The sequence below is a fragment of the Lutra lutra genome, chromosome 7 (genome assembly GCF_902655055.1).
Source record: "Lutra lutra chromosome 7, mLutLut1.2, whole genome shotgun sequence".
NCBI classification, from domain to species: domain Eukaryota; kingdom Metazoa; phylum Chordata; class Mammalia; order Carnivora; family Mustelidae; genus Lutra; species Lutra lutra.
In genome coordinates this window covers 113,869,137-114,125,196 of record NC_062284.1, presented here as the reverse complement: position 1 = coordinate 114,125,196, position 256,060 = coordinate 113,869,137, and the positions used below count along the sequence as shown (strand labels likewise).

Genomic DNA, 256,060 nt, shown 5'->3' with positions numbered 1-256,060 from the left:
GGAAAGAGTTTCAGTGCATGGGCTTTGGAGTGGAATTCCTAATTCAGATCCCAGCCAATCTACTTACAAGCTCCGTGGCCCTGTATAAGTTACTCAGTTTCCTACTGTGCAACAGGTATGGTAAAAATATATACCTACCTGTTTTAAGTATTAAATTAATTAAATAGGTAGAAAATCTGAGACAGAAACTGGCATCTAGGAAATACTATGAAAGAGCTGGTTGTTTTGATTAATTGTATTGATTCTTACCTCCTTTGCTATCCCACTTGCTTCACTCAAGGGTTTGGAGCAGAAAAGGAAGAAGTAGTTAATGGGACTAACATTTCAGTTAGATGCTCTTATTTTTTTAAAGTAGGCTCCCACTGCAGGGCTTGAACTCATGTCCCTGAGATCAAGACCTGAGCTGAGATCAAGAGTCAGGTGCACAATTGACTGAGCCACCCAGGTGCCCCTCAGTTGGATGCTATTAAAGATGAGCGAAAGCACAAGACAAAAAGCTATAAGATCCCTCCGAAAATATGTGAGAAGTTGGGAGGAGGGTTCATAGCCCTTGTTCACTCAGCATCCCTCTCCTGGACAGGATGACAAACAAGAGTCAGAACAAGATCCCGAGTCGTGCCCTAGTTCTGCTCCTTCCTATGAAGCTGGAGGAGGTTACCGGAAAATCCATGTGATGAAGAAGACTCCTGTGGCAGGCAGATGTTCACTCCCTCATTCATCCTTTTAACGTATATTTACTAGGCACCTGTTGTGTCAGGCATTGTGCCAAGTACCCTGAAGACACAGTCCTGCCCCTTGAGAATCTCATGGGCCTGATGAACAGAACAAGGCATAATCAGATCATGCATTCCCAGGAGGAATCTGTCATGACTCGCATGGTGCCTCTCTCCTCTCTTCCCACTTCTCCTGCTCTGGCTCCCATTCGTTGTGGCCATGCCAGGAGCAAAGCCCTCAAAGTTCCAGAAGCCCCTGAGGAGATCTTGCCACTGGTGCTTCCCCAGGCCCCCCTCCTAGCAGTTGATGTCCGCTGAGCCAGCATGGTCCAGCTAATTGGACAGAGTCCTCTTCCCCCATTCCTGGTAACCGTGGGTCTGCAACACCTCAAAGATTTTATGCGAAAACAAGATCTGTTGGTGTTTAATGCTTAGAGTCCTTCCTTCACTGAAATCAGGGCCAGGGTTAGCCAGAGAAACAGACACAATGCCATAGCACCCAAAGGAAAGTACATCTTGTAACCTCAAATCTGGATAACTTTGTACTAATGTCTCTGGCTCCCCAATACTACTGAATCAAGTCCAAGTTCTCCCCCACTTGTGGAGATGATGTTCAATTTATCTAGAATTATGGAAATACACAGTTTGTGGAAAAACACACATTAAATATTATAATCCAAAGATCACCTTCAAGCAATTGATTGGTCCTACCAAATGTTAAACTATGTTACAAAGCTGAAATAATGTGGGGCGCCTGGGTGGCTCAGTGGGTTAAAGCCTCTGCCTTCGGCTCGGGTCATGGTCTCAGGGTCCTGGGATCGAGCCACACATCGGGCTCTCTGCTTAGCGGGGAGCCTGCTTCCCCCTCTCTCTCTGCCTGCCTCTTTGCCTACTTGTGATCTCTGTTGTCAAATAAATAAATAAAATCTTCAAAAAAATTAAAAATTAAAACAAAGCTGTAATAATGTAAATAGTGTGATATAGGCAGGTGAATAGTCAGATAAATCAACAGAACAAAATGAAAAGCCAAAAAAACAGACCCAAATACATGTGGAAATTTAGAGATGATAGAAACACCATTCAAATCAGTGTGTGGGTTGGGGGAGAGATGGATTATTTAATGAAGTGTTACTCTACCTAGGTAACCAGCAGGAAGAAAGGAAACTTGATCCTTACCTTTCTCTTTACACCAAAGTTTCAAACAGATCAAAGATAAAAGTATAAAAAAAAAGGAACCATGAAAGTACTAACAAGAACCACTGGACAGATCTGAAAATAGGGGAGTGGTAAGACTCTTCTAATAAGATAAGAAACCCAGAAACCAAAAAAAAGAAAAAATCTTCATGACAGAAACTACCACACACAAGGCAACATGAAAGAGAAACTGGTGGGAGGGGTGGAGTATCATCACAACACTTATTAGAGACAAGAGTCTAATTTATTTAGTATTTAAAGAACTCATACACATTATTAAGAAAAAGAATAGACAACCTAATTGAAATAACAGTTTAAAGAAAAGTAAATACAAGTGGCTGTCCAACTTCACTCATAACAAGAGAAATACAAATTAAAATTACACCAGGAGGGGCACCTGGGTGGCTCAGTGGGTTGGGCCTCTGCCTTCAGCTCCAGTCATGATCTCAGGGTCCTAGGATCGAGCCCTGCATCAGGCTCTCTGCTCAGCAGGGAGCCTGCTTCCTCCTCTCTCTCTGCCTGCCTCTCTGCCTGCTTGTGATCTCTCTGTCAAATAAATAAATAAAATCTTTAAAAAATAATAAAATTACACCAGGAGCTACTTTTCATTTAACAGATTGGCAAAGACCAAAAAGATAGTCCATTGGCAAAAGTGTGAAGAAGTAATGAAGGACTGATAGTGGGAGAGGTGATTGTTACAGCCTTCAGAGAGAAGTGTGATAACATCTAATAAAGCAAAGCATGCACCTATTGACTTAGACATTCCCAGTCCCCTTATTTGTAAGGCTGTCATTGCAGCAATATGTGTAATAGCAAAAGCTGAGAAACCTAACTGTCCACAATAATGGAGACAGCCTCATACGCAATAGATACTATACAGCTGTAAAAAAAAGGACAAATAATTTTTTTTTAGATTTTATTTATTTTTTTGTCAGAGAGAGCGAGAGAGCACAAGCAGGGGAGCTGCAAGCAGAGGGAGAAGCAGGATCCCTGCTGAGCAAGGACCCCCCCCCCCACCCCGACGTGGGACTTGATCTCAGTACTCTGGGATCATGACCCGAGCTGAAGGCAGATGCTTAACCAACTGAGCCACCCAGGTGCCCCAGAATAAATGATTTTAAAAAAAACCAAAAAACCCATATTGAGAGCGCCTGGGTGGCTCAGTCGGTTAAGTGTCTGCCTTTGGTTTGGGTCATGATCCCGGAGTCCCAGGATCGAGTCCCACATCAGGCTCCCTGCTCAGCATGGGGTTCTGCTTCTCCCTCTGCCCTTCACCCAGCTTGTGCTCTCTCTAGATCTCTCTCTCTCAAGTAAACAAATCAATAAGTCTTTAAAAAAAACATACTGATAACAGAACAATCTTTGAGACGTGTTAGGTGAAAAAGCTTAGAATATGCTATCACTTGCTTAAAAAATGGAGGGAATACTTGGGCAATATCTGTTTGTATATGACTAGACTATCTCAGAAGAGATGACAAGAAATGGGGGGCAGAAAGAGGACAGGAGGAGGGGGACAGGGGGACAGGAAGAGAAAACTTTTCACCGAATGTACCTTGTATATCCTTTTGTACATTGTGAACTCATAACCCATGGCTTATTAAAAATTAAACTTTTGAGCCAAGAGATCCAGAGCACTTTGAAACCTTTAAAACAAACTTACCGGTTTAATTTTGCTCATCATTGCAATATCATAAAACGAAGCTATTTCTCAAACCAGTATGGAGACATTCTTTTTTTTTTTTAAGATTTTATTTATTTGACAGAGATCACAAGTAGACAGAGAGGCAGGCAGAGAGAGAGAGAGGAGGAAGCAGGCTCCCCGCTGAGCAGAGAGCCGGATGCAGGGCTCGATCCCAGGATCCTGGGATCATGACCTGAGCTGAAGGCAGAGGCTTTAACCTACTGAGCCACCCAGGTGCCCCCAGTATGGAAACATTCTTAAACATGTGTTGCCACATTACCATGACCTATTTCATCACTGTAATCAACACCAAAGGACATGGAGCAGTACCTGCTTTTATGGACATTCATTCTGAAAGAAACATAGATATAAATCATAGAGTGAACAGGATGAAAACACCAGGAGAACTAGTATGGGAACAGATCTGAAATTCAGGGGTGAAAAAGTACTCAGCAGTTGCAACACCACTGAGAAGGGCCCTCTTCCTACAACTGATAAATTACAGGTCAGAAGGTAATGCCATCCTCCTAGGGAATGCTATGAAGCTGGGAAGCTGCTGCATGATTCGACCTTTGGTCTGAATTTAAGAGGGATCATACTGTACTAGCCGCCTGGTTATCCCTGTCCTGATTACTCTGGAAAGGAGCCTCTTACGGATTAGAGCAAGAGAAAGAACTGAAAACCTTTCTTTCTCTCTCTCCTCTCCCCTAGTCTTAAAATCCGATTCAAGAAGCCAGACAAGTAAAAGTTTCCAAAGCCAATCTTCCTACTGCAAACCACCCCCTACTTTCCTGAAAGGGCTCAGGCAGCACGGCATCGATATTTCCATTTCTAGCCATGAGAAGCTTCCTCTGTCTTCCCATATCTCTACCCCAAACTTCACCAAAATGGAAGCACATTTTTTTTTAAAGATTTTACTTATTTATTTGACAGACGGAGATCACAAGTAGGCAGAGAGGCAGGCAGAGAGGGAAGCAGGCTCTCCGCTGAGCAGAGAGCCCGATGAGGGTCTCGATCCCAGGACCCTGGGATCATGACCTGAGCCAAAGACAGAGGCTTTAACCCACTGAGCCATTGTTTTACCCAATAATAGTGACTGTTTCTTTTTCTTGATTTTTTTAAAAAAAGATTTTATTTATTTATTTGACCGACAGAAATCACAAGTAGGCAAAGAGGCAGACAGGGTGGGTGGGGGGAAGCAGGCTCCCCGCTGAGCAGAGACCCTGAGCAGGGCTCCATCTCTCAGGACTGTGGGATCATGATCTGAGCTGAAGGGAGAGTCTTTAACCCACTGAGCCACCCAGGCGCCCCAATTATGCTTGTTTTATATATGTGATAAATATAGCATAATGTAGGATCTAGGTGATAGATAAATGCATGATTGCTATAAAATTATTTAATCTTTTCTTTTTAAAGATTTTATTTATTTATTTGACAGAGAGAGATCACAAGTAGAGAGAGACAGGCAGAGAAAGAGGAAGGGAAGCAGACTCTCCGCTGAGCAGGAAGCCTGATGTGGGACTCGATCCCAGCACCCTGAGATCATGACCCGAGCTGAAGGCGGAGGCTTAACCCACTGAGCCACCCAGGTGCCCCAAATTATTTAATCTTTCATGAGTGTTCAACATTTTTTCACATTAAAATGCTGGAAACACACACACACACACCATTCGTCACAGAAAATCAAGAAATAACATTTCAGAATGCAAAGTAGGAATACATCGCCGTATTTATTCTTTTGCTTTTTTTTTTTAACTTTTTAACATCAAGGAAATTTTCTTCAGCTGAAGGAATCTTTGATCCTCTTTAAGGATACATATCATATCTTCTTTATGGCTTTCACTCACCCTATCCATCATTCCCTTCTCTGGCTCCCACACACTATATTAACCTCTCCCCTAAGGAAGCTGTAACTTGAAGACGAGTTACATAAATTCCTCTTTCCCCCACTCAGAGACAGAAACGGGACCTACGTCTTCATATTTTCCCAGAACCTAGAGCCAAGTTCTGCATGCAGCTTAATTTACAGTAAACTCTGGTTATAAAATCCTGGAATATTCTGATCTAATTCTTTGCAGCTTTGTGAATACTGTAGAGTTTGGTTCTAAAGAAAGTGAATTGTGAGTTACTCCTACAAAGGATACTTAGAAAAAGAACAAACTGGGGCGCCTGGGTAGCTCCATCGGTTAAGCATCTGCCTTCGGCTCAGGTCATGATCCCAAGGTCCTGGGATTGTATCTGGCTCCCTGCTCCACAGGGAGTCTGCTTCTCCCTCTGCTTCTCCCCCACTTGCGCATGCTCTCTCTCTCTCAAGTAAATAAATAAAGTCTGTTTTTTTGTTTTTTTTTTTTTAGTTTATTTTTGAGTGATAGTACAAAGGTCCTGAAGAGGGAGGGGTCATGATCTCAGGGCTGGGAGACTGATGGAGCCTGCACGGGGCTCCACGCTCAGCAGGGAGCCTGCCTGAAGAAACCTCCCCCTCCTCTCCACTCCCATACTGTCTCTCTCTCTCTCTCTCTCTCTCTAGGATGGGTAAATAAATCTGTAAAAAAATAATATAAAGCATATACACAGGGCGCCTGGGTGGCTCAGTTTTTAATAATATCTGTCTTCGGCTCAGGTCATGATCCCTGCATCCTGGGATCGAGCCCAGCATGGGACTGGCTGCTGCTCAGTGCAGAGCCTGCTTCTCTCTCTCCCACTCCCCCTGCTTATGTTCTCTCTCTCACTGTGTCTTTCTCTGTCAAATAAATAAATAAATAAATAAATAAATAAATAAATAAATAAAATCTTTTTAAAAACAAGCTTTATTTTTAGATGTTACAGAAAAGTTTAAAAATAGTATGGAAAGGAATGCCTGGGTGGCTCAGTTGGTTAAGCGACTGCCTTCGGCTCGGGTCATGATCCTCGAGTCCTGGGATCGAGTCCCTCATGGGGCTCCCTGCTCCACAGAGAGTCTGCTTCTCCCTCTGACCCTCCCACTTCTCATGCGCTCTCTCTCTCTCTCATTCTCTCTCTCAAATAAATAAATAAAAATCTTTAAAAAAAAAAGTATGGAAAGATCCTGTATAACCGTCACTTAACTTCCCCTAATGTTAGCATCTTAAATAATCCTAGTAGTATCAAAATTGGGAACATATTGATAGAATGCCATTGACTAAATAGTAGACCTTATTCTAGTTTCACCGGTGTTCTCACTAATACTCTATCGCTGGTCTGTGACCTAATTCAGGATTGCACGCTGCATTCAGTTGTTATGTTGTTATGTACAATGGCTCAGTTGAAGAGCTTCAGTCAGTTATTTTGTAGAATGTCTCTAAATTGGAGTTTTCAGATGTTTTCTCATGCTCAGATTAAGGTTCTATTAAAATGTGCTTTTAATTGTTGATAGTTGCATAAATTGTGTGATTTCATACACAGTCACATACACTTGTGGTTTGTAGCATTGCTGCCCTAGAAACGGGAATTCTGATCAATCATTTTTTCACGTATTCACATCAAAAGAGAAGAAATGGTACGTGTTAAAATTGCATAGGCTGTATTGTTGAACAATTTACATTTTGACGAGGCATGGATGAGAACCAAACATTCCACTTAACCTTTTACCTTTTTTTTTTTTTAAGATTTTACTTATTTATTTGACTGAGAGAGAGAGCGTGGAAGCAGGGCGAGTGGCAGGCAGAGGGAGAAGCAGGCTTCCCGCTGAGTAGGGAGCCCGATGAGGGGCTCCATCCCAGGACCCTGGGATCATGACCTGAGTTGAAGGCAGATGCTTAACCTAGTGAGCCACCCAGGTGATTGGAAGAATTTTCCACTGATTAGCTTCTAGCTCCATACATTTCTTTTTTATTTTAGGATTTTTATTATTTATTTATTTATTTGAGAGAGATCGGGGCTGAGGAGAGAGAGAATCTCAAGCAGACTCCATGTGGAGCGTGAACCCTGATGTGGGACTCAATCCCAGGACCCTGAGACCATGATGTGAGCCACAATCAAGAGTCAGATGCTTAACCGGCTGAGCCACCCAGATAGATGCCCCTGGCTACATGCACTGCAAACCTTATTACTCATTTCCTACCCACAAGTCTGCAGTGCTAAGCACTATGAGTTGCATTCATATGGTGACACAGTCTCTGGCTTTCCTACACCCGCCCCTATAAATCAGAGGGAGATTTCTTTCCCAGAGCAGTGAAAAGCCAAACAAGTTGAAGGTTTCAGAAAGTTATTCTGCCATATTTATTTTAACAGTCTTTGATCATTATGTTATATTTTAATGATAAAGACGTAACCTAATCACTCTATCTTTTGATTTTACCTAAAGTTGACCTAAACCCCTTTCCTATATCTATTGGCAAGACCAAGAATCTCCCTAAGGTTTCTGTGAATTCCTGCAGGCTTCCATTTGTGTGCAACAGATATTCCAAAAAAGGTTTGGGAAGAAGGAGGGGGTTTACAATGTGGCAGCATAAATGATAATACAGAACTTTTTAAAATTTTTAAATTCAATGAATTAACATATAATGTATTATTGGTTTCAGGTCTGTGATTCATCAGTCTTACATAATATCCAGTCCTCATTTCAACATATACCCTCCCCAATGTCCATCACCTAGTTACCCCATCCCTTCACCCTCCTCCCCTCCAGCAATCCTCAGTTTGTTTCCTATAATTAAGAGTCTCTTACAGTTTGTCTGCCTCTCTAGTTTCATCTTGTCTCATTTTTTTCTCTCTTCTCCTATGACCTTCTGTCCTGTTTCTTAAATTCCACATATGAGTGAGATCATATGATAATTGCCTTTCTCTGACTGACTGACTTCACTTAGCATAATACCCTCTATTTCCATCCATGGCATTGCAAATGGCAAGATTTCAATTTTTGATGACTGTGTAATACTTCATATATATGTGTGTGTATATACATACACCACATCCTTATCCATTCATCTGTCAATGGACATTTGGGATCGTTCCATAATTTGGCTATTGTGGGCATGATGGGGTGCAGGTGCCCCTTGGGATCACTACATTTGTATCTTTGGTGTAAATACCCAGTAGTGCAATTGCTGGGTCGTAGGGTAGCTCTATTTTCAGCATTTTCAGGAACCTCCATACTGTTTTCCAGAGTGGCTGCACCAGCTTTCATTCCCACCAACAGTGTAGGAGGATTCCCCTTTCTCTGCATCCTTGCCAACATCTGTTGTTTCCAGATTTGTTAATTCTAGCCACCATTCTGACTGATGTGAGGTGGTATCTCATAGTAGTTTTGATTTGCATTTCCATAAGGCTTAGTGATGTTAAGCACTTTTTCACGTGTCTTTTGGCATTTGGATCTCTTCTTTGGGCAAATGTCTGTTCCTGTCTTCTGCCCATTTCTTGATTGGATTATTTGTTCTTTGGGTGTTGAGTTTGGTAAGTTCTTTATAGATTTGGGATACTAGTCCTTTATCTGACAAGTCATTTGCAAATACCCTCTCCCATTCTGTCAGTTGTCTTTTGGTTTTGTCAACTGTTTCCTTTGCTGTACATAAGCTTTGTATCTTGATGAAGTCTCAAGAGTTCATTTTTGCCTTTGTTTCCATTGCCTTTGGAGCCATGTCTAGCAAGAAGTTGCTGCGGCTTAGCTCAAAGAGGTTGCTGCCGGTGTTCTCCTCTAGGATCTTGATGGATTCTGGTCTCACATTTAGGTCTTTCAACCATTTTGAGTCTATTTTCGTGTATGGTGTAAGGAAATGGCCCAGTTTCATTCTTCTGCATGTGGCTATGCAATTTTTCCAACACCATTTGTTGAAGAGATGGTCTTTTTTCCACTGGGTATTCTTTCCTGCTTTGTCTAAGATTAGTTGACCATGGAATTGACGGTCCATTTCTGGGTTCTCTATTCTGTTGCATTGATCTATGTGTCTGTTTGACAATACAGAACTTTAAACAGCCCTGCTCTTTTTCTTTTCTTTTTTTTTTTTTTAAACAGCCATGTTCTTAAAGTCCTTTGGCCACCCTGATACTGAACTTTTTTCACTCATCAATTTTATCTGTAAATTCTAGCTCATGACATTTTTCTTAACTCTCTCTATTTTTAAGCTTTATTGAGGTATAATTAAGAAGTCAAATGAGAAGATATTTAAAGTGTATAGTGTAGTGGCTTGTTACCTCTCTTCTTTGGTGAGTCTTATCTTCTATCCTTTTTAACTGTTAGTCTGAACTCACAAATTTCTGTATCTTCTCATATAAGACAGTTTAACTATTTCTTTTTTTTTTTTAAAGCTATTTCTTTGTTAAACTGTCTCTTCAGGTCTCCTTCCCCTTCCTAAAGATTCTATTAAGGTATTGTCCCAAAACAAGCCAGTTATCACCTCTAAGAGAAACTATGTTTTCCAGCTTTTAAATGCCTTTTTATTTGACTTCTTACATAGAGTAAATAGTAATAAAACAAAATTTGTACCACTTGTAACCATGATGCATAGGAAGAAACAAGAGAACATGAGAGTTAAGCCCTCATTCAGGGCCACACTTCCTGGGTCCAAAATCCTGGCTTATTTTTTTTTTAAGATTTTATTTATTTATTTGTCAGAGAGAGATCACAAGTAGGCAGAGAGGTAGGCAGGGGGAGAAGAGGAAGCAGGCTCCCCGCTGAACAGAGAGCCCCATGTGGTGCTCGATGCCAGGACCCTGAGACCATGACCTGAGCCAAAGGCAGAGGCTTAAACCACTGAGCTACTCAGGTCAAAATCCTGGCTTTATTCAACAATAAAATAGTAAGTAACACAATTAAAACTGGGCAAAGGATCAGAATAGACATAGCTCTCTGGAAATGTTTCCAAAAATAAAATGTCCAATACATACATTAAAAGAGGCTTAGTGGATCACCTGGTGGCTGCCTTCAGCTCAGGTCATGGTTTCAGGGTCCTGAGATAGAGCCCCACGTGGGGCTGTCTGGTCAGCAGGGAGCCTGCTTCCCCCCTCTCTGTGCCTGCCTCTCGCCTACTTGTGATATCTCTGCCAAATAAATAAATAAAATCTTGAAAAAGAAAAAGAGGCTTAGCGTTGTTAGTCCTCAGGGAAAGGCAAATTAAAATGACAGTGAGACAATACTCACATCCATTATGATGACTAAAACCAAAAGACAATACAAGTATTGACAAGGATGTAGAGAAATTGGAAACCCATATGGTGCTGGTAGGAATGTAAAATGAAATAGCGTCTTTGGAAAATGGTCCCATAGTTCCTTAAACATTTAAACATAGTGTTAACATATTATCTAGCAATTCTATCCCCAGGTATATCTCCAAACTAAATGAAAACACACATTTACACAATTACACAGAGACTTGAACACGAATGTTATAGGTGACTTCATTACCTTCCATTGAGCCAGCAATTCCCTGGACCTTCAGTCCCTTGATCTCCTCATCTCCAAGAACCTCGTTCCCTATCTCATCCCTGCCCCTCAGTCTGTCAACACCTGGAACCATCCACCACAAACTTCCTATATTCAGACCCCCCGCCATCTTGAGGGACCTCCGACTCACCTAGGACCTACGACCATTATAGCACCCCCCCTGCCGTCACTTCCTCAAATTATCCCACCGAGACTCCACACTCATCACTTTAGTCATTCTCTTGACAATCTCCTCAGCCTCCTGGCTTGTCTCTCTGCCCCTAGAGTCTGAGAAAACCCCAACTCTCAATGAACTATCCATCTGTCTGCTTTGTGAGGCTGACTGATGAGAGCTGCTACAGAAAAATCACATTGCCTTCCCTGTTAATGCCGTTATAATATACAGCCACTGGCATCACCCAGGGCCTCCAGTTAAACCATCCATCCTTTCTTTATTTCCTTAATCCCACTGACCTAGTCTCCACAACAATTATCTCCCATGTTTGCTACTCTTCTTACTCTTCTTGCCTACACTCTCAGTTTCCGCATAAGACCTGGCCTCTTCACATGTACACACACATACAAATAGGGACCATGAGAAGGAAAATTCTTCAATATCCCACTACCAAGCTCATAAACTTTTTTGAATTTGTGCTCAGCATATCTTTCTCTCCTTCTAAGATGAATTTGTCTCCATCTCATCCTCTTCTGCTTTCTTGGGGGAACTTACTTTGTCGTTTATCTTCTATCTCCTCATTCATCTTTTTTCTCTGTGCTCTTTAGAAGTGTTCCTACAGGGGCACCTGGGGACTCAGTGGTTAAGCATCAGACTTTCGGTTTTGGCTCAGGTCATGATCTCAGGGTTGTGGGATCAAGCCCTGGGGCGGGGCTCAGGGCTCAGCAGGGAGTCTGCTTGGGATTCTCTTTCTCTCCCTCCTCCTGCTCCTGCTCTCTCTCTCTCTCTAAAATAAATAAATAAATCTTTTTAGGGGCGCCTGGGTGGCTCAGTGGGTTAAGCCTCTGCCTTTGGCTCAGGTCATGATCTCAGGGTCCTGGGATCGAGCCCCGCATCGGGCTCTCTGCTCGGCAGGGAGCCTGCTTCCCCCCTCTCTCTGCCTGCCTCTCTGCCTACTTGTGATCTCTGTCAAATAAATAATAATCTTTTTTAAAAAATTATAAGATAAAATAAAATAAATAAATAAATCTTTTTTTTTTTTTTTTTTAATGCTCCTACCATTCCACCTCGCCCTTCTGATACGAACCTCTTCTCTCCTTCCTACCTTGGTAGAGTTGGCTACATTTCCCTTACTTTCCACTCACCCCTCAGCCTATTTCACTCCAATCAGGCTTCCACCCACCACATCTCTGAAACGTCACCAGTCATTAATATTATACTACATCTGTTGGACACATTTCAGTTCTTATGTTGCTTGACCTTTCAGTAGTGTAGCCTACTTGAATACCTCTTATTTTTAACAGCTTTATTGATGTGTAATTGATATGCAATAACCTGCACATGTTTAAAGTATACACTTTGGGGCCGCCTGAGTGGCTCAATGGGTTAAAGCCTCAGCCTTCGGCTCAGGTCATGATCTCAAGATCCTGGGATTGAGCCCCACATCAGGCTCTCTGCTTGGCAGGGAGCCTGCTTCCTCCCTCTCTCTCTGCCTGCCTCTCTGCCTAATTGTGACCACTGTCTGTCAAATAAATAAATAAAATCTTTTTTTAAAAATAAAGTATACACTTTGATGAGTTTTGATCTTTGTATACACTCATGAAACTATCACCACAGTTAAGACAATGAACATGTCCATCACCCCCCAAAGCTTCCTCATATTCCTTGGTAAAACCTTCCTATCCCTCTCCACTTCCTCCCATCCCCAGAAAGACACTGATCTGTTTTCTTTCTCTCTCTCTTTCTCTTCCTTTCCTTCTTTTTTTCTTTTTTATGATTTTGTTTATTTCTTCAGAATAGAGAAAGAGAGAGAGGAAGAGCGTGAATGGCGGGGGCAGAGGGAGAAGCAGATTCCCCGCTGAGCAGGGAGCCTGAGGCAGGGCTTAGTCCCAGGACCCTGAGATGAAGACCTGAGCCAAAGGCAGATGTTTAACCAACTGAGCCACCCAGGCGTCCCAGACAGTGATCTGCTTTCAATCACCACAATCTATAATCTCCATTTTGCATTTTCTAGAATTTTAGGTGAATGGAATCACATAATATGCCCACATTTTGTCCGGCTTCTGTCATTCAACATAATTACGTGGAGATTCATTCAGGCTGCTGTGTGTGTTGGAAGTCTAGTCCTTATTTCTGAATAATACCTATTTCACGTGTGCATATAGAACCGCTTGTTTATCTGTTCAACTTGTTGCTGGACATTTGGATTGTTTCCTGTTTTTGATCATGGCAAATAAAGCCATCAGGATCATTCCCACACCAGTCTTTGTATAAATAAACTTTAATTTCCCTTGGGAATTACCAAGGAATAATAAGATAGGTACATGTTTAACTGATATATAACTTTTACTTTTTTTTAAAGATTATTTATTTATTTGACAGAGATCACAAGTAGGCAGAAAGGCAGGCAGAGAAGAGGAAGAAGCAGACTCCCTACTGAGCAGAGAGCCCGATGAGGGGCTCATTCCCAGGACCCCGGGATCATGACCTGAGCTGAAGGCAGAGGCTTTAACCCACTGAGCCACCCAGGCGCCCGACATATAACTTTTTTTTTTTAATTTATTTATTTGACAGGCAGAGATCACAAGCAGGCAGAGAGGCAAGCAGAGAGAGACGGGGAAGCAGACTTCCTGCCGAGCAGAGAGCGCAACGTGGGGCTCGATCCCAGGACCCTGGAATCATGACCCGAGCCGAAGGCAGAGGCTTTAACCCACTGAGCCACCCAGGCGCCCCCCAACATATAACTTTTTTAAAAAATGACAAACTATGTTCCAAAGTGGTTGCCGATTTTATATTCTCAAAAGTGGTGTGTGAGAATTGCAGTTGCTCCGCATTCTCATCAGTTCTTGGTATGGTCCGCCTTTTTTATTTTAGCCACTATAGTAAATGCGGGGTGGCATTTTATTGTGGTTTTAATCTGCTTACCCTTAATAACTTATGATATTGAGCATTTTTTCCTGTGGCTAATTAGCCATCTGTGTATCTTTTAGGGGGATGTACTGTTCAAATCACTTGACAGTTTAAAAAATGGAGTTATTTTCTTAATCCGGAGTTGGGGATTAAAAAAATCTGACTACAAATACTTTATCAGGTATGTGATTTGCAAATATTTTCTCCCCAGATTTAGTTTCTTTTCATTATCTTTCAAAGAGAGGAAATTCTTAATTTTGATGTAGTCCAACTTATCAATTTGTTCTTTGGATCATGCTTTTGGTGCCATAAGTGCTACTTCTTGAAATGCCTTGTTAAGGTGTTCATTTACACCAGTCCCCAGCTTCCCTCCCATACCAGTTATCGATTCATTGCTTGTCAGCAACAATTCATCCTTTTCGCCTGCTGTGTGATAGTGGAAATGGACCCTTGAAATATGTTTTTCTTTGCCATCTGGCATGATGTTAAACTTGGGTGAGACATTGCAGGAGGAAAGGGGTTTGCTGGCTGAGCTCCCGCGGGGCACACACTTTCCCTATCAGCACTCAGTGGCCAGCAGCTTCCTCGTCAGTGTTTTGTAACAGAGCTCCTTCTGCGAGACACCTCCCTGTGGACAGCTTTTCCTGACACCTAACAGTAGGTGTCCAGCAACCTCTCTGCCTTTCAGTACACTCTACCTGTCCCTCTCCAGCAAGGTCTGGGAGCAAAGCATCTCTTCCTCGGGGGCTCACTCTCAGCCCTAAGTAGTGGCTATTTTATATTATGTTGTATTATTTCTATTACATCTGTGATTACATTTTTAATATATTATATTTTTATCTGCTCTTTTAATCTTCTTGAGAGTTCTCTTTACTTCTTCCTATCACACAGGTTAACAAACCATGGGCTAAATCCAGCCCAATGCCTGTTTTGTAAATAAGTTTTACTGGAATATGATCATTCAACTACATATCGTTTAAAGCTGCTTTTACGCTGCAATAGCACAACTGAGCGGTTGCAGCAGAGACCAGATGGCCCCAAAGCCTAAAATATTTTTTCTGTACAAAAAACATTTAGGGATGCCTGGGTGTCTCAGTCAGTTAAACATCTGCCTTCAGCTCAGGTCATGATCCCAGGGTCATGGGATCAAGTCACGCCTCAGGTTTCCTGCTCAGAGGGGAGTCTGCTTCTTTTTCTGCCTGCCGCTCCCCCTGCTTGTGTTCTCTCTCTCTGACAAATTCATAAAATCTTAAAAAGAAAAAGAAAAAATTTAATAACCCCTATACTAGCCAGTTCCTCATTTCTCCAATCCCGTTAGGTTTCATAATTCTTGATATTAAACTCTCCCTCTTCAAATTACTGTGTGGCTTCTCTAACCCCATTGAACCCAGTCTAACCCCTCACCAACCTCTCTGTCCCTTTGTCGCTGTCCATTTTCAGGCTCACCTTCCTCTACCTACCCCACAATGTTAGTGCTCCCCAAGACCCTCCTCTCTGCTTTTGTCATAGCTTCTCCGAGCCAGTCGTTTGCTTACTCATCTTTCGTTAGTGGGTTTAACCGATGGTTTTTAATCTAGATTCTCTGAATAAAATTGCATGCAAATTTTGTGTGGATGTGCAAAAGCACAGACATACGGGGAGGTGTCCAGCCTCCTCTTTGGGCAACATGGCCTTTAGCCAGGGCACAGAGCCTGGATATATCCTTCTTAAGTTTGAATCCCAGTTCCGTCACTACGGACTGGGATAATTTATTTAACCTCGCTGTTGGCTCAGTATCCTTGTCTGTAAAATAGAAAAAAAAAATGTAGTTATTATGGGAATTAAGGTAGTTAATAGCACTTGGACAGGGCCTGGCACATTTAGGCACTGGCTATTGTCATTTCTTTCTAGCATTCCCTTTTGCCTCTGTGTCACAGCTAGACCAATGTTTTCTTTTCTTTTTTTTTTTTTAAAGATTTTATTTACTTATTTGACAGACTGAGATCACAAGTAGGCAGAGAGGCAGGCAGAGAGAGAGGGGGAAGCAGGCTCAATCCCAGAACCCTGGGATCATGACCCGAGCTGAAGGCAGAGGCTTTAACCCACTGAGCCACCTAGGCGCCCCAGACCAATGTTTTCCACTGTCCTAATGCTCCTGCTTTCTCTGACTCTGAGCTCTCCAGTGGGCTCTTCCCTCTACTCAGAGCACTCTGGCCTGTATGTTGCCCACTAACTCCTGACCTTTCCTCAGGCCTCAGCTCAAATGCATTTCTTCAAAGAAGCTTTTCCTGATCTCCAGACCAGGAGGAGCTTCAGGTTATGACCTCCCAAACCTTTATTTTCCCTCATAACCCTCATCACAGTTTATTCAGGGTGATCACGTAAAGTTCCTCCCTGACAGGCCACAAGCTCTGAGAGGGCAGAGGTCATTTTTGCCGGCTCCCTGCTGATCCTCAGTTCAGTGCCTCATATACTGTAGGAAGAGCACATTCGTCAAATGAATAAGTGAACGAATAAGGTACAAAACACATGGAAGTCTTTCTTTTTTTTTTAAAGATTTTATTTATTTATTTGACAGACAGAGATCACAAGCAGGCAGAGAGAGAGGAAGGGAAGCTGGCTCCCCGCTGAGCAGAGAGCCCGATGTGGGGCTCCATCCCAGGACCCTGAGATCATGACCTGAGCCGAAGGCAGAGGGTTTAACCCCCTGAGCCACCCAGGTGCCCCTGAAAGTCTTTTAATAAAGGTGTAAAAGGTGTAAAAGCCTATACATATATTAGGTACCACAATGAGCATTTGACAAAATCTGATGATTATTAGATAATCCAACATTAAATCAGTAAAAATTTGTATTGTGTGAAGGAAACCTCTTCAATTTCTGTAAGATATATTCATTTAAATTGAGCTTGGAACATGTCTTTCCATCAAATGGAAATGAATTATCCAGTTATTGACTTGTTAAAACATCCTCTACCACTACCTCTTGGAAGCTAGATATAAGCCTCAGATGGCAGAGCGGGAAGGAATAATTGAACAGGGAAACATTTGTTCTCAAAGAATTTCCATGGCCTTAATTCAAGACAGGATTACAGACTCTCACGAGTAAGCAAAACCAACTGTACTAATCTGGGAAATTCACGGCCACCCTGGGAATTAACATATCTAATCCAAGTCACCAGGAAAACTATGGTCTATTATCAATTAACACTCAAACAACAGGAAAATGATGATAGCATTATAATACAAAACAGATACAATAAAGCGATTCTCCCGGATATTTCTTCAGGGATGGGTTGCTTACACTCCCCTGGAATGAAGGAATTCCTAAGGAGGAAGGATTCCCACCCCGCCACTTCCTTCCCAACTGTCAGACTCCCAACGGCTCCTCTCCTGTGTAATCAGCCTCGGCTCCTCTCCTGCGTGATCAGCCTCATAACACTCCCCAGACGCCAATCTTTGATCTCCAGGAGGAACAATGAGGTAACTGTTGCACTATGATAAGGGAAAACTTAACCAGGATCTGGAATTGGGCACCAAGAGCTAGAGGACTAGGGAAGTTTCACGACAACCGTGGTGGCCAGAGGGCTGTGGGAAAGCTGGACGATCCTAGAAGGCCTAGAACCTAAATAGTTGGGGATTTTTTGAGTATCGGCTTGCTCGAGCAGCTGGGAGTAGCGCCCGCCAGCCCAAGCTGCGGACTACATTTCCCAGACGGCTTTGCTCCCTGGGCTGCCGTACTAAGATTAGGGCGTGTCTGGGAGGAGCCGCACGGTCCTCGAGCACTGCTGGGGCATCTCGCTTCGCTCCTACCTAGAGACACCGAAGCCGTCCGGCAAGATGATCGGGGTCCTGCTGCTCCTGCTCCTCCTTCTACCCCTTTTCCTGTACATCGCTGCACCCCAAATCAGGTCTGTGCAAATGTATTGCCTTCTCTTAAGAATTCAGGAGGACGCTAATCCTCACCGAACCTCTGTTTAAAGAAGAAGGAAAAGGAAAATCCCTGGGGGCTTTCCAAGTAGGTGGAGGCCGGATATTCGGTTGTTTGGAGGAGGTCCAGCTGTCCTGGACACAGGGGAACAAGATCAGGAGACTCCAGGCGGTGGGAAGGGGCTGTAGTCCGGCTCACCTGACTCTGTTTCTCCCGATCCTTTTTTTCGTCTTAGAAACCCTTGCTTTCTGCTCGAGAGAACCCTGAGTGCAAGGCTACCCTCAGACACTTAAGTTATCAGCATTGGGAGATTTCAGACCCTAAAGTGGGGTGTGGACCTTAACACTCATTTTCCCCTTAGCTCCCACGCCTTGAACCAGCCCTATCTATCGTCTTGCTTCCAGCCTTTGAAGTAAGGTGGAGCGATTCGACCTTTTGCTCTCTGAAACTCTGTCGGTGGGAATCGTGCGGTTTGCAGGCCCGTTGCTTGCTCTCTTGTTGCAGATAGATTCGCCTTTTTTTCTGGGCGGATGTTGTAGAGGAAAGAAATGGAAGGGTTTCATCATGAGCCGCATTGTGCCTTCAGAGCAGGAGTATGTGGGGGACCTGAATCATGCCCAGGGTTTGGGGGTGAGGCCGAGAGGAATAAGGGTCGTGGTCCCTGGTGACAAATCAGCCAATGGCTGGCTGAGTGCGGCAGAGAATCGGAGAAGAGCTGCACTAAGGACGCCTGCTGATTGGTTCTGAGTAAATCACCAGTAGTGACGGTGAATGGGAGACTGAGGAGACAGTCCTTCCTCGGGGGCGGGGGACGGGGGCGTGGTCACCATCCACCCTAGTGCTCCTCTTTTACTTTTATTTTTCCTCCTCTCTGAACACCTAGTGCTCCCACTCAGATGAGAACGCTTTGTATTTCTTTCCACCACAAGATCCTTTAACCCAAATAGAATATCAGTGAAAAGTTAAGCCTGAACTGAAAATAGTGCTCATACCGCTGCGAGATTTTTCTCAGGAAGATTTTACTGCAACCTTTATACTCCCAGCCACTTGGCTAGGTCAGGGGAGCTAGCCCAGAGCTGGACTTTTCATAGTTGATTGTTTCTTTCATTCCTGTTGGTAAAGAGAAGAAAGAACTCAGTAGAGGTCCTGATATGTTGTCGCTCCTGGGGCGAACCCTGAAAGGATGTGAAAAACCGAGCAGGGAGGCTTGTTCTCTGAGGAGGAAGACATCTTTTGGTGAGCACCAGTTTGCTTCCTTACGGGCTTGTGTGCCCTAAGCAGGTAGCTTTAGTGGCTAGGAGTGTGTGCCTTGCGACTCCCAGTTCAATGAAGAAGGCTGAAATGCTCTTTTTTTTTTTTTTTTAAAGAACTCTTTTTTTTTTTTTTTAGATTTTATTTATTTGTCAGAGAGAGAGGGAGAGAGAACGAGCACAGGCAGACAGAATGGCAGGCAGAGGCAGAGGGAGAAGCAGGCTCCCCGCTGAGCAAGGAGCCCGATGTGGGACTCGATCCCAGGACGCTAGGATCATGACCTGAGCTGAAGGCAGCTGCTTAACCAACTGAGCCACCCAGGCGTCCCTGAAATGCTCTTTAAAAGTGCATCTCCTGGGGCGCCTGGGTGGCTCAGTGGGTTAAAGCCTCTGTCTTCCGCTCAGGTCATGATCCCAGGGTCCTGGGATGGAGCCCCACATCGGGCTCTCTGCTCAGCAGGGAGCCTGCTTCTTCCTCTCTCTCTCTCTGCCTGCCTCTCAGCCTACTTGTGATCTCTGTCAAATAAATAAATAAAATCTTAAAAAAAAAAAAAGTGCATCTCCTGATCAAGAGATTCTTTTAACTTGAGTCTTGAAATTTGCAGAGAAGAAAAAAAGAACAATTTGGGACGTGCTGATCCCTGTTTGTGCATTCATTTCTTTGGAAAAGGAGGGGAGTATAGTGCTTAGGAACAAGGACACTAATTAAACCAGGACTCGAATCCCAGCTCCCGTTGGTACTGATTTATGTCTTTTCTCTGTCTTATTTTTAATTGTGTGTATGTGCGTGTTTCTGTTTGCTTTACCACAGCAAACAAACTTCCATAATTTTAACTTTTTGTATTGGATTAGCTGCATATCAAGGCCAAAAAGTGCCAGTTGTGGACAGATTGTCATAAGTGGACCAGTTCTTGCTTCTTCTAGGCTGAATCTTATGATTCCCTAAGCCTGTCAGAGGGCTCAAACTGAAGCCGGGTGCCTGGATAATCAAATACTTCCCCAATTCTTGTACTGCAGGGGGCAGCTCTAAGGTTTGCCCTTACAATAGAATCGTTTTTGTTCCCAAGCGAGAAGCAGAAAATTTTTGAGCAAAAGCCCTTGAGCAAGAGCAGAAAATTTTTCTTCAGTCTTCCTTAAATCTATAAAATGACAGCACTAGAAAGAACTAAAGCAAACTCTAGTCTTGGGATTGGAAGGCATGGTAGTTACAGGAACCTCTGGCTAAGACAAGAACGAAGAACTGATGAGCTCTCCTTCTCTACAGGAAAATGCTGTGTAGTGGGATGTGTACATCAACTGTCCAGCTTCCTGGGAAGGTAGCTGTGGTCACTGGAGCCAACACGGGCATTGGAAAGGAGACAGCCAAAGAACTGGCTCAAAGAGGCAAGCTCATCTGCTTCTAATTCCCTCCTACTCCTGCCATTTTATCCCTCACAAGGATGACCATGCTCATTATTCCCTCCCAGTCTTGGAATTCAAGAACTTTCCAAGTGTCCCACAGATTCACTGCTCTGAACCTAGTATAATGCTCTCTATATAACAGACACTTCGTATTTTGGTTTCTTTTTCTTTTTTGTTGTTGTTGTTCATCAAATACCCCTGTCATGAAGTAGGCATAAAATTCCCATTAAAAAAAAAAGTAGGGGCACCTGGGTGGCTCAGTGGGTTAAGCCTCTGCCTTCGGCTCAGGTCATGATCTCAGCGTCCTGGGATCGAGCCCTGCTTCCCCTCTTTTTCTCTGCCTGCCTCTCTGCCTACTTGTGATCTTTGTCAAATAAATTAATAAAACATTTTTTTAAAAAAAGTAGAAAATAACATTTATAAATCTGTAGGTCTATAGCATCCACTCAAAAGCAGAGCTGACAGTGTGTCTCTTCTACATATTTGTTGACAGGTGCCCGTGTGTATTTAGCATGCCGGGATGTGCTAAAGGGGGAATCAGTAGCCAGAGAGATCCAGCTCATAACGGGGAACCAACAGGTATTAGTGCGGAAACTGGACTTGGCTGATACGAAATCTATTCGAGCCTTTGCTAAAGACTTCTTAGCAGGTAAGTACAGAACTGGAGATTATGTTGTTGATCTTGCAATCAACATGGCAGACTTGGTTAAAGGAAAAGATCCTTCTCTTTAATACATAGAAATACTAGATAAATTATAATAAAAAATTTCATTCATAGCTGAACTCCTTAGTAACAAGTGGGAATCCTCAAGAAGCAGCAACAAAAAAGGAGTTTAAAAAGTCATAGCAGTGCATAAGAACTAAAGCCAAAAACTTCACAGGAGTATCAGAACTCAACATGAGCTTTAGGATCTGGAGTCTAAAGACTTATACAGGGAAAGGAGATGAGGCCTCAGGCCCTGAGAGTGGGGAGCTATATCTTGGGCTCCACATAAGGTTGAGACTCACAAAAACTCATCAGGTCCATGGTATGGGGGCTTAAAAAAACAGTAGGCCACCAGATCCAAGACATGGCAAAGAAGCTTATCTTCTCTTTAGGACATAGTGGTTAGAGAGTCAACTGCAAAATATTAGAACCTCAAGTTGGCATCATCTGTGGGGGAGAATTTATTACATCATCAAACAGTGTAAGAATCTTGAGCTGAGGAGTTAACATAAAACCCTGTAGTATCACATCAAAATCAAACCCAAGAGTACTCTGTAGGCATAACCCCTCATAACAGCCTCCCTAGGTAAAAAATGTCTATAGATATGAGCTCATAGTTAGAAACTACAAATCACATGAGAAAATAAACCACGAAAAGAGTTGCCAGATGCAACAAAGAGTTGAAACCAATATTTCTTTTGGCACCTTTTGGAGTTCTCCAGTGGCAAGGAGTGTGTACAGAACAGCCTGTTGGTTCTTGCTTTGACTCTTCTGATTCAGCTCGGGAAGTCCTTCTATTAGGAGAGGTGAACAGAACATTTTCCCCCAAAGCAGTGAGTGAGTAGCTCCCTAAATGGAAAGATCGGAAAGGCAACTTGGTTGTGTAAGATGGAATTTTGCTCTGTAGTAGGTAAACAATGAAAGTCTTAAACAATGAAAAGTGATACAAACCACATATGAAGGAGAAATGGAAGAAGATTAAAGTAAGTTATGCATCCCCATTTTCAAAGCCCGGATGTAAGGTAGATTTCTCAGATGTAACTGCTGTGGCTGGCTGCTTCCCCCTCACATCTCCTCTTCCCTGCAGAGGAGAAACATCTACACATTTTGATCAACAATGCAGGAGTGATGATGTGTCCCTACTCTAAGACAGCAGATGGCTTTGAGATGCACATGGGAGTCAACCACTTGGGTAAGAAATCTGGTCTCATCACAAAACTAGAAGAAGCTTAAAGTTCTTCTTGGAAAACCTAGGGGTCAGACTGAGCTGCCTCTGGGCTCTAAGAGACCATAAGTGGATAGTGAACACTCTGGTCCTTTCGTGATAGCTCAGAGATAAACTTAGGCCTCCTCGAGGTGCCACCCACTTTTTAATTTGCAATCCAGATTCAACTTACCTTGGGGCCTTTTTGAACAGCCTCATTGGACTGGGGGCTGTGCTGCTTTCTTTGTGGGGAACCTCATGACCAGCATCAGGCAGAGGCTGCCTGCTCTTAAAGAGTGATATTAATCCAAGTTGGAAGGAGACAAGAGTTCATATTCACATAATCCAGACCCCCCTCATGGGGGGATGGCTGTCCTATTTCCCCAAACGCTCCCTGAGCTTGTTCTGCAGTTTATAATGAATTAACAAGGCAAAAAGCCTTGTTCCTGTGTTCTCTCCAAGGCTCACTATGACTCCCTTCACCCTAGCATTGGCCCTGAACTCTGTTAATTCTAGTTTTTCCCATAGGTCACTTCCTCCTGACCCATCTGCTGCTAGAGAAGCTGAAGGAATCGGCCCCATCGAGGATAGTGAATGTGTCTTCCCTAGCACATCACCTGGGAAGGATCCACTTCCATAACCTTCAGGGCGAGAAATTCTACCATGCGGGTCTGGCCTACTGTCACAGCAAGTTAGCTAACATTCTCTTCACCCAGGAACTGGCTCGGAGGCTCAAAGGTAGGCTTAGAAGAAGTAATTATAGAGATACCAGTCAATGGAAAGTAGCAAAAATACCGTTTTCTGGAGCCCATTCCCTGGACAAACCTGCTGCCATGACTATAACTGGGTATTATTTTAGTAAATAGCCCACAGCTGAATATTGGAGGTGGCTGGCAGGAGATGGGGACATTCTGACTTTGAGTCGTAAGGCTTGACTTTTAGTACTTACTGGCTATGCGACCTGCAACAAGTTTCTTAACTTTTCCAGACTTATTTCCTCATAAGTAAAATAGGACTACTTTATAGGTTATTGTCCTCATTAGTCGGGCCTCACAATCAAGCAAGGTTTTTTACTCATAATGAGACTAGATAGAAGGGAAGGACCTGGGGGCGCCTGAGTGGCTCAGTGGGTTAAGCATGTGGCTCTTGGTTTTGATTTAGGTCATGGTCTCAGGTTGTGAGGTCAAGCCCTGGGTCTGGCTCTGGGCTCAGTGCAGAGTTTGCCTGAGATTCTCTCCATCCCCCTCTCTGCCCCTCCTGCACATGTGCTCTCTTGCTCTCTAAAATAAATAAATAAAATCTGAAAAAAAAAAAAAAAAAAAAAAAAAAAGGCAGAGGGAGGGACCTGAGCTGGCACTAGATACAACCATTAGGATAAAAAAGGTCCTGGGACTATGGGGGTGGTGGCGGCGGGGGAGTGTCTTCCTAACAGCAAAAGGTTATATAAGAGAGAAATGTATGCTTGAAGAGGTCACAGATATACAGAGGTCCTTAACACTGCCTACTCTGAATTTTCGAAAAAGAAGGGTAATTCAGGGTGGACAACTAGAGTCACTTAGGAGTTGAGGCAGGAGGAATTCTGGCTAGGAATCAGACACAGGAGCCCCATCGTTGATACGGGATCATCAAGCTACATGGAAATTAGATAGGTTACAGAGTGGGTGGGATGAGGCATCTGGGGATATTGAGAACCATTCCAGGCAGATGGAAGAGAATGCACAAAGGTCTAGGTTTAGTTTGAGTAACTGAGAGGCTGCTGTGATTAAAATGTAGAAAGCAAAGGGAGCAGAGGTCTGAACTGAGACAGTGGACAAAGTCAAAACCCTTAGAGTCTATGGTAAGGACTTTAGTGGAAGAGCAGGAGAGACCCTTCAGAATGAAAGCCTTTTTTTTTTTTTTTTAAAGATTTTATTTATTTATTTGACAGAGAGAGATCACAAGTAGATGGAGAGGCAGGCAGAGAGAGAGAGAGAGAGGGAAGCAGGCACCCTGCTGAGCAGAGAGCCCGATGCGGGACTCGATCCCAGGACTCCGAGATCATGACCTGAGCCGAAGGCAGCGGCTTGACCCACTGAGCCACCCAGGCGCCCGTGAATGAAAGCCTTTTTAAAATGGGGACCAGAGTGTGTGCAGCAGGTGATTTCTGTAGTCTAGGTGAGAAGTGAGGGTGTCCTGGACTAAAGTGGTGGAGATGGAGGGTAGTGGACACTCCTAAGACATAGTTCCGATGGGAAACCCCCAGGGCTTGTTGACAGATATGTGTGGTAAGGTGGGGAATTGTCAAGAACTGCTCTGTGTGCCTGCCTGATTGGGAATTATGGGAACACTGCAAGATCCAGGTTTGGCCTTTAAAGTATGAAGTTAGTTTGGGGCCTCTGTGTGAGCATTACTATGGGTCATCTAGAGAAGGTATCAAGGGACACCTGGGTGGCTCAGTTGGTTAAGCCTCTGCCTTCAGCTCAGGTTATGATTCCAGGGTCCTGGGATCGAGCCCCGCATTGGGCTCCCTGCTCGGTGGGGAGCCTGCTTCTCCCTCCACCTGCTGCTTGTGCTCTCTCTCTCTCTGACAAATACATAAATAAAATCTTAAAAAAAAAGAAAAAGAGTAGATGTCAAGTTGGAAATAATATATGTCCATAGTCCTTTATCTGCAATCATGAAATCCACAAAGACCTGAGAATTCAATTTTTTCAGAAGCTTGACTCCAAAGCTCATTTGGCAGCAAAACCTCCCTTGTACCAGGGAGATTAGGTAATAAGAAATATATGTGTCTGTGTCATATTATTTTTCTAAAATCAGTAAAAATTTGGAAACCTCTCTGGCCCCAAGGTTCTAGTAAAGAACTAGGGACCTGACCTAGCACATGCCTAAGTTTCATTTAGCACTTACCATGTACCAGAGATTATCGAGTCTCTTATAGATATGAATCCATTTAATCCTCCAAACCCCCTTGTGAGGTGCAGATATTAGGATTATCCCCATTTCAAGAGGAAAGTGAATCACAACATAGGGAGCTTGCCCAGGGTACAGCTGGGATTTGAAACTGGACAGTCTGTCCACAGAGCCCATGCCCTTAGCCACTCAGAGTCAGCCAAGAGTTCAAAGTAGTACAATGTGCTTAAAAATGCATGCCATATAGTTATAGAGAGGGAGTTTAGCAAGATATGGGAGCTCCAGCATTTGCAGTTTGGGTAGAAGATGAGGAACTGGTCCAGGAAACTGAGAGGAAGCAACAAGAAAGGTTTGGAAAAACAGAAGTGTGGGATCACAGCAGCCAATAAAAAGGTAGCTTTGAAGAAAGAGTGATCCCTAGAGTCAAAGTGCAGGAGAGATGTTTGACTCCTGGCTCTAGTGTTTCCTTTATTATTATTATTATTATTATTTTTAAGATTTTATTTATCTGTCAGAGACAGAGCACAAGCAGGGGGAGCAGCAGAGGGAGAGGGAGAGGCAGGCTTCCCACCAAGCAGGGAGCCCAATCGGGGCTCGATCCCAGGATCCTGGGATCATGAGCTGAGCCGAAGGCAGTTGCTTAGCCAACTGAGCCACCCAGGCACCCCTCTGCTGTTTCCTAACAGTTAATAACCTCTTTGAGCTTTAATCCTAACCTATGAAATAGGGAGGTGTAAGTTACTGTGAGGAGTGCTTGTAATACCATTGTGGGAAGGGAGTCTTCCTGGGGTTAAATGTTTATTCACGGCCCCTGCTGTCCTAGGCTGTCCAGCAATATCAAGTCCTGCCTTCCTCTCTCTATGGGGTACCCCCATTAGGCTCTGGCGTTACGGCATATTCTGTCCACCCGGGCACAGTCAAGTCTGAACTGATTCGGCACTCGTCCTTCATGAAATGGATGTGGTGGCTTTTCTCCTTCTTCATCAAGACCCCTCAGCAGGGAGCACAGACCAGCCTGTATTGTGCTCTCACGGAAGGACTTGAGATTCTAAATGGGCATCATTTCAGGTATGAATGTGTCTGTTTTTGAAGATGGGGTTTTTATGGCTCAAGGGAAATAATCTGGATTTGTCTGGTATACTGTACTCCTACATTGTGCGGCATAGCTTATGTCTTTTGACTAGTGTTTTTACCTTGTAGTAAGGGGGTTGACTCATTTGCAATTTTCATGGTACTGATGGGTTTGGTTTTCTCTGTGGCTATCTTTTATGATGTTTTCTGGTTGTTTCTGTTCTTCCTACCTTTTGTTATGTCCGTCGAGTTTTCTTTGTTCCTTTTTGGATTCCTGGTTCAATTTTTTTCCCCCTGTACGTTAGAAAGAATTAGAGGGGTGCCTGGGTGGCTCAGTCGTTAACTGTCTACCTTCAGCTCAGGTCATGATCCCAGGGTCCTGGGATCAAGCCCTGCATCAGGCTCCCTGCTCAGCGAGAAGCCAGCTTCTCCCTCTCCCACTCCCCCTGCTTGTGTTTCCTCTTTCTCGCTGTGTCTCTCTCTGTCAAATAAATAAAATCTTTAAAAAAAAAAAAAAAGAAGAAGAATTTGAATCTGTATTTCTCTATTGTCTTCAGGACTAAAATAGTATCGATGGACTCCCTTCATGATTAAGTGAAGACTTTTAAAACTTTTTATTATAGAGAACTTTGAATATGTGTAGTAGTAGATAAAACAGTTGAACCCCCATATACCCATAATATAGTCTCAACAACCATTAAGCCATGGCCAGTACTCCCCCATCCCCATGCACCAGCCCTTCCCATATCTTTTCCCTCTCATACTATTTTTAAGCAGGTCTCAAGCATCATATTAGATTGAAGTTTTAGGGGCACACCTGGATGGCTCAGTCAGTTAAGTGTCTGCCTTTGGCTCAGGTCATGATCTCAGAGTCCTGGGTTTGAGCCCCATATCAGGCTCCCTGCTCAGTGGGGAGCCTGCTTCTCCCTCTCTCTCTGCCTGCTGCTCCCCTGCCTGTGCTTTCTCTCTCTCTCTCTCTGTCAAATAAATAAAGTAAAATCTATTAAAAAATAGAAATTTTAGCACGTTCTTACTTCCCCCTTCAAGATTTTATGGAAATAACTTGAAATTTTAGAGAAAGTGCTGTAAATAAATTAAAATTGGAAAGAAAGTTAGATCATGAAAGGCCCTTAACGCCAGGCTTGGAGAGGAGGCACAGAAGTTGTTCCAGTAGAGAGAGAAATAATCTGCGCAGAGAAACATCCCTGGTGACTTTGCTTGATGAATGAGTAAATAATGCAAGTGAGAGAGAATGAATTCCTGATTTAGGGTAATGACAGTTGGAATACAAAGAAGGGTTAAGTGGGAGAGGCCCTGAAAAGATGGAATTTTTATGGCTTGATGACTAAATGAGTGAGGGGGCTGGGAAGAGTTAGTGACCTGGGATCAAGCCTGACTTACTAGGAGACTGATGATGACATCAACTGAGACAGCAGACTTGGAAAAATCATGGGTAGAGCTTAGAGTTCTTTGATTCCAGAGCAGTGGAAACAGACGCATGCTAACTTAAGCAAGAAGGGAATTTATTAAAATATGGGCGTTCTCCTAAGAACTAAAGAGAAGACTGAAGAGCTAGGCTTAGAACAAACAGAGTGGCCAGTCAGCTGGCTGGGGCACTGCTGCTGGAATGAGTATAAGCCAGTTATCCTCAGTCTTTGTTTTGTTGCTCACCATTCCCCTCTAGCAAGGAAGCTCTACATCTTCCATCCTCTCATCCTCACTCCCTTGGTTAGGCAGAGACAGGCACTTGATTAATGGGGTGGGAAAGAGGTCATTCCTCAGAAAAGGATCAGGTTGCTGTTGCGAAAAGAATGCGGAAGGGGGGGGTGCCTGGGTAGCTCAGTTGGTTAAGCGTCTGAGTCATGATCTTAGCTCAGATCTTAATCTCAGGGTTGTGAGATCGAACCTTACATCAGACTCCATGCTGGGCATGGAGGAGGCTCTCCTCCTCCCTCTGCCCCTCTCCCCCTCCCTCTGCCCTCTTCCCTCCTTAAAAAAAGGAAAAAAAAAAAAAGAATGTGGAAAGGATCGGTTGCCCACTAGGTAGTAAACCTGTCTCTGTCCATGTTCAGTGTGTATCCATAAGACTCCATGTGAGTAGAAGTGTAGAGCAGATGGAAATGTGCAGCTAAAATCCAGAGAGATAAATTTACATAGTTTTATATACTAGAAGGATTTTCTATGGGTGACTGGTTTCTTCTTCCCTGGAGATTTTGAGGTTTTGACTGAATAGCTTAAAGCAAGTGAGCCTGAAATCCATGACATAGTAATTATTTCATTGACTTTTGAAAAGCCTTTCCAGTGCCATGAATTCTTAATTTTAAGCATTTTGAAGATCCAGCAGCAACTGTGTTGACCACAGTCAAAAAATGAACATGTGTCTGTCTTGACTGAAGTATTAGAAACTTTGCACTGGTTATTTTTCCTGAGACAACAATTCTATTTTTTGTCTCTATGGATCTGTCTGTACTGGACATTTCCTATCAATGCAGTTATAATAGTGGCCTTTTGTGACTGGCTTCTTGCTAAATTAGCAGAATTTGTTCAAGGTCATCCACCCCAAAGCATGTACCAATACATCATTCCTTTAGTTGCTAAATAATATTTCATTTTTGGATATACCACATTTTATTTATCCGTTTATCAATTGTGGACATTTGGGTTATCACTTTTTGGTTAGTTGAATAATGATGCTGTGGTATTCATGTACAGATTTTTGTATGGTGATTTCTCTTGGTTTATATACCTAGAAATGGAATCCCACTGAAATATGGGTCATATGTCAACTCTGTGTTTAACTGTTGAGGAACTGTCAGATTGATTGTTTTCCCAAGTGGCTGCACCATTTCGTGTTGCCACCAGCAGGGGATGAGGGTCCCAATCTCTACACACCCTTCCTTACACTTATTATCTGTCCTTTTGATTTTAAGCCCTCCTGGTAAGCACGGAGTAATTTTTCTACTCAAGTTTTTTTAGTTTTTCTCATTATGGTTTTCATTTGCATTTTCCTGCTAATCATATTAAGCATCATTTCATGCATTATTGTCCATTTGTTTATCTTTGTTGGAGAAACATTTATTCAAATCCTTTGCCCATTTTTAAAATGGATCATTATCTTTTTATTATTTAATTGTAACAGTTCTTTACATAGTTATAAATATATATATACAGTTCTTTATATAGTCTGGATGCAAGTCCCTTATCAGATGTGTGATTTATAAATATTTTCTCCCATTCTTTGGTTTGTCTTTTTACTTTCTTTATGGTATCTTTTGAAGCAGAGAAGTTTGATGAAGTCTAACTTGCCGATTTTTTCTTTGGTCACTTGTGCTTTTGGTGCCGTATCTAAGAAACCATTGCCTAACCGCCTAACCAAAGGTCACGAAGGTTTACTACTATGTTTTCTTCTAACACTTTAATAATTTAAGCATTACATTTTGGTCTATGATTCATTTTGGATTAATTTTTACATATGGCATGAAGTAGGGATCTGTCTTGACTTCATTTCATTTTTGCATGTGGATATCCAATTGTCCCAGAACTGTTTGTTGAAAAGATTATTCTTTCCATTGAATTTTCTTGGTAGCTGTATTAAAATTCCTTGGGCTGGGGCACCTGGGTGGCTCAGTTGGTTGAGTGTCAAACTCTTGATCTTGATCTTGGCTTTGAGTTCAACCCCCACATTGGGCTCCAAAAAAAAAAAAAAAAATTCCTTAGGCTGCTATAACAGAATACCAGAAACTAATTTTCTCACAGTTCTGGGAATGGGAGTTCAAGATCAAGGTGCCGGCAGGGTTGGTTTGTGGTGAGGCCTCTATGCCTGGCTTACAGAAGGCTGCCTTCTTGCTGTGTCCTCAGATGGCTTTCACTCTATGTGTGCACACTCCTGGTGTCTCCTCTTCTTATAAGGACACTAGACCTGTGGAATTAGGGCCCTACCTTTATAACCTTACTTACCCTTAATTATCTCCTTAAAAGTCCAATCTCCAGCTACTGTCATGTTATAGATTAGGGATTCAACATATGGACTTAAGGGGACATGATTCAATCCATAACAGATTTATCAAAAATCAATTGACCATAAATGTAAGGGTACTTCTACACTTTCAGTTCTGTTCTATTCATTTATATGTCTATCCTTATGCACAGTGTCTTGATAGTAGTAAGTTTTGTAGTAAGTTTTGAAATTGGTCTTTTTATATATACTGATTGATACTTCTCAAAACCCTACTGGAAATACCAGCACCATGACTGTACTGATGCCATAACCACACGTAAGTAGCTTTTACTTGGGTATTTGAATAAATTTTACAGCATGTCATAAATTATGACACAAGGCACCTTCCTGTCCATTGTGTCATTTGCTATTCATCGTAACCTTGCAAAGAACATAAGGCATCATGCAGTAGAGGCTACAGAGGCTTACAAAGGCCAGCTCATTTCTAGAGTCTTACAGAGCCTTTGGCTCTCTGTGATGGTCTTTCTGCTCAGCAGTGGCAGGTTGTGCTGGTCATGCTGGTAAGTTTCCTTAAACAGAAGTACTATACTTACAAGGCTTGTTTTGTAATTGTGACTGTATCTTTAAGTGGTGTTTCTCAAACTTTCATGTGCTTTAGAACCATCTGAGGAAGTGGCTGAAGACAAATTCCTGGGGCTCTGCCCTCCAGATTCTGATTCAGCAGGTTGAGAGGGGACCTGAGAATTGGCATTTCTAACAAACTCCCTGATGATGCTCCTGCTAGTCCATAACCTACTCTTTGATTAGCAGTGTCTTTATGGACATAGTGTTAAGAGTTTGCTTCATGTGCTTTTTTCAGACTTGCCAACTTTCCTTTCACCTTCAGAATTTGCTACAGATGTCCTGGAAGCAGTTCTCTTGAAATAGTATATTTACTCAATCACTTTTCAAAAAACCCTTTATTGAATACCCACTGTGTACTAGATGCAGCTAATGAAAAATGAGTAAAATGTTCTTTGAGAAAATTTTCTGAGCAGTGCAGAGTTTGAATACGCCTCCTGCATTTAATGGGGATTTTGAATTATGGAGATTACAGCAATGAAGAGAAGGTATATGAAACACACAGTACTTTATTGTTACATTTCTTTTATGCTATCATCTTTTCCTTCCTTCATTGTTTATGGGGCTGGCTTTACTTGTTATTTGAGTTTAAAAACACTTATAATTGGGGGTGCCTGGGTGGTTCAGTTGGTTAAGTGTCCAGCTGTTGGTTTTGGCTCAGGTCATGATCTCAGGGTCATGAGTCTGAACCCTGCATCAGGTTTCATGCTCAGTGGGGAGTCTGCTTGGGATTCTCTCTCTCTCTTTCCCTCTGCCTTTCCCCTGGTATGCACTCTTTTTCTCTCAAAAATAAATAAATCTTTTAAAAGATTTTTTAAAAAGTTGGGATGCCTGGGTGGCTCAGGAGGTTAAGCCTCTGCCTTTGGCTCATGTCATGATCTCAGGGTCCTGGGATCGAGCCCCGCATCAGGCTCTCTGCTCAGCAGGGAGCCTGCTTCCCTCTCTCACTGCTTGTCTCTCTGCCTACTTGTGATCTATCTCTCTCTCTCTCTCTGTCAAATAAATAAAATTTAAAAAAAAAATTTTTTTTTAAGTTATAATTGCAGTAGGCCAGAAATAGTAAGGTGTTTTTTTTCTGAGCAGAGAGCCCAATCGGGTCTTGATACCAGGACTCTCAGATCATGAGCTGAAGGCAGAAGCTTAACCCACTGAGCCACCCAGGCACCCCCAGGAATAGTAAGTTTTGAGGGTGGTTTTGTTTGTTTTTACCACTCCAGGCATCTGTAACCAGTGTAATCTCAGCAACAAGACACTCTACAAGGTCTTGTGTGAACAGCTGGACATACATAGGTGTCAGGTGGACACTGATATTAATTAAATATATATATAGAGAGAGGAGAATATAAGGACTAAATGCTATGCATTAAATATCAGACATTCTGGTCAGAGGCAGTCTAGTGAGGAGATCTAAACAGTAATTACATTTTCTTTGGGGTAAGGATTAGAGAATGAAGAGAAGACAAAGACTGGCCCTATGAAGTGTATAGAGGACATGTGAACCCTAGGTTGTTCTTCTGTCACATTCCTTGTTCCAGGCAGAGAACAGACTCCATTCATAAACCCTGTGTTTTAAGCCTCTCTCTTTTCCTTCTAGTGACTGCAGTGTGGCTTGGGTCTCTGCCCAGGCTCGGAATGAGACGATAGCAAGGCGGCTATGGGACGTCAGCTGTGACCTGCTGGGCATACCTATGGAATGACAGGTGGTGGCAGGTGGACTCAAGAGAAACCTCCAGCAGACTACTCAGTACTCCCTGCCAAAATGATTCTCCTTCATGGTGGCCAAAACCTCCAGCACAAAGAAAACAAACCTTCCAGGCTTGCCTGCTTGATGTCTGATAAAAGCCCAATGTACAGCCACATTGATCAAAACACCCTGCATTAGTCCAGATTGACTTTGCTCTTGTTACTGCCAGACTTACAGGAGGTGTCCTAGGATAAGGTCTTCATATGACCTGCAAACTCATATTTGCCTTCTGAAACCTACTACCTGGGAGAATCTTAGCTATGGCAGGGTCAATTTATGGCAGTTTCGATTAGTTTCTACCAACTTTGTTAACAATATAGTTCCTCCCAGCCACCAGCCAGCTTTTTTTTCAGGAGGGCCGTCCTGCAGTCCCAGTTCAACTCCCACAGTCAATAGTGGGTTGGCTCAAGAGCAGGGCTCATCCCTCACCTGCTAAGAAAACCATCATAAGCCAACATCTGGATTCTTCCAGGAAACTCTTAACTGAATCTGGATTATGGCATGAGCTTTATCTCCGGCAACCTAAAGCCACTGCTGTTAAGACACCTTTACATGTCTGGACCACAGAAGAGCTTCCCTTTCTAAGAAATTTGTGGGGTTGGGAGGATGGCAGAAATTTGGGGGAAGGCAGAAATAAAAATCAAGTTTAAGCCACCATTTTCCTACTGTTTCTCAGGCCAGCAAGTGGGTAAAGAAAGGAGCAGTACTGGAAGGTAGACCACCTACCTGTCTTTCAGTTTACGGACCCCAGACCCATGGAGGACTTCTTGAGCCTTAGTTTCTCTTAGAAAACCGGAAGAAGAAGAGAAAGGCTATTTGGTGATTGTCACTGAGTATATCTTTGTATGTGTTCTTATGTAGCATGCAATTGGGATTATTTTTACAAAATTCAAAATAGCTACAAAGGATCAGTATTAAACTGGACGCTGGGGCAGGTAAGTGTTCAAAGATGGAGTAAACAGTGACATCCAGTCTTTAATACAAATGGGCGGTGCTACAAAGGGAAACACATTGTGTATATGTGGATAACTACTCACCAAAAAGCACATGGGTAGCAGGGAAGAAGTCCAAAAAAGAGAAGAATCCTGGAAGATAATGTGAACAGTGAAGGGACTAGTTAAGGAATAAAATGAACAAACAAACAAACAAAAAAAACAGCTAAAGATGGCAATATGTAACTATGGAAGAATTAAATTAGCAAGACTGATCCTACACCGTCTTTAACAAGTGCCAGTCAACCAATGTGGTAGAAAAAGACCCCAAACAAAAAACCCCAATTCTTTTTTTTTTTTTAAAGATTTTATTTATTTATTTGACAGAGAGAAATCACAAGTAAGCAGAGAGGCAGGCAGAGAGAGAGGAGGAAGCAGGCTCCCTGCTGAGCAGAAGGCCCGATGCGGGGCTCGAACCCAGGACCTGGGATCATGACCTGAGCCGAAGGCAGCGGCTTAACCCACTGAGCCACTCAGGCGCCCCGTACCCCAATTCTTTATTAGGCAAAATTGTCCTAAGGACTGATACTATAATTTACAGTCAATTTAATAATCTTCAGGGCACTTCCTTACATTATATTGACAAGATTAAAATGTCTATATGCTGGGCGCCTGGGTAGCTCAGTGGGTTAAAGCCTCTGCCTTCGGCTCAGGTCATGATCTCAGGGTCCTGCCTCTCTGCCTACTTGTAACTTCTGTCTGTCAAATAAATAAAATAAATAAAATGTCTATATGCTAAAAACCTACATTTAATTTGGAGAACTTTTTAAAAAGATTTTATTTATTTGACAGAGATCACAGGCAGAGAGGCAGGCAGAGAGAGAGAGGAGGAAGCAGACTCCCTGCAGAGCAGAGAGCCCCATGCAGGGCTCGATCCCAGGACCCTGAGATCATGACCTGAGCCAAAGGCAGAGGCTTTAGCCCACTGAGCCACCCAGGTGCCCCTAGTTTGGAGAACTTTTATCAAAGGTAATGCTGCCATAGGAAATGGAGGTATTAGTAATGTTCCCATCACTTGTTTGGAGTATGTTACTCTAATAGTTTGTGATTGTCTTGGACTGACAATTACATATTCACTTTGGTGGGGGGAAAGAGTTATAGGACCACAGTCTTCTCATATTTGTAAATGAATATTCTTTTGTTGAACTTGCTTTGACTTTTAAGGTATATAATTTAGAAATGGTCATTTTATGGAAAAATTGGAAAATTTTAATAATAGTTAAGTAGCATCATTGAACTAATATTTTACTTAATTTATGTTGAACTGTCAATGACAAATAAAACTTTTTTGATTATGTTTTTATTCATCAAAGTAACTAAGAATTAAATGAAAGTTTAGAGTCAACAGAAGAAAACAAAGTTTAATTATAAGAAGAGAACACTTTTCATTATTATAGTTATGCAGTCGTTTCTCATTTATAAGGATAATTTGTCCCCAGAATCTAGCCACAGTGCAGCCTCAATTCAGATGTTATAACTTAATGTTGTGTGATAATGTGATTGTTGATTCACCCATTTGTCTCACTTGTCTTTTATGGTACTGTTCAAAGATCCCTTTTTTCCACATCTCCTTTTTGTACCTGCCCCTTCTCTAACAGTGCTGTGGGACTTAGGACAGTACATTTCCACTAACTATCTCAGATTTTGCTGTCTCTATACTCAGTGAACATTAGGAGCTCAATGTATGTGTTCAATCAGTGGTCAATGAATCAGTCTAATAAAAATAAAGGTCCAGAAGTTATAAATCACATCATTTCCCCCTGAACAGTCATATATCTTTTAATATGTCTGGGCTGTTTTATATCTTGGGCTGCCAAGCAAATACTTCAGAAAGGGCTTCGAAAGGAAAATCATGAAATAAGTTGAAAATAGGAATTTCCCGCCACTGAACCATGAAAACCCATGAAATGCAGAAAAGGACTTTGTGATTGTTAACACATTACATGGTGGGAAAGAGACCTGATGAAGCTGGGTCCGCCTTGCTCACCACATTATAAAATAACCGCGCGCGGAGTGGCTCTTTTATTCAACAACGTAGGCCCATACCTAGTGTGATGACTAAGCGTAACATTGGCAAAGACCTGCTGAGTGAAGGAATGCACTAGGGGAGCCCAGACGCGAGAGGCTGAGTGTGTGTTTTGGGAAACACACTGGAGACCATTTCTGAAAGCATATTACCCTGGTCAGTTCACTTGTCCAGTGAAAGTGCTTTACCGCTCGAGGGCAAGCTGGAACCTGGCCCGGCTAGCTTTGCGGGGTTGAAAGCTAAAGTTTAGTCAGGACGAGAACTGAGGAAGTCAGAGCGGCCAAACAATGAGATGACAGTGAAGATAATTTCCAGTCGCTTACCGATACCAAACTATAGCGTGTCAGCACAACCAACTGAGGCTGTGGCGCCGACAGAACCACCGCCCCCACCAACGCGTGACGACGGAGTCGGGCATCTTTCGCGCCGAACTACAGCTCCCAGCATGCACTGCAGCGTTTCGCCCCCCCCCCCCAAGGCGGAGCCGTGGGGACAGGTCGGCGCGCTGCCCGTCCCGCGGGTCCACATAGTCCCTTCTGCTGTGGCGCTCTCTCCAATCCTGGACAGGGTATTTACGGGGTTTCAGGACTGCCTCTAGCCCGGCCCGCTGCCACCCTCTCAGGAATTGTCCGGGTGGGCAGCCAACCCGACTTTCCGTCAGGCTTTCGCGCCCGGCGCTCCCTCAGTGACGGAATGTAGGGAGGGTGGGCATTCCGGCTCGGGAGGACCCCGCCCCGACCCCGGAAGCGTCTCGTCCTCGGCAGTGGTGGAGGTAGTCGCCGTGATGTCTGCGGGTTTGGGCGGCTGACCGCCCGGATAGGAACGGGCCCAGTGCCCCACATCTCGGTGGCCAGTGCTGGAGCGCGGCCTGCGCCATGGCCACCTCTGCCGCCTCCTCAGAGCATTTCGAGAAACTTCACGAGATCTTCCGCGGCCTCCATGAAGACCTGCGAGGGGTGCCGGAGCGGCTCCTGGGGATGGCCGGGACAGGTGAGGCGAGGGCGGGACAAGCCGTGGGGAACTCGGCCCCGCGCGGGTCTAGGGAATAAGAGGTCCTCCCCACACCCCCACTCTTCTCCTGAACCGGGTCTCTCTTCCCATCCGATGCATATTCTCAGACACGCCCCCTAGGGTTGGCTGGGTCTGGGCGCTCAGTATTTCCCTGCGACCACTTGAGGGTGCTCGGGGGTGAACCTCGGAGTGTTGTCTCCTAGGGATTCTTCCTCTTGATCCTGCTGTGCCGTCAAAATTTTCTTGTCTCATTTTCACCCTGGCAAGAAGAGCATAGGAGACTGGTTTCTTTCACAACTGCCTGTACCTTTTATTTTGTGCATTTAAAAGGGTTCCCAAGAGAAGTCTGTAGTTCTCACCCGAGTGGCAAAGGATCCATAGCACCAAAAGGGCTAAGAAGCCAAAGGAAAAATAACTTTGGGGTTGGTAAAGTATCAGGTTGGGGTGGGGGGGGTCTTTAAAGTCAGGATTGTGGGTTTAGGTGTGGTCCTCTTAGGTACTTTTATGCTTAAAATGTTTCCTATTCCTTGATTCCAAAATTCAGCTGGATGCAAGCTTTGCCTGGTGGAGTTAGTTTTCCAATTAAATCTCTAGGAAGACCCGCCAGGTTCTTTGCCAGTCAGAACAAATAGATCTTGATGTCAAGGCTGATAAGACTTGGTTTTGTTTTTACTTAAGGTTCAGGGCTTGAGAGTGTTTGCTCTGCGAGTTTCCTGAGGTCAGGTGAATTGAATGACTCTGGTGAGAATGCCAGAGAATGTTAAAGGTATTTATTGAAAGAGACTGCTGTGTTCCAGGCACTCTGGTAAATGCTGGTAATATTGCAAATTATTGCAGTGAGGAGACTTACAAATTCTTGTTCTAGTGGGTTGTTGATGATATATAAATATTAAGAGAAAAGTAATGCAGGTCAAAGGAATGGAAGGGAGGACTCTAATATTAAATAGGGCGGCTGTGAAAGGCTTTAAGAAGGTGGCATTTGAGCAAGGACTTGAATGAATTAAGAGAGTATGTGAAGGGGCGCCTGGGTGGCTCAGTGGGTTAAAGCCTCTGCCTTCGGCTCAGGTCACGATCTGATCAGTCCCGCATCCGGCTCTCTGCTCAGCAGGGAGCCTGCCTCCTCCTCCTGTCTCTCTCTGCCTGCCTCTCTGCCTACTTGTGATATGTCTGTCAAATAAATTTAAAAAAAAATCTTAAAAAAAAAAAAAGAGAGAGTATGTGAAAATTTGGGAGAAGTGAGTGTGAGGAGGACAGAATAGCATTGCAAAGGTCCTTAAGCAGAAATGAGCTTGGTGGGTTCTAGAAGGAGCAAGGAGGCCAGTGTGAAATGAGCAAAGGAGACAGTGGTAGCAGATGAGGCTAAATAGAGGTAGGCAGGGCCAGATCACCTGTGGCCTTATAGACCCTAGTGAAAGATTCACACTTTTTTCTAAGTATCATGGGATGCACTTACAGGGTATTGAGCAAGAGAGTGATGGGATCTGATTTACATGGTTGAAAAATAGACCATTTTTTCAGCTCAGTGCTGAATTAAATTTTGCAGTGTTCATTTCTGGAAGGGTTAATAGTGCAAGAGGGTATTCCATTTTGAAAAACAGAAAACTGAGTTATGTTCACCTTTATCATCTACCTAACCTTCTCATTACTACAAAGAGGACAATTAAAAAGGTATGAATGTGGGGCGCCTGGGTGGCTCAGTGGGTTAAAGCCTCTGCCTTTGGCTCAGGTCATGATCCCAGAGTCCTGGGATCAAGCCCCCGCATCCAGCTCTCCGCTCCACGGGAAGCCTGCTTCCTCCTCTCTCTTTGCTCCACGGGAAGCCTGCTTCCTCCTCTCTCTTTGCCTCCCTCTCTGCCTACTTGTGATCCTTGTCTGTCAAATAAATAAATACAGTCTTTAAAAAAAAAAAAAGGTATGAATGTCTACCCAAGAACACAATACTCTTAATACATGTTGCTGGAAATAGACTTGGTTGTTTAATGGGTAAATAAATACAATGTACACATATCCATAGGTTAAAAAAAAAAGAATTTCAACAGCTTTCAATCTCTGCTCACTACTTTGTTCACACTGTTCAGTAAATGTTTGTTGAATAAGTTGAATTTAGCTGAGCAAACATACAGTACCTCATCTCTGAATCCTTTTTTCTAATTCTGAGATTACTTCATAGACTTTTCAGAGCTTTAATTTCCATCATGAATTATTAGGTTCTGAATAATGTACAAAATACAGCTCTTGTGTTTGTTCATGCTCTATAAATGAACTTGATCTGGTTCTCAGTAAATACTTAAAAATTATTATGTATCGGTCACTGTCCTGGGCCCTACGAAGTTTCAAGAGTTCTTGCCTTAAATGAGACCAGATTTACACCAGAGTTTGTGATTGGTCCTAAGATGGTTTTGAGACCATAAAGAAAAGGCTTACTTGAGTATTGGGAGAGGGAAGCTTTGCAGAAAGGAGAACTGAGTATAAGGGGTTGAATGGGAGTTTGCCAGACAGAGGGAAATGGGAAGAAGCAACAACAGAATAGAAAGTTGAATACTCACAACCAGACAGAGCTTAGGGTATGTGTGGGAGAATAATCGTAGATGAGCAGAGTAAAACACAGCCAGATTGTGAAAGGACCTGTATATCTCATTAAGACATTTGGGCTTCGGGCACCTGGGTGGCTCAGTTGTTAAGCAGCTGCCTTCGGCTCAGGTCATGATCCCAGGGTCCTGGCATCGAGGCCCACATGGGGCTCTCTGCTCGGTGGGAAGTCTGTTTCTCCCTCTCCTGCTCCCCTCTGCTTGTATTCCCTCTCTCTGTGTCTCTCTCCCTGTCAAATAAAAATCTTAAAAAGAAAAAAAAAGACATTTGGGCTTCTCACAAAGTACTTGACATATATAAGAAGTACTCAGGAGGGGTGCCCGGGTGGCTCAGTGGGTTAAAGCCTTTGCCTGCAGGTCAGGTCATGATCCCAGGGTCCTGGGATTGAGCCCTGCATCGGGCTCTTTGCTCAGCAGGGAGCCTGCTTCCCTTCCTCTCTCTCTCTGCCTGCCTCTCTGCCTACTTGTGATCTCTGTCAAATGAATAATAAATAAAAATCTTTTTAAAAAAAAAGTACTCAGCAAAACATTTTATTTGTCAAATATTTATTGAGCACATATTATGCAGCCTTCTCTGAGCTAGGTGCAGAAATACAGTAGTCAAAGACACAGACAGTCTTTGCTCCTATGAAATTTAAGTGCAGAAGAGAAAACTTAAAGCAAATATTTGTTTAACTTTCATTCATCAGATATTCACTGAATATTTACTGTAAGTCAAAAGCAAATAATTACCCAAGTATCTTTCTGTATATAATTTTGATCACTGGTCTGGATAAACAAATTACCTATATGGAAAAAAAAAGACATTTGGGCTTGATATGAAGAATCAGTAAAGAATTTTAAGCAGCTAACTAATATGGTCAGATTTTATTTTAGAAGGGGAATGCTGGTGGCTGAATAGAGAATGAAGGAGAAGCATAAGACAATGGATACAGTGGACCATGTTAGGAGCCTTTGTGGCAATTCTCTGAGTAACATAGGAATCTAGAGTGTCCTAAATCCAGTTTCTGAGGCAGAAATTAACCAGACAGATTGGACATGGGGAGTGAGAGGGAAAGATTCAAGGGTGTCTGCATTTTCTCACTTGGTCATTGGACTGAATGATAAACTTAAATAAGAAATATAAAAGAGGGGGCACCTGGGTGACTCAGTGGGTTAAAGCCTCTGCCTTTGGCTCAGGTCATGATCTCAGGTCCTGGGATCGAGCTCTGCATCGGGCTCTCTGCTCAGCAGGGAGCCTGTCCCCCCGCCCCCGCCCCCGCCTGCCTCTCTGCCAGCTTGTGATCTCTCTCTCTGTCAAATAAATAAATACAATCTTAAAATAAAAGAAACATGCTTATTTGGGTTGTAGATGAAAGCATCAGGGTGCTTATAGAGAGCATAATGTATATCCAGTCTAGCCCTTCAAAGCCTTCAAAGTAGTTCTCTTGACATTAAAAATAACATTTAGGAAGAAGAAACTATGTGAATTGAGAGGCAGTATACTATAATATTTAATAGCAAGGATTCTAGAAACAGACTGCCTGGGTTCACATCCTGGATCCATCTCTTAGTAGCTGTGTGACCTTGGACAGCTTACTTCAACCTAACTACTTTCTCTCTTCAAAAGGGAATAAATCATAGTATTTTTTTTAATAAGGGTTTTGTGAGGATTAAGTTATTTAATATATATAAAGCCCTTAAAATACTGCCTGACAAGAGCCATTAGCCATTGTTACTGTTCTTGGGAATTTGGATGTTTTATTTAGATAAAACCTAAGAATACCAACTCTGTATGCAGCTATTATGTTGCCCTACTTTCTCTTTTTTCCTAGAGCACTTACCTTCTAACATACTAGACGCTTTGTGTATTTCTGAAGTTTATAGTGTAGTATTTGTCTTCCTTTCACTAGAACAGTGTTTTTTGAACTGTGATCCCTGAACCACTAGCATCACCATCATTTGGGACCTCTTTAGAAATGGAAATTATTGGGTCCCACCCAAGCTTTACTGAATAATTAACTGTATGAACAGTTTGTTTTTGTTTGGGTTTTTTTTTTTTTTTTTTTTTAAGATTTTATTCATTCATTTGACAGAGAGGGAGAAGACAGTGAGAGAGGGAATACAAGCAGGGGGAGTAGGAGAGGGAGAAGTAGGGTTTCTGATGAGCGGGGAGCCTAATTCGGAGCTCCATCCCAGGACCCTGGGATCATGACCTGAGCCAAAGGCAGACGCTTAACAACTGAGCCACCCAGGTGCCCCTTAACAGTCTGTTTTAACATCCATCCAGAGGATTTCTGATTCATGTCAAGTTTGAAAGCAACTGAGCAAAAACCAAGCTCTCTGTTTTCTTCACATCTTTGTTAACACTTGTTATTTCTTATCTTTTGTTAATAGCCATCCTCTGATAGGTGTGAGGTAGTATCTCATTCTAATTTGATTTGCATTTCCCTGATGATTGTGATGTTGAGTACCTTTTCTTGTACTGTTGGCTATCTCTATGACTTCTTTGAAAAAATTCTATACAGATCTTCCACCCATTTTTTTTAGTCAGATTGTTTAGGGGTGGTTTTTTTTGTTTTTTTTGTTTTTTTTTGTTTTTTTTTGTTTTTTTTTTTTTTTGCCCTTGAGTTGTATGAGTTATTTATATATTTTGGATATTAATCCATTATCAGATACATGATTTGCAAATCTTTTCTCCCATTTGGTAAATTGCCTTTTTATTTTGTTGGTAGTTTCCTCTGCTATGCAGAAGCTTTTTAGTTTGATGTAGTCCCACTTGTTTATTTTTGCTTTTGTTACCTTTGGTTGTCAAATCCAAAAAAATCATCACCAAGACATGTTGAGGAACTCTTATGTTTTCTTTTAGTTGTTTTATGGCTTTAAGTCTTACATTCGAGTCTTTGGCCATTTTGAGTCAATTGTGTATATGGTATAAGAGAGTGGTCCATTTCCATTCTTTTGTATTTTTCTGTAAAGTTTTCCCCAAACTGTGTATTGAAGAGATTGTCTTTTCCTGTGAGGTAACACAAATATATATATAGATATATTGGTCTCTGTCCCTGGTTCCTGCACAGAGCTCCTGAAATCCTTGTCATTTCCTAAGTGATAAGAACACTAGGAGCATCTTTTGTTCTAAGGAGATGACTCTGGGTGGCCTCTTGGGTGGGAACTGGTTGCCAGAAAGACCGATCAGTGATTAGAAGCTTGGATTTCAGCTCTACCCCTTGTCCTCCAGAGAGGAAAGAGGTGCTGAAATTGGAGTTACTAATTGACCATGCCTATGTGAGGAAGCCTCCATAAAATCCCAATAGTATATAGGGTTCAGGGAGCTTCCAGGTGGGTGAACATATCCAGACCTGGAGGGTGATGCACCCCAGCTCCACAGGAACAGAAGCTCCTGCACTCAGGACCCTCCCAGACCTCACCCTGTGTATCTCTTTATCTGGTTGTTCCTATGTATTCTTTATCATAAACCTTAATAAGTTGGTAAGTGTAAGTGGCCATCTCCCTGAAGCGGGTGAGCATATCTAACAAATTAATTGAACCTGAAGAGAGCGTCATAAGAACCGCCAATTTGTACCCAAATTGGACAGAAGTTGTGGGTTAACCTGGGGACTACTACTTGTCACTGACATTTAAAGTGTGTGTTTGGGGTGGGGGGTAATCTCGTGAGACTGAGTCCTTAACCTGTGGAATCTGATGCTGTCTCCATGCAGATAGTGTCCGAATTGAGTTGAACTGTGGACACCCACTTGGTGTTGTAGAGAATTGTTTGGTGTGGAGAAAAACCTCCATACATTTAGTGACCAGAAGTGAAGTGTTCTATATGAGTAGTAAAGGAGGAACTTAAGAAGCATACACGCAGGGTTTTTCTCTATACGGAGAGAAAGACACAGGAGCGGGAAAGACTGGATTTTCCCCGTATAGTTTCCCATTGTATATTCTTGACTCCTTTATTGTAAGTTAATTGACTGTGTGTGAATGTTTATTTCTGGGCTCTGTATTCTATTCCATTGATTTTTTTTTCATCTGTTTTATTACAGTACCATACTGTTCTGATGACTATAGCTTTGTAACATCCGGAAGCATACTTCCAGCTTTGTTCTAGTCGGGGTCTTTTGTGGTTCCGTACAAATTTTTGGATTGATTATGCTATTTCTGTGAGAAATGCTTTTGGAATTTTGATAGGGATTGCAAAGTCTGTAGATTGCTTTGGGTAGTATGGACCTTTAGCAGGATTAATTTTTTCAGTCCATTGGCACGGACTATCTTTCCACTGATTTGTCTCTTCCGTTTCTTTCCTCAGTGTCTTGTAGTTTTCAGTATACATGTCTTTAACTTCCTTGGTTAAATTTAGTGTTTTGTTTTTTTAAGATTTTATTTATTTATGAGAGAGAGAGAGAACAAGAGCGGGGGTAGAGGGAGAGGCAGACTCCCCACTAAGCAGGGAGTCTGATTCAGGGCTCCATCCCGGGACTCCAGGATTATTACCTGAACCCAAGGCAAGACACCTAACTGACTGAGCCGCCCAGGCTCCCTAGGGTTCTACTCTTTTTGTTGCTATTGTAAATGCACTGTTTTCTTAATTTCTCCCTCTGATAGCTTATTCTTAGTGTATAGAAATGCAGTCAGTTTTTATATATTGACTTGTATCCTGCAGCTTTACTGAATTTGTTTATTAAGTCTGACTGCTTTTTTTGGTGGAGTCTTTAGGGTTTTCTATGTATAATATGTCATCTGCTAATAGTGATGGAATTTACTTCTTCCTTTCCAATTTGGATACCTTTCATTTTTTCTTGCTGTTTGCTCTGGCTAGGACTTCAATACTATGTCGAATAAAAATGGTGAGAGTGGGCATCCTTGTCTTGTTCTTGATCGTAGAGGAAAAGCTTTGAGCTTTATACTCACCAGTGAGTATAATGTTAGCTGTGGGCTTGTCACGTATGGTCTTTATTTTGTTGAAGTATGTTCCTTTTGTATCCAGTTTGTTGAGATTTTGTATAATAAATGGATGTTGAATTTTGTCAAATGCTTTTTTTGCATCTTTTGAGCTGATCATACGATTTTTACCCTTCATTTTGTTAATGTGGTATATCATGTTGATTTGTGAATACTGAACCGTCCTTGTGTCCCTTGAGTAAATCTCACTTTATCATGATGTATGATTCTTTAATGTTTCATTGAATTTGGTTCGATAATTTTGTTGAGGAATTTTTCACCTCTGTTCATCAGGGATAGTTTTTGTGGTGTCCTTGTTTTCTTTTGGTATTGCCATAAGAGTTTGTATGTGTTCATAAGACTTCATAAAAGTTTGTATGTGTTCCCTTTCTTATCACAAGCTCTGTCTTTTGTCTGTTTTGTTTATTATGTATCCTAACCACCTAGAAGAGTGCCTCATACATACGGGATGCTCCATAAGTATTTGTTGAATGGTTGTATAAGTACTGTGAATTGTTGGGGAGAGACTATTAATAATATATGATTGGTTGTTGAAACTGAGTGTAATTTTATTTTTATTCTGCCACGTTTTCCACATTTTTATCACTTTAAAAATTTTTTTTAGATTTATTTATTTACTTTAGAGAGAAAACGCGCATGCTGGGGGAGGAGCAGAGAGTATTTTAGGCAGACTCCAAGCTGAGCGCAAAGCCCAAGGCGGGGCTCAGTCCCACAACCCTGAAGATCATGACCTGAGCTGAAACCAAGAGTCCAGTTGCCCTGCCGACTGTGCCGCTGAGGAGCCCCGTCATTACTTGTAAACTGGGTATCCACATCTATTTAAACAAAGGATTGAATAATAGACAAAATATGTTCCTTTTTAGGAAGTTTGTATGGCAATGACAATCTGTTAATATATGTGATTAATTATTAAACCATTTAATATTATATTAAACACAGCCATAATTTCTAGTTTTAGTTTTGTAGCATCTGAAGTTCTCTCCAAATACCTCAGAATGCTACAAATTATTATCCAGATAATACAATAAATGCCCCTCATCATGTTCTAGTTTTGATTTCCTAGTGCCTGAAAGTAGCTCCAAATGTATTAATGAGTGTTGTAAAATTATTGAAAGCTTGCCATTTTGATTCACTCAAATTGTAGTATGTGTCCACAGGACCCCATTATTTTGGGAAACAACAAAAATAATCACCATGGATAATCATATGCAACTGGTTGGTGAACACCAATTACTCATTGAATTAATTTTTCTCTTTTTTTTTTTTTTTTAAGATTTTGTTTATTTGACAGACGGAGATCACAGTAGGCAGAGAAGCAGGCAGAGAGAGAGGAGGAAGTAGGCTCCCCACTGAGCAGAGATCCCAGGACCCTGGGATCATGACCCAAGCCAAAGGCAGAGGCTTTAACCCACTGAGCCACCCAGCCACCCCTGAATTAATTTTTCTAATACTTCATATTCTTTGGTGAATTTTGTTTTTGCTTTTAGTTCCCTCCCATCTAAGGATTTACTTTTAAAAATAATGGTAGTTACTGTTTATGAAACTCTTAATATGCCTAGCATTTACTGAGTGCTTATTATGTGTGTTATCTTTTAAACCTTTCAGACAACCCTACAAGGTCAGTACTGTTAAATTTCTTTCCTGCAGCTAAAGATAAGGGCTTAGAGGGCTCTAATACAGGCATCTCTTATTTTGTTGCCCTTCACTTTATTGTACTTCACTTCATTGTGCCTCTCAAATACTGCATTTTTTTTTTTACAAATTGAAGATTTGTAGCAACCCTGTGTTGAGCAAATTTATTAGTACCAATATTCCAACAGCATTTGGTCCCTTTGTCTGTCTCACATTCTCACAACACTTCAGACTTAAATTAGGCCAATTAATAACCCTACCTTGACCTCTTAGTGTTCAAATGAAGAGTTACACATCTCTCACTTTAAATCTAAAGCTCAAAATGATCAAGCTTAGTGAGGAAGGCATATTGTAAGCTGAAATAGGCCAAAAACTTCAGCCTCTTCAAAGAATTAGCCAAGTTGTGAACGCAAAGGGAAAGGCTTTGAAGGAAATTAAAAGTGCTTCTCCATTGAACACACGAATGATAAGCAAGCAAAACAGCTTTATTGCTGATATGGAGAAAGTTTTAGTGGTCTGAATAAAAGATCAGACTAGCCACAACCTAATCCAGAGCAAGGCCCTAACTCTTCAGTTCTGTGAAGGCTGAGACAGGTAAAGAAGCTGCAGAAGAAAAGTCTGAAACTAGCAGGGGTTGGTTCATGAGGTTTAAAGAAAGAAGCCGTCTCCATAACATCAAAGTGCAGGGTGAAGCCCCAAGTGCTGATGTAAAAGCCACAGCAAGTTATCCAGAAGATCTAGATAAGATAATTAATTAGGGGACGCCTGGGTGGCTCAGTTGGTTGGACGACTGCCTTCGGCTCAGGTCATGATCCCGGGGTCCCGGGATCGAGTCCCACATCGGGCTCCCAGCTCCATGGGGAGTCTGCTTCTCCCTCTGACCTTCTCCTCGCTCATGCTCTCTCTCACTGTCTCTCTCTCAAATAAATAAATAAAATCTTTAAAAAAAAAAAAAGATAATTAATTAGTATCTCCAGGGTATGCCTGTGCTTTTACCTTCTATATGTAGTATGAGATCAGGTAAACTATTGTGGTGTACAAATAGAGGCTGTAGGTCCTAGAAATGCCACAGTGGGGCGCCAAAAGCAAATTAACCACTTTGATCCTGGTGAAACTGAAGTTTTCACCACAGCTCTAATGGGTCAAGGTTAGTCATTCTTGGGATAGTAAATGAACCCTCCCATGAGGAAGAGAGGCTGCCACCTTAGTTAAACATTAAGGTAGGCTTTCTCTAGCTGTTTCGGAGCTGACCCTTTCATGATGCCCCCATCCACCCAGTTTACCAGTTAGTGAGTCTTAGAGTGAGTCACGGCCATGTGACTACTCTGGGAAGGCATGTGGGATGGGAGATAGTGTTTGAAATGGCTCACTCTTTTTTTTTTTTTTTTTTTTTTTTGGTGCTCATTCCTCTCAGCATGCAGTCTTGCAATTTTGTAGTTAACTGTGGTGTTAACTCTAACTCTGCAAAAAAAGGTCTGAACAGGTTTTCTGAAGGCTATTCCCTGGGAGCACAAAAATGTCCCTCAGTGCTATAATATACAGAAGCCTTGGATTGGGAGTCAGGAGACTTGCATTCCAGAACGAGTATCACTACACATTTGCTCTTCCTATGACCTTAAGAAAGGCAGTTTCTCCAGGCTCTAGTTTCCTCAGCTGTAAAATGAGAAGGTTAAATTAGATGATCTCAGAGATCCATTTCCACTCTAACATTCGTGGGTTTCACAATTCTGAGACTTAACATATAAAGAAGCACCTACTGATAACCTCTCAGTTGGGTAGAGTTCAGCCTCTTTTGAACCTTTAAATATCTTCCTCCCTGGCTTCATCATCAGAAGGGAGAATTTCAGAGGCTTTTTTTTTTTTAACCTTCGGATTCCATAAAGGATCTCATAATGTGGTAAAATTCTTAAAATTGTTTTCAAAGGGAGCATATTTCTTTTAAAAATATACAGGCTGTAGAGCACTCCTAAGAGAAGGTATGCCTTCTGAAATTAGGTAGAGAGTGGAGTACCCCACCAAAAAGACTGAGGAACAGAATCAAGGAGAAAGGAAATAATCAAGGTGAAAGGATGGAGATTCTGTGAGCTGTTCTTTGCTCCCTATTCTTAATTATGTAACCACATTCTTTGAATCATTCTGGAGTTAGCCTCTTAAAAATGCAGATTTTCCTGTCTTTAGCAAAGGAAGAATAAAGAAGGAAACTTTATGACTAACAGTTGTAGAAAAATCAAAGCTAGGAAGGGAATGCACTTACATGTAGAGTATTTCTTGGTTCAGAAGTGAGTGGTTGAATGTGGAGATGTGCCTATTCAGAGGCGTAGTGACACTCAGCGACAGCGTATTACCGAGTAATATGATAGCTCTCCATTGAAGCAGCCATTCTTTTTTTTTTTAAAGATTTTATTTATTTATTTGACAGAGAGATCACAAGTAGGCAGAGAGAGAGGAAGGGAAGCAGGCTCCCCGCTGTGCAGAGAGCCCGATTCGGGGCTCGATCCCAGGACCCTGGGATCATGACCTGAGCCGAAGGCAGCGGCTTAACCCACTGAGCCACCCAGGCGCCCCTGAAGCAGCCATTCTTGATTGCAGATTTTATTTCACTGCTGGTGTCTGAAAACACTACTCAGGGATAGTGACAGCTGCTTTTGTGCTTACATCAGTTACAACATGGACGGTCAAGATGCAGACCATTTGCCATGGCTGAACTTTCTCCTATTTAAAACAACAACAACAAACCCTCGGTGAGCGGTGTAAAGTGAGAAATAGTTCACTTGGAATGTCTTACGTGTATTAAGGGTATGTCGCATAACAGTGGAGGAGGCATAGGAAAGGGTGCATTGTCATTTGCTCTTGCAGGCAGTAGCAACATCTAAGGAACCCTCTGCCAGGTTAACAGTTCTGGAAGCTATGGGATTTATAAAAGAAAAAGTAAATTTCTCTCTTCTAGAGGAGTTTGATCTCCACTTGTGAATATAGAATGTCCATGTCCAGAGTGGTTCATGATCACTTAAAAAGCTGCTGACAATTGACATGATAGATGCTGTTGTGATTAACAGAATGTAAATTCATATAAAGCATTACAGTGATATTATATCTTATATGGGATTGCATTCAAATGCTTACGATGACAACTAGGGTAAAGAAAATTAGCCAAGAAAATCTGAGGACAGCATGTTGAATACCCACATGCCATCCCTCCGTAAGCCCAACTCCGCTGTTTTCTTTGGCATTGAATAAAATTGCTCTTTTTTCAGTTGAAGTGCTGGCTTGTATTTAGCAGTCACAATGAATAAAAAATAACATAGCTTTGAAAGACCATGTCCACATACACATGATGCAGCATGGATGAACCTTGAGGGCACTATGCTAAGTAAAATAAGCCAGACACAAAAGGACAAATATTTTATGATTTTATGATACCTAGACTCGTCAGATTCATAGATATAGAGAGTAAAATGGTGGTTACCAGAGTTTGGGGGAATAGGAAGTGGAGAATTAGTGTTCATTGGGTATGGAGTTTCAGTTTGGGTGGTGAAAAGGTTCTGGAGATGGGGTAGTGTTGATGGTTGCATAACAGTGTGAATGTACTTATTGCCACTTGGCTGTAACTTAAAAATGGTCAAAATGGTAAATTTTATGTTATATAAATTTTACCAAAATAAAAAAAAGACTGTATCCGCAGATTGTAAAGATAATTCCAAAAGATGAACTCAAAAAAAACAATGTAAGCAGTGATAATTTTTTGGTAGTAAGTAGGTTGCTTGTATATAGATTTTCAGGGAGAATATTCATTTGGATGCACACATTTTTAGAAATTAAACTGCTCATAAGTAGGGCTAATCTTTGCTTGTTACATATGAAGGGATGACCTGCCTCCTGTTTTATACCTAATGAAGGAGGTCGGGTCCCAAGGAGACGAAGAATTATTATCCAGGCTTACATGTCGAGTCAACCCCAAGGAAAGGTCCAAAATCTAACTCCGTTTTCACACCAGCGGTTCTCTCTTACACAAATGTTTACCAGGTGATACCATGCCAGTACTCCCTTCATCATTTTTGCCATGTCCAAGTACCATTTTTACTGTCACTTAATTGTTTTCTTTATATCAAGTTCTAAAATAAATTTACTTAATATGTAGTTATTTTAAAAGGAAATTTCATATTACCGCTTTAAATGGAAAATCTTTTTTTTAGTTTGAAGTATTTGAGTGTTTATGTAAACTTCAGTTCTCCAGATATTGCTATTAAATTTTTTTAGAAAGATTTCAATTTTATTTGACAGAGAGAGTGAAAGAGCAAAGGAGCACTAGCAGGGGGAGCTGCAGAGGAAGAGGGAGAAACAGGCTTAGAGAGCCAGATCCCAGGACCCTAGGATCATGACCTGTGCCAAAGGCAGATGCTTAACTGTCTGAGTCACCAAACCACTCCAGTTTTTTTTTGTTTTGTTTTGTTTTTTTAAGATTTTTATTATTTATTTGACAGAGATCACAAGTAGGCAGAGAGGCAGGCAGAGAGAGAGGAAGGGAAGCAGGCTCCCTGCTGAGCAGAGAGCCCAATGCGGGGCTCGATCCCAGGACCCTGGGATCATGACCTGAGCTGAAGGCAGAGGCCCCAACCCACTGAGCCACCCAGGTGCCCTACCACACCAGTTTTTTAAAATTTACTTTTATTTTGGCTTTTTTTGATGTATAATTAACATACAGTGTTGTATTAGTTTCAGGTATACAATATAATGATTCAGTAATTCTATATATTATTCAGTGCTCATCAAGAGAATTGTACTTAATTCCCTTTATCTATTTCACCCATCCCCCATCTGCTTCCACTTTAGTAACCATCAGTTTGTTCTCTGTGTTTAAGAATCTGGTTTATTCTTTGTCTCTTTTTTATTTTGTTCATTTGTTTCTTGAATTCCAAAATATGAGTGAAATCATATGGTATTTGTCAGGGTCCCTGGGTAGCTCAGTCGGTTAGGCGTCTGCCTTTGGCTCAGGTCATGATTGCCTGGTACTGGGACTGAACCCCGAGTTGGGCTCCCTGCTCAATAGGGAGTCTACTTATCCTTTTCCCTCTGCCCCTTTCCTCCTGCTCATGCATGCACACATTCATGCTCTCTCTTTCAAATAAAATCTTAAAAAAAAAAAATCATATAGTATTTGTCTTTCATTTTGATTTACTTCACTTAACATTATGCCCTCTAGATCTACCCCTGTTGTCGCAAATGGTAAGATCTCATTCTTTTCCTTTTTTATGGGTGAATCATATTCCATTTTGCATATTCATGTACACATACACACACACCCCACATCTTAATCCATTTATCTATAGGTGGACACTTGGGTTGTTTCCATATCTTGGTTATTGTAAATAATATTAAACATAGGGGTGCATATGTCTTTTCAAATTAGTGTTTTTGTTTTCTTCGGGTAGTTACCCAGTAGTGGAATTACTGGATCATATGGTGATTCTATTTTTAATTTTTGAGAAAACTCCGTACTGTTTTCCACAGGGGCTGCATCAGTTTGCATTCCCACGAACAGTGCATGAGGGTTCCTATTTCTTCACATCCTTGCCAACACTTATTGTTTCTTGTGTTTTTCATTTTGTTTTATTTTATTTATTTATTTGACAGAGAGACCGAGAGCAAGCATGATTACAGAGAATGGCAGTCAGGGGAGAAGCAGGCTCCCTGTTGAGCAAGGAGCGTAATGTGGGGCTCAATCCCAGGGTCCTGGGATCGTGACCTGAGCCCGAAGGCAGCTGCTTAACCGACTGAGCCACCCAGGCTTCCCTTGTGGGTTTTTTTTAGCCATTCTGACAGGTGTAAGATGATATCTCATTGTGGTTTTGATGTGCATTTCCCTAATGATTAGGGTTGAGTATTTTTTCATATGTCTGTTGGCCATCTGTAGGTCTTCTTTGGAAAAATGTTTATTCAGATCCTTTGCTCATTTTTTAATTGGATTATTTGGGGGGTTTTTTGGTGTTGAGTTTTCTAAGTTCTTTATATAGTTTGGATATTAACCCCTATTGGATATATCATTTGCAAATTCAGTAGATTGCCTTTTTGTTTTGTTGATGGTTTACTTTGCTTTGTAAAAGCTTTTTCTTTTGGTGTAGTCCCAATAATTTCATTTTGCTTTTGTTTCCCTTGCCTGAGGAAACATATCTAGAAAAAAATGTTTCTGTGGCTGTTGTAAAAGAAATTATTGTTTATGTTTTCTTCTAGGAGTTTCATGGTTTCAGGTCTCATTTAGGTCTTTATCCATTATATATGTGTATAGTGTAAGAAAGGGGTCCATTTTCATTCTTTTGCATATAGCTGTCTAGTTTTCCCAGCACCATTTGTTGAAGAGACATTTTCCTGTTAATATATTCTTGGTCCCTTATTGTAAATTAATTGGTCATGTGAGCATGGGTTTACTTCTGGGCTCTCTCTTCTGTTCCACTGATCTATATGTCCATTTCTTTGCCAGTACCACACTGTTTGATCACTACAGCTTTATAGTGTATGTTGAAATCTGAGATTATGGTACCTCCAGCTTGGTTGTTCTTTCTTCAGATTACTTTGGCTATTCAGGGTCTTTTGTGATTCTATGTAGATTTTAGTATTATTTGTTTTAGTTTTTATGAAAAATGCTGTTGGTAGGGTGCCTGGGTGGCTCAGTTGGTTAAGTGACTGCCTTTGGCTTGGGTCATGATCCCTTAGTCCCGGGATCGAGTCCCGCATCGGGCTTCCAGCTCCATGGGGAGTCTGCTTCTCCCTCTGACCTTCTCCCCTTTCGTGCTCTCTTTCATTCTCTCTCTGAAATAAATAAATTAAATCTTTGGGAAAACAAAAAAAAGCTGTTGGTATTTTGATAGGGATTGCGTTAAATCTGTCAATTGCTTTAAGTAGTGTGGACATTTTAACAATATTTGTTCTTCCAGTCCATGAGCATGGAATATCTTTCTGTTTGTCAGGTTCAGTTTCTTTTATCAGTGTTTTATAGTTGTCAGAATACAGATCCTTCACATTGTTGGTTAAGTTTACTAGGTATTTTATTATTTTTGGTATGATTGTAAATGGGATTGTTTTCTTAATTTCTCTTTCCGCTACTTCATTATTAGTGTACAGAAATGCAACAGACTTTTGTACATTAATTTCGTTTTTGTTTTTTTTTTAAAGATTTTATTTATTTATTTGACAGAGAGAAATCACAAGTAGGCAGAGAAGCAGGCAGAGAGAGAGGAGGAAGCAGGCTCCCTGCTGAGCAGAAAGCCCGATGTGGGGCTCGAACCCAGGACCTGGGATCATGACCTGAGCCGAAGGCAGCGGCTTAACCCACTGAGCCACCCAGGCGCCCCTTAATTTCGTTTTTTATGACTTCACTGAATTCATTTATTCTGGTAGTTTTTTGCTGGAGTCTTTAGAGTTTTCTGTATATAGAATCATGTCATCTGCAAATAGGGAATGTTTTACTTCTTCCCTACCAGTTTGTATGCCTTTTATTTAATTTTGTCTGATTCCTGCAACTAATACTTCTGGTACTTTGTTGAATAAAAGTGCTAAGGGTGGACATCTTTTTCTTTTTCTTTTTTTTTTTTTTAAGATTTTATTTATTTTTTTGACAGAGATCACAAGTAGGCAGAGAGGCAGGCAGAGAGAGAGGAAGGGAAGCAGGCTCTCTGGCAAGCAGAGCCAGACACGGAGCTCGATCCCAGGACCCTGGGATCATGACCTGAGCCGAAGGCAGAGGCTTTTACCCACTGAGCCACCCAGGTGCCCCAAGATATCTTTGTATATCTTTGTCTTGTTCCCCCTTCTTAAAGGAAAAGCTCTCACTTTTTCTCCATTGAGTATGATGTTAGTTGCGGGTTTTTCATATATGGACTTTATTATGGTGAGGTATGCTCTCTCTAAACCAACTTTGTTGAGAGTTTATCATGAACAGATGTTGTACTTTGTCAGATGCTTTTCCTGCATCTACTAAGGTGATGGTAATGGTTTTTTATTCTTTGTTATTGATATGATACATCACATTGATTCATTTGCAAATACTGAGCCATTCTTGAATCCCTAGAATAAAGCCCACTTGATTGTGGTGAATGACTTTTTTAAGGTATTGTTGGATATGGATTGCTAATATATATATTTTAAAGATTTTATTTATTTGGCAGAGAGAGATCACAAATAGGCATACAGACAGGCAGAGGGAGAGGGGGAAGCAGGCTCCCTGCCAAGCAGAGAGCCCGATGTGGGACTCGATGCAGGACCCTGAGATCATGACCTGAGCTGAAGGCAGAGGCTTTAACCCACTGAGCCACCCAGGCACCCGGATTGCTAATATTTTGATGAGGATTTTTACATCTATGTTCATCAGGGAAATTGGCCTGTAGTTTTTGTTGTTGTTGTGTCTTACCTTTTAACATCAGGGTTATGCTGGATTAGAATGGATTTAGAAGTTTTCCTTCCTTTTCTATTTTTTTGGAATAGTTTGAGAATAAGCATTAACTACTCTGTACATGTTAGATAGAATTTACCTGTGGAACTTTCAGGTCCTGGACTTTTGTTTGTTGGGAGTGTGTTGATTACTGATTCAATATATTTGCTGGTAATCAGTCTGTTCAGTTTTTATTTCTTCCTGTTTCAGTTTTAGTGATCTATATGTTTCTAGGAATTTATCCATTTCTTCTAGGCTTTCCAGTTTTTTGGCATATAGTTTTTCATAATCCTATAATTGTATATCTTGGTGTTGGTTATTTCTCCTCTCTCATTCATGATTTTGAGTCCTTTCTATTTTTTTCTTAAGTCTGGGTAGAGGTTTATCAGTTTTATTGATTTTTTCCCCCCCAAAGAACCAGCTCCTGGTTTCATTGATCTCTTCTGTTGGTTTTTGTTTCTGTCATTTATTTATGCTCTGATCTTTATTATTTCCTTCCTTCTGCTGGTTTTAGGTTTTGTTTCTTGTTCTTTTTCTAGCCCCTTTAGGTGTAAGGCACTCCATTGTTTTTGAGGTTTTGTTTGGTTTGTTTTTATCTCTGTTCCATTTATTTCTGTGCTAACTTTATTATATCCTTTCTTCTACTGGCTTTGGACTTTGTTCTTTCCCTTGGTCCTTTAGGTGTAACGTTAGGTTATTTCTTTGAGAGTGTTCTTATTTCTTGAGGTAGGCCTGTATTGCTTTAAACTTCCCTCTTAGAACGGTTTTTACTGCATCCCAACAATTTTGGACCGTTGTGTTGGTCTCTATGTACTTTTTTAAAAATTCCAGGATAGTCGACATACAGTGTTATATTAGTTTCAGGTATACAATATAGTGATTCAGCAATTCTGTACATTATTCAATGCTTATCATGATAAGTGTCCTCTTAATACCCTTACCCTTCACCTATTTTCCCCTTCCTCCCTCCTTCCTCACCTCTGAAAAAGACCAGTTTGTTTCTCTGTATTTAAGCATCTGGTTTTTTCCTCTTTTTTTTTCCTGTTTTTTTGTTTTTAAATATTTTATTTATTTATTTGACAGAGAGAGAGATCACTAGTAGGCAGAGAGGCAGGCAGAGAGAGAGGAACAGGAAAGAGAGAGAGAGAGGAAGGGAAACAGGCTCCCTGCTGAGCAGAGAGCCCAATGCGGGGCTCCATCCCAGGACCTTGAGATCATGACCTGCGCCGAAGGCAGAGGCTTAACCCACTGAGCCACCCAGGCGCCTCTTCCTGTTTTTGTTTCTTAAATTCCACATATGAGTGAAGTCATATGGTGTTAAGTCTTCCTCCAGCTGACTTATTTCACTTATTAGCATTACACCCCTAGATCCATCTATGTTGTTGCAAATGGCAAGATTTTATTCTTTTTTATGGCTGAGTAATATCCGTGTGTTTCTGTGTGTGTGTGTGTGTGTGTGTGTGACATATCTTATCCATTCATCTGGGATAGACACTTGGGCTGCATCCATGTTTCTTGGCTAGTGTAAATGCTGCAGTAAACATAGGGGTGCATATATCTTTTCAAGTCAGTGTTTCTGTTTTCTTTGGGCAAATAGTTGATTTACTGGGTCAAAGGGTAGCTCTATTTTTAATTTTTTGAGGAACCTCCATACTGTTTTCCACAGTGGCTGCACCAGTTTGCATTCCCACCAACAGCACATCGGGGTTCCTTTTTCTCCACATCCTTGCCAATACTTGTGTCTTCATGTATTTTTTTGATGTCCTCTTTGTTTTCTTGGTTGACCCATTCATTGTTCAGTAGCATGTTATTTAGCCTCCATATATGTGTTCTTTCCAATTTTTTCTATGATTAATTTCTAGTTTTGTACCATTGTGTTCAGAAAAGATGCATGGTAGAATTTCAGTCTGTTTAAATTTACTGAGACTTGTTTTGTGGCGAGTATGTGATCTATCCTGGAGACTATTCCATGTACACTTGAAAGGAATGTGTATTGCACTGTTTTTGGATGGAATGATATATATATATCTATTCAGTGGAAAATCTTTCAAACCTACCTAAGTGATCAGAAAAATACAGTGAAGGCAGAACAGTGTTGTTTTAGTTAAGTATTACTGCTTGGCAGCTGAAGCCTGTTCTTTTTGTTTAAAGAAGAAATTAGTAGTTTTAGGTATTAAAGACATACTAGTCAATTAAGCGTATAAAGACCAAATGACAAGATAAAGGATTGAAACAGAATTGAAAGGGGAATGACTCAACTATGTCAGTGGTATTTGCTTCATTTTACATATTACCATCAGTGGGTATGGCCAAGAAATATGTACCATGCCATGCACTCTCCCCAGCAAGCAGAGTAGGTGAGTTTTGAATTTGTTTTGCAGAAAAGCAGTTGATAAGGGTTAATATAGAGAAGTGTTTTATAGTGGAGTTAAAAGTGGGGACAAGGGGCCACCTGGGTGGCTCAGTCGTTGGGAGTCTGCCTTCAGCTCAGGTCATGATCCCAGGGTCCTGGGATCAAGCCCCGCATTGGGCTCCCTGCACAGTGGGAAGCCTGCTTCCCAATACTGATTTCAAATAATCAGTATTGCTAAACATTCTTGTTGATGAAGGTGTGTGTGATCCTTCTAAGGGGCATTAATCGACAGTGATTAACTTAGACCTGTACTGTTTCTTAGTAGGATAATACTAACCTTTGGGGCCAGATAATTGTCATGCAGGAGTGTCCCAAGCATGGATAATTTTGTTCCCTGAGTACTAAATTCCATTCATAATACCTACTCTTTCTCTTCCCCCATCATCATGATAACAATTTCCAGTGCATTTCTAAATGTGGCCAGGTGGCTCAATCTTAAGGTTAAGCATTCAATTCTTGATTTTGGCTTTGGTCATGATCTCAGGATCATGAGATACAGCCCCACGCCACGTGGTCCTTGTGCTAGATGTGGAATCTGCTTAAGATTCTTTCTCTCCCTCTCCCCCTCCTCCTCCTTACCCCCATCAGCTCACATGTACTTGTGCTAAAAAAATTGTAAAAAAAAAAAAAAAGAAGAAGAAGAAGAAGTACTTTTTAGAGATGATTAAGTACTACTAGTCCCATCAGGGGAGGGTTGGGCAGTTTAAGCAGAGGGAATGACCTCTAAATATATGAAAAGAGGACTTAGCACTTAAAACTTGTCTCTCTTTTCTAGAAGAGAAGAAGAAGCTGATCAGAGATTTTGATGAAAAGCAACAAGAAGCAAATGAAACGGTGAGTACAGGGAACAAAGCCTTACTTCTTCTATCTGGAGTTAGTCTTTTCTAGAAGTAATGCTTATTACCTGATCACAGATTAACTGTTCCTGTCTATTGATCTTGATTTTGATTATTTCTTACTAAATGAGGCCGTTGGTGGGTTACGTGATGAGGGAGTTTGACAAACACAAATGGATAAAGCTTGGATACTCTCTTAAAATGAGTCTTTGATATATAATACATTCCTGATATGAGTAAGGGCATTCTCAAACCTTTACCTGGGTGGTCTTTTAAAATTTCATTTAGGGGCACCTGGGTGGCTCAGTTTTTTAAGCGTGGTTTCATCTGGGGTCTTGATCTCATGGGCCATGGGATTGGTCTGTATCAGTCTCTGCACTCAGCAGGGAGTCTGCTTTAAAATGCTCTCCCTCTGCTCCCCCCACATGCACACACTCTAGAATGAATAAATCTTTAAAAAAAAAATTGTGGGTCCCTGGGTGGCTCAGTCAGTTAAGCATCAGCCTTTGTCTCATGATATCAGGGTCCTGGGATCGAGCCCTGTGCAGGGCTCCCTGCTCAACGGGGAGTCATCTTCTCCCTCTGCACCTTCCCCCCCTCCTCTCAGATAAATACAATCTTTAAAAAAAATAAAAAATAAAATTTCATTTAAAAAGCTGGCCATTGGGGCACCTGGGTAGCTTAGTTGGGTGTCCAACTCTTGATTTCAGCTCAGTCATGATCTTAGAGTCATGGCATCAAGTCCCAGTTGTCTCATGCTGGGCATGGAGCCTGCTTGGGATTCTCTCTTTCCCACAGCCCCTCTCCCACATTTCCTCCCTGCCTTCTCTTTCTCTCTCAAAAATAAAAAGCTGGCCATTAAAATCAGTTATTCTTGGGGCACCTGGGTGGCTCAGTGGGTTAAAGCCTCTGCGTTTGGCTCAGGTCATGATCTCAGGGTCCTGGGATTGAGCCCCACATCAGGCTCTCCGCTCAGCAGGGAGCCTGCTTCTCTTTTTCTCTCTCTCTCTCTGCCTGCCTCTCTGCCTACTTGTGATCTCTGTCTGTCAAAAAAATTTAAAAAAATAATAAAATAAAATCAGTTATTCTTCTTGTTAAACTTACTAAATCACCAAAAAACTGTACCTCAGAAGTGGTTGAAGCCACATTCCCTTTTGTTTTAAAAGACATCTGCAAAGACATTAACAAAATTAACCAATCTAACTCTGGCCATCTCAAGTAGATGAAAATAATTTTTTTTTTTAAGATTTTATTTATTTATTTGACAGAGAGAGATCACAAGTAGACAGAGAGGCAGGCAGAGAGAGAGAGAGAGAGAGGGGGAAGCAGGCTCCCCACTGAGCAGAGAGCCCGATGCGGGCCTCGATCCCAGGACCCTGAGATCATGACCTGAGCCGAAGGCAGCGGCTTAACCCACTGAGCCACCCAGGCGCCCAGATGAAAATAATTTATGGCCTCTTGAGAACATGTGTGGGTGTTACATTTTACTTACCAATAAAATGGAAATCTGATTTGGACCCTTGGTTATCCACATGGAGACAAATGACTGATTTTCAGAAAGAAGAGGAAAGAAGAATGCCAGACCCCTATCATTTGTAGTATAGTAGACTTCAAAGTGCTTCATGATAGCACTTGAACCATAACAAACAAACAAATTGGTATACTGAAAAGGGAATTTGGAGATTGTGGAATCTTGAGCAGATTTCTTCAATTCTTCTATATGAAATAGAAGTAGTATCTCCTTGGGCGACTGGGTGGCTCAGTGGGTTAAGCCGCTGCCTTCGGCTCAGGTCATGATCTCAGAGTCCTGGGATCGATCGAGCCCCGCATCGGGCTCTCTGCTCAGCAGGGAGCCTGCTTCCTCCTCTCTCTCTGCCTGCCTCTCTGCCTGCTTGTGATCTCTCTCTGTCAAATAAATAAATAAAATCTTTAAAAAAAAAAAAAAAAAGTAGTATCTCCTACCTTATTGAGGACAGGGGAAAGATTAAATGAGGATTAAATAAAATAATGTATATAAAAATGTTTAATAGGAAGTAAGATCCTTGTTAGTTTTTTCACTCATTCATCACAAACTTTTTGAATGCCTGTTCTATGCATGCTAGGCACTATGCCAGGCACTCAAAGAAAAGAGGTCGACATGTCACATGTGATCCCTGCCTTCGTGGAACACAGGGTTGAATACTTATTTGCAGTTGCCGTGGTTTCGTTAGTCCAAACTAGGCATATGCCCAGATGAGAGGGAAAAATACCCAGCCCATCTGTTCTCTACTTTCTGCCTTCCTAGCTGGCAGAGATGGAAGAAGAACTACGTTACGCACCCCTGTCTTTCCGTAACCCTATGATGTCTAAACTCCGAACCTACCGGAAGGACCTTGCCAAACTCCATCGGGAAGTGAGAAGCACCCCTTTGACAGCCACACCTGGGGGCCGAGGAGACATGAAATATGGCTCATATGCTGTAGAGAATGAGCACATGGTAAGCTTCAATTGTTTTTTCCCCTTAAGGGCCTGTGGCACAAAGATTAGTCATGTTGTACAGTCTTGTTCTTCCCACCTGTTTCCTGCATCCAACTCCCCTTTGTCTCTTGGGTAACCATCTCTACTCTACTTAATGCAGATCTTTCCAATCCATGCTTATTTAGATTTCTTAGTATCTTTTATGTACTAGTACTTGGTGCTTAGTGGAAGAATACAAGTGTTTCCTATTCTTCGTATCTGGATTTTGATCCAGTTTTTCATTGATCCAGTTTTTCACTTACACTAAAAAAATTCAGTTAGGTTTTTAATTTATCGGGAGTATTGTTACAGATTAACCCTAGCTGTCCTTTACATTATATCGAGATGGCCCAAGATCAGAGACCTAGTAGAGAAGGCAGGAAGCTTCTTAGGTGGGTGCTAATAGCTCACTTAGTTGTAATGGAAAGTAAGCCATAGTGCCTTTCTAGACTCCACTATTCTGATTTATAAAATTAGATGGACAGAATTGAAAATCTATATTTTGAAACTATCTAGAGAAGCTCGATAAAGGAATACAAGTTTACAAAGATTAAATGTGATGTGTTGCATTTGGAATTAACACTCCACTGCACAAAGTATAAATGGCCTGGCAAGTGGTTTGGCAAATAGTGTGGGAGAGAGATGGAGGGGGCCCCACAACCACAGACTGCACATATGTAGAAAGGCTAATAGTGCAGTGTTAAACAGTCCTGTTTCGTGATGCATCCTGATTGTGATTCAGAAGACATTCATAGGATACTGGTCTGACATTGCTGATGTCAAAACTAGAGGGAATAATAGAAACTTTTCAGAATTCAGTTGTGGAGACTGGGAAATGGCAGTCAGATGAAGCTTGTTAAAGTAAGATGAGAGGTATAATGTGACTTTGGGTGTTTGTTACCAAAAATCAACAGTAACCCCAAAAAAGGGGAGATAAAACCAAACAATAATTTGCTTTAAAATTACTAGTTTCAGAAATTATAAAGACAATTTATACATACGACCCTCTTGGCATTATTGTTCCAAACCTGGGGTTGATTTATATGATCTTACTGCTCTTCAGTCTCATTAGTTAAAAATCCCCGTCTTTTACTTGGAAAAAAAAATCCTTATTCCTGCTTCTTTTAAGCTAAAGTTAACTGGGGTTTATTTCAGTGTCATGCAGTGGTTCTGTCGTCCACTGATGTGTATGCCAAATATGAAAAGACTAGTTACTTATCTGAAACTCAGTATTTTGGTTTCTTGATGTGGTATCTAGTGCGAGGAGTCACCTGTTTAGTAATAGGCCCTGTGAACCAACCCCTTTGTGAATGTGTAAGTGCTTTGAATAGTGAAGAACTTACCCATTTGTCAGTGGTTAATTCTGACTGACAAGGGCTACTTCTGTCATCTTGCCTTCTATGCTTGGGATTATAGGTGAAGTAAAACTTTGGCAGGGATTTAGAAAATTAGGGCACTTGGGAAATGAGGGCAGCTTATTTGGACCCAGATCCTCCATCCCTGAGAGCAGTCACCATTGTGGCAACTTCAGAGTTTTGTTTTGTTTGGTCTGAGGTGAAATTCTTTTTGGGTTTCCAAGACTGTGTAATCGCTTAAGTGTCTTCCAAAATGCGATAGTGTTTCAGACATCTAAGTGCTGCAAATGAATAGCTTATTCATGGTCACTCAATCCTCAGTACTGGTCAGGTGGAAATCTTCAGTGAATTAATCTAGTTCTAGGCTGTGGAGTTAAGTTGGTTGGTTTGTTGCCCTGTCAACGGTTACAGGTTGTACGCATATTTGGATAGCTCCTGCACCCCAAACTTGGGCCACTGCCTCTCAGTTGTTGTTAGTCCACAAGTCAGTTCAAATTCATCACCAAATCAGGGAAAGTGCTCTGATGTTTTTAATTCTTTTCTTCCCTCACATTTAAGTATAACAAGCAGTGGCATGGGAGGTATGTGATATTGTATTGGATTCTAATAATCTTATAGTTAGCATCTTTAAAGTCTTAAAAGTAATGAAAATCACTACATGTACTATATCCCTTCTTACATCAGAAGGGTCACAAGGAATGTGCTGGTAAATGAATTTAACATTTCTCTTCCTTTCCGGTTCCTGTCAGAACCGGTTACAGTCTCAAAGGGCATTGCTTCTACAAGGCACAGACAGCCTGAACCGGGCCACACAGAGCATTGAGCGTTCTCATCGGATTGCCACAGAGACTGACCAGATTGGCTCAGAAATCATAGAAGAGCTGGGGGAACAACGTGAACAGTTGGAACGTACTAAGAATAGGGTAAGTCTGAGCAGATAGGTGAAAGTAGGTGGGCCCTTTATATCCTGATGCCTTGCCACTGTCAGAAGATAGAGCAGTTCAGAATTCAGGGTTAGGACCTCTTAGATGGTTACACTTTTCTCAACTGAGAGATTTATCTTGAAAATAATTTTACCCCTTGGATTTAGAGGTCACTGGAGGCCAAAAAAAGACTGAAGAGACCCAGATTCTGCATTTATGGAAGATTGTCAACTCTAAGATTGTAGCCACTCTGTCCTTCAATTCCTAGATTACCAACCTGAGATTTTTCTCATATTAATCTATCTATAGTAGGATATTATGCTGTTCTTATGAAAGCACCATCCACTTAAACAATCCTAGTTTTTTTGTCCTTTAGATCCAAGGCTATTTTCCACATGTCATAAAATAGTACTGCTGACAGTTTAGAGGTTCAGTCCTGGACTATAACTCTGTTGTTACCCAAGGTAAGCTAGATTGCTGTGGGAAAAAAACGGGAAATAACTATATCAAGGCCTCTGAAAAACATCTCCTTCCTCCCTTTCCACACACCTGCATAGGAATTTTAAAAATAGTACAACTTGCCAATAGAATGTTATATTCTTAACATTATGAGGCCAATACAAATTGAAGAACAGATACTATTGGCAAGACTTGGATGACTTCCTCCATGTGGGGATTGGAGAAGATTTCCTCATATATCCTAAGAGTTGCAGTTGTCCATTCTTAAATCAGAATGATGCCTTTGCCTCCTCAGTAAAAATTCACAACCACTGAATTCAAGGTATACTGTAGAGAAGGCAACTTGTTTACCGACTAGGTGGTTTTAACACATCAGATGGATTGGTTGAATTTAAAAGCCAAGGAGCAAGCTGAGCGATCAGCTTACTTATGGCCACTGGGGAATGGAACAGATGGCAGATGGCATCTGTTGAAATGTCCCCCAGCAATCTAGATATTAACAGGCAACCAAAAGAAAGTAATTTTTTAAAAAGCTTTTAAAAGAATGATCCCTTTCACAATTCAGTGTATCTGTAAAAGGGCTAAAGAAAAAAGAACCAGATCCCAAAAGTGGAAATCCACCAGCCTACAAAAACAAAACCTCAAGAAGCTCCCCTGGAGTTTGGCTGATGAAATTCAAATCTGAAGTTTACTCACAGTTATCGATGGAGGTACACTTGAAGTCTTTTTCTGTTTTGAGTAGCCAAGGTGAAAAATCAGTTTGGTCCCAGGAGTTTCCACAGTAACCTTGAGATATAATAATTCCTAAGCCTACTCATTGAGTACTCGAGTATCTTGTCCTTTCCAGTTTTTCTACATATATATTCAGAGGCCATCATTCAAATTGGTTTGATGGAATTTTTCAGCACACACCCTTTAATGCCCATGGTCAGTTTAGGAACCTTCAAGTTCTACAGTATATACCTTAGAAGGGGGAAATAATTGCTATTTTCTCTTCCCAGCTGGTAAACACAAGTGAAAACTTGAGCAAAAGTCGAAAGATTCTCCGTTCAATGTCCAGAAAGTAAGTTTGTTTTCTTTTTTTAAAGATTTTGACTCTTGGGACACCTGGGTGGCTCAGTTGGTTAAGCAGCTGCCTTCAGCTCAGGTCATGATCCCAGCGTCCTGGGATCGAGTCCCACATCGGGCTCCTTGCTCGGCAGGGAGCCTGCTTCTCCCTCTGCCTCTGCCTGCCATTCTGTCTGCCTATGCTCGCTCTCTCTCCCTCTCTCTCTCTGACAAATAAATAAATAAAATCTTTAAAAAAAAAAAAAAGATTTTATTTGACAGAGAGGGAACATGACAGTGAGAGAGGGAACACACAACAGCAAGAGAGAGAACACAAGCAGGGGGAGTGGGAGAGTGGGGAAGCAGGCTCCCTGCTGAGCAGAGAGCCCGATGTGGGGCTCAAACCCACATCTGAAGGCAGATGCTTAATGACTGAGTAATTTTAAAAATAGAGTTAAGGGGCGCCTGGGTGGCTCAGTGGGTTAAGCCGCTGCCTTCGGCTCAGGTCATGATCTCAGGGTCCTGGGATCGAGTCCCACATCGGGCTCTCTGCTCAGCAAGAAGCCTGCTTCCCTCTCTCTCTCTCTCTGCCTGCCTCTCCGTCTACTTGTGATCTCTCTCTGTCAAATAAATAAATAAAATCTTAAAAAAAAAAAAATAGAGTTAAGAGGGGCGCCTGGGTGGCGCAGTGGGTTGGGGCCTCTGCCTTCAGCTCAGGTCATGATCCCAGGGTTCTGGGATCGAGCCCCACATGGGGCTCTCTGCTCAGCAGGGAGCCTGCTTCCTCCCTCTCTCTGTCTCTGCCTGTCTCTCTGCCTACTCGTGATCTCTGTCTGTCAAATAAATCAATAAAATCTTTAAAAAAAAAGATTTGAAAAAAAATAGAGTTAAGAGAAATTTTGTGACTAAGACAAACAGTGACTTGCAAAGGTTCTGATAAAGTATTATCTTTTCTAATTAAATACCCCAGGGCAAAAATTCTTTGTTAAAAGTATATGCTGCTCTGGGGCGCCTGGGTGGCTCAGTCAGTTAGGTTAAGCATCTGCCTTCGGCTCAGGTCATGATCCTAGGGTCCTGGGATGGAGCCCCAGGGATGGGATGGAGCTGAGCATGGGGTCTGCTTCACCCTCTCCCTCTGCTCCTCCCCCACTTGTGCTCTCAAAAAATCTTTAAAAAATAAAAAAGTATATGCTGCTCTGACTTGAGTAGTGAGAAATTTGTCCACTTTTAATCCCAGCTTATATTTTTCAGAGCACATGGGACTCATGGAGCTTTATATTCCTTGAAGTATATTTGTATAAACTTGGTTAGAAAAAAACTTTTTACTGCTACTGCTTAGTACTTGCTTTTGGCTCTGCTTGTCCTTCATGGTAGTCAGCCTCTTCCTTATCAGGGAGTTCTGCCCTGTTAGCAAAAAGTCAACTTTTAAAAAACAAAAACAAAAAAAAACCCTAAAGTGGGTAGTAAGTATACACAAAACTATAACTGAGCCATGAGATTTTTTCCTAAACAATGGTAAATGCCTTGTCAAACAAAGGAAACCTTCAATTTAGAGTTAACATGAGAACCAGAGATGACATTCTTTGTTAACAAAAGAGTAAATTTTTGAAGCTCTTATACTACCTTTATAAAGATGTTCATTTGGGTTGATGGAGGAAGAATAGTTAGCAGTATTATATTTCTGCTTTTTTGAAATATGATTCAACCTGATTTCAGAAATATTTTTCAGGGCACTCACTCCATTGGTTGAGCGTGCAACTCTTGATCTTGGGATTGTGAGTTCGGGCCCCATGTTGGGTGTGGAGCCCACTTTAAAAAAAAATTTTTTTTCTGGAAGGAGCTATTTATAAAAATATATATTAAATATGAAAAAGTGAGATTTTTTAATTTAAGTAATCTCTAGAGCCTGTGTGGGGTTTGAACTCACGACCCCAAGATCAAGAGTTGCATGCTCTTCCAACTGAGCCAGCCAGGTACCCCTAGAAAACCCCTTTTTAAAGTGAGGAATTAACTACTATTTGAACATATTTTAAAATGAAGAAACCATTTTTATGTGTTGGTATCTGTTATCATCTGTTATCCCAATCATCAGTATTTCTGTGAGGTAGTGATACCCTTAAGTTAAACTGAAAAAAGCTTTCAAGTTGGCATTTACCAGCTAAAGAACTGCTGAGTGGCTATGTGATTTAAAAAAAAAAAATTCAGTGTGCCTCACAGTATATCCAGCCTTGGCTACATCGTCAAACCCCTAAGTATTAAGAACAGAAAGAAATAAGGTCATCCACACTTCTGACTGTTCCCTACTTTGCTTCTCTCTGTAGAGTGACAACCAATAAGCTGCTACTTTCCATCGTCATCATACTGGAGCTGGCCATCCTAGGGGGCCTGGTATACTACAAATTCTTTCACAAGCACTGAACTTCCTAGAGGGAAGGGTTTGTGGACCAGAACTTTGACCCTGTGAATGAATGGTGTTAAAGATGGGGAATAAGCATAGTGCTGCTCTGAGGTAATGGTTCGAGGATGCTCTCTGTAGCCAGACCGTGGGAGGTGGGAGGGAAGACAAAAAGCCGCATAACTGTGAAGGAATAGCAACAAGACCAGTATGATATACCAACGTAATAAATGCTGTTTATGACGTCTTTAAATTTACGTAGTATTCCAACGTATTAATACTCGGTGAACTGCAAAAAGAAAAAACAAACTTACAGTAGTATTATTGGTCACCAAAATGGAGGGGGAAAGGAAACTTTACAGTAGTAAGAATGCGCAAATGTTCTCATTAAGGCAGTATTGACCCAGATGACCATTTAGTATTTGTCTCCTCAAATGCCTCATAATTCGGGAATGTCTTTCGTGACAAACATGTCAGCACACAGAATTTCCTAAATTCTCACACGTTCTTCCCTTTCTGATTCATCTGGTGAACTGGGAGTAGGAAGTTGGTCATAGACAATGTGCCCTCCCTCTCTTGTCTGACCAAAACTTGAAGCAATCACATCCACTGCCAGGCTAGCTGTAGCCTTGGCCTCTTCCTCTGAAGCCGCCAACTGAGGATTGACTTCAACAAGATCCAGTGCTGACAGCAACCCTGAAAGAACAAAATATGATAGAACCTCAGAAGCTACCCTAGCTGCTATTTTCAGGGTAGTAGAGGGTCATCCCACTAGACAGAACAAGCCAAGGTAAAAAGTCATTTTCTACTATTAAAATTACACACTGTCAGGAAGCCCCTTATACCTACCTCGTCTTGGGCAGAAAGTTCAAACACTGTATACTAGAGTAAGATTACAATTTATCATCCCTGTTCAACCAGCTTAATAGGCAGAGCTCTCACGCTGTCTGGATAAGGAAAGAGCTTGTGGGGAAGAGGTAGACAAGGATTTTCCCACCTACATGGGAAAATGTGTGCCATGTCCAGTATTACTAGGAACCTTCCAGATGTCTGTCTAGAGTTGTATGAAGAGATCATCTTCCTTCTTTTGAGCCAGCCCATTTTTGAACTCTGTTGCTCTCTTAAGGCCCCCACATGCCCTAAGTATAGTCATCCCTGCAGGTCTGAGCTGTCCCATCATAGTGACCCAATATCTTGCACTTAGTCAAGGGAAGACTTGGCCATACTTTAATTTGAACTTACTGCCTTCTGTGAGGGGTTAAGAACTTACACTAAAGGGTTTGAGAAGGGAAGAAGAACCTATCCAGACCTGCCTTCTACTTCATACCCCTAACACACAAGCCTACTTCTCTGAGGTATTTAACTTTTTAGTTGGTTATTCTGGATGAAGTTAATCTACCTCTTCAAGTCATCTGAACTAGTTTGGAGAATACAGGTATACAAATACTTATGGTAGCTATCATGCCTAGAAACACGGGCGTATAGATCTTTTTAGCGTGCAGTCTTATTAGGAGTGCATAGTCTAAGCATGTCACTGCAGCATTTCCACTGTGCAAACATCTGGGTGTTTGATGATCTGTGTGTCTCATTTCAGCTAAACCTGAGTCTTTGGTATAGCCCAGAAGTAATCAAGAATGTCTGAGCTATTAAAAATAGCTATTACCCATGTTTTCCAGACTATTGTCACCCTCTAATTTAAGCAAAATGCTTTATGTAGCTAGTTAACACTGTTATGATGGTCTTTTGGAATAGAAATAATGTAGCAGGGGAGGGAGCAATGAGGTGTAACCACTACCCCACCTAACTACTAGAGATTACTAACCCCTGCTCTAAGTAGGGTAATTGGGAACCAAAATGGAGGATTGAACACACAGGTTCAGTGGCCACTAACGGAAGGACAACTGATAACATCTAAAATTGTGAGTCTGAAAATGCGACTATCTTACCACTGTCAGACCTGATAAACTAAGCATTCTTTTCCTTCCTTTAGTGTCTGAGGTTCCAGTAGGCTCCAGAGAGAACATTCCTCAATTTCCCTATGTATCCCAACCACTCAAGGGTTTCCCATAGCACTAGACCTTTCATTGTGGGCTCTCTGCTGTTTAGACCCCAATTTCATGAAATGGTATTGAAGTATCATGTGGTAGTTGTTTAATTTTTGCAAGGAAAGGTCATTTAAAGTAACCTTCATGGAAGTAGAAGCTTTCTGACGGAAATGGAAACTGCAAACTAGGATGAATGGGATGACAGTAACCTGTGTAGCCAACTCACTAATCTTTGTCACCATTCATCTTTAGTATCCCCATATTAAAACTCTTATCAGGGGCACCTGGGTGGCTCAGTGGTTTAAGCCTCTGCCTTCGGCTCCAGTCATGATCTCAGGGTCCTGGGATCGAGCCCCACGTCTGGCTCTCTGCTCAGCAGGGAGCCTGCTTCCCTCTCTGTCTGCCTGCTTCCTCATCTCTGCTTGCTTCTCTGACTACTTGTGATCTCTCTCTCTCTCTCTCTGTGAAATAAATAAATAAAATCTTAAAAAAAAAAAAACTCCTATCAAACATTAAAGCTCCTATCCAAGTTCTGGTATAAGACATAACCTTTATGAAGGGACCCGAGATACTGTCCAGCTTTGAAATATCTTTAAGAGAAGGTTTAACTCCCCATTCTCAACTCCCAAGGGAACTAACTTATTTTAATGTTAGGGTAAGCCTCTTGGCCTTGCCTTTTAATCTGAGTCTGCCTTTAGACAGTTCAGATGCAAAGAACTACATCAGTTTGGCAAGTTATTCTTGTATTTAATAAGTATTTAAGTAGACAATTTTTTATTCAGTACTTCTTATATTTTGATATGAGCCAGGTCCATACATGCCTTCAAATGACTATCCTTTATTAGCCTGACCATGGTGTTTTTAAAGAAGTTTAAACAAAAACAGTATCTGTAATGATTTGAAATAGTAGAAGCCCTCCAGAATGCAAAAGGCATCAGCGTATTTACTCACACAGTTAGCAGGTTGATCCCTTCTTACCTGTATTGTGTATTTCCTCAGTAATGTACATGCCTTCTCGGTAGGTCAGTCCTCCAACAACAGGGGTTCCTGTGGCTGGAGCCAGGGTAGGGTCAAAGGCATCAATATCAAAACTCAGATGGATTGGCCTTTGTCTTCTTGAGGGGAAGATAAGAACAGTCATTTGGGTGTGCTTGGACATTGATCCTTTCTACAGTTGCAACTCCTTGATTTTGCTGCTGTTAGTCCTGGTACTTTGCTAATACACATTTCTAGGTTTTCTACTCTTGGAAGTTACTATGTATTACCATATTTGCTTCCTACACACCACCTCATAATTTTGCCATTTGTTCTTTGTGCCTTGGACTGACTCCAGTTTGTATTTGACTTAACCTAGGCATTAGAGCCTTTCGCATTAACAGTTCTTCACTTCCCCATGAGACTGGGCTCTGACAGAGTCTGACTCACATTAGACTGACCTAGGTTACAGTTGTTCTTACTCTCTCCGTGTAACGACAGCTGAATGGAATTGATTTGGTGTCTGCAATCTTATCTCCCAGTTTAGCTTCAGTTTAGCACAGGTATCCTAAAGTAGAAACTAGCAACTGACACATTGTAGATTACTAAATTTCTTACAGCTTAAGAAATGACATACTACTAGGTAGCAATTACATTAATCACTTGAACATAAAGTCTTAGCACTGAGAACATCTTAAAACTAGCCTTTGACAATTCACAGACCTATAACCCTGGGGCTAATAATACATTATACATTCATTAAAATTTTTTTAAAAAACTAGCCTTTGATTGGCATTTATCTGCCATCTTTCTATATTACCAAGATTTGCTCAATATAAAACTTTCAGATGAATCAACAGTGAGCTTAGGAAGAAGGGGGCAGTTGTGAATGCTTCCCGTCTCAAAAGATGGGCATTAAAAATGGAGCTAAAGAGAAATTCATGAGACACAGAGGAGGTGGCCAGTGACTTCAAGGAAACCCCATCTCAACCCCAGAGGAAGAATAGGACCTATGTTTCATAATCTCCCTTTCCAAATTATTTGAGTGTTTTCTGTGTGTACATATTTTGCTTTTATTTTAAAAGAAACGCTGCTGTCCTTAAGAGCTAGGCTAAAGTGTGGTGCTCACTGGGAGTCTGCCCTATTTCCTTCGGGACTTTTCCCTTTGTAAGTAGACATCCATTGTAAGTTACTTACTTGCCAATTAGCAGATCAAATGTCTGTTCCATGACCTTCTGAATACCAAGTCGATCTATGTCTCTCATGGAAAAATACTGGATATCATAATTCTTTAAAATAAAACTGTGTGAGAGATAAAGGAAGGAGTCCTTAGTTTAGTATATGTGCTGCCAAAGCAAGCACAGGAGTCCTTAGTTTAAAGAACATTTTTAATCAAGTATATTGGGGGGGCGGTGTCTGTCCTGTTAGTGACCTCTAAGAGATTAAGGCAAGGAACACCCTGTCAAAAACATAAATGGCTGGGATAGACCCAAAGCTTAACCCCAGTGTATGAACTTACTGTTCAGGAGGGTCCACATCTCTTAGACCAATATACACAATACTTGGGGAAGAGATACAAGGTTTGATCCAGGAAAATCCTGGGAGTTGTGGTATCTGTCAAAAGAGGAATGGACAGGACTCATCAAGGATTCTTGGTCTCACCAGGATAATCACCGTGTGTTTCCCAATATGTGCCATCTGCTTTCTCCTCCTACCTACAGGACATGCTTAAAGCCACACCAGACTCACCTGATCTGGGAAAGAGAACTTACAAAAGTAGAAATGATTCAGAAGGCAGCTAAAAAACAGATTTCTCAGAATAAAAAAAAAATTTCTCCTAAGGTGGCCACGGTTTCTCATTAACTTACCTAAATAGCAGGAATACCGCTGATTAGTCCTTTTCCACCCCTTTGTACATTACTGAATTGTTTACAGATTGGTTCTTGAAACACAATCTGGTTGCCATCTTAATTTGTCTACAGCCAAAACACAAATTCTGCCTAATGAATAACTTTTGTACTATTCTGGTTTAACTTGGTCTTTCACTGAGGGGAAGAATATACAGATTCTAGTCTATGCTTAACATGGACTCCCATGTCTTCTGACCAACCTAGGAAAATATTACCTAGAGAAAATAATGGTTTTTGCTTTCCTCTAGACCAGTGGGTCTGAGAGTGAGGCAGGCCTGGGAGCCTCTAACCAAGAAGTCCTCCTGCAAAGGGTGTATCAGTCACTAGAGTTACTACCCACTGCCACTTTCCTTTCTTGCAAATTATGACTGACACACACGCACACACACACCCTCCCCCCAGAGCAGGGGACCTTGTCCTAGTAATCTTTATATCCCTAGCATCGACTAGACTGCTTAGCCCATAATAATGTTTGATGAACAAATGAAGGTATACTAAACATTTCTACCACCACCCTCAGCCCATCCTTCATAGAAATCTTACCAAACTAGTTCTCAAAGCCCCAGCATAACCCCTGCAAAGCCATTTAGCCTTTTCATTTCAGCCCACTGACCTTGTCCTGTAGTTCTCTGAGAAGAAATGAAACTGGCTGTCCATGGAGATTTCCAGATGAAGTGGTGAGGGGTGTATTGATGTCAGCGTGGGCATCAACCCAGATCACACAAAGATCTGGGCAGTGCCGGGCGTGGCCACTAATGGTACCGATTGCCAGGCTACAAGGAACAAACACAGTAATTGAGGCCCTCTGTTTGGCAAACATCACTAATAACAAATATCCTCAGTCAGTGCAGCTCACACTTTGTCCTCAGGGCAAAGTCAGGGCCCCAGACTAAGGCTGGATTTGCCTCAGTGCCTTTTTTTTTTTTTTTTTAAATTTATTTATTTGACAGAGATCACAAGTAGACAGAGAGGCAGGCAGAGAGAGAGAGGAGGGAAGCAGGCCCCCCGCTGAGCAGAGAACCCGATGTGGGGCTCGATCCCAGGACCCTGGGATCATGACCCAAGCTGAAGGCAGAGGGTTTAACCTGCTGAGCCACCCAGGTGCCCCCTAAGGCTGGATTTGGATGACCAAAAGTCTCCAGGCCTGTAGTTCCCAAAGATTAACCCTGAATGAGGGAGAAAGAGAAGGTTCCAAAGATTCAAAGCTTGTTGACTGGTTACCCTTCTAGTTTGACAGATGTCAGTATTCCCCCCCCAAATCCCTAAAATTTCATTCATTAGCCCTGGCCCAGAAAAGGACCTCAGTATTGTTCAGTGAATGAAATCCAGTTAAATGAAAGAAAAAATACATACATATACATCCACACATGTGTATATGTATATAATTAGAAGAAAAAATTTTCTGAGTATATGATTAGTTAGCATGTATATCCCCCATTTTACCTGTGAATTCTCTTGTTATTCTTTTATTAGCAAAATAACTAAAACGATAAGCCATGAACAAAATGCCTGTAAGATCAAAGATTTTTTTTCCCTTCTTTCCTCTAAATTATTCTATCTCAAAAACTGTTTTTTTTTAAATCACAATCACAGAGGAATTTTTTACTATTTGTGCCTTACCTTAAGAAAGAAAATTATGTTACACAGTCCTGAACTCAGATAAATTTCTATATTGCTATAATAAGGCAGTATCCTATGAACTTTATATATAATATATAAATGCCTATTATATATTTATATATTCAGTTCATATTCAAAATATATAACATAAAGTAAACATATAGGATTTTTTAAAAAGAATCCAGTTAAATGATGTGTTCTACATGTAAGAACTCACAAATACTTAATACTTCTTAAGGAAGACCAGGGAGATCTAATTATTTTCAAAGAATCATTCACTTTTTAAGGATAAGAATTTGCATTATAGTTTTTTAGCAAGTAATAATTTTGACATTTCCTTTTAGGAAGTATCACATAAAGACCTTAAAGTAACGGAAACCCAATTAAAGACCTCATTTAGGTGATTGAATAAATGTCTATTTGCATGTTATCTTCTATATATTAGCATGGCATTCAAATATCCATGTTTATTTTTTTGCCTCTCCTTGTCCTTGGACTCTGTGTACATTGGCCAACTGTCCTGTCTCAGTTATAGGAATATAGCTGATGAAATCCTGTTTGGAAAGCTGCCCAGCTTCCCAGTAACTGAAGAATGTGACATAGATGGGAGATGCAACTTAAGCATCTAAGGAACTAACTACAGCTCTCATTAGTATGGCATGAGACAGCATTTTAAGCTCCATGCTCCATGTAGGGCCCTCCATGAAGGATAACACAGTCTAGTGTGAAAAGTAGTGGATTAAGTCAGAATCGGGTTTTTCCCAGAAAGGGAAATTTCTGGGAAATTTAAGTGATTTAGGACAAATCATCTAGTTTTACTAGACAGTTTCCTTTTTTCTAGAAGAAGGCGATAATTTGTCTTATTTAAGTCAGTTAGTCTGATGTCTAAGGGAATACTTTATACCGTGTAAAAGGAGCAGGGTGACCTAATGAGGCCACCTTCCTTTAAAATGTTCAGTAGCTGTTCAGTCTATATACTCATCCCTTCCTTCTAGAATCTTCAGATGACCTAGGTTTGAGCACTGAACAGGGAATAAGGAATAGTGACAGGGCTGCAATAGATAGCTATAGACAAAAGAAAAGCCAAAGACTATGATAATCAGACAATCGTTAGAAGGTCAATACAAGTGAGAGCGAACACTGAGCTAAGAGGAATATCCACCCTCTAGCTGATTTAATTTGATCGCTGTAAAGAATCGGACTGCTCTTACTCTACCTAAAATTTTATTCCTAATAAGGAAATCTACCTGCACTTAAAATTGTAACAGATTTCAACCTCTGTTAAAGGGAAAAAAAAAAAAAAAGCTCTCTGTGTACCACAGGGGAAGTTACTGGATTGGCTCTCAAAAGAAAAGTTAATTAATTGCCTTCAGAGGTCACACTGAATTTGAATCCCACCCTGCTACTTCCTAGTTCTAGAAGTTATCTGACCTCTGTCCCTCAGTGTTCCTAGCAGTAAATCAGGTAAAACTGCATCTGCCTCATGGCAATATGAGGGGTAAATGAGAATATATATGAAGTGCCCAGTCAGCAATCCTAGTATTTGAATGCTGTTTTTCTTTCTACCAAAACCTTTATTACTTAGTTCAAATAGGACTCCTCTGGCCCAGAATGATCTCTCCCTTCTCTAAAATTCTGTAGAATTCAGTATATTTTTTCATCCCATGTGTATTTATTTCATCTAGTCCTACTAGGTCACAGTTTCCACAATCCCTAGCATTGCTTGAGAACACACCAAGCAGTGTTCAATAAAGTACATGCTGACTCACTAAGAGAAGGACCTATTAGTCACCTCCGGGTCCACACGGAGAAGATAGAGAACATAGTCACATGGCAAGTGGGAAATCTATAACAGGTTAGCAGAAATGCTTTAACACACACACACAAATACCTCACAAATTCAGACTACTGATGGATCCTTCTAATTCTCCCAAATGGCCAAATGAAGGTCATAAGACCTTTCTTCCTAGGAAAACTTCACAAGAGATAAGCACAAAATGAAATAGGAACATACCATGTCTAAAAACTTTGCTTAGTCTGCCTCTGAGCTTGTCATCATACTATCATATCCATTGTGTCTTAACAATGAAAACCACAGGTGCCTCCAGCAGCTCAGGATCTTAGCTATTAAAATGCTATTAGGGGGGCGCCTGGGTGGCTCAGTGGGTTAAGCCGCTGCCTTCGGCTCAGGTCATGATCTCAGGGTCTTGGGATCGAGCCCCACGTCGGGCTCTCTGCTCGAAGCAGGGAGTCTGCTTCCTCCTCTCTCTCTGCCTGCCTCTCTGCCTGCTTGTGATCTCTCTCTGTCAAATAAAATCTTAAAATAAAATAAAATAAAATAAAATGCTATTAGGCACATCATGTCATAAAAGTTCTGAAGGGTACTGTCCTCAAGTGGGGAAACAAGACAGGCTAACTGACTAGCCCAAAGCACCATACAATCCAGCTCCCCCACCACCCCTGCATCCCAGCTTACCTGTGGTCTCCTCCCACAGTGACACAGCTGTAGCCACTTGACACGGCTCTACTAACCACCTCAGCCAGTTCCTGGTTGGCAAGGCCCACTGAGCGAGGATTCACTATCAGGTTGTTGTAGAGATCATCTTTAGGGACTGGAGTAAAACTCAAATCTCCAAAATCTTTTAGGCGGCAGCCTGGAAAAACACGGGGGAATGACAAGATTAATTGTATGTTATTCCAACTCTTACTGGCCTGGGCCACAAAACAGAACTTGTGACAAAGTACATGTCATACTCATTTTGCCACAGTAAAATTCAAAATGTCATGTGACTGGCAGGATGGTCTCATTCTCCCAGCAATCCTGTGGGGGTAGATCCCATTAGGAATGCCATTTTACAGACAAAGAAGCTTGGATTTGGAAAGTGAAGTCCAGAAACATCCACTGGTTTAACCCAACAGTCACAAAATTGGTAGCAATTAGACCTTAGATATCCCAGAGTTACAGAGTACAAGTAACATACCAAAAGGAACCATAGGATTTACAGTAAATTAAGTACTATTAATTTAGATAAAAAATACATAGAAATTTTCATGTTATAAACTTTTTTTTTTTTTTTAAGATTTATTTATTTGAGAGAGAGAGCATGAGAGGGGAGAGGGTCAGAGGAAGAAGCAGACTCCCCGCTAAACAGGGAGCCCAATGTGGGACTCAATCCCAGTACTCTGGGATCACGACCCAAGCTGAAGGCAGTCATCCAACTAACTGAGCCACCCAGGCACCCATAAACTTTTTTTTTTTTTTTAATGAAAGGACAGTCTGAGGATCTAAAGCATCCTAAAAGAGAAATGCCAAACATTTGTTACTTACAAAGATCCTAGGCAGTGTTTTAATTGCTTGATGTAAATGCTTCCTTTTTTTTAATTGATTTTTTAAATGATTTATTTATTTACTTACTTACCTTAGAAAAGGGAGGAGAAAGGGAAACAGAATCTCAAGCAGACTCTGCACTAAGCATGCAGAGCCAGACGTGGGGCCAGATCTCACAACCCTGAGATCATGACCTCAGCCAAAACCAAGAGTTGGACACCCAATTAACTGAGCCACCCAGGCGCCCCGTTTGAAATAAATTATTTAAACTCACAACAGTCCTATTGGCAACTAAAGCATGCCATTCTATAGATAAGGAAATAAAGTCCCCAAATTACATAGCTGCTAAGTGGCAGAAGCAGGACCCAAATTATCTGCCCCTAAAATGTGTATTGACTACAGTTTGTTTCCCAGAGAATCCCTCTTGATTCCTCCCTGTATAGAACAAGTGAGACCTTTTTGGAAAAACCAACAAGATACCGGAATGCTGAAGCAGCAGTGAACCTCCCGCAGGTTCACCTACTGTGGCATACACGTAGACCACCTGCTGGCCACATCCTCCAAGTAGCTGACATGGCAGCAGTGGCAGCAGCACTCGCTCCAAAGCACCTGTGCAGAGCCAGTTAGGAGGCAGTGCCCACAGAGAAGCCAGAGATGGTGAATACACACATGCGGGACAGCAACGTCCTGCCCAAGACGGTGGGCAGCATGGTGGGCCTCGACAACAGCAAGACCTTCACCCAGGTGGCCTTCAAGCCCAAGATGATCAGCCACTACCTGGGCGAGTCCTCCCCCATGTACAAGCCCATGACTATGGCTGGCCCACCATCTGGTCACCCAATCCTCCACCTCAGTCCCCCTCAAGTAGCCCATTAGGCCAATAAAAGTATAGCCTTCTCTTTAAAAAAACTGTTTTGAAAGAACTAGTGATACATTCTGACAATGTGCTAGGATATTTCACTCAGATTTCACATATTCTGAAGAACTATGCCACCTTCACTGCACATTCATTTTGTACCTAAGTACCATTCTTGCCATGTAACCATATATCAATAAATTGGTTGGTGCCATTTTTAGGGTTAGGCCTAAGTAATCCAACTCTCATGAACAGATCTGAACTGTCAGGGAATATAACATTACCATAGATTGTATCCTTAAGGCCCTGCTTCTCAAGCTGGAGTCCAGGTAATTTGGGGGGACAGGGGTGGGGAGAGGAGTGGTCACAGGATAGTAATACAGGCAGAGATTTTTTTTTTTAAAGAATTTTATTTATTTGTTTATTTATTTACTTGAGAGAGAGAGAGAGAGAGATCACAAGTAGGCAGAGAGAGAGGGGAAGCAGACTCTCCACCGAGCAGAGAGCCCTATATGGGACTCGATCCCTGGGCCCTGAGATCATGACCTGAGCCGAAGGCAGAGGCTTAACTCACTGAGCCACCCAGGCGCCCCACAGGCAGAGATTTAATACTAGATTAAGATCATAGGTGCCTGGGTGGCTTAGTAGGTAAGTGTCTGCCTTTGGCTCAGGTCATGATCTCAGGGTCCTGGGATCAAGCCCTCCATCAGGCTCCCTACTCAGTAGGAAGTCTGCTTCTCCCTCTCCTACCGTTCCCCCAACTTGCGCTCACACATGTTCTCTCTCTGAAATAAAATCTTTTAAAAAAAAATCTGGATTAAGAGGAGCATGGACCCATCTTGAATTTAAACTACAGTTTTGAGCTTTATACCTTTTTTTCCCCCTAAAGTACTTAATGTGAGAGAGAGAATCCGCACACACAGGGTCAGAGAGGTGGAGAGTCCCAAGCACACTCTCCACTGTACGTGGAGCCAGGCACAGGGCACCATCCCACAACTAGGAGATCCCGACCTGAGCTGAAGCCAAGAGTCAGACAACTGAACTAATAACTGTGCCACCCAGGTACCCCTTGAGCTTTACCTCTTGAATCCAGACTCAGTTCAAAGCTAAACAACCAAGAGAATGTAAAAATTCGAGAAGCAATGATTTGTAACAAAAGGCCATCCAATGAATCACCACTAAAAAGAATACCAGAAGCAAAACGGAAAACCTTATTCTATTCCCAAAATTAAGAAGCAGCTACAGCTGCAGAACTCTATGTATCTTTTGGTCATTGCATTTCTTTTTTAAGGGTTTAGGATTTCTGATAATTTTTTTTAAAGATTTTTATTTATTTATTTGACAGAGAGATCTCAAGTAGGCAGAGTGGCAGGTGGGGGCAGGGGGAAGCAGGCTCCCCACCGAGCAGAGAGCCGGACCATAGGACCCTGAGATCATGACCTGAGCTGAAGGCAGAGGCTTAACCCACTGAGCCACCCAGGCGCCCCTGCATTTTTTTTTCTTAAAGATTTTATTTATTGGAGTGCCTGGGGGGCTCAGTTGCTAAGTATCTGCCTTTGGCTCAGGTCATGATTCCAGGGTCCTGGGATCGAGCCCCGCATCAGGTTCCCTGCTCAGCAGGAAACCTGCTTTTCCCTCTCCCACTCCCTCTGTGTATATCCCCTCTCTGCCTCTTGTTTATATTCCCTCTCTCGCCGTCTCTCTCTCTGTGTCAAATAAATAAGTAAAAATCTTTAAAAATTAAAAAAAGATTTTATTTGTCAGATAGAGTGCACACAAGCAAGGGGGATAGCAGTTAGAGGGAGAAGCAGCCTTCCTGCTGAGCAAGGAGCCCAAGGCAGGACTTGATCCCAGAACCCTGGGGTCATGACCTGAGCCAAAGGGACGTGCTTAACCAACTGAGCCACCCTGGCACCCCAGTTATTGCATTTTAAAATATAATCCTGAAAATGCCCAGAGATCTGGAAAACTGAAAGAGAAAATATTGAAGGTAGGAGAATACGATAACAGTCCAAAGTCACTGGGATCCAAGAGAAAAAAGTATGACCAAATAAAACATCAATAAAAATCCTTTGAAACGATAAAAAACCATAAGGGATATGTACTTTATAAGATCTCAGTACAGGGGCACCTGTGTGGCTCAGTGGGTTAAGCCTCTGCCTTCGTTCGGCTCAGGTCATGATCTCAGGGTCCTGGGATCGAGCCCCGAGTCGGGCTCTCTGCTCAGCGGGGAGCCTGCTTCCCCCTCCCCCTCTGCCTGCCTCTCTGCTTACTTGTGATCTCTCTCTCTCTCTGTCAAATAAATAAATAAAATCTTAAAGAAAAAGAAGATCTCAGTACAGAGGCACCTGGGTGGTTCAGTCAGTGAAGGCTCTGCCTTCAGCTCAGGTCATGATCCCAGGGTCCTGAGATCAAGCCCCCACATCAGGCTCCCTGCTCTGCGGAGAACCTACTCTTCATCTCCTGCTCCCACTGCTTGTGCTGTCAAATAATCTTTATCAGGTCTTGCTATTGGCAATAATCTTGGGCTGGACAGATTCTGAATGTCAGTTTCTCCTTCCCTATCCATGTTTATCTGTGTACCCCCTTGAGCCACATCAAGCATTTAGGTTCTTAGTAGGTATAAGACATCAGGGCATGCGTGGTGTTTTATAATATTAAGCATATAAATAGAAAAGCTTTATTATCCAATTAATATTAACTAGTTGTTGATGACTAATTCATTTAATCTTCACATGATCAATAAGAAATACCTAGGAATCAACCCAGTGGATAAGTGACAGAACTTGGGGGAACAAACAAGTCCAGGCATGGAATCTAGGATGTAGACTCCAGTAACTGAGAGAGAATATAGTACTCAGCTCACTATTAAAGAAGAAAGCTGCAAAAAGCCTATAAAAGACCCTAAAGAGAATTTGACAGTCTAAGATAATGCTCTCCAAGGAAGAGAGACCAAATTTCATAAAAGGATTTGGGTCATTAATTGTGTAACTCTGTGAAGTGGATCAGCAGATTACTTCACAGCCTAGATAATGGGTTCTTCTAAGATTATCCAACTCCATTTGCTCTCATTCCTTACTCTCCAAACAACCTCCCTCTGATTATTCACTTAGACTCCCTGTTGCCCTCATACCAGCAAGAGGGCCTCCTAACAGTGGATGTCAGAAGGGCTGCTGCTCACTGTAATTATGAATGGGCATTTTGGTATACACATCACAGTTAGCGTGAGTCTCTGGGTTAGAAAGCCTGATAAGCTCTGCACATAAAGATTTCTGTTCCTAACTTATTAAAAGAGGTAAATGCCCTCCTCTGTTCATTGCAGCATTTTTACAATTATACACACACATATATAAAATACTCAGCCAGGGCACCTGGGTGGCTCAGTGGGTTAAAGCCTCTGCCTTTGGCTCGGGTCATGATCTCAGGGTCCTGGGATGGAGTCCCACATTGGGCTCTTCGCTCAGCAGGGAGCCTGCTTCCTCCTCTCTCTCTGCCTGCCTTTCTGCCTGCTTGTGATCTCTGTCTGTCAAATAAATAAAATCTTTAAAATACTCAGCCATAAAAAGAATGAAATCTTGCCATTTGCAACAACATGGATAGACCTGAAGGGCATTATGCCAAATGAAATAAGTCAGACAGAAAGATACCATATGATTTCACTTAAATGTGAAATCTAAAAAACAAAACCAGAAACAGACTCAAATACTGTTGCCAGAGGGAGAAGGGTAGAGGGATGGGCAATGTAGGTGAAGGGGATTAAGAGGTACAAACTTTCATTTATAAAATAAGTCCTGTATACTCAGTAATATTGTAGTAACATTGTTTGGGGACAGGTGCTGACCCCTTATGGTGAGCACTGTGGATCTACAGACTTGTCCAGTCACTATATTGTGTACTTGAAATTACTCTTGTATGTCAACTATACTTCAATAATAAAATTTAAACAAAAACCCTTTTCTTCCTGGGTCTACAAAACTGAAGGACCTGGGCACCTGGGTGGCTCAGTGGGTTAAGCCGCTGCCTTCGGCTCAGGTCATGATCTCAGAGTCCTGGGATCGAGCCCCGCATCGGGCTCTCTGCTCAGCAGGGAGCCTGCTTCCTCCTCTCTCTGCCTGCCTCTCTGCCTGCTTGTGATCTCTCTGTCAAATAAATAAAATCTTAAAAAAAAAAAAAAAAAAAAAAAAAAAAAAAAAAAAAAAAACTGAAGGACCAGACCCCCTGAAAGGATTAATATCTTAAGAAACCCTGCCTGAGTGTCCACCCTATAGGACTCCCAATTCTGCTCTTTATTTTCAAAAAAAAAAAAAAAAAGTTCCAGGTAAGGACTAAGGACAATGAGTGTTAAATGACTTAAAGGAAATTCAGAGAGGATTGGGGGATGGGGTAGGGGTCAAAGAATGACTCCCCCATCAAGTAAAGTTTATACTAGCATTGTTTTGCTATTTTTTTTGTTCTCTTTCCTTACTGGAAGAAAATTTTTATAAAATCAATAAGGAAGTATCTAATCGTAAAAGTCCCTACCCCACGTCCCAGGCTTGACTAGTCTAGCTTTATAGACCTTTGTACATAAACACAATTCATAACTATTTTTAAACAAGGTATTGGAGTATGCTTAGCTGCTGTAACTAATCTTCCCCCACAACAATGGCTCAGACCCAGTAAACCGGTTTCTTGTTCATTTAACATCCCGGGGTGGGGGGGGTGGGCATTCTAGGTCAGCAGGAGGCTTTCCTCCATGCCGTGATTCAGAGATCAAGCTCCTTCTGGCTTGTGGCTCTGCCATCATGAGAGCTTTGCCATCTGTGTGGCTAAGGTTGGGTCTCCCTGGGGCCAAGGCAGCAGGAGAGGAAGAAAGAAGGCTCGTCTACTTTTAAAGGCTCTGGCCTAAAAGTGGCTCATCATACCTGCTCACATGGCACCAGTCAACAAAGGCAGGTCTAACTTCTGTCCAGAAGAGAATGGGTTTTGGCAGACAGCTAGCCATCTCTGCCACAATCTCTACTTTTAATATCTCCTGCCATAACCTTTAAGTGATTAAGAACTCACAGTACTAAAGCCTATGTTGCGGATTCTAACTCTTGGCAATCCTAACTATTCTAGTTCATTACAGAGCTGAGTTGGTGAACATATTAGGCCATCCCGATAAAGCCTCTTAGGACCTTTCTCCTCCAATGCCTGCTTTACCAAAACCGTCGTAGCACCAAAGGACCAGTGGAGAAGAGCCCAGGATTGGTTTCTAAAGAATTAACAAGGTTCTGAAAGAAGTCACTCAACTCTTTCCCTGTTGGGAAGAGTTGAGTGACTTAATAGAAATGAGAAGTTTGCCTATGGGAGTAATGCAAATGAGGCTGAAGAGAACAGGCATTGTAACCCATAGGGCAGCATTTTTGAGGAGTAGGGAGGCTGACGGGAGGTTCATGTTTTGTAAGAACAGGGTGAACAGTAATAATGAAGCTATTACTTTATCAGAATGCGGTGGCGATTTCTTTCAGTTAGGAAGGCCCAAGAAATGGTCTCACTGATTTCTAAAGAATCTTAGAGTCCTAGTGAGAAGAGCAGATATTACAATATGGGAAGAGTGTCTATCTGTCATGCTTGAAGGAGCTGTCCCCTTGTTGGACTTTGTGGCTCAGGTCAATTCATCGGCAAGTCTAGATCGGATGAGACGACGTTGCCCTGCCGCTCTTTCTTCCCAGAAGGCATTGTAGGACAATGGTAGGACAACTTAAGACTTCAAAGAAGCTCTCCTGACAAACTGATTTGAACCAACCTGAGAGGGCTCTCATGTTTACTTGCAGTGGGGAAAGGACATCTCTGCAGACACTGGCACAGCCTTGCTGCTTCTCTCTGCAGTGAGGGTAATAAAAATCCACGGAATACTACTGATCTTTTTTTTTTTTTTTTTAATTTGACAGAGAGATCACAAGTAGACGGAGAGGCAGGCAGAGAGAGAGAGAGGGAAGCAGGCACCCTGCTGAGCAGAGAGCCCGATGCGGGACTCAATCCCAGGACCCTGAGATCATGACCTGAGCCGAAGGTAGCGGCTTAATCCACTGAGCCACCCAGGTGCCCCTACTACTGATCTTTTAAGCCTTAATGTCACCTTTGGCCTTGATAAACCCCTCCAGGCTCCATCAGAGAGGAGTGAGGACACACGTACATCAGCAGAATGATGCAACCCACTGGTGGGGAAGAAATCAAAACAGCCCTCCCTGACCTTAGCAGTATCTGGGGACAGCACTTCTGTTCCAGGGCCCCAATCTATGGGGAATCCCTGAAGGAAGCCAATGATAGGGAAAGGAACAAAATGGTCTCCATCCACCACACCGTTCTAGATGTTTCACAGAGAGCAGCCAATCCTCACAGCCTCAGCTGCTGTCAACATCCACCCAGTGGAGAGGAGGAAATTCAGCCAAGTGAATAGCTCCAACTGTGTAGGACAAGCCTGAATCACCCTCTCACTAGAGACTCGCATGAGACAGTGTTCTGAGTCAGCAGCCCCTATAGGGGCCCCATTCTGTCTCCTGCTCTGACTTCCACTCACAGGGAGCTCTAACTGCTTCCAAGGCTCCCAGCAAGGTAAGAGAAATGGCCTCAGGAAGAGGCTGACACACAGAAGAGTCTGCCACACCACAGGGAGCCCACTAGCAGAATAACAGATTTCAAGAAAAGCTAGGAACTGAGTAGTGTGCAGTTTTTTTTAAACTGTCCCCGAAGGGTAGCACCTGGGTGGCTCAGTGAGTTAAAGCCTCTGCCTTTGGCTCAGGTCATGATCCCAGGGTGCTGGGATCCAGCCCTGCATCAGGCTCTCTGCTCAGCAGGGAGCCTGCTCCCCTCCCCCACCACCTCTGCCTGCCTCTCTGCCAACTTGTGATCTCTGTCAAATAAACAAATAAAATCTTTAAAGAAAAATAAAATAAACTGTCACTGAATAGGATGGCATGTTTATTATGAATTGTCAGGAAGAACAAGTCAGTGAGACTTGAAGAAAGAAAAAGACGCAGATCTCACTTGGAGCTGGGAGGATACAAATATTAATGGCTTTTTAAAAGTTACAGACTCAAATATCATACAGACTTAGCCCCAAAGGGAATTCCTGGTATTATAAGGGAATATAACTGCTAATCCTTAGAACCTCAAAACTGTACCTACAAAACCAGCTTATTGAACACAAAGTTGCGAGGTTACCAGAGGTCTAAAAGTTAGGGAAGAAGGCCAGAGTTACTTCAGGCCATTTGAAATAAGAATTTCTCGCTTATCTCTAAAATGTGATGTGGTAATAACCTTTGAAGAGGCTGTTACTTAAGGCAAAGTCGTTTGATTACCACTAAGAAAATGCAGATGTCTGCATTTTAGTAAGTACATCTGACTGCAGGGGCTGTACAACCCCCAGAATCAGGAGTCCCAGAGGCCTCTCAAAATCCACTCTTTGCTTCTTAGTCTCTGGCTCTAAAATAAGCTGAGTGTATCGGGGAAAGAAATCCCATCACGAAGATAACACCTATTTTTTCTGGTTCACTTCTGGATCTCTGAGAGGACTGCTTTAACCAGGGCTCTCAACATCTTCTTCCTCACCCAATTGTCTGAGGCGGTGAGGAGCCAGTTGAGGAAGACCAGGGCAGGGAGAGTGGCTTGAGGAGGGAGGGTGACCCCGGGCTTCTAGGCTTCATGTCAGACATGTCCATCTGGCATGCACCAGAGTTCACCTCAAAAATCAAATGATACAAGCATGGTGTCCATAGATGCCTTTGTAGGAATGGGATCCTTGAGTAAAAAATTCTAAATACAGGACTTGAAAATTCAGTTCAAGACATGTAACGGAGATAACTTGCAACACCATTTCTAGTTTTCTTGCTACTTGGTTATCTGGCTACATTGGTCCTTCTTTCCTAAGGAGAAGAGAGTGTCACTGTCTGAAGATAAGCTGAGTAATGTATGCCCTCTGGACCAAACTCAAGTCAACCCTCAAAGCTCCTCTAGACCGTGGCGAACCAGCTCAGGCTTTTGCAAATGGACCGTTAGCTAGTGGCACCCCAGCAGCCTGGTTCCAGCACAGGCAGGGGTGGAGGGAGAGGAGGGTGCCTCTGGCTTCCCAAGTCACAGCAACATAACCATCTCCTCCATTCAAAACAAGATCGTTGAGTTTCTCTGAAAAAGAGATCTGCTAGTGGTAACAGCCCAACAAAACTTCAACCTGCTCCAGTGTAGAACCACAGGAAGAGACAACGACAATCCCTGGGGATAAAGAACCGCTCTCCAGAAAATGTGATCTTTTCTAAGTTCTTCATATTCGACCTTGTTCCAGAAAAGATTTGAAGGGAAACATATCAGACTAGTGACTGACTACAGCTTCACGAGCTAACAGTTCTGATGTATAGCTCCCAGCCCCAGAGTCTGGGCTGGCATTCTAGGGAGTGTTCCCAGGGAACCTGGAACCAGACAGACCACATTCCAGACCCCTCTGGGCGGAAAGCAGAGTGCATACAAGATAGCCACAGGAGGTCAAGTGCCACAACAGACGCAAAAGGAAGAATTCTTGCCCTCTGGCCCCTAACTTCCTGGACGAGTCAAGATCGCCAACCAAGTTCAGTTTCTGAGCTTGTCCTATCTCACAAGCTCTTAGGAGTATTACCTGAGATAACAAGGGAAAGCCTCCACATGCTAAGGTTTGTATCTTAGTTCAACTGGATGAAACATCTTTGTGGTTTTGTGCCCCACCCTACCGCTTCTCTTTTCCTTGAAACTGATGGCGTAACCTAAGACTTCCCAAAACCTGTTTGTAATAGACTGTCATTTTGATAAAATCAGGTTTTGGTGAGAAGTTGCAAACACACACAGGCCCACAGAGCGCATACTGAAACGGCTCCTAGAGTCTCCAGCTCTCACACACAGCTTGAATCTTCCAAATCTATGAAATACTACTAAGGCAAAGCCAATTAATCTTGGAACTCCGACTCTCCGAAGCCCTAAGCACAATGCCATCCGCTCTGTGACTCAGTTCTTGGGTCACACAGGAAGGAGTTTTTTACTTCTTTTCCTCTTCAGTGGTTTCTGACCTTGTGGCCTGGGGGAAGGAGCCAGGAAGATTTGGTCTGTCTTCTCCCAATCTGAGCATTACCACACCTGTTATATTAATACACCCTCGTATCTGAATCTTGAAGGTATTAGCCAGCAATAAAAGCAGAAGAGGGAAAAGCTTACAAGCAGAAGAGGCACAGAATACCTTCAGCCCTATAGAACAATTCACAATTCCCGGGAGCCCAGGGTTCCTGGGAGGACTGTGGAGAAGAGTGGGGTGGGCAGGGGGTATGCAGGGGTGGGGGTAGAGGTGTTGCAAAAGGAGAGTGACAGTGGGGAAGGGGCAGGACACAGATCCTAAGCAGGGAGCTACTAAGGTTTCCACATCAAGAAGTGACCAATCGGGGCACCTGGTTGGCTCAGTGGGTTAAAGCCTCTGCCTTCCACTCAGGTCATGATCTCAGGGTCCTGGGATCGAGCCCCGCATCGGGCTCTCTGCTCAGTGGAGAGCCTGCTTCCTCCTCTCTCTCTCTCTCTCTCTCTCTGCCTGCCTCTCTGCCTACATGTGATCTCTGTCTGTCAAATAAATAAAATCTTTTTTTAAAAAAAGTGACCAGTTAAATCTGCAGCACAGACTTGAATCTGTGCTGCAGATTTAGTGCCCTGGGGGCCAGAGGGAAATGGATTGGCCCAGAGAAGAGCAGCTCCACAAGGCGGGGGGGGGGGGGGGGGGGGGGGGGGGACAAGGCCATAGGAGAAGCAACAGATGCTGGTAATACTTACAGTGGGAATGGAGATTAAGGGCCCTCACATCAGCTCTCTGGCCTACTACCAGAGTTGAGGAGGACACAGGGGAAGGGAGTGAAGAAGATGAGAAGTTCGGTCCTGGATAGATGGCCTTGAGCTGTTAGAGACTATCTTGTTGAAACTATATGGAGTGGTACCTGGGTGGCTCAGTTGAGCATCTGCATTTGACTCAGGTCCTGGGTGGAGCCCTCTTAATTGGGACTCCAAGCTCAGCGGGGAGTCTGCTTCTCTTCCTCTCCCTCTGCCCCTCCCCTCTGCTTGCTGGCTTGGCTCTCTAAAATAAATAAATCTTAAAAAACAAAAACAAAAAAAGGCACTGCCATGTATTGATGATTGACACTGGGTAACAGATAAAACAAATTCACTAGGTCACCATCTCTACTTGGTTATGTTTGAACATTTCCATAATAAAGTCAAAAAGATAGAAGCCAACTGGGCTACAGGTTTGGAGCTGAGCAAAGAAACAAGTGTTGGAGATAAAGCTTTGGAGGCATCAGCATACAGGTGACAGAAAAGCCATGGGAATAGACAAATGCCAACTGAGAGAATATTAAAGCAAGAGAATCAAGGGCAGAACCCTGAGGAACACCAGCAGGTAAAGGGCAGATAGCTGAAAATCTAGTCAAGGAACCTGAAGAGCTAAAACCAGAAGAACATGGGGTCTGTTTCAATAAGGAAGGAGTGGAGGGGTGCTTTGGTGGCTCACTCGTTAACTATCTGCCTTGGGCTCAGGTCATGGTCCCAGGGTCCTGGGATTGAGCCACCATCAGGCTCCCTGCTCAATGGAAAGCCTGCTTCTCTCTCCCATTCCCCCTGCTTGTGTTCTCCCTCTTGCTGTGTCTCTGTCAAATAAATAAAATCTTCAAAAAAAAAATAAAATAAAATAAGGAAGGAGTGGCCGACAGTGATGAGTAAGGTGAATGCTGCAGTGTCTCCCCTGATAGAACATAGGAGGTCCAAGACCACAGCAAAACCAGTTTCGTTGCAATGATGGCCCAGGACATCAGACTATAGCAAGTCAAAGTGTGCAAGGGCAGTGGAGAAACCATGATGGTAAGATCTGCAGTTAATTCCTGAAGGGATGGGTTAGAAGTTGAGGAACAAGAGGAAGGAAAGGGTAATTGCTAGAACAAGAACACTCTGAAGGCAGGAGAGATAGGATCTGGAGCATAGGGAGGTGGTGTGACCATTTGTTCCTTGTCCAAGATTTGTTCTTCACTTCTCTGGTGAGACAGCGGACTTCTAGCTGGGAACGTGACCTCTGAGAATTAAGACTAAACTCACCATCTACCCCTGTAACTGGGTGTGGCCATATGACCCATCGGGGCCAACAGGATAAGCAGGAGTGCCCTGCAGCTTCTTGGAAACTTTCCTTCAGGGAAAGCACAAGTTCTTCCTTCACCTGCTTCTGTCCATTCTTGCCCCCTGCTGCCAGATAGGATGCCACGCCATCTGGGACCATTAGATGGAGGCCTTGCTGGTGGAACAGCGAGATAAGAATCTAGGTCCAAACTATAAAAACAGAAGGTCTAAACCTGCTCTGGACTTCTCTCCAGACCTGTTTACTGGAGAGTGAGTTTGGTTTTTTTTTCCTAAGATTTATTTATTTGAGAGAGGGGGTCAGGGAGAGCAAGGGAGGGTGCAGGCACACGAGCCGAGGAAGGAGGGAGTGGGAGAAGCAGGCTCCCCACTGAGCAGGAACCCCGATGTGGGGCTTGATCCCAGGACTGCAGGATTATGACCTGAGCCAAACGAGCTGAGCCACCCAGTGCCCTTGACATGATTTTTCTAAAACCGCTGTTATTTTGTGCTTTATCACATGCAATTGTATCTACCCGATACAAGGAGGATGGGATCCCTCATCCTCTGAGAGTGTAAAAGAATCTTGGTCCATACAACTAACTGCGGGGAGTCACGGGGAAAGGGGCTGTTAAGGGAGTTTGTGCCTGAGTCAGAAAGACAAGACCCTGAGGATTGTGGGTAAAGACTTGAAACAGCCATCATGGGAATCATGGGAAATGTGAGAGGGAGTACACCAGGAACACGCAGGACTTTAAGAAGTAGGAGGCCATACACTTATGACGGAGCCACTCTGAGTTTCTTCCACCGCCACAGGAGCTGAGAAGGTAGCCGACTGCCCCAGTCCAGGGATCGTGTTGTACAGGGCAAGAAATCAGTCTCTCTTACTCTACTACTGACTGTATCACCTAGAGAAAGTTTCTCATGGTTTCCAGGACAGACTTTTTTGGTTTGTTCATTCTCAGATTTATAGAACAAAACAATGTGCTAAAAAGCTGAAAAAAAATCATTTTAAGCACATGGCATGGTTATGTCCTAAGAAAAGCTACAACCTCGAGCTACGGATGTCCTAAGAAAAGCTACAACCTCGAGCTACGGCCTCATTCTTAACTCACATTATATTCTAACTTACTTTAATTCTCCTTTAAATTGTGGTAAAATACACATAAAAATAATCACTTTTAAGTGATATTAAGTACATTCACATTATTGTATAACCATCACCACCATCCACCTCCAGAATTCTTTTCATCTATACCCATTAAACAATATTTCTTCATTCTCCCTTCCCCTGGGGCCCTGGGCAACCACCACTCTGCTTTCTGTCCCTATGCATTTGATTACTCTAGGTACCTTGTAAGTGGAATACAGTATTTGTCTTTTTGTGACTGGTTTATGTCACTTAGCATAATGTTCTCAAGGTTCACCCATGTTACAGCATATGTCAGAACTTTCCTTTTTAAGGCTAATATTCCATTGTACGTTTGTATCACATTTTATCCATCCATTCATCCATCAATGGGCTCTTGGATTCCTTCCATCTTTTGGTTATTGTGTGCAATGCTATGAACATGGGTGTATAAATATCTCCTCTAGACCCTACTTTCAGTGCTTTTGGGTAAATTCCTGAGGTGAAATTGCTGATATGTTAACCATTTTTAATTTTTTGAGAAGCTGCCATATTGGTGTTTCTTTTTTTTTTTTTTTTTAAGATTTTATTTATTTATTTGACAGAGAGAGATCACGAGTAGGCAGAGAGGCAGGCAGAGGAAGCAGGCTCCCTGCTGAGCAGAGAGCCCAATGCAGGGCTGGATCCCAGGACCCTGAGATCATGACCTGAGCCGAAGGCAGAGGCTTAACCCACTGAGCCACCCAGGCGCCCCTGCCATATTGGTTTTGACAGCAGCTGTATCATTTTGCATTCCCACTATAGTGCACAAGAGTCCTAATATCACCACATCCTCACCAAGTCTTGTTATTTTTGGGGTTTTGTTTGTTTTTGTTGTTGTTTTTATTGTTTTTGACACTGGCCATCTTGATGGGTATCATTTGTTTTTAACAAATTAAGAATGACATAGTAGCAAGAGCCTAGCACAATGTCCAAAACATGGCAAATGGATAACAACTTTGAAATGAAAAGTCTAAGTTAAATTCTTTGCTGCCTGCTCCCTAAGAAGGAAAGATTTGGTTATACTGAAATTTGCTAAATCCCAATAATGCCTTTAAGAGATTTACCTACATCTGTGACGTAGGCTTTTGCTACAGCATATTACTCAGCAAATTACCTACTGAAGAACGGCTTCATCACCTTCCAGAAAGAAACCAGCACCCATTGCCAGCCACTCCCCATTGCCTTCTCCCCACCAGTCCCCAAATTAGTCCACTTTGTCTCTTTGGATTTGCCTATTCTGGACAGTTCATATAAATGGAATCATAGAACATGTAGCCTTTTGTGTCTTTCTTTCACTTACTATAATGCTTCCAAGTTTCATTCCTGCTGTAGCATGAATTAGAAATTCATTCTTTATGATTCAGTAATATTCCACTGTATGGCTATAGCCTATTTTTTTATTAAAACAACTTAGATCTCCCATAAAAATTCAGATTTCTGTTTTTTCTTGAAAAATTGAAGAATAGAAGGCCTTCCCCTTCCCACAGAGCAATCACTGGCTAGAGCTCGATAATAGCATCTTGTTCCCTAAACATTCCCAGGCACCTTTCTGTCTCTGGGTCTTACTGTTCCTTCTGCCTGAAATGCTCCCAGTTACATACCTTGTGCCTTTCTTCACCTGCCAAAGGTCTGCTCACAAGACTCCTTCTTGCTGAGGCCTCCCCAACTACATAGGCAATGCCTACTCTATCCCCAATACTTGCTATCCCCCACCACTTGCTTTCATTTTTTTATCATCTGACATACTGTATGTTTTACTTAAGTCTGTTTCCAACCCCCCTTCATTAGAATGGGTGCTCCAAGATAACAAGACTTTCTTTTGTCCACTATTATATTCCCAGTACCTAAACCTTAGCAGTGCTCAAATTTTTGGAATATAGAAATTAGCGAAAGAGGGGCGCCTGGGTGGCTCAGTGGGTTGGGCCGCTGCCTTCGGCTCAGGTCATGATCCCAGGTCCTGGGTTCGAGCCCCACATCGGGCTTTCTGCTCGGCGGGGAGCCTGCTTCCTCCTCTCTCTCTGCCTGCCTCTCTGCCTACTTGTGATTTCTCTCTGTCAAATAAATAAATAAAATCTTAAAAAAAAAAAAAAAGAAATTAGCGAAAGAACTTGTTATAGTTTTTAGTGACTAAAAGCTGCTCCTAGAAAAGTAAACCTGAAAATGATATTTTAAATGACTTGATACATACTTTATATTACTTATATTTTAAGTTCAATCATTTTAACAGATGTCTACAGTCTTATAACTCTATTAAGATACAGGCTTAAGATCGAGAACACTGAAAATGATTTAAGTCATGGTAATACACTAAAGTTGGTCTGTTTACTAGTCAGGCATGCCCAGAACTTAAAAATGTCTTTAGTTAAAACTTGAGGGGTGCCTGGGTGGCTCAGTGGGTTAAGCCGCTGCCTTCGGCTCAGGTCATGATCTCAGGGTCCTGGGATCGAGTCCCGCATTGGGCTCTCTGCTCAGCAGGGAGCCTGCTTCCCTCTCTCTCTCTGCCTGCCTCTCTGCCTACTTGTGATCTCTGTCTGTCAAATAAATAAATAAAATCTTTAAAAAAAAAAAAAAACTTGAGGCGGTTTTCAGGAGTCACATTAAGGAACGTGATGGTTCAAAAATCAAAGCACCAAGGAACAGGGAGCTACTAAAACCCAGAGAGACTAAGATCTAGTCCTAAATTAACTAAAGGCCGAAGAAACTGTAACCTAATGAGTTATATTAACTTATAAGAAGACTGTGTCAAGTACTAGGGGAAAAGGCAAGCAAAAGAACAAGAATTTATTATCAAGAGACTAGAGAGAGGACTTAGAGTATCCCAGTCCACATGGCAATTTTTCTCACTAGAATTTTTAAACTGTGTGTCAGTCGGGATCTCTAAACTGCAAGCAACAGAAACCCGTTCGAGCTAATTACAGCAGAAAAGCAATTTATTCAATTTGGGTAACTCCTGGAATCTCTAAGAGGGCTGATATCTGGGTTAAAGGCCACAGTACCAGCAATTATGGCTCCCGAAGTCCCACGGCAGGACTGTCCAGTAAAGATCTAGAGCTCCACTACTCAGGAAAGGCACTGCATGCAGCTGGCACGGCTGACCCCATGACGCTGGACAGAAGCCACTGCTGGCACTGTTACCACCCTGCCCATCACAGAATGAATTCTTTGCTACCCCTTCTTGAATTTCAAGTCAAAGTTTAGGATGCATGCTTCTATATGTGGAGCCTAGGTCAAGGGCCCACAACTCTAGCTGCAATGAGAATAAGGCAGAATGTGTGTAGAGAGAAGTCTAAAGACATAGATGAAGGTCAAATTGCGGTGCTGTGTGTTCTACACTTCAACCTAGGGGTCGAAGGACAAATAGCAAAATGTAAAACTATTAAATGAAACTGGATTAGAAAAATGTATCTAGTACAAGCCTGAGATTTCATTGCTTATTATAGGTTCAGGCTGCGTTTAAAAATTATGAACCTTTAAAGCCAATTTTAAGAAATACAAAGTGAATAATATGGCAAATTAGAAAAGATGGCATATGAATGACAAGACTGAAAAGCATGGACGCATGTAAAAGAAAGCCATGGAAAGACTAAGCAAAGGATAAATGGTCTTAGAAAGCTTACTCTGGTGGCAGCAAAGAATGTGAACCAAGTAAGGTAGAAAAGGGACAAAAGAAACCAAAGGAAAGTTACAGTCAAGTGTGAAGAGAGAGAACTACAGCAGCACCATTATGGTGAAGAACTCTAATCTTTTAGGAGGGGAAAAAAATCAACAAGACTTTGTGACCAATAGATGTAAAGCACAAAACGGAAGGAGCAAAGAATTGTGATGGTCTTTTTAGGTTGACTTGAATGACTGGATAATGGGTGACAGCATGAAACAGACAATGGGAGGACAGCAGGAGAAACAGATCTGAGGAAGAAGATAAGGAATTTTGTTTTGAACAAGTGCAGTTTGAGACATCTGTGAGAGTGAGATGAGGGTCCTTAGAACCAAGCTGGAGAAACAATGGGGTCAGCATTTAAGGGTTGGGAAGAAGAGGAAGAACCCACAAAGGAGTCCAGGAAGGACTAGTCAATGGAGACAAGAGACTCAAAAGAGAGGGGTGTCTTTGCTCACAGTATTTCCAGAATAAAGTGATCAGTTGTGCAATAGAGAGGCCCAGCAAAATAAAGGCTGACAGATCAGTAGGCTTGCTCAAGGTAATTTCAGTGGAATAGCAAGGTAGAGGCCAGGCCAAGTATCACGATCACACAACTAATGAATATTAACACCCCACTGCAAGCAAATACATATCCCGGAACTCACACACCAATCTGTACCGAATAGTTCTCAGATCTTCCTGTTAAACTACCTCAGGCCCTCAATCAGCTCTTCCTGAAGCAGACCAGATTCTGGTCCCAACCGAAGAGATTCCTGGTCTGTTGTCTAATGGAGCACCAAATGGAACAGGAAGGACAAATGTCTCTAGCCTAGTCGAGAGGAACCAGAGGGGCTCCCACATGGCTTCCAGAACTCCAGCCTAAGTTAATTTAAAGAGTTGTTTCAGTGGCTGGCATCTCTTTTCAGTACCTCAGCTGAGTCAAATTACCTAATTACAATGATAAAGCCCTCAAACTGTACATCTCCGTTGACAGCTATCCCCCTCCCCCCAGCAGAACACTCCTTCAACTTCCAAAGAAAAAAGGGGCCAATGATCAATGACCGTGGCTTTCAGGGCTCACGAGAATCAGAAGCAGAGGCACCGAATCTGAGCCTTGGCAGGCCAACTGTCTCTTCATCTCTCCCAGGCTCTCTGCATATGCTCAGATAAGGGGTCACCTGAGAGAGGAGCCGAGTGTCCTTACTAAACCCAGGGTAAAAAAAAAGGGAAAACCAAACCCAGACACTAAGTCAAATCCATTCATTCCAGAAAACAGGAAGTTTGACCAATGCCATGGCAACACCAGCAGCCTGTGACATCAGAGCTGAGGGCAAGGAACAAAGGGATTTGTGAAAGTTATCTTTCCGTGGGTCCTCTCCGCCTTGAAATCTGACCCATGCTGCCTGTTTGAAAGTGCACTGGTACCTCAGTACTGCTTCACAATAGAGCAACCGAACTTCTCTTGATACTTTTCTCCAATCTATTTTTTGGATTAGCCAAAATCACACGCTACAAATGTGCTGAGTGCCACACTCTTATTAATATGCAATGAGATTCTATTCTGGGCTGCTAGTCATACTGGCCTACCAGTCAGCTACAGGGCAAGGATATAAATTGTAAGGCTAAAAAAAACTTAAAGAGAAGACCAAAATAAACTGCAGCTTCCCCATCACTTTAGGTTGAGAGTAGACAGAGGAGGTATTTGAGGGAGTAGTGTTTAAGGGAGAATGGCTATTCCAGGTTGAAGCGGAAAAGTACCATGAGCTAGGACAGGAAAAGTCCACAAAGCATGAGCCACAGATGTGCCCCTCCCCCTCATTCGGCAGCCTCAACTGAATATTATGTGTTCTGTGTAAGAGGCTGAAACTGATTCTTGTCTCTAAAGGTAGAATTGAGGACTGAGCAGGCAATTCAAGCCAGGCCAGGCCCATTTCATCAGATGGGCTGCAGGGGTTTATCCAGTATTAAAAAAAAAAAAAACAAAAAAATAGTGATTCCCAGAGATTATGGTCTTCAGTGTAAAACGCTGCCTTTTAAAAAGGCTGAAGGGCCCCTGAGTGGCTCAGTTGGTTAAGCAACTGCCTTCAGCTCAGGTCATGATCCCAGAGTCCTGGGATGGAGCCCTACATCCGGCTGCCTGCTCAGCGGGAAGTCTGCTTCTCCCCCTGACCCTCTCAGCCTCTCATGCTCTCTCTCACTCTCATTCTTTCTCAAACAAATAAATAAAATCTTTAAAAAAACTAAGAAGGCTGAATGTGTACAGCTGATTTAAAGGGGCAGGATCCTCACTTATAAGCAGGAATAGAAACTTCTTCCTGTTAGGTAACTGATGACACATTAAAACTGAATCTTCAGGGGCGCCTGGGTGGCTCAGTGGGTTGAAGCCTCTGCTTTCGGCTCAGGTCATGATCCCGGGGTCCTGGCTCAGCGGGGGGCCTGCCTCTCTGCCTACTTGTGATCTCTGTCTGTCAAATAAATAAATAAAATCTTTTTTTTTTTAAAGATTTTATTTATTTATTTGACAGAGAGATCACAAGCAGGCAGAGAGAGAGGAGGAAGCAGGCTCCCTGCTGAGCAGAGAGCCCGATGCGGGGCTCGATCCCAGGACTCCGAGATCATGACCTGAGCCGAAGGCAGCGGCTTAACCCACTGAGCCACCCAGGCGCCCCAATAAATAAAATCTTTAAAAAAAAAAAAAACTGAATCTTCATTTCTCTTTCATCTTTGGTGGTGAGCCTAGAGAGTCATTAAAAGAATTAAGAGATCCTACTGAAGAAGGATCTGTAATTATTTAACAGAGAAAAGTTTTGAGTAGTGAACCAAAGACACCACATCTAGATCTAGCCAGAGGTGTACAGGAAGTACACCTCAGCCCAAGGTGGTTTTGGTGACTTCACTCGTCCTGTGTTTTAGAAGGAAATGGTCCACCCCTGGAATGGACTCAGTTTTCAAAGCAAGAGTGGGGAAGAGATTTATAGTTAACCTAGATTCCCCATTGCTATCTGCAGCACCCACAGCTCGCTGCTGCCACGCCTTCTGCGCTTACAGCTTCAGAAAAGATCTGGGAATTGTCCTCATATAAATGGAGGAAATGGCTTTAAACAGCAGCTAGAAACATTCAGGTTAGGTAAAGGAGCCTTCCTATTGTAACAATTGGAATTTGGTGTCCTCTTACCAAAAGAAGGGTTCTCTATTACCATATAAATGGCATTTATCTTTGGGTCAGGTTCTGTAACTTTACAGTACTATCCTCATTACACGACTGCAACTGTCTTGCAGATTACCTGGGAGCTTGTGAAAATGCACATGTCTGGGTCCCACCCAGAGCCAATAAATCAGACTATTCCATGGAGAAGCCTAGGAACCTGTATTTTTAACAAGTAATGCAAGTGATTTTCATCATCAGGGAAGTTCGAGAAACACTGATCTAAAACTCTGCTTATAGTAATAAAAAGCTATTCACCCTGAGGAGGAAATGAAGGATAGGAAGAGAGGAAACTGGCTAGGCTGATGAATCAGAAGCACACCCTGATGGAGTTCCGAGAGCTGGAATTTGAGAGGGAAAAGCTGACTGAGCAGTTAGAGCTGAACCTAGCCAGTATTCTTCCCACTGCTTGCTCCAGACCCCACGTCACTCCACCTCCTTGCCTTCTACACAGTTACTCTCTTTATTGCCCACAAGACTTTGCCTGAAGACTCCCAGATCTTAAACTGCAAATGGAATCAAAGGGAGGACGAGAGGCTTCCCAAGTACAAGCAGACACTGTGCAGTCCCTAGACAGGAGAGGAGACTGAATGGCCTGCTACCAGCCATCACAGAATCTAAACTTCAGCCACTTACCCAAATTGGACAGTCTTTTCATCAAGCCAGCCTCTCTCACGGCAGCAGGACCATACTCCACTCCTTTTCTTTTCTGTCACATAAATTACACAGATGTGAAAGAAGTGGGTTAGAAATAAGACCACTTTATTTCGCAAAAATACAGAAATCTGCTATTCTATACTTAGTTCCCAACAGATCCCTCTGAAAACCTGTGACACCATCAGCCCTTCCTTTTATTATTTTCACCTGAGGTCTGCTCGTTTCAAACACTTGCAGGGGAGGAGCAAAAAAAAATTACTGGAATCAAATCAATCTCCAAGCCCCTGACTGTGGGAAGAGCAAGCGGAGGCCAAGACAGGGAAGGGCCTTAGCCTGGTCTGGATCCGGTCCTTGGGGGGTGGGGGGGGAGGGTGTGTGTGGCTGGCGGAGGCCTGAGCCTGGGCTTCTGGAGCAGTGAGGTCTCCACGACTGCAGGTTTCTTCCATTGAAGAGAACAAAACAGCCCCTCCCGTCCCCTCGCCGCTGAAGACGGCAGCTCCAATTTCCCCGCCAATGAATGGTTTCTGAGAATGCACCCTGAAGCCTTAAATCCCCGGTCTCTCACTTCAACCTCTTCTCTCTGGACATTCCACCGGGTATTCTGGCCGATTTGTCCCCCTCCAGCCCCTCCCTGAAATCCTGCCCCAACTCCCCCAGCGGGACCCACCACTTTCCCTCTCCTCGGGAGGAAGGCCGCGGAGACCCGCCAGCCCGCGGCCCCTGCCCGAAGCGCTAGCAGGATGCCCTCCATCTCCTTTCTCCTTCCCCATCTTCTACCAGAGGAAACCCCACGTGCTCTCCCGGTGCCCAATCGTGGGAACCCACCACCTCGTCCCCCTCTCTCTTCCTCCCCATCTTCTCCTCGTCTCCCCGCTCCTCACCCACCCCCGCTTTCTCCTGGTTCTGCCCCTCGGTGCCAGGTCCCGGTTCTCACCTGTCCCTGTGAAAACGGGGCTCCGATCACAGCCACCGAGTGAACGGACTTCCTCAGGATGGAATGCACTTGCGTCCGGAGGAGACGCGACAGGCTGCTTCTCAGGGACATGACTGGCAGCACAGGAGTGAAGCTGAGAGAAAGGCTACTCCGTGCGGCTCGCCGCCGGGCGCCGCGCTTCACTTACACCGACGCCCCCTGCACCGCCCCGCCCTGTGACGTCACCGCCGACCGGCCCCGCCCCCCACCAGCCCCCGACACACCTTCCCGTAGACCCCGCCCACTGCTCCCGGCCTGGACACGCCTTCGCTGACGTCACCCCGCCCCAGCCCGGGCTCTCCCTCCCGGCAGGAGCCCCAGCCGCCGACGCCACAGGGCTAGTGTCAGTGTCGGGCCAATAAGAGCGCGATCACGGACAGGTATGTCCCTCCGCGGGAAGCGGCCGGCCCCTGCGAAGTTAGCGAATTCCGCGGAACAGGGGAACCAACTCGCAACACGCAGATCGCGACTCTTCACACAAATGCATGCCCGGAAGGTGCCAACTCTAGGGAAGGGCTGCCCGGGCTGGATCTGGGCTAGTCTGACCCCGCTTGAGTGCTCTGCCAAGATGAAGCCAGCATCCATCTGTTCTGTTCCATCTCAGCTCTGGGTCCAAAAAAACACACTTACCCATCTTTGGGCTTTGAAGGCTAGGAGATCAAATACAGAGAGAGCTCTCTGGGCCGGGAACGTTAATAAAAACTCACTTATTCGGGGTTGTAAAAAAATTAAAAAAAATAAAATAAAAAATAAAACTCACCTATTCTAGGTATTTTGTTTGGGCAGATTAGGATTTTACAAACAATCACTTTCCAGGTGTTTCCAATTCTTCACCTGAATAACGGGAGCACTATTACTAAAAAACTAAGCAGTGTATCTGGACTGTTCCTAAAATTTGGGAAGGCTATAGAACTGAAAACAACTAGAGTCGTAATAATAATATTTTAATAATCATAGCCAACTTAAGTTCCAAGAACGTTTAGGCCTCTAACAATTCCATAAATCGGGACTATTTTAAAGAGAAGGAAACAAGATCAGAGAAGATAACTTACCCCAAGTCATACAGCTTGTAAGTGACAGAGTTGTGTGACTCCAAGTTCTTCCAACCAAGTTCTTACCAAGGGCAGGCTTGCAGAAATTTGAACATTAGTCCTACCAAAATACATTTTTACCTAAACAACAGAAAATTATCTCACCTGATACCAACTTACATGCTGCTCTCCAAAACAGTTCAGAAATCTCCATGGCAACGTCATAACTCCAAGGAGCTTTAGTATTATAAGGTAGTTTATTTCTAGAGGATAAATTTTCCTGTCTCCCCCTGCTGGTTTAACAAAGACATGCCTGAAGCTTTAGCAAAATAAGCAAACCATTACTGTAAGGCAGTAGTTTTAAAAGTGTGATCCTCGCACCAGCAGCATCAGACTTTACATACTTGTCAAATGGAATATGTTGGGCTCTTCCCCCAAATTTACTGACTCTCAGTAACTCTGCGGTGGAGTACCAGCAACCTAAATTTTGACAATCTCTCCAGGGTCAGAAGCTGTGGGGAGCAGTAGGGGTGTGGTCAGGGATTCAGTCACTGATGCTGTCACACTTGTTTCAGATCCTTGGAATTATCTTGGTTCCTTTTTCCTATCCATCACCACATCTAATTTTTCCCCCTTGACTGTATTTTCTCAAATTGATTCGGGTTCTCCTGGACTCCAGCAAAACTGGTTTCTGGAGTACCTACTTTGGGTCACCAGATTGACCTTTCTTTTTTTTTTTTTTTTTTTAATTTATTTATTTAACAGACAGAGATCACAAGTAGGCAGAGAGGCAGGCAGAGAGAGAGGAAGGGAAGCAGGCTCCCTGCTGAGCAGAGAGCCCAATGAGGGGCTGGATCCCAGCACCCTGGGATCATGACCTGAGCTGAAGACAGAGGCTTCAACCCACTGAGTCACCCAGGTGCCCCCAGATTGACCTTTCTAATGTAATACATTAATCCTGCACATCATTTCAGTGGTTTTCCATTATCTATAGTTTAGTCAGAGGTGAATTATCAGTTCCACATTATTATGGTCCGGGGGGTGGGGGTGGGCAGTAGATTGTTATATTACTATTGTCTTTTAAAAGTCTAATTATTGCTTCCATATGTACGAAACATTTTATAATTCATTTTTAGACCCTGAAAAATGTGGTCTGCTTTTGTTTTCAAAATAGGCATTTATTTTTTAAATAAGCTATTAAAGATAATATTCTAAAGTTATAAAAGTCATAGAAGAATAAGTTGTTTTAGAAATTTACAACTTGGTGGCTCAGTGGGTTAAGCCTCTGCCTTCGTTCAGCTGAGGTCATGATCTCAGGGTCCTGGGATCGAGTCCCGCATTGGACTCTCTGCTTGGCAGGGAGCCTGGTGCCTCCTCTCTCTCTCTCTGCCTGCCTCTCTGCCTACTTGTGATCTCTCTCTGCCAAATAAATAAATAAAATCTTTTAAAAAAATTTACAACTTGTACTTTGTTATAGCATAAGTGGAGGACCCTTCCTTAGATCCAAAACAAGTTGCTCTGCTTTTCTTCTTCCTTTATTGGAGGACCTAAATATTCTCTCTAATTCAACTGGCTGCCAACACACACTCTATCCTTGACAGGTTGCTGGCAGTGTGTATGTGTGTGGGGAGTGGGGCGGGGGAGCCCGGTGAATAGGGAAGCCCTGATGATGGTGTTTGCCAGTTTCCAGGTGTATATACTCCTAAGCTACCATTGTGATGTCACTGATCATGGAGTTGGGGAAAGGCGCTCCTCATATAGTATTTCCACCGTACAGATATGATCAACATAAATAACCTCAAGAGCACAAATAATAACACTAGATTTATAAAATAATTAGGCAATGACAAGTTTCGAATGTATATTATCTTTGTTTTTAATACAATTTACTTGTATGTTTATATAATTTGATTTTTAACAATTTTTTAATCTGTTTTTTTAAATTATTTATTTATTTGACAGAGAGAGAGAGAGAGAGAGGTAGGTCACAGTAGGCAGAGAGGCAGGCAGAGAGAGAGGGGGAAGCAGGCTCCCTGCCGAGCGGAGAGCCCGATGCGGGGCTCGATCCCAGGACCCTGAGACCATGACCTGAGCTGAAGGCAGAGGCTTAAACCACTGAGCCACCCAGGTGCCCCAGATTTTTAACAATTTTTAACAACTGGCTTGAAATAGTCTTGAAAATTTAACAATAGGGTTTTGCAGGTGGCAAGCATACCTTCAGTATGTCTCCAGCAGGATCCAGCATTCTGCTGTTTACTGAAAATCCAAGGGAACACAGAAAAGACTAAGCTGGAAATTCCCAAGGGCTGGGACCATAACTCTTTCTGCTCATCATTTTATCCCACTGAATACAGTGCTTGGTACATAGCAGGGGCATGGCAAATAATAGACCTTCCAGATTTTTTATGAAATCCTTACTCATTTGCTTTGGTCTCTGGTTCTGATATGGAAGTTCCCAAAGATTTCTTTCTGGATTTCTTCTTTAACATCCTAAAGAACTGAGCTCACCAACTACACCTTTAGACTCTAAAATTTAGAGCCTCCCTTCCGTTAAAAAAAAAATGTGTTTGTTCAATCATTTATTGCCAATAATTACTGAGCGCTTTGTGTGTGCAAAGCATCATTCTATGTGCTGTTCAGAGAGATGAAAACATAATAGCTCAACACTCCCAGTGCTTACATTCTAGTGGGGAAAAGAATCAAGTAGTTAAATAATTTCAGATAGTAGTAAGTGCTATAGGGGAAATAAAGCAGGGAAATGGGACACAACGTGCTGTTTTAGAAAGGCATATCAAGGAAGATCTCTCCAAACTAAACTTTGAGCCAGACACCTGAATGATGAAAAGGAGCTGGTCATAACAAGTTCTGGGAATAGAGCCTTCTAGGTTTACAGGAACAGCAAGATCCAAAACCATAAAGCTAAAACATGCTAACGAATCAAAAGAACAAGAATGCCTGTGTAGCCCAAATGTGCAGAACAAAGGGTGTATAGTCAATTGAATCAGATTCATAGGCAGGAAACAGATCTCAGAGGCAGCAGTGAAGAGCGTGAATTTCAGAGGAAGAATTTTTTTTAAATTTATTTATTTGACAGAGATCACAAGTAGAGAGGCAGGCAGAGAGAGAGAGGAGGAGGCAGGCTCTCCGCCAAGCAGAGAGCCCAATGTGGGACTCGATCCCAGGACCCTGGAATCATGACCTGAGCCCAAGGCAGAGACTTTAACCCACTGAGCCACCCAGGTACTCCCAGAGGAAGGATTTTTACACAAAGGTAGAGGGTTAAAATTTCTGAATCTACGTTAGGGAGTTGGGAATCAGGCAGGGGAATAACTCTAAGTGATGGTTTCATCATCTACCCAACCCACAGCCTGGTCTGGAGGCAGCCACCTCAGCCCCTTTCATACTCCTCACCGGCCCCAACACCACCACAAACAGAGGGGTTTTATCACAAGCGTTGATCAGTGATAGGGGTGTGAAAGCAGAAACATAGCTGCCATCAACATATAAATGAAACTTAGGTGTGAAATCTGTTTTAGCACCAGTGGAGGCCAGGCTTCAAAGGACACCTGAATGCTTTTTCCTTTGTTCAGGTTCCAAACTGAAAACAAGTCTTAAGCCCTCTGCACCTGGATGTTCTATTTGGAACATTCTGTAGCCAAACTAATGAGAGTTCTCTCCTTGGTGAGTTACAGAGAGAGACTGCACTAGGTGGAGTTGTCACATAAAGGAAACTTTATTTGCAGCAAATCAGGAGACCATGGAGAATAACTTCCAAAGCTAGCTTCGGTAGTTAGTGGGTTTCTTTGAACAGAAGGATGAATATTCAGAAAGGGGAGCTTTGTCATTGCATGTAAAGACGGGCATAAGGTTGCACAGGTGCATTTAGAAGACATGCCTACACAGGTATCCCGAGTTATGTTAATGAAGCTCGTGCTCCTCCTTGGGCAGAGATTTTAAGGGTATAATGAGGTCCAGGTAATTGTCAGACATTCCATGGTCCCTCTGCTCTAGTGTGAATCAGCGGTCAATCTCACAGTGCTCTAGGCTGCGGAGTTTTCCCTGTTGTTTGCCTCAAAAAGATAAGATTAACATTCCCATGAAGAAGAATGGTGTCCATAGGGGTCTGGCTGGGGACAGCTTTAACCTCATAAGCGTGGGGCACTGTTTGACTTCCTCCTCCCTCCCTCCTTTCCTTCACTTAATTTCTTCTCCTTCCATGTCAAAGTCCCTTCTCTGAAGAAGCCTTTCCAGACCTCCCAAGTTGAATTAGACATAATCACAGAATTTGCTAAGGTTACTGAATGTTACCATATGCTAGATCCCTGCCCAGCACTTCCCAGTTGTTATTTAATCCCCATCACAAGGCATGCGATAGGCACTATTATCATCTCCATTTCAGATACGGTAACCAACGCTTGCAAAGGCTAACAAATTTGCCAGAGCTCACACAGGAAGTGGCCAAAAGCAGAATCTCAAACTCGAGATAGATCAAGGGTTTTAAATACTCCTGGCATGGTTCATTTAATCCTCTGAATTATAATTGTCTATTTATTTATTTGTTAAGATTTTATTTATTTATTTGACAGAGATCACAAGTAGACAGAGAGGCAGGCAGAGAGAGGGAAGCAGGCTCCCCACTGAGCAGAGAGCCCAACACGGGGCTTGATTCCAAGACCCTGGGATCACGACTGGAGCCCAAGGCAGAGGCCTAACCCACTGAGCCACTCAGGTGCCCCTATAATTGTCTATTTATTTTTTTATTTTTTTTTTTAAGATTTTATTTATTTGACAGAGATGGCAAGTAGGCAGAGAGGCAAGCAGAGAGAGAGAGAAGTGGAAGCAGGCTTTCCACCGAGCAGAGAGCCCAATGTGGGGCTCAATCCCAGGACCCTGGGATCATGACCTGAGCCGAAGGCAGAGGCTTTAACCCACTGGGCACTCAGGTGCCCCTAATTGTCTATTTAAAGGACTATCTCTTTCTCCTTAAGAGCAGCTTCTTTGAGAGCAGGAATGGTGCCTTACTGTCATTTAATACCGTGCCTAACACGAGAGGTGTTCAATAAATTTTTATTGGATGGTTAGATATTAAATGGCATATGAAAATGTCTTTTTTAGAAAAAGATTTATTTCGGGACACCTGGGTGGCTCAGTTGGTTAAGAGGCTGCCTTCGGCTCAGGTCATGATCCCAGCGTCCTGGGATGGAGTCCCACATCCAGCTCCTTGCTCAGCGGGGAGCCTGCTTCTCCCTCTGCCTCTGCCTACCACTCTGTCTGCCTGTGCTCATGCTCGCTCCCTCTCTCTCTCTCTAACAAATAAATAAATGAAATCTTTGAAAAAAAAAGAAAAAGATTTATTTCTTTGAGAGAAAGTGCTCACAAATGGGGGGGAGGGCAGAGGGAGAGAATCTTCAAGCAGACTCCCTGCTGAGCACAGAGCAGGACTCAATCTCATGAACCGTGAGATCATGATCTGAGCTGAAACCAAGAGTCTGACTCTTGACTAAGCCACCAGGTGCCCCTGAAAGCGTCTTTTTTAAAAAAATAAGTCATATCTCTTTATGTTATGAAAGTTCTGATGATGGAATTACCATTCTTATATGGGACACAGAAGATTTCATGGAATTAGCATTTGAGGGGAGCCTTAAGGATTTTCTAGAAGGAATCTGCAGGATGTTTGGGGAATGGTGAGAATACTGATGTCAGCTAACAGGCATGAATTTGATTGATAGAAGATGGGGAGAGTCAATAAATATTTGAGAGCCCATTGGTCAGGCAACGTTCTAGGGATTACTGTGATAAACAGAGTCCAACCTCTCCTGAAGATAGAGATTATAGGTACTAATAGGTATGAAAATAAAACAAGGTAATGTGATAGAGGGTATGTATGAGGAGAACGTTAACTAGTTCGGTCACGGGGATGAGGGACAGATGTTAAGAATACTGTACAGGAGCAGTCAATAATACTTAGCTATAGATTAGGGAGGGAACTAGAAAAGGGAGAGGTGTTAAACCTGGATCAGGGTGAAAATGATGGTACTGGAGTAATAGTTGTTGTTTTTCTTTTCAAGATTTTATTTATTTGACAGAGATCACAAGTAGGCAGAGAGGCAGGCAGAGAGAGAGAGAAGTGGAAGCAGGCTCCCTGCTGAGCAGAGAGCCTGATGCGGGGCTTGATCCCAGGACCCTGGGATCATGACCTGAGCCAAAGGCAGAGGCTTTAACCCATTGAGCCACCCAGGCATCCCTGGAGTAATAGTTCTGAAGGGAGTATTATTTCTGAAGGGATTAATAGCCCACCAAAGTAGTGTAAAAATTACTTGAAACAGAAAATTTCTGAGGAGCAGCCAAAAAAATAAATAGTAAAGCAAAAAACTTAAGCAGAGCCTTCTGAAAATATGGCTGCCACGTTTCTCCATCCCTCACCTCACTGAGGGAGTTTCTTGATGGGGAAAGACAGACCTTCATAAAAAGTGTGACTTCCACTGCCCGTTAGCTTCAAAAAGTCCAACAGAACTTTTCACACTTTTAAGTACGAAGTCCTAATGCCCCTTTTCTTAGGTGTTCGTTATAGCTTTATCTCTGGCTCATATATCTTTTTTTTTTTTAAAGATTCCATTCACTTACTTGACAGAGATCACAAGTAGGCAGAGAGGCAGGCAGAGAGAGAGAGGAAGGGAAGCAGGCTCCCTGCTGAGCAGAGAGCCTGATGTGGGGCTCTATCCCAGGACCCTGAGACCATGACCTGAGCCGAAGGCAGAGCCTTAACCCACTGAGCCACCCAGGTGCCCCTGGCTCATATATCGTTATCTCTAGTAACTCATTACAGAACAGCTCCCTTTTATCCTGTTAATGCATCTATTGTCAGGTAATTTGCAGGTAATTCACATTCAACCGTGTGAACCTGAGATGGTAGAGGAAAAGATTTCTTCCCAACAGTTCTCAACCCTGGCAGTTATTAAAAATAACCTAGGCAGCTCCCAACAAATGCTCATGTCCATACCCTCCCAGTCCCCCACCCATTCTTATTCAACTATTACCAAGTAACAGAGTTTTTAAAAACTCCTTAGGTGCTTCTAATACACAGTGTATAGAATCCATTATTAAGTGTTTTATCTTTCAGTGCTTCTCAAGTTTTAATGTACAAGCAAATCACCTTGAGGATCTTGAAAACTCAGATTCTGACTCTGCAGGTCTGGGGGGAGACCCAAGAATCTGCATTTTGAATGAAATCCTAGGTGTTGCCAATGCTGCTGATCTACTTACTACTTTGAATAACAAGGCTTCCTGCAACCAAGGTCTGTTCCCCTTTTCTTTTAAATCTTCAGAAATACCTTCACCTGAGGTAACGTATTACCTAGGCTACACAGCTGTGGCTTGATCGAAATCACCTATATAAGTCATTGCTATTGAACACAAGAAATTGAGCTGAGAGTGTAATAGTCTTTGAACCTGTTTGTTAAACCTATGTCCATCAAGCTAGAGCATTGTTTTAACCAAACTTTCCCACAAGCTTGGTTTATTCCACTTAAAAAAAACCTTTAGTGTGCGATGACATAAGGTATCTTGAAATTAAAAGGGGAGAAAAACCTTCCACATAAAAACCAGGTGTGTTCCTCAACTTAAATTGAAAATATTAAGCTTTACCTATGTTATGCCCCAATAATGGGTCCGTGATTAAAGGAGCGAGACTGATATAAAGCGAAGGTCAAGCAAAGCTTTATTTCACGCCAAGTACCAAGAATCTAACCGAACATTCAGGGACACACATCTTAAAAGAGAGGGCGACCCTTCTCTGTTTGACAGACTAGCTTTTAAGGGCAAAGTCCATGCGGTGGGGCCTGGCCATGCACAGGTGGCCAATGAGATCGTAACACACACACAGGAAACTCCACAGTGATGCTAGGTGACCAATTGAATTACAATTTACCCTAGTAGACATTTGAACCAGCCTATTACGCCTTGATTAGGATTGGCTCCAAAAAGGCTCCCAAAGGGCGGGGGGCCCATACTCCTTGGTAGCTAGGAAGACCATATGCAACCCCCCACTGATCGATGTCTCCACGATGGGCCTGACCCATCCTTGTATCTGGGCTTTGTTACCTGGAGCTGTTTTCCGGGACTTGTTTTTTAAATCCCCTGGGGGAAGGGGCGCAGGGACAGTTAACTTTAATGAAAGCCTCTTGCTAAATAGGTCCTTACAACCATCCTAGAATGCCACATGATGGGGATGTGACTCTATGAAAAACAAAACACATCTTTCTTTCTGCTATAACTGTTCTAATAGGTTTCTTTCTATTTCTGTGTCTCTATTTTTCCTTTCTTCCCTAGTTGTCTGTTTTTTCCACTGTCATTCTTCCTTATTTGAAATAATTACTCGCCATTTTCACCAGACAGGAAAACAACAGGGTGACACTAAATAAGCAGTAGATTAACAAGACAGAATACTATGCAGCTATTTTAAATGGTATTTATTTCAAAAATCTGTAGAAATATGGAAAATGTTTGGGATACCTGCGTGGTTCAGTTGGTTAAAACACCCAACTCTTGGTTTCAACTCAGGTCATGATCTCAGGGTCACGGAATCAAGTCCCTTGTCTTGACATTGTCTTGACAAGACAAGTCTGCTTGTCCCTGTCCTTCTGTTCCTCCTCCCACTTGCTCTCTCTCTCTCTCTCTCTCTCTCTCAAATAAATAGTAATTTTTAAAAACTAAAAAATAAATAATAAAATCTTTTAAAAAAAAGAAATATGGAAAATGTTTGCCAAGCATTAATTTTTAATAACTGTTAACTTAATTAAACAAGGAGGGCATTAGACAGGGTGTTTCTAATAGTTCAGCTGCCTACATAAGCAAACTAAAACCAAAGCCTGTAAATGCCTCAAGATTAAGAAATCTAAACCCAAGCACAACAAATCACAGTCAACAAATAAGTTCTCAAATAAGGCAACCTTAAGCTATAGGCAATCACATAATTTCCTTGCTTTGCTTCCACCTCTTCTCTCTAAAAGTCTTTCCCCTACCTCCTGTCAAGTGGAGAGCTCCTAACTACTTCTGGATTGACATTGCCCTATTCAAACTTTTTTTTTTTTTTTTAAGATTTTATTTATTTGACAGAGAGCACACAAGCAGGGGGAGCAGCAGTCAGAGGGAGAGGGAGAAGCAGGCTCCCCGCTGAGCAGAGAGCCCTATATGGGGCTCGATCCCAGGATTCTGGGATCACAGCCTGAGCCAAAGGCAGATGCTCAACTGACCGAGCCACCCAGGATCCCCCAAACAGATTTTTGCTCAAACTTAAAAAAAAAAACTTTTTTAAAGTAGGCTCCATGCCCAGCACAGGCTTTGAACTCACAACCCTGAGATCGAGAGTCGGATGCTTAACTGATGGAGCCACCCAGGTGTCCCAAACTTAAAATTTTTAATATGCCTCAGTTTACATTTTAACATTACAAATGTCGTACATGCTATGTCTACAATAATTTTTAAAAAGTGCAGTAACTAGGGGCGCCTGGGTGGCTCAGTTGTTTAAGTGTCTGCCTTCAGTTCAGGTCATAATCCCAAAGTCCTGGGATCGAGTCCCATATGGGACTCCTTGCTCAGTGTGAATCTGCTTCTCCCTCTGCCTACTGCCCCCCCCACTTGTGCTCACTCTCTCTCTCACTCTATTTCAAATAAATAAATAAAATCTTAAAAAAAAAAAAGTGCAGGGGCACCTGGGTGGCTCAGTAGGTTAAAGCCTCTGCCTTCGGCTCAGGTCATGGTCTCAGGGTCCTGGGATCGAGCCCCACATCGGGCTCTCTGCTCAGCAGGGGGCCTGCTTCCCCTTCTTCCTCTGCCTGCTTGTGATCTCTGTCAGATAAATAAATAAAATCTTTTTTTTTTTTTAAGATTTTATTTATTTGTCAGAGAGAGAGGAGAGCGAGCGAGCACAGGCAGACAGAATGGCAGGCAGAGGCAGAAGCAGGCTCCCCGCCAAGCAAGGAGCCCGATGCGGGACTCGATCCCAGGACGCTGGGATCATGACCTGAGCCGAAGGCAGCTGCTTAACCAACTGAGCCACCCAGGCGTCCCAATAAATAAAATCTTTAAAAAAAAAAAAAGGACAGGTAATAAGATTTAAAAAATATATATTTATAAGAATGTCAAAAAACATTAAACACCTAGAAATAAGTCTAAAGGAAGATGTGCAAGACAACTACAAAATATTGCTGAGAGAAATTAGAGAAAAATTAAATAAGTGGAGAAATATACCAGGTCCATGGGCTGGAAGACTCTGCATAGTTAAGACATCTATTATCCCTAAGTTGATTGATAGACTTGATACAATCCAAGCAAAATTTGTGGTGAAAATACAAAGAACCCAGTATAGCTATCACAATCTTTTTTTTTTTTTTTAAGATTTTATTTATTTATTTGATAGAGAGAAAAATCACAAGCAGGCAGAACAGTAGGCAGAGAGAGGGGAAGCAGGCTCCCCCCAGAGAGCCCGATGCGGGGCTCGATTCCAGGACCCTGGAATCACGACCCGAGCTGAAAGCAGAGGCCTAATGCACTGAGCCACCCAGGCGCCCCTAGCTATCACAATCTTAAAGAGAAAGATCGAAGTTAAAAGACAACACCATGAGAAATCAAAACCTATTATAAAACTATAGTAATTGAGACAGGTTGATGTTAACACAAGAAAAGACAAAATAGAAAAACAGACCATAACAGAATTTGGGAACAGACGGACACAAAGGTAGTCACTTGATTTACACCAAAGCCACCACTGCAGTCAGTGGGGAAAGACGGTGTTTTCAACAAAGCTAGTGGGGGAAGGGCACCTGGGTGGCTCAGTTAGTTAAGCATCTACCTTTGGCTCAGGTCATGATCCCAGGGTACTCGGATCAAGACCCACATCAGGCTCCCTATTTGGTGGAGAGTCTGCCCCTCCACTCGTGTTTTCTCTCTCTCAATTAAATAAATTTTTAAAAATTTTTAAAAAACAAGCTAGTGGGGGAAAATAAAGAACACTGACCCCTACCTCCTATCAAACAAAAATTAATTCAAAATGGATCATAAATCTAAATATGAAAAGTAAAAGAAGCTTTAGGAAAAAAAAGGAATAGAAAATTTTCATAATTAGAGGCAGGCAAACTGTCTGGAACAGGATCTAAAACAGCATTAACCATAAAAGAAAAGATGGATAAATTAGACTTCATTAAAATTAAAACCTCTCTTCACAAAAAGACACCATTAAGAGTAGGAAAATGTAAGGCATAGAGTACATTTTACTGCATGGATGATAACACCTCAATAAAAATTGTTTCAGGGGCACCTGGGTTGCTCAGTGGGTTAAGCATCTGCCTTCAGCTCAGGTCATGATCCTAGGGTTCTGGGATTGAGCCCCAAATCCTGAGCAGGGAGCCTGCTTCTCCTTCTCCCGTTCCCCCTACTTGCACTCTCTCACTCTCTGTCAAATAAATAAAATCTTAAAAAATATTGTTTTAAATGGATAAGGAAAATTCCACTTCTAAAAGATGGGGGTAGATATACCCTTCCCTATTCTTCCCACTAAGAACAGCTAATATCCTTGGACATTTTTGGTTTGCCTGGGTGGCCCAGTCAGTTAAGTGTCTGCCTTCAGCTCAGATCATGATCCCAGGGTCCTGGGATGGAGCCCTGCATTGGACTCCCTGCTCAGTGGGGAGTCTGCCTCTTCCTCTCCCCCTGCCCCTCACCCTGCTCATGTTCTCTCTCCTCACTCTCAAATAAATAAATTTTTTAAAAGATGTTATTTATTTGGGAGAGAGAGAGACCGCCAGAGAGGGAACACAAACAGGGGGAATAGGAGAGGGAGAAGTAGGCTTCCCCTTAAGCAGGAATCACTACGCAGGGCTTGATTCCAGGACCCCGGGATCATGACCTGAGCTGAAGGTAGACGCTTAACAACTAAACCACTCACGCACTCTAATAAATGAAATCTTTAAAAAAAAATAAAATAGGGCGCCTGGGTGGCTCAGTGGGTTAAGCCACTGCCTTGGGCTCAGGTCATGATCTTATGATCCTGGGATTGAGTCCTGCATCCGGCTCTCTGCTCAGCAGGGAGTCTGCTTCCCTCTCTCTCTGCCTGCTTGTGATCTCTGTCAAATAAATAAATAAAATCTTTAGAAAAATAAAAAATAAAATAAAATAAAATCCATGGCGCCTGGGTGGCTCAGTCGGTTAAGCATCTGCCTTCAGTTCAGGTCATGAACCCGGGGTCCTCAGATCAAGCCCCACATAGGGTTCCCTGCTCAGCAGGGAGCCTGCTTCTCCCTCTCCTGTTTGCCCTGCTGTGCTCTCTCTGTGTCAAATAAATACAAATCTTTAAATGAATAAATAAATAAATAGATAAAATCCTTGGGCATCTTATGTGAAACAAACAAAAGAAGAATCTGAAAAGTGGACAGACGGAGGCCAATGGTCTAGAGATCTCACTATGACACAGCAGTGTGTTCCCTGGGTTTTCTTTTTGCCTTATATATCCCAGACTGGGGGCTGGAGAAAATGGCAACCAGGAAATGCTCTGTAGAAACCTGCCTTCTCTAGCCAAAGAACAAAATAAGGAGCAAACCAGGAAGACAGAAAACTTTTAGACATACCTACTACAAACACTACCAAAAAAAAAAAAAAAAAAAAAAGCATCCCTTCCCCACTCCTGCCAGCTGGGGAACCTAGACTTCTACTTCACCGGGCTGTTAGGAGGAGCTACAGCCCTGCTACTGGGGGAGTAGCAGAGAAGACTGAGTGCAGAGCGTGGATTTTATCCCTTTTGAGTGGTAACAGCTTCCCCCAGTGCCACTCCATGGTGTCTAGGGTTAATGATTCATTGTGGCTACATGATGAAACCTCAAGAAAATCCCCAAAACATGAGATCTGGAGAGCTTCCAGGTTGGTGAACACATCCACATACCGGGAGGGTGATGTATCCCACCTAGAAAGATGAAATGTGTTAGATTTATCTTTTTTTAATGAAAGGGAATTATTTTCTCAATCAACTTTACTAAATTGCAAGAAGTTTTATAAGTTCTTTTCACTGGCTTTTTATACAAATGAGATGTAATGGAAAATATTTATCCTTTTATAAACCTATTTATTTGGAATTTCTTTTCATTTATATGGGTCTTTGCTTTCTTCATGCCAGTTGGTAACTGGTCCTAAATAGGAGACCTACTCTCAGTTAATACAGCGGCAGCAGTCATTAATGCTTTATCACAAAATAATAAATAGAATAAAAACTACAGTATGAGACAGGATTCTTAGAACAACTACTCAATCTTTAAGTCCAAGTAAATACTAAAAATGAAGCTTCTATAAAAGAGTTTTGAGAACCCAGCATGGGCCATAAAAATAGAGTTAACCGAATTGTTTGATCAGATTCCTTTTTTTTTTTTAAGATTTATTTATTTTTTTAAAAAGATTATTTGAGAGAGAGAGAGAGAGCATGAGCGGGAGGGACAGAGGGACAGGGAAAGAGAATCTGAAGCAGACTCCCCACTTAGCATGGAGCCCAATGCAGGGCTGGATCCCAGGACCCTGAGTTCATGCCAAGTTGAAATCAAGAGTTGGCCACTTAACCCACTGAGCCGCCCAGGCACTTCGATCAGATTTTTTTTTTTTTTTCTAACTATTCATGTTCATAGATATTCATTCCAAGAATAACTTCACTAGTAGAAATAACTAATACCCATCTTACTAAAAGTAAGTCAGATTAGTTCTGTGTACTGTGACCATAATGCTCAATTCTCTCAAATATATTTTCTGCTTCTTGTAGCCAGTATTCTTTGGAAAATGTAGCAAAGGTGGGCCAGTAGTTGTTCTTACCAAATCATTTCTCTCTCCCCTCTGGGCATACCGATAAACCATGTTTCCCGGCCTCCTTTGAAGTTACATATTAGGAAGTCAATAAATTCTGGCCAGTGGAATGTGGGTGGAAGGCTTGGCCATAAAACCCTCCCATGCATGATCCCCCATTCTTGCCCTTCATCTGTTGGCCGGATACAGAGTATCCAATGGAGAGGAGCATGACAAGGTCCCAAGGGATCACGAAGCCACCATCTGGAAGAAGCCTGGGTTTCCAAATAACCTCTTGGCAGAAATTCTAAGGCATCTGACTGACTAAAGCATCCAAGTGGAACAGAGAGGTAATAACTAAACACTTGTGCTCAGTCTCTGAAATTGTGTTTTTGTTGTTTTGTTTTAAAAATAACAGCCTATCTTGATAAATACAGAGTACACATGTTTCTCGAGCTTCCTTTCCCTGCTTCTCCACAATGGAATTCACTAGGGTATTGGTTGTGACCCTGCAAAAAGATCATAAACTTTCTAGGAGAAACTTGCTAATTGGTAAATCTAAGCTCTTTTCATCAGCTGTCCTTCTTTGCTGATATATTCTACTGAACTTGAGGCTTATCAATACTTTGAAATCCAACATTTAGAGCTAAAACAACCACTCCTTGCTGTTTTTATTTTAAAGCTTATTTATTTTCTTTTAGTAATCTCTACACCCAATATGGGGCTTGAACTCACACCCCTGAGATCAAGAGTCACATATTCTTCCAACTGAGCCAGCCAGGGACCCCTCCCTCTTGCCCTTTTTATTTGGTCATATTCATGAGAACTTATCACTTCATGGATGGCATCTAGCTAAATGGCAAATACATAGAAATTCAATTTCTACTGAGGTCTCAAACTGCAGAACAGAGTTAAGATGACACTGTGATCTGAAAGAACAAAGGAGCTATACGGATTTTGGAATTATATTACCACACTATGTACCCTGAATCATTTAATATTCAAAAAAATTAAGTACATTAAGTGCCTTTTTCTCTATGATCTATAGTTGTGAACCTTCTGAACTTGCTCAGGTTCTTAACCTTTTTTGTGTCACAGACCCTCTGTAAATCTGGTAACCTTTATCACCATAATGTCTTAAAATGAATACAATACATAGGATTTTAAAAACATCTGAATTAAAATAGTTATCAAAATATTTTTAGTATGTGTTGTATGTGTCTCTATTGACAGATTAGTAAGATATAAAAGTGGGTCTAATAATTACTGCAATTTTGAAGTAGTGATGAGTGGAAATGACATTTGGAGATAACAATTATTGTGAAATGAAAATATTTGTGTTTTCTATCAGAGTAACAAGTATTGCTAGTACTAATTGGTTTGTTGCCTGCATTCATAACCAAAAAAAAAAAAAAGTTAAATTTTAATTAAGACATAATGAAACTAAAGATAAATTTCTGATTTTATCCATGGATTTCAGGTTAAGAGCTCCGGGACTGGAGATTTCTTCAGAACATCAACAGTGTTTCTCTGAGTGGTGGAAATATGGGTGGCTTTTTCTTCTTTTCTGTATTTTTCAAATTTTCCACAATAAGCAAACATCACTTTTATAATTTTAAGACATCACATGTTATTTATACTATTGCTTGGTAAGATTAAGGGTATAGAAATAAAATGGGAAAAACAAAGTAACACTTGAAGAATATCCTTTGGGGGCAAAAAAGGAAACAAAATCCGGCATGAAGATGGAAAAATGGAACCTGACTCATCAGAGAGACTTAAAGCTGCTAAGACTGTTACGCCACTTATCTGTAGAAACAGAGGGAGCAATTCTTTCATACAAGATGCTGCCTCGGGTCTGAAGCGCCGTAACTCTAACGGGCCACAAGCCACTTTTAAGCCACATCCAAAGAAAAAGAAATAAAGAAGAACCCACAGGCCGCTATTACTCATGAGCTTAGTAATTTTATTATCCACACCCTGTGCATCTTCCTCTCTTGCTAACCTCCTAGCCAGGACTCATCTACCTCAATGCTCCAAGCAGCGGCGGTTGGGAAGAGAGAACTCCCAGCCACTGAAATCCAAACTTCTTACCAGGCCCAAGACCTTCTAGGATCTGAGCCCTGCAACTACCTTCCCAACTTCCACATTCAGTTTTCGTCAGCCACTTTATTCCTCCAGGAAGTCAACCTTGTTCCAGCCTCGGGGGCTTTGTCTTTCCTGGCCCTCCAACCCGGCAAATTCCTCCTGCAGAGCTCTCCCAGACCAGTCTGGCTCCTCGTCCGTGCAGGTGCAGTGTCCTCAGACTTCCCTGACTGCCCTATCACAAGTCCCCAAGCCACCCCTGCCCGTCCTGTTATCGCCAGCAGCACTCTCTGAAATTACTTCCATATTGTTTCTTCTACTAGGAAGGACGCTGCTTGAAGGTAGAGACTTTCCGCATTGGTCAGCGCTGTATCCTCAGCACTTAAAACCGCCTGGCTCAGGAATGCACGCGTGCATGCACGAATGCGTGAGTGAGCGGGAGCCTGGAGTGAGTCTGTACCTGCGGACTGTCTCCCTGGGGCGTACTCTGGCTGAGAAATAGAAAACGGTTTGCCGAGCGAAAGCGCGTTAACAGCGATTTTAATCGGCCGGTTGGGTCAGCCCCCCCGCGAGTCTCCGGAGTAGTCAGTCGCAGAAACACAGCCCAGCCGGAAAACGCGAAACACACGCCAGCGAACCCGCGCCTCGTGTCTCGGTGCGGAGCTGCGGCTGCGCGGAGCGTGGGGCGGGGAGGGCGGGTCTGACGTCGCTCCCCGGAAGTGGGTCCAGACTGGCGAGAGGGCGCAGGCGGGTGGACTAGAGCGGCGCGGTCGGGTGGGAAGGGGGCGATCGGGCCATGGAGGACGAGCAGAGCTTCTCGGATATTTGCGGCGGTCGCTTGGCCCTGCAGCGCCGCTACTACTCCCCGTTCTGCCGGGAGTTCTGCCTCAGCTGCCCTCGGTTGTCGTTGCGCTCGCTCACCGCTGTCACCTGCACCGTGTGGCTAGCGGCCTACGGACTCTTCACCCTCTGCGAGGTAATGGCCGGTCGGCCCCTTTCCGCGGTCGGAGTCGGGTGCTGGGGTTTGGAAGGGTCTTTGGGGTCATCGGGTCGAGCCCGGACCTCCTGTTATTGGGTCGGAGGGCGGGAACTAGCTGGTTCCGCCGCTGGACAGTTGTTTTCTTCACGTTTAGTGAAGTTTTTACACCTGTACTCTCTCACTCTTGTGGGTATTGTGGGTGGTGCGCTGCGGTTCCACCCAGCTTACATTTAGTTAGTCCTTGCACAACGACCTAAGGCTTTAACGTGCATGTGCTCCACATAGTACACGCCCACGGTAATTCAGTTCCAGGAGTTCTGAGAACTATTAAGTGGATCGTCCTTATCCGTCACTTCCACTCCTCAGAGGAGTCACTGCTAGCAGCACCGTATGTAGTCTTTTTTTTTTTTTTTAAAGATTTTATTTATTTATTCGACAGACAGAGATCACAAGTAGCAGAGAGGCAGGCAGAGAGAGAGAGGGGAGCAGGCTCCCCGCTGAGCAGAGAGCCCAACGCGGGGCTCAATCCGAGGACCCTGAGACCATGACCTGAGCCCAAGGCAGAGGCTTTAAACCCACTGAGCCACCCAGGCGCCCCTGTAGTCTTCAAGAACTGCCTTTGTCTCCACAATATGTGCTTGATATTTCTTCCTAATCTGTTTTTCAAGGTAATCTACTCCCCCCACCCCTTTCCCAACTTTTAAGTACTTTCTAAAGAATTGTGAAGTTTTGGAGATGAGTTGTTTCTATGTTCTTGCTAGACTCATTCCTACTTTTTTAAAAAAGATTTTATTTATTTGACAGATCACAAGTAGGCAGAGCAGCAGGCAAAGGGTGGGGCGGCGGGGGGGGGGGGGGGAAGCAGGCTTCCCGCCAAGCAGAGAGCCAGATGCGATTGGGGTTGATCCCAGGACCCTGAGATCACAACCTGAGCAGAAGGCAGAGGCTTAACCCACTGAGCCACCCAGCACCCCTCCTTCCTATTTTCTGAGCCTCGGTTTTCACATGTCTAAAATGGAATTGCTCTCTGCCATGCCAGCTTCACGGTGTTGTGAGGGTCACGTGCAGTAGCTTTGTGACAGCCCTCAAATAAAAGGAGTCAGCCTAATTGTCCTTTTCAGGATGAGTTTAGTTTTGTATGTAGTGCCCTGAATTGAACATACTATCCTAGGAGTGATCTGACCAGAGCTATGGCTATTTATAATTTGGATCTTGTTTTCATTGGCTTTTTTACGATCAGAGCATGGTAATTTGGTGTAGATAATATGCAGAATTAAGACTGCTCTAATTTGTACCAAACTATATCTAAAAGTTTGTTCAAAAGTCAGTTGAAGTAGTTAAGTTGCCAAGACAGTCCTTCTCCCTCCCCCTAAAAAGATTTAATTTATAATGTAGTTGATTTTTAATACTAGCCTGTGTTCTGGTCACGTGGTCATGTGAGGAGGAGGGAACGTATAATTACTTAAATGCCCCCTGACTGCTAGCTGTTTTCCTGAATGTCTCATTTCTTAGAAGAAAACCCAAAGTCACAAAGCTAGTAAATAGCAACATGGGCTTCAAATCAAACTGGTTTTTTTTGTTTGTTTGTTTTGTTTTTATTTGACAGAGAGAGATCACAAGTAGGCCGAGAGGCAGGCAGAGAGAGAGGAAGGGGGAAGCAGGCTTCCTGCTGAGCAGAGAGCCCGATGCGGGACTCGATCCCAGGACCCTGAGATCATGACCTGAGCGGAAGGCAGCGGCTTAACCCACTGAGCCACCCAGGCGCCCCCAAACTGGTTTTTAAATTCACAGTTCTATTAAAATTGCAGGTTATGGGACGCCTGGGTGGCTCAGTTCCTTGAGTGGCTGCCTTCGGCTCAGGTCATGATCCCAGCGTCCTGGGATCGAGTCCCACATCGGGCTCCTTGCTTAGCGGGGAGCCTGCTTCTCCCTTTGCCTCTGCTTGCCACTCTGTCTTCCTGTGCTCACTCTGAGAAATAAATAAATAAAATCTTTAAAAAAAAATTGCAGGTTATTACCTTATTTATTCCAATCTGGAATGCTTTTCCCTCTTCCTTTTCTCAATTAAGTATATCTGTCAATAACCACTACCTCTTCTGTACCAGTGAAAATCCTTCTTCCTTGGAAGTCTTCATGGGATATCCTGTGTGCTTTGATGTCTTTCTTGCTCTCTCTCTCTTTTAATCCTTTCTTAGGTAGTTATACCCAGTTTTGTTGTATTCTCCAAAAATATCTTATGTGTATTAATTTTGTCTCTTACACATCTGTAAGGGCCAGGACTGAATTTTATTTCTCTCTATTCTTCCATAAGGCTTATTGAGTTCAGACTATGAACCAGACACTGTACTAGATACTAGGCATTTAATTAACTCAAAGTAGATATTTCTGGATCATCAGAGACCGAGCACATAGATTTTTCCATTCTCCATTCATTAATCAACAAGTAATTACCTAGCACAGAGGTCAGCAAACTTTATCTTTAAAAGGCCAAATAGTAAATATTTGAGGCTTTACAGGTCTCTGTCTCAGTCTTCTGTTTCTTTTCCTTTCTTTTTTAAACCATTTAAAAATTGGTGAAACCATTCCAAGCTCAGGGTGGACCAGACAAAAATAGATCAGGCCCAAACAGACTCTTGATTGAATACTTACTGTGTTTTAGGTGGAATGAAGTAGAAAAGTATTTTCAAGGAAAACCAAAGGCAGTCAGTAGTTAAAGCAGCAAAAACAGATTTTATTCAGAAACTATTGCAATAGGAGAAAGAGTGACCTCAGTGCAGAATTGGGCTCAATTCTGAATACAGAAAGGACAAGTGGGAATTGATAGCCAAGGAGCACAGTGCGGGGGTGGATGGAAAATGACGGAAAAGAAACCTCAGGGATAAAGGGGGATTCTGGCTAACTTGACTTGACATGATTCTTGCTAAAGGCAGGCCAGAATGATCAGAGACCAAAGATTCTCTCTAAACCGACTTAGCAAGATTCTTGGTACAGCTTGCTGAGCAATGCAGGCCTAACAAGGATGGACACCCAAGGATGAGGGTTTAGAAGAGTGTGATTAGGGTTAGGTCAGAGAGAGCATCTTACCAGTAATAAAGTATAGATACTTCTGCCATCGAGGAATGATATTCATAAAGTACTGAATCTGTTTTGTTTCTAGGTCATAAGTGATTTTTTTTCTCTGTGCCATCCTTCTAAATAATAGCTTTTTTGGAAAAAAAAAAAAAAAAGAATGGCACAAAAAAACGTACATCAATAGAAAAACACATTCAACTTCAGAAATGTTGGAAGATTGTAAATGTGTCTTAGAATCAAAGGAATAAATACCCTTTTTTGAGCCTTTAACACATAAGTTAGTCATTTCAGCTACTCAGTCAGGCTTACCACATCAGTTAGTCACTACTCAAAAGAACTAGAAGAGCTCCAGATGATGTGATCTTTATTATTAAACAAAGGAATCAGGAGGAAAGCGGGCTCTTGAGGGCATAAGAGGCTCTTAAAGGCCTTTTAATTATTTTCATGTTACTGCTCTTCCACTGTTATTCTCATCCTCAATCTGGCTTTCTACATGGCCTGGCAGAGTAGTAGTAGTTTCATAGTAGTTTCGGGCATCAAACCTCAAGAGGAAGTGACCTTTTCTTCCTTAGATCTCTTTTTAAGGTGGGCTTCATTTTCCAGAGGCCCCTTCAGCAGACCTCCTCTTGTGTTGGCCAGAGTTGTGTCATTTGTCCATTTCTAAACCAGTCATTGGCAGGAGTGGGAACCAATCATGATTCCAAGTTCTGTTAGGAAGGAGGGGTGGCTGTTGAGTACTGTCTGCTACACTGTGCTAAAGCATTTTATTATTGTATTGTCTGATTTTTGCACTGTATATTCCACTGATGGAGCATGAGAGGAAAAGGTCTGAGTCCTTAATTTTCGGTTTTGAAAGAAGAACCTCTGAGAGTGGTGTGATGGTGGGTTCTATTTTGGTGATCGAGGTTCTCTTCCTACACCTATCCATTAGTTGTCTGGATGTACTACATCATATGCTTTCATAGCACTGCAGAGCTAAAATAAAAGTGATTTTTTCTTCCTCCAAGCATGTTCCTCCCATCTTTTCAACTCACCATAGAACACAGGCTTTTTTCCACATTGCCTGGAGTGGACCAGTTAAACAGCAGAGATCTGTGTGGAGGACCATTTGGTAATCTTACCGCCTATGTCTGGCTCTCTCTTCAGAACAGCATGATCCTCTCTGCTGCCATCTTCATCACCCTCCTAGGGCTGCTTGGTTACCTCCATTTTGTCAAGATTGATCAGGAGACTCTGTTAATCATTGACTCCCTTGGCATCCAGATGACTTCATCCTATGCCTCTGGCAAAGAAAGCACTACCTTCATAGAGATGGGCAAGGTGAAGGATGTGGTCATCAATGAGGCTATTTACATGGTAAGTAGTTAAGTTGTAAGTATTACAGATTTCTCTGGAGGAGGTAGCCCATAGCCCATAGACTCCGTTGCCGGAGTCTAAAATGAGTCTTAATACCTTGATGTCAAAGAATTAAACTTGAAGACTCGGTTCCGGGATTGTAGTGTTTCCTTTTTGGCTGGCATGTCCATGAACCATGAAAGTGAAACTTACATTGGAAAGGTCCATTCCTTTATTGTTACAGAGATATAGCAGGTTTTCGTAGAAAGTGAGTCAGCATTTCAACTTTTTTAGCCCAGCTTCAAAATCCCTTTATTTTATTTTTTTTAGATTTTATTTATTTGGCAGACGGAGATCACAAGTAGGCAGAGAGGCAGGCAGAGAGAGACGGAGAAGCAGGCTTCCTGCTGAGCAGAGAGCCCGATACGGGACTCGATCCCAAGACTCTGGGATCATGACCCGAGCCGAAGGCAGAGGCTTCAACCCACTGAGCCATCCAGGCACCCATCAAAATCAGCTCTTATTGTTGTTGCAGCTGACGTTAGAGAATGAGAATATATTTTTTCTTCGCTTCAAAAGCAATCAAGTGTTCTAATAGAGATAACTGCTTATAAAAAGCTTTTAGCCTTCCCTTGAAGAAAAAGAAAACAAAGTGAGTTTCACTTAGATCTCTGCTGTTTGGTTTATTGTCTTACAGCAGAAGGTGATTTACTACCTCTGCATTTTATTGAAGGACCCAGTGGAACCACATGGGATATCCCAAGTAGTACCTGTCTTCCAGGTGAGCACAGAACAGTTGTCTAAAGTTTCTTCAGAAAAATTCGTTACCTTTCCCCGTTTTCTGCATATCCACTGCTACTTATACTCAGTAGGAGTGTAAACTCTAGTTGCCAAGAGTATTTGATGACATCTGACAGCTATTTTTTTTTTTTAAGATTTTATTTATTTATTTGACAGAGATCACAAGTAGGCAGAGAGAGAAGGGGAAGCAGGCTCCCTGCTGAGCAGAGAGCCTGATGCAGGGCTCGATCCCAGGACCCTGGGATATGACCTGATCCGAAGGCAGAGGCTTTAACCCACTGAGCCACCCAGGTGCCCCCTGACAGCTATTTTTAATCAAAGTTAGGATTTTAGTTATTTCAAAAGTTTCTTTCTGAAGCAAATACAGGCTTTCAGAAATATTACAAACTTATCCAAATTTTAAAGAAAAAAATAGCAATTTCTGCCTGTAAATCACCATTCATCTATTTTGTTAGTCTGCCAATATATGATTTTATACACTGATGTCCACTGATCTGCACATACTGTTACACCTTTTATGTCTTGCTTTTTAAATCTAATGTACATATTTTCATGCATCAACAGAATCCTTTATAATTATTACTTTAAATAGTTATATTATCATGTTAAGTATCACTTTATTTAGCCACTCTACTGCTAGCTTTTGAAATCATCTCCAGGTTATTTTTTGCCTTGCTTTTACACGAAATACACGAACAGGATTATAGGTATGTAGACTATTTATGTATATAGTTAACTTTGCCTTATTGCCCTTCCTTTTCTCACTTTGGATTTAAGACCACTAAGCTAAAATTCTTTTGCATTACAGTTCAAAATTATTTTATTATTATTATTTTTTAAAGATCTTATTTATTTGAGAGAGAATGAGTGAGAGAGAGCATGAGAGAGGAGAAGGTCAGAGGGAGAAGCAGACTCCCCAAGGAGCTGGGAGCCCGATGTGGGACTGGATCCTGGAAGTCCGGGATCATGACCCCAGCCGAAGGCAGTCACTCAGCCAACTGAGCCACCCAGGCGCCCTCAAAATTATTTTATTAAAGCTTATGAACAGTTTCATAGATTTTTACAGTTTGAGATTTGGCTCCAGAGATTGGATAACTTTACCATACTTTTGGGAATCTGTACTTGTTTTTCTGTACAGTCTTGGCTAACAGTGGGTTTAATTATTTGTTTCCTTTAGTATGTAGGTAAGGGAATTTAAAGTTTCTAAATTGCTTCTTAAATGACAAAGAGATTTTTCATCTTTCCTTGAATTACCTGTTTTTCTTCTTGTTTTAAACTATCCATCTCCTCTATTAGTCAACTCTAGATATTGATTATACATTTGTAACAACTTACATATTTTAGATAATGAACTTTTATTAAATATGCTTTCCACATATATTTTTCCCATTCTGTGACTTTTAATTTTGGTTGTATCACATTTCATTGTACAAAGTACTTTTTTTTTTTTTTTTTTTTAAAGAGCAAAGCATTTCTTTTTTTTTTTTTTAATTCATTTATTTGACAGAGAGAGATCACAAGCAGGCAGAGAGGCAGGTAGCGAGAGAGGAGGAAGCAGGCTCCCTGCTGAGCAGAGAGCCCGATGTGGGGCTCGATCCCAGGACCCTGAGATCATGACCTGAGCCGAAGGCAGCGGCTTAACCCACTGAGCGACCCAGGCGCCCCTACAAAGTACTTTTTAATATTTCTATATTAAATTGCCCTTCTTGTCCTTGAAGGCTCTCACAGCTTGTGACATTTCCGAGAGGGTCTGTCGTTTGTTACCCTCTTGCTTCCTTAGCCAGTTAGATGCTGTTTAGACCCCTGTTGTGGGGAGAGCTTGTGGTTGCATGTGGCTGCTGTGCCGCTAAGCTCTCTCTTTTGTTCATCTTGACTCTGCGTTTCTTCCCTTTGGAATTCAGAGTGCCAAGCCCCGCCTGGACTGCTTGATTGAAGTGTACAGGAGTTGCCAGGAGATCCTGGCACACCAGAAAGCTGCATCAGCAAGTCCATGAGTCCCAGCATTTCAGAAGGCCAGTATTGTCTTCCATGGGAGAGGACTCCTAAGCCATAGTGGCTGGTTTATTTTCTGTATTCTAAACCATCTGGTGGACACAGCTCTAAGAACCAGGATGGATGCAGTGGAGCTCAGAGCCACAGAGCAGGTGACTGGAAACCTAACTCATTGTGTGATGTGGAGCAAAGTATTTGTCTGTTTTAGTGATCCCCTTGTAAGGTTCTACCTACTTTATCGTTTGAGGGGAGACCTTAAGCAGTGGTATATCAAAAGTAACGACAAAGAGCACTTTGTGAAATTCCTAAGCACATGCATGTTTACGTTTTGTAGAGTTTGTGGCGCAGACATAGGACACTGACAGCAGATCTCTTAAGAAACATAATTTCCTACTACACAGTACCTCTGTGCAAAAGTCGAGCCCTTCAGGTACTGGTGACTAGGAAGAAATGTCCTACGAAAGACCAGTCTCTGTGCACCTACCTTCCGTGTTCTGTATAGGGTTAATTTATGATGACTGTCTTAAATCGATCCCCTTCCAAAACATACACAGTAATTGCCTGGTTCACAGCTGTTTTTTATTGACAACATGAACACAGCATTGCAGTCATGGATGTCAAGCACATTAATACTCTGCTGTTAGTCAGCATTGTCTAGGGTTTCGAAAACGTCTTTTGCCAAGAGGGGTGACACCAAAGGCTGGACAGAGGTTCGACTTTGGTTTCCATACATGTTAAAAAAGGATAAACACACCAACTGTAGAAGTCTTTGATTATAAGGCAGTTTCTTCTGTGTAGAATTAATAAACTATGGGAGGATTCCTGAAGGGCTGGGAAGGAGATAGGGTAGGGGAAATAGCTTGACCCCCAAGTTCAGTGTGAACACAGCTCCATCCTTGCTTTCTTTTTCCTTAGAATCCTAATTCTTTTTTTTTTTTCTTTAAACTCCCAGGTGGATAACATTATCCTCATGGGCCTGGAGACACTCAGGGTATTATAAACCAGAGCTGTAATTTTACACCAGTACAGGAGGGGTTGTTTGGAGCCTGTGGTACATATGACGTGTGACTTGTTTGAGGTAGAAATGTCTCATCTAGTTCCTAAATCCTGGGGGAAAGGCAGCAATAGAAATGAGAGATGGCTATAAAATTTCCAGTCTTGCAAAGTCAAGTTCACTTAAAAGAGGCAGACACTATCATGTGCTGCTTTATGTTTTTTTTCATGCTTTTCCGTTTAAAGGGTGAGAGAGGGGAAGCCTACAGCAGCTGAGGTGTTCAGATAACCAGTTCCAGCCTTGAAGTTCTTACAGTGTGCAACACACACACACACACACACACACACTTCGCTGAAGTCAAAGGCTTGGTTCTTAGATGCTACTGCTAAACCCATACAGTTTTCAGCACTTTACTGACAAATGCTCAGACTGCCTTAGAGCTATGAAATAAAACTCAAGTTTCTCCAATGCTGGAAAATCAGTATGAATGAACTCTCTCGTCTTTTTGTTTTCTCTCAGGGGAGGGTGGAGACAGGGATCATCTCTGCACTCAACATAAGGTCTCCGTTGGGGTAAGGGGGTATTTGTATCATCAGGATGCTCTTAGCCTATGTGCCTTCTGCCCTCCAACTAATTCCCAGCGGAAGTTCGCCGGAAGTCTTGAGTAAATCCAGGCCCACAAGCCTGGATTCTGTTTCTGACTCCTCTTTGGTGGCCTCACAAACAGCAAAAACCGGTGCATTCGTTTGGTCTTTCAGAGAACAAGGAAACAAGCGACGACCACCCCACCCTACAGTAGGAAGCACAGCCTTCACTGAGCCCTAGCTAGTGGTTAAAATGAGACAGGGAGAGGTCACGTTGGACTTACCCCCTGCCCTTGCTTGTACCCAGTGGGGCTGACAGTCCAGAGTGAGGGAGAATAGCTTCAATCTCAGCAGGGATAGTGCCTTTCCTTGTCCTGCAGACGCAGGAGCTGCTGCCCCAGAGGGCACTGCAAATGCCTGCTCTCTTACAGTGGGGAAGGGAAAAGGTGAGTCTTCCTTTTTCTTCAGCCCTGCCAATACCTTTTCCATCTGGGAACGGCAGTCCAGTTTTAATGAGTTCTGGGCTTTTGTCACAGTTCAGGTGAATTGGAAATTTTAGTCCTATCTTGTTTGGGGATGTTGGGAAAACTTCAAGTATAAATCCCCACATAAGGACCATGTACAGTATAAAAGATACTGGCCTTCGCAAGAGTATCCATGCAGAAAGCCTTGATTTACAGCACTGATGCCCTCAGTAACCAGTAACAGTGGACCATCCCAGTCTGTGTCTAGAATCGGGCAGCATCCAGAGCTCAGTATTCTGGTGAAAACAAGTGGTTTCTATACTGGGTCTGGATTTTTAAAAGTTGGGCCCTGAAACATAAGGCACCTAGAGAGTAAAGGCTTCAGGGACACAGAACTAGACATTTCATAGAACAAACAGGGCGGGGTTGGGGGAGGGCTGTCCGGCCCATCACAGTAGTATCATACCCTAGGATACAGATCTCTAATCCGAGAGGTACCAGGTGGTTTGGGGAGAAAGGGGTAGGAGAAGCATTCACAGCAACGTTGGCCCTCTGGCAGCACACGGAACAGAAGCAAATAACTGCTGTCCGTCCGGTTCCCCTAGCTGGTGGGCAGCGGGCGGGTTGTTGGGGGGTTCACAGTCACGGAGCAATGGTTCATGTAGCTGGCCATGATGAACGTAGCCTCTGCAATCTTGAGACAACAGAAACAAAGGAATTCAACCTGCCTTGGCTTGCAGGCCGGCTTTCTCACATACTAGCTGATATACTGGGTGCATAACCTTCCTGGGCTTCAGTTTCTTATCTCTTAAAAATACCTGGGAGAAAATGTTGAAAGGGGATCATTTCTGGGAGGTTCAGAGGCCCAGTGAAGTGGTGCCTGTTGGTCTGAAGGGCCACTGATGCAGAGTACCCTCCTGAGAACAGGAGAGGTGATACTCTGTTCACCTCCAAGCCAGGGAAGCGGGCCTCCCTGGAGGAAGTGTCTGTGTATCCTCTCCTTTGGCAGGGGCAGCATTAAAAGGAGGAGGTTGGGGAAACTCCAATTTTAGGATTAAAACAACAGGGTTTCCACTTACCCTCAGAAGGGAGTCAGAAACTATAAATCAGAACTTGGGTTTTGGAGTCTTTGTTATTTTTGCTAGTCTGTATCTCCCGCACCAAGCAGGATACAAAGCTCTTAAAGCAGAAGTGGTCTTTGGGATGGACTTTAAGACCGTAAGGAAGGGGGAGCACGTGCAGACTGTCCCACCTAGGGACTAGTGTTGGCAGAAGCCAGGAGAAGAGCACACAGGGGAGGCAGCTGGCTGCCCTGGCCCCCGGTCTGCTGCAAGAGCAGCGAGTGGGCACCCGCCTCCAGCCTGTGCAGTGCTGGGCTGCGGGGGCTGAAAGTACCACGTGGAAGGCAGGGGAGCTGCTGGACCAGAATGTGTGCCCTCTCAGCCAGCCCCGCACCCACCAGCTTGGCAGGGACTCGGAGCTGCAGCCCTACCTGAACCCTTCGGAGGACTGATTACAGCCAAGACCAGAGTTTTACCTGGGGAAGGGCCCTCATAGAGACCGTCATAACCCAGCTTCCTTAACTTCAAGCCCACCTCCTCATTCTAGAGAGATCCGAGTATCATGTTTTAACAGCTGTCAGACCCACCTTGGGAGCGGCCATCCGGAAGAGCAACTTCTCAATGTGGCCTTTTCCAGAGCTCTGGTCTGGAATGGATCTAATCACAAGCATGAAGTCATCCCGGCAGCCACCGAAGGTCATTACTGAAGAGTAGGGGTAAGTGACGTGCACTTGCTGTGAGAAGAAGCCAGTCAGTTCTGGGGAAACTTCCCACCTGCCTCCGGAGATGAACCAGCACCCCCTGTCTATTCCAAGCATAAGTAGCCTTAACCAGAAAGGGAGAACTTGGAAGTGGTCCTAACTTGGAGATCTACTTCTTGAATGTCTATAAGCTGTGTCTAGCCTAGAGGAAAGCAAGGCTTGGGTAGGGTGGGTTGGGAAACCATGGTCACTTAGCTCAGCTCTTTGAGTCCACAGAGGAGAAGAAAAGGTGCTGTTCAGGAGAAGGAAGGGTCAGACAGCCAGCCCTCATTCTTTCCTACCATAGTGCGGTGGTCCAGGAGGCTGACACCGTCTTCATTCACAGCAATCCACACCAGAGAGCTGTCCTTGGAAGACATCTGTGCAGGCCGGGGAAACAGGAAAATCCCATCAGATGTATCCACAGCTAGGAATGCTAAACCGTAAGAGCTTTTGGAGGAAGAAGGCACATCCAGGAATCTGCTAGGCAGTGATGTCCAACGTTTGTCTTGGAAAACCATGAAGGATGGTATTTGTACAGCATGCTGAAGTAAATAGAAGACATCTGGTCTTGGGGCTCTGGCCACCCAATTACCATCTCGAGATGGGAGGGGTACCCACAGCACACAGGTTGAGAGGCTCTGTGCTGCAGAACAAGGCCAGCCCTGGCTGCTCAGTCACGGGCACAGAGAACGGGCTGTGTTCTCCTAGTGCTCACAAACTGATGGATTCCATCCATAGCCTCTCCCAGCTGAAGTACATCTTGGTTCAGCCAATTTCCTAGGTGCCGTGAAAGAAACAGGAAAGCAAGAATGCAATCTTACGGGCTTTTGGCTCTACTAGTGAGAAAAGTGGCTATTTGGTGGACAATTCCTGGAATGACTCATTTTCACTGCCCAGCTGCAGTAGGGGAATCCAGATTTCCTAGCTCTCCTACCCAAAAGGCTGAGGAGAGGGAAGGACATGTCCTCATTTTCAGAAGCTTTTCCCAAACTCCCGGACTGAGAGGGCCCCAGGCTCCCCTGTTCTATGCCTTTATAACCCCGATACTTCTCTTTTCTTAAGCACTTACGACAGCTTGTAAAATGTGTATTTAGAGAGAAAATATATATGATTATCTGATTAACAAGTATCTCCCCTACTAGATGGGAAGCTCCACGAAGGCCAGGATGGTATTTGATTCGCTCATCTCTTGCCTTCTCGAACAGTGCCTGAGACCTAGTAGCTCAATAATTCTTTCTTGAATGAATGAGTGAATGTCCACTGTCTCATCTGTACCGTCAGTGAATAGGATCGTGACCCAGCTTTGAGGACCCGGCACTCTGATTACGAATATCGTTTACGCACACCAGACAGCCAGCCCAGAGAAGTTCCAGCTGAGGTTACTACTGGCCCCCAGAGCTTTGTGCAGGTGAAATTAACTCTTGCCTGAGTGGTTAAGGAGTCCCCCGTGGCCCTCCTCAGTCTGCAGAGACGTATTTGTTTAGATTATATATTGTTCTTCTACACTTTTTAAAAAATGGAGGTATTCTTGAGATGGTTATCATGTCAAGTTTGAACCCTTGTGTGTCAATTAGTTGGTCCTCTATTTCTTCTTCCTCCTGCTTGTGCATGCTTGCTCTCTATCTCAGAAATAAATCAGATTAAAAAAAAAAAAAAAGAAGAAGTAGAAGAAGAAGAAGGAAAGACAAAGGTCACCCAGAAATCATCCGGGCCCAAAAGCAGTGACCACAATTCTGCTCTGGACCATGGAAAACGGAGAGGCCAGAAATGGGTGAAGAAATAGCACCCTCTGCTGGTTGCCATTGTGCAGGCAGGCCCTGCAGACTGGACTGGCTCAAAGGGGATCAGATAGGGACAGTAGGGTGAGGAGAAATGTAGGGCACATTGCTGAGGGTGTGGTCCCTGAAAACCACGGCACTTACCTGAGCAGCAAAGAGCTTAGCACCAAAGAAAGGCCATTTCCGGGCCACCGTCAGGTAGATGCGAATGCACTCAGGAGGGGAGCAGCCCTGCAGGGCTGCCCACTTTGTGGTCAGCAGATCTGCCAGGTGCCTGGTTTGGATGGATGGAGAGAAATGGGCCAGTGAAGGGCCAACAGGTTTTCACTGCAGCTCTGAGGCCTTCCCCCACCCTACAGCCCCTGCCTCCCCACAGCAACTGCCTCCCCACAGCAACTCCCTCCAAGATCTGGCCAGCCTACCTCAGCTGTTCAGGGGGTGCCCCGTGTCTGTAGCGCCTCGGGTAGAACCTGTCTAGGACCTGCTGGAGATGATGCTGAACCTTGGCAGGGGGAGGGCTCCCGGGGCCTGGTGGGCTGGGCCTCTCTAAGTCCCCATATTCTACCTGTGTTGGAAGCACACGGAGGGAGCAGTCAAGAATCTGGAAGTGGATGGGGTGGGGCCGGGGCTGCTGGGGAGGTGAAATCAACCATCACTTCATTACTTCATTGATAGGGTGTGGATGGATGCGAAAACACTTCTCATGAACAGACCCTTCATCTCACGGTTCATGGACCCTAGAGAAACCACCTTATGGCCCTCGATGATTATTTATATTCACTTTCCTTCTGCAATGGAGGTTAAGTGCCTTATCCAAAGACTCAGTTAATTAGTGGCAGACAAGGGAGAACTACGGATCTTCTGGCTTCTAATCCAAACATCTGAGATCCAGGACTGAAGATGCTACAGATCCTAGCGTACTGCAGTGTTCCAAACGTGGCCTTCGGAATCAAAGACCTGGCTCAGGTTCCTGTTCTGCCATCTGCTGGCCTTGTAAACCTGAGCAAGTACTTAAATTTCCTCATCTGTTACCTGGGGATAAGAACTGAGATAATACACATGACATACTCAGCAGTGGACCCTCTACAGAGCATTCAGTAAATGTTTATTATTTCCCTTTTCTCTCCAGCATGCAGAGTCAGACCCTTTCTCATAAGAACCATGAGGGCATCCCAGATACCTTTGGCAGGACAGCCTCTTAAAGGTAACAGGGAAAAGAGTCGAAGTCTGAATGCACCTTCCCCTTCCTGATTCTATTTACAACGTTTTACAGTTATAAGTACAAATCTCAGCACATCCATTATGTGACATACATCATTTCAGTAGCACACTTAGTACAACCCTGTGGGGGGCAGGCAGGGAGGCATTTTTGTTTCCACTATACAGAGAAGGAAACGAAAGCACAGACTGCAGTGACTTGGCCAAGATCTCATGGCGGGAAGGTGGCCAGCTCTCAAAGGCAGGGCTCTGCTCTGGGTTCCACGTCCAGAATTCTGCATGTCATGTGTATTTGCAGTAAAGGGCTCTGACGGTAAGGAGTCAGCTTCCCTCTATTGCCAGAGACAGCAGGGTCCACAGTCTCCGGTTTCTGGCTGCGTGCTATGGGCCCCCTGTGAGTCCAAAGATGGTTCCCTGATCCTCCCAATTCCCGCACAGAACCTTACCTGGGCCATTAGGGCAGCCATCTCAAGCGCCAGCTCCTTGTTGACAGGAAACCTCCCTGCCACGATCTCCCCACTGGTCTGGGAGGCGAGCAGCAGCCGCTCCCGCTCTGTCTCCCCTTTGACTTGACTCCGAAAGTACAGCCTACAGGGAAGACAGTGAGAAGCAGCCAGGACTCAGCTGGGATCCCGAATGGATGAGGTCATCTTGGCATCTGTTAACTTGATTTCCAAAGAAAGAAATGACTTTTTTTATACCATCTGTGAGACTCTTTTTCTACTGCCTCCAGAAAAATTTAAGCACAACACAGGGCAGATAACGGGGCCATGAAGTCTCATGCCAACAGTGGCCCCGGCCATACCTAACTACACCCCTCCCCTACTGGATTTGCTCAGCGGAATCTGCTCCCCAGAATCACAGCTTCTCGGGGGAACTGGAGGAGTTGAAGATTCCAAGAGAATAATGGAAATCATGTGCCGGCAGACAGATCTGGGATGGGATTTTCTTATCCAAATGGACACAAAATCATGGTATCTACTTCTGTATTTGCTGGAATTGTTACAGGAGCTATTTATTCTTAAGCCTTAAATATCTAGTGCTCATGAGAAATTTCACTCTTCTAATGGAACCCTTGCAGCCATCCCACAAGGTTGGTCTATTTTCTTGCCAGGGGTCGAGGGGGGGGGGAGGTGTGGTGTAGTGTGGGTGTGTGTGTGCACACGCGTGCGCAAATACATGCAGGACAGGGACCGAGAGCCTGAACTGCCCAGGGTCTCACCGAGGATCACCAGAGCCAGCCTGGGCCACCAACTAGTGTCGACAACACAGTGCTGTCTGTGAGCGTGCTGTCTGTCCAGCACAGGCCAGCCAGTGGCCGTGATGAGTGCCCCCCTCCCCCACCCCCAGGCAATACTCGAGACCTGTTCTTGTACATCAGCTTCACAACACGTGTGCCACCCTCAGCCTTGCCAGAGTGCAACTCCTTCACGGCTTGCTCCCACTTGGAGATGGCATCACAGATCTAAAACAGGCGGGAAAGGACAGTCAGAAGAGGCCCTGATGGGAGCAGGTCCCATCGGGTACAGGCTTCAGGCACCTGGGACTAGAGGTGTCTTACAACCTCCCCCCAGACAGAGCGGTAGAGCCCGGGGCATGGCGTGAGCAGCAGAGTGTGGGATGCTGTCCCCCACTGGCCGTGACACCTAAGGGGGCCTCCCCAGAGGCCAGGCAGCCCTCTGTCAAAAACCGTGGCCTCCTATTACCAGCTCCATTTCCCTTCCCCCAACCACTGTTGTCTTCAACAAGTACCCCCAGAGGCCTACTGTGTAACCAAGCCTTACAGACGCCCAGACATTTACAAAGGGGACATGTGCGCAGGATTTCCAGGCAACAGGAAAGGATTATAGGAGCCTTTGTCCTGTTGCCTTAAAAAAAGCGGACTTGGAACCAAAACCCTCAAACTCATCAACGCTACAGCACATTCCCACAAACACTTAACATCCCCCATGGCGCTACTCCTAGACCACAAGACAAGATAGGTGGAAATCCCATTCAAGGGCCTTTTACTTGTAGACGTGCCACATAGATCTACCTGCTTCAAATGTGGTCGAGCCTGTAAGTGTAGCAGAGGCCCTGACAGGGCAAGAATGAGCTGCACTGCACAACACACAGCTGGGGACCCAGGGGGATGGTCATCTACCTCTGCGTGTGCACAGGGACAAGTGCCTCCCTGTCCTTCCTATACCAAGCCAAGAAGCAGCTTTTCCCCAGGATACAGCACAGCCCCTCAAGGGCGGGGGGAGAGGACATACGGAGATGTTCTCTCCAGGGACAAGGGCAAAAACAACTTTTCTCTGCCTGTACAGGTAGGTTTTAGCATGCCACAGAATGCTGGCCAGAGGGAACACCTTGGGCTCCCAACCTAACAGACTGTGCAGCAGGAAGGCACCCGCCAGAGGGGCTCTTTCCCCACCGTCCAAACCCCAAGGCCCAGATGGATCCCAGGAGGGGCTCAGCTGGCTCAGTGGGGAGCCCATCACCTTGATGCTCCCGTGCAGGCAGTGTTCCAGGTCCCTGCCTGAAGGATCGTCTGTGAAGAGGGCAAAGCCAGAGTGGGAGGACTTCCTCATGCCCATCTCTTGGTTCAGACGCTGGAGGAACTCATCAACCGTGGAGGAGCCGTCAAAACCGACCACCTGCGTGGGAGAGGGATCAGTCCCAGTGGAAACTTCCCGAGGAGCTCGTGAGGGCTAGTGGAGGGCTACGAGTCTGGAAGGTGGAAAGTCTTGGCTGCAAGGAGCAAGGGAAAATGCAAAAGCCGAAGGAAGCTGGTTTCCGTGGTCCCATGCAGAGGGGCATGTGCTTTGGGGACAAGCCCGCCCGCGGTAAGCTGGAGTCAGCGGCTCTGCTGGCCCTCTGCCACCACACTTTTGGAGGCGTTTTATCATGCCACCCTCTCGGTCAGCGTCTCAGCTTCCTGTCCTTGCAGTGGCTTCGAAAGATCGACTTCCAAGGGCCAAACAGTGAGGTAGTTTCGCAATGCAAGCTCCTCTCTCCCTGCACTCTGGCGCTCACGGTCCCACCCACCTCCAAATCCCAAGGCCGCCCTCTGCTGGTCTGCCTGCTCAGAATCGGCCAAGGGCGCCTGGGTGGCTCAGTGGTCATGATCCTGGGGTCCTGGGATAGAGTCCCACAGTGGGCTCCCTGCTTCTCCCTCTCACTCTCCTTCTGTGCTCCCCCCAAATAAATAAATAAAATCTTAAAAAAAAAGAATCGCCAAGCCTAAGGAGCTTTAGCAGCCCCCTGGCCTGAAGGTGTTCCGTGGGCGAGGGATAGGAGAGGACGGAAGAGAGGAAGCCCACGTAGCCTCCTCACCTGGTAAGTCCCATTGGTGAAATGCACGGGGATGCTGAAGGGTGAGGAGTGGTGGAAGGGGTTGCGTAGCAGGATGGACACGACTTCCATGCGGGACGGCCGGGCCTCCCGCTCTCCAGTCTGAAGCGTCCGCTCCACAGCCCGCTGGCAGTAGGTGGCATACTGGCCAGTTTCATTTCTAAAGAGACGGGAAGAAAGACAATCCCAGGGAATCCACTCATCCCTGCAACCTTGATTCCCTGGCTGCCGACTATGACCAGGCCAAGACCCCATCTGCAGCGGGACTGGCGGTGAGAAAAGCCCAGAACGCTCTGGTCTGTGGTGTTCATCCATCATTCAGGGTCTATCTGCTACAGGTGGCTCGCACAGATACTGTCTCCAGAAGCCAGAAGAATGGGGACACAGACCATGAAAATGTGGGGATGATCTGGGGACACCCATAAAGTATGCACACATACAGAGACTGGGGTGTAGAGCAGCCCAGGCTTGCGCAGACCTCCGTGTGCCCACTCGTGTACACAGCGCCAAGTGAAGTCTCCGTGATCACCATGCAAACCTCAGGGGCAGAGTGGTCTGGTCCCCCCCAGTCCCCCACAGCCTGCCCGCTTCCCCAGGATCCCCACACGTGGTCGGCAGGGCTGGAGCTGTGCGGGGAAACGACGCTCACTCACCGGGGGTCCGCGTGGCGCTGGAGCTGCTGTTTGATGTACCAGAGGAAGTGGTGCTGAGGCAGGAAGAGTGGGGCGCACAGAGCCAGGAGCTGCCAGCACTGCAGGGCACAGGCAGCATGGGACGGGGCCCACGCGGCTCTGAGCTACTGAGCCCTCAGCACCCTCCAAACCAGGGCTCCCCCAACCCGGTGTGGCTACCAGCATGGCCAACCTGGTCAGGCCCCGTCCAGAGCAGCCATCACAAGATCTGACCAGCCCAGCCGTACGAGGCAGCCCATAGGCTTCCACCCCCTCCTCCCACCCCCCAAGGGCTCCGGAGCCAGCCTCGCTCACCTGAATGAGGGAGCACTTCTGAGGCGGGCGGCCACTGGTCTGCTTCATGAGCTGGCAGTAGATCTCGCTCTGCAGCTCGGGGTGAGCCAGGCAGACCTGCAAGGCCGTCTGCGCCAGCGACACGTGGTAGTCCACCGAGGCTGCCTCCACGGGCACGTTGATGAAGAGCTGGCAGGACTGGCGGGAAGAGGATGGTGGGCACGGGCAGCCCCACAACCCCTGGGTTAGTATCCTTGGTGACAATGGGCACACAGGGCCATCCCCACCACGGGCAGCCCTTCTGAAGAGGGAGCACTGCCCCTGCCTGAGGGCGGCTCTGCGTGCTTCTTGGCTACTCTGGGATGGCAGCATTCCTTCTTTAAATGTGTCCATTACATAAGCAAGACATCCATTTTTTTAAGAGAATATTCAGACAGACACAAAGAACATTCTAAAATGGGTCAGGATCTCTCAGGTTTGGAAGCAACCTAAACCTGGCCTTTCCTGCCCTTTATTCCAGGAGGAGGAGAGTTCCTGAACAGGGAGTCTCACTGGCTGGTCCCCAGGAAGCTGTGAATGCTTCCGCGCCCTAAGCCTGTGGTGACGACCCTTCCGCGAGGGCCCTTCCGCTCAGAGCCCTCTGTGAGCTCCACCTAAACTCCACGGCTTCCACCCCAGGATCCCGAGGTGGGCAAACTGCTCCCGGGAGAGCCTAGGCCCGCGGCGAGGGCGCCGCCTGCTGGTGGGCCTGCGCTCCGTTCCTAGGTTACCTTGAAGAGCTTGAGCGCCTCCGTCTGTAGGGCCTCAGAGGGCAGGGTGGTGAGGGAGGTGTACAGCCCGTCCTTGCTGTAACACAGCATGGGGTGCCTCCAGAGAGGGGAGTCTGCCCAAAGCACAGCACCAAGAGGAGCAGCAGTTACAGCTGGGGCGGGAACTGGACCCGCATCCCCACCCCCAGCCCCCGGATCTCCGAGGAAGACCAGAACAGACTGTCCGAACGCACGCGTTGTGCTGGCGTTAGAGCCCCAGGGTGTGGGCCACACAGCTGGGCACTGTGTCCAGCATGAGCACAGCTCCCAGAAAGGTGGCTACTGCTTTGCTCCCAGGGCAGCGACAGGGCTGGGTACAGGACTGCAAGCATGTGTGTGCAGGGGAGGCCCCTCCCTGCAGGGCCGGGTCAGGATGGAGAGCACACCTCAGCCTGAGGGCAACAGGCCTCAGAGGAGCAGGGAAGGGGTGTGTGGTGGGTGCCGTTAATTCCTCAGGGTCCTGAGAACCAGGAGTGAAACAAAGACCTGGGAATACCCAGGCTTGGGTTCATCTAATCCCAGTGCAGGCTTCATTCATGGATTAACAAACTGTAACGATTCACCAGCTACCTTCTTTCCTGGACCCTCAGCCCAGCCCGCAAAGCCGCAGTGAGGAAAGTAAAACACTGACCCGGGTCACTGGGAAGTCTGCCCCCAAATCAACTCCCCCGGACACAGTGGGGTAACCCCAGTATCTTCACCAGAAACAGGGGCTCTGGAGCTTGGATGGGAATGTCCTTCTGTGGCTTAGATGGTTTTAAAACAGCTTCGGGGTACAGAAATGCTTTCTGTGGGTTTCTGACCAACCACTACCCAGCCACTACCCTCCAGCCCTCGCAGGATGGCCACCCTGCCTTACCTGGGTCTCCCTCCTCGTCCATCAGTTTTCCAATGAGTTGCTCATAGGCAGTGCCAACTGTGGCACTGCTGCCCCCTGCAGCCACTGTGAGGTGGTACAGCCAGGTATCCTAGAAGGGGAGTGGAAGAATGGAGGCAAGGGCCCGCAGTTCTCTTGAAGGGGCTAAGCCCAGGGTGAGGTTGGGCTAGTCTGGCTGGCCAAGTCAAGGCCACCAGTCTCTGAAAGACTTGGGATCAGGTGAACATGAACCCAAGTTTCTAAGCTTAAGGTGCTATCTCATGGTCCCAGTGGAGAGATGGTGGTCACTGGGAGGGAATTCGCTATAAGGAAGGGTCCCAATCAGGGAATGCTAGTTGCCAAAATGTCCAGGAAGGAAAGAAACTTGAATCTGAGGAGGCTGGGAAAGAAAGAAGGGAAGATGAGAATCACAGGCCGGAGCTTGGCGGCAGAGGCTCAACCCCCTCCCTTACCTTTTTTTTTTTTAGATTTTATTTATTTATTTGACAGAGAGAGATCACAAGCAGGCAGAGAGGCAGGCAGAGAGAGAGGAGGAAGCAGGCTCCCCGCCGAGCAGAGAGCCCAATGCGGGGCTCGATTCCAGGACCCTGAGATCATGACCTGAGCCGAAGGCAGCGGCTTAACCCACTGAGCCACCCAGGCGCCCCCCTCCCTTACCTTTTCATGCTTGGTGCCAATGAGGAGGTAGGTGGGGCTGTGCTCTGGGGGGTGGATCACCAGGGTGCAGTGGGAGGAGAGCAACCGCCTGCTTCCTCCAGCCTCATAGTCCTCATCGGAGTCACAGGATCGATCGACTTCCTCGATGCGCGCATCCCGCACAGGCAAATGGCCTAGGGGTCGCTGTGGACAGGAGCCTTCCATGAATGGGAGAGCCAGCAGGGAGTCAGCTCTGCTGGGCTGGGAGTCATGGATGTGGCTGTGTCCCAGAATGAGGGGGGTTAACTACAGCTCCCTGGCTGAGGCTTGCCAGGAAAAGCACAGACAGACCCCATGGGTAGAATCTGTGGGCCGTGCACACTGGCCACAGGCGAGAGGGATCCAGCCAGCTTTGTACTTGTGTGGTGTGACGGAAAAGCTGGGGCCTTTCCATCAGGACATGGAGCCACAGGAATGTGATCTGGGGAAAGCAGAGAGTGGGTGCTGTCAGGAAGCCAGGAAGTACCTTGTCCTCATGACTTCGATAGTAGTAGAAGGTTCTCCCAACAAGAGCACACCAGACCAGCTTGGAATGGCCATGTTTTACCTATAAGAAGAAATTAAGACTGTGTGATTAGAACCAGGTAATCCCAGAAGTAAATCCAGGTCTGCCAAAGAGAAGCCAGAGGAAGGAAGATCTCAAAATCTCTGGTCTAACTCTGGTCCTTAGTGGAGATGCCACCCAGATTCCCTACTAACAGGACTGGCCTTTTCACACAGAGAGGGCCATGGTGTGTACCCTGTGACATCCATCCATCCATCCTGGCACCACACGCCATTAAAAGACTAACCAGGCCAATCCAATGTCTTGTCCCAGGAATACGGACACAGCCGTAAGAATGCTGAGAGGGAAGGCAGGGCCATGGCTGGCAGGCTAAAGCCCCCGGCAAATGTAAATCATGAGGGCACAGCAGGTGTACGACAGGCAGAGGAGACTGACCCAAGCACAGACGGAATGCCAAGGCAGAAAGCGAGCCAAGAGCACCGAGCTCACTCACACGTGGCTTTGCCTTCTCGTGGCATTCTGGCCTAGTTCATGTTCTTTCTCATTAACTTCCATTTTCTTGAGGTTAACAAGTACTTCTCTGCTCCTTCTAGCCAGAAGAGTCCTAACTCAAACACCTCTAGGGCAGGCCTGGGATCAGACCTCGATGGGTGTGCACACCTACCTCACCTGCCTCACGGCTTCCACTATTCATACCAAGGCATGGCGGGCGCAGGTGGGGGTGGGCAGCAACCCCTAATGACCTTAAACTAGGTCCTCCCATCTTGACAACAGCTGTGGTGCTCACAGCCCTGATCTCAGTGTTCACTCACAGACACTGAGTGGTCAGACCGTGTCTGGGGCCCACCCGCTAATCCCAGTGAGCCAAGTCCTGCAGAGGGGCGGCAAGGAGGGCTGCGCTCCGGCGCCTGGCTCCCCTGCCTCTCCGCCCCACCAGCTCCGCCCCTACCTTGGTCAGCCAGCCCTTCACAGTGGGCTTGGAGCCACCCCGAGGCAAGGCTGGAGGCCCCACGGCCTGCACCTTCAGCAGGCTCTGCAGCGCGCGGATCCATTCCTCCAGCAGAGCTGGTGAGTCCGCCGTCAGGTAATAGGTCTTCTTCTCAGAGATAAGCTGGGGAGAAAGGGTTGGGGGGAGGGGTGGGGAGATGGCGGGATGGCATGCCAGGGAGGTGGCACAGATCCCTGAACCCACTGGGCCTTCCTTCTTCCCACTCTTGACCCCCTCCCTTCTGTCCCTTGTTCTCTTTGCCTCATCTCTGCTACCTTAACTCTGTCTCACACATTTGGTCTCCTCTTCTCTCCCAGTACTCACAAACGAGGGTCACATCCAAATGTGGATGTGATGTCTCTCACACATGTTCATTTTGCCCCAGCTTTGTTTCCACCCTAGTCCTTCCGAACCCATACCCCTTTGTCTAAGCCGCCTGCCCACCTGGAATGTCTGTGCACCCTCCCCTCGAACAATCTGGCAACAGGAATTCAGTTCCACTTGACCCTGCGGTTTTCGGATGACATCGCTCTATAAAGACAGGAATGGGGAGGAACACAGTTAGGAGCCTTCCCAGAGCACATCCTTCTCCCTCAGGTCTTACTCCAGGTCAAAGTCAACGGAGAAAGTGATTCCCAAGCCTTCCTGGGCTATGGTAGGATGGTAACTTGTTCTGCATCCCGGTTCTAGCTAAATAGAACAATGATTAGAGACACAGGGGCCCATCTGACCCAGGCCTCAAAAAGGATAGATTGAGCCTTTAAAATTGGGTCAGAAGCCACCATGTTATTACTGAGCTTTAAAGCCTTTAAATTCTTTCTACTACATTCTCTATACCAAGTGTGGCAAATAAATGGCAGACACATCACCACTCCCCTTCCCTGTGTGCCCGCACACCTCACTGTTCAGAACGTGCCCGCTCACTGAGGGACACGGGCCCAGGATCCTCAACAGCCACGGGCATTGGCTGGAGTTGCACAAGAGATGTGGCCTTTTTGCTTTCTGTAAAACATTCATGTTGGTTCCCCAAAGAGATCCTGTCAAACTAGATCTCAACATCGAAGGCTCCCTCGTTCCAAACTGTACAGGAAGGAGGTGGAGGAGGTGATGGGCTGTTAGAACCCAGATGACGTGAGGGCAGCTTGGGAACAATTCTCTTACGGGACCAGGCATTAAAAGAAATCAGCTTCTGAAGTAAGGAGTCACCGAGCCAGGTCATCTAGAACTGCCTTGACTGCTCTGTGCCTGACTTCATTCCAAGAACCAGGGACCAGCCTCACTGTCCCATGTGAGGTTCAAAGTCCCAGGTATCCAGGTGCCCACCTGCCAGACCTCTGGCCTCTGGGCGTGGGCCCCACCACACGGCCCCGAGTTTGGCCCAGGCTCCTTCTGACCACTGTCCTGGGGGAGAAGAGTCTCACCGGGGACTTGTAGTACATAATCTGTCCCTGTCTCAGGACAAACCAGCGCCTCTTCCATGTCTTCACCCGGCTCCCCATCTTCAGCAGGTAACCCGACTTCTCCAGGGACTCCTGCAGGGGTGAGAGGGCACGGGGGTGGGTGAGTGGACAGAAAGGGGGAATTAGTTCGGGTTTGTAGATGTCCCACAAACCAGAATGGCCCAGTTGAGTTGTCAATTAAAGACAACTCCTTGAATACATACTAGATGTATTTTCAGGGCACCATACCCTGCTAAGGGTTCAGAGAGAACTAGAATAAAGCCAGGTGGCCCCCTCAGGGACTGTACAAGGGAGAGGCTGGCCAGGGAGGGCTTCCCGAAGAGCCAGATCCAAACTGGCCTCGAAAGGAAAAGTCAGCTTCCCTTCAAAGCCATGACAAGGCCATTGTAGGCAGCAGGAAGGGAGGGTGAAGTCTGGGGAACAAGGGGCACATCAGCCAGGCCGGGGCGGAGGGCTGGGGAATGAGGGATGTGGGTCTGCAGCATGGCTCTGAGCCTCAGGCTTCTTATCTGGAAAATGGGGTCCTTGTCCTGAGAGGACGGTGAGGACACGTGAGACAAGGTACAAAGAGCACTGAGCACGGTGCATGGCGCTCAGTTAAAAACTCCTACATGTCCTCTTTTGGCATTCCAGGGTTGGAACACACGGAAATGCCTGGGGCCTGGTGGGCCACTGTGGGAAAGCCCGCTGGCTGCCCCTGGTTCGACGAGAAGCTCGCTGGATGCCCTCTCCTTCCTCACAGGGTCTAGGACACCAAGCCTACAGCCCCAGCGCCTCACCCTTGTTGCAACCCCCTGCCCCTGCCTTTTCCCTTCCCCAGGACCCCTCATCTTGCGCTGAGGGCTCCAGGCAGGCAGCCTCTGCTGGAGGCCTGCTTCCCCCCATGCCCTGCGTCAGCCCGGGGAGACCCGTGCCCCCTGCGCACCCCGGCCAGGCCTGGCCCCTCGGCAGAATAGGAGGAGGTCCGCTGCAGTTTGTGTTCTGGCTCGGAGTAGTCGCTGTCTAGTGAGTAGGCATCTGGGGGGATGGCGTAGTCCCCCTCGGAGCTCAGCGAGGACATGGAGACACCTACCAAAGAAGGACAAGTTAAGGCCTGGGCCCCAGATCTCCCCAGCTCACGCAGTCCGAGAGCTGCAGGAGCCTTCTTCCTCCCTGACCCAGGTTCTCTGTGTCTGCAGCGGAGGCTCACGGGTGGGGATCGAGCAGGGGGCCCCAGATGAGCCCGCCCATGGAAGGAGGTGAGGAGCCGCTTGCTGCCCACACCCTCCTGCTCTCTCCTCTGTACCTCTCTTGATGGCCCGGGGGCTGCCCAGTCCACTGGTCTTCCTGGACTCAGAGCAGGGGACCGAAGTTCGGAAACTGGCCTGAGAGCAGCAGTCATCATCGGACCCAGAGGATTCATCCACAAAAGGCACGGTGCTGATCTGCGTGGCTCTCTGCAAGACAGGCGCCCTCCCCCACTGCAGCTCACCTTGCAAGATGCAGCCCTTACCATCAGCGCTGGTAGCCCTAGCCCCAGCACCCAGGGTGTGGCCAACACGGCCTGTCTGGGGCACATGCGTGCCCTCACCTGGCTGGGGCACTTGACAGACAACTATCCCATCTCTACCTTACTCTCATGTCCTCACCTCCATGCTTCTCCTTAGGCCTCCTGCTCCCACACACTGTCATCCTCTGTGGTCCCCAAAGGACCTGCCCCATCTAGGTTGAGCACCGGCAGCTGTAACCCTTCCTCCTGCCACTAGGAGGCCAGAATGCCCCACGGGCCAGGCACGCGATAGGAGCTTTAAACGCGTGTGCGGATAAGGAAACAAGAAGCCACTATCTCCACGTTGTTGAAAGTATGGGGAAAAGATACTCTGTAGCGTGATAAAGGCTTTGAAAAGGTAATTTGGTGCTACCTGCCACAATTTAAAATATGCCTATCATTCGCCCATAAATTTCCCCTCCGGAACTCTGTCCTCTGGAAATACATATGCCTAATACTTAAGTGCACAGAGATGTGTCTGCACAATGACGTTCATCACTACACTGACTGCAGAGAAGCAGAGATGTGACCGAAACTGTCCATCAGCGGAGGGCAGGTTAAGGTAGTCATGGGGCATCCACACCGAGGGGCCCTGAAAGACGAAGCGGAGCTGTGCACGGAGGTGCACCCGCGAGATCTGACTCATGCTCGGATAACAAGCAAGGGGCGGAAGGGCAAGTATAATATGATTCCTGCCGTGTGCACACGCATGGGTGTGTGCGTGCGCGCATGTGTGTGTGCGTGTGCAAGAGAGAGATAGGGACACAGACAGTATCTGTCAGTGCACTGGTAAATGCAACAGAGAGCCTCACAGAATAAACACAAACCGTGAATGACAGTTGCCCCCGGGGTTAGAAATTAGGGAAAAGCAATGTGAAAGAAAACGGGACTTTTGGCTTTTCGATTATTCTAAAAAACTTTTTACAAAGTTAACTGTTTTGACCTCAAAAACCAATAACAAAAGGAAACAAAAATATGTGTGAAAACATTATATTGCAGTTATATCTAAAAAATATAGATACGAAACTAACGTAATATTGTGTGCCAACTACATTCAAAGAAAAATACTTTGAATTTTATGAGAATATTATGAGAATATATGTGGGATTATGTTTGAACATGTGTGAAATATTCTGGACAGAGTCCTTCTGGGACAGACATGGGAAAAGATGGGGAGGACAGGTGAAGCAGGGGTAGGTCTAACATTTAACTTTTCACTTTGCCCATGATCGTATGGATTCAAATTTTTCAATTTGAAAATTCAAATTTATACTTTTTATAATAAAAGCCTAATAAATACTAAAAATGACATTATATGGTAGCTGAGCTCCCTGCCCGGAGTCCTGTGTGTGCAGAAGCCTGACCCTAGAGCCCCACTCGAGCCACTACGTGGACAAGGGGCCTCCTGGAGGGAACACCCCAACCTCGGACAGCAGCTTCTTACCCCCTTCAGGGCAGTGTAGACAGGCACAGTAACATTCTTGTAGACAAGGCCAGAAAAAGGCCCAGGGAACGCAAGGGCAGGAGGGCTTGAAGCTGGAGGGGGTGGGGAAGAGGGAGAAGATTAACTCAGGTGCCATAACAGACAGAGACCTGGGCAGATCCACGTGGAGTTCCCTGAAAGAGCACCCCAGGAAACAGGTGGGCTAGCTATCCTGAGGATGGGGCCAGGATTCCTTCAGTCCTACTCTTGCGAAGGTGCATTACCAACTGTGAGACTATGGAGCTCACGCCGCGGGGGAATTCAGTAGCTGGCCGGCTGACTCAGGAGCCAGAGGGTAGGGATGTGGTTCCTTCACGAGGTTCATCTAAATCAAGGCACTAGGGAGCTCTCCCACCCCCAGTACCGGCCACTCACTACAGAAGGGAAGCCTGTGCAGGTGGGAGGCTGAGCTGGAGGACCCCGCCTCTGAGGTCCCTTCCAGCTCTGTAATTGGCTACAGTCCTGTTCAAGGCCACGCCCACCCCGCAAGACCAGAGCTAAACCTGTACAGCTTCCTTTTGCCTCAGAGGTAGTCGGGCTGTGATTTCACTGAACCTTACCTGTTGGGGTAGGGGTGGGGGTGCTGGGAGACCCTGGCCCTGGGTGTTGCTGAGAGTCTCCCCCCTGCATGCCCACCCTGCCCAGCATGTGCGGTGCACTTGGGACTCACCGCAGCAGGTGGCATTCATTCTGGGAGATGCATCCGAGAGCCGCATGCCAGCCATGGCCACCGCGTAGATTCGGCTCTCCTGGAATGGAAGGGCCCAGAGGGTCAGGGCCCAGCACGGAGACCAGCCCAGGCCCTCCTGAGTGTGGAGGGAAAAGGATGGTCTGTGGACGCAGGTCCGCATCTGGCCTGGGCCAATTACTGGTGGGGTAATCCTAGGCAGATTATACCTGAGCCTCCTCCTCCTCCGCCCTAAAGTGGGGCTAATACTTAACTGTCAGTGAACATCTGACACCTGGAATATAATCGGCATCCAACAGATAGTCATTCCTTCTCTTGCCTCCACCCTTTTCTTGGCACAGGAAGTTCAAGAGGAGGGGGTCACTGACCTGTTTCTCTGAATCGTACCCATTTTAGAGGCCCTGGGTCTCAGGCTCTCACCCCCTGAAGCTGGGATGTTGATAATGAGGAAAAGGGAGCCCCATTGCAAGGGACCCTTTGGTAAGCCCATGTTTGGAAACTGGGACACAGTTTTTTCCTACAGTAACAACGTGATGTGCACGGTTAGGCCCCACCTGCAAAGCCACCTAAGCTCACTCAGGACCCTGAACCCTGCTGTAGAAGACATGTGGACGCATCTTCTCCCTTACCCCTCCTCCCTTACCCCTCAGGATTCCTGGGTCTGAAGCAGGCCCACAGGGAGCTTTTCTTTCTTTCTTTTTTTTTTTTAAAGATTTTATTTATTTATTTATTTGACAGATAGAGATCACAAGTAGGCAGAGAGGCAAGCAGAGAGAGAGAGAGAGAGAGAGAGAGGAGAAAGCAGGCTCCCTGCTGAGCAGAGAACCGGATATGGGGCTGGGTTATGACCCCAGCCGAAGGCAGAGGCTTTAATCCACCGAGCCACCCAGGCATCCCCTAGGGAGCTTTTCTTTTTTTTTTTTAGATTTTATTTATTTATTTGACAGAGAGATCACAGTAGACAGAGGCAGGCAGAGAGAGGGGGGGGGAAGCAGGCTCCCTGCCGAGCAGAGAGCCCGATGTGGGACTCGATCCCAGGACCCTGAGATCATGACCTGAGCCGAAGGCAGTGGCTTAACCCACTGAGCCACCCAGGTGCCCCCCCTAGGGAGCTTTTCTAATGGTTTTGATCAAACAACCCAGACACCCTGCCTGTGCTTTTCCCATCTCTTTCTTCACTCAAGGTAAAGGGAAACAAAGACCCCCTCAGGGGACAGGAGAGTCGGAAGGACTAGGAAAAGTAGGCCTGCTGGCTCCGGGAGGCAGCAGGGCTGGGGGCTGGGGCTAGAAGGGCTGCGGGGTGTTCCTGGGGTGTCCCCCAGAGGGGAGCAGCAGCTCTGGGTACTTAGGGGACGGAGGGCTGGGTGGGACCCCCTCTGAGCTGAGCGGAGCAGTAGGAGGTAAGAGATAGAAGGACAGTGAGGAAGGGGGTCCCAGGAGGGGATTATTCCTGCTAGTGCTGATCACAGAATTCAACCAGGGACAGGCCTCTAACCCCCCAGAGGACATGCAAGCGAAGCTCGAGGGATTTAGGTAAAACAGACGTGGGAGTGTTCACAAGAATCATCCAGGGCCCAAATCATGAGGATGATTTCATCAACCAAAAAAGGGCTCTGGAGGCTCTGAATCAGCAGATCAGTGCATCTGCCTCCCTCCTCTCCATTCCCAGTCTTGATTCCCCCTCAGACAGTCCCTGCGCAGCGGGTCCCACCAGGGAAGAGAGGGTGGGCACCCACTGGGGTTGTTTTAGGGGCCAGTTGCAACGAGGACTGTGAACAGGAAACTCCTTAGCTGGCATGGACGGCTGTGGAGTCCCGCGGCACAGCTGAGAGCAGGGTGGGCCTGTGGAAAAACCCAACACCCCTTCACACCTGCACCCCCATGGCTCAGCTGATGTCCCCCGGGGAGAGTGTTGTCAGAAGCATCTTCTCTATTTATTCACTCCCTTTCCCCTGGGTCTCTCTCCCCCACCCCTCAGTCCACACTCAGCAGAACACAAGAACCCCTCGGAGCCATTATGGTGGACGGACGGACGGCTCCATTCTGGCCCAATGGCAGAAGTGAGCAGCGCTTCTCTCTGGTACCACCTGCTGAGGCCTCCCGTCACATCCCTCACCGGAAAGCTCCCTCACCGCTCACCTCTGCTTTAGGATTCTAGAGCGTTTGAAGTTACAAGACAACAATGAAAGAGAAGAGGGAAGGCTCTGACGGTGGTCTGGCCTGGCCTGGCCCTTCCCTTCTTTCCAGCATCCTCTCCATCCCTGCCTGCCCCTCTGCTCCTTCTCTGCCCGCTGCCCCCCACCTCACCCTTGCTCTCCGGAAGGCCGTGCCTCGTGTGGCTCCTGCGACCCCAGAGCTTCAGGGACAGGGCAGCAGCCTAAGCCCTAAAGACTGGCCAGGGAGGGCGCCTGGGTGGCTCAGTGGGTTAAGCCGCTGCCTTCGGCTCAGGTCATGATCTCAGGGTCCTGGGATCGAGTCCCGCATCGGGCTCTCTGCTCAGCGGGGAGCCTGCTTCCCTTCCTCTCTCTCTGCCTGCCTCTCTGCCTACTTGTGATCTCTGTCAAAAAAAAAAAAAAAAAAAAAAAAAAGACTGGCCAGGGAGACCTGCTAGCCCCCCGCCCTGACCCCGCTCCCAGGCATGGTCCTGTCTCTGGCCATCGGGCCCCCTTATGGCCGGCACCTGCAAGATGCTGCTGGAAAGACAGGTCTTCTGGGCAGCAGTGAAAATGAAAGGCAGTGTCGCCCTGAAGTAGGGTCCCCAGGATCCCCACTCCTTAGGCTGCCAGAAGCAGACACTCAGACGTCTCCCACCACAGCAGCATCGGGGTGGGGGTCTGAGCACGAGGAAGAAAGAACATCTGCTCTCGGATGTCCCCCAAGAGGCAGTGCAGCTGGAAGGTGAGAGCCGGGTCTGGAGGCAGCAGGGCCCACTTTTAAAGTCCAGCTCCTCACTAGGGGCTCCATGACCACGGGCAAGGGAGCAAGTCTGTGGGGTAACGGGACAGCACCTCACAGCCCGCACAGACAAGGGGTCCTGCACACGTGCCAGGCCCTGAGCTACACACTCCACACCCCGAATCTCATCTCACCCTCCACACTGACCTCGGCAGCCTTATCCACGTCCACACCCCCCATTTTTTTTTTTAAAGATTTTATTTATTTATTTGACAGAGAGAGATCACAAGTAGACGGAGAGGAAGGCAGAGAGAGAGAGAGAGAGAGAGAGGGAAGCAGGCTTCCTGCTGAGCAGAGAGCCCGACGTGGGACTCGATCCCAGGACCCTGAGATCATGACCTGAGCCGAAGGCAGTGGCTCAACCCACTGAGCCACCCAGGCGCCCCAACCCCCCCCATTTTCATTTCAACTGTTTATCACGGAAAATGCCGAACAGACACAAAAGCGGAATGAAGAGAATAAAGAATGATCTCGTGTAGCCATCACTCGGCTCTGTGAAGACTGAGGCATGGCTAGTCTTGCTTCCTCGGTGTCCCCAACCCTGCATCACTGACTCTGAGGCAATGCCACCGGCCATCACATCCTTCATCCAATATTACAAGAAGGAAGCGAAGGCTCCCAGATAACAAGAGACGCGCTTTCTGGGAACCATGACTGCGGGTGCCCCCGGCCTGCGTGCATGGTCGTCCCCACAGCAACCCGATACAGTACTGTTATCCCCATGTCACAGATGGGGAACTGAAGCTCGAAGGGTTAGTAACATCTCAGGGTCACAGGGTCAGCGGTTCAACCCTAGTGGTTTGATTCGGGACCTGGGTTCCTCACCAGTGTGCTGCACCACGGCAGAGAGTCCAGGAGATTCGATGAGAACACATGCACCAAGCACCCAGCTGGGTAGGGGCACGTGCTCATGAAAGGAGAGCGGCTGGCGTGCAACCACTCCAAGTCCAGGCTCTGCCCCTGCTGGTCACCACGGGGCTGGTCGCCTCCTCTCACACTCTGCCCCCTGCCCCCTAGCCCCGCAAACAAACTGCCTCTTACCCAGGATGGAAACCGGTGCAGCGGGGGAGTGGGGGGTGTGTTGCCCAAATCCACTTCCTCCAGCTCAGCCTCAGGGGCCTGTGGGCTCTCTCTTTCCTCCTTCTTCCCTCCTGGGGGTGGCTCCCCCATCTCCATATTCTCCAGTTCCTCCCAGAGCTCAGCTCGGGCCTCCGCCTCAGGAAGCCTAGAGGGGTGGAGGGCTGAGAGGGTCCCAATCTCGATGCTCACCACATGGTTGAAACACCCGGGGCCCACCTGGGGCTGGCTGTGGTGCCGCTTGGCCAGCTGGATGCTGTCCCGGGGGGTGCTGGGGACCCGTGCCTTTGGTAGGGTCAGGCTGCAGCCCAGGCTTCCTTCCCTGGCAGAGTTCTTTGTCCCAGGGAGCGTGCCTCCCTGAGCAGTGACCAGGCCCTCCCCCCAGGAGGCCGAACCATGTCTGTGGGTGCGAGGCTTCATGCACAGCCGGCGGGGAGAGCTCTCTCTTCCCAGATGAGTTGGAAGGGTCTTGGCCTCAGCTATTTCCCCAGGATGGACCACGATGGAACTAGAATCTTCCAGGGAAATTCCTGCTTTAGGACCAGAGTCCCTTCTAGGCAGAGCATCTGGGGAAGGTACAGGCAGAGCTGCCTTCAGGGCACCCTTGGCCTGGGGACTACTGTCCTGCCCTATCGGCTGCATTCCTGGCCCCGAAGCGTCAGAATCCTGCTCTGGGGTTTCCTGGGGGGCCACCAGCAGCTTCCCCGAAGGTGCCATCTGAAGAGCTGTGGTTGGGGGGAAAACAGGCATAGTGAGAGCTCCCTCCATTCGGTGGACACACACACACACACACACACACACACACAGAGCCTGTCCCGAGTACCTTCTAGAGCATCCTGGAGGGCTCCCACCTGCTCTGCCAGGTGCTGATTACTGCTCTTCAGATGCTGATTCTCCATCTCAAGCTGGGCAAAAAGAAAAATAAAGATTTAAGAAGACTTAGCTGACAGGTTCAGGCATATAATTCAAAATAAGATTAAAATCCTTTTTAAAGATCAAATCTTTAAAAAAGAACACTTGGTGCCCCAGCAATCCAGGGCTGACCCTCCCAGGGAGCCCTGACCTACCCTCCTTCCTTTGTGCTAACCAGTTTCGGTTGGGATAGAATTCCATTTGGCAGCCCCTGAACCTTCTGTTCTCAAATACCATTTTTCAAAAAAAAAAAGAATTGTGAAGTGGAATACGTGCCCAGAAATCCTCAGACCACATCAAGGAAGAGCTTCGCAAATGACTGAAGTGAACACGCACGTGACCACCACCCAGGTCAAGAAAGAGGAATTGGCCAGCACGGTCTACAACCCCAGACTCGCCCCTTCCCAGTCACACGCTTCTCCCTCCCCTGGAAGGCAACCACTAAGTGTACCGGACTCACTTCCTTGCTTTCCGGGCTTTATCATCCAGGCCCCCACCCTTGCACACATCGGCTCAGTTGTGCCCCTTTTGGTATAAGTGGGCTTATACAGTATATACTTCTGGGTTGAGCTTCCTTTACTCAACACACTGTCTACAAGACCCTTGTGCACGGTTGCTGCATTGTCTTCCGACTGAAATCCAACCCAGTTTTTTGAGCACCTTTCAGCAAATATGGAGGCAAACCAGGCATCAGCTCTGCACCCCAAGAGCTCGTAGTCTGGCAGGTGACAGGAGATGGGGAGGCAAAACTGCCAACACCTGCGGCAGGCATGACCACTTTGTTGGGACAGAGGAAGAGAAGCTGAGGTTTGTCCTTTCCCAAACTTCAATTCCTTGCCCTCTGGTTTGGAAAGAGGTTGCTTTTTGTTTCTTTTTGCTGGGAGCACAGTAGCTTCTAGCCCCAGGCTTCTCTAAGTGAGTGGCAGTGAGCCTCAAATTAGAGGTGGAGACAGGACGGGGCTGTCAGGGGACGAGAAATCGGGGACTTAGTGACTCCTGGGCACAGAGCTGCTGTCTGGGGTGACAAAAAGTTTTGGAAACAGATGGTGGCGATAGCTGCATGACAGTGTGAATGTACTTAATGCCACTGAATTGTACATTGAAAATGGGGAAAACGGGCAATGACACGTGTATTTGGCCAACAGCACAGAGACCAGTTGAGAAGAACGGAGAGGGCAGAGGTACAGTGGAGAGGGTAGGTGCAGGGTGTGTGCCCTCTGTGGGGCAAACAAAGCCTATCAGGAGCTCTGGGGAAACCCAACGGCCACGGGAGGAAAGGAAAAGTGAAGCGAGTCTCAGTGTTTAAGCTGAGTGAAGGACAGATAGTTAATACAAAGGAAGGTCAGTGAAGGCCCCGCAGAAAGGAGGCAGAAAAATGCCGGGGCACGGAGGGGACTCCCCGATCCCCGCTGCATGTCCACTCCAGGCTTCCTGAGATGAGTTTTCCACTCACCTCTCCTAACTTCAGAGTCACCCATTCTTTGATCTTCGCAGCTTTTTCCTGGACAACTTTTGCTTCTTCAGCTCTCATCTGCTTCTGCAAGAAAGGGAGGGACTCGGTGCACCAGAGCGGTCACCAGTGGAGTGAATGACTGGAGGCAGGAAACGCTGAGAAGGAATATCAAGTAGGTGGAGGGGGGGAGGGGCAGCGGAAAAAAAGAAATTCACTTATGAATTTAAAAAATATTCTGAAAGTGGGAAAAGGCTTCCTCAGCGCGATCCATACCCTGAAGCCATGAAGAAAAAGACGATCAAGTCTATACCGTCACCATAAATTACTGTATGACAAACAAAAGGTCCCCTAAAACCAAAAGACCAACTGGGGGATGATTTACAACACAGATGGCTTACACAAGAGGGCGAATCTGAAATGAAAGAACCAATAACTACGTGTGAAAAGAACACGAACAAGAAGTCAACAGAGAAATAAAGGGAAAGAGAAACCCATGAAAAATGGTTCAACCCAACTGTGATTTTAAAAATGCACAAAAAATCAGACATCGTTTCCTCTATCAGACTAACACAATTGAGAAGTTTGATGTTGTCCCAAATTGCCAGGGCTGTTGGAAAACAACCCCTGTTCTAGAAATTGGCAAAGCCTTTTGGGTAGCAATTTGATAATCTCTGTCAACGTTTTGAATGTACAGACCGCTGACCCGACAAACCCACGGCTTAGGAATCGTTAGTTGCCGTATTATTTGATCAAGCAAAAAAACCCTCACAACTGGACATAACCTAGGAGTCCACAAATCCAGGCTTGGTTAAATAAACAAAACGAAAATGGAATGCTGTCCTTTGATACAAAAGAAATGTTCACAGGGAATACTGGAAGGACCTTAAGGTTAACCAGCTGAAGGGCTCCGCAAACTGGCTACCATCCAGCCTTCCACCTGGTTCCTCTCCCCCTGCCCCACCTGTTTTTATAAATAAAATTGTACAGGAACAGAGCCACAGGCATGCCTATTACTTAAGTATTGTCGAGGGCTGCCTTCCTGGTACAATGGGAGAACTCAAGAGTTTTACCAGAGGCCACATAGCCTGCAAAGCCCAAAGTATGTACTCCCTGGCCCTTTACAGAACAGGTCTGCCAACCCCTGCCCTCGTCTGATACCCTCTGTATAACGGAGGCCCAGAGGGTGATGTGGCTTGCCTCCGTCAGCATAGGGAACACAGCTGGGACTAAGGCTAGGTCTACTGACTTGTAGAACAGCATTCTTTCTATTCTGACCTTTTATTATTAGAAAACAATTTTTTTTGATCCAGGCTTCAGCGGGAATCATTTTGCCCACGAAACCCCAGATGTGGCCACTTCTATGAAGCACTCGAAAAAGGAGGTACCTCCAAAGTCAATGAATAACTGATTAGAGATTTCACGGGTCGACGTTGTATTTCCCCATGCTGGGTGCCTCTGAGTATACAAAGGCCCATCGCACCATGGACACATTCAGTGACTAGTGATGAATGATTACAAGTTTGCCCATGATGGTGGGGAGATATTCCCAGGACCAACTGGCACCTCATGGAGAATTCACACAGAAAATTAACAGTCATCTGGCCACACTGAGGTGGTTTATGGGAAATGATGGTGCTCTGGTGCCAAGTGGGAAGGTGAGGCCGAGGACAGAGGGAAGGACAGCAGTGGGGAGAAGTTAATGGGACTGTAAAGGGGAGGAGGCTGGGCACAGGGAACTGGCAGAGTGATATTTCAGAAAACCTTTCTGGAGCAAAGGGCTAACGAAACTGGAATGCTAGGCATGGCCTCTCCTGGGCCCATGTCTGGGCACCCAAGTATGCCTACTCAGGTTCACTGAGAAACTCTAGCCAACCAGCTGACCAAGGCTCACGGTCCAGCTCTGTGCCGCTATGATACTACGCAGGCAGGGCCCAAGGCCAGGGTGGAGAAGGACGGGCTCTCCTTACCAAACCCAACCTCATGTCTGATACTATACACAGATTACCTGAGTTCACTCTCTGGACTGGAGTTCACTCTCTGGACTGGACTCCCTGGGGTGTATGATGACCCTTAGCTTATAGTTGTGTAAATGGGAATCCATGACTTACCTGCCCACAGCCAGAGAGCAGCAGGTGCTCGTGGGTAGGGTGGGGGTGGGGTGGGAGGTGTCAAACCCAGATCAGTCTGCCTCCATGGTCCTCTCCCCACTATATCCCCTGCCTGGCTTCTAACAGTTCAATCTTCACGTGAAAGAACACTCACATGAGGGAGGGGCCCCCACCAGCAGAGGGGCCCAGTTCCGTTGCAGGGGACAAAGGTGCTGAGTGGGGCGTCGGCCCTTACCTGCTTCTCCAGCTGCGCCTCCAGCTGGCCGATGAGCTCATCTTTGCCCCGCATGGCTTTCAGCAGGTCCTGGTACTTCCGGTGCAGGCTGCCTACTGTGTCCACGTTCTTCAGATTGGACAGTTTCACCTTCTCCTCCATCACACCCACCTTCAAAGTACCATCGTCACGCAGGGTTAGCATGTGTGTGTGAAATGGCCACTAACCTGCCCTGGGACCCTCCCTAATGCCCCAGTCCCCAAGTCCCAGGCAGAGCCCTCACGACAACAGGGGGACCAGTTAACTCTGGGACCATTTAGTAAGCCTCACATGGGCAAACTAAGGACATGAGGAAGAAACCGTTGGGTACTTGGCCGTGTCACTCTGGGGGCCTCAACAGGGACAAGCTGGGCAGGACAAACTGCTTCAAGCTCACCGTGGCCGAGATGGCTGCTGCTCACTGAAAGTCCCTGTGCTTCTCACCCTGCCCCAGCGCTCTCATGGCCAGATGGCCATAGAATTCCCTCCAGCCCATGGGTCCGAGTGGAGTGACTCATCATTTCTGGACTGAGGTATTTGAGAGTTCTCTCCCTGCCACGGCAACCAAGGAGGCGGCCTGTTCCAGAGGATCCAGGCAGAAGATGGAGAGCTCTGTCAGCCTTGATCCCCAAGTCCCTATGGGAAGCAGAATCCCCAGCTAACTCTGGATGGAGATGCACCACGACAGAGAACTGGATGGGATAAACTGCTGAGACCCGTTACCTTAGCATAACTTGGCCATGTGGACTAACCCAGCAACCTGCTCTCGCACTAACCCTTACCCAAAGACTCTATGCCCAAAGAGCGCTCCAGGCACCTGAATTATCTGTTCAGAAGAACAGACATGTGACTGCTGGTTTTCCTTGTCCCCGTGAGGAGCTGGTGAGGGTGACGAGTATGTGTGTGGGTGTCCCTGGGAAGGATCAAGGAAGGCCAACAGCCGTTTCTGTGGCACAGTCCCGCCCGTCCCCCGCCCCGGTTACCTGGGTCTCGGCGTTCTCTGCCCTCTGCTCTGCCTCCAGCAGCCTCTGCTCCAGCTCCTGCATCTGCTCGACCAGAGAGCAAGGACAAATATCAGTGTGGTGTCCCCACCACGACCGTGGCTTCAGGGCAAAGTGAGCAAACTGTGTAGACGCTCCACACGGGCCAGGTTTAAACTACTCAACTCAAGGGCGACACAAGGGTCTCGGGGCAAAGATCTTCATGGCAACCCTCTGCTCCCATATCCCAAATTTAGGGGGCTGGTGAAGAGCCTAGAGCTGCTGTCCTCTCTGCTGAGCGAGCAGAAGCCTAGCTCTGTCTCCCATGCGTGGCGTACCCAGGAGGGTAGCAGGAACGTTCTTCATGAGGCAACGCTACCCTCAGCCCTCAGTCTTGTCAGCACCACGTTCCGGGCAGGGTCTTGCCACTGCTCACCACATGCCTGGCACAAAACACGCTCCCATGTGAGCCGCCACGCCTGCAGTAAGAGAATGTTCCTTCCCACCCAAGGACAGCTCACTGGCTGGGGACAAATATTAATCCCTTATCAAGGACATCTCTGACTATAAATGGCATCAATAGGAATCAACTTATTTGATTTCTTTAATCTTAAACAGAGACGCTCAAGACATGTTTTTAAAAATTCTATCTCGCTACCAGTAGAGACGTGTCATTGAGGTCTGAGGAACTCGGCAATTCTCGAATTTTACACCAACTGGCCAAGCTAAGGGACGAGTATTCTTACCCACGGAGGCTCCTGAGGGAGCACCTCTAAGCTAAAGGCTAAGGCGATGCTCACGGGCCCACACGAAACCCCCGCAGCTTCACAAGCTCCCGGTGAAGAGTGTGGGCTGGACCGCAGCTTCCATCCTCCCGGGGTCAGGGCCGGGTCAGCCACACGCTGCCCCGTGGACATCACCACACTGAGGCAGTCACATGTCCAACTCTCCCGTCAAGAGCCACCTGCTTCCATGTGCCACAGCCCGGTCAGTCACCTGCTCCCAGCCCTACCATGCCTTGCCACGGGGGGCTTTATACACACACTAGGGGCAGAATGGCTCAGCCTTGTCCACCATGAGGCTGGACGGGTCTCCCCTTCCCAGCTCCAGTCTAGCCTCACCCACCTCATCTCTGCAGATCTGGCCCTTTCTCCCACTACTCAACCTTCTCTTTTTGGCCTGGATCCTGGCTTGAAACTGAATCCCTTCTTTCTTTCCCAATCTCTCACCTGCTCAACTGCAATTCTGCCTTTCCTTCTTGATTCAAGGACGCAGGAGAAGGAGCCCCCCAGCCTGGTGCTGGGCAGTGAAAGGAGGGTTTCCTGGGAGGAGGGCACACCAGAGAACCTGGAGCAGCTCTTTTCTCAGGCCAGCTTTTCCTCACCCACTTTTTCCTCCTTCTTGGGGCTGGGGAAATACAGATGCTTTCGGCACACATTCCCTATGAAAGGATCTGAGGATCCCAGGGAAAACTCGAGATTTACAACCCATGTGGCAAAAATGCCCCTTGGGCTCCCAGTAGACAGGACCACTGCTGAGGGGCATTCATGTGCTCAGGCCAAGGCTGCCTGCAGCTCTTCTCTCCTTCCTCTCCCAGGTTTCATCATCACGATTGAGCCTCTCGACTCAAGCCTGAGAGTGTGGGGTGGTGCCGGCCAGACACAGGCATCAGTTAGAGCCAGATGGCCTTCCCCAAGGCAAACAGCCATGGAGCCTGTGCTACAGAATTCCCTGACCTTCAAACAGCTACACGGAAGATAAGAGCTTAGCATCAGCTGGTATTATGGGGACAGGGCTGGCTTCCCAGAGCAACAAGAATTCTGTGTAGCTGGAGTGGGGGTGTAGGCTGACACACAGCGGCGACCCCCGGTGACCAGGTTAGTACTATGTAACGTGTCCCCCTTAGGCACCAGACCTGACTGGGCCAATCAGGTTCTCTGTCCCCAGGAATCTGACATCTGGGATTGAGAGACCAGAGACAAGAACCAGGGGACTGCATGGGAGATTGTGCACAAACTTCACCAACTCACGACTGTTAGCTCATTCCTCCCGTTCCGTGAGCTGCCCCAGGATCCTCCAAATGAATTCCATTTGCTTAAGCTAATCAGAGTTGGAGTTTGGGCCCAACCTCAGAACCATCTCTAATACAGCTGCTGAGAGCATTTACATTTCTTAAATAAGACTTACTTATTTGAGAGAGAGAGAGAGAGAGAGAGAGAGAACGTGCACAAGCAGGAGGGGCAAAATGAGAGGGAGAAAGAAGCTCAAACAGACTCCGTGTTCAGCACAGAGCCTGATGTGGGGCTCCATCTCCTGACCCTGAGATCATGACCTGAGCCGAAACCAAGAGTTGGACGCTTAACTGACTGTACCGCCCAGGCGTCGCAGAAGCATCTAATTTTTTAAGAATACAATGAGGGGGACCTGGCTGACTCAGCTGGGACAGCATCTCACTCTTGATTTTCGAGTCATGAGTTTGAGCCCCACGCTGGGTATAAAGGTTACTTAAGTAATAAAATAAGATAAATACAAATACAATGAAATACTGAATAGGAAGGCTTTGGATTCCTGACGAGTTTCCCTAGATTAATCTTCAGCTGGACCATTCAGATGCAACATCTCTGTAGCTCAGAAGACATAAGATTCCCACAGGAAATGATCACTCATATTGAGTGATCTTGAATATCAGACAACTGTCTGTTATTTTCAGAATATCAGACAACTGAATATCTTGAATATCAGACAACTGTCTGATATTTTCAAACTCCTTTAATAGAAAAACTTGTCTTTACATTCTTTTTTTTTTTAAGATTTTTTATTTATTTATTTGTCAGAGAGAGAGGGAGAGAGAGCGAAGCACAGGCAGACAGAATGGCAGGCAGAGGCAGAGGGAGAAGCAGGCTCCCTGACGAGCAAGGAGCCCGATGCGGGACTCGATCCCAGGACGCTGGGATCATGACCTGAGCCGAAGGCAGCTGCTTAACCAACTGAGCCACCCAGGCGTCCCTGTCTTTACATTCTATGGATGGAGAAACCAAGGTAGAGTGAAGAACAGAATTGTATTTGAGTTCTAGTGCCCAGCTGGGCATTTCCACTTGGATCAAGGGCAGTCAATGACACTGGTGAGGGCTGGAAATCACTCTGGTATTGACAACACAGTGAGCATGTTTTTTCCCACTGAGATTATATACTATTAGACATCCCTTTAAAGAACACTATCCAGCAGTGTCCACAATAGCCAAACTATGGAACGAGCCCAGATGTCCATCAACAGATGAATGGATAAAGGTTACACACACACACACAGGAATATTACACAGCTATCAAAAAATAAAATCTTGCCATTTGCAATAACGTGGATGGAACTAGAGGGTATTATGTTATGTGAAGTCAGTCAATCAGAGAAAGATAATTATCATATGATCTCACTCCTATGTGGGATTTAAGAAACAAGGCAGAGGATCATAGGGGAAGAGAAGAAAAAATAAAACAAGATGAAATCAAAGAGGGAGACAAACCATAAGAGACTCTTAATCATGGGAAACAAACTGAGGGTTGCTAGAGGGGAGTCGGGGTAGAGAGATGGGGTAACTGAGTGATGGACACTGGGGAGGGTATGTGTTGTAATTATATAATACAAGGTATTATGTAAGACTGATGAATCACAGACCTATACCTCTGGAACAAATAGTACGTCATATGTTAATTAAAAAAATAACAAAGTACGCTATCACTGAAGCAAATGCAATGGAAGGCACCTTCCACAGAGCCTGGGGTCTTCTCCCAACCTGGGCAGGCAGCCGCAGGGTCCCCATATTCCTACCAATCCTACAGCTGTTCTTATCTTCCCGGCAGGGACACTCAAAACTCAAACCATTTTGTATTTGCCTTTATGCGGGAGTATTTTTTTTTCCTCTAAAACTAATTTCTGAACACTGAAAACATTTTGAACATCTGGAACGTTTTTAAGAGGAGTGTAACGACCATCCACATATCCCTCACTACTGTCCAACAATTACCAACATCCTGCCATCCCTGTTTGAAGAGTATTTTTAACACCATCTCTCCCTCTGTTGTGATGAACGTACATTTCCTCCATGGCCCGAGAGTACTCCAGGTTTTCAAGAAAAACTCCAGAGTTTTTGAACTTCATTTAACACCAGCATCAATAGTTCTCACAAGGGCAGACTGCTCCTTACACCGCATCCGGGGCCACCCCTGCTCTGGGTTATGTTTCTCCTCTCAGCAGGTTCCCTAGAGCCGTGTCCTCAGCTGTCCTCAGCTGTCTGTGGGCCTGGGGTGACGCGCTGGCCCAGGAGGTGTCGGGTTCAGGCAGGTGACTCTGAGGCGTCTCTGCTCTCACCAGCTGTGATTGGCACATGAGGCTCATAAATCAGTGGCCCCGGCACTGGCCACGGTGACCTGACAACATGCACTGGGCGCCAACCTGGTGCTCAATCCCTGTGTCTGCAGCTCTACACTTGTACACTCACGACGCCATGAAACGGCAGTGCCCGGGCAGTGGCAGCAGTGGGCGCTCTCGGGCGCTCCCGGCACGGCCCTGTGAGCTGAATGGTGGTCTGAGCTGAGCGCTGCACCTGCTGGGGCTCAGCCGTTCTGCGAAATGGGGGCTCAGCATTCTTACTGCCACGCTGCTCCCACTGGAGAGACGGGCACAGGGAAGCACTCAGGCTTGAACCTGACTGGCTCTGCCACAGTGTGGCTTTACATAAGTTCCTGAACTGCTCTGTGCCTCAGTTTCCTCGCCAGGGAAAAAAGGGAGTCTCCACCACCTAGGGTTGCCGGGAAGATGACCATGAGGTGCCTCGCATAGAGCTCAGGTGCACAACGTGGCCCTTATGGTGAAGCTGACAGTCAGTTACTTGCTGGTTTTTCAGAGACAGAGATGACACGGAGGACCAGGGAGACCCATTTGCCTGGCATGGTTGGGGTTTCCCCTGTTGTCCCACGATAATTACTAACAGGGCCTTCTTTTCTTTTTCCAGAGTGTCCTGGGTTAGATGATAAATTATAGGGTCATCCCACGAATCATCCACCTACAGCAAGAACGGCTTCAAGCCTGAGGCTGCCAGCTCTAGCCTCTGGGGCATCTTGCAAGACCTCCCGTGTCAGGGGCATGTCGCTGACACTTAGAGGACTCCACAGGGCCACTGGCTGTGTGTCTGGCACCGGCTTAAACACTCCACATGTGTCGACTCACTGAATGTTCATCCCACTGGGCAGGAGCACGTACTACTATTAGCCCGCTGTACAGATCAGAAACGGACGCCGGCAGGTTGGGGAACCTCGCTAACAGGCCAGGTGGGAGAGAGGCAAAGCCAGGGTTCAAACTCGGGAGGACTGGCTCCAGAGTCTATGGCACTGTCAGCCGCAGGGCCTCTCACATCCAGATCTCGCATGTCACATAAAAACAGAGATTCCACATATAATCCCTGGCTTCCAGCTTCCCTCGAAAACTCAGAAGATTTGGCCATGGTAGGGTTCCACTTTCTTTTATTATTTTTTTTTTTTTAAGATTTTATTTATTTATCAGAAAGAGAGAGAGAGAGAAAGCACACAAGCAGGCAGCGGCGGAGAGAGAGGCAGGCTCCCCGCTGAGCAAGGAGCCCGATACGGGACTCGATCCCAGGACCCTAGGATCATGACCTGAGCCGAAGGCAGCGGCTTAACCCACTGAGCCACCCAGGCATCCCAGGTTCCACTTTCTTATGGCGATAACTGGCTTCCTCCTCTAGCTCCAGCCCATTCCCCTGATTCTTCCCAGGACCACCTGTCTCACTTGAGTAAGTGACCTGCTCGTGTGTGAGCAGCAGCCCCCAGTCTGTGCTATTAAATGGTTCTAACTTGGGGTGCCTGGGTGGCTCAGTGGGTTAAAGCCTCTGCTTTAGGCTCAGGTCATGATCTCAGGGTCCTGGGATCGAGCTCCGCATCAGGCTCTCTGCTCAGCGGGGAGCCTGCTTATCCCTCTCTCTCTGCCTACCTCTCTGCCTACTTGTGATCTCTGTCTGTCAAATAAATAAATAAAATCTTAAAAAAAAAATGGTTCCAACTCTGTTATCAAAGCTCATGCCATTCAACTTTTTTTTTTACTAGATCTTTTGTTTAATTCAAATCTTATGTTTAGTCCTAAATATTTAAAATACAGCACCATGGGGTTGCCCTGGTGTCTGACTACAGAAAAGGAAGGAGTGAAGGGGCTCTGAGTCTTCTCTGTGGGTCCCCTGCTCCTCCGGGGCACGTGGGGCTCAAGATGTTGAGAGGCCGTGGAGGGAGTTGGTGCCCAGAGCTCTCACTGTCAGGGGTGTAAGGACCCAATCGGAGGGTCCTCGAGGCAGATTCCAGGGCCTTGCCCACAGATGGTTTTATTTAGCAAGCCTGAGGTATGGACCCGGGAACGTGCTTGGGAAGAAAATCTTGGGTGATCTTGATGTAGGAGGCCCACAGACCACACTCTGGAAAACACTAGACTAGCCACAGGATGCAAAGCATAGCAAAGCTTCTGGGCTACATCGTGGGGCCAGGCCTGTATTGGCACAGAGCTTCTCGAATAGCTTCACAGGGGTACAGAATGCTATCAGTACCGAGGTTCCAGAAAAATACTGCAATGGACCCTATTAAAAATAGATAGTTAGGAGAATGAAAAACCTCTTTCTCTCTCTCTCTCCCTCTCAACGTGCGTGCACGCGCGCACATGTACACACGAGCTCATCCACAGTGAATGAAAGTTCTAGAAGGCATCTGCTCCCAAAGCAAACTGTATCTGTCAGCTAAGGCCAATTCTGTGATGACTTTATGCAGACTTCAACATACTTCCAACTAGTCCGACAGCCCTAGTACTCTCCTTTCGCAGTTCCTGGCCTTTTTGTAAATTCTGAGGTACGCAAGGAAGTGTTTTTCTGGCCTCTGTATTCCAGCCATACGTTGAGAAGCTGATGCCTCCAGAGAATCGCAGCATCCATACAGTCCCTGGTCTGAGGGGGGAGGAGCAACAGTCATTGTTCTTTTGTTTAAGGGGACGGAACCACAAAAAAGTCTTAACCTACACATTTTTGGTATATAAATGTAAACCGGGTTACTGCATTTAAAACCCTGGTTGGTGGAACCAATAAGAAATTCCAGAAAAGGGACGCCTGGGTGGCTCAGTGGGTTAAGCCGCTGCCTTCGGCTCAGGTCACGATCCCAGCGTCCTGGGATCAAGTCCCACATCGGGCTCCTTGCTCAGCAGGGAGCCTGCTTCTCCCATTGCCTCTGCCTGCCACTCTATCTGCTTGTACTCACTCTCGCTCTCTCTCTCTCTGACAAATAAATAAATAAAATCTTTAAAAAAAAAAAAAAAAAGAAATTCCAGAAAAGAGGCAGTGCACACAATCCAACTGGAAGGGGTCTTGGGAAAAAGCCGCCTCAGTGAAAAATATTCAAGCTACAACATGAGGGATGTTGGGGCGCCTGGGTGGCTCAATCATTAAGCGTCAGCCTTCGGCTAGGGTCATGGTCCCAGGGTCCTGGGATTGAGCCCCGCACTGGGCTTCCTGCTCTGCGGGGAGCCTGCTTCTCCCTCTGCCACTCCCCCTGCTTGTTCCCTCTCTTGCAGTGTCTCTCTCTGTCAAATAAATAAATAAAATCTTAAAAAAATAATAAAAATAAACATGAGGGATGTCTCATCACATTACTTCTTTTCAATAAATCCACTCAAACCCCTTTTGGAAGCAGAGAGAGATAAATACATAAAAAGCTTAAAACATGAGTTAGTTCTAATACTGAGGCTGTGTGTTCATCATGGTCATCCCTACTGTGGATGGCTCCTCTGCGCAGTTACTATACTCCCACTTTTCTGATGGGATGACCGAAGCACAAGTTTAGCAAGAACGAGAAAAAAAATCCCAGGGACTTTCATACCATCTATAGATCCTCCTAGAACAGTATCAAGTCTTAAATTGATCTGACAGCCTTTGTGACTTCTTCAGCAGAGCAAGGAAGGTTGTGGGGGGAGACGGGGGAGGGACGGACGGACGGACGGGACAACGGTTGGGGAGGCTCCCAGGGAGCAGAGCTAGATGTGAACTCCCCGTCATCAGCCACCCCCTCGACTCCTGTCCTGGACAGAAAGTGCACCCCCAGTTCATCTGGCTCCACAGTGCATGGTCCTGGCAACCTGGGTGTCCATGGCAACGGCACACCAGGCCTGGTGTGGTGCACCAGCAGAGAAGAATCTAACACTGTTTCCCCTTCTCTGCCCTTCCTCGACCTTAGGTGAGGGATTATGCGGTAACCTCCATGTCTTTTCTTTCAGAAAAATTTGCTTTTTATTTTATTTAATTAATTAATTTATTTTTTAAAAGATTTTATTTATTTATTTGACAGACAGAGATCACAAGTAGGCAGAAAGGCAGGCAGAGAGAGAGGATGAAGCAGGCTCCCCGCCGAGCAGAGAGCCCGATGCGGGGCTCGATCCCAGGACCCCGGGATCATGACCTGAGCTGAAGGCGAAGGCTTTAACCCACTGAGCCACCCAGGCACCCCGAAAAATTTGCTTTTTAGCACAGATCATTCCACATCCCAAACAGCAATTCTGCAAGAGGGAGGCTGTAGGGTGGGGAAGGAGGAAGGGCACGTTTCCAAGCCTTCATAGCCCATGGGCAGGATCTGATCCCAGGAAGCGCTGCTTCCCTGGGAAGCACCCAGGCTTGGCCTGCCCTGCACCACAGACAGCCACAGCGAGCGGCCATCAGCTAGCCAGGTGGTGCAATCCCCACCGGCTGTGGCCGAGTGAGAGCGCTGGCCAGAGGGACCCAGAGAGCTGACCTGGCTTAGCCGGTATAGGTGGGTACTGGTGATGATTAACTAGTAAGTTCTAGGAGCCGCGACAGAGACCCGACCTGGGCTTGGCCCCAGCACCAGCTCTCCTGAGAAACCTGAGTCATCTCCTCCCGTGATCTGAAACTTACCTTGACGCATGGGGGAAAATCTTTAAGTGAACTGTTGAACCTGTCCTGTGGGTCTGGGGAAGATTGCAGGTGACAGGCCCAGCCCTGACATTGAGCAACGTGGTGTTTATGGCTTTTAAGGTTTCCTGCCACGAGGTCTGGTGTTGGGCTACTGTCCTGGTACTCTTCCTCAATTCTCCCAGCCTATGCTCCCTAGTCAAGATGTCTTTCTCTATCCTCTTCCCTGGCACCCCAGCCTCTTCTGCCCTGTGTCTACATGCTTCCCCTTTCTTTACCCAAGTCACAGTCTGAGTCCCCAACCTTTTCATGGGAGGGAATTTCAGCTACAGGACGATCAAAGGCAGCCTGGAAGAGGAGACGGGGCCAATCTTACAAAAGTTCAACCTACTTACACCCAAAAGGTTGTGGAGGGAGAAAGTGTGTTTACTGATGTGTTTAAGGACCCTGGGGAACAGGGGAGGAAGGCACTGTAAAACATTTTTTTATTATGAAATATTTCAGGAAACACATGGAGAATAATATTTTAAAACACGTATCCACCATTCAGCTTTATCAGATCTTAATTTCTGTTGTCTCTGCTTCTGACATAAGAAATGGGCCACTACAGAGAGGCGAAGGCCCCAGTCTACTCTTGGATTTCACTTCTAGCATCAACCCCACGCTTGGTTGTGTTTACATTTTATCTCATTTGCATACACCCCTAATCAATAGATAGACTGTCTTGTAGGTTTTAAAACTTCATACAAGCCAAATTGTTCTCTACACGTCCTCTGGATCTTTTTTGTTCAGTGCTGGTGTTTGAGATTTAAGCATGTAGCTCACCCGATTCATTTCTACCTGCAATGTAGTATTCCATCGTACAAATACCCTCAGTATGTTTATCCACTTCCCTGTTGATAAACATTTAGGATATTTCCAATTTTTCATATAGCAATGCTACATTCTTGTATGTGACAAGACATTCTTATATATGTCTCCTATGACTGATACATTTGGATTTATTTCTCCTGTTGCATTTTCTGCCTTCTAGTTACTCTTTTTTTTTTTTTTTTTTTTTTTTTAAATACTGTTGTTTTTCCTTCCTGGTCTAGATTTAATAGACTTTATTCTATTTCCCTCTACTGATATGAAAGTTATAGACTCTACTTCTACTTATCATCATCATTCTAGATTTAAATTCCAGGCTAGTGACTGCTCCTTGATCCCCAGGATCTGTTTTCCTCTTCTTTCTCACACAAAATAAAGCCTCCAACTTTGAACAGAGCACATCATTATCCAGAATAATGACTGCACTTTCCAATCTTCCCTGCACCTGGGAACGACCATGAGAATAAATTTTGGCCAATGGGACACGAGCAGAAGCGATGAATGGAAGCTCCGGGTCATACACGTAAAGGGAAGAGGCTGGAATGTGGCCATCACAGGAACCCTCTTCAACCATGCAGCAGACATCACCCCAGGACTATACTGCTCATGTCAGCAAGGTTAACAAGAAGGAAATAAACAGCTGCTGGTTTTAAGCCGTCATGTTTTTGGGTTCTTTCTTACGGCAGCCACCCTACAATCTAGCTAATACGGTCAGCAGATTTTTAAGAAATGCATACTGCCCAGTTTCGTTCTGCTGCACAAGTCTGATTGCACAACCTTCATCAACTTGGGGAATTTTTACATCATTATCTCTCCAAGTAATGTCTCTCCTTCATCCTGTCCTCCACTTCAGGTACCTTATAGGATCTTGTCATCCTAGCATCCAGGTCTCAGCCTCTGGGCCTTTCTCTCTCTGTGCTGCATTCTGGATGGTTTCTTGCATTCGGCCCATCTTCCCCCTCTATAAGCTCATCTCCATGATGTCTCATTGGATGTTTAATTCAACTGTTGAACATTTAATTGCAGTGAAGACATCTTTTGTTTCCAGCAGTTCTATTTGGTTCTTTTTCCAGTCTACCTGATCTTTTTGGATAGTGTCTTGTTCTTGTCTCACATGCTCAATCATTTCATTACCTCTTCAATAATTTTGAACTCATTTATTTTATGGTGTCTTGCCAACAGTTCCTTATTCCAAGTTCTTGTGGGATCTAGTTGTGTCTGCAGACTCTAACTCAGGACAGATTATTCTCTCAAGCATTTAGTCGTTTTGGATCATATACGCATCTTTACTATGGGTTTACTATGGGATAACGTGAGGATCCTGTGTGATTTGGGTTGAGGTTTTGTTTCTCCAGAGAGGTTCTGTGTCTGTTCCTACGAGGTCTCTGATGGGTATCACTGGCCCAGAACTCAGGGTTCTTAATCCACACAAAGAGTATAAATTCTAATACTAAACCAGTACCATCATCACACTCTCCAGGAATACTTTTCTTTGGCTTTCTTTTGTTTTTTTCTGCCCTGAGCCTTGGCTAAGAAGCTGTTTGGTCATCTCCCTGTGTTGGCAGATGATTTTCTTTTCCTTGTCTACCTTTTAACTTACAGCAAAGAACTTTGATAGTCCTCACTTTACAGTAAAAGTTTCAGTTTAAGCTCCAGCTTCCAAAGAGCCAGACCTCATCTCTATCTCCACAGATTAAACCCCAAACCTTTCATCACTACAGGGAGGCCAGTCACACGTCCTACTGAGCTGCCCAAGCTGAGTACCATGTGGGTTTTCCCTCTTCATTTTTCATAGTGGTCTTTTCTTTAAGGTTATTTTGTGGTACTTTTCACTAGGAACAGAAGTTTTTTTCCTCTGAGATGTGTTTTTTTTTTTTTTTTTTTCCTCTGAGATGTGTTTTAAACCAGCTAGGAGACCCTTACTTACTCTCTCCTTCCCTCCCACACCTTCCCCAGTAATCTATCCTAAGGAAAGGTTCTCAAACTTTATGAAACTAATTTCTGGGAGCTTGTTAAACATGCACATTATGAGCGGCACCCCTAGGAGATTTGGGCCAGGAGGACTGGGCGAGGGGGCATCCAGGAATGTACAAGCTTAATAAGCACTCCAGGTTTCTGGCATGGGTGGCCCCAGGACCACCCTTTGAGAACCACTATTTAAGGCCGGCTTCCCTTTTCCCGAGGTGGCCTAATTCTACCCTTTCTCTTAGTTACCTGAACCACGGCCACAGGAACACAGCCGGTCTCTGTTTTGCAAAGCCTGAACTTGGAGACAGCAGTGTCAACAGACCCAAAGTTCACAAGTTCTAGTTCAGGCTGAACCAGTGCTACTATCCTCGGCAGTGGAAATGCAGAGGTAATGCCAATAACTTGTCTTCCTAAATGCCAGCTTGTGGAGCTATCATCAGTAAAACTGGCCATTTCCTCAGGCTTTACTAATCAGAATTGGAAATTCCTTGGAGAGGGGTGGACTAAGTTTTACTTTTGTCGTATGAAAGAAAGGGTTGGCTACACAGATGGATGATGCAAACAAAACTAGAAGAGAGTTGATTCAATTAATATACAATTAATATATTATATTATGATATTTTATATATAATATATAATTATATATATAATATATAATTTTTTTCCCTTTAGTACAGGTCTCTACTCTCCAGATAGGTTATACTCCAAAGTGTTTCTGAAAGTCAGCTGTTTAGAATGCATCTTCCCAGAGAAATATTACAAATGATGGTCAGTTTCCCAGACCAGACCACCCAAGCCTATAAAGATAATAATCATTCCCGTTTAAGACCTATTCCATGCCAGAACCTTTATATATGTGACCTGACACAATTCTCAAAATAACGGCAAGGCAGACATTTGTGTACCTGCCTTAGAGGTGAAGGGACTCGCCAGGGTCACACAGCCAGTAAGTGGCAGGTGGCTCTGGCTCCAAAACCTGTGTCCTCACCACCAGGAAACCAGGCTGCCTTCCACAGCTCCTATGCTTAATAGAGGGTGACAGCAGGGTGTGGCTTTCCCCTCTTCTCCCCTAAGAAGATTAAAAAAAATCTCTTCCCTCTTCCTTCCCCACACTGAAGAAGAAATATTAAGGGAATAATAGAACCTCCACTTTAGCCACAGTTGTCCCAAGAGGTTACGGAGGGCCGAGAAGATTTCTATCACTTCTCTGGAGCAGGAAAGAATGCAAGAGGACAGCTTAGTAAGCTGCTCTGATTTTGGACTTAAAAAAAAAAGTACCCCAGGTTTCATTTTGCACGTGTGCAAAGTATCTCATTAAAAGTTCACCTTTCTGCAATGAGTAGTAAATAAGCCCTAGGGATATAATACATAGTATAGTGAATATAGGCAATAATGTTGCATTATAATCATCAAATTTGCTAGGAAACTGGAACTTCATTATTCCAACCACTAAAAAGAAATGACAATTACATAACAGGATAGAAACACTAATTACCACTACAAAGGCAACCATATTATAATATACAAATGTATCAGATTAATATGTGGTATACCTTAAATTATATAATGTTACATGTCAAATATACTCAATTAAAAATTAATTAATACTTCAAAAAAAAAAAGCAGCAGCAGAAAGTTCACCTTCCCCAACTCTCCTTCTCTAACTCTGGCCCTGTCTGACATTGACCTCTGCAGGGAGGTAGGTTAGCTCTCCAGGACTCACCTTGTCAGCAAGCAGCTCCCTGATCTTGCTGGCCTGCAGGCGGAACCGGAAGAGCTGGGTTTCCAGGGCCAGGCAGCGCTTCTGCCAGTCCACGCTGGCATGGGTCTCCACCTTGAGTTCCGCCATGATGGAGTCAACTTCTGGCTATTCCAGGGATGCCTGGGAACCAGTACAACAAGAGGAGAAGATAAGGAAGTGTGTGAGGAGGAGGGCAGAGAAAACAGAGCTGGGGAGGTGACTGAGTCATTGCCACAGCCACTTTTCTTGGCTCAGTGTGTCCCATTCCATCATAAGCAAGCTAAGCAAACTCAGGGAATCACAAAGTCTGAGAAAACTGTAAGGCGAACCTCGTCTCATTTTTATTTAAAGATTTTATTTATTTATTTGTCAGAGAGAGAGAGAGAGACCAGAGCACACACAGGGGGAGCAGCAGGCGAGGGAGAAACAGGACCCTGGGATCATGACCTGAGTCTAACTAAGGCAGACACTTAACCAAATGAGCCACCCAGGTATCCCCCGGTCAGTAGAAAGTAGGGCCTCATTTGTTTTTCATTCAATTATCCATTTAACAAAAATGTATCCATGCAACAAATACTTATTTTTTTTTTTAAAGATTTTATTTATTTATCAGAGAGAGAGAGGAAGAGAGAGCGAGCACAGGCATACAGAGTGGCAGGCAGAGGCAGAGGGAGAAGCAGGCTCCCTGCCGAGCAAGGAGCCCGATGTGGGACTCGATCCCAGGACTCTGGGATCATGACCTGAGCTGAAGGCAGCTGCTTAACCAACTGAGCCACCCAGGCGTCCCAACAAATACTTATTTTTAAAAAGATTTTATTTATTTGACAGAGAAAGAGTGAGAGCAAGAGAGTGCACAAGCAAGGGGAGCTGAAGGCAGAAGGAAAGGGGAAGCAGGCTCCCCGCTGAGCAGGGAGCCCCCAATATGGGCTGGATCCCAGGACCTTGAGATCATATACATATAAATGACTTAAATGTGAAATGATATAACGTCTGGGATATGTGCTTTAAAACACTTCATAGTAGGGGGCTAGCAGTGGTTTGGGGAGGAGATACATGAAATAAGATTTATCAAATTGCTGGTAAGTTTTGAAGTTAGGTGATGGGCATCTGGAGTTCTTTATACTGGTTTCTCTACTTGAATGAATGCCTAGAATTTTCCGTAATAAAAATTTAGTTTTTTTTTTTGTTTGTTTTTTGTTTTTTAATTCCTTTTCCCTTCTTCAGGAGCCACATGACCTGGGAAAACCCAGTCACCTCCTGCACTGCTGCTGAACACTACTCTGGTGACCAGTGAGCCTGTCCTCCATAGGTTAACCGCCTCACATTTGACTTTTTTTTTTAATCTTCTTTCTTCCCTTCCTCCCTCCCTTCCCCCTCCATCCTTCCTTTCTTCCAACTATCACATTTGACTTTTGTAAATATCTTTTTACCATACTACAAATAGCTATCATTTATTTATCATGTATGGCCTCTTTAATCCTCATGACAATAAATAAGACAAGGTACGGGCATTGTCCACACTTGCGCAGGAGGTCACCAAGGAACTGAGAAGCTACACAGAGAGTTCTAGAGCTAGTAAGTAGTGGGGCTGGGATTCTTGTTCCAAAGTCCCTACTCTGAGCAACTGTGCTTTTTACCCATCTAAAAACTGGAAAGAATTCTGATTTTACAAAGAGTGAACTGGATTGTGAAAAATGAGAAAAGTATTTTGTGGGATCTTTCAGCATCCTTGGCAATAAGGTGAACCTATATTCAAGGTTTTCCAGGGCATCCTGGTCTCAAACATTCTGACACCATAACCTCCATAAGTGTAGACATGTATCATGTGTCCTGACTTTTCATTTAAAATACAGGGCCAGTGGACCTGTAGAGAAGCCCCACAATTAAACACTGACGGGTCTAGGGTCTAAGTCTTTGGGTTCTGGGCAGCTCAGAACACTAGACATGTGACCTCAGTCCTGCTCTCCGGGGACTGTCCTGCTGAACAATCCCGACATTGTGATCTCCCAGCAATCCCCACCTCAAAAGACTGGGACCGACTGGAACGGGCAGGAAGACAAAAGACAAAAACAAAACATGACCTTCTCTGAGCTATGATCGCAGCTGAAAAGACAAAACAACCTTGTGGGGCCTCCAGAGATGGCCAGAAGGCCTCATCGTGTTTGATTTGCTTTGTCCTTCAAAGGGATTTTGCTTTTCCTCATATTTAAAAAAAAAAAAAAGTGTGGCAGATCTGAAAGTAGGACCTGGAAGTCTTGCAGCCTAGCTCAGGGCTAAGAATCAGCGGTAACAACACCCAGGTAAAACCAAGGGGCAGGGGAAACTTAATCCTTGCATGCCACTGAAAGGGTTTGGTGAATTTTAATTCCCTCTTAACTGGCTGTCAAAGCTGCAGCTCTGATTCCATGGGGATAGTGGACAAAATCTCCAGGAGCTCTGGAAATAAAACACATCACTGGCCTCTGCCTAGCCCTGAGAGTTGAAATTATACCCAGCCTGCAGGGAGTCCTGTCCCAATCAAGCAGTTTATGACATTACACTTCTGAACAGATCAAGTGCTCTGCGGAAGCCTCTCCCTTGCCCTGGGAATGCAGTAAGGGGGCTGGACCTGTGCTAGGCTTGCCTCAGCATGTGAGAAGAGCTACGGGGCTTTCAAAAGGGAATTGGAGCAAGGGGCCTGCTGCCAAGCACGTGGCCCAGAGGCTCTTCCAACAGAAGCAGGTAGTTGCCGCAGCAGCTATAAAACATTAGAGGTTAAGGCAAAATACCAGTACATTGAACTTCACCTGCTAAGTCACCTCGCACTTGTACCTCCTGTAAAGATGTGCAAAGACGAGCAGAAAATAATTTACAGAATGGTTAGCTTTTCAAAGCACCGTGAAGGCGTGATTTCTCTCCGTATCTTCTCAGTATCCCTGTGATGTGGGACAAGGGATATTATTCACAAAGCACAGATGAGAAATCCTATCACATCTGTGACTTGAGACACGGAGCTAAGGAGAATCAGAGTGGGGCCAAGAATCCCGACTTCCCAACACACAGAACATCCTCTTTCCATGCACATGCTTCAGTGGCGGTGGTGGAGTCTCACGGCTAGCCTAACACAACACTAATGGCAAAACAGATGGGACAGAAATGAGAGAAGGGACAAAACCCAATACAATTGTTCATTTTTTTTTTTTTAAGATTTTATTTATTTATTTGTTAGAAAGAGAGAGAGAGAGGGAGCGAGCATGAGCACAGGCAGACAGAGTGGTAGGTAGAGGCAGAGGGAGAAGCAGGCTCCCCGCTGAGCAAGGAGCCCGATGTGGGACTCGATCCCAGGATGCTGGGATCATGACCTGAGCCGAAGGCAGCCGCTTAACCAACTGAGCCACCCAGGCGTCCCCAATTGTTCATTTTTTATTCTGGAAAGTTTCATATATATACAAGAACTAGGGAGAACAGTACAGTGAGTCCCCATGGGCCCTCCCCACCAGCTACAAGGATCACCTCCTGGTCACTCTTGTGAAACCCACTTCTTTTGATTTCTTCTAGTGCCCAGAGCGCTAAACTGTTTAGCAGGTGACAAATGACCGCACAGCCTGAGGCCCTGCTTTGGAACTCCCTAAGTCCTCCGGCATCCTGGAATGACGTAGCCAGGGAGGGTGGTGGAGAATGCCTCAGAGGCAGGAGCTGTGTGCAGGACGGGTGATGAAAAGAGGCCACAGGGAGTCGTTAGGTGACCTCAGACTCTGGGCCAGTAAGAGAAAACACAGACTTGACCTGGGATGACTTTGGCAAGCGTAGGGATTTGGCCAGAAATTGACAAGATGCTGAGATTAAATGTAATTCAACCAACTTTTCGTGAAGTGATTCCTACATGCAAAGTCAGGAACATAAAGATGAATAAAGATCTCATGGTTTGCAAGGCTCAGGTCAACAGTGTATATCCTGGAACTTTCCTACAAAGAGGACAAGCCAATACAAGACCTTAAACGGAAGAGGTCAGAGGTCACTGCAGGAGGCTTCCCAAGGGAACATGGACTCTGTTCTGGGTACAGTTTCCACTGGGCTCTCTTGTGTCCCCTCACTATGGTTCACTACCTGAGTGTGAGCACCTTTTGTGATTTCCACTCACTAGTGATGGGCCACCACCATCTTCTAACAGTGCTACACTAGGCTGACCACCTGCCCAACTGTGGGAAGGGAAGAGCTTTGTGGCCCCTTTCTGAGGATGGAGCTGGGGGTGGGTGAGTGGACAGAGGGCACATCTGCCCGCACCTTGTCATATGATCAAGCCAACAATATGCATTTTTCTCTTGGGGGCTGAGTGGCACATTTCACAATGTTGGAAGAGACAGGAAAAGGTGAGCAAGTTCCAGCCTTCAGGGATCTAAATACCAGAGGGGACTAGGACAAACAGGAATAGCATCCTTTAAGAACAAAACCAGTACAGAGGAACAGCAGAGTGTAGTAGTTAAGATTCCCCCTTCCGGCGCCAAGCAAGCCTGGGTTTGAGTACTGGCTCTGGCCCTTAATCTTGCGACCTTAAACCATCTGCTTAACCTCTCTGAGCCTCAGCGCCATTTTGAAATTGAGAGCAATGATATTTGAAAAGGAGAGCAATAATATTAGGTTGAATCACATGAAGTTATCAACATTTAACCATTCTTTTGACCTTCAAGAATGGCAAGTTCAGGGGCACTTGGGTAATTTAGTCGGTTAAGCATCTGACTCTTAGATTCCACTCAGGTCATGATCTCATGCGTTGTGAGACTGAGCCCCACAACCATCTGGGCTCCACTCTCATCTGAGAGTCAGGGTGAAGATTCTCGCCCTCTGCCCCTCCCCCCACATTCATTTGAGAGAGAGGCTCCCTCTTTCTCAAATGAATAAACAAATAAATAAATCTTTTTTTAAATGGCAATTTAAAAATTTTTAAATTTTTAAATAAATACTAGGTTTGTTTATTTATTTATTTATTGAGAATTACAGGAGATATTACAGAAGCTTGGCACTCAATGATAGCTTCATTCACAATGAAAAGGCAAACCACCAGTGTGGACATACTAGGGAGATGTGGCCCACAGATGTGTTCACTACCAGATCTGCCTCAGAAAGGTCAAGGGATCTTTAAAAATTATTTCCTTTCTTTCTTTCTTTCTTTCTTTTTTGAGATTTAATTAATTTATTTGACACAGAGAGAGAGACAGAGAGGGAACACAAGTAGGGGGAGTGGGAGAGGGAGAAGCAGGCTTCCCACTGAGCAGGAGCCTGATGCCGGGCTTGATCCCAGGACCCTGGTATCATGACCTGAGCCAAAGGCAGACGCTTAAGGACTGAGCCACCCAGGCACCCCATTATCTCTTTATTTTTGAATACTGAACAAAAGAGTATAAGGCACAAAGGCATCCTCCTACCCCTGTACCTCAGTTTTCCCCAGAGGCAACTGTATACGGGGTTTTACGTCTTTCAGAGATATCCAGTGCAGACACAAGCATTCATACATATGTTGCAAGCACATACACAAACACAAATGGTGTTTACACATACACACTGTACTTCACCTATAACCAAATTCCTGTATCCGCATACACACCTGACCTGTCTCCCCTCCATGCTTTTTAAAAAAATTTTATTTATTTATTTATTTATTTATTTGACACAGAGAGAGAGAGAGAGAGAGATCACAAGCAGGCAGAGAGGCAGGCGGGGGGCGGGGGAAGCAGGCCCCCCGCTGAGCAGAGAGCCCAATGTGGGCCTCTATCCCAGGACCCTGAGATCATGACCTGAGCCGAAGTCAGAGGCTTAACCCACTGAGCCACCCAGGCGCCCCTCCCCTCCATGCTTTTTAACAGCTGTGTCGTATTCCATGGTGTAGATATTACATGCTTTTATTTAAGAGTCCCTTACTGACAGACATTTGGGTTGTTTGAAACCTTCTGCTAAAACAAACAATGTGGGGCGCCTGGGTGGCTCAGTGGGTTAAGCCGCTGCCTTCGGCTCAGGTCATGATCCCAGGTCCTGGGTTCAAGCCCCGCATTGGGCTTTCTGCTCAGCAGGGAGCCTGCCTCCTCCTCTCTCTCTGCCTGCCTCTCTGCCTACTTGTGATTTCTCTCTGTCAAATAAATAAATAAAATCTTTAAAAAAAAAAATCTTAAAAAAAAAAATAAAACAAACAATGCTGCAACAAACATATGTCATTTCACATGCCTAAGAGTGTATCTGAAAGGATAAGGTCCCAGAAATGGAATTGGAGGGTTAAGCGATACACATTTTTAAATGACCAAATAGTCCAAATCGCCTTCCCCAAGACTACTGGAATTCATACTCTAGCAAGCAATCAGTGCCTGTTTCCCCATGGAGGAGGTCAGTTTTGAATTTGCCAGAAGGGAGAGAGAGCTCAGCGGGGTTATCACAGAAGGCAGGATGGTGACTTAACCGCCAGCCTGCTGGGACCTCTCCCCAGTCAGGAGTGAGGGAATCCTCACACCTTAACACCAGCACGTATAAAGCACTCTTGAAACCATAAGGAGCCCAGAGTTCCCCACATGGATACACAGCCTCGCAGAGAGAAGGGAATAGATACGAGGAGTGCACCCTGGGGAGCGGAGAAGGGGGTACATGTTTCTTCCCCCTAGCTGCTGACTTCTGAAGAGGGGAGGGGGCACCACGTTTTCTCAACGCAGCTGTCAGTCTCGATGAGTTTGAGACCACACTGGCAGCCACCCCCATCACCCATCTCTAAGCAGGTCCCCTCAGGAACCTATGGGAGGGAAGCTGACTATGGACCCCACATTGGAATTTAGGAGGCTTGGGTTTGAGTTTTGCCTCTTTCACTTTTTATCTATATGACCTTGGGTAAATCACAATTTTTTCCCGAGTCTGTTTCCTCCTTTGTAAAATGGGGATAATAATGTGCAGAAACACTAGAACCGAAGTTCTATAAAGTGTCAGTGACATTACCACACACAGAGTCTGCAGAGAAGACAGTCCAAAAAGCCTGAGGAAGGAACCCACGACTTTTCCAATGAAATTGTTATTAAAGAGATCTTCCAAGTAGAAGTTTTACCTGGAACGAAGGCTCTGTCCAAAAGGGTTTTATGAGATGGACTCACAGTAGAAGGTTATAGAGACGCCCTGGCAGGGAGAAACCCAACAGGGAGCGGATTCTACTCCCAAGTGCGGGTCTTCACGGCCTCTGCCACCCCCATTAAGGCTCCCTGGTGACAGAGTCCTCTCTAAGGCTCCTAAGACACAAAGCCCCTGCCTGTCACTCAGTGCCCAACTTGTTTTCTTTTCTGCTTGGCTGACCTGCCTCTAGGAGCCGAGCCTGACCCAGCAGAATCCGTAAAAGAACCGCCGAGAAATCACAGAAGAGATTACCTGAGCCAGGCGGGGAGGCGAGCGGGAGCGGGGACAGCCCGCGAGAGTCCGGGCAAGGCGGAGGAAAGCCTGCAAGTGCGCCCGAGGGCCCTTCCCGGGGGCAACTGGCTCCAGCCGGTCCCAAACTCCCGCTCCTCCGGGGGAAGGCGATTCCTCGCCACGCGCTGCCGGTCCCCGGTGCCCGACCGCGGCGGCCAGCGCCCCCGGCGCCAGGTGGGGAGGCACCTGCTCCGGATTCGCCTCGCGACCGGAGAGACCGCGTCCTCTCCGCCCCGCCAAAGCCCTCCCCGCCGCCTCATAGCCCCCGAGCCCGTCCCTGCCCGCGGGGCGCGCGCGGCCGCTCACCTCCCGCCGGCTCGCCCGCGCTCCCGCCGCCCACCCGGCCCCCGGGCGCCCTCCGCGCGCGGCCGCCGCTGACCTTGCGTCCTTCTAGCCCGACTCCGCCGCAGCCGCCGGGTCTCCGCTCCGCGGCTGCAGGGGTCGCGGGGGGCGGGGCGGGGAGAGGCGAGGCGGGGCTGGGGCCGGGCGGGGTGCCCGCGGGCTGGCCGCACAAAGCCGAGACGGGCCTCGCGGCACCCCATTCAACGCGATGCCGCGCCGCGCCGCTCTCCCTCCTCCCCGGCGGCTCCTTAAAGGCCGAGCGCCAGCGCTGCTCCTCGGGCGGCTCGGGGAGAGGCACAGGAAATGACCTCAGCAGGCTCCAGCCTCCCACCTCTCCGCACCGCTGGGCTCGTCCCTGGGGCCGGCGGGGAAGGCGGCGGGGGTCTGCCGGCTCCGGCCCCGAGCTCTCCGCGAGGCACCGCACCGGCTGCAGCGAAGGGCGGCCGGGTGCCGCGAGACCTGCTCAACCCTCGGGCAGCGTGGGACCCTCGCAGAATGGGGCGCAAGACCAGACCTTCCCCCTGCACCTCCAAGGAGGTTCCAGCATTTGCTGGCAACTTCTGAGAACGGTAACGCCCGGATATTTGGAGAAGTCCCTATTTCCAACAGTCTGTCCCACTGCCAGACCAATGCACTGATTGGTAATTTTGGAGGGAGAAGAAAGTCACCACAAGCGACAGGGTAACTTGCTTGCTTATGTATGTATGTATGTGCATTATTTATGTTAAAGAAGCGGCCAAGGAGCCAGAAGGCCAGCGGGACAGCTTGGGCAGCTGCAAAGAGGTCTTCTTACCCTTGTTCTTCAACGACTTGCAGTCCCTTACCTCAGCAGTACAATCCTACACCCAGAGGGGACTGGAACACTCAATTTTATTTTATTTTATTTTTTAGATTTTATTTATTTATTTGATAGGGAGAAAGAGAGCATGAGCAGAGGGAGGGGGCAGAGAACAAGCCAGAAGCAGACTCCTGCTGCTGAGCGGGGAGCCTGATTCAGGGCTCCAAACCAGGACGCCTGAGCCGAAGGCGGGCGCTTAATGGACTGAGCCACCCAGGCGCCCCTGGAACACTCAACTTTTGGTAAAGAAGATGAATATAGAGAATATTGCAGGGAAGGACTACTTTCTTCCCTAATCCTACAGGCTCTCTGTCCAGGCCTGAACAGAGGCCAACACCAGCAGGGCCCATTTCTCCCAAAGGATTTTGGAAGACTCACTCCAGGTCTTGATGAAGTATCCCCTGGCTCCACCCCAAGTCTGAATTTGAATCGCTGGAGGTGAGGCTGCCTGGTCACCCAGCTAACAAGCTCCCCAGGCAATTCTCATGCAGAAGTTTGAGACCCAGGTACTTTAGAAAGCTGGTCTCAATAGGTCAGGAGGCCAAGGGGGTGGGTGGGGTGGGGTGCTGAACTTGCAAATGGATTCATAGCTCCTGGGGACTGAGATAGATCAACCCCAGATTATGGGACACAGGCCTTGGCTATCCCTTCAACACTAAGGAAGATGCCTTAGGGAGCCCAAAGCATAAGCCCAAAGTTAAGAGTGACTCAATCCTTTATTCGTGCCTTCATCTACCTTGAATAGCTAATCATGTACACACATTTCAAATAATATGGAGGAGCTAATGATGAAAAATGTCTACCTTTATCCTGCCCTTGTCCCCCAGATCACTCCTCCCCAAACACAAAATTTCCTTTCAAGATATTTTATTCATAAATATGCATAAATACATATACAGCTGACCCTTGAATAGCATGGATTTGAATTGTGCAGTCCAACTTATACAGAGGTCTTTTTTTTTTTAAAAAGATTTTATTTATTTATTTGAGAGAGAGACAGTGAGAGAGAGCATGAGCTAGGAGAAGGTCAGAGAGAGAAGCAGACTCCCCGTGGAGCTGGGAGCCCAATGTGGGACTCGATCCCGGGACTCCAGGATCATGACCTGAGCCGAAGGCAGTCGTCCAACCAACTGAGCCACCCAGGCGTCCCTATACAGAGGTCTTTTAAAGAAGATTTATTTATTTATTTTAAGTGGGGGAGGGGTAGAGAGGGAGAGTGAGACTCTCAAGCAGACACCCCAGTGAGCACAGGGCACAACGCAGGCTTGGATCTTATGCCCCTGAGATCATAACCTGAGCCAAAATCAAGAGGCGGATGCTTAACCAACTGAGCGCCTACATGGATCTTTTTTTTTTTTTTAAGATTTTTATTTATTTATTTGACAGAGAGAGATCACAAGTAGACGGAGAGGCAGGCAGAGAGAGAGAGAGAGAGAGAGAGGGAAGCAGGCTCCCTGCTGAGCAGAGAGCCCGATGTGGGACTCGACCCCAGGACCCTGAGATCATGACCTGAGCCGAAGGCAGCAGATTAACCCACTGAGCCACCCAGGCGCCCCTACATGGATCTTTTTAAATAAATATATATGAATTATTTTTTGAAAATTTTTTGGAGATTTGTGATAATTTCAAAAAACCACATACCTAGAAATACCAAAAAAAAAAAAATCAAGAAAAATTCAGTATTATTGTAAGAATACAGTATTTAATACATATACAAACTATGTGCCAATCAACTGTGTTATTGGTAAGGTTTCTGGTCAACAGTAGGCTACTAGTTAAGTTTTTGGGGAGTCAAAATTATACTCAGATTTTTGACTACATGGAAGTTGGTACCCCTCACCCTGGCATTGTTCAAGGGTCAACTTTAAATATATTCATACATATCTATTTATATCCCCCTTTCAACACTAAGGAAGCATCCCTTGCTTTTTTCCTCTTTTTTTTCCCTGAAGATTTTATTTATTTATTTGACAGACTGAGATCACAAGTAGGCAGAGCAGCAGGCAGAGAGAGGAGGAAGCAGGCTCCCCGCTGAGCAGAGAGCCCAATGTGGGGCTTGATCCCAGGACCCTGGGATCATGACCTGAGCTGAAGGCAGAGGCTTTAACCCACTGAGCCACCCGGGTGCACCTCCTCTTTTTTTTTTTTTTTTTTTTGAAGATTTTATTTATTTATTTGACAGACAGAGATCACAAGTAGGCAGAGCAGCAGGCAGAGAGAGGGGAGGAAGCAGGCTCCCTGCTGAGCAGAGAGCCAGATGCAAGGGAGCCCCGATGCAGGGGACAGTCTCAATGCAGGGGGACTCCATGTGGGGCTCAATTTGGGGCTTGATGCGGGTCGATGTGGGGGGACTCGATGTGGGGGGACTCGATGCAGGGCTCGATCCCAGGGCCCTGGGATCATGACACAAGCCTAAGGCAGAGGCTTTAATCTACTGAGCCACCCAGGCGCCCCAGCTTTTCTCCTCCTAACATTACCACGTGTTGATTCTGTGTGGCATATCAGCACACTTGGAGATGCCTTACTGTTTTTAGGGTTCCCTAGTGTTCCTCGTGATGGATCTTTAGGATGTTTCCAATCTTTGGCTATTATATACCTTGCTACAGTGACTATCTAGGCACATACTTCTTGGTCCATGTCTATGACTATCTTTAAGGTTTAATAGTTAGGAGTGGAATTGCTGGCTCTGAACACAGTATGAATTTTAAATTTCAATAGATGCAACCAAATCACCCTCAGAGGAGGCTGCACCCACCTATACTTCCATTAGTGTGTTTTGAGGGCCTCTTCATTCCCTCCCACCACACCAATTAAATGATTTATCATCACAAAGTACAAAGCTTTTAGGAAGGGAGGATTAAATGAGTTCACGGGCATAGATGAGTTGAAAACAGTGCTAGCTCACAGAAAGGCTCAGAGAAAGTGTTAGCCTCTCTCCCCACAGCAGGCACACCTCCCTGTGACCTCCCTTTGGGCTAGGTCTCAATCCCAGTTCTGTAAACTGGAGCAAGTTCCTTGGCCCCAGGCTCCGTTTCCTTTTCTCTAATACAGGAATCACAATTTCTTTCTCTGGAGTTGGTTATCGGATAATAGAGTTACATAAATTGGGGGATCCAGGCATTGGTCAGGAAGTGAGAGCTATTCTTCTTCCCTCAAACTCTCAAACTTCCTCCTCCCCAGCTTTTATTTTGAAAATTCCAAACTGACAGAAGTTGCAAAAAATAGTGCATCAAACACCCTTATACTCTCTGCCTGGGTTTACCAGTTGTTAACATGTTGTTACATTTGCTCTCTCTCCTTACACCTATGTGATATCTATTATATTACATTATGTTATATATTCATGTTAACTGTTTATATTGTATATTGTGTATGTTTTTATACATTTACATTTATTTTAACGTATTATATATAATATGTGATAATATATCATCTTTTCCTCAACGGTTTGAGAGTTGGTTGTACACTTCATGACCTTTGACCCCTGAATTCTTCAGCATGTACCTTCCTAAGAACAAGCGTATTCTCTTAATACCATCATACTTGGGAAACTTATCATTGATACAATATTATCATCTGCCATACAGACCATATTAAAATTTCCCTAATTGTCCCAATAATGTCCCTTATAGCTGAGGTTTATAGATCTTCAACTTTTATTATTAGTCTCTACCTAATACTCACCAGAGTGAATGGATGCCTAGAGGAGAATGGGCTCATCTCCTCCTCTGTTCCAAGGAGAGAGTGCATCCTATAACTCTAGAACCTAGTATTCCTCAGGGGCTGTAGGTCATCTACAACCACGCTAGCAGGGAAGGTCATAGGCTGGGCCGAGTTTTCCATCTAAAGCTAGGGACTGGGGTGCCTGGGTGGCTCAGTGGATTAAAGCCTCTCTCTGCCTTCGGCTCAGGTCATGATCTCAGGGTCCTGGGATCAAGCCCCGCATCAGGCTCTGCTCAGTGGGGAGTCTGCTTCCTCCTCTCTCTCTGCCTGCCTCTCTGCCTACATGTGATCTCTATCTGTCAAAGAAATAAAATCTTTTAAAAAAAAATTAAAAAAATAAATAAAGCTAGGGACTTTCCCATCAGCCTTCTTGGCTGACGTCGCCTCCTCTGCCTGACCCCAGCCACCCCATGCTGGTAGCCCAGGAAGGTTCTGCCCACCTCCCCACCAACTCTGGTTGGATTTCTGGTCTCTTCCACCACGCCCCTTGGTACCAGTCAGTAGAGGCAGCTGTGTGGCCTTCAGTGAGGGAAGCCTGGTTCTTCCATCACCTCAACTGTAGCCTTCCCCATGCCATCCATCCCAGGGATGAATCGCTATAGACCTCCATCCAGGATGGCCTACCCCTAACTTAACCCTGGAATTAAGGGTTGAGATGATGAGACACTATCTGTTCCCCCACAATCTTTCTGTCTGACGTCACCTTCTCTGTAGCCCTCCTTAGATCTGAGACTGAGAAAAACTGGCCACTGACCACATCCAGTTAGTAATATCAGCTGATGCTGATATCCTTCTCTTTTTCCTTCCTTCTCTTTTTCCCTTTCACTCATGCATTTGTTCATTCATTCATTTATGATCGCTGACTTATAAGTTGTTCCAGGTACTCTGTTAGACGCCCAGCTGTAAGCTTGGAAAAAACATCTCCTTGCTTCTGGCCCCAGTTTGCCCTGTGGTAAAGTGTGGAAATTATTTTCTCAGCACAGCTACCTTTCAGGTCAGAATATTTGAGAATTTGAGGAAAAGGCAGGATTATGAGAGAGTCACCACAGCAAAGAGGAACTTTGTAAAACTAAAGTAAGAAAAACCATCTTGGGTACCATCTTTGACTGTGCTGTCGTGGGAGAGAGGAGAGAGCAGGAAAGCTGGTGGGAGCCTGCTGGAAAGGCTCTGAGCCCCCAGACTCCTTTATGGTTCTGTGCAGAAATGGTTCTCACCACACCTAAACCTCATTCCTGTTTGATGTTCACTTACTGTTACAGTGGCCTCACAGCAGACAGAGAGAAGAAAGCCACTGTGTGCTCAGAGTCCAAGGCTCAGTTGGGTCACTGAAGCTGAGAGTCTCCTTTTACTTTTCTGAGAGGCCTTGGTGGCCACTCACTGTGAACAGGTCTGAACCAATTTGGTCCTTTGGCACTTATCAGGTTCCTAGTGTAGGCTTTGATGCCATTTAAGTGCTTATGAAACCACCCTCTAGAGTGTGGGTTCCTGATTAGAATACTACAGATGATAACTAACCTCTCTGGGCGTTATATACACACAGCATGTGTTTGAGACTGAAATGGTTAAAAAATAAATTCCTACAGAGTTACTATAACAGCATCCTAGTCTGTGCTTGGTTTCCTGGGCAGTACTGTGGGGAAGAATGGGGGCCACAGAACCGGGAAACATCAGTTCCCATCCCATCTCTACCATGTCTGTGCTAATGTAACCTTGGGGCAGGTGCTTAATTAATTCCTCATTTGTCAAATGAAGATAATAAAGCTTGCCTCTGATGGTTTTAGAAAGGATTAAATGAGAAAGTGTTGTGTCTGGCAGGTACCAAGTGCTGTATAGATGGTAGCCTTTGTTATTCATTTTTTGGACAAATATTTGCTGGAGGTCTAATGTTTATCAGATACTCTCCCAGGTCCCTAGTATCTTGCACAAGGTCAAGAGGTGGTCTCAAGGAGCTCTCTCTGTTGCAAGATTGCAATAGATAAGAAAGATGTCTTGAGAGATAGTAATAGCTCTAGGAGAACTGGTGAAATGTTGGACAATTCATCTTCCCATGTCCTGGGCATTCTAGGAAACCCAATTCCCAACACCACTTGTATTCTCTGAGTAGGACATTCCAAAGAAAGCCCTTCTGCTTCACTGAAACCCTCCCAAATCAAGCACCCCTTCTTCTGCTCCCAGGGCCTGGTTCTCAGTTGTTGTTGGAAGGAGACTAAAGAGGAAAAGGGAGGAAGAAGAGACGGAGAAGGGGCCTCAGAATCCCAGGAGCCCAGGGGCCAGTCCTGGTGCAGCCTTCTATCTCAGGAGCCCGGGACAGAGTCTGGCAGCTCCTGGGTTACAGAGAATTTGGGAGACTATTTCTACTGCTGAATCTCTGGGAGCAGCCAGGGTAACCAGGGGCTGGGGCAGAGAAGCTCAGAGTCATTGTCCAGTACAGGGGATCCTGGAAGGCAGTGGTCAGACATGTAGAGAGATGCAGAGTAGGAAGGAAATGAAATGGTCCAGAGGCAGAATTCTGTGGGTGTGTGTATCGGATGGGGGGGGGGCGGTCTCTTGGGCATGGACTCTTCTTTCATTTATTAATTCAGTTATTTAGGAACAAATATTATGGAGTAGTTATCATTTTCTAGGCACTGTGTGAGGAAACAAAGTCTGGCAAGTGTGACCAAGGAACTCAGGACAGAGACTTCAAAACCAGACGTGCCTGCCATTGAATCCTGGGTCTACCAGGCGGGGAGCATGGCGAATGACCTATCCAGTCCAGCTGTGGGTCCAGCTGTCCAGAGCCAGACAGAGTCAGGCAGAGAGGGAAGGGAGAGATTTTTCATTTGTAAAACAGGAATGGACAGAAAATGTAAAGATGGAAATAAAGGGTCTGCCCCAGTGTCCGGCATATCATATGCACCTACTAAGTGTTACTAAATGGAAGTATAAAGGAATAGCAAGGAGCCCAAAGACTAGAGACTTGAAAGCTAACAAAGAGCAATGGGTGGAAGGAAGGACTAGTCACAAAGGACCCCAATGAGAGGGAAAGCAGTGATTCCCCATCCAACCTTATATCATAAAACACCGGGGCCACTGATTAAAAATATGAGTTGAGATCAGCACATTGAGATCAGCAGGCCCAGGGTCTGTATTTTCATGATTCTTAGACCAATAGGGTGCCTGGTATTGACTGGTTTGTCATAACGCCATCATCTTCTCAGAGAGGAACAACAGCTCCAGAGGGGAGCACAGGGCAGAACTGATGCAATTACAAAATGTATCAATGCAAAATGATCTGTCCAGTGCAGCTGCAGGCTCCGCAAGCAAGAGAGAGCCAGGCGGAGGAGGGCTCAGTGGGTTGGGGGTTGGGAGGGGGAAGAGGGGATGGTAGATAGGAAGAGAAACTGAGAGGGGAGCTGATAGAGCTCAGGGAATGAGAACTGGGTAAATCCAGTCATCAGTGTGGGATTTTTTTTTTTTAAATCATTGTAGAACTTAGAACATGAAGCTTTTTTATTTTTTATTTTTTAAAGATTTTATTTATTTATTTATTTGACACAGAGAGAGGGATCACAAATAGGCAGAGAGGCAAGCAGGGAGTGAGAGGGAAGCAGGCTCCCCACTGAGCAGACAGCCTGATTCCCCAGGACCCTGAGATCATGACCTGAGCCAGAGCAGAGGCTTTAACCCACTGAGCCACCCAGGCGATGTTAAAGAAAATCAAGCTTTAAGCCAACTGTCTTATTTCTCCATCTGCTTTCATCACAGTTGAAAACAATCGTGGCTCCCATCATGGGGCAGGAGGGACCCGCTTCAAGTTAGTGGCAGCGTAGGGGGCCTATGAGGAAAGAGACTTTGGGGTTCTAAGAAGCGAAGGGAACTCAGGCTAGTCAGGGAGCTGGTCGTGGCTCCTCAGCCCCTTTTCTGCCTCTCAGTGTGTGGCAACTTCAGATATGTGAGTTCTTAAGGCTACAGTGTGTCGCCCCTGGGCTTCTACTTCCAGAGTTCAAATCCCAGCTCTGCCACTTAGCTCAGTCCTGGCAGATAGCAAGTGCTGAGTAGACGCTGGCCTTTATTATTACTTCTTCAGCTGACAACAGATCATGGGAGAGGTCTGGTGGGCTGGGGTTCTGCTTTCATATATTGAGTACGTGCTTGGTGAGTGTCCACTGTGGACTGGGGAGGAAGGGAGGGAGAGCAGCAAGGAACATGTGGCTCAGTCCTGGGCAAACTGGACTGTGGAGGGCCTCTTTGTGCCCCTCAGTCTCCCCTCCTCTGAGTGGCTGCTTCACTGGAGGCAGAGATCTACATGCAGGGCGATGAACAGGAGTCCTTTGCTTCAGGGACAGGGGAGCTCCCTTGCAGGGCATGTTCCAGGCTGAGTGGTTCCTGTCAGAGCAAGCCGACAAATGCCCCTGAATTCACAGGGATGGCAGGATGTGAAACACCTGGAAAGAATGAGAAAACCTAACCTTTGCAGCTCTTCCTCCCTCCTTCCCCCAGGGGTTTAGTTATGAAACTGATCGGTCAATTATCTGCTTTGGTCAATCAAACCTTCATCTGTCATGCTTACCATCGCTGTGCTCAGACTCAGCGGCTTTACCAATGTCAGGTCTTAGATCTTATGGGAGGCCGTCTTTGCCAGCTCCTTTTTAAGAAGGGGGTTTAATCCAGGCAACATAATCTGTCTTCCTTCTCAAAGTCCCCAATGCGACCAGCAGCTAGCCAGGACAGGGGAGGCTGTCTCTCAGCGCCATCTAGTGGTCAGCATGGCTTGTTTTCTTTCTTTCTTTCTTTTTTAAAAATTTATTTATTTGAACGAGACGGAGCGGGAGGGAGAAAGAGAATCTCATACAGACTCTGCACTGAGCATGGAACCTGATGTGGGGACAGATCCCACAACCCTGAGATCACCACCTGAGCTGACACCAAGAATCAGTGGCTCAACCCCAGCTCTACCCAGGCGCCCCAGGATGGCTTGTGTTTTCTTTTTCTTTCTTTCTTTCTTTTTTTTTTATTAAAGAACTTTTTTAAAAAAAGATTTTATTTATTTATCTGACAGACAGAGATCAGGCAGGCAGAGAGGCAGGCAGAGAGAGACGAAGGGAAGCAGGCCCCCTCCATCCCAGGACTCTGGGATCACTACCCGAGCCGAAGGCAGAGGTTTTAACCCACTGAACCACCCAGGCGCCCCTGGCTTGTGTTTTCTTAAAGAACCCAAGCTCCAGCTTTCCTACTCCCAGCTACACCTAGGGCTCCATCTCTTTCCTTCTGATCTGACCAGTGCATGCTTTGGTCATCTTGAAAGGAGGTGGTTAATGGAGGGCTTTTACTTCTGTCTAAAGTGGAGACTTTATTTTATTTTTTTTTAAGATTTTATTTATTTATTTGTCAGAGAGAGAGAGAGAGAGAGAGAGAGAGAGCACAGGCAGACAGAGTGGCAGACAGAGGCAGAGGGAGAAGCAGGCTCCCCACAGAACAAGGAGCCCGATGTGGGACTCGATCCCAGGATACCGGGATCATGACCTGAGCCGAAGGCAGCTGCTTAACCAACTGAGCCACCCAGGCGTCCCTAAAGTGGAGACTTTAAACCTTAAACCACATACTTTGTTCCTGTTCAGTGTTGCATGGTTTCACGGAAGGGGATTGGAAAACTTCGCGGTACTAAAGGATGAAGGTAAAGTAGAGAAAGATGTAAAGAATGTTCTCCCTTTCCCAGCTCTGAACACTTGGCTTCAGCAGTTCACAGACCATAGCTTGGCACTTCTTCCAGGCATCTCTCACCTAGTCATGGCACAAGAGCAGGAACAGGAAGTCTCTGCTGCTGGTTAAGGCTCATCTTCGCTCTGACACAGGTAAAGTGATGAGACGTGGAGCTAGAACCAGACTGCTCAACTCAGAGTACCGAGGGAATCCACAGATTGGGAGATGCGCTCACGTAAAAGTGAGCTTTGGATAATGTCCACAATAGTCAAACTATGGAAAGAACCTAATTCATTCTAGGATAAAGAAGATGTGGTATATATATATACAATGGAATAGTATGCAGCCATCAAAAGAAATGAAATCTTGCCATTTGCGATGACGTGGATGGAACTAGAGGGTATTACACTTAGCGAAATAAGTTAATCGGAGAAGGACAACTATCATATGATCTCCCTGATATGAGGAAGTGGAGATGCAACGTGGGCGGTTTGGGGAGTAGGAAAAGAATAAATGAAACAAGATGGGATTGGGAGGGAGACAAACCATAAGAGACTCTTAATCTCACAAAACAAACTGAGGGTTGCTGGGGGGAGGAAGGTCGGGAGAGGGTGGTGGGGTTATGGACATTGGGGAGGGTATGTGTTATGGTGAGTGCTGTGAAGTGTGCAAACCTGGCAATTCACAGACCTGTACCCCTGGGGATAAAAATACATCATATGTTTATTAAAAATTTTTTTAAAAAATGAGCTTTGGAGAGTTCAGAGAGTTGGTATGGACAATGCACCTTCCCAAAATGCAATTTCCGCATTTCCAGGTTCTGAATTTCCTGGTTCAGGTCCAAAAGAGGGTCTCTTGCCAATTACAGTCGGGGGGCCACCCGAAGGAATGAGGTGGAGCCAACAGGTCTCATACCTAAGAAGGGAGGTTGGTGATGGAGCAGAGCACACAGATTCCTAGGATCAGAAGCAATGGGCATTGCTCTAGGGGTAGCACATGACTGTTGTTCCTTCCAAACACTACATGTTGCTCCACTGGCCACTGGGGAGACTCTCAGATGGCTCTGGGATGGTCTGATCTTGAAAGCAGGAATTTCCCTACAGGGTATAGGGGATTATTCTTACGTGGACTCAGGATCTCTCAGGAGAAAATGCTCTTGGGAAGAGCATGGCTCTTTGGGAAGCAAATTTTTGTTGAAATAAATCCATTAGAATATTCAGAATAAGAAATTTCCCTAAATATCTTCACCATTCAAACCACTGGAAGATAATGTCCATATGTAGTAGTACACATAAGATTGGAAGCTATTTATAGGTAAGGAGCACTAAAATTTTTCTAGGATCTTTTCCTCTACTCCAAATCCCTGCTTTCCCTGACATAATTTATGATTTTTTTTTTCTTTTTTAGAGAAGGAGAGAGTGGGGAGGGGCAGATGGAAAGGGAGAGAGAATCTTTTTTTTTTTTTTTAAGGTTTTATTTATTTATTTGATAGGGAGAGAAGACAAGCAGGCAGAAAGGCAGGCAGAGAGAGTGGGAGAAGCAGGCTCCCTGCTGAGCAGAGAGCCTGATGCAGGGCTCCATCCCAGAATCCTGGGATCATGACCTGAGCGGAAGGCAGAGGCTTTAACCCACTGAGCCACCCAGGCGCCCCAGGAGAGAGAATCTTGAGCAGACGCCACACCTAGCACGGAGCCTGAGGCAGGATCAATCTCACTCACAATCCTGAGATCACGACCTGAGCCGAAATCAAGAGTCAGAGGCTTAACCGACTGAGCCACGCAGGTGCCCCAAAAGGTATTCGTTTCTAAATGTGAAGTGAAACAATTTCTAGAAAAGTGTATTTAATACAAATTATTTTATGTAACACTGTAGGTATGCAGAACTACGTATATATCCATGTACATAAATATGAGTGGAAGATTCCCCCTCCCCAAATATTAGCAGTGATTATCTTTGGTTGTAGAAATTTGGTAATGCTTTTAGTTCCTGCTTTGTTCTTTTCTATATGATTTTAATGTTTTAACAGAGTATGAATCATTTTTCTAATAAAGCTATTAAAATGTTTTTCAAGTATTGATCTCATCAGTAATGTAGAAAGCTGAGATTCAGGGAAGTTGACAACTAACTCAATATAGCCACAGTCTGCCAGTCAAAGAGCCAGAATTTGCCCTCATCTCTTCCCATCCCTCAAGTTGAATGCCGACCCCTTTGAGTCACAGCTTGAACTGATAAAGGTCCTGGGGAGCGATATTGCAAACAGACACCCGAGAGAACCAGGGGTCAGTGTTGAGATCAGAGGGGATTCACATGTTTTTGACGTTGCTCGGATCCCTGCTACCTCTTCAGAGCAATTAAGCTATGACCACAATAGCATTACTGGGTTCCTGTTCTGCACTGTGTTCATGTGGTCTGGCAGTTGTCCAGGTCTTGAAGACACAGACACAAGTCTGGGTTCAGAGTTAACTTGGGCCCAGTTCTAATCCAAGCTCACTTACATCCTGCAAGGGAGATGATGTATTCAGCCATGTTCTCCACTTGAGGGAAGAAGGAACATGTGGCTAGTTGGATGGAATCCAGAGGACTGACTTCATGGGGCTCTTGGCGGGAGCAGTATGGTGAATGATTTCAAGGAGAAAGTCCAGAGTCTGTCTTCCTTCCCTCCACCACTTCTCACTTCTCTGCACTCACCCATGTTCATCTACACTCCTTAACAGTAGTACTAGAGACCCTCACACCCTTCCCTTGACGTTCTTGGATTTCTGGGACATCATCCTACTCCATTCAACCTGCTTGTCAAGTGGCAGGACAGGGAGTGGGACCCACTGAGCCCAGTGTCTTCCTAGAACAAAAATTTGGATTTAAATAATGAAAGCTCAGAGATAGGCTACTGTAGTAATTTCCCATTATACAAACACTCCAAAGGACACTTACTGGGTCAAGAGGAGGCCCCGAGCAACTTGTTCCCTTCTCAGCCTATGCACTCTGAACACAGACATGCAGTTTCTGTGTCATCAGAAACCCCACTCTTCTTTCCTCCCTGTCCCCAGACCCTTCTATTGTCTTCCCTGAAGGAAGTCACAGCTTTATCTACTCAACATAATAACCCACAGATAGGAAAGAAAATCCACCAAAGATGACATTGCTTCCTTCCTAGGTATGTACCTTGCTGAAAGACATAAGAGAAAGCAAACCTTGACTAAGCTGTGGGCAAGAAAGAGGGGCAGATTCTTTCGACAGAAAAAGGTGTATATATTTGCATGTATGCGTTAATCTTGAGCCATGGTGGAGAGATTTCTTTACAGAGTGTGGTAGAGAGAAAGCCAGGTCATGGAAACAGCTCTGTGTCATAGAATGCAAATGATCACAGACCTTCCACAACATGGGAGGCACAGAATTTAAAGCTAGGAGCATGGGGGAAATGCTTTGTCGTTATAGACCATTGTATATGGCTCTCATATCCACGTGCATAAGTCTCGATCTCTTTACTTGTGTGACCCTGGACCTTAGCACAGTGCATGGTACATTAAAGGTTGTTGAACTGAATAACAAGTTCTTGAAGTCAGGTCAGCCCTCACAACAGCACATTGCTTGGGGAGAGAAGACACTAAATACATACTTATTAATTAGCATCTGAGACTAATAGGACGCCTAATTGAACTAATTCCCTAGACAACTCAGAGTCCCTGGGATCGTTAACCTATCAGGCTTATGCAGCCTTTCCTGAAGATGGCAGAGTTCTCCTAGAAGGGCCAACACAAGGATGGTAAAAAGAATCAAAACAGGATTTCTCCTACCCTTGGTGACGCAATCTGCACACCCCACTCCCACTCCCACCTCACCTCCAGTCTGGGCTGCCACAGAGCCAGCTCCTAAGGGAGAGACCTTTTGCCTCAGATCTACAAGAAGAAAGATCTTCTCACTCTCACCCATCCCAGGGCCAAGAGGGGCCCCGAACTGGGACTTGGATGAGATGTTGTGATAGAAATTCTTAGCCTATTAGTGTTGCCAAGTCCCAAGATACCCCACTGCAATCGCCTTGTCTGGCCGAAGGTTCTCTTTGAACTGATACAGTGAAGTTGGGACAGGCACACAGTGTCCCCCCAGGCAGAATGGCTTAAATAGCAGCATAAAAGCTTTTAGTTGCAAAGCCTTCTCATAAGCGGGCTCGCCTTAACAATATCCCTTTGTCCCTCCTCAGGCGACTAAGCTCCTTGTATCCTGGCAAAGGGAGGCACGGAGGGGAGGTGACCAGCCTGGAGTTTGGTTTCTAATCTCCAGGGCAGAAATTCTTTCCAATTTGCCCAGCACCTGGGCTGACTGCTAAGTTGGAAATGAGAGCAGCTGGGGAGTGGGGGTGGCTCTCTCCATGATTCCCAAGTTTTATAATAAACTCTATCTGACCCCCCCACCACCAAATTTACAACATTCACCATTAAATCCAACAATTAGAAGTATGAGGCAGCGTCATCTCAAAGTATAATCTTCGTATTTTCACTCTCCTTTCTTTTAGCATTAGCCTTTCCCCCCAATTTATTGCTAATCTCATGAAAAGGCACTCATTTCCAGGACTGTCTTAGTGCACACACGTTAATGTCTTAATGCTTTATGGATGGATTCACATTATCACAGATTGGTGAGTTCTTCATTTTGGGGCTCGAGGTGTTCATGAATACTGCGTGGTCCTTATCTGTTGCATTCTTTTTGATGACTAAATAAAGAGAGAGGACACAACTTTTAAATATCCCCAAAGAAGCAACACACACATTATTTTGAGAGCTCTGTTTAAGTTCCTATCCCTTTCCCACATAGACATAAGGCAAGCAAAACTTCTGATAAATTTGCAGTCAACAGGGGTTTAACCCTGTCTCCTGGGGTTTAACGTCTCTTCCCCACTACGGGTACCCCACTTCCCCTTTCAGAGGCATTTTATAAACATTTGAGGACATTCGTAACAATTTTTTGCAGCTCGCCTCCCCTTATCCCAATTCACCCGTTGCCAAGCACAGCTCAGAACTGGAAAAATCCATGAAACATCTGCCTGTTCTTACCTCCATACCAACTCCAGCACTGGCAGTGATTGTATTCAGCAACCTTGGCCTTCCTGTCCTGGTACTTTTCGGAGCTCCCTGCTGCTTTTTCAAGCTTATGTCTTTCTCTTCCTTCACCTTCTTTCAGAGCTAAGCGCTCTACTGCTCTACCGGGGCACTGAAGCAGGTGTGAATTCCCCACGCGGTCTGCTACCCGCCGCCCTCCCCCCCCCCCCCCCCCCCCCCCCCCCCCCCGCCAGTGGCATGGACGTTTGCTGTATGGGGCTGTGTAGCAGCCTTGGCCTTCTTTGGGAACCACTCTTTGATTTCTCTCTCACTGCATACTTCTCGCTCGTGATGGGGGTGCTGGGAGAGCCTGTGTCAGAGGATCCTGCCCACCCTTCCCTGGCCAAGAGGTGGATGCCTGATCCAACTTAGGTAAGTTTCACTCTAACAGGAGCAAAAGTGATAAAAAAAGACTGAGGTCCTGGGAACCTGGGTGGCTCAGTCTCTTAAGCGTTTGCCTTTGGCTCAGGTCATGGGCCCAGCATCCTGGGACCAAGTCCTGCATCGGGCTCCTTGCCCAACGGGAAGCCTCCTTCTCCCTCTCCTTCCTGCTCATGCTCTCTCTTGCTATCTCTGTGTGTGTCTCTCTCACATAATACCTAAAATCTTAAAAAAAGGCAAAAGAGATCGAAGTCCAGTTGTTCAACAGCAGAGTCCTGAGAAGACTCTCAACTATTTCCTACTACCCGGGCTCCCAAAGCTGTTCTGGTTCTAGCCTTTTTGTCTGCTTTGCCATCATTCCCTTCAAACATGTGAGCCATCTGATCATATCCTTCCAAGAAATTCCTTTCAGACTTAAGATAACTGAAGTCAGTTTCTGTTCCTTGCAACCAGAGAATCCTAAATAATGCCAGTTCACTCTTTAGTCTCTCTATGATCCTTTCCTTCCTATTTCCAGGAGGGACTGTTACAAAGAGACCCTCTCATTTTCAAACTCCGGATGGTTGTCTGACCTCCTCTTATACTGCTAAAACCATGTTCATGTTTTCTGAAAGACAAGAACTCTTCTGCCCTTCCACTAAGCAAACCATCCGTAAAGGGGATGCTCTTGTCCACCACAAGCAATTTTCTTGATGACTTACAAGAGAAACAGAAAGACTTCTGTATGCTTGTCAGGATCAGTGGCCTGAGGTTTCTGCTGTTGTCCCTCACCCAGCTGGTTTTCCTGCAAAACTGGTCCATGTCATTCCAATCTTGAGATTGCCTTTGCTTTCAATGCTTCCTCTGCGCCTATCCCACTTATCACTTTCTTGCCCCAGCATTTGGGATGAACTATGCAAATTTACATACCATGCAAGAGACAATTCTCTCTTGGCCTCCAATTTCCATGCTCAGTCTCCCTCCCAGGTCCTTCCTGATCTGGCTGTGGGCCCAGTCCCCCCACTGAAATCACTCTCTTGAGACACATCTCTCCTGACTTGTGGTCAGAGGGCAACCCCCAGGTAACCAATTCTCTCTAACAAGCATATAGAAGTCTTTCTGTTTCTCTTGAAAGTCATCAAGAAAATTACTTGCAGTGGACGAGAGCGACCCCTTTTTGGATGGTTTGCTTAGTAGAAGGCCAGAAGAGTTCGTGTCTTTCGGAAAATATGGTTGAGAACCTAAGCTATTCAAGGCACTTGAGAGACTACAGAGACACTTGAAAGACTCGCTTTTCCCCTACCTGATGGTAGAAGAGAGATGTGGTGAGAATTACTACTAACTGCCCTATAATGGCAGGGACTTGTCACTATGTATATGTGCCTGACAATATGCTAGGTACCTAAAATTATCTTACTTATGCTTATGACAGCCAGGGGGGCTGGGGATTATTGCCATTCTGTTCTGTAGATGAGGATATAGCCTCAGAAGGTTTAATATAAATAAATAGCCTTAAGACATCTGACTAGGATGTGGACTCTGGACTCAAATCTCCCTTGCTTTGATAAGTCAGAAAGACAAAGGAGGGCCTGGCGTCCTTTGGTGTGTGTTTAGTGCAGCAGAGCTTGGTCTGTCCCATGCTTTTCACCTTGAATCTGTACTTGAATCACTAGAATTACTAAAACTGTGCCTTCCTTCACGTGGGGTCACCCTCCCCACCCACTCCCACAACACAATGTGTGAAAAGCCAGGGGATCCACCATTGCCACAGATGGTATTTTTAGGTCTGCTTCTGGAACTGACTGCTTTCCCCTGTACATACCTAATCTTATTGGAAACTTGTTGGGTGCAGACAGCCCTGAAGGACCAGGGGTGGAGTGTGGGAAGACCTGAGTTTGGCCTGCCTTCTGTCTTTACTAGCAGTATAACCTTGAACAAACCATGCAATCTCTCTAAGACTTGATTTCTTCATTTATAACACGAGGGTTAAAATAGCTTCCTTACCCAAAGAGAAAAAGATATGTTAATTGTAAGACACTTTATGAATTTTTGTTAGGAAGCAATGATTCCTAATTTAGAAACGAGGAAAACCCAGATCGTGCAGTTAAGTCCACAGGAGAGCTGGATATCATAGAGACCGGCTGATGCCAAGCCTTGTGCCTTGGTTCCTTACCCTTCCTTCTTCTTGATTCTGTAACTGGCGACTTGGCTCCTACACTAAAGATGAAAATATTAATATTATATATGAAAACATTTTCTATGATCTCAAAGTTTATTTTTTTGTCTCTGGTTTTGAAGGAAATTTAAACATTTTTGTGGGCCCTAAAATATTATGGGCACTAAGTACTGCACATGCTGTCCATTAGGGTAAGTCCCCTGGAATTCAGATCTTCTGCCTCCACAGCCCATTCTGTGTTCTGTGCAATGCTGCCTCCCAGAGCCAGGGACGGAGCCCAGTCAGCTCCCAGCTACAGACTGAGAAGCAGTGTGGGAGAACTGGGCCTTGGAGACAAGAGGGTGCAAGGGAGGTCCCTCTTCAGTAGGTGGGCTTTGCTGCCAGACTAACTGAAGCCCCTTTTTGCTAAGATGACTCTGGGAGGGGTCTGTCTCCTGTCTCTCTGATAGTGTCCCAGGGACAGCCCACGAGCCTCACTGTAGCCCTGATCCCTTCTGCCTACTCCCTGCCTTACTTCCAGCAGAAAACATTCTCCTGTTATCGAAGGCCCACTGTGTACTGGGGACTGTACATGGATTATATCATTGGATCATCACAACGGACTTATTTTTTAAATTAACATATAATGTATTATCACTTGCAGAGGTAGAGGTCAGTGATTCATCAGTTGCATATAACACCCAGTGGTCATTACACCATGTGCCCTCCCCAGTGTCCATCACCCATTTACCCCATCCCCTCTCCTCCTTCCCCTCTAGCAGCCCTTGGTTTGTTTCCTAAGATTAAGAATCCCTTATGGTTTTTCTCCCTCTCTGGTTTCATCTTGTTTCATTTTTTCCTCTCTTCCCCTATGATCCTCTGTCTTGTTTCTCAAATTCCTCATACCAGAGAGATCATATGATAATTGTCTTTCTCTGATTGACTTATTTTGCTTAGCATAATACCCTCTAATTCCATCTACACTGTTGCAAATGGCAAGATTTCATGTTTTTGATGGTTGTGTAATATTCTACAATATATATATATCACATCTTTTTTTTTTCAGATTTTATTTATTTATTTGATGGAGAGACATAGTGAGAAAGGAAACACAAGCAGGGGGAGAGTGGGAGAAGGAGAAGCAGGCTTCCCACTGAGCAGGGAGCTTGATGAGGAACTCGATTCCAGGACGCTGGAATCATGACCTGGGCTGAAGGCTGGGGACTGAGCCATCCAGGCACCCCTATACCACATCTTCTTTATCCATTCATCTGTCGATGGGCATCTGGGCTCTTTCCATAGTTTGGCTATTGTGGACATTACTGCTATAAACATTGGGTGCAGGTGTCCCTTCAGATCACTACATTTGTAGATTCTATTTATTTATTTGAGAGATTCACGGTGAGAGAGGGAACACAGCAGGTGGAGTGGGAGAGGGAGAAGCAGGCTTCCTGCAGAATAGGGAGCCCGATGTGCGCTAGATCCCAGGATGCTGGGATCATGAGCTGAGCTGAAGGCAGATGCTTAATGACTGAGCCACCCAGGCGTCCTGCTACATTTGTATCTTTGGGGTAAATACCTAGTAGTGCAATTGCTGGGTCGTGGGGCAGCTCTATTTTCAACTTTTTGAGGAACCTCCGTAGTGTTTTCCAGAGTGGCTGCCCCAGCTTGCATTCCCACATCACAACATTTTTATGAAAGAGGAAACTAACTCAGGGGACCCAAGAGCTCGTGCTACTGGCACCACATGGCTGTGTACTTCCTACACTGGTTTGAGAAATCCAACCTAACTCCTTCTGCCCTCATGGAACCCCAGTGCTTTCTTTCTGGAAAGAATGGCTCAGCCAGCCTAAGAATTAGGTGTGGATGGGATGGCCTTAGATCTCTGTCCACATTGCTTATCCCTAGTTGGAAACACCTTGGTTGATCTTTGAATATCCTGGCTAGGGACAGGAGGTTGATGAAGGACCCACGGCCCCATTAAGCAATCAGAAGACATAGGATCAGATTAGGTTCAGGTAGTTGGAAAGCAGCCCAGCGTCTCCCCCAGACTTGGGGAGACCAGCTGGATCCTCATGTTCCTTTTCTTTGAAGAAAATTTCTTTTCTTTGAAGGAAATTTAAACATTTGGCACTGCTCTGGACTTGTGAGAACTCTTTGTCATTGTGGCATGTGGGAAAAACAGGTTAGAGGGCTAAGAGATATCAGGCCTAGGCACACCTAAGGTGTCTGTGTGTGAATTAAAAAAGGACATCTGCCCCTTCAGAATGGACTGTTTACAAAAAGACAACCCCAGGAGTCATTACCTATAAATTAAACAAACCAAAAAGTCTTTTCCTCTTGGCTGCCATACCCAGTGCCAGAATTGAGGCGTGGGCTGGGGACAGGAGTTGGATTACATTCCCACACCCTGCTCAGTCACTCTACAGGATCCTAGGACCTGTCTGACCCACCTGTCTGACATCAGGGCCCTCTCACCCATTTCCCAAGATCCATATTTCTGAATCTCCAGGTTTTTCAGATGACATCCATTATTTTTCCACCTTCTAAGAGAAGAGATCTAGACTGAACTAAGAACAGCCTGTGTTTAATCTTTTCGGTATAAACCAAATGTGGGCCTTCCAGCTTCAGACCCTGCTTTAGGCCAATTCCTTAATTTCCATAGGCCTCAGTTTATCCATCTTGAAAATGGGAACAATAAAAACGAACTTGCAGGACTGATTCAATGAATAGACAGCCCGGAACACAATGCCGGCACGTAGTGGGTCTGCAATACCACGTGGTCCATGGTCCTCAGGTGGGTGAGACCTGCAGGATGCTACAGCCGGCATTGTTCACGCAGTCCCCCACAACTCCTACAAGCTGGGAGGTGAGGGGCTCGGGCCGGTCCTCTCCCCCTGGGCTCCTGCGGACACCTCCGTGGCAGGCAGGGAGGCAGGGGCAGGGAGGGCCGAGCAGCTCTGCACTGCAGCCACCTGCGCCTCGGCCTGGGCCGAGAACGCGCTCCCAGGCGCCGGGGTGCGGCTGACTCCCGCAGGCGGAAGGCGGCGGGGTCGGCGGGGCAGCGGACGAAGCGGGCGAGCGGGCGAGCAAGGAGTTAAGCGGGGCGGGAGGCAGCGCGCCTGTCAGACGCGAGCATGTGCAGTTTGCACAGCATCCGTACTATGGGTGAGTGCCGCCGCCGCCGCCGCCGCCGCCGGGGGCTCGGCTTGGCCCGGGCAGCGGCGGCTGCAGCCCCCCGGACCCCGCGCCGCCGCGGCGGGCGCCGACACACAATGCGGGACTAGACGCGGCGCGGGAGGGCCGGCGGCGTGGGGGAGGCACGGCAGGCAACTCGACGCGGGGGGAGCCGGAGCTCCGGGCGTGGGGGCGGGGAGCAGGCGGCGCAGGAGAGCGCCCCGAGTCCCGGCGCGGGAGGAGGAGCGGGAGCCAGCCGGGGAGACGGCGCTCCTGGCCGCACCTGCACCCGGCGGGCGGCCGGCGCGGCCCTGCCCTTGCCCGCTTCCTCTGCTCCGCACCGGTAGGTGCCCCTGATGCCGGCGGAGAGGCCTTTTCGCCGCTCGTGGAGGTGGCCGCGCGGGGCGGGCAGCGCCGAGTGCGGGGGGCCCGGGAATGGTGCGGTGATGGGGAAGACCGGGCTGCCGGGCTGGGGGTGCTGCCCGATCCCTCTTCCTCTTTGCTTTCGGTTTCGAAGCGGCTGCCCGGGCTGGAGCCCGAGCCGCAGATTAGAAGGTGCGCCCGGGCTTGGCTTCCCTGCGGGGGATGGGCGCACAAGGGGGCGTGTTGGGGAAGGGGTGCACGTTGGCAACTTTCCCCGCTTGAAACAAAGGGGTGTCGGGGAGGTGCGGCGGGATGGGAAGGGGCCAGCGGGGATCTCCGGCCCGGAAGGTTGACATCCCCCCCTTCCTCCGGGCGGAGAGCACCTCTGAGGCCGCCTTGGGAGCGCCGAGGGGGGCGCCAGGGCCTGGGGGTGAGGAACACCGACCCTTCTGAGTTTGAGGCTGAACACTTTCCTGGCAGGATGGAACCCTGCCAAGATGACCCTGCTGCCTTCTCCCCAGGGTGCATGGGAAAACTGGGTGATGGTGGACTGAACACCTGGGTGTCCTCCCTTCTCTGAGTCAGTGCCTTGGGGCCCTGCTCAGCCGCCTGGTCGTCAGCTCTCCATTTGCCCTCTCTGTTTCGAGGTTCTCGGTGGGAGAGGCAGGGTTGAGACGGGGACGGGTTAGAGCCCTGTTCATGGCAAGGACAGGGAGACATTGGCCTCTTTCCCAGGTGTCTTCTTTTCCCTCTTTCAGCGCCGGTTGGAAGCTGACCCCCTTTTCTTCCTTCCTGGGACTTTCTCCAGGGTTTTCTCGGGGGTATGTTTGGTGGCCTCAGGTACTGAGTTTAGGGTGCTGGGTTGTTCTCATGCCACTTTGAACCCTCCCTGGAGAAAGGGATCACAACCCCAGGGAGCTGTGCCAGTGTAACCTTGGGGGCTCTGCTCACCAATTCTGTGCTCTCAGCACGGAATAACAAAGGAGCTGTGACTCTGGCCTTTACACTTCGGACCACGTGGTTGTCTCTTTTGGCTCTAACCAGGAAGAAGAGGAAAGATTAGGGATGAATGGCTTGCCATGGGGCTGGTATACTGTCTTTCTCTCTAGAGAACAAATGGGCTGGGATCCAGGTGGCTGGTGTCTCCTGCCCCAAGCCCACTCGCATGTGACCACCGGCTTCCATTCTGTGGCGGGACTGCCCATTGCCTTTCTTCCTCTTAGAAAGGACAGCCCCTTGAGAGTTGGATTTTCCCCTGGTTGCAGAGCAGAACTACATCTGCTCGCCTTGGGGAGACGGAAGCCACTGAGGATGGCGGGGAGCCGGACTGCTGGGTGCCTCTCTTGCCTGGTGCTGTGAATGGGCTAATGATACGAGTGGTTGGGCCAGGGGTAGGCCATGTTGCTCTGGAGACATGGTGGGGGTGGGCTAGGATGAGGTTTGGCCTTCCACTCCAAGGCTTTGTATTTGGTGACAGAGAGGGGTAGCTGGGAGACAACAGGTCCTTGGAGGCCAGGTGACAAGCTGATGTAATGTTGACTTTGGCCACTCAAAGGCACTGGATTAAGGGAGGTTCCAGGACCAGTAAGGGGTGGCAGGAGAAAATGAAGTCCCCTGAGTCCTACATGTGTGGCTCTGGAACTTGTGGCTGAAGTCAGGGGCAGGTGCTGGGCCGGAGATCACCCCCAGCCCCCTTGTAGGGACCTTTCCTTTCTAAATGGGTGGGGTTGATTTTCTGCTTAGCCCCCCACTGGGTTAATCACAAGCTGTTTACTCAGAACTGAGAGTAAGGATATGGAGGCCTGACCTCCCCACCCTTGGTGGTGAGAGCAGGGCTCTTCGACCTGTTCCTCAGATGTATGGACAGTAAGATGGGAAAACCATACTCCCCCGACTCCCTCTCTTAAAGCAACAAGGCAAAAAGTTTTACCTTTGTAAAGTGATTTAAGAGCCTTGGGTCCTTGAAAAATGTTAAAGGAGTTAGGGAAACTTACACTGTGTTTATTTCACTTGTATCAGATTTATATATTGTTTCTAAAGGGAAAGGTGTCATTTTGCAGGAAAGGGCTAAATTACAGCTTTTGTGAGAGGGAAGGCTCAGCGCTAGTTTTCAAAGTGTGGTTTTTAATTGGAAGACACTTGCTGCGGCACACAGGCTGCAAGTGTTTTTCTGTCTGCCTCTGTACTCCCAACATCCTAGGGCTCCTTCCGAGGAAGATTTTCCCCCATTGACAGGATCCAGCCTGGACACCAGCAACAGTCACTTTCCAAGCTCTGAGAAGGGTCTCTGTTGATGTCGGGGACTCTGATGTTACAAGTTGAGACCTGGGCAGTAAAGCGAAGCCATTTGGTCTTATCAGAGGCCGTATCAGATCTGGCTGTCCTTGAGGGAAGGGAAACCTAACTCCCCTCCTCCTGGCACAGCCTGGCCATTTTCAACTTTTTATCCCTTTACTTTCCCTTCTACCTCCTCCCCTCACCCCCAATTTATAGACAAAGTGGTTTGGGTATTTTTTCTCTTTTTTTCTTTTCTTCTTTTATTGCAGGAACATTGCTCTTAAGGTGTGGGTAATTTCTGACTTGGCGAACTTTCAGCTTCCTTTGTGGCAACACCCTGGCTAAGGAGGGAATGTCAGAAGGGATGTCGGGAAGAAATACGGCCCTTCTGGCCAGGTCTTCTGCTTGATCTACCAATCCCCCTCGGAAGTCAGAGGCTTTGAATTTGGAAAGTGAGGTGTAAACGGATTTCTGGGGAAGGGCTAGGAGACAGCACTTTGGGGGTGGGTTCCCTCCAGGGAAACTGAGCCACACTGAGAGTTAGGCCAGTGGCAGTGGCATGCGTGAATGTCTGTGGAGGGCAAGTATTCCTTTCCTGTGACTTCACCGTGTTTGAGACAAGTACTAGAAAAGTGCCTAAGAAGGCGAGGATTCACCAATGGAGTCTAGGAACCCGTGTGTTTGGTGTCCGATGCCCGTGTGTCTCAGACTCTGCGCCATGGGATAGTCCAGGCTGCTGTGATTTTAGGAAAAGGAAGTGGTTTTCACCCCTGCAACTCACATCCCTAGCCAGAGCTGCAGCTGAATCAGTCAGGTCTCATGCCCAGATAAAAAGGAGGGCCTGCTCCCTTGCCTGGGCTCACACCCATCTGGCAGGTGTGGGCTCCCACTCTCCTCTACCCAAGGCTTTCCTCAGTGTTCATTTTAACATCAATCCCCCTATATATAAATTAGTGGGGTGGAGGTCACAGAGTGGTATTGGTCCCCTGCTCCTTCAAAGAAAGGTTCTGAAAGGTAACTTTCTACCCTCCTCTGATGTTGGTGCTTCTATCTTTGGGGTTGGTCACAGTCCTGTTGGCAATGTGAAGAGTAACCAAAATCATTGCCAATTTCTGTTTCTGAACATCCAGCTGCCCATTATCCTCTACTGTGCTGGCTCCCCAGCAGAGAGCTTGATATCCTTTCAGGGCTCTTGGCCCCAGTGTAACTGGTACTGTAGAAGTTAGGGCCAACAGTCTACACGGATAAGACTTGGATCTCAGGTTGCTCCTTCCTGCTGCTCCATCCTTTAGAAGCATAACAGTTAAAAAAGAAAGACTTGCACTGTCAAATCCTAACCTCATGTAGGGAGATCTAATAGATGTGGTGGGGGGGGGGAGTGCATAATCTAAGAGCATTTTTTGGCCATTCCTTTCTGCTTCGGAAGCCCCACCTTCAGAACACACTGGATTAGCCATTTCTGACTGCTTCCGCACTTGAGCTTGAGTGATGAATACTTTCTAGCCGGTTCATTCATTCACTGTTCCCTTTCAGTTCTTAAGACGCACCCCATCACATGAGTTTCTGGAATGGTCCGTTTGCATCAGAAGTGTCACTCACCCGGAGTTTTCATTAAGGCCTTGATACCAGCCCTGAGGATGTAGGGATGCCAGCCAAGAAGGAGACTGAAGAGCCACAAAGAGAGGATTCTTTTCTGGACTTGTGAAGGGTGATTCATGCTTCGAGATAAAATGTGCTTCCTGGGCTCCATGGCTTCAGCGCCTGCATGGGCAGTGGAGAGCCGGGCGCCGGGGGCAGCGAGAAGCCCACCTTAGAGACAATAATCGATGTGCTTTGGAGTGGTGGTGGGGACCTCTTTATAGCCTACTGCCAAACTCTACCTTCTTTTTTATAGCAGTCCTTGGCCACATCCCATTCCAATTTGTAGGTTCCCCCTCCCTCTCATTCCCAATCCCAAAAGCCTTTTGAAAGCCGGGAGCAAGGCAGCCAGGGTACTGGTCTTACTTTCAGCTCCTTCTAAAACAAATAAGGACGAGAAGTATGGTCAGCACTAGGTAACACAAGGAGAAGCTCCAGATTTTTTTTTTTTTTAAGATTTTAAAAGCTCCAGATTTTTGTTTTGTAACTGTGTTTTTGCCTGCTATAAACAAGGGGATGACTTTCTTACACGGACCTTAGGAGACTTAAAGCTTCCATAGAACCTGCAGTTTCTAGCACGTGGTGATTGCTGGTTAAATCATCAGGTGTGGTACCTGGATGTGACCAGATATTCAGATTTTTAGGTCATTGGGCAATGATGCCGTTTGTGCAGGAGCCGACAGTTGGCAAAGACTTCCAGAATCAGGAAATCTTGGATCCCTCCCTTACTGACCTGTGTGACCTTGGGCAACCGATTTCAGCCCTCGGAGCCTTAATTTCACAAATGGAGCTTCGGCTGGTTTCAGTGATCATAACAATGATAGTAGTGACAGCCACCATTTATTAAAGACTTACTGTATGCCAGGCATGGGACTAATCACTTGACATACGTTCTCTTTCTCTCACAGCAATGTTGAGGTAGATACTATTAATTATCCCCATCTTGTAGCTAGAAAAACCGAGGCCCTGAAAGATAAAATGATGGCACATGGCACATGACTAGCAAGTGTCCAAACTGGGATTTGAACTGGGATCTGTCTGATTCTTTTATGTTCTATAACCTTGGATCAGGGGATGAAATAAGTGTTGAGGAGAAGTTAAACGTGGTGATAGTGTCAGTAAGATAGAAGGAGAGCTGATGTGGACTGTTAAAAGGTCTGGAGCTAGTTAAAAGGAGATGGAAGTACAGATTCTTATTTGAAAAACAACATCCCAGTGAATGTTCGGGAAGGAGAGAGAAGTTGGTACCCTGCACTGAGGAAGGAGACCAGATGGCCTGGGAGTTACTATAAGGGGAACCAGACTCTCTGCTTGGCATAGGAATATGTCTCATAAACCCCATTTCATTTTGATGCCAAAATTTGTCTCTCACTGAACAGACTCTGGGCAGCATTTTTCTTTCTGTCACCCTACTGCCACGAGTCATAATGGCTTATCTTTGCCGATCCTTAACTCCAGACCTCATCCTCTAACCCAGTTTCTGGGCCTTCCCCTGCTCACCATTAAGAGTCCAGCTGTGGAGACCTGATTCTGACTCTGGGGTCCCAGATACACTCTGGAAAGGGTAGAAAGCATTAGACTGTCCTGTTCTTCTGAGAAAGTCTTTGTGGCCACCGAGTACTCCCTTCAAAGTGACCAGCTGGTTCACTGAGGTGATTCTCATCATTTTCGTCCTTATTTGTTCCAGGCAAGTTAATGCTAACGCTCTTCTACCACTTTGAGGTGTTTGTGGAAGAGGAATGGAGGTGAAGGTGGTGGCCTGGGGAGGTAAGCGGACCCCACTCTGAGAGTTAGTGTGATGGTGTGTAATGGAGCCTCATTCTGGATTTGGGTTCTCTTGGCTCAGGGACTCTGGCCACATGACATGGGTGCTTTGGCCTTTCATTTCCTTATACGTAAAATGAGAATGCTGAAAAAGAGATTCTGGAATATTCTGGAATATTCTCCAGCAATAGTGCTGGCTGATCCAACAGAGTCTGGACAGTTTGGTCCTTTCTCAGGGAATAATTCAGCTGAGGTCTAGAATTGGAGGAAGTTAGAGCTGGGAGAACAGAGGTGGGGTTGAAGGAGAAAGAAGCCAAATTAAGAAGCCAAAATCAGAGGAAGAGCAAGTCCCTTCTTGTGAACGGGACCTGGGTTAGGTCATTCCTCCTTCGACTGCTGAAGTGGGGCAGCTGGGAGGCCACATGTTTACCCTGCATTCACCAGCTCATAAATGGTGAGGGGCATGCCTCTCTCTTGTCTTGAAACCTCAACTTCACACCCCTCCCCCATCTCAGACTGTCCCCAACTGAAGGCAGCAGGGGAGTTGTGTATTGGTGTATGTTTCACATTCTGCACTTGGATTCGGCAGACTCTACAGCATGGTTCAACCCAGGATACCCTCCCCCTTCCCCACCACAAGGCTACGGGACCTGGGTGCTTCAACTGATGCTTTCTGGGTGGCTCGGTGTTAGTAAGAACATGTCTCTCTGGCTTCCCTCACTTCCCCTGGAAGCTCAGCCTAGGAACTCAGGGAGTCACAGCTCTTCTGTTCCTAGATTTGGGTCTTCTCAATTTCCCTTTGAACAAAGCCATTTGTCCAAGGACCTTTGGATTCTGCTGTCCATTGGTACATGGTCGATTTTCATTTCATCATATTCAAGGTTGAGGAGCTAGTGAATTCCCACTGAACCCACCAAACCAATCTTTTCTGTCCACACCTGCCTTCCTTTTTCTCTTAGTTCTTTACTGCGCTTAATTCCATTATTCCTAGGGGTGATTACCATACCACTGCGAATGTGAGAGATGATCTTTGTTGGTACAGGGATAAAACATTTCATTTAAATAGCTAGGTTTCTAATGAGTTAATGAGTATAAAGAAACAAGACTCATTGGGTTGTACTCAGAAAGTGACTTCATTTTGTCTTCCACTGTCCCTTTATGCTTATTCAGTGGGATTCACTCTTTCCCTGCCCTGGGATGAAAACTCAGGCCTTATAACGGTTTGGGTCATTCTTAGGCAGTAGAAGGTCCTATGGTCACTTGGAGTCACAAAACATAGCTGGAATTCAATACTTAATCTGTCCAGTCCTTTGTGACTGGGCTGGGAGGGACGGGAAACGGCTCACTCGGTCAGCACCGGCATCTGGTGGCTTCTGGCTTCCGGCTTCCTGGTCCTAGCAGGTATTTGATGCTGAATCTCTCTTGTGGCCGTGTTCATGGCTTCTTCATAGACACCTCCCCACCAGCTGCTGGGATATTCACTTCCGATTGTCTTGAAAAGAGCAAATTATCCTCTATTCTAGATCATTGTTCTTTCATCAGCCCCTAAAACCCAGTGATTTACCTCCAGTCTCTTCCAGCTAAGGTCCTGCAATCTGTCTGGGTGGCCCTCTTGGACGAGACCTGCTTGGGTCTCAACCCAGCCTTCTCTTGCACATGGCCCCATTAGCCAGAGGACATGGTCATGCATCCTTTGGTGCAGTGAACCTGGGAATACGGGAGGACGCCCCCCCAACTCACCACCAGCTCAGCCGTCCACCTTAGCTCCTCTGACAGCCAATGGCCAGTCTGTGTCTCTCACCTGGGGACCTAGGGTGCCTCGGGTGGTGGTCAGACGCCAGTCCGTTGTCCTCCCAGTTGCAGGGTCAGACATCAAGTTTCCCGAGCTGTCCTGTTGAAGCCCCTCTCGTGGGCCTGGGAGTGTCAGACCTGTTATCCTCAGTCCCTAATTAGGACTTTTGATTTAACCTCTAGCTATCTGTGTATCAAAACAATAACTCTTACAAGAAGTTCATGACGTCACAGATACGATCGCTCAGGATAAGGCTGCAGTACCTATTTAAAAATTTAACTTAAATAAAAAGGTTAACAACGGCTAACACTTAATTGAATGCTCACGATGCCAGGCACTGTCTGCAGTCCCAGAAACATGCTCTTCCACTTAACCCCCATGGGGGATATGCTTTTGTTTTTTTCCATTCTACAAAGAGAGCAAAGAGAGTTCAAGCAGCTTGTCCAAGGTCATGCCATTGGCATTAGAACCTGGATTCAGATGGGAAGGATCTGAGCCCTGAGTGTGTTCCTTTAGCCCACTGCATGCTGTCTCTGCCTACAAGGGCGGTGGGCAGCCATAAGTCATGAGGTAGAAAGCAAACGGTTGGCAAATGCTACCTCAGGGACCTAAGCATAGGTTCTTCACTCTGGCTTTCAAGCTCTCCACACATTGCCTTTCTGGCAGCTCCTTCGGTGCCCTTTGCAGGAGCCTCAGCCCCTTGCCTGCCACCCCTGCCAGGCACATGCCCTGCCCTGCCCTGCCCAGAGAGCCCTCCTCTGCTTTTCTGTCTCCCCAAATCAAAGTCCTTTAAGTCAGACCCTTCTTTGCTGCAAAGGTGTATGTAACCAAAAGCACTTCAGCTGGGATCTTTTACTTCTCCTGGAATTTCATTACTATATTGACAATGATTATGGGCTTTTCTGCAAAGAGCTGTGAAGGGCGGTTAGCAAACCCAGATTCTGATTCTGTGCAGTTAACTGCCTGTTGCTAACTGATGCAAGACCTGAGACCTCGCCGAACTTTGGTTTCAACATTTTTTTTCCTCCAGATTTTATTTAAATTTCAGTTAGTGAATGCAGTGTATAATAGTTACAGGTATAGAATTTAGTGATTCGTCACTCATGTAGGACCCCCAGTGCTCATAGGAGTGCCCTCCTTAATCCTCATCACCACTCCCCATCCTCCCCTCCAGTAATGGTCTCAACATTTGTGAAGTGTGAGTGTGGATAAGCTGCCTTCAGTCTTCAGTATGCCGTGATTTATGTTTACCTTCTTGTCCCCTCAAACCTCTAAGCTCTTGAGAGGTCGAACTGTGTGTCTTGACTGTCTTCTACCTCCCATGACTCTGCACAAGGTTTTATGCACAAAATGGACTATTAGTCGGCTGACTGGTGGGAAATGCTGCTCTAGGTCTGCCCTGAGCTTGACCAACTTCTATAATTCACTTTCTTCTGGGTGATTGCCAGCAAGGACTTGGCAGTTTTCTTTTCTGCATAAGGTTTGGGTCCAACCTGCTGCCTTTTCTCTTTGAGACACCTAATGTAATGCCATTAAGGCCCACATGCCTTGATGGGCAGCATCAAAATCCAAAACATTCTAAAACCAAAAACTTTCTTTAACTCACGCAGTGGCCATACCTGCTGTAGCCATGTCTGCTGTGCGGGGTGTGACTATTCGGTCTGACTACAGAAATGTTAGTGTGTTGAAGTGCTCCGCCTAGACCCTGCTGGGGGGATTATGTAATCCACGGGATGTGTTCTACATCATCTCCTAAAAAAAAAAGAAATCTAAAAAATTCTGAATTCCGAACTTGGGAAAGCGATGGGAGTTCTGGGAGGTGTTTGTCCACAGAGGTTCAGGACGTGTCTAACATCTCTAACAACGTGTCTCACGTTGCCCTTGCCAGCTCAGCCTTGACCTAATCCCGGCCCTGATTGCAACACAACAGCTCATGCCTTAGTTTACCAATTCGATTTTTTAAAAAATATTTTATTTTTTTATTTGTCAGAGAGAGAGAGCATGTACATGCAGGCAGAGTGGCAGGCAGAGGCAGAGAGATAAGCAGGCTCCCCACCGAGCAAGGAGCCCAATGCAGGACTCGATGCCAGGACCCTGGGATCATGACCTGAGCCGAAGGCAGCGGCTTAACCAACTGAGCCACTCAGGCGTCCCACCAATTTGATTTTTTAAAAATATTGCATTACGAGATCATATGTCTTGATTTGTGAGTGTTTTGGGGGCCTTCTTAAAGTTTGTGCCTCTCTTGCCTCACCCACTTAACCTAATCCTAGCCCTGCATGACTTCTGAACCTTAGTCTTTCCTCTTCCCACATCCCTATTTCTGGGATGAACTGGTGTGTCCTGAGAGTGGGAGCCGCATGCTGGGTATTTACAGCTCAGTTGGTTCTGTGGGGTCCTGTTGGCTCCTTGGATGAATCAGGTCTGCAGAGACACTTGTAAATTCGTTCCTGGAGACACTTCCTACATCTGGATGTTTCCTTGGAGCCCAAGTGAGCATGGTTCCTCTACTTCCTCCTAGGATATGATGTGACCCGATGTTTAAAGAAATAAATTAATTTAAAAAATATATATGTGCCCACAGATACTCCTGTGAAATAGAAAATTGTACAATGTTGGAATCTAAAGTGTTCCGTTGTGTGTGTTTTTTTTTAAAGTAATCTCTATACCTGATGTGGGGCTTGAACTCATGACCCTGAGAGCAGGGGTCATGTGCTCTACCAACGGTACCAGCCAGGCACCCCTCTATTGTGTTTTATTTATCTTTTTGATGAGGAAACTGAGAGGTGGTGATAGTGTTGCAAATGTCTGTAGAAGAGCCAGGCTCAGACATCTTGTTTCTGGAACTTCCATGGGCATTCCAAACTGAAAGTCTACTCCCTTCTTCTCTTCCCAGACCCTGGTGTCCTCAGATGGTGGGCAAGACTCATGAATCAGTTAGCTAGTCCCTCTTGATTGAAAGACATATTTTTTTTTTCAGTCCTTAGTCCCTATTTGGCAGTGATGGGTGTACTTACGGGAATTCAGGCCGTCTTTCTCCCACCATTAAATAACCATTCCTCTCAGAATCTGAGCCCGAAGTATTTCTGGCTTGCCTTTTAACCTAGTGGAGGTCCTCTGAGATCACTTCTCTATCCCTATTCCTATTTGTGATTCCTCACGATATAGCATTTTCCATAAATATCCATAAACACCCTCTTACGTACTGTTTACTCATCTTCTCATCCATTAAGAAGACATTCCCCAGACCAAGCCTGGCACCAGTTTCTTTGACTTCTTCTAAACACATCTTTGCCTCCAGACGTTGAACCATGTATCATTTCCCTGGCCCCTATGGATACCTTGTGGTCTTTCACCTATTTTCCTCAGGCTAGAAGATGCTGAGATATAGTATAATTTAAATTAATCATGGAGATGAAATTTTCCAAGATGCCCAGTTGAATAATCTTTTTATGCCCCATAGGTTGACCACATCATCTGTACACCCATCATTCAGAAGCCTCACGGCGATATCTGTTAACAGACTATTAAATTTCTAACATGGCATGACCTTTTGAAGCCTCCATAATTCTGTTCACCCCTTGATTCCTCCTGGCACTGCAGTTTCCCTTGATTCTAGGGACACATGATGTGGAATGGTGGCCCCTTTTTATCTAGCAAATGTTTGTAATAAATAAATTTCCTAAATAATAGGACCTACCTATATACATGTTTTAAAAAATCAATATAATACCCTAACTGTAACATCAAAGAGAAATAAGGGGAAAAAGTTAGTTGTAATACAGTATCATGTATTCTAGTAGGTAATTGCTTGGGCACGACTACACGGAAAACAGAAGGAAGAAGTCAGATGCCTGAACCTGTACATAGACTCACTGCAAACATAACAGCCACAAATACCCACAGATACAGGTGTGTTGTGTGGGCGACTCAGATACCAGGAGAGGCGCCGCTGAGGTTGACGTGATTTTCCCAGATGGTCAACTACTCTTGGTAAAGTTCCAATGAATAGGAGGTACAGTATCCCCTCGAATGGCATTGTGATGACATTCCCAGGCAATTCAGTATCTGTTAAATCCATGCAAAAATCCTCTGTATTTATTTCAGAAAGGGAGTTTGGTTCTAGATGCAGATGATTATAAATGGGCTTTTCACTTCCGTGAATATCCTAGTGGGATGTTCTCAAGTCCTGTGGGAGAGTTTGTTTGTGGACTGCTGTGGGAATTCCAGGTTCCCACTGCTAAGCACCTGGAAGCACCCCCATCCACCATGGCGCTGACAGAGGCTCCCTCCAACCCCGGGGCAGCCTCATGGAGAGCTACCAGTCTAGAAGTCTGGAAGAAGGACCAGGACCAGGACTTGGAGACCTGTGTTCCAGGTCCTGGGCTCTAGCACCTCAGGACTTGCATGACCATAACTCTGGCTGCCTGGCTCTTCTCTCTGTGAAGGGGGTTATGATGACACGTGTGTCCTGCTGGCATTTGGGATTGGGGCTCACTGTGCTCCCCTCCACGGCCAGAGCATCCCTGTGCACCCCACAATACATTTCCTGTCGACAAGCATTCCCTTTCTGTTTTTTTCCTTAACATTTCAACCTCCTTAAGTCTCTGTGATCTAGGAATAAGGAAGGAGGAAGGGAGAAAGGACACCCCCCCCATCTCTGCTTCTCCAGCAGCTTTTCTGTCTCCATCCCTTCACAAGCAAACTTCTCAAAAGCGTTATCCTCCAGAATTATCGGTACACACTGTCTCTGTCACCTGCTTGTGTGGGCTCTCTTCCTTACTGAATGGCCACCAGGACCTCGGTGTGGCTAAATCTCTCCAGCCCCTGTCTGACTTGTCTCTACAGCTGACCATAGTCCCCGACAGTCCCCACCCCTGCCTCCCTCACGGGGTCCTTTTCTGGAAGTCGTCCTCCTTCGTTGGCCGTTGCTCAGGCCCCTTCACAGAGCCCCGTCCTTGGCCAGCCCCGATATCCCTCCTCTCCCCTCCTCCCCAGCAGGCTCGCTCTGTGTTGCTTCATCTGCTGAGGGCCCAGACTCGCTGCAGCCAGAGTCCATGGGCCATTCAGACTGGAACCTCTGAAAGGCAGTGCATAGTGGGTTGTCTCTTCCCCTCTCCTATGTCCTCTTCTCTCAGAGAATAATGCCACTCTTGCCCCAGTCAAAAGTCTGAGTATCACCCTTGACCCCCACCCCTTCCCCCCGCAGAAATCCCTGCCAAGTCCCGTCAGTCCTGGGTGCTTTATTTTATTTTTTAAGAGAGCCAGAGTGCGAGGTGGAGTGGAGGGGCAGAGGGGGAAGGAGAGAGAATCTTAAGCAGGCTTCGTGCTCAGCGAGGAGCCCAACGTGGGGCTTGATCTCAGGACCCTGAGCTCAGGACCTGAGTTGAAATCTAGAGTTTCACTGACTGAGTCCCCCAGGCGCCTTCAGTTCTACTTTCTTATTAGAAGAGCTCTTCCATCTTCACTGATTTGAGTTGGCTGCTTGACTCTTGTCAGCATTCAGGACTGCAGACTCTGCTTACTGTTCAGGCTAGATCAGGATCTTTCGAGGTGGTCAGCAAGGATGCACTTATGGTCCCATAAATAATTAAACATAAATTAATATAATTCTAAGTTATAAGATAGAGTCATGTTTCCAGAAATGGCAATATTTATTGGCACACTGAAGCCACAACAGCTTCTTTCTGATACTCTCTCATTTTTTCTCCTTTTAAATAATTTTTGTTGGTGTCCCATTGTGGCTGGCACCATGAGCACATATGTCCAGGCCAGTCGGGCCATCCAGAGCCACGTAGAACAGTGGCTTCCTGTGGCCCAAGTGGGGCCTTCACCTCTGTGGCCTTTGTGTGTCCCTGGTGGTACAACACAGGTCTGAGTAATTGTCCATTGAATGTGTGAGTGAATGCCTGAATCATGAGATGAACTTGAAAGGGCTCATTTATTTTTTATTTTTTTAAAGATTTTATTTATTGGGGCGCCTGGGTGGCTCAGTGGATTAAGCCGCTGCCTTTGGCTCAGGTCATGATCTCAGTGTCTTGGGATCGAGCCCCGCGTCGGGCTCTTTGCTCAGCGGGGAGCCTGCTTCTCTCTCTCTCTCTCTCTCTCTCTCTGACTCTCTGCCTACTTGTGATCTCTCTCTCTGTCAAATAAATAAATAAATAAAATCTTTAAAAAAAAAGATTTTATTTATTTATTTGACAGAGAGAGAGATCACAAGTAGACCAGGAGACAGGCAGAGAGAGAGGGGGAAGCAGGCTCCCCGCTGAGCAGAGAGCCCGTCTCGGGCCTCGATCCTGGGACCCTGAGATCATGACCTGAGCTGAAGGCAGAGGCTCAACCACTGCGCCACCCAGGCGCCCTAAAAGGGCTCATTTAAGTGAAGAGCACTGTGAGAGTGAAAGTTACTGTTACCATTTGTTTTCTGGTGTTTGATAGTGGAATTTCCAAGATTTTATAGTTCCAGTGTTTTGAAAACAATGAGCCGCACTCTTGTGCTTCGGTTTTCATATTCCAGCCTCCTTAGCCCTGAGTAGTCTGCACATGAAAGATGTGTATAAGGTCTTCTGAATTAATAAGTGAATTTGTACAGTGTGATGGTTTGCTTGATTCCCCTTAGCCCGCAGGAAAGCTGCTTCTAGAGACTGCGGCGCCTGTGCATTATGACCACACCCAGCTGTGGCAGACAGGACACCTGCATGTGTGTGTGTGGTGGTGGTGGTGGGGGAGGTTTACTGTAGAGTCAGGTGGTGGTGATGGCGGTGGGCTGTGGGAAATGGGGCATGCACCCTAGAAAATTCTGTGTGAGATCTCCCAAGGGAGGAATAGGGCCTATAAAGGCCTAAAGTCAAGCCATATGAATAGGACGACCCACAGGATTTGAGGGGTGGGGGAGAAGAAATGTCATATAATACCTAGAAGGCTGTGGTTTAACAAATATAACCAGACTCATTATCGTGGGCTTGTGGATGAAAAAGATGCCAAAACATCTCCAGAAGATATTAGCTTCATGTGATAAGAATGGACCCAAAAGTTGAATCAGTCCTATCCTCTGGTATTAGTAGGGAGGCCTCCTGGAAGATGGGGGATCTTGGGGAGGGGAAGGAGTAAGTGGATGGAGAAGTAAGACAAGGGGAGGTCGAAACTGGGAGAGGAAATATGTCCATGAGTGACATTTTGGCGGAGCTGGAGTTTTTGTGTCCTCCCTGGATTCCCCCTCTCTGTGTGCCCCACCCCTGCCCACACCCTGTCTGGTGGAAGGGGCCCCTTTGTTGTGGTTTTTCTCCAAAACTTTTTATTTGGAAGTCATTTCTTTCTTTCTTTTCTTTCTTTCTTTCTTTCTTTCTTTCTTTCTTTCTTTCTTTCTTTCTTTTTCTTTCTTTTTTAAGATTTTATTTATTTGACACACAGAGAGAGAAATCACAAGTAGGCAGAGAGGCAGGCAGAGAGAGAGGGGGAAGCAGGCTCTCCGCTGAGCAGAGAGCCCGATGTGGGACTCAATCCCAGGACCCTGAGATCATGACCCGAGCTGAAGGCAGAGGCTCAACCCACTGAGCCACCCAGGCGCCCTGGAAGTCATTTCAAACTTAGAGAAAAGCTGTCGGCATAGTACAAAACACCCATATACTCTAACCAGATTCAGTCTTTTTGACCTTTGACCTCCCTTGCTTTATCATTTATGTTCCTTTTCTCTCTCAAGTTTTTTCTGGACTACTTAAGAGAAGGTTGCCTACATCATGGCCCTTTCTTTGTAAACCCTTCAGTGCGAACCTTCTAAGCATAAGAATGCCATTTTATATAACCTTCAGCAAACTGAAGGGTGGGATATGATATTTTATGTGATATTGATATGATACTTTATGTGATCTGCTGGCAGTATTCCAGTTTTGTCAACTGACTCGATATCATCCTTTATGGCTTTTCTCCCTCTCCAGTACGAGGTCCAGTCTGCAGCCCCATACTGCATTTAGTTGTCATGTCCCCTTGCCGCTAGAACCATTCCCGAGCCTGTCTTTGTCTTTCAGGACATTGACATTTTTGAAGAATATAGCCTTGTCCTCCCCCTTAAAAAAAAATAGAATGTTTTTCTCTTTGGATTGTTCTGGTGTTGCCTTATGTTGCCTTATTCAGACTCCCGAGGGGGTTATAATGAGTGACATTTTCAGTGTTTCACGTCCAGGGGCACTGGCTGGATGTCTGCCCCTTATGTGTGATGTTAAGTTTGATCTCTTGGGTAAGGTATTGTCTAATTCCTTCACTGTGTGTTTACTAATTTTCCCTCGCTGCGAAGCAATCTGTGGGGAGACACCTGAAGACCATATAAATATCCTGCTCATCAACATTTGTCCCTAGATTTACCAATCATACCCTCTGGATTTACAGGTATTTCTGGATCCTAGGCCAGGGGTAGGAGTTCAAAGCTGTCTGGGACCAAACCAGGCGGACCATTTCAGGAGCTTCACCCAGGTGCAGTGTGGGCCCAGCCCTGTCGAGTAATTTCCAGAATAATTTCCTCTTCTACTCCCACTAGGGGGAGCAGCTCATTTGTCATTTACTCAGCTGACATGTAAGCATGTTCTTGCAAAATCTTCTCACCTTTAATTGGGCACAGCAGAGCATAAAAAGAAGGCTCGTGCCCTCTCATTGTCTTTAGGAAGCCTACAGTAAAGTAGGAAGACCAGACTTGGACTCACTGAAAGGTAAAGGGCAGATAACTTGTTCTCAGCACTATGACCCCAATGGGCAGCTCAACTAGACCTGTCCTATGTTCCTGGAGAATTAGGTGCCCTTAGGAGTTTGGGGAAGAGGGATGAGTGGGTTAGGGGGGGATGCAGGGACCTTTCTTCAAAGAGGGTAATCTCTGAGTGGGCACTGAAGAACAGGCAAATACAGGTAAACAGAGAGGAGAGATAAGGGCACTCCAGGAGGGGGGCCATGTGCTCAGAGGCAGGGAGATGGGAGCGTGGATGGTGTGACTGGGGAGCAGTAAATTATGGGCTGGCCTGGATAGGGCCAAATGTTGGCACAGTGGGCAGAATTGACTGTGCGACCGAATCTTACTGAGCACCTATCTTGTGCCAGACATTTTAAAAATAACTTTTCCAGTTCTCAAAGTAATATGCATTTGATAAAGGAAGTTCAGAAAAGCAGACCTATATAGGGCGCCTGGGTGGCTCAGTGGGTTAAAGCCTCTGCCTTCGGCTCGGGTCATGATTCTAGGGTCCTGGGATCGAGTCCCGCATCGGGCTCTCTGCTCAGCGGGGAACCTGCTTCCTCCTCTCTCTCTGCCTGCCTCTCTGCCTACTTGTGATCTCTGTCAAATAAGTAAATTAAAAAAAAAAAAAAAAGAAAAGCAGACCTATATAAAGAAAAAAATTTAATGAGATTGTTCTTTCATCCAAAGATAACTGGTCAACCACGGTGTATTTCCTTCACTTGTAAGGTCTTTAACATTCTTCTGGTATCAGACTTGTTTTGGTTCATGGATTCAGGAGCCTTCTTATCCCTCAGGGAATATTAATTGTACCTTTAAAAATGTTTCCTTCTGTTGACTTTATTTTGTTTTCTACCTGTAACATCTGTTCTCAAATTTGGTGCTTCTTTGGCAGTTTTGGTTTGGTAAAATGTTTAGTGAGTTACGGTTGTGTGTTCCTCTCTTGATATTGTGAGGTTTTTCAGTGCGAACCCCACTTCTGGGCCAGTCACTGGTTGTGGGCAGGAGGTGGGATGTGCCTGCTAGGGACTGGTGTCTAGGTGTTCCCTTTGCTTCCCTGCCCCCGTGTCCAGGACACAGAGCTGGTGGGAGGGTGGGAGGGGCCCACTTGCCTGGCTACTCCAGATCCAATCACCAGCCACTCATCTGGTGTTCCCCACCCCTGCCGGTGACCTGGCTCCAAACTTGAAACCCTCATAGCCGCTCCCCTGACTGAGCACAGAACCCTCAGCCACACCTGTTTGGGTTCAAATCCTAACCCAGCACTTATCAGTACTCTGACTTTGGGAAAGCTAGGTAACTCTGGGTCTTATTTATAACGTGAGGATGATGATCTGTATGTCAAAGGCTTTTGTGAGGGTTACATAAGATCATGCATGTAAAGTTCTTAGACTAGTGTCTGTCATAGATATGCCCTGGATGGGTGCCTGTTGCTAGGTTTATTATTGTGATTACTTGTTTTCATGGTTTTATTTTGGGGGGTTGTGGTTTCTCCATCAGTTGATTTCCTTTTATCTTACCATCTTACCATCTTCAGGGAACCCATATCATTCCTTCTTGTTTTCTGGTGCTGTAATGGATTTATTCTTCCTAGAGAAATGTCTCTTCAGTCATGTTCTGCGGCCTTGGGGGAGGGAGGCATAGGCATTTCCTTCAAGGGTTTTTTCTCTGAGTATGTGTGAGTGTGTTACTGTTGTCTGTAATACACATCTGGGGACATCCGGGCCAGGACAGGACTCACCACCAGGTCTTACCAGATGCTGACTCTGTCCTGGGTGGGACTGGGAGGGGATGGCTTCTCTTCTCAGCCTTCCTCAGGCTGGTTTGAGGCTGTCCTAATGAATGTAATGGGTCCTCTGTTTCTTTTGTCAAAAGGAATGTTAATTATTTTCAGCAGTCTAATTACGTGGCTAATGAGAGACTGACTGTGATAACATCCCTTTAATTACTCTTGCCTAAGTGCTGTTTGGAGCCCTATTTTGAACATGTTGCAAGCCTCGGTGCTTTTGCTGTAGATGGAGCTGACCAGCGAGAGGCTGAGTCAGGGGTCCGGGCTGCTGGGCTTACGCTCATGGTGGAGGTGCCTGTCTGCTGCCACGGGTCCCCAGCCGTCTGGGGGCCTTCCCTCCGAGCCATCACTTAAACGAAAGGCATATTCGGACTGGATCACATATAGCGCAGACAGAGACTGTCACAGCTCCTTCAGAACACCTCATTCCCATCTTTCTCCCCAGCGTCTCTGCCCTATAGGCTCCTCTTGGCCAGGCCTCCTCACTCATGGAGGACCTGCGCCTTGCCTTTTCCCCCATTCAGCCCTTGGATATCGAGTCCCTACTGTATGTTTTATCCAGGACATGGGGATGCAAAGATAAGGAGCTCAAGGTTTGTGTAGCTTTCTATAATAATATTTTATCATGCTCCTTCCTTCTTTGCCCAGGAGAAATGCCACATGTCTGGGTTCCTACTCCTACCCCCTTCTCAGATTTGTCCTCTGTAGTGTGGCCTTCCTGTGGTTTTGATGTGATGGCTTTTAGGAACTGGGCCTTCATCGGCAGACCCTTGGCAGCAGCTCTCTCAAGGCCCTGGGTGGACTTGAGCAGACTGGGAGGGGCAGCTCACGTGAGACTGTCCACCATGAGGACCCGCTGTCAACTGTGGGTGGCCTGCTGCTGTGGGTAAATGAAGTCCCCTAATTCTTGTCTGCACATTCCCATCTCTCATGAGTGGCATAAGAGAAAAAGTGCTAGTAAAAACCTTGGCCCTCCCATTTTTTAGCTGTTGTTTAACTTCTTTGAGTTTTCCTTGCCTCCTGAGTAAATCTGAGTTAATGTGTGCCTCACAGACTTGTGAGGGGAATCGATGGGATGGTCTGTGCGGAAGCTGCCTGGCACACAGGAGGTGCCTAATAAATGGTCTGGACTTTTAAAACTTCAAACAGCACCCATAGATGGAGTTATAGCCAGAGACACAGGGGCTGGCCTCATTCACCAAGAGCCCTCTCCTGGCTCTTGGATGTGAGTCATGTAAGTCGCTGTTCAGACAGCGAACAGAGACTTTCATGGAACAAGGGTTCACAGTCCCTCTGCCCCCTCCATCTCACAATGGTTAACTAGGCCTGAGCCTGAGAAAGAGAGGGAGGGCAGGGGTGTCCCTTCAGAAGAAACTCGAAATGTGGCTAGTGCAACCGAGGGACAGAATTTTTAATTTTATTCATTTTTCATAAATTAAAATTTATTAAAAAAAATTTTTAAGTGGGCTCCACATCCAGCATGGAGCCAAATGCGGGGTCTGAACATATAACCCTGAGATCAAGACCTGAGCTGAGACCAAGAGTCGGACACTTAACCAACGGAGCCACCAGGCGCCCCTAAAATTAAAATTTAAATAGCTACATGTAGCTAGTGTCTATCAAATTGGACAGTGCTGTTCTGGGGCTTGTGGAAAAACAGTCTAGTTGTGTATTACTTGTTCTTGGCTGAGGCCTCCCCTTCCGGCTTCTAGTGTTCTCAGGTCCTCTTTCTGGAAGGTAGTCAGAATGTGCTAGGCGGCTGGCAAGGGTCACTGAATCAAGGAGAAATAACAAAGTGTGGGCAGGACCCAGAAGGGAGATTTGGAGCCTCCAAAGCTATAGACATCCTGCCGAGACAGACACACCTTGCTAGGCCTCTGACCTTTCTTCTTCTGCCCCTCACTGTCTGCAAGGGCAGAGCCACTGGTTTGCATGGTGGCAAAGGTGGGCAGGTGGTGCTCATTGATGTGATTCTCATGCCAAAGAGGTAAGGTCCAGATGCGGGGGCGGGGGGCGGGGGGGATCACCTGTGTTAGCTAAGATTTTCTTCATTCCAAATGACAGGAGACTTAAGCTAGCTAGAGTTAAAAAGGAACACTGACTTTCTTGTTAAAGTGAGACCGCCTAGAGAAGGCCTAGTGAAGTCACTTCAGTTCTTTTGATGAGATACGGACAGAAATTCCAGGCCACAGGTCAAAAGATTTTTCATTTTCCCTTTCTTTGTTCCTAAGTGCAGTGCCTAACAACTGACCCGACCTGCAGTTTCCAGCTCTGCCCACAGGGGGAGCCTCCAGTTGTCGGGGCGTGTTTCCTTGGCAGCTGGACTTTGCCCTGGCCCAGCTGGCACCTTAGGGACAACCAGATGACTTTTGCAATCAGGGGCAGGGAACGTTTGACCCCTTAATTACACTAACTTTAGCTGCTCTGGCCTTGTTATTTCTCAAACTTGTTTTTTTTGGTTCTTTAAAGTATCCTCCGTACCCAACACGGAGCCCAGTGTGGGGCTTGAACTCTCGAGCCTGAGTCAACGCCTGAGCTGAGATCAAGAGTCAGACACCTAACCGACGGAGCCACCCAGGCACCCCTCAAACTTGTTTTTTGGGGTCTTTTATGTACTGTTCCCTCTGCCTGGAATGCTTTTCCCAAAGCTCTTTGAAAGGCGTCTGCATCTTTCTGTTCTATGCCGAAATGCTACCTCCTTAGAGAAGTGTAAGACTTGCTCTCTAGCGTTCAGTGTCTCTGTCCCCACCAGGCCTTTTCCCTTTTTTGTGGCCTGCTGTCAGACATTCCAGTATGCTTTATTGTCTGTCCACCCGAGGGCAGTGGGCTCCCGGGGGCAGGAAGGCTGCCTTGTTCGCACTCAGGTCGGTGCCTGGCCTTCAGCAGGTGTTCCATCAATGTTCGCTGACCACTGAAACACAACACCTTGAATAAACAAATTAGCCTCTGCAGGATATCCTGGACGAGGGCTCTGTTGTTTAGACATCTCTGGGGTGGCTTGACTGTAGAGATTTGTGAAAAGCAGGGCACTGGGTGTGGTGCTGTTCAGGGAGCCCAGGTTTATCCTCCAAAAGAGCCGCTGGGGTTTTTTCTGCCCCCGCTGGTAAGGCAACAAAGGGGCAGTGTCTGCATTGCTCCAGAGGTCACCTGTGCAACACCCGAAGCACGTGGGCGGTAAGAGGGAGAGCCCGGATAAATTCCTGGTCACTGAGTAGGTGAGGCTGTGAGGCCGCTGTGGGTGCCTTCCCAGCTGCCGGGAGGAGCCTTCCTGGTCTCATGTGACCGGGATTTCAGGGCCCCTCAGCTGCTGCCTGATGGGATCTGCCGAGGGGATTATTCAGGGGAGGGGGGCAGCTCTTTACTGTAACATGGGCCTTGCTCTGGGACGGCAGCCAGGAAGCTCATTAGAGAGCCCAGCAGCTGTCCAGCCTTCCAGGCAGCAAGCAGCAGCTACCCAGTGCTGGGGGGTAGGATGGGAGGGAAAGGAAGGGGCATGGGGCCAGAGACCACCCTCCAAGGTGTAGGAGATGGATGGTCTGGGTTTGTTCAGAAGGGGACATTGAGAAAGGTGCATAAGATTGGAGGGGCTGGATGGGAGGAGGTAGGGAGGAGAGGAGGCTGACAGGCTACACAGGTGAGACAGAAGACAGAGGGGTGAATTGTCCGGCTGGCAGAGAAACCCAGATTTCAAGAAAACAGATAAATGAGGGAACGTGGATGGACGGGGTCAAATGGAGTGTGTGGGCAGTCTGTTCTCCTGTCTCCACCCTGACCTTCCCTCTGCCAATCAGGGCCAAGGGCCAGGGTGTCCTTGCTTCCCAAGGGGAGCTGAGCAGATGCCGCCTTTCCCCTGGGGGGATTTGGAATTCCCTTTGCACTTATGCCTTAGCATGGTCTCTCAACTTGGGAAGTTGCCAAATCCAGTTGTTTCAGGGCTGGTCTTACTACAGGACAAGAAAGAGCAGTGGTTCAGGGTCTCATGGAAAGAACCAGGGCACTTTGAATAATTGGAGAGCTCCCTAGTGGGTCCTGGGGGCATTTTTTCTTCATTTCATGGGACCTGGGGTAGGGGAGATTTGGGGAAGAGGGGAGAGAGAGGGAAGAAGGGGTGGTGTTTGCAGGCCACTTCCTGGCCCCAGTCTTGGGTTCCGAGCCGTGGAGATTGCACGGATTGGGGGTAGGTTTGATTTATGGGTTCTGGTCAGAGAAGTAGAGCTTCAATCCCAAAAGCCCAGCTTACCTTAAATAGTTATAGGGGAGGGGAGAGAACGATGCAGAGGGAATTTCCTGCCAGCAGCTGCTGGTTAAACCTTTTTGGGAAATGAATGCTATGTGCATGAAAACTGAATGTGCCTTTTGAGAGTACCAGCACTTGTAGAAATAACAGAATAGGCATTGTTTTTCTCTGACCTGAGGCCGAGCCTGGTGGCTTGCCTTGCCCACGTAGGAGCGTAGGAGCCTGCACTTTCTCTGGGGACACCTGGGACGCTTCCTCAGGCGACACTTCTTCTGTAGTGTGCAGACCCAAGGCACCCACTCATCTAGCTTCACCTCGCTGTCCAGGTGATGGCTCTTGGAGGTGGGAGAAAGAGAGCAAGCGTCCCCCTTTCTTCCCTCATTTGCAGAGATCGCCCTGTTCCTGGAAGCCAGCATTTATGGTCCTTCGTGGGAGACAGCCCTTTCATGACGGTTGCCTAAAAATTAGGGAAGAATGTGAGATATCCTCATTTAGTTAATAACACTGGATAGTGCCATCACCCAGGAATTTAGCTGGGCCCTTCTCAAGCTGATTTGTCCATCCGTCCAAAAGAAATTCCCTGGTCTTGAATTTACCGTGTGGAGGGGCAAACAGACAATAGTAACGTTGAGATGGGACAGGATGTTTCAGGGCAAGGATGTTCAAAGTCCTGCGGGAACATCGGTGATGGACTAGCTGGGGGCTCAGGAGGACGGCATCACAAAGGAACGAGGAGGGAGCAGGGTCTCAGAGGAGCCCCCGGGTGCGTTGATGAAGCTGGATGGACGGACTCAGGCTGTATGTTTACAAATAAGCAGCTTACAGAACGGACTAAGTAGATGCTGGGGAATGAAAGACAGGTGTACACAGGCAGACACATGGGAAGCAGCTTGAAGACACACTGTGTGGGGAGAGGGGGGACTCTGGAGCCCGAGGACCAGGGTTTGAGTCAGAGGTGTAGATTTGGCCTAATCTCTTAATGTCCTGAGAGTCAGCGTGTTCATCTCTAAAGTGGGGGGTGGGGGGTGGGATGATGATTCCTGCCCTCCCTGCAGGAGCCTTGGGAGAATTGTGAGGGATGACATGCATGAAAAAGTCTAAGTTCTGCCCACGTTAATTGCTATAAGGGCTCTTCACACATTCCTGTGCTCCAGAAACTTCGAGCTCAGGCACTGCAGTCCACAAAGGAGCCTCACACCATCTGCACCAGGGACCTGCTCTCAGGGGCCAGGGAGCGCCAGAGGGGGCCAGGGACAGCTTGTGCACTTAGCAACAGAGGTGGGACTCCTGTTAGACCATCGCCTCCTTGTCCAGCCCCCACCGACTCCCTGGCGGAAGAGCCTGCAGACCAGGAAGCAGGAGGTGTCCAGGGCCAGGCCAACCAAGGAAGGGAGCCTGTTCTGACCTCAGCGGCCTCACCAGCCAGCCGCGGGAGCCGTGGGTTCCCAGGGCTGACTGCAGCGACCAGCAGGCCCTGTTGCCAGGATGTAGGCTTTGGTTTCTCTTTCTCTTTTGTCTGGTGCTTGCTCACGTGGCCCGCTTCGGGCCCTGGGGAAAGGGAAGTGCCGGTGGGTGGGATTGAACTCCCCAAGCACAGGCCCTGGTGGTGCTGGGGGTAGAGAGGGTGTTGGACATGCCCCATTAAAGCCCCTTCCTTGAGGTAATGGGTATGTGCCAGGCAGACTGGGAGAAGCGGGGAGGATGGACAGGTGGGGCAGGTTGAGGCTCCTGTTTGGGGAGGAGCCAGGGAGGACCTGGGGAGGACTGGGCTCAGCTGCCCTGCTGCACTTCGCTCTCATCCTTCTCTGGTCTCAGTGGGGGGGCGGGGGGGTACTCTGGGGGGGGTCCACCCTCCAGGGTCACAAGCACAAGTGCATACAGTGAATTTCCGATCCCTATCCCCACCCCTTCACTTCTCCTCCACTCCCCTGCTGCTTCTGGGGAGCAGAGGCCCAGTGACCCCAGCTCACCTGGGAGGTGCGGGGAGGGAGGGAGAGGGAGGAAGCTAGCTGAATGCACCAGCTCGGGTGGTGCCCCCTCTGATAACTCTGCTTGGCTGTCCATGGGGTGGGGAGAGGGAGGGTGCCAGTTTCTGGCCGGGGCCTGCTGCAGGGACCTGAGCTCCGTCCATCCTTGGGCTCGTGCACATGGTGCTGCATCCAAGGGGTTTTTCTGAGAAGCTGCAGGACCTTCACATTAAAGTCAGAATCTTGATCAAATGGTCAAATCTCAGGGATATATTAAAAATGTGTCTGTGGCCAGGGGCATCAGAAAGTCAGATTTATATCAGTTTGTACTCAGTTATTGATGTTAACAGGAAGGGCTTTAATAAGAATAGTGATAAAATAGAGTGAAATAAATATTGGGGTGGTGGGATTGTGGGGAGAGGGGTCTGGCACACCTTTTGTTGGTGTGCTTGTTTTTCTGTGTAGCTGTGCTCGACTCCCCAAATGCTATGACAAATGTCCTCCGTTATCGGCCTTCTGGGAGGTTCCTGACCGCCCTTGAGAGCAGATGTGGCCACTGCAGGGTGAAGGTGAGAGTGTAATTTGAAGCTAAATGAGAAAGGCACCCGAGTCTAAAATTATACCCCCTCTCAGATTTACAAATATGCACACATTTACTTGCGGAGTAAGAAGCCCTAAGTCCCAGCCCCACATGTAAATGGCCTGGGACTCACCCCAAGCTGTCATTGCTGGACTAACCAGACCTGAGCAAACAGGACAGTACAGAGGAGGGAGTAATTTCTAAGAGAGGGGCCCAGTGGCCCTGGTGGGATGACTGTCTGGTGCTGAGCCGGGAGCCTGGGAAATTGTAGTGTTTGCCTTGAGGCTGCCTTTCCTCCTGGCCCAAAGGGCAGTGTAAGGTAATGAACGCCTCCTCTTTTATTCCCAGGGACACATGGAAGCCTCCTGCCTACCAGCCAAGGATCAGCTGAGCCCTGGGGCTGATGCTTGCCGGCACTGCTGAGAATGGCACCGAGGCCCAGCCAGGCACCAGGACAAAGGTTAACCCGGGACACTCCTGGACAGTGACCCTGATGTCTGTTCTGAGCCGTGCACTCAGAGGTCTGATAAGTGAGTAATGTGACGGGCTCCCCAGGGATCCCGGGCCCTCCCTGCCTCAAGGGCACCAACGCCGGTCTGGAGGTTCCAGTTCGGAACCTGTGTTGTGTCTGAGGGCCCGTCATGGGGCCGTAGTTCCAGGATAGGCGGGGAGGGCCAGGCCCCTTCAGGTCATGCCATGGGCTGGAGCCGTCTTAGAGCCATGTGGCCTCTGAAATATGTGCCCCACCCAGATGGGCTGAGTGAGTGAGGTCAGATACCCAGCACATGGGAGATGACATCCTCCCACACTCCCTTTCTTATCTGTAGGCTCCTGGATGCTTTGGGCCTTGGGCTTCACCTCTGTGCCATGAGAACTGTACTTCATCTGGGATTGCAGACTTTGTCCAGAGCCCATGAGCGGTTCACGTGGCCTTGGGGAGAGCATCCAGGGTGCTGGGAGGAGTGGGATTTCTGGTGCCTGAGCTGCTACAGAGGTGGCAAGCCTTCTGCTGCTTTTGGCCTGTGGAGGGTCTCCTCCTAAGGCCAGACATGCTGCATGTAGAGCGTGGGACCCCCTGACCGTGGAGCTTCACCTGTCCTCGTATGGCCTTTCTTTCCAGACTTGGTCTCTGGCTTTTCCTTGATGGTGCTTTAAAAAATGATGATTGGCTGCTTTCCCAAGCCCCAGAGGTCTGTCTAGCCTGAAGGCCGTTGTCTGCGTAGGGCAGACAGTCCCCCTCTGGGTCAGCCAGCAGAGAGCTCGCCTGGAAGACACGGCAGGGAGAGCACCCCAGACGGGACAAGCTGTTTGGGAGCTGCTGGACTGGCCCCCGGGGATCTGGAGCCTTAGATTCCACGCAGGAGCTTGCAGGAAAGGAGAAGGGCAACTAGGTAATTCTTAGCTTTAGCCAGAACTTGCCAGTCGACAGTTGAAAACTCAGGGCTGGCATCTATGTTTTCCTCAGCCTGGGCTTGCAAAACCAGTTTGTGCTTGGAGGACTTTTCAGGAAATGGGTCGCTGGGGGGATCTGTAGCCAGGGAAGTGTGCACCTAAACTGCGGGGGTGAGGTGGGGGTGCAGAGATGACCGTGGAGGCCACGGCGGCAACCCGGTGACTCAGATCAGAGACCTACTTCCCACATCACGCAGGATTCCCCACCCAGGGCAGTCTCCACCAGCGGCCTTGGGACTGTTGTACCCTCTGTCGGTGATCCCACTCCAGAATTATTCATTAAGAAATCTTTCCTTAGGAAATAACCCCAGAGAAGAAAAAGGCTGAATTCTTTTTTAGAAGCATAAAAAGGATGTTTCTTATGGTGTTGTGGTAATAGTGGAAATGGGAAACAACTGTTCTCTCTTTGTTGAACATGTAGGTTAAGGAAGTTAAAGTTTTCCACCTGGTGGAATAGCATACTGCCATTGTAATAACGAGGACACAGGCGATATAACAACTTGGAAAAATGATTATGTTATGCTAAGTGAAAATGTCAGGTTACAGGAGAAGTACATTAAGGATTAAGGTAACTTGTAAAATAAATACATGAGAAAGATGGCCAGGGAGACATGATGGTGGCTGCTAGTTTGGTGGACTAGGAATTCCTTTTCTTTCTTTCTTTCTTTTTTTTTTTTTTAAAGATTTTATTTATTTAATTGACAGAGAGAGACACAGCGAGAGAGGGAACAAAGCAAGGGGAGTGAGAGAGGGAGAAGCAGGCTTCTGGCTGAGCAGGGAGCCCGATGTGGGACTTGAACCCAGGACCCTGGGATCATGACTTGAGCCAAAGGCAGCTGCTTAATGGCTGAGCCCTTTCTTTCCATGATGCATGGATTTGCTTCTTGTGAAACTGAATGTAATCTGGATGAATATACGACACACATTAACAGTGACTTTCTCTACGGTGTGGGGTGATGGGGGGCTTTTGCTCTCCAGGTCGATCCTTTTAGTGATGTTTAAATTTTAGGTGTGAGCACATGTTACTTTTATAATCAGGAAAAATAATAAAGATCTTTAAAAAATGTTAGAACTGAAATTTTAAAAAGACAGTATTTCCCAAGAAAGAGAAGAGAGAAAGGCTGAGGAAAGCTAGTTGTTTATACTTGCCCTGTGTGGGCCCATTCACCCTCCCATTCATTCATTCATTCATTCACCATGCCCCGCGTGTTAGTAGGTCTCATTGCCAGGCCCTGGTCTAGGCACTGGGCACCCAGCACTGAACAAGGCAGAGCCCCTGTCCTCCTGGAGGGTTCATTCTAGTTGGGGGAGATAGACAGCAAACAAGTAGCAAAATACCAGAAAGCGAAAGTGCTGTGAGGACTGAAACAGGATGATGTCAGTCACAGGGAGGCTATTTTGGATTGGAGACTTGGAGAAGGTCTCAGGGGTGACTGGTTGAGTCAAAATCTGAATAACAATAGGAAGGCAGCCAGTGAGGTCTGGGAAGAGCCTTGTTGGGGGGGGGCAGGGGCAACACACAGGATGCTCAGCCTGAGGGCCCTGCCCGCTGGGTGCCCTTCCCTGCCTGAGCCCTGCTGACTCTCTGTGCCAAGCTGACTCCGTTCCCAGGGCCCACCTGACCCCCTGTGCCTGCCAGCTGGGATTTGGTTAGCATCGGAGGCCTTCTAAAATCCTCTCCAGCTTGCTGCTTTGTGTGGAGTGGTCTGCTGCTGCTCCAGGCGCCAGGCTTGGATGGAGAGTATGATGCTGGTCACTGCTCTTGGCTGTCATTTGCATGGCAGAGCTGGGCCATCTGAGATTCCCAGCCATGCTGGGGCAGGCTCGCAGTCAAGGACGCTCTGGGGAATGTGTGTCCTGGTGAAAGGTCTTTGAATGGCACCTGCCTTGAGGCCCTCCGTGGTGGTGGCCACTGTGGTCCTCTGAGGTCAACTATGACCCTGGAGGACCATCCCATGGGTCTTGCCGGAACTTGGGCTTAGAACAGAACTTGGCTTCTCAGAATAGGCTGAGAGCCTTCAACAGCTCTGACACCAGTCCTGAGCTTCACTGATGATCTTTCTAGAAGCTCGTGTGTCCTCCTTGCTTCCTATTGTCTCTCCATACACCATCCTGGCTTTCCCGAAGCAGAAACTCAGAAACTGGTGGTGCCTGCAGAGGAGGCTGTAGTCAGCTTCAAGGGCAGTGTGCTGAGAAGGCTCTGGAGCCAGACTCGCTGGCTTTGAATCCCAGCTCTGCCTTTTAGAGCTGGAATTACTTAACCTCTCTCTTCCTCAGTTGCCCTAGCTGTAAAATAAACTTGAGTATTATCTGAGGTAGTACATGGTAGGTGCTGGGAAGAGGGCCTGATTATTCCTGTTACTTGAGAGGTGGAGGGAGGACTAACTTCGGGGACTTTCCTGGGGGATGCCCATAGCAAGAAAGGGTGGAACTCTGTGGCATCGGGGTTACCCAGTTACCCCAAGTATTTAGCTCCACTTGCTTCCCTTCTGGCCTTGGAGCAAGTGCATGGGTTCCCCCCACCCCTACCCCACCCACAATCTGACAACCACAGAGGAAGCTCAGGACCGCTTCAGACCTTGCACCTTTCACCCAGATGTTAGGACAACTGCCCCCCCTCCTTTGATTGCACTCCAGCACAGAGCCTGCCAAGGGTCTGGACTCAGGGTCTCTGCCACTGCCTTGCCCTCGGGAGCCCCTGAAGCCTCCAAAAACTGAAGCAATTTTGGTGCCTAGGAATGAGGAAGTAAATGAGGTGAAAGAAGGAGGAAGGCCTGCCTAGTCTGGCTGCATGGAAGGGGAGTCCCAGTTTTCTAGCAAGATGATTCTCTGCACAGAAATTCCCAGAGTCATTTTGTTGTGGCACCTTAGCTTCCTGGGACAAGATGGGAGTTTGGGGTAAAACCAAGGGCAATCATCTCATTTGCTTTTGCCTGCAGCCTGTCTTGGACTTTTATGGCATTCTCTTCATCCTTCTCCGCTTGCTCTGCTCTCTAAGGAATAGCTCAGTGGGTTCCAGGACTCGGTGAGATACTCTTAGGGAGCAAGACTTGGTACCCCTCCCCCTAATCACCTATCACCTGTGCCCTTGGACGGGCAGTGCCCTGCTCTGACAAGTCACCTTTGCTGGCACTCCGTGTTCACAGGCCCTTTTATCAACAAGCATGAGGGCTCTTTACTTGAGTGTTCCGCAGTATCCTGCCTGTGAAACTGTCCCCAGCTCTCCAAATTCCTTTCTCTCATTTTCATCCTTGCCCATGCTCTCCTCTTTTCTTCACCTTGAGTTTTCTTTCCCTGACTGTCCTCTGTGTCATGGTCCTCAGGACAGTTGTGTTTGTCACCAGGAGAAAAAGACTGACTTCCAGTGAGCTGCTGGTTCTTCCTAATGCAGGACTTCACAGGGCTTTGATCCAGTGCGGAGCAAGGAGGTACTGGGAAAGTCTGGGGCAGAGTCCCCGTTCAGGTGCGGGAAGGCATGGCCGGGGCCATGAAAGGGTGGGGGAGCTTGTCCCAACTCAAGAGTTTAAGCCTTCCCGTGAGTGTTAGCAATGGGTTCAGGGAGTGGAGTTTTGAAAATCCAGCCAAGCTAATGTGGCCTCTCATGTTAGTGTCTGTGGCTGTCCCAGCTGATGACACTGTCTCATGTCCCTCCTTCTCTGTCTTTGCCCCCATCTCCTGGCCCCGGTCAGGACTTCCAGCTTTCCCATTTGTCTCATGCAGAGTTGGCGTGTTCTTCTGGCACAACCCCTAGGACGTGGTCTGACCTTGCCTAGGTATGCTTCCCCTCTCCTTACCCCTGTTCTTCCAGTATGGAAGATTCTAGAAATGGGATCCTATCCTTGAGCTCACCTTGTTCTTTCTCCCCCAACTTCTCTTCTATTTAGCAGCTTGCCCTCCTTCACCCTTTAACAGTGGCTCCTTCTATCCTGCTTCTGTTCATAGGGTTTGGAAGTCCAGCTCTTCCAAGTCACCTGCTCCAGGGGTGACTGGAGCCCCTGGGTTGTTGGGAACTCCAGTTGCCTGGGAAACCATCCTCAGCTATGTCTAAAGATGAGACCATGAGGCAAGGAGAGCAGGGTTTTAAAGTCAGCATTAAGGTAGGGCTGACCTGAGGGGTCCACTAGTTCTGTCAGGCCACTGCGTAAGATGAACAGGGAATCCCTTTCCCCGGATCCTGTGGGCCAGAGGGGCCAGAGGTACGAGTGCAGGTCGGGTGGACAGATCTAAGTTCAGAGGAGCCAGAGTTGGGCGGGAGGCAGAGTGGTCTCCGGGCCACCGCAGCACCCCCCTCACCTTTGGTCATGGGCACCTCCTCATTCTCAGCCTGGGTCTGTTCTCTCCCACTCTGGGGGAGCTAACAACCTTTTGGGGTTTCAGGATAAAAGAAGGGTGTGGGAAGCTCTGCCAGGAACACTGGCCCTTTCGTTCTACACTTCTTGTCAAACCTAGACCTCAGAGGGCTAGTTCTGAGACCCCTCGCCCTTCATGAAACCTCCCGAGCTACACAAAAGCTGGAAGCTCGCCTTGCCTCTCCTCAGCTCCGTCTTTGTTCTTCTCTGGTCTCTACATGCGGTTACTGGTTAAGGAGGGTTGCTTGGCTCTTGGGTTGTGCTCTGGATGGACGTGAAGACCTGACTTGCCCGGTAAGGAAGGCTGCCCAACCACTAGCGAAAGCAGGGGCAGAATGACCCTGCCTCAGGGAGGAGGGTGTACTGGAAGCAAAAGCTGACCAGGAAGCCTGGCTCTGTGCCAGAAATGGAGCCACCCTCTCTGATCATTTGCTGTCATCTTAGTAGTGTCTGTCCCCTCAGTCACCCTTACAGTAACCCCCAGAAGTAGTTACCCTTATTATTCTCACTTCACCTGTAGGAAAACTGAGGCACAGAAAAGTCAGGTAACATGCCCTACATCCCACAGGGGAAGGGTACCAGGAAACTGGAAAGGAAAAGGCAAGGTGGGGAGACCAGGAAGTTTGGATCCGCAGCCCCTGGGCTTAACCATTTCATGCTATTCAAACCCGAGAATCATGGTTTGTGGTTGGTGATGGCTCAGGAGGGAAGGACCTGTATGAACTGTATGGGACATCAGGTTTCCTTAGATTTATGGCGAATTTGTTGAGCATCTTCTATATACAAGGCACAAAAATGACTCATACATAGTGCTACAGAAATGTTTTTTAAGATAAAATTGTTTAATACAAGTTTAGACATACTTGTTAGAAAAACATTTTAGGTTATACAGAGAAGTTTAAACAAGGAAACAAAAATCACTTGTGATGTCACCTTCCAGAGATGATTATGGCTAATTTTTTTGTATATTTGTTTTTTTTTCCAAGATTTTATTTATTTGACAGAGATCACAAGTAAGCAGAGAAGCAGGCAGAGAGAGAGGGAAGAAGCAGGCTCTCCGCTGAGCAGAGAGCCCGATGCGGGGCTTGATCCCAGGACCCTGAGATCATGACCTGAGCTGAAGGCAGAGGCTTAACCCACTAAGCCACCCAGGTGCCCCTTTTTGTACATTTGTGTGTATGTATGCTTTTGCAAAATCAAAATCATATTAATTACTCAGCTTTGAATCCTGCCTTTTTTTCTCTCTCACCATTATATTAATCAGTCACCAAGCGGCCACTAGTGCAAAGCATAGTGCAAACTGTTGTCACAGAAGTGAACTGGATGCAGAGGTGGACAAACAGGGCAGCTGAGGAGGATTATGGGTCATGAGCCATGGGTTAGGGGTGGTGGCGGCAGTAGCAGTTGGGAAGGGCACCCCAGGTAGCAAGAGCAGTCATGAAGAGATCCAGAGGACAAGATCTGAGGCCATCTGAGGCCACGGTATCTCACGAAGGGCTTTGCCAGCCATCCCTAGGAGTTCAAGCCTTCCCATGTGGATGGTAAGGACACACTAGTGGGCCTTATGCGGGGAGAAGCATTGGATTTGTGTTTTAGAAAGACTGTTATTTCTATACACACTTTCCTAGCTGGGTGAGTGAATTGGAAAGGAAAAGGCAAGCGGGGAGACCAGCTGGCAGATGACTGAGGGCATCCAGGTGAATGGTGGTGACAGCTTAGAGCAGAGCAACAGCAATGAGAAAGGATGGTCAAGGGGAAGAGATGATTTCAAACATAGTTAAGTGGTAGGACAGGAGGTAATGGCCGACTTGGTGGCTTTGCCATGTGACTTGCTTTGGCCAGTAAGATGTTCCTGAGCATGACTTAAGCAGAGTCTTGAAAAGTGTGGTACAGTAGGGTCTGCTTGTCCATGTGCCTCTGCCCCTGCATGAGAAAGCGTGATGGGGACGAGAGACAGGTAGACCAGAGCCACCCAGCCAAGGACAGGACAGAGCCCCAGACAAGCAGCCATTTCATGATCGAGGCCAGCCAAGATCTGCCAACCCACACACAAGCTGTAATAATAAATGAGAGCTGATTTACGTCACTGAGTTTTAGAATGCTTTGTTATGAAGCATGAACTGATTAAGAAATGTCTTCTTTAGTTGAATGCTGTGTGCCAGGCACTGTTCTAGGCACTGGGTAATGCAGCACTGAACCAGACAGACAAGGTCCTTATTCTCAGGGAGCTCATGTTGGTGGGGGGATGTGGCAGAGGAAGCTAGAATGACCTCAGGGCCTCCTGCTGCCAACTGGGTGCAGAGTGAGGTCACAGAAGGAAGATGAGCTTTAGGGAAAAGATACTGAGTTTGAGGTGTCTATAGGACGCTTAGGTGGAGGGGTTGAGGTAGGAGTGGGATATGTAGGTGTAGGACACAGGAGAGATGTCTAGATGGGGACTGGGAGTTATCACCATAATAAAACAGGAAGTCATCTGGACCAAAGTGAGACAGAGGAAGTGCTCTGGCAATTCAGGGGAGGAAGAGAGGGCTGTGGGGATGAAGATGATTTTATTCTGAAGGTCATTTGGAAGCTGGATTTGTACTTGTGGACGGTGAGAGGAAAGGCACAGGAAACATACAGACAGGATCTGCAGAGGCAGGAGGGAAAACCAGGAGAGCCAGCCAGTGAGAAGAAGGCTGAAAAAGTGTCTGGAGTGAGATCCTAGAGAGTCTTGAATATCAGGCCAAGGAAGCTGTGGCGTTTCATTAGGACCAGGGATGGAGGGTGGGGGGTGGGTGGGAACTGAATGCTTTTGAGGAGGGGAGCAGCACTAGGCAGGCATGTCTAGGAGCTGGGCAGTAGTGTGCAGTGGGATGAGTGCTGAAGTAGAAATCGGGAGATGTGGATTCTGGTCTCAGCCTATCCATTCACCGGCCCTGGGGTATGGGGCAAACCCACTTTTCTCTGAGCCCCGACTGTCTCTCTGAAAAAGTGGGAGTGAAACTACCTGCCTTTCTTCGCATGAATCTTAATTTTGTAATTACCAGTGACAAAAAATGGGAACGGAAGTGTCTGGAAGGGCTCAAAGCGATACACCAGGGTGGGTAATCTTGTGACGAGGCCTGCGTTAGCTGGAAGGCGAGGCTGCGATTCCCAGACAGGGAGGCAGACTGCAGGTACAGCCTGTTCACCTCTGTCCCCTCACCCACCTTGACAGAGGGGTCAAGCCTGGGGTCCACGGGCCGCTGGCAGAGCTGGGATTTGTGTTTTCATGCCCTGCCTTCCCCTTCCTGATGCTGCCCTGAACTCTCCCCATAAACCTGCATCATGTAGAGAGGGTCTGCCCCAAAGAGGCCTGTGAACAGAACAGAGGAGTGCAAAAGAGGCACTTCTCTTTTGGGGAGGACTTCGGCTAGCAAGGTGGATTGAGAGGGCCCATGCCTTCTAACAGGAAACGGGGTAGCATTGGATAAAGGGCAAGGAAAACTAGAGAGGCCTGTGGGCGAGGCCAGCCTTCAGGGAAGCAGTCTGGGCCTTAAAGCCCAATGGGGCTAGAAGAGAGGAGGAAAAGGGAAGAAGTAGAAAGGAGGACTCTCCTCTGTCAGCCCACTGGTTTCCTCTCCACATTGAAACTAAACACCCAAACCCACTTAATGGAGCAGTTAAAGACAAATGTGACCACAACGAGCTGCCACTTTACACCCATTAGGACGGCTGTCCTCAAAAAACCAGAAAATAACAAGTGCTGGCAAGGGTGTGGGGAAATTGGAAGCCTTGTGCATTGCTGGCGGGAATGTAAAATGGTGCAGCTGCCGTGGAAAACAGCAAGGGTATTCCTCAGGAAATTAATATGGAATCACCATGTGATCTGGCAATTCTCCTGCATATAAATCCAAAAGAATGGAAATCAGAGACTCGAACAGATATTTGTATACCTATGTTCATAGCAGCAATGTTCACAATAACCAAAAGGTAGAAACGGGCGCCTGGGTGGCTTGGTGGGTTAAGCCTCTGCCTTTGGCCCAGGTCATGATCCCGGGGTCCTGGGATCGAGCCCCACGTCTGGCTCTCTGTTCAGCGGGGAGCCTGCTTCCCTTCCTCTCTCTCTGCCTGCCTCTCTGCCTACTTGTGATTTCTGTCTGTCAAATAAATGAATAAAATCTTTAAAAAAAAAAAGGTAGAAACAAACCATTAATGGACAGATGGATAAATCAAACGTGATCGATCGATCGATCACAAAGAATGAATATTATTCAGCTTTGAAAAGTGAAGGATATTCTGACACATGCTACTACATGGATGAACCTTGCCGACACTATGCTCAGTGAAATAAGCCAGTCGTGAAGGGACAAGTACCATATGATTCCCCTTGAAAGAGGTAACTGGAGTAGTCACATTCATAGAGACAGAAGGTAGAAGGGTGGTTGCCAGGGGCTGGGGGAGGAGGTGGGGAGTTAGTGTTCCGTGGGTACGGAATTTCAGTTTGGGATGATGAAGAAGTTTTGGAGATGGACAGTGGAGACAGTTGCACAATAGTGGGAAGGTGCTCAATGCCACTGAACTATACACTTAAAAATGGCTAACATGGTAAATGTTAGTATATGTTAACACACACACACACACACCACACCCAAGGACATATGTGATAGATTGCTTATAAAGATCTCAAAAATATGAGTGAGGTGGAGTTGTTTGAGAAGTGGAGGAGGAGATGGTGACCCCAGTGAGTGGGCCTGATGAGAAATCAGCTGGTAGCCTAGAAATGGAGGTGACTGGTGGGTCGGGACAGCCAGTTCTTCCATCTGATCACAGATAATTTAAGAAAAAAAAAAAGTCTAGGTTGTGTAGGAGACATTTGAGTAGAGTGGGTCAGAGGAAGCCAGTGGGACTTTTAAGTTTCTTGCCTTCCTTTCTCATGCCCACCTGGCCAAGATCAGGAATAGGGTGTAAAGTAATGACCAGGAAGTAGGGTCCGGAGTGGGAAGGTAACCAAAGAGAACGGTAGCAGCGGGTGTGGAACCGCCTGGAGCCTGGTCACAGTGGAGACTCGGGCTGGGCGTGGGTGGCCAGGAGGAGGGGCTCCCTCCCGCCCTCACCTGTCTCCCCTGTGTCGCAGCAGCCAGCCCCACTGGGCGCCATGGCGTCGGCCGAGCCACTGACCGCGCTGTCCCGCTGGTACCTGTACGCCATCCACGGCTACTTCTGCGAGGTGATGTTCACGGCCGCCTGGGAGTTCGTGGTGAACTTTAACTGGAAGTTCCCGGGAGTCACGAGCGTGTGGGCGCTCTTCATCTACGGCACGTCCATTCTCATCGTGGAGCGCATGTACCTGCGCCTGCGGGGCCGCTGCCCGCTGCTGCTGCGCTGCCTCATCTACACGCTCTGGACCTACCTGTGGGAGTTCACCACCGGCCTCATCCTGCGCCAGTTCAACGCCTGCCCCTGGGACTATTCCCAGTTCGACTTTGACTTCATGGGCCTCATCACCCTGGAGTACGCCGTGCCCTGGTTCTGCGGGGCCCTCATCATGGAGCAATTCATCATCCGCAACACCCTCCGCCTCCGGTTTGACAAGGACGCCGAGCCCGGGGAGCCCGGGGGCCCCCTGGCCCTGGCCAACGGCCACGTCAAGACAGACTGAATGGGGCTGGTGGGCGGGGCCCGGGGCGCTCTCACGGACGCGGGGGACAGAGGTACCAAGCTGGTGGGGTTACATCTTCTGAACAGCACAAGCCCTGGCTGGGGCCCTGCCTCAGCCCCCTAGGGCACACACGACATTGGCCTCTCTCCAGCACCCTCCGCTGGGGGCCCGGTGAGGTGTGGGGGACGGGTGTGGAGGGAGTGGAGGGACTCTGGGAAGGGTCTGGGTCTCTGCGCCCAGCTCAGAGGCTGGTGGCAGGAGGCCTGTGGCTAAGCAGCGGCTGGAACCCCCCGGGGTGACTTTGGAAGCAGCAGGCCCTGTCCTGGCTAAGGGGCTCTGAGAATGGGACAGAAGGTGGGAGGCAAGGCCTGAGGAGGCGTTGGGCTACTGCCAGGCCTCCTCCCTCTCACCTGGTTTAGGTAGGCTTTGGCTGGTTCCATTTGGCAATATTCAGGTGCTTGCTTGCAACCAATACCTCCCCGGGGGCCTGCTGAGCTGCGGCCTGACGAGAGACTGGGCGGCCAGGAGGCTGCTTAGCAGCAGTGCCGGTGTGCAAGGGCTGGAGGCCTTCCCTTGGCTCCTCTCCCCTCCCCCAGGGCTCCACCCCTCCCTTGGCCTTCTGGGGGCCCCCCTGGTGCTGGATTCCCACCAACCTTGGGCTTTTGGAGGTTTCAATCCCTGTGTGTTCGGTGGTGTTTCCCCCTTTTCTCTCTTATTTTCTAGGCCTTTACCACTAGCGGCCCCTTTATCCATGTCAGTCACCACACCCACCCCCTTCCCCAACTCCCTGGCCAACACAGCAGCTGCCAGACTTAGAGCCCTGAGAGCGACCTTCCCTCCATTGTGTCTGCTGCCTGAAGACTGGGAAGTCATCCTTTTACACCTCCCCACCTGTCTGATGGGCTGTGGCAGCGCCCCCTCCCCACAGAGGCCCAGCTGAAATGGAATGATGCCCTCCCCAACACACAGGCCAAGATGCACCCCGCCCCCCAGATCCACAATGGGGACCTAGAGACAAATCAGTTTAGGGGAGTTGGGGGGTAGGGGAGAAGGCATTTCTCTTTTCAAGTCAGAGTTGATAGAGCTCTCTAGGGGATGGCGGAGCAGGCATCCAGGGTTGGAGACCCATGCAGGGTGAGTGAGAGAGAAAAAGGAAACAGCCTTTGTGCTTTGGGAGGGTCTTCAGAGCATCCTTAGTGGGAAGGGATCAGCTGGTCCCGCCATGGCACCAGCCCTGCAGCAAAACCTCCTCAGGGCCACCCCGTCCCACCCCTCCCAGGCAAGACCGACCCTTTGAGCTTACCCCTTAAGCAGTATTGACCCTGCCATGCTCACAGGCGTTGTCATCTTGGTTGCCCCCCTTCCTCTGTGACGGGTCCATTGCTGGCAGTGGACAGGTGAAATCCTCACTCCAGCCCACTTCTGGCTCTGCCCCCACTCCCTGAGGGGAGAGGCCCATCAGAACGCAGCCTATGCCATGGTACATGGTCTTGTCTTGACCACACGAGGACTCTTAGATAGAAATTAGCCTTTCCCTTTTTACAGATCATTAAAAAATGACAATACCACCTGTGGATAGAATCTCCTCTTCCTCACTCTGCTGCTCTACCGAGACTGTGCGGACAGCCCCAGCCAGGGTGTGAGCCAGGGCTGGGGGGCTGGGGGACTGGGTAGGATTGGGAGAAAGGCTGGGAGACTCTGCCTTTGATAGGATTGTTTTGTGCGGTTGACCCTGTCCAGCACAGGATGAAGGGCATCTCTCAGCCTCTGTGTCCGGGCCAGGCTCCTCAAATCCAGCGGTGAACATTCTCCAGAGGCCAGACCTACCTTCGATTTTACTGTGGCCCCAATTCCAGAGCTCTGGGGTACCCAGGGATTCAGGTTTCCAACTACCGGTGGAAGGGTTTCCAGAAGAAAAGCATCATCTGGATTCCCTGTCCTGTCTGCAGAATTATTTCCTTGGCCCTGTCCTGTAACTCTGTGCTAACTCAGTTTTCTGGACCCCAATACCATTTCAGGCCCCTCAGGTGGGCCCCTAGACCGTACCACCCGCCTTTGACCTCCCCTCCCATGACCAAATCGGGGATTGGCTTCTTGATGTCTGCCGGCACAGGGTCTCAGTGATTCTCAGCCACAGCAAGCCCCTGTATGGCCCATCAGGTGTGGCCACTCCAGATGCTGCCCCATGGACATTTCCTGGCACCATCTTTTCTCTGGGCCCTACAGATTCCCAGGGATAGGAGGTCCTGCGGTAACCTGGTATGTGCAGAGCGCTGTTTTTCTGCTTCATCCAGGTGTCTCATGGCTCCTGCTGTCCCTCATAGGGCATAGAGTCCCCAGCAAAGAGAGGCAACAATCCAGGGCTTAAGCTCAGGGTCGGTGGGCTCAGAATTCACCCGGGTAGCCCAGACTTCAACTCTGCTTTCTTGGGTATCTTCAGGGCCCTCATCCCTTAGTGCCCGGGCACCCCAGCTCTGCCAAGCAGTGGGGCTGCTGGCAGGAAGAGTCTGCTGACTCTTTGTGACCCTCTGGTGTCCTGGGTTTCTCTCCACTGGACATGGCAGCATTTCTGAGTTACTTCGGATTGTCGTATATAAGGCTATTGCCTTAGAGCTGCCCTGCATGGTTGAACCGCTTCTGAGGTCTGCTAGGCACCCTGTCCCTTGTGCCCTGTCCCCTCTGTTGCCAGTAAGTCACAATGGCCTATGCTTATCTACAGCAATAATATATAGGGAGTGCCCATGAAATCCTCTTGTCCTAGTCCCTCACTCTCTGCATGGGTCTCCTCCTTGGGGAGGCAGTGCTGAGTAGGTCAGTTCCTGAGAACCTGCATTTATGAAGCTCTGGGCCGTGCAGACGTCATCATGGGGGATGGAGAGAGGAGAGATGCCCGGCCCCCAAGCTATGGCTAAGGCAGTGAGGGTACCTTCCACCCTGAGACCACCCCAGACCCGGAGGAGCTACAGGTCCCAGCTCTCCCACTTCAAAGTGGGCAGGACTGTCTCCCAACTGCAGCTCCTCAGGATACGTGACTGGTTTGTGCGCCCATTGCCTGCTCTGTCTCCATCGGTCTCTCTGTCTCTTCCTTTTCACATTTGTGCACATCAAATATACTGGTGTTTGTGTTCCAGGACTGGCTCTGATTCATCTCTGTTTCTTCTATTTTGGAGCCCCTTTCCTAGGGCAGCTGGAGGCCAAGCCCTTCACACTATGTTGTGCTGCTGTCCTAAACCAAGAGGACTGCTGGGGGGAGCCACCTCGTGGGGAGGGCAAGTGGGACTCCCTGACAGTCCTTCTCACCATCTCTGCCCTGACCCTCCTGGGTAACCAGAATTCTCCCCCTAACCTCCCACTTCTCACCAGTAACATGATCTGGTCCATAATTTTGCTTTGGTCCTAGGCTACAAAGCAGATGGGGAGGCCTGGGCAGTTATCCAAGTTGGCTGCATTGGCTCAGGAGATGAGCTCCTCTAGAAACAGACCAGCCACGACCTGGGGGGGGGGGGGGTCTCACGAGTCAGGAGGGGCCAAGAAAGGAGGCTGAGCGTACTCCAGAGAGCTGAGCCACCAGAGCCCCTTACTTTTCATTACATCAAAGGTGATGCTTTGAAGAAACAGAGCTCTGCACTCCTCCCTGGCAACATTCCCAGAGAGGTGCTTTTGGGGGGAATAATCCCTCCCTACTTTGTGTACCTCTGCTCTGTCTACTGTCCCTTGTCTTCCTCAACCCCCACCATGTTCCTGCCTACTTTCCTACTTCCAGCAAGAGAACGTAGAGCTCAGAAATTGTTTGGTCAGTTCAACTCAACCCAAATGGCTTGGTCCCCACTGCCACAGCCACTGCTTTCTGGATGGAGCAGGTAGTGTTATTCTGAGTCATTAGGAAGGGCCTCTTCCTTCCCCCACTCACTTGAATGTATTCATTTCTTTCACTGAATCCTTTTCCCCTTATAAAAACAAGCAAGCATAAAGACCCGACAACAATTTACATGTTAGTATAAACAAATATATAAGGCTATTGCCTTAGAGCAGGTTTTTAGAGCAAAAGGCAAGCATCATGAAACAGGGTCTACCTTATGAAGCTCTAGAGAAAAGGCAAGAGGTAGGGCTCAGAACAAGAAATCTGAGGGGACCCAAAACCTTTCTTAACTGGCCAATGACTTCTGTACTCTACTCAAAGGATGCTTTCCTTTCTTGATATTTTCCTTCACCTCCTCTGCTCCACCTTCATTCATTCCAAAGGGACCTTCTGAAGACAGTGCCTTGAGGCAAGTGCCCCAAGAGAGCTAATGCCAAGGACCTGGGCCGCATCTTCTGACATTTGCCCAGCCTTCACAAGGGCCTAATATTTAATTACTAACAATGAGTGAATGACCATAACCTTGCCTTTCCTTCTGGGGTGCCCATCTCAGAAGGGTAGCTTGGTCCACACCCCTGGTGCTACTGAGGATGGCTGGATAGCCTGTGTATGGTTAGCAGGGAAGCAGGTACAGGGAAAGAGAGCAACTGATTGATGACACTCCAAGTTAGAGGGACTGGTCCCAATAATTTTAACAACAGCTGTGGTACTGACTACTGGGACTGCAACTGGGCACGGCACTGAGTGCGTACACAAGATCTCAAATGTTCTCCCACTTGAGATGAGTACTGTTTTTCACCTTTTCAGCAGAGGAAATCTGGTGGCAACCAGTCCGCAACATGGATTTACCACATTTCTCTCCAAATTGCTTTTTCGTTTTCGTGTAAGAAGGTGACACTTTGCGGGGGGATTTGTGAAGAGCCAGGTGTCTCTTTCTACTTTGATGGGATTCTGGGCATCATTAGAGTCCAGCCCATCTGAATGCTATTCAGAAAGAAATTAATCTTCAGGAGGAAGAGAGTTGTGGGGGGGGAGTTGGGGTTACAAGGAAGGAGGTATAGGGTGCCATCTTAACCAACTAAGAAAAATTGGCAAGGATCCCTCTTACGGAGGGAGGGTTGTAAAATTTTGGCCTCTGGCAGCCCTGGGTTTAGGATTGACATCTTCTTCCCCTCCCACATATGGCTTTATTTTTGCCCTTGACCTTTTCCCTTTGATTCTATTTCTTTCTCTTAAGATGAAGCCTGAACCCTGAGCTGTTGGCGCTCTCAGAGGGTTTGAAATGACCAGATGAAATCTTTCTCCTTCTGAAAACTCAGGGGCCCCTGAGAATTGGCCTGTTTCATTCAGATTCTTTTTTTTTTTAAAGATTTTAATTTATTTATTTGAGAGAGAGAGAGAGAGCATGAGAAGTGGACTCCCTGTTGAGCAGAGATCCCAGTGTGGGATTCAATTCCGAGACTCCAGGGTCATGACCTGAGCTGAAGGCAGTTGCTTAACCAACTGAGCCAACCAGGCGCCCTTCATTCAGATTCTTACGGGACACCTACAGTAAGCCAGGGGTAGTCATGGGGGGTGTTTATAGCTAAGTGGAGAGAAAGACACTGAATGGGCACTCATAGAGATGGTGACGTTATTGCAGTGTTGCTTAGCCCTCCAGAAGAGAAACTTATAACAGAGGAAGCTGGCTCTTCTACAGGGATAGGTGTGATTCCCCAGGGAGGAAGGGAGGACACACACACACACACACACACACACGCATGCATGCACACACGCACGTGTGCGCACAGTGCAGACCTTCAGGTCAAGTACTGGCGTTTTCAGAGGTGGGCTGGCTGCTGCTTATGTCTGGAAATGCAGACGTTGACTGTGCTTCGATGGGTACAGTGCAGAAGAAGGCTAGCACATGGTGGGTATGTTTAGGAACGCTTCATGAATGAAGCGTTGGCCCCATGAAGCCCACCGTAAAGACCAGACTGACCATTCCAGAGTCCCACAGACCCCTTTGGGAAACCTGAAGCTACAAATCCTATTTGAACAATGACCCTTCCTGCCATATCTGTGCTCACCCCCATTGAGCAACTCACTGTCCTACCCCCTTTTGCCAAACCCTTAGTCTCCACAGAGCGCTGCCAGCTTCTTTCTCAGGGTCTTTGGCACTTGGCAGCGCCAAGTGGAGTTGACCCAACTCCACTGACTCGTCCACTGCTTCATTCTGGTGATTCATTTCTTGGTGTGGCTAAGATGTCCTTTCAGGGCCAAGCGCTACAGACGAGGGTCCACTGAAAGGCTGGTCTGGCTCCATGCTTCTGTCACAATCGTACCTTCCAGATCAGAAAGGAAGTCTTCTGATTTATGAGGGTCCACCCGTCGGGAAGGGTCCTGAGGCTGAATCTTCTTAGTTGGAGGATGGAGTGTATTAATTTCCTAGGGCTGCTGTAACAGATTGCCATACACTGGGGGGCTTCAAACAACACATATGTGTTCTCTCATGGTTCAGAAGTCAGAAATCTAAAATTGAGGTGTCAACAGGGCTTTCCCTCTGGAGAGTCTAGGGGAGAATCTTTCTTCTCCTCCTCCAGCTTTGGGCACTGTTGGTGCATCTTGGCTTCCCAGCTTTGTGGTGGCCTCACACCAGCTCCCGGCCAAAGGGGCTGCTCCTCTCCTGTCTGGGTCTTCTCCTTTTCTGCCTCTTCTATAGACACTTCTCACCAGCTTTCGTGCCCATCTCAGTAATCGAGGGTGATCTCGTCTCAAACCCCTTAGCTCAATTACATCCTCAAAGACCCTTTTTCCAAATAAGGGCACGTTCACATGGTTCCAGGGGTTTGAATGTGATTAAACCTTTTGGGGGGTGGGTGGGAGAGGCACCATTCAACCTACTATAGGGATTAAGGGGGGAGATGTCCACAGAAGCCCTGGCCTCCTGTACCGATTAAGAGCAAGAAGGAGGATAGTGGGGGGTAATCTGGGGGAGAACGCAAGGATTTAGATGGAGGAGGAGCTCGTCATCCCAGAACACATCCAGCTGCTGTGGTTTTTCAGTTCCGACGCAGATCTGACCATTTCCCTCCCTACTCCAGACTCTTCAATGATCTGCCATTATCTTTAGTATCCAGCTCTCTGCCTCCTCCAGGCTTATACAACCCTCTGTGGTTTGGCCTCATTCCTCACCTCCCCCTCAGTCCTGCGCAATCTGGAGAGAACAGTGTGTCATTTCCCCGCAGCAGCCCCTGCTCCAACGGGTGCCGGGTGCCGCTCTCGCTGGAGCCCTCCCACCGCTCTCGCGGCCGCCAGCACGCCCTCCATCCACCGCAGCTCTCTGGGCTTCAGTCCGGCCAGCTCTGGGTGGGAGCGGTCTCCCTGGAAACTCTCCGTGTGACAGCCTGCCCGCGGCCGTGGATGCGGCGGATTTCACGTGTCCATCCACCCTACTGGGCGCCAGGTCCTGCGCTAGGCCCCCCGCGCAGCAGCGAACAAGGCAGACTCATCTCTGCCCTCCCCGCGTGATGCCTTCCCCTGCGTTACGGAGCACTGAGAACCCTGATGGGCTGGCGGAGGGGAGAAGGAATGAACTGGAGTTAGGGGCCGGCAGCTGTTTCTGTGTCTGATGTAGCAGGAGGTGGGGTGAAGAGCGGCCTCCAGGGAGAAAGGAAGCCAGGTTGAGGCTGGGAACGCAGAGAGGGCAGGGTCCCTGAGGGTGTGTGTGAGCTCCCCGGGGTCGGGGTGGGGGGACGATGGAGTTCACGGGAAGCCAGGCTGGGATCGTGAAATGTCTTGTGAACCAAGGCAGGGAGAGACAGATGATGGACAAGAAAATAACCGGTTGTAATACACTGAAACAAAGGGGTAGGCAAATGAACAGGCAGCTCCTTTAGACTGGGAGGCCTGAGAGGTCTCAGGGAAGAGAGGACACCTGGCTTGAAATCTGGATGATGAGGAGGGTCAGCCTGTGGAGAACGGGAAGACGTCATGTGGAGGAGACTGCTGGTCTGAAGGGCCAAAGTGGGAATGAGTTCAGATAGTCTGAGGAACAGATAAAACACAGCCCCACTGTGTCTGGGGCTTGGTGAGGAAGGGGTAAGGAGTACAGGACAGGGACGGGATCAGAGTGTGGAGGCCCCTGGAGGCCTTGTCACTGGGAAGGGGATGGGGAAGAGACATGGAGAGAGTTCTTAAGGATGGAGAATTGTGGGACCTGGCCTAGTCCCCTCCTGGAAACCCCTTATGAGGGACAGGACCAGGCAGGGGAGGACTGCAGGCAGAGCCTGGGGTCCCTCATATCCTTAGCATGTGTTCTGTCCTCCTAGAGGCTGGGGCATGGATTAAGTAAAAGGATTAACTGAAAGGTGGGTCTGTTTGGTTTCTGCCAACCCTTCTCTCTGTTACATAAGCCTTCCTGCCTTGGGGAACAGTGCACAAGGCCAGGTCCTGCCGGGCTCTACAAACTAAACCAAGCTCTCTCTCCTCACCATACCCTCGCCTTGCCTTGCCATCTCTGACCTAGAGGCCCTCCTGGAAAGTACCTGGAAGCTCAGGCCGCCATCCTTCCCGCAGACCTTGGAGTCTCCAGGCTCTGACAGTATCAGGACACCCCCGAGTAGGGCAGTGGTGGGGAACCCACACAGGTGAGAATCAGACAGACTTAAGTCGAACTGTGGCTCTGCCACTTAAGATCTGTAGGACTTCTGAGGAGAAGCTGAGCCCTTCTGGGATCCAGCTCAGTGGATGTAGTTCAAATTTAGTCAGTTTAGTTTAATTCACTGGAATTACGTCCCAGCCTCCCCTCTAAGACTGAGTGTACAAGCAAGCACGTTGAAGGCTTGGAGTGACCAGAGAAGGCGTTAGATTCCTGCCCAGGGTGGCAAACATTTTATATGGAATATTAGGCATCACTGTTATTAAAAGTTTTGTGGTGAGCAGTGGGTGGGCGCCTGGGTGGCTCGGTCATTGGAGCATCTGACTCTTGATTTCGGTTCACATCATGATCTCAGGGTAGGAGACAGAGCCCCACGGCAGGCTTAGTGGGGAGTCTTCTTGGGATTCTCTCTCTCCCTTGCCTCTCCCCAGTTTGCGGATGCTGTCTCTCCCTAAAATAAATATATAAATCTTTAAAAATAAGAAATAATAATAATAAAAGATTTCTGGGCATTGCCTCTAGGGGATTTTTCACGGGTCAACTCTGGCCCACTACCCTGCTGGTCGTAGGGTGACCAGCCATCCTGGTTTGTCTGGGACTAGGGGGTTACCTATATGGGACTTTCTGTGCCCAAACTGGGAAAGGCTGGTGCATATTGGGGCCAGCTGGTAAGCCTAGCTGGTAGGAGTTTAAAACCTCCCACCATTTGGGTTTCTTTTGTTTTCTCAGCATGTTTTTGGCCTTTCCTTCAACCCCTTGAGATGTTTCTCCCAGTGTTCCAGTGAACTCCTTTTCCATTTATGTTAGTCAGATGATTCCATTGCTTGTAACCAACTCCTCCCCTACGCTCTGCACAGGAGTGAGAATCTTCTGCAGGTGGATAATCCGATTCCTGCTACACACCTGAATTCTTTTAAACATCTGACTGTCACCTCCCCCTTCCTAACCTTCACGAGATCCTGCTCAGGCCTTGAACTAATACCCCCTGTCTTGTTCCCGCCCCACCTCTAGGAGACCTTGCCTCTTATGGTCTTGGCTTGGTAGCCCTACACCTGTTTTTGATTCTGAGGTTGACTGCTGAGCCCTGGAGGAAGCTCTGACCCGGGAGCACCCCAACCTAAGCCCTTCTCTCATAAACTCCAAAGCACCCAGAAGTGCAGATCATGACCTCCCACATTTTGTAGATACCCCGGGATTCAGTTCTAATCCAAATGGGATTAATCTGATTTAGGAGCTGTCTTTTTCTGCAGTAGGGTCCTTGGGAGTGCTTTAAAGGTAGGCAGTCTGCCAACCACCTCTGGGTGGACAGTCAAGGACATCTAGTGCCTACTGCCTCCTCGGCTTGTCCACAGGCAGCTCCCTGAGACAGTCTCTCCCAGCCAAGGATCAAAGCAGGGGGTAGAACCTTGTCTGGACTTCTTTGACACCAAAAAAGCAAGCCTCTTCCTTGGATTGCTTTAGAAATTAAAATGCAATGACATGAGGTGTGATTTTGCTGACTTTCACCCCAGAGTCTTAGGCCTGTTGACCAGCAGGACCAGATGGTGCCTTTTGCAGGAATATCTTCTCATTTCCACCTTTGTGTAGGCCCTGAACATCCTAAGAAACAACTTATTTTCTTCCTCTGATGGACATATCTGTGCATCAGATATATTTTTCGTATATTCTTCCTTTCTGTGACTCTGTTAAAGGCACTTGACATCCAATCCTAGCTTATGTTTCATGTCCTTGAGATGACAGCTGAACTTGTTGCACAGAAGGAAGAAGGCGAGGGGAAGGGAAAGGGAAGGGGGAAGACAGGAAATGGAAGGAGCTCTACGTTCATAACTCTATTTTGCCACCAGCCCCTTTGTCTTCTACACTCTGTGTTGCCCTGATAATTCCTGATTGTCTGATGAAAGATGCAACATCCCAGGCTTTGAAATCATCAGACCTGATTTCAAATCCCAGGTCCCTGGCTTACGTGGGCGTGTTATGTAACCTAAGCCTCAGTTTCTTCATCTAAAAAGGGGGCTAATACTAGTCCAAACCTTCCACGATTGTGGAGATCAGATGAGACAATGTTTGACAAGTTTTGGCATGCACTCAGTGTCCAATATTAGAAGAAATATTCTCCTTTGTTATCTCACAAGTCAAAAGCAAGCAGATGTCACTCCAGCAAGCATTTCTGGACTTCTGCTGATCTATTCATGGCGGCCAAAATCATGGGCTTTGAATGTTTTTGATCTGAACTGGCCCACTTATTTCTAATAGGCAAATTCCTTCATCTCTAGACACACAAGTTTTCTCATCTGTAAAATAGGAATGATAAAACTTATTCTGTAGAATTGTTGTGAAGGTTAAGTTAAATAAAATAATATGTTTAACGTGCTTGATACGGGTCCATGATTCCTTATTCAAAACCCATGGGATTTGGCAAAGCTTTTTGGATTTCAGAAAAATAGAAACATTTATATGCTGTATATTTTGTAGCTTCTGGGCCTTACTTCATGAGACAGGGCAAGTATAAAATTCCCACTTGACAGATAACAAACGGAAGATCAGGAATAGTGAACTGTTCAAATCACATTGTTCAGGGATGCCTGAGTGGTTCAGTTGTTAAGTGTCTGCCTTTGGCTCAGGTCATGATCCCAGGGTCCTAGGATCCAGCCCTGCATCAGGCTCCCTGCTCAGCGGAGAGCCTGCTTCTCCCTCTCCCTGCCACTCCCTCTGCTTGTGTTCTCTCTGTGTGTGTGTCAAATAAATAAATAAAACCTTAAAAAACAAAAAGATCATATCATCCATAGTTGACAGCATGAGGATCCCTAGGTCATCTGAGTCCTAGGGACTCTCCCCATTACACGACACAGTGTGACAGACCCGACCCTACTACTCTTCTCTTTCCTTAATGAACTTTAACTGCCCCCTCCAACACAAAGGGCCTACCAAGTGGTCAAGTTTTCTTCTCATCTTTCTAAAGGTATGCATGTATATTTCTCCATTCTTTTCATATTCTGCCTTCTTTGCTTTGGTACCTGGTATACATTTCTCTGTGGGATACCATATCATCACTTTTAAAAACTAGAGTCTTCCAGAATCATAATATACCACAGATAGCTTAGCTATCTCCCTATCACTGAGTATTTGCATGTTTCCAGTTTTACGCTGCTCTAAAATAATGCACAGTCACTCACTTTAAACTTTGCCTTGGGGATGAACAAGCACTAGGATCTGAAAACACCTGTCCCCCGAGCCCCTGGCTGGCTGGCAGCCTTTGGGAGATTGTATTTCCAGGCACTTCCACTATGTACTTGTTGTTCCCAATCAACTAATCAATTAGGGTTGATTGAGTGCCTGTGTGGGGAACAGGGTGCTCTTTCGTGCTTGGAGGAAGGTCAGAAGCATAAATACAGAAGCATGGGAGTCTCTGAAGTGTGTGGGTATGTGTAACCGAGCAGGTGTTTCAGCTTCAAACCAAGCTGGGTTTGCGTCCGGCCAGTGAGGTCTTCTAAGCAGAACCGGTCAAGATGGACACCAACGTGTGACATCAGTGGTAAAGAGCAAGAACTTTAAATAGATCTCTGATCTATCCTCTCGCCCGTCAAGGGTGTTGGTTCTGTTCAGGAAGAAGGTGCTAAAAATGAAATAGTGAGTAGGGAAAACAAGGTCAGGGGCTCCACGAAGCCTTCCCTAATTCATCAAGTTTTACTTTCAGACTCTTAAGGGTGAGGGTGAACCATTAAAAATCAAAATAAAGTACCACTCCCTGACTCCCCTTGGTGGGGCTCAGCAAAGGGGTAAATCAGACCTGGTTGCTGGTTTTTACCTTGCTTCCCCTTAAGCAAATTACTTACCCTCTCTCTGCCTCACTTGCCCATCCATCAGAAGAGAAGGACAGTGATGCTCTCATGGGACTCACAGGACTGGAACAAGGATTGCTTGAGATCCTGACAAGTGTTTTAGAAAGGACAAAACATTGTCCAAATGATCTGAGGGAGGCTGGGGACCCCATCCCATTCAAGCACCCAGCACAGTGTGGGTCTGGCACATAGTAGGAGCTCAATAAACATCGGTGGTGTGTACAAGGGAATTGGCAAATATTACCATGAGCCCTTAAAGGGCAGAGAACCGGACATCACTCTGTCACCTCAGGGCCTAAGGGGGCAGCTCCCTCCCCTCGTCCTGCACCCCTATATCCATCCTCCCAAGAGCAGTCCCCCTCCTGTCATCCCTGGGTCTACTATAAGGAGTCCTACGTTCAGGGAAGGCAAGATTCAAAGCCTAAAGTTTACCCCCACTGGGGGAGCAGAGGCAAGCACTGACCTCAGCCCATCTCCTCAGGTTTCAAGGGCTACAGGACTCACTGTCACAAGGAACTGGCCAGCTCAGCCCTCATTTCCCGCTCCTGGCTGCTGAGGCAGGGGAATGTCAGGCCATTGTGTCAGCAGCCAACAAAAACCCTCTGGCCAGTGGAGGACACCTGGCACCAGACAACAGCTGTGCCCTGATCTACCTCTAGCTGGGGCCTCAGGTGCTCCATCATCTCCTAGCCCAGACAGCCTGCCCCTTGGACATTTGGCATTGACAGTAGAGACCCTTCCCCTGGTTGGTCTGTGCTAGAGAGCCCGTTCAAGGTGACTCAAGACCAGGCCACAGGCTGGACTTTCTCAAGGAGTTCTCCTGTATTTCTTTTTCTTTTTTTCTTTCTAAAACATTTTATTTATTCACTTGACAGAGAGAGACACAGCTAGAGAGGAAACACAAGCAGGGGGAGTGAGAGAGGGAGAAGCAGGCTTCCCGCCAAGCAAGGGGCCCAATGTGGGGCTCGATTCCAGGACCTGGGGCTCGTGACCTGAGCCGAAGGCAGATGCTCAATGACTGAGCCACCCAGACACCCCATTTCCTGTATTTCTTGAGTCAATGCCATCCTTCTCATTGTGATATCCAAGAGGACAGGATGAGCTATGAAGGTCTGGGGCTGTGGGGTTGTGACAAGGAGTCACTTTCCAAAGCCTGATTCCTTCCTTCCTTTCTTCCTTCCTCCCTTCTTCCCTCCCTCTATTCCTTTTTTTCTTCTTTTTTTTTAAGATTTTGTTTATTTGACAGAGAGAGACACAGCAAGAGAGGGAACACAAGCAGGGGGAGTGGGAGAGGGAGAAGCAGGCTCCCCGCTGAGCAGGGAGCCCGACACGGGGCTCAAACCCCAGACCCCGAGATCACGAGCCACCCAGGGACCCCTCTTCCTTCTTTTTTAAAAGATTTATTTACTTGACAGAGAGAGAGCATAAACAGCAGAAGGGGAACAGTAGAGGGAGAGGGAGAAGGAAGCCCCCTGCTGAGCAGGCAGCCTGATGTGGGGCTCGATCCAAGGACCCTGGGATCATGACCTGAGCTGAAGGCAGGCACCTAATAACTGAGCCATCCAGGCACGCCCAAAGCCTGATTTCTGTCCTCATGCCTTTGTCTCTTCACTTGCTTTCCACCCAAATACGAAGTCCAGAGGGCAGGGCACGTGGTGAACTCTTTGCTGCTTTCTCATCCCAGTGCTGAGAACAGTGTCTGCCCCAAAACAGGTGCTTCATTAATATTTGTGAGTGGAGGAGTAAACAAGTGAAATTTTTGCAATGTGTACTATAATAAATGAGAGTTATTATAAAGAAGTGATTATTATAATTAACTTTAAAAAGAAGCCACAGGGGCACCTGGGTGGCTCAGTGGGTTAAGCCTCTGCTTAACCAGGGGTCCTGGGATCGAGCCCCACATCTGGCTCGAGATGCAGGGGAGCCCCCTCTCTCTCTGCCTGCCTCTCTGCCTACTTGTGATCTCTCTCTCTCTCTCTCAAATAAATAAATACAATTTAAAAAAATAAATAAATAAATAAAAAGAAGTCGTAATTTCCATCATCTTTCAGAATTAACATACATACTGTCCTGCCTTACTCATTGCTTATATGTTCATGCACTCATTCAGCTGTTCATTTAACCTTGTGTTTGATCTGCAGCGGCTGGGAACTGAATAGTCATATAATGTAGTCAGGGCTATAAAATGGGGGTACAAAGTTCTAGGGGTGTCTCTTATGGGGAGATTGGACCTAGCCAGGGAGGTCAGTGGAAGCGATCTGGGGAAATCCCATTTGAACCAAGAGCTAAACAAAGAAAGTCATTAACTGGGAGCCACAGACTACTGTAGGAAGAGGGATGCCATGTGAAAGGCCCAGTGGTGGCAGGGAATGTGCTGGGAGGAGGAACTGAGGGTTGGCTGGGAAGTAAGGAGCGAGGGAATAACCTTGGACATGCTCAGTGGGTGTCCTGGGCCAGGGCGGGGTGTCCTGTAGGAGATGCCCCTCCTCCAGGAGACCATTGCCAACCCTCCAGTCCTAGGTCAGGGCCCACCTTTGGATTCCCATGGGACTCAGGGCTTCCCTCATTGTTGAACTTGTCGAAGTCTACTTTAACAATCTGTTTTCTTCCTTTTTGGCCTCCTCATCTCTGGTTATTCATCTATTGCCACCAGGACCTAGCGCAGTGCCTAGGATGGTATCCCCATTAGTGTTCGATGAATGGATCACGAGCCCATTGGACAGGTAGTTGAATTTCTGTGCACTCAGGAAGCCCCTGCTGAGCCCAGTGCTGCAAACAGGAGAGAGGGGACAGTGGAGGAGAAGGGAGCCAGAAGGCTGGGAAAGAGAAAGGTCAGGGGATGCGATGCAGTTAGTGTTACATGAAGGAAAGAAGGATTTAGAACACCAGCCTTAGTAGGAGGGAGGGATGACAGTTTCAAGGAAGATTTATTTACCCAATGCTGAAAAGAAATTTCAACAGGTGAAGTTGCATGAGTTTACATGGATGCCAAAGGACATCTGGTACTTAACAGATTCTCATGTATTATGTGCCAACCGCTGTTCTCAGGGTTTTGCAACTATTAGGCCATTTTGATCCTCATAATGATTGCATGAAGCACTTAACTATGACTATGTCTGTTTTATAGGTGGGAAAACTGAGGAGCGAAGAGCCCTCCTCCCCCGCACCCCCAGGCCAAGTAGCCAGGAAGTGACAGAGCCAAGCTCCGAACCCAGGCACTTTGACCTGGAAGTCAGGCTCTTATGCCCACCTCATGTCGCTCTGAAGCCCTTGCTCTGCTGCTGGTATATCTGATGATCTGGTATCTTTTCAAAGATCCTCCTGAGATGGAGGCATGATTTTTTTTTTTTTTTAAGATTTTATTTATTTATTTGACAGACAGAGATCACAAGCAGGCAGAGAGGCAGGCAGAGAGAGAGGAGGAAGCAGGCTCCCTGCTGAGCAGAGAGCCCGATATGGGGCTCGATCCCAGGACTCTGAGATCATGACCTGAGCCGAAGGCAGTGGCTTAACCCACTGAGCCACCCAGGTGCCCCTGGAGGCATGATTCTTTCCCATTTTGCGGAGAAGCAAACTGAGGCTCAATGACACGAATTTACCAAAGGTCTGCCAGCGGGTAAGTGGCGGGATCTGTAATGACAGACACCCTTATTGCCTCTCTTATGCCCTCACTGCTCTCGGCTGAGCTCTACACCTGGCTCATCTTCTGTGGCACTCCCTTGGCAGCTTGGGAGCCTCAGCCAAGGCCTGGCAGATGGCCGTGCCCGTGCACATGGCTGACTCAGCAGCCCCTCCTCTCCTCCCCGACTTCCCATCCTACCACTGAGCCTCTGACCCACCATTGCAGAGTCAGGGACATCACCCCAACCTGGCACGGGATTAGGAACAGTTAAATCCATCAGCAACTTTTGGGCAAAAAAAATAGGTGCAGTTGAAATCTATTTATACTACCCCGATGGGCAGGATGGCGTCAGCCAGATCTAGGGAAGGTGGGTAAGGATTCAGCAAGTCAGCGTCCCAGGGCCCTGCAAGGCCAAAGTGAGACATTCCCGGCAGGGCTCGGAGCCTCCAGCAGACTTGCTGTCTCACCAGTTGGCTGCCAGGGTACTCTTCCTAGTGCTGCCTACCCCTGCTCTCTTGCTTCATCTCTCAGGGGCTTGCTTTGTTCAGTGGTACACAGGCTCGTGGCGCAGCTGAAACCAGGAAAAGGGCAGCTGGGCCCAATCCAGGCTCTTTGACACAGAGTCCTAGGGCCAAGCTGATGCCCAGGCCCATTATCCTGCAACTTGTGGTTATCTTTCACCTCGGTAACTGGACTCAAAAGATATCTGATGCAGGCTTCACTACTCCATTCCTCTTCCTAAGGTGATAGGTCACTGTGACAGTCTGTGCCTCAGTTTCCCCATGTGTGAGAACAGAAACTTCTCAAGCTTCTAGCACATATGGGCTTGACTGAGTTATGTCCCTGAGATAATTGAAAAGATTTCCTTTTGTGGGCTGAGGGAGGGGCCAGGAGACACTCCATTTTCAGGATCATGCAGATCTCGGTTCAAGCCCTGAATGTGCCTCTTCCTGTCTATACGACCTGTGAGCCCTGGAAATCCAATCCTCAAAAACAGTCCTGTGAGGTAGACGCTATCTCTAGTTACATGCGTTTGTTTGTTTGTTTTTAAGTAGGCAGTACACCCAGCACAGAGCCTAGTGTGGGGCTTGAACTCAGGACCCTGAGATCAGCACCTGAGCTGAGATCAAGAGTCAGATGCTTAACTGACTGAGCCACCCAAGCGCCTCTCTAGTTACATCTTATAATTGAGAAACTGGGTACAGAGAGCCCAAGGTCACAGAGCTGGTAGGTAGCAGAGTCAGGGGGTCTAGCTCTGGTCTGTGCTCACCGCCCTGCTTCCTGTGAGACCTGAAGAGTGCAATTCTGATCCTGGCCCTGCCAGCAGCTTAAATCACATGGTTGCTTGGGCCTCATCCGTAAAATGAGGGGAGAAGACCCCTGATTCTACACAGTGTAGCACTATCTTAGCTCTAAGTTGTTTCTGAGAGTGTGTCGTCTCTGCCCATCACCCCACAAGTGGCTGGGACCATTGCGGACAGATCTCTTCTCCTTGCCCCCTCACCCCAACTGCCATACCCTGCCTCCTAGCCTTGGCTTCAGGATCAGCAGCCGGGGTAGTGAAAGAGCATCCCTCTAGGGTCTCCTGGGTGTCCAGTGGGTACTGCGAGAAGGAGGTGGGCTTCTGGACTGTGTGGACCACGCTGATATGTTGTGTCTTCCCCCACATCAAAGTTTGCTTGGCTTCTTAGTCACACTCGTGACCAATTTAAAGTACTTCTGAGAATCTCAGTACTGGAGGGGAATGGGCAGCAAGGACAGAATGCCATCACGTCCTCTTCAGCAGCTCTGAGCCTGCTGGCTGGTGTGCCCTCGTAATGACCCTTCAGCCTCACCTAGGGCTCCAGCTAGGGCTAGGAGAGTCTGAGCCCCTCCTGGCTGGCCCAAACAGAAGTTCTTCCTGAAGTTGGCTGCAGTGTGACTTTTCTGTCATGTCCACATTCTGGGGCTAATCCTTCTTTGGAGGACTGCAGGGTCCCTCTCATGGGACAGTGTTTTACCAACTTGCAGAGAGTTCTGGTGTCCCTGTTAACTCTTCTCTTTTCAAGATTAAACATCCTCATGTCGTTTCATTCTACCTCCTTAGGTCAGAGTTCTTTTTTTTTTTTTTTTTAAAGATTTTATTTATTTATTTGACGGAGAGAAATCACAAGTAAGCAGAGAGGCAGGCAGAGAGAGAGAGGAGGAAGCAGGCTCCCTGCAGAGCAGTAAACCCGATGTGGGGCTCGAACCCAGGACCTGGGATCATGACCTGAGCCGAAGGCAGAGGCTTAACCCACTGAGCCACCCAGGCGCCCCTAGGTCAGAGTTCTTTGAGGCTTTTTCCCTCACTACTCTCCTCTCTCTTTTCCCAATCTGTCCTAACAGATTTTCCAGGAATCTCAGCTCGGGATCCCTTTCAAAATACTATTCTCAGAGCATAAGACTCCAGTGCCTGGTAGGCGGAGGTATTATATATGGTTTATCTTTGCCATTTTTTCTCTCCAGCCCTCCAACTCCCCAGGCTTTCTTCTGGAAACAGTGCCCCGGAAAACTCCATTCACATCGTCCTCGTAGGGCCTGCCTTGTTCGCTATGACTCCACCCCCAAGGCCAGCTGATTGGCCAAGAGGTTGGCACTATATTTAAGCTGCTCCAATCAACTCATTTCTTGGGATCTGGGGGATCTGAGTGCCTCTCTGGCGACTAAAACTATGAGATACAAAATTCAGCAGGTCGGCAGCTACATTATCAGGACAGAGTAGTCTATGCCGCAGAAATGAATCAATCCCGAGATGTTAGTGGCTTAATCCAATGAAAATGTATTTCCTGGGGCCCCTGGGTGGCTCAGTGGGTTAAAGCCTCTGCTTTCCGCTCAGGTCATGATCCCAGGGTCCTGAGATCGAGCCCCGCATTGGGCTCTCTGCTCAGCAAGGAGCCTGCTTTCCTTCCTCTCTCTCTGCCTGCCTCTCTGCCTACCTGTGATCTCTGTCAAATAAATTAAAAAATAATAATAAAAAAAATTAAAAAAAGAAAATGTATTTCCTTTCCATGCAAAGTCTAATGGGGGCTGGGTACTTCTCCTGGGAAGCTCTTCTTCAAGTGGTGATTCAGGGATCCAAGATCCTTCTGTCTTGCAGCTCTATCCTTAAAAGTCTTTCACTTTCAGCTGCAAAGATGGGGATGAAAGGAATAGAGGGATGGGGGACGTTAGAGAAGTCCTGTCTGCTCTGAATGGCTTCTGCCTGAAAGGGATGCCTATCACTCCGCACCCCTGCCTCCTTCTCCAGTCAGGTTTCAGACTGAAGTGTCACTTAATTAACTGCAGGGGAGAGGGAGAGGTCATCTTTCTATGTGCTGAGGGAGAAGAGACAAAACCAAGATTGATGAAAACTGTCAAACTTGGGAGAGGACACTTGCTGTCACTATGTTTCTTGGCTGTGTGCAGAAAGCTGGTCTGTACTGAGAGAAGCAGTCACAGGCAGGAGAGGGGAGAGATGGGGAGAAAGTTCCTGATTAGACTGCTCTGGATGGTCATTGCTTTCTCTAAGTTCTTGTTTGCTGTGCGAAACACCACCACGGCCTCCCTCTAGGACATTCCTCTCATGCTGAGCTACTCTTGGATGACTCTTGGTCACATACATCTAAAGGAGACTAGTTATCTAATACATCTCTGTCTTCACATTATAATGCTATTGATGGAGACTAAATGATCACACACTTTCTTTTTTGAATCTTTTCACTTGAGCTGTTATAAATTCAAATCTCCCCATCTGGACTTCCTTGTCTAATTCAAGTGACTTCTGACAGCAATATTTTAGACACTGTGGACCATACAATCCCGGTGCAACTATGCAATGTTGTAACAACATAATTGTAACGTTGAAAGCAGCCACAGGTAGTAGATAAATAAGTGAAGGTGGCTGTGTTCCAATAAATCTGATCTTACAAAAATGACTGCAGTTTGGATTTGACACACAGGCCATGGTTTACCAACCCCTGGTCTAGTTGGTCTTTTTAGATCTGAGTTTGGGATTCTCATTTCTCCCTGCTAAACATAATCTTGTTAGCTTCAACCCATCTTGCACGTCAGCAGACATATTTTTGGATCCTGACTCTACCATCAGCCTAGCAGCTCTCCCTCCCTGCTCTGTGTCATGTGCATATCAAATGAGCTTTCAGTGTCTTAATGGTTCATCAGACTAGCAGGCCCTTGAAAACGTAATGAGTGGTGACCGTGCTGCTCCTCCTGAGAAAGGTTACACTGGGAAGCTGGGACCCAAAGGGTAAGATGCTTGACAGCACTCCCTTCTAATTACTCCGTTCACTGCCCCTGCTGCCCTGGGGCCAGCACCCTATCTGATTCTCTGATTTCATGGAGGGCGTCTGGCTCAGGGTTGGGGTCGGAGTAATTTGGGGCTATTTTCTTTTCTGAAGAATTCCTTTATTCAACACTCATTGAGATTCAATGGGATAAACCCCATGTCTATCCTTTCCCTGTGTCCTCCTATAATCTCTGGACATCTTCCATAGGTTAGAGCCATGGATCCCAATCTTATTGCTGGGGGAAATTTAACAAATCATCAAGTCCAGTACCCTTTGTCTTACAGAAGAGAAAACAGATGTGAAGACCAAGATGGGAAAAATTTGCCCAAAGACAAAGAGGGCATCTGTGGGAGAGGCAGTCTGGCACCTGGGGTCCTTCTTCCTCCTTCCACATCTTTCCAGAAGGAACTGCCTCCAGTGAGCTTCTAGGCCATGAAGCTCCAGGAGCCATCCTCTGATACCAGTCCAGTGGATGGAGACTACAATGCCTCTATCTGGGCCTCCCAGATTGCCATCAGAATAAAAAAGAAGATTGAGGACACCTGGGTGGCTCAGTGGGTTAAAGACTCTGCCTTCGGCTCAGGTCATGATCCCAGGGTCCTGGGATGGAGCCCCGCATCGGGCTCTCTGCTCAGCAGGGAGTCTGCTTCCACCTCTCTCTCTCTCTCTGCCTGCCTCTCTGCCTACTTGTGGTCTCTGTCTGTCAAATAAATAAATAAAATCTTTTAAAAAAAATTTAAAAAGAAGATTGAGTTTTTCCTGGGATGTTCTGGTTTGGGGACTATATCTCTCATCAGCTTGGCTCTAAAAACCAAGAGGACTATGCATTAGTTGTAAGCAAAGTAAAGTCCATGAGCTGCTTTGTAAATTGTCTTCCTTAAACCCAGCTGATGATGTTTCCTTATGAATTGTAATTTCTATATGCATGGCTTTTTTCTGACTTCCATGTGTGTTTTTTTCCCAACACCAAATACGTGCTGTTTTTCCACATCCATTCTCCAGTTCTGTGTCACCACCTACGTGTCTATAATTCAATTCAATTCAACTCAATTCAATTTGATTCAATTCTGACACTATCTACCTGGAGTTAGCATCAGATCCCACAAGCTAAAGGACTTGGTCCTATAAACTGTCCCCACTTTAAATATCAGCTGCAGGTGGAGTCCCCAGATGACCCTTGCTTTTGCCTGACCAATTATAAATTCAGAGGTTTCCATGACTCCCCACAAGTTCGATAATTTACTGGACTGACTCATTGAATTAAAAACAGTGCTTGACTTATGACTACCATTTCATTATAAATGATACAACTTGAGACCAGCCAAATGGGAGAGATACACAGAGCAAAGGATGAGGTTGGGGTTGGGGGTGGAGCTTTTGTGCCCTTTCAGGGTACATCACTCACTGAACACTTTGATGTGTTTACCAACCTGGAAGTTCTCAGAATCTCATCATTCTAGAGTTTTTATAACTAAATCTCCAGTCCCCCTTCTATTCTTAAAAGTTTGGGAGGTGGGGCTGAAAATTCCCACCCTCTAGTCATGGTTTGGTCTTTCCGGCAATCAGCCCCCATCCTGAGGTGAGCTGGAGACTCTGCCCTGAGTCAGGTCATCGGCATAAACTCAGGTGTGTTCAGAAGGGTCATGCTGAATGGCAACAGGCGTTTCTACCAGTGAATTGCAAAGGTTTTAGGAGCTTTGTGCCAGAAACCCTGGACAAAGTCCCCCCAAATATTTTTTTCATTATACCATATTATGCTATATAGTTCATAAACCAGCTGAGATGTTTATAGCTAGAGCCCTGAAAACACACTCTGGACACACATTTTATCACAATCACTTAAGAGGCCACCCTCCTTCCACAAAAGACAAGGATACTCCTTGTCTTAGTACCTATTTCTTTCTTCGGGATAAGAGGTTTGATTGGGGCCATGCCATGGTTATAATCCCATTTCTGACACAACGGGACTCCCTGCCACCCCCAGAACCTGGCCCTCTTCCCTTTGCCTGCGCCCAGCCATCTGCTTGGAATGTTCTTCTGGCCCTTCTTTCCCTGTCAGATTGCAAGTGAGTAAAATGGTCTTAGGGCACAGAATATTTGGTGGTGGTGGTAGGTCTTCTGTGACAGGGTGTTCCGAATGTACATTTGTTTCAGGTTTTTTTGTTTTTGTTTGTGAGAAGAAATCATTTTACACCATCACAGAACAAACTGTTGTACTTTTTGGCTCACAACTTACAGCGCTCATTTCATATGATTTTTCTTGGTTCTACACATTTGGGACCACCAAACAAATTCTTCCTTCTGGGAAGTTAGAAAGACACATGCCCACCTTCCCCTCTTCCCTGAGGCTACATTTGTGGTCGAACTGGTATTCATCCTTCCGCACCCCACTCAAGTGCTTCCTCCTCTGTGAAGACTTCCCGGTTCAACCAGGTAGAATTAAAATGGACCTGTGCATAGCACTTTGGGCTCTGTGCTCTAACAGCTTGTTTAGAAGGCTGTTTGCCTGCAAAGGCTGTGAGCATCCAGGTGTTTATCTCTGCCCTGAGGAGTATCTGACACATAGTGTGGGCTTACTAAATATTTTGTCCTGATCTTTTGGGGGAAGAGAAGTCAGCCTAATTAGATAAGAACCAGGACAGGACACAGAGGAAAACTGATGGTGGGAGCAGGGAAGGTGCTCCTTGATAGTTATCTTCTTTTCAGAGGAGAAGCTAGTACTCTCCTCTGCCCCATTCTGGTTTACTCAGCTTTCTACAGGGGTAGACCCACCTCACCCCTAGAAACACACATAGTTCTATTAATAAATAGAGCTCAAGGACAACAGCTCTTCTTCAAGGTGAGGGCAAGGCCACAGAAACACCATCCTGGTCAACCCACCAAACCAATGGGTAGACAATGGATCCCAGGCCAAAAGACTCCCAGTCCTCATGGGTGGGGAACCGTGGAGTGTTAGCAGGGTCACATTATGGCTTTCGTGGGACATAGGCACTTGAGCCTTTGTGGGCTCATTCCTCCATAAAAATACACTTAAAATTATATTTTATAACCCCATTGGCATAAAGAAATACATAATCCGGCCTTGACTCATTTTGTATGTATTCATTGTTATTATATTCATCTCCTGATTTTAAAAGAAATTAAAATTGAAACACTCTCATGGGTCCCTACAAGTATCATGGGACTGCATTCATTTGGGTTCTCCAGAGAAAAAGAACCAATAGGAGGTATATAGACACATAAAGAGATTTATTATCAGGAATTGGCTCATGTGGTATTGGAGGCTGAGAGGCCCCACAATCTGCAGTCAGCAAGGCGAAGACCCAGGAGAGCCTATGGTCTAAGTTCCAGTCCAAGTGTGCTATCAAAGGCAGGAGAAAATCAATGTGCCAGCTCAAAGAATCAGGCAGAGAGAGCAAATTCTCCCTTACTCTGCCTTTTTGTTCAATTAGCGCTTCCAACAGATTGTATGTGACCTACCCACATCGGGGAGGACAACCTGCTTTACGCGGATCTATGGATTCAAAAGTTCACCTCTGGGGCACCTGGGTGGCTCAGTGGGTTAAGCCTCTGCCTTCGGCTCGGGTTATGATCCCAGGGTCCTGGGATCGAGCCCCGCACCGGGCTCTCTGCTCAACGGGGAGCCTGCTTCCTCCTCTCTCTCTGCCTGTCTCTCTGCTTACTTGTGATCTCTGTCAAATAAATAAATAAAATATTTTTTAAAAAAGAGTTCACCTCATCCAGAAACATCTTCACAGACATTTCCAGGATAATGTTTAACCAAATATCTGGGCACCCAGCAGCCCAGTCATATTGACCCATAAAATTAACCATCACGAGTCCACTCCTCATCAACTTGGCATCCGTTTACATCTCCTTAAACCAAACTTATTCTCCAAATAAAGACAATAAAAAGGCTATAAATCTGCCTAACATGATACAACAATCTTGCAAACAACCAAAAATGCACTAATTCCTTCCCCAGAAGAGGAGGTAAACGCCTTTAAAGATGTTTCCTCTTCTTCCTGATATCCTATAACTTGATTACTATGATGTAAAATTAACAAATCTTA

The 256,060-nt window shown here is 46.4% G+C and overlaps 6 protein-coding genes across 33 annotated transcripts; 4 read left to right on the top strand and 2 right to left on the bottom strand.

Annotated features, from left to right (window-relative positions):
• Positions 1–17,432: 17,432 nt before the first annotated feature.
• On the top strand, positions 17,433–34,061 carry RDH11 (retinol dehydrogenase 11). 3 transcript variants are annotated; one of them, XM_047735862.1, is made up of 7 exons: positions 17,433–17,507; positions 20,470–20,588; positions 21,100–21,255; positions 22,400–22,504; positions 23,045–23,254; positions 26,287–26,476; positions 32,653–34,061. In XM_047735862.1, exons 1-7 carry the CDS (start codon positions 17,503–17,505, stop codon positions 32,753–32,755), a joined length of 888 nt encoding a protein of 295 aa, XP_047591818.1. In that variant the 5' UTR covers positions 17,433–17,502; the 3' UTR covers positions 32,756–34,061. The 3 variants fall into 3 exon arrangements, with proteins under 3 accessions (XP_047591818.1, XP_047591817.1, XP_047591820.1); XM_047735861.1 differs by lacking the exon at positions 17,433–17,507 and adding an exon at positions 17,779–17,935; XM_047735864.1 differs by lacking the exons at positions 17,433–17,507; positions 26,287–26,476 and adding an exon at positions 17,779–17,935.
• A 2,320-nt stretch (positions 34,062–36,381) lies between these two features.
• VTI1B (vesicle transport through interaction with t-SNAREs 1B) lies at positions 36,382–66,595 on the top strand. Of its 2 annotated transcripts, none has more exons than XM_047735866.1 (6): positions 36,382–36,810; positions 57,603–57,661; positions 59,948–60,139; positions 62,264–62,437; positions 63,898–63,959; positions 65,195–65,297. In XM_047735866.1, exons 1-6 carry the CDS (start codon positions 36,696–36,698, stop codon positions 65,280–65,282), a joined length of 690 nt encoding a protein of 229 aa, XP_047591822.1. In that variant the 5' UTR covers positions 36,382–36,695; the 3' UTR covers positions 65,283–65,297. The 2 variants fall into 2 exon arrangements, with proteins under 2 accessions (XP_047591822.1, XP_047591821.1); XM_047735865.1 differs by lacking the exon at positions 65,195–65,297 and adding an exon at positions 66,265–66,595 and having other exon boundaries at positions 36,394–36,810.
• Positions 66,550–97,988, bottom strand: ARG2 (arginase 2). 2 transcript variants are annotated; one of them, XM_047735860.1, is made up of 8 exons: positions 97,801–97,988; positions 96,846–96,918; positions 75,365–75,542; positions 71,882–72,041; positions 70,878–70,972; positions 70,556–70,660; positions 69,362–69,495; positions 66,550–67,034 (listed from the first exon to the last, which is right to left on the bottom strand). In XM_047735860.1, the coding sequence occupies exons 1-8, from the start codon at positions 97,909–97,911 to the stop codon at positions 66,829–66,831; spliced, it is 1,062 nt and encodes a 353-aa protein (XP_047591816.1). In that variant the 5' UTR covers positions 97,912–97,988; the 3' UTR covers positions 66,550–66,828. The 2 variants fall into 2 exon arrangements, with proteins under 2 accessions (XP_047591816.1, XP_047591815.1); XM_047735859.1 differs by having other exon boundaries at positions 69,362–69,498; positions 97,801–97,987.
• Positions 97,989–115,475: 17,487 nt separating this feature from the next.
• Positions 115,476–124,432, top strand: PIGH (phosphatidylinositol glycan anchor biosynthesis class H). 4 transcript variants are annotated; one of them, XM_047736983.1, is made up of 4 exons: positions 115,476–115,743; positions 119,965–120,174; positions 120,887–120,934; positions 122,856–124,432. In XM_047736983.1, exons 1-4 carry the CDS (start codon positions 115,564–115,566, stop codon positions 122,946–122,948), a joined length of 531 nt encoding a protein of 176 aa, XP_047592939.1. In that variant the 5' UTR covers positions 115,476–115,563; the 3' UTR covers positions 122,949–124,432. The 4 variants fall into 4 exon arrangements, with proteins under 4 accessions (XP_047592939.1, XP_047592938.1, XP_047592940.1 ...); XM_047736982.1 differs by having other exon boundaries at positions 120,854–120,934; XM_047736981.1 differs by having other exon boundaries at positions 115,478–115,743; positions 120,851–120,934.
• Positions 124,433–125,447: 1,015 nt separating this feature from the next.
• On the bottom strand, positions 125,448–174,444 carry PLEKHH1 (pleckstrin homology, MyTH4 and FERM domain containing H1). Of its 4 annotated transcripts, none has more exons than XM_047736977.1 (29): positions 174,117–174,444; positions 166,386–166,544; positions 152,865–152,927; positions 151,864–152,013; positions 149,521–149,604; positions 147,979–148,060; positions 147,120–147,880; positions 143,106–143,184; positions 142,397–142,488; positions 140,710–140,860; positions 140,350–140,492; positions 139,386–139,496; positions 138,409–138,495; positions 137,926–138,087; positions 136,938–137,018; positions 136,433–136,615; positions 135,758–135,866; positions 134,860–134,972; positions 134,111–134,287; positions 133,778–133,875; positions 133,107–133,284; positions 132,272–132,427; positions 131,153–131,253; positions 130,235–130,376; positions 128,993–129,135; positions 128,715–128,844; positions 127,092–127,178; positions 126,637–126,783; positions 125,448–125,682 (listed from the first exon to the last, which is right to left on the bottom strand). In XM_047736977.1, exons 2-29 carry the CDS (start codon positions 166,509–166,511, stop codon positions 125,590–125,592), a joined length of 4,029 nt encoding a protein of 1,342 aa, XP_047592933.1. In that variant the 5' UTR covers positions 166,512–166,544; positions 174,117–174,444; the 3' UTR covers positions 125,448–125,589. The 4 variants fall into 4 exon arrangements, with proteins under 4 accessions (XP_047592933.1, XP_047592935.1, XP_047592932.1 ...); XM_047736979.1 differs by having other exon boundaries at positions 127,092–127,169; positions 174,190–174,444; XM_047736976.1 differs by having other exon boundaries at positions 174,190–174,443.
• A 20,612-nt stretch (positions 174,445–195,056) lies between these two features.
• TMEM229B (transmembrane protein 229B) lies at positions 195,057–234,855 on the top strand. Of its 18 annotated transcripts, none has more exons than XM_047737369.1 (4): positions 211,555–211,713; positions 220,649–220,830; positions 225,097–225,180; positions 231,203–234,855. In XM_047737369.1, the coding sequence occupies exon 4, from the start codon at positions 231,221–231,223 to the stop codon at positions 231,722–231,724; it is 504 nt and encodes a 167-aa protein (XP_047593325.1). In that variant the 5' UTR covers positions 211,555–211,713; positions 220,649–220,830; positions 225,097–225,180; positions 231,203–231,220; the 3' UTR covers positions 231,725–234,855. The 18 variants fall into 18 exon arrangements, with proteins under 18 accessions (XP_047593329.1, XP_047593330.1, XP_047593334.1 ...); XM_047737365.1 differs by having other exon boundaries at positions 231,200–234,855; XM_047737368.1 differs by having other exon boundaries at positions 225,076–225,180; positions 231,200–234,855.
• The last annotated feature ends 21,205 nt before the right edge of the window (positions 234,856–256,060 follow it).

What these genes read in the sequence shown, in the direction of transcription:
- ARG2 (XM_047735859.1), bottom strand. Translation starts at nt 97,911, where the DNA reads ATGTCCCTGAGAAGCAGCCTGTCGCGTCTCCTCCGGACGCAAGTGCAT. An exon ending in GAAAAGACTGTCCAATTTGG is followed by an intron (nt 75,543 to 96,845) that starts GTAAGTGGCTGA and finishes GTGTTTTTCCAG; the next exon opens with GCTGCCGCCTAAAAGATTTT. An exon ending in TCAGAGAACTACAGGACAAG is followed by an intron (nt 70,973 to 71,881) that starts GTCAGTGGGCTG and finishes CTCTTTTGACAG; the next exon opens with ATACCACAACTCCCAGGATT.
- RDH11 (XM_047735861.1), top strand. Translation starts at nt 17,865, where the DNA reads ATGATCGGGGTCCTGCTGCTCCTGCTCCTCCTTCTACCCCTTTTCCTG. An exon ending in CAAAGAACTGGCTCAAAGAG is followed by an intron (nt 20,589 to 21,099) that starts GCAAGCTCATCT and finishes ATTTGTTGACAG; the next exon opens with GTGCCCGTGTGTATTTAGCA. An exon ending in CTAAATGGGCATCATTTCAG is followed by an intron (nt 26,477 to 32,652) that starts GTATGAATGTGT and finishes TTTTCCTTCTAG; the next exon opens with TGACTGCAGTGTGGCTTGGG.
- VTI1B (XM_047735865.1), top strand. Translation starts at nt 36,696, where the DNA reads ATGGCCACCTCTGCCGCCTCCTCAGAGCATTTCGAGAAACTTCACGAG. An exon ending in CCTGGGGATGGCCGGGACAG is followed by an intron (nt 36,811 to 57,602) that starts GTGAGGCGAGGG and finishes TCTCTTTTCTAG; the next exon opens with AAGAGAAGAAGAAGCTGATC. An exon ending in CTGTAGAGAATGAGCACATG is followed by an intron (nt 60,140 to 62,263) that starts GTAAGCTTCAAT and finishes GGTTCCTGTCAG; the next exon opens with AACCGGTTACAGTCTCAAAG.
- TMEM229B (XM_047737373.1), top strand. Translation starts at nt 231,221, where the DNA reads ATGGCGTCGGCCGAGCCACTGACCGCGCTGTCCCGCTGGTACCTGTAC.
- PLEKHH1 (XM_047736977.1), bottom strand. Translation starts at nt 166,511, where the DNA reads ATGGCGGAACTCAAGGTGGAGACCCATGCCAGCGTGGACTGGCAGAAG. An exon ending in CCCCCGGGCCATCAAGAGAG is followed by an intron (nt 140,493 to 140,709) that starts GTACAGAGGAGA and finishes CTTCTTTGGTAG; the next exon opens with GTGTCTCCATGTCCTCGCTG. An exon ending in AGGCGCTCAAGCTCTTCAAG is followed by an intron (nt 134,288 to 134,859) that starts GTAACCTAGGAA and finishes TCTTCCCGCCAG; the next exon opens with TCCTGCCAGCTCTTCATCAA.
- PIGH (XM_047736981.1), top strand. Translation starts at nt 115,564, where the DNA reads ATGGAGGACGAGCAGAGCTTCTCGGATATTTGCGGCGGTCGCTTGGCC. An exon ending in TCAATGAGGCTATTTACATG is followed by an intron (nt 120,175 to 120,850) that starts GTAAGTAGTTAA and finishes ATTGTCTTACAG; the next exon opens with CAGAAGGTGATTTACTACCT. An exon ending in AAGTAGTACCTGTCTTCCAG is followed by an intron (nt 120,935 to 122,855) that starts GTGAGCACAGAA and finishes TTTGGAATTCAG; the next exon opens with AGTGCCAAGCCCCGCCTGGA.